General features: G+C 43.6%; 3 protein-coding genes across 7 annotated transcripts in view; 2 read left to right on the forward strand and 1 right to left on the reverse strand.

The window, feature by feature from the left end:
- Positions 1-6,105: 6,105 nt before the first annotated feature.
- On the reverse strand, positions 6,106-41,755 carry LOC141107154 (zinc-alpha-2-glycoprotein-like). Its single transcript, XM_073597900.1, has 7 exons — positions 41,640-41,755; positions 34,145-34,402; positions 32,514-32,789; positions 28,548-28,823; positions 15,520-15,658; positions 13,423-13,542; positions 6,106-6,951 (listed from the first exon to the last, which is right to left on the reverse strand). Exons 1-7 carry the CDS (start codon positions 41,701-41,703, stop codon positions 6,861-6,863), a joined length of 1,224 nt encoding a protein of 407 aa, XP_073454001.1. The 5' UTR covers positions 41,704-41,755; the 3' UTR covers positions 6,106-6,860.
- A 45,339-nt stretch (positions 41,756-87,094) lies between these two features.
- Positions 87,095-210,013, forward strand: LOC141107557 (uncharacterized). Of its 5 annotated transcripts, XM_073598383.1 has the most exons (15): positions 87,104-87,308; positions 119,752-119,866; positions 123,107-123,340; positions 135,209-135,364; positions 142,632-142,862; positions 144,005-144,160; positions 157,081-157,311; positions 158,866-159,021; positions 161,413-161,643; positions 164,406-164,561; positions 172,043-172,276; positions 201,248-201,403; positions 203,567-203,752; positions 206,465-206,549; positions 209,216-210,013. In XM_073598383.1, the coding sequence occupies exons 3-15, from the start codon at positions 123,205-123,207 to the stop codon at positions 209,235-209,237; spliced, it is 2,136 nt and encodes a 711-aa protein (XP_073454484.1). In that variant the 5' UTR covers positions 87,104-87,308; positions 119,752-119,866; positions 123,107-123,204; the 3' UTR covers positions 209,238-210,013. The 5 variants fall into 5 exon arrangements, with proteins under 5 accessions (XP_073454487.1, XP_073454483.1, XP_073454485.1 ...); XM_073598382.1 differs by lacking the exon at positions 119,752-119,866 and having other exon boundaries at positions 87,099-87,308; positions 172,046-172,276; XM_073598381.1 differs by lacking the exon at positions 119,752-119,866 and having other exon boundaries at positions 87,102-87,308.
- A 23,348-nt stretch (positions 210,014-233,361) lies between these two features.
- The window catches only part of LOC141107558 (HAUS augmin-like complex subunit 3), a 38,342-nt gene continuing 4,512 nt past the window's right edge, over positions 233,362-267,191 (forward strand). Inside the window, exons 1-4 of the mRNA XM_073598387.1 lie at positions 233,362-233,376; positions 237,434-238,324; positions 249,625-250,052; positions 260,425-260,641. Of these exons, the coding sequence (XP_073454488.1) occupies positions 233,362-233,376; positions 237,434-238,324; positions 249,625-250,052; positions 260,425-260,641 (1,551 nt within the window). The remainder of the gene's footprint in view (positions 233,377-237,433; positions 238,325-249,624; positions 250,053-260,424; positions 260,642-267,191) is intronic.

Raw genomic sequence — 267,191 nt, forward strand, 5'->3', positions numbered from 1 at the left:
CACGGTACGATTGTTGGACGATCGAGTGTCTGATTTTTGTCAAAAGGGCGTTTGCCAGGATCTTGTCTTGCATACTAACAATACGCAAATTGTCGTTTGACAAACACGAAGGTAGTGACGTACTCTGAGAGTATAAATAGGAAGTTCATTTCTCAAGCACCACCCTTTGGGCCCCTTCTGCTAATTTCATGTTAGTAGAAGTTTGGTGAGCGCGGATTCGCGATTTTCAGATCATACAAAACAATTTGGCATAACTACATGCGAAGCAGCTTCATTATTATCCCGTTAAATAAGATGAGAATTTTGACATTTCATCAATTGCCACGTCACGAATATTAATTCTAAATGTCAGAAAATGGAAAAAGGACGGCCGCACTCCAAAATAATGCCTTTATTATTATTATTATACAGGATTTATATAGCGCCGACAGTTTATGCAGCGCTTTACAACATTAGGGCAGACAGTACAAGTACAATACAATTCAATACAGGAGGAATCAGAGGGCCCTGCTCATTAGAGCTTACAATCTAGACAGGTCCAGATTAAGGCGCTTAATCATAGCTATGTCATAACGAAATCATAGCTAATCATAGTGAAATGCGTCAACTATCATTTGGACCTGTGTCTCTGATTGATGTTTGGATTAAGCTTTATTCAATAAAGGCATTATTTTGGAGTGCGGACATCCTTTTTCCATTTTCTGCCATTTGACTTTGCTGAGCTGGCACCCTTCATCTACTACTACTAGGACGGTGTGAACACAAGCGATACCACCTGGAGCGGTAATAACCTTGATTTGGTCTAAATTATGAATGGTAGTTTACAAGACTGAACTCTTCCCAGTTGTTCCTTGATTCCGCGCATGCGTGTTTGACCATCCAAAAATGTGGAGCCGTCGCTTACCAAAAATTTACTAGCTTGTCATCCAACATGTGCTGTCCGAAAATTGGAAAACAATTGTCTAAAAGAGCGTACTAAGGGTAAGAGTTTCGGACAACAGCCTGTCAAACGACAATCCCCTTCTGATTTTCGTATCGTGTGTACGAGGCTTAAGGCTAGGTTTACATCTATGTGATTGCAGTTGAGGCATTTTGCATTTTTGAACACATTTTAATGTGTTTTTGCATGCGATTTTCATTCCTTTTTGCATTTTTTTTCTCCTTAACAAACTGTAAATAGCTGGTTGTTAAGAAGTGGGTGGCCACCACGTCCTTAACAACCGATGAGTAAAAAAAACTAAAATTAATTTAAAAAATGAATTGCTGGCAAAGAAAAAATAAAAAAATGCTCCCCCTCCAAAAAACTCCATACTAGACCTTTATCTGAGCATGCAGCCCAGCAGTCCAGGAGAGGGGGGGGGGGGCAGCGAGCGCCCCCTCCTGAACCACACCAGGTCACATGCCCTCAACATGGGGAGGGTGCTTTTGGGCATGGGGTGCTCTCCCCCCCAAAGCACCTTGTCCCCATGTTGAGTGTTGAGGGCATGTGGCCATGGTTCAGGATGGGGGGTGGTGCTCGCCCCCCCCCCCCTTTTCTTGGCCTGCTGGGCTGCATGCTCGGATAGGGGCTGGTATGGATTTTTTGGTGTGGTCTTTTTTTTTTAATTTTGGTGTGGTTTTACCCTCAAAATCCATACAAGACCCAAAAGGGCCCGGTATGGATTGTAGGTGGGGACCCCTGTTTTTATTTTACATCAGCTGTCAGTGGGGAAGCAACCAGCTATACACAATTTATTAAAGAGATTTACAAAAAGCGAAACTCATCAAAAACATGTAAAAAACGCAGTACTTGATGCAGGTCCATTGAAGTCTATTACATGCAAAACGCAACCTGCTGGGTTCCCCTCAGAATCCATACCAGACCCGAAGGATCTGTATCAGTGGAACCCCACTGACAGCTGATGACTCATTGGTTGTTAAGGACACGGCTCCCACCCAACCCTTAACAACTGGCTATTCACAGTTTGTTATGGAGAATAAAAAATGCAAAATGCATGTAAAAATCCATCAAAAATGCAACACTTACGTTTTTGGTGCGGGTCCATTGAAGTCTATGACAAGCAAAATTTAATCTGCTGCGGGAAAAAAAGTCCCTGACCCTTTCCAAAAATGCAGCGGCTGAAAAACAGATAGATGAGAACGTGTCCCATGGGAAACCTTGTTAAAAGGACTCTAGTGCGTTTCAGCAAACCGCAAACACACTAAAAAGTGAGTAAGGAAGGGTTATAAACTCTTCCAAGTGTTTTTTTAGTCTGTGACCCACTAGGAAGATGGACAAGTAAGTGATAAGAAATCTCTCCAATGGGGGTGCATATTGCAAAAAAACACTTAGAGAATGGGGCAAAATCTGTCAAGTTACGACTCCATGTGCCAAGATCAGTACTGGTTCTAATATAGATCTGTGAAGTTGCTGTTTTCTTGATCCATCCAACTTTTATCCTGTGTTTAGCCCTGATGAAGGGAGAGTGGTATTGCCCCCGAAAAACTTTGGCTGTTTTATATGACTTCTTTATTCAACAATAAAATTTATCTTGAACTCTTTTAACCGGTTTTGGTCTGAAGCTTCTTTCTGTATTTCTATGTTTTGAGCTACTGTTGGGTGCCCATTGAGGGAAGCATGTCTGTGTGAGCCAAAGGCGTAACTACAACCTTCAGGGCCCCGGTGCCTGAAACCACTGGGGCCCTTTCCATTGGTCCTGGGGTCCTTTTCTCTGGTCTCCGGGTCCCTCCCTTCAGGTCCAGGGCCCTTCACACTGATTCCATTGCAGGCCCATGTATAAGCCTGGTTCAGACTGCTGCGATATATTGTGGGACTTGAGATGCATAAAGTCGCACGACAAGTCAAAACACATTCATTTCAACGGGCGCTGTCCTAATTAATAGTACTCAAGTCACAGAAACAACAAAAAAAAAAGTTTCTGCACTATTTTTCTGCAACTTTGGTGTGATTTGCCATACACTGCAATGTTAAATCACAAAAGTCGCAGACAAGTCTCAAGGGAGTTGCAAGGGAATCGCAAGCAAGCTGCACAACTTTGGGATTGCAGCAGTGTGAACCAAGCCCATGTTCTGCACCAGGCCCCCTTCCTGCCATCTTGCCCCCCCCCCCACAGTGGCGGAAAGCCAGGGCCTGGTCGCAGGTGTGACCTTTGTGACCCTGGTAGTTCCACCACTTTGCCGAAAAAAAACAAAAAACAGGCACTATGGACAAACTGGATAAAGAGTTTAATTTAATTTTACAAAGTTTACTTTGCATCAGTTAAAAGACATGTTCATAATTAAAATAAAAGTAGATTGGATTGTGTTGAAAGACCTCCTTAATTGTATTGGACCCTATTACAGGTTACCTATATCACATGTGCTATAGCTTTACATGATTGATATATATATATATATATATATATATATATATATATATATATATATATATATATATATATATATATATATATATATATATATATATATATATATATGTGTCCTCATACAGTTTTATGATGTGCTTCAACGCGTTTCATCTGCTTCTTCGGGAGGGCTTTGGGGGCATGAGGTATTTACAATGCCCTTATCTGGTCTTATCGTGTGCTCCTGTGCTCACCCCTGGAGGGTCTTAGAGGTGGAGGGTCTTCGCCCCTAATTTATAATGGTGGTGGATTGTAAGTTGGCCTCAATTTTATATTCCTTAAAGTCCTTTTTGAAGAAGGAATTAAGAATGAATGAAACCCACACGTTTTTGCAGTGCTTTTAGCACGATTTGGATTTGCGGGCAGAATCTCACCAATTCTGCCTGTGATTCCAAATCGCAAAGTGTGAATGGAGCCTCCTAAAGTGGTGCTCTCACTGCACCAAATTCAAAAATAATTATCTCCAACTCATGAATAACAAAACCAGAGGTAATTAAGACCAAATCGAAATTGGCGTATAGAGACAGGCAGACTTCCTGTCTCTGTACACTCTGTAGCAGGCAACATATGGTGCCTCTACCTCTTCCCCTCCCCTGCCGTCACTGGTTGTTAAGGATGCTGTAGGCATTTACAGCCAACAGCCTCCTTACTGATATTGGGTGAAGCCTGATGGGAATTCACAGACACTAGTTCCCCATCAGGTGATTGACAGCAGGCAGAGGGCAGACTCTATAATCAATAGAAGGGTCTCTCCTAGATATGGCTCCACCCACTGCCTGCTGTCCATCACAGGGGAGGAAGACTTGATGGGCGGGACTAGTCAGCACATCTCCATCAGGCTCCACACATGGTGCTTGCCCCAAACCTATGTAGCTGTTCACACCATGTCCTAGTAATGGGTTAAAGGGGCACATGATAACAGGAGAAGTAAGCAGAGGGAGGACCTCATCAGTGTGTTGTTGCTGCTTCATTGTCCAATCAGAAGGCAGGCATGTGCCCTGGCCAACCTGTGCTTTTGCAGTGGATGTCTTGGATCTTACTGTGTTTTCTGACTGGATCACAAAACGGGCTGCACAGAGGTACAAATTCTTTGTCAGGTGAAAAAAGTTCACTATTTTAAAGTGGTTGTAAAGCTCAGACATGAAATATGAACAAAGCATATCCCTCTATAGTGTGTACTTGTCTTAGTTCCAGAGCACTAAGTGTAATTTCTGTCTGCTACCTCTCATTTCTGACATGTTTTCCTGACACCAAGAGGTAAAAAGGTGACAGGGGAGGGAGCTCCAGCACACAGCCTGTAATTAACAGCCTCAACTCTGTTCCTGTGTGCTGTGTGAAGGGGGTGTGCACCTCCCTCCAATCAGCTCTCTGAGCTCTGCAGAGTACAACTTCAGCTCTCCGCCCTCTGTTTTATGACAGCTCAGATAAGCTTCAGAAATTCTGGGCTTTGAACGGATGTAGAGAAGAGGATACTGCGGCAGGGCATCCCTCACGCATGATTTCGTCCACGGGGTCTGGTGTGTGTTTTCTTCCACCGGTGGCCTGCTCCCGTTGTGATTGGACACAGCGGGAGCCAATCAGTGGGTTCGGCAGATGCGATGTCGCCGGAATCGTTCTGAAGAGAAGCAGAATGGCAATCTGCCTATGTAAACAGGGCAGATCGCCATTCTGCCAGAGGGGAAAATGGAGATCTTGTGTTTTTGCTAAGCAGAAACACGGATCTCTGTTTTCCTTTAGTCAAAGCACCTCCCTCACTGTTAGAAAACACCCCCTAGGGACACATTTAACCACTTAATTGCCCCTGATGTTAACCCCCTTCCCTGTCAGTGTCATTTTACAGTGACAAAAAAAGACACAAAGAAACCCTCTGACGGGACTTTTTAGGGCAATGACTCCAAAAATGGTGTATGCAGACAATAAAATATAGAAAAATATACCGTATTTATTGGCGTATAACACGCACCGGCATTTAACACGCACCCCACGTTTAGGAGGGAATTTTAAGGAAAAATCCATCATATATCCATCATAGGGCGGGACTGAGCGTGACTGTGAGTGAAGCTAGCCGAACCTAGCCGAGTACATTTGGCTATGTATGACGGCAGGGCTCGCTCCTCCACTCCTCAGTCAGCAGGGGATCGGCGGGAATTGGAGTATAACACGCGCCCGCGATTTCCCCCTGATTTTAAGGGGAAAAAGTGCGTGTTATACGCCGATAAATACGATAGTTTAATACAAATTCTAAAACACATCAATACATAAAAGCTTTTGTCAAAACTGCATGATAAATTGATGTCATAGATAGAAGAACATAATCAAAACCACTGTTACAACACTCGTGTGCAATTGTACAGAGTGAAGCTCTACGGGTTTCGAGGTTTTTTGGCATAATTCCTCTTCGTCAGGAGAAAGTGGTGTAGAAATCTATGCAATCTACAATTCATAAAGATATAAGTAAATACAAAATATATCCATACACAAATTAGGACACAGAAATTTGTCCATAGACAAGCACTATATAATTTTGAAAAACATTGTTTACTGACCATGTATATATATATATATATATATATACACACACACATACATATATATATATATATATATATATATATATATATATATATATATATATATATATATATATATATATATATATATATATATATATATACACACACACACACACACACACACACACACACACACATACATACATATAAATATATACACACACACACACATGCAGGTATCCTGATGCTTTACATTAGAGCTAGGAAAAGAGAGGGAGAGACGGGTAACAAGGAGAGAAATGGCTGCGCCGACCACATTTTAGAATTTGCATTAAATTATATTTTTCTATGTTTTATTGTCTGCACACACCATTTTTGGAGTCATTGCGTTAAAAAGTCCAGTCAGAGGGTTTCTTTGTGTCTTTTTGATGTACTATTACTCCTTTTCCCCACCAGAATTGAACTAATTTTTTTATATCTTTTACAGTGACAGTGCATTTTTTTTAGCACTGATCACAGTATTGCTGTCACTAGTCCCCAAAAAGTGTCACTTAGTGTCAGACTTGTCCGCCGCAATGCCTGATCGACGCCATAACTAGTAAAAAGAAAATAAATAAATAGAAATTCCATAAATATATCCCATAGCTTGTAGACACTATCAATTTTGCGCAAACCAATCAATATACGCTTGTTGTTTTTGTTTTTTACCAAAAAGATGTTGCAGAATACATATTGGCCTAAATCAATGAAGAAATTTTGATTTTTTACATATTTTTATATTGGATACGTTTTATAGCAGAAAGTAAAGAATATTGGGGTTTTTTTTCAAAATTGTCGCTCTTTTTTTGTTTATAGTGCAAGAAATAAAAATCTCAGAGGTGATCAAAAATGATATGGTGCACATCAACACTCTCCTTTGATAGAGAGATAAACACTGGGCTCTCTATGGTGAAGAGCCGTTTCTGTGCTGCTCATACTCAGAGGGATGAGATTCGGGCGCAGGTCCTGGTGTCCTGGAGGTGGCATCAGCATATCTGTTTTAGAAAACAACATAGTGGATTAATAGATTTCATACAGAAAACGATTACACAGTGATTGCTTTTTATGCCCCATACACACGATCGGACTTTCCGACAACAAAACCGTGGATTTTTGTTCGAAGGGTGTTGGCTCCAACTTGTCTTGCATACACACGGTCACACAAATGTTGGCCAACAATTACGAACGTAGTGGCGTACAAGACGTACGGCGAGCCGAGAAAAAGGAAGTTCAATAGCCAGTGCGGCTCCTTCTGCTTGATTCCGAGCATGCGTGAACTTTTGTGCGTCGGACTTGTGTACACACGATCGGAAATTCCGACAACAAAGTTTTGTTGGTGGCGGAAAATTTGAGAACCTGTTAGCCAACATTTGTTGGCAGAAAGTCCGACAACAAATGTTCGATGGAGCATACACACGGTCGGACTTTCCGACAACAAGCTCACATCCAACATTTGTTGTCGGAAAATCCGATCGTGTGTACGCGGAATTACTGTTCTTTGTTCATAGGGCTTGTATCTATCAGATTAAGCACAAATCAGTCTCTCTGTGGCTCAGTCCAGCTCATAGAAAACAGCGTTCACTGAAATTAATACAAGGGCACAGAGGTCAGTGGTCGATCTGAGTTATTGTTTTTAACCACCTCAATACAGGGCACTTACATCCCCTTCCTGCCCAGGCCAATTTTCAGCTTTTAGCGCTGTCGCTGTTTAAATAACAATTGCGCGGTCATGCTACACTGTACCCAAACAGAATTTTTATCATTTTGTTCCCACAAATAGAGCTTTCTTTTGGTGGTATTGAATCACCTCTGTGTTTTTTATTTTTTGCTAAACAAATAAAAAAAACCTAACATTTTGAAGAAAAAAATGTTTTCTTTTGTTTCTGTTATAAAATTTTGTAAATAAGTAAGTTTTCTCCTTCACTGACGGGCACTGATAAGGCGGCACTGACGGGCACTGATAAGGCAGCACCGATGAGGTGGCACCAATGAGGTGGCACTGATACGCGGCACTGATGGGCACTGATATGCAGCACTGATGGGCGTTGATAGATGGCACTGATGGGCACTCATTGGTGGCACTAGTGGGCATGGATGGGCACTGATAGGCGACACTGATGGGCACTGAAAGGCTGCACTGATGGGTACTTATGGGTGGCATAATAGGTGGCACTGCTGGGCACACTGATATGTGGCACTGATGGCATTGTTAGGCATCACTGATGGCACTGGCAGGCATTGGGGATGGGCACTGATTGGCAGCTGCCTGGGCACTGATTGGCATTTCTCTGGTGGTCTAGGGTGGCATACCTGGTGGTCCAGTGTGGTGGCCATCCCTGGTGGTCCTGACAGCATCCTGCTGGTCCTGGGCGGGCATCCACGAGGGGCTGCGCTGATAAACAATCAGCACAGACCCCCCCTGTCAGGAGAGCAGCCGATCAGCTCTCCTCTACTCACGTTTGTCAGACGCGAGTGAGGAAAAGCCGATCAACAGCTGTTCCTGTTTACATCGTGATCAGCCGTGATTGGACACGGCTCATCACGTGGTAAAGAGTATCCGTCAGAGGCTCTTTACCGAGACCGTTTGGATCTGGCTTCCATCGGTATTGAACCCCACTTAGTGTGCATCAGGATGGGTGTATTTTGAGGTTTTGCTGAATTCTCGACTGTAAAAGGACCAGGTGAGCCTACTCAATCTCCATTGATATTGTATATTTATGAAATGTAAGAATTCTCTTTACAAATTGTAGGTCACATGATGTATTAATGACATGTTTATGTCTCATGCAATACAGATGAAATCATAGATGTATACAGTGCCCCGATGAAGCAATTTGCGAAACAAGTTGGCTACTTTTGCACATCTATGTACCTGACCTGATTTCATATATCTACAATTTATGGTCCAAATTATGTATTTTTTATCTTATTTTTGATACTATTTAATAAATTTATACATTTTTAATAATTGTTGTCCTCGGAGCTCACCTCCGCAACAGACACACTATCTCCTTAAAATCCTATTTACTTGGAAAGAGCTCTGTCTCTTTCCTTTTCCTTTTTCTAATAAACCCCAAGGAGAACTCTGTCTGTTTCTGGAAATCGTCCAATAATTATATTCATATATTCAGTGTCAGTACTATGTTCATGGCACCCCTAGATTGGTTCACAGATCGCATTGTGAACTCGCACAGGAATCGGATCGCATGGGTTTTCCAGTGCAGGAAAAAAAAAAAGTCCCTGCACCTTTTTTGTGCAAATCCAAGGCGAGTTCAGCCATACAAACTGTGTGGCTGAACTCGCATTGCACTGACATCGCATGCGGTCGGCCCCGCAGTGTGGGTGCGAATCACATGCGATGTCTGTGTTCGCCCAAATGTGAACCTAGGCTAAAGTGGAAGTTTAGGCAAAAACTAACTAACTCTAATGCGACACTATGACACATTCCTAGACTAATCTATCTAGCTCTGTTAAGCAAAAATCGCTGTACTTGTTCTGCAGCCACTCTGGTACGGTCTCCAGCGGTGGATGCTGTGTGCAGGAAAGAACTGACAACAGCTGGGAAGTGACCTCAACTATAGAGTTATTATGGGGCTTCCGTTGTCGGTAGCTTCTCCTGCTCACACCTACACAGTGAAGCCGTCGCTGACAGCTCAGCCTGGAACCGGAGCAGAACGGCTGCAGAAGAGATAAGTACAGCAATTTTTGCTTTACAGGACCAGATAGATCAGTCTTATGCCCCGTACACACGGTCGGATTTTCCGACGGAAAATGTGTGATAGGACCTTGTTGTCTGAAATTCCGACCGTGTGTAGGCTCCATCACACATTTTCCATCGGAATTTCCGACACACAAAGTTTGAGAGCAGGCTATAAAATTTTCCTACAACAAAACCAGTTGTCGGAAATTCCGATCGTGTGTATACAAATCCGATGCACAAAGTGCCACGCATGCTCAGAATAAATTAAGAGACGAAAGCTATTGGCTACTGCCCCGTTTATAGTTCCAACGTACGTGTTTTACGTCACCGCGTTCAGAACGATCGGATTTTCCAACAACTTTGTGTGACCGTGTGTATGCAAGACAAGTTTGAGCCAACAGCCGTGGGAAAAAATCCATGGATTTTGTTGTCAGAATGTCCGATCAATGTCCGACCGTCTGTACGGGGCATTAGAATGTGGCTGAGAGTAGGATTAGAGTTAGTTAGTTTTTGCCTAAACTTCCACTTTAACTTAAAGGGCCAGGAGGCGCCGGCGCCAAGACCCACCTAAGGACCGAGCCTCTTTCTGAGATTTGGTGTTTACAAGTTAAAAACAGTTTTTTTGCTAGAAAATTACTTAGAACCCCCCAAACATTGTATATTTTTTTCTAACACCCTAGAGAATAAAATGACGGTCGTTGCAATACTTTCTGTCCCACCGTATTTGAGCAGCGGTCTTACAAGCGCACTTTTTTTGAAAAAAATACACTTTTTGTTATTAAAAAATAAGACAACAGTAAAGTTAGCCCAATTTTTTTTTTTATATTGTGAAAGATAATGTTACGCCAAGTAAATTGTTACCCAACATGTCACGCTTCAAAATTGCGCCCGCTCATGGAATGGCGACAAACTTTTACCCTTAAAAATTTCCATAGGCAACGTTTAAAAAATTCTACAGGTTGGTGGGTATGGTCATATTTCACAAACAGTAGAAGGGTCTTAAAGGGGCATTAAATACCAAGATTGCATTACATACAAAGTGCAGAGTTCAGGGGGGTTGCACACAGAGTGCAGAGCTGTCACTTGTAAACACACAAACCAGACTTCTGTGTTTACAAGTGATTGTGGTGAGCAGGCCCCCCCCAAGGGTCTGAGCCAGAGGTGGAGGAACTGAGTTCCACCAAGTTCCCCCTGAAAAAAAGCCCTTGGTCTAGGGCTAGAATTATTGCTCTAGACGATCTAACGATCGTGGTGATACCTCACATGTGTGGTTTGAACACCGTTTTCATATGCGGGCACTGCTCATGTATGCATTCGCTTCTGCACGCAAGCTCGGCAGGATGGGGCGTATTTAAGAAAAAAATCATAATAATTTTTCTTATTTATTTTACCTTTTATTTTATTTTTTATACTGTCTTTTACAAAAAAATTGTGTCACTTTTATTCCTATTACAAGGAATGTATTAGAAAAAAAGCATGACAGGGCCTCTTAAATATGAGATCTGGGCTCAAAAAGACCTAAGATCTTATATTTACACTAAAATGCAATAAAAATAAAAATAAAATGAAATGTCATTTAAAAAAAAAAAAGTCTCTTTAAGAGCACTAGGTGGAAGTGACGTTTTAACGCCACTTCCGCCCTACAATAATATGGAGGCGGGTGGGGGCCATCTTCCCCTCACTCGTCTCGATACCAAGCCAGCAAGAGGACACGATCGCCTCCGCCGCTACCGGTCAGCGGCGGAGGGCACCGGAGCGTGGCGGGAGGGGGGCCCTCTCCCGCCGCTGATAAAAGTGATCTTACGGCGAATCCTCCGCATAGACCCCTTTTATCAGAAAGCAGACCACCCACTGAAGAAGAGGATTCTGGGGTTATGGCAGCTAGCTGCTGCCATAACAACAGTATTTCTATTCAAAGTAGCAACGTAAAACGACGGCGGGCGGTCCGGAAGTGGTTAAAGAGGTTTATGACCCCGGGATGAAGTCACCTACTGAACTTGGTAGAAAGCCAACTACTCCAGGAAGAGTCAGTTCCCTAATACAGCCTCCCCCCTCCTTGTACCCCTCCTTTCATAGCCCTCCCCTCTTCTGGGAGTGTCTAAACCAGGGGCGGATGCGGGGGGGGGGGCAACGGGGTAATTGCCCCCACCGAGAATGCGGGTGAGAGAGCCGGCGGGTGGCTCTGCGGCTGAGAGCATGGGCGGCTCCGTTGGTAAGAGACAGCAGGCGGCTCCGCGGGCTGGCTGGGCGGCTCGGTTGATGAGCAGCTGTACGGCTCGTGACAGCGTGTGAGCGGGCTGCTGGCCAATCAGGGAGCCGGCAGGCGGGGGAGCAGAGAGATGACATCATCTCTCACTGCCCGGCGCCCGCCCTGCATCCCTGCAGTTCTGCCCTTACTGTGCAGTGTGCAGGCAGCAGAGAGATTACATCATCTCTCTGCTGCTTGACTGGTAATCAGCTGCCTGACTCTGGGACACAACAAGAGACAATTATAGCAGGCAAATGACAATCTGCAACGTGTGGCATGGGACGTGGCAAGTGACGTGGCAAATGACAATCTGCAACGTGTGGCATGGGACGTGGCAAGTGACGTGGCAAATGACAATCTGCAACGTGTGGCATGGGACGTGGCAAGTGACAATCTGCAACGTGTGGCAAGTGACAATCTGCAACGTGTGGCACGGGACGTGGCAAGTGACAATCTGCATCTGGTGACAGACGACGTGGCAAGTGACAATCCGCAACGTGTGGCAGGTGACAGTGGCAAGTGACACGCTCAGGGCTCCCACTGATTCTGCATTATGGTGAGTTGAACCATTTCACTTTTTATACAATGTAATAATAGTAATAATGCGCTTCAATCATTCTAACACCATAACAACCATGGTGCCGTGATGATTGAAGCGCTAACACCAGCCATTTCCCCGATAAATGTACCCCAACAAAAAGTATTTTCTGGCAGTGCCCCTCCTGAGACTAGGCTCTGGATCCACCCCTGGTCTAAACACTGTCTGTGGTGGCCCAACAACCCTTGTTACTGTTTCTTCTTGCCGGAGGCCGCCGTTTTGCTGAAGCCCGGAGCCCCTGAGCAGCAGTAAATATTTAGGCTGTCAGCAGATCAGCCTCTAGTGGCTTTGATTTTGGGCACAGTGCTGAAAAATAGAGAGCAACTGAGCATGTGCAGAGCAGGGTGAGGCAAACAGTATAGGCACTTATTTTTTATGTTTTATCTGCAAAAGGGGCCATCCTGAAGTGATCTAACAGGACTTCATTTTCTGATGAAAGTTCCACTTTAAGTAATAAAACAGGTAATTAACCTCTTTGAGCCTTTAAGATTTCAGATGCAGGGAGGTGGGGCAGGGTTTATGATCATGTGACCGCCATGATTGGCTGTCACGGAGATTACATGATCAGAAAGCTCCTGATTGCAAGAAGCGCACAGGGCCCGCTCTCTCGGCACAGCTGTGTTGGCTAATTGGTACATAAATATGCGCCCACTCTGCGCCAAGGCCCACCCGCCGAGAGGCTGCATATTTGCGTACTGTTGGTGCCTAGGGGTTAAACAAGGCATGACTACACCAATGCTTTGTAAGCTTTCATTGATCTCCTATAAACCAGATGTTTTGCAATAAGCCCTCACTGCCTGGTCTAGTAATTCATTGGGGCTGATAGGTCTATTATGACATCATCAGACACTAAACTATGAATACTGAATATGAAATACATAAGGACTTAACAAAACAAAGAAATCATAGATTACACTTACACATTGCTGATAGTTATAACATTTATTGGAGGGTTTGGTAAAGAGTCAAATGGATTGTATTTCTTCACAGTGATTAAAGACACCGGAGGATTGTGAGAGTCATCAAGGCTAGTGGAGCATCTATAAAAAAAAAAAAAAACAGAAAAAATAAATTTTTAACGTGTGTGAAATAAGTACATGGTTCCTTTGATATTCAGCTCCATCTAGTGGCCATATTACGGTATTTTCTTGTTTCACTCTATTCTGTATGAATAAATAACATTGGACCTGGAGAGAAAATAGCTCAATAATATTCATTTTTGCCTCCATTTACACAGAACAAATGTACATAGTGTTTCACAGAACAGGTCTGCAATTTTTTTTTATTTCTTTAGATCCAATCCTGAGATTTACACAGCTCTGACACACAGCACAGTCCTTGTGGACAGACTTCTCAGAAGAGTTGAAGCTGTTATAGCTGCAAAGGTTGGGCCAACTCAATATTGAACCCTACAGACTAAGACTGGGATGCCATTAAAGTTCATGTGCGTGTAAAGGCAGGTGTCCCAATACTTTTGGTAACATAGTGTATATACATGATCCAGCGCACAGCTGCCACCCTGTAGCAGTACAAGTGCTACAGGGCGGTTAGCAAGTGGCTAACATACAGTTGTGCTTATAAGTTTACATACCCTGGCATAATTTATGATTTTTTAGCCATTTTTCAGAGAATATGAATGATAACACAAAAACATTTTTCACGCATGGTTAGTGCTACCCAAATGAAGCTGATCAAAAGTTTACATACCCTGGTGATTTTGGCCTGATAACATGCACACAAGTTGACACAAAGGGGTTTGAATGGCTATTAACCACTTGCTGACCAGCGCACGCCGATGTACATCGGCAGAATGGCACTGGCAGGCAAAAGGGCGTACGGGTACATCCCCTTTAAGAAGCGGTGTCGATGTCCGCCGGGTGCCCGTGATCGTGTCACGGAGAGGAAGAACAGGGGGGATTTGCTTATGTAAACAAAGCATTCCCCATTCTGCCTAGTGGCAGGACACTGATCATAGGCGTGCGCACAGGGTGTGCCAGGTGTGCCTGGGCACACCCTAATCGCCTTGTGTGGTGCATATTCCCCACTGTTTAGACCACTGATATTTCATCCCCCAAAAAAATGTTACAAAATAAAATTATTTATTTAAAAATAAAATAAAACTACTGACACTGTCCACTGCCCTACTGACACCATCAGTACATATACACATGCATATGTATTTGAGCTTTGGGGTGCACACCCTAATGCAAGAGGCTGCGCACACCTATGACACTGATCTACTGCTCTCTGTCATGGAGAGCAGTGATCACTGTCATGTGTGTTGAAGCCCCACCCCCTCAGTTAGAATCACTCCCTAGGACACACTTAACCCCTTCACTGCCCCCTAGTGGTTAACTCCTTCACTGCTAGTGTCATTTACACAGTAATCAATGCATTTTTAATCGCACGGATCGCTGTATAAATGACAATGGTCCCAAAAATGTGTAAAAAATGTCTGATGTGTCCGCCATAATGTCGCAGTCCCGATAAAAATCGCAGATCGCGCCATTACTCGTTAAAAAAAATGTATACTAAAAATGCCATAAAACTATCCCCTATTTTGTAGACACTATAACTTTTGCGCAAACCAATCAATGTACGCTCGTTGCGATTTTTTTACCAAAAATATGTAGAAGAATACATATCGGCCTAAACTAAGGAAAAAAATATTTTTTTTAATATATTTTTGGGGGATATTTATTATAGCAAAAAGTAAAAAATATTGTGTGTTTTTCAAAATGGTCGCTCTTTTTGTGTTTATAGCGCAAAAAATAAAAACTGTAGAGGTGATCAAATACCACCAAATGAAAGCTCTATTTGTGGGAAAAAGACGTCAATTTTGTTTGGGTACAACATCGCACGACCGCGTAATTGTCAGTTAAAGTGACGCAGTGCCGAATAGCAAAAAATGCTCTGGTCAGGAAGGAGGTAAAATCTTCCGGGGCTGAAGCGGTTAATGTGCGTTATAGCATGATTGCAATAGCTTGAAGCCTCCCTGAGTCTGCGGTTCTCTGTACCTGTTTTTGTCAAGTGCTACAAGCCCGAGGACTGTGATAGACAGCAACAGCACAGCGGTGAGTGAAAGGACAATGACTATCCCAAACGAGAGGCCATCGGTATCTTGTGAGAGCGAATGCAGAGTCTGCTGAACCGGTTCTGCACAGAATAAAATAAGTTAACATAAAATAAGTAAGTGTTCATTCAAAAGTGTTAATCCTTTAGTTGGCTGCATGAAACTTCTCGGGGGGGTCCTGAAGGTGACAACAATGGACCATTTCTGTCTAATGTGCATTAAAAAGGCTGCTTGTAGTCTCCATTGGAAGCCCATGTGATGGAGAGACAACACAGGAACACAATTGGTAGACAAGGACAGAGCGTTGTCACTAGTGGCGTCACTAGGGGGCGGCTTTTGGGGCTATAGCCCCGACTCTGGGGCCCATAGCCCCAAGTCTCTGTAGGGGTCCCCAAGGGGAGGGGAGGCTCTCTGGGGACCCTGATGTAAGTGGGGGGCTCTCCGGGGACCCTGATGCAAGGGGGAGGCTCTCTGGGGACCCTGATATAAGGGGGGGCTCTCTGGGAACCTGATGTAAGGGGGGGCTCTCTGGGGACCCTGATGTAAGGGGGGGGGCTCTCTGGGGACCCTGATGTAAGGGGGGGCTCTCTGGGGACCCTGATATAAGGGGGGGCTCTCTGGGGACCCTGATGTAAGGGGGGGCTCTCTGGGGACCCTGATGTAAGGGGGGGTGTTTGGGGACCCTGATGTAAGGGGGGTGTTTGGGGACCCTGATGTAAGGGGGGCTCTCTGGGGACCCTGATGTAAGGGGGGGCTCTCTGGGGACCCTGATTTAAGGGGGGTGTTTGGGGACCCTGATTTAAGGGGGGGCTCTCTGGGGACCCTGATGTAAGGGGGGGCTCTCTGGGGACCCTGATGTAAGGGGGGGCTGTTTGGGGACCCTGATGTAAGGGGGGGCTCTCTGGGGACCCTGATGTAAGGGGGGGCTCTCTGGGGACCCTGATTTAAGGGGGGTGTTTGGGGACCCTGATTTAAGGGGGGGCTCTCTGGGGACCCTGATGTAAGGGGGGGCTCTCTGGGGACCCTGATGTAAGGGGGGGCTGTTTGGGGACCCTGATGTAAGGGGGGCTCTCTGGGGACCCTGATGTAAGGGGGGGCTCTCTGGGGACCCTGATGTAAGGGGGGGCTCTCTGGGGACCCTGATGTAAGGGGGGGCTCCCCGGGGATATATACACACACGTATATTACTGTATATACTTGTGTAATGCCCACCCAAGCGTATGACTTTCTTTACTACGCTGTTATGGGCTCTAGCCCCAGAGCTTTTGTAGACCTAGCAACGCCCCTGGTTGTCACCCCATAACAGGAAATCCCTTTGTGGCAAGTTCACCACTTATTATGCGCATATTTGAAAATATTGAAAATTACTTTTTAAACTTATATTAATATTGTAAGGAGATTCCATATTACATTACATTATTGATTAATTGATTAATTGTTGATTTCACTCTGTTCATGATTTCACATTGCTTATTTTGCTTTAACAATCAGAAACATATCTTAGTATATTTTTGATTAAGATCAGACTGTCTTATGATTTACTGAAATATCTCATATATGTCTTTTCCTCTTTTTCTGTGTTTATTTGAGGAAACATCTGCTTGTGGTTTTGTCTCTGTATTTTTTAAAGAAGCTGCGGTTGTCCAGCAGACAAGTGACAGAGGATGAGGAATGTTTTGACCTATTAACTTGAACTACAGGGGTCACCCTTTTTGATATCACAAGATGTAGACACTATTAATGTTTAGAAAATCACAAGATTGGGATATGTTTGGAAATTACCGAATATGCTAATATGTATTATCATTTTGATTGGCCCCCAAATTGTGGGCAGAGTCTTGTAAAGACAGCATAAAAAAGCGAATCTAAAAATAAAGACTTGTAATCATTTTCAGCATACCTATGTGTGTATGTGTCTTTGATTAACCGCCGGCGAGGACCTCCACTGAGCCACATCCCCAAGAGCCTAGGCCACAAGGAGAAGACGGGCGCCTAACAGTTTTGGTACCAGGAAGTGGTGGGGTGTTTTGAACAGGTAAGACATTCTGCTCCTTTTTTACCTATTTTAGGTAACTGGTGTTGATGCTTGCCTTGTTCAAATAACCTTGTATATCCACCCACTTACATAACTGTGCCTTCGCAACGGGCTAGGGCTGTAGCCCCTTGGAGGGTTAAAGGGCTCGCAGAGGTTTTTTGGTTTTTTATAGTCTGACTAGGTTGGTCTGACTGCTGTGTTGAGTAAATATATGTGTGTTTAAAACTCGGGAAGTATAGAATACGCCCGTAGTATAAGGAGTGGCTAAGTGGACGCCCAATTTTTGGGGAAAATATTGAAAAGTGCACTTATTATACTTATTATAACATGTTCATATAATGTAACTTTATCTTGCCACTGTATATATAAGATTTTGCTTGTTTTCTTGCTTGTTTTTTCTTTTAGGTAACACCGTAAGTATTTAGAGTGTATAGAGAATTAGAGAATTAGAGATAAGTGTATGATGATATATGTGTATGACAACTGAATGTAAAGTACTGTATTAATTTAGAGGATTTTTTTTGTTAGGATATTGTATTACACATATATGTACTAAATGAACGACCTAAGACAGGAGCCTGACTGTAGTGAGATAGCGCCCGCCTGCCCACATTGCACCTTTGGTTTACTGTTCCTTAGTGTTGACAGGACATGGATCCTGCTTACCACTAAGCCAAATATAAAACAGAGTATGTAACTAAAGCCCCCACACCAAAACCTGTAAACTCACCCGCCCTATCACCCGAAGCACCCCCCCCTTATGTGATGGTTAAAAAGGAGGATGGAACATTGGGTCCATGTCTTCAGCTGTATCCATCTCTGGATCCAGCAGTATTAGCTACCATGGTATATAGTGCAGCTGATCAGGCACAGGTTACACGATGGGAAAACGAAAGTAGAAACAAGGAAGAGGAAGTCCGGGTAGAAGGTATACGTAGGAGGGAAGAAGAGAGGATTAGGAGGTTGGATCCGAAGGAAAGGGAATTAGAAGAGAAGTTAAAAGAGTTTAAGAAGAGAAAGGAGGAATTAGAGGAGAAAATGTCTAGGAGGGAGGAAGAGCTAGAACATTACAAAAGAGAGCTAGATAAGAGGGAAGGTGAGATGAGAGAGTATTCTGCGATAACTAAGGAAGAAAGGGATGGAATGTCCCTGGAAAAGGGAGAAGAGGAAGGAGTCAGGAAGTTAAGCCCCAAGGAAAAGGAATGGGAGGAGAAACAGAAAGAATTTAATAAAAGACAGCAGGAAGAGGAAGAAAGGATACAAAGGAAAAGGGAAGATTTAGAGGCGTACGAGAGGAAACTAGAGAAAGAAGCAAGAAGGATTAAGGAGGCCAAGGAAAAGATAATTTCACAGCCATCCACCACACTCAGAAGCCAAACAAAACCAGCCATAAGCCAGAAACCCCCACAGGAGGAAAGGGAGCAGGGTGAATCCTCTACTGAGGAAAGAGAAATAGACATGGAACAGGAAAGTCTAGGTGCCGCCTTTAAAGCACCACTCATGCATATAGGGGAGACGGTAGTGCATATTCCCCTACCCCTAGGCACACTGTCAAAAATAAAGGAGTTGTGCCCCAGCCCAAAGAAAAGCCCTAGGGAGGCTGGAGCTTTCCTTGCAAAATACAGTGCAGGGACTAGCCTGGATAAAGAAGATATAGCGGGGATCCTTAGTATAGTTGACCCTGACAGCCCAGAAGGGCATCCCGTAGAGGCCTTATGGACAGCCCACATAGAAGAAGATAAAGATTGGGTATCTTTTTGGAAAGGTATGGGGAATCATTGGTCTACCATATACAAGGGTTCATCTGCACTTCAGGAACTTGTCCTAGCAAAACAGGGACCGAAGGAAAAGTTCTATGAATTTTGTACCCGGGTATATAGTCTGTGGAAAGCAGTAGATAACGCCAACCCCCAGTTGTTCACCACCACCATTATGGCTGGTGGCGATACGAAGGTGACACAGTTGCTTAAATTCACTAATCCAAAGTGGGCAGAACAACCCCCAGATGAATTTATGAAAGATGCTAGGTCACGAGAAACATCAGGGGTATTTGAACAGAAGGGTGGCATTTTTCCCTCCCTGACACCAACCCAGACTCTGCCAACTGGTGGGACTCCGCCCACCCACATAATGACAATGCAACCTTATCCACCAATGCAATCTTATCCCCCAAATCAGGGTTACCCACCAGACCAGGGGTGCTTTAACTGTGGGGAACTGGGGCACTGGAAGTCCCAATGTCCCTACAGAATTAGAACAAACGCCCAAAGAGGAAGGGGTAGGAATCTTAACACCACCCCCCGTCGCCTTCAGGATATCAGGTATCCTCACCCACCACAACCCCAACCACCCCAACCACAACCCCAATACCAGCCTCAGCCTAACAGACCACCCCCACGCATTCCGATGCAGTGGCCATCCGCTCGGCGGACACCACAATAGGGATGCCAAGAGTACGTCCCGTCCCTCAGCCTTGTGTGTTACAATCCATCGTGGAAAAGTCTTCCGCAGGTACTATTGCGGGTAGACAATCACCTGATATGTCTATTGTTGGATTCAGGGGCTACATTCAGTAGTTTGAATGATGCCATATATGACACACCGCACTGCACTGAGGGAAACTCTATTGGTATAAATGGGACATCAATTACCCACCCCATCACTCCACCATTGCCCGTGGCTACTCCAGAAGGGCAGGAACTGTGTACCCAGAGTTTTGCTGTCCTTGTGGATTGTCCAGTATCTTTAATGGGGAGGGACCTACTCTCAAAACTGAATATCACCATTAAATTTGACAGAGGGGGCTCCCTCACTGCCAGCTCACCGTTCTGTGATTTACATGCTCCAAAGAGACACACTTTCAGGGGACTCTTTGCATCATTGCCACCCACTCTAGAAACACATGCTATATGGGCAGACAACAAAGGGAGTGTGGGTTTTATTAACTGTACACCCTACACACCACAAATGCGTCCAGACGCTGAAGTACAATATCACAAGCAGTACCCCCTGCCACTTGAAAAAATTGAAGGCATCACACCATTAATCAATGATTACATAGCAAAAGGGATTCTGAAACACATTATAAGCCCCTGGAATACACCAATCTACCCTGTGAAAAAGGCAAATGGGGAATGGAGGCTTGTACAGGACCTAAGGGCCGTGAACAAGCAGGTTATACCTCTGCCACCTTTGGTAGCAGATATTTCTTTCATCTTTTTGAAAATACCTGCTGATTCCCTTTGCTACACAGTAGTAGACCTGGCGAATGCATTTTTTAGCATCCCGATCGATGAAGGGGTATTGCCCATGTTTTCATTCTCATGGGGGAGGGGAAAGCAGTTGACCTGGTCAAGATTACCTCAGGGGTATGTGGACAGTCCAGCAGCCTTCTCCATGGTCCTTAATGAGACAATTAAGTCATGGACTGCTGAGCGCGGGTCGGTACTAATACAGTATGTGGACGACTTGCTCCTGTGCAGTCGATCTGCTGAAGATTGTGCGGTCGATTCCACATCTCTGTTACATCACCTGGCCAGGTCTGGCCACCTAGCATCACGGAAGAAGATACAATGGTGTCAAAGTCAGGTAGAATACCTGGGATGCATTCTGAAGGAGGGAACCAGACTGGTATCCCCCAAACGTGCCGCAGCCCTGCAGGCTCTCAGTCCTCCAAGAGACAAAGCAACTTTGCTCTCATTCTTGGGCGCAATCGTATATTGCCGCCAATGGATCCCAGATTGTTCATATTATGATGGCATTCTGAGGGAGGCTACCTTGTCCACCGCCCCAAAGACAGTAGATTGGACAACAGAAAGGCTCTGTGCTTTTCAGGCCTTGTTACAAAGTCTGACTCAGGCCCCCGCCCTGGGATTGGTAGAATATGGCAAGCCCTTTCAATTATACTGTGTGGTATCGGGAAATTCCTTTGCTGCGGTTTTGACACAGCAACATGGAACCGGGTACCGACCAGTCTCCTATCTCTCAAAAAAGTTGCCTACCCAAGTACAAGGGATGCCATCTTGTCTACAAAACCTTGCTGCTTGTGCTATGGCAGTTCAAGAGGCTAACAAATCAGTATTAGGCCATGAATTGACTCTCTACACTACTCATTCAGTAACTCACCTCCTGCAAAACATGAACACGCAGCATATGACAGCACAGAGGCTTAGTGGGTATGAGATCACACTTCTGAATACTGATAACCTCACTCTCAAACACGCACCACCAAGTAATCCCACCGTCCGTCTTTTACATTCTTTGCTCAGGTTACCGCGAGACCCTGATCAGAAGCACAATTGTGTTGAACAGGTTGCAGCAATAACCAGCCCTCGCCCAGATCTCACTGACATTCCCCTACCAGGAGTACAGGACGTCTTCATAGACGGCAGTTGTACTCGCCCCTCTGATGCAACATTCCTGACAGGGTATGCTACCTGATGTGGTGTTGGAAGCAAAAGCCTTACCACCCTCCTCAGCACAGGTAGCAGAACTGGAGGCGCTCACAAGAGCTTGCATACTTTTCTCTGATGAGGAGGTAAACATCTACACAGATAGTAGGTACGCTTTTGGCGTAACGCACGACTATGGCGTAATCTGGGCGAATAGAGGATTTAAAACCGCTGACAACAAGCCAATCGCTAACTCTACACAAATTAAAGCACTCCTGCAAGCGATTCTTCTCCCAAAGAGGATAGCGGTCATCAAAGTAAAAGCACATTCATCGGATAACAGCAGAGTTTCCAAAGGAAACGCTCTGGCAGACAGAGAAGCGAAAAAAGCCGCTGCCCTATACATTGGTCAGCCAGCTCCCACAACAATGTTCTTCAAAGAACATTTTACATCACCCAACTTCAAAACCGTTGTGGCACAAATACAGGGATTAGCTACAGAAGAGGATGTTTCTTTTTGGGTCAAGGATGGCTTGACCAAGGACCAAGAAGGTCTTTGGTCAAAAGAGGGGAAGATATTGGGCATACCAGAATCAAGCAGTGTTCTCATACTTTCCTATCTCCATGGTCCAGGACATATAGGTACCACCGCCCTAACAAACATGTACACAAAGTCTTTCTGCACGAACAACTTAAGTAAACAGGCAAAACTCCTCACCAGCAGTTGTCTAACCTGTGCACAAAACAATGTCCAAGGGAAAAATCATGGATTACATGGCCACCTGCCCTCACCCCTGGGTCCCCTAACAGATTTGCAAATAGACTTCACACACATGCCCAAACAAAGAGGTAATTTGAAATGCCTTTGCGTAATCGTATGCAAATGGTCAGGCTGGATTGAAGGAATTCCATGTACAGGTGAGACTGCCAAAATTGCTGCCAAATGCATACTGAACCATTGGGTTTGTAGGTTCGGAATACCAACGGCCATATGGTCAGACAGAGGGCCTGCCTTCAGCTCCTCTGTTACACAGACTTTAGCTAAGCTACTAGGCTTACAGTGGAAACTGCACATCCCTTACCACCCACAAAGTGCAGGAGTAGTGGAGAGAATGAATAGGAACATTAAGGACAAGTTAAAAAAAGCCACGGGGGGCACCATGAAAGGATGGTTGGATTACCTTCCTTCTGTCCTATTTCAGATCAGAACAACACCACATGCTAGAACAAAACTCTCGCCCTTTGAGATCTTAATGGGAGTTCCTGCAAACATAGAGCTGCCCCTCTTAGATCAAAACACTGACATTAACATCTATTCTCAACAGGAAATGTACGTGAAAAATCTGGTAAGTATGCTACAGGATATGAACGAACAAGTTTCTGTCACCTTTTCTCCTCTTTCAACAGAACCTACTCATCCCTTCATCCCAGGAGACAAAGTACTGGTGAAACAACTGGCACACAAAAAGAAGGTTGGACCCATTTTCTCTGGACCTTGGAGAATAGAGAAGGTTTCCAGAACTGCTGTACTGACCGATCTAGGAAACACCTGGATCCACGCCAGCCGGTTAAAGAAGTGTCCACAGCAACCCCAGACCCCTGACCCTCCTCCAGCACCCCAAGACTCCTCTGACCAGGAACAGCGACCAGATTTGAAGGACATTCAAGAAGGCATAAAACAAATCTCTCGGACCAACGAGACGAATCCCCCACCAACAGGAAGAAACAAGAAACAGAACTTTGTACACAGTACCTGACAAAATGATTTCCACCTTTGTGTCAGGAAAAACATTATGCTTCTGGACATGTCTGATTCTGATAGTATTCATACCTACTTGGTTAATAACAAATTGTGTGTACCATCCAGAAGATTTAGGGTCACTAGAAGGGATATGTGGAAATGCACAGACAGCCAATACATCTAGTATAAAATATAAAAGAAGTATATCCCCCACTGAACCCCCTTCAGGTTTCACTGACAAGATGTTGTTGTTGAGGTTTAAGTACAGTTATGCACAGAAGTCTGGTTTTGAGAAATGCTGGATATGCAGCAAACTCCACCCCAGTACAGCCAGAATCCCATTGATGGCCATTCCCTTAAACATCACTCCTTTTTTGAATGGAACTCCCCCTAGTTCTTGCCAATGTCTTAGAAGTGGCAATGACAATTTTTACCATACTGCTTTTTATATTGTTCTTGTATGCATGCTTCATGTTACTTAAATGCCTCTACAAAAAGGGTAGCAAAGCACCTTCCGAAACCATGAAGCTGACTTCCATTACCAGAGATCCCACGGTATGGTACGAGAACCAGGGAAATGAGGCCGAGGAATACGACTCCTTAAGGCATGATGAAAAGGTAGCCGAGGAATATGACTCCTTGAGGCGTGACGAATAGGTAGAATGACCATTTCGATGATATCGAATGGTCAAAGGGAGGATTGTAAGGAGATTCCATATTACATTACATTATTGATTAATTGATTAATTGTTGATTTCACTCTGTTCATGATTTCACATTGCTTATTTTGCTTTAACAATCAGAAACATATCTTAGTATATTTTTGATTAAGATCAGACTGTCTTATGATTTACTGAAATATCTCATATATGTCTTTTCCTCTTTTTCTGTGTTTATTTGAGGAAACATCTGCTTGTGGTTTTGTCTCTGTATTTTTTAAAGAAGCTGCGGTTGTCCAGCAGACAAGTGACAGAGGATGAGGAATGTTTTGACCTATTAACTTGAACTACAGGGGTCACCCTTTTTGATATCACAAGATGTAGACACTATTAATGTTTAGAAAATCACAAGATTGGGATATGTTTGGAAATTACCGAATATGCTAATATGTATTATCATTTTGATTGGCCCCCAAATTGTGGGCAGAGTCTTGTAAAGACAGCATAAAAAAGCGAATCTAAAAATAAAGACTTGTAATCATTTTCAGCATACCTATGTGTGTATGTGTCTTTGATTAACCGCCGGCGAGGACCTCCACTGAGCCACATCCCCAAGAGCCTAGGCCACAAGGAGAAGACGGGCGCCTAACAAATATGAAAGCTCATATGAGGATTTAAACCCCGTTCACATCTAGTGATTTGGGGTCGCGGGCGGAATCAGCGCAATTCTGCCTGAAATTCCAAATCGTACTGCAATCCTGGCAAAATGCACCTTGCATTTGTGTCCCATTCATTTTTAATGGCTCCTTAAATGGGGTGTCGTTTTGCCGCAATTGCCACGCAATTGTGGGCGACAAGCTTCGCACGATGCTGTTTGTTTCGATTGCTGTGCGATAAATCGTGCTACAATCGTGGCAAAACTGCACCGGTGCTATTTAAAATTAATGGCACAGAAACACGTGTGGTGCGTTTTGCCAGGATTGCAATGCGACTTTGGAATCACAGGCAGAATCACATCGATTCCGCCTGCATTCCCTTATTCCTAGAATCAGTTGTGCTCATAAGTTTACATACCCTGGCAGAATTTATGATTTCTTGGCCATTTTTTAGAGAATATGAATGATAACACAAAAACATTTCTTTCACTCATGGTTAGTGTTTGGCTGAAGCCATTTATTATATTATTAATCAACTGTGTTTACTCTTTTTAAATCACAATGACAACAAAAACTACCCAAATGACCCTGATCAAAAGTTTACATACCCCAGTTCTTAATACCGTGTATTGCCCCCTTTGACATCAATGACAGCTTGAAGTCTTTTGTGGTGTTTGTGGATGAGGCTCTTTATCTTTCTCAGATGGTAAAGCTGCCCATTCCTCTTGGCAAAAAGCCTCCAGTTCCTGTAAATTCTTGGGCTGTCTTGCATGAACAGCACGTTTGAGATCTCCCCAGAGTGGCTCAATGATATTGAGGTCAGGAGACTGAGATGGCCACTCCAAAACCTTCACTTTATTCTGCTGTAGCCAATGACAGGTCAACTTGGCCTTGTGTTTTGGATCATTGTCATGTTGGACTGTCCAAGTACGTCCCATGCGCAGCTTCCTGGCTGATGAATGCAAATGTTCCTCCAGTATTTTTTGATAACATACTGCATTCATCTTGCCATCAATGTTGACCAAATTTCCTGTGCCTTTGTAGCTCACACATCCCCAAGACATCAGCAATCCACCTCCATGTTTCACAATAGGAATGGTGGACCTTTCATCATAGGCCTTGTTGACTCCTCTCCAATTGTAGTGTTTATGGTTGTGGCCAAAAAGCTCAATTTTGGTCTCATCACTCCAAATCTCTTTGTGCCAGAAGGTTTGAGGCTTGTCTCTTTGCTGTTCGGCGTATTGTAAGCGGGATTCTCTGTGGCATTTGCGTAGTAATGGCTTTCTTCTGGTGACTCGACCATGCAGCCCATCTTTCTTCAAGTGCCTCCCTTTTGTGAATCTTGAAACAGCCACACCACATGTTTTCAGAGAGTCCTGTATTTTACCTGAAGTTATTTGTGGGTTTTTCTTTGCATTCCGAACTATTTTCCTGGCAGTTGTGGTTGAAACCTAGTTGGTCTACCTGACCGTGGTTTGGTTTCAACAGAACCCCTAATTTTCCACTTCTTGATTAGAGTTTGAAGACTGCTGATTGGCATTCTCAATTTCTTGGATATCTTTTTATATCCCTTTCCTGTTTTATACAATTCAACTACCTTTTCCTGCAGATGCTTTGATTCTTTTGCTTTTCCCATGACTCAGAATCCAGAAACCTCAGTGCAGCACTGGATGAAAGATGCAAGGGTCTGCCATGAGTCCAGAAACTCATTGACCTTTTATACACACACACACACTAATTACAAGCAAACAGATCACAGGTGAAGATGGTTACATTTAATAGCCATTCAAACCCCTTTGTGTGCATGTTATCAGGCTAAAATCACCAGGGTATGTAAACTTTTGATCAGGGTCATTTGGGTAGTTTCTGTTGTGATTATGATTTAAAAAGAGTAAACACAGTTGATTGATATCATTGTTATCATTCATATTCTCTGAAAATGGCCAATAAATCATAAATTCTGCCAGGGTATGTAAACTTATGAGCACAACTGTATTAACAGGGCCTAAGTGATTGGGGTCTTATCTAATTTAATACCAACTGTCATGCAGGTTAAACTGTTTGCCCTGTTTTGTACAGATTAGATTGCAGCCATACGTGGAGGATAACACATGTTGAAATGCCCTTCCGCCATGTAGAATATCACACTAAAATGTATTTCCAGCTGCAACCAGGAGGGGGGTGTAGAACTCCACTATTGTGAAAATTTACAGAATGTGCAGAATTGCATTTTCTTTTTCTTTTGTTCTTTTTTATGCACAATGGATCTGTTTAAAACTCATGTATAATAATATCTGACCATATGCTGTGCATTTCCTGAACTATAGCTTGCATTTAAAATGGAAATCTAAACATGTTTTTTATTTGTGGGAAGGGATTAGAACAGGGGTACTCAATCTTCTAAACAAATGGCCAGTTCATTGTCCTTAACAACTTAGGAGGGTGGACTCAGTGGGAGCCAAAACATCCCAGGGATGGGGAGCAGTTGATGTAAAAAAATGGAATAGTGCCCCATCATTGGTGTTAGTTGAAGGAAGAGTTCCTTATCGTTAGTGTCAATAGAAGGGCTAGTGCCCCATTATTGGTTTTAGTGAGAGGAATAATGCCCCATTATTGGAGCCAGTTGAAGGAGTATTGTCCAATCATTGGTATCTTTGGGAGGAACTACGACCCATTATTGGAGTCAGTTGGAGAAATAGTGCCCATTAGTAGTGTCAATAGGAGGAATAATTCCCATCCCCATTATTGGTGTCAGTGAGAATAGTGCCCATAGTTGGTGCCAGTGGGAGGAACAGTGCCTCATCATTACAGTCAGTGGAAGGAATAACGCCCCATCGTTTGTGTCAATAGAAGGAACAATGCCTCATCATTGGTGTCAGTGAGAGGAAAAATGGCCATAGTTGGTGTCACTTGGAGGAATCATAGTTGGTGCCAGTGGAAGGAATAATGCCCCATCGATTGTGTCAATAGAAGGAATAGTGCCCCATTGGTGGTTGTAGGGGAAGAAAAAGTGTCACATCAATGGTATCAGTGGGTGATGGGAGGAATAGTGCCCCATCTTTGGTGTCAAGTTTTGCCCATTTTTTTGAGGCTTAGGCATTTTTTTAAACTATTATTAGCCAATGGAACGCTTGTAACTATGGAAAATAACACATGGTGTGTGTTTCTGTACATGTTTACGCATTTTTCAAGTCTCATTGATGTCTATTGGGATCAAAATTTCTTGAAGCTTGTAGCTCATGTACTTTTTTGAGCAGCAAACTTCAAGTAACACTACGCTCAGATGTAAACAGGCACAATCAAAAACCATGGGATTTTGGATGTTGAGCGTTTAGAAGCTTTGAGCTGTAAAATCTTTAGGTGTGAATGGGGCCTTAATTATTAAAAAAAACATCCCCAGAATGTTTATATAGCATTTTGGTGTAGCCAAACAAAAACGGATATACAGTATTTCCTATCACTCTTACCACAAACGACAAGATGTACTTACGCCAATGTTGTCTCACCACCACTTCCAGACTGCTGTGGTTGACCTCACAGGTATATAGATCCTCATTAATTGGCGTTATATTGAGAGTTGATAAGGACAAATAGGTTTGGTCCGGAAATGGCAGAGTCAGTCTCTGTATCTCCTCCTCTGGGAGCTGCTGACCGTTTCTCCACCACTTCAAGGAGATGTCCTTGGGGTAATGACCATAAGCCTTGCAGGATAGCATGACGATATCACTGGATATAGATCTTCCTGTGACTCTTACAGTTGGCTTCTCTGTAATATACATTGGGTGTACATGGGGTCAGATATAAGTTATAATGCTAGCTTTACAGGGATTGTGCAGTGGTTTTCTACATATTTTACCAGTAGGGGGAGCTTTATGTGTTTTCTGGAGCCTTCCTACCAACCTTTGTAAAAAAAAAAAAAAACCTTTTCTTTACAGGGCTCAGTAGCTAAAGATGAAATTTACACAAACAAGTAAATGAGTAAATGTCATGTCTTCTTATTAGTGATGTCATCTAGGTTTCATTCAAGGACAGAGTGTCTGAGAGGAGACAGATACAGTGCCTTGAAAAAATATTCATACCCCTTGAAATTTTCCACATTTTGTCATGTTACAACCAAAAACATAAATGTATTTTATTGGAATTTTATGTGATAGACCAACACAAAGTGGCACATAATTGTGAAGTAAAAGGAAAATGATAAATGGTTTTCAACATTTTTTACAAACTAATATCTGAAAAGTGTTGTGTGTTTGTATTCAGCCCCTTTTACTCTGATACCCCTAACCAAAATCTAGTGAAACTGTCCACCTGTGTGTAATTTAATCTCAGTATAAATACATATGTTCTGTGAAGCCCACAGAGGTTTGTTAGAGAACCTTAGTGAACAAACAGCATCATGAAGGCCAAGGAACACACCAGACAGGTCAGGAATAAAGTTGTAAAAGTTTAAAGCAGGGTTAGGTTTTAAAAAATATCCCAACTTTTTAACATCTCACGGAGCACTGTTCAATCCATCATCCGAAAATGGAAAGAGTATGGCACAACTACCTAGACATGGTCGTCCACCTAAACTGACAGGCCAGGCAAGGAGAGCATTAATCAGAGAAGCAGCCAAGAGGCCCATGGTAACTCTGGAGGAGCTGCAGAGATCCACAGCTCAGGTGGGAGAATCTGTCCACAGGACAATTATTAGTCATGCACTCCACAAATCTGGCCTTTATGGAAGAGTGGCAAGAAGAAAGCCATTGTTGAAAGAAAGCCATAAGAAGTCCTGTTTACAGGTTATGAGAAGCCATGTGGGAGACACAGCAAACACGTGGAAGAAGGTGCTCTGGTCAGAGGAGACCAAAATTGAACTTTTTGGTCTAAAAGCAAAATGCTCTGTGTGGCAGAAACCTAACACTGCACATCACCCTGAACACACCATCCCCACTGTGAAACATGGTGGTGGCAGCATCATGTTGTGGGGATGCTTTTGTTCAGCAGGGACAGGGAAGCTAGTCAAAGTTGATGGGAAGATGGATGGAGCCAAATACAGGGCAATCTTAGAAGAAAACCTGTTAGAATCAGCAAAAGACTCAAGACTGAGACCTTCCAGCAGAACAACGACCCTAAACATAGAGGCAGAGCTGCAATGGAATAGTTTAGATCAAAGCATATTCATGTGTTATGCCACGTACACACGATCAGTATTTTGGTCGGAAAAAGATATGATGGCTTTTCCAACGGGATTCCGCTCAAGCTTGCCTTGCATACACACGGTCACACAAAAGTTCGCTAAACTTTCGACCGTCAAGAACACGGTGACGTACAACACTACGACGAGCCGAGAAAATGAAGTTCAATGTCTGAGCATGTGTAGGAATCGCATTTTGAGATAGGAACTTTTTCCGAGCGAAAAATTGAGAACATGCTCTCAATATTTTGCTGGCTGGAATTCGGCCAGCAAAAGTCCGGTGGAGCATACACACGGTCGCATTTTCCGACCAAAAGCTCTCATCGGTCTTTTGCAGGTCCCTCCAGCCCTCTCTTAAATACTTACCGGAGTCATCTCTCGATCCAGTGTTGTGCCCATCTGCAGCAGCAGAGCTCTTCTTTCCCTTCTTCTCCCAGGAGGATCGGCAGCAGCGGAAGCCATTGGCTGCTAGACATGTGCAGAATAGAAAAATGAGTTTTGTTTTGTTTCCGATAGATTCATTATGTTACTAATTTTGTTTTGTTGATTCATTTTGGAATTCCTTTCATTTCATTCAGTTTATCAATTTTCTAACGAATTCCAAATTTTCTTAATGATTTGATTTCCGATCATTCAAAAAATTAATGACCGATTCGAATTCTGTGTGAAGAAAAGCTGGTTGTTAAGGAGTGGGCAGGAAGGCTGTTGGGCCTGGTATGGATTGGGGGGGGTGCTGTTTTTTTTCTGACTTTTCTATTGCTGGTATTCTTTGGTTTACATTTCATTTCTCAGCAGGGAAGCCCGCTGACAGCTGATGAGTCAATGGTCGTTAAGGATGAGGTGGCTGGTTTCCCGAATCGCTCCTTAACAACCAGCAATTCTTCACACAAATTTGAATCGGTCAATATTTTTTTGACCGATCTGGATTTGAATAGTTCTGAAAATTTGGAATTCATTAGAAAACAAATAAACAAAACAAATTTCAACAAAAAACAATTTCATTCGGAGATTTAGATATTTCCGAATCTCCGAATAACCAAAAATCTGTCAGAATTTACATTCAGACCGAAACGAATTGCATATGTCTATTGGCTGCTGTTGCTGTGATTTCAACCTGTGAGCACAGAGTGGGGGGTAGAGTTGATCTGAGCTCTGTGTGTGTATTAATGAACAGCTTGCTATGGGGGCACACTCAGAAGAGGAGGAGAACTGACAGGGGACCCCAGAAGGTTCAGGGCTGCTCAGTACAAAACTATTGCACAGAGCAGGTAAGTATACAATGTTTGTTATTTTAATAATAAAAAAAAAACTTTAGAATCACTTTCATTAAATAAAAGAATTAAGTGAGCACTATTATAGTTTTTTTTCTTCTATGTTGTAATATACATTTGACACAAGCTGAGTTGGCAATTTTCCTTTTGGATTACTAAGGGATGGCACCAGACCATATCAATAACCCCTACAGGGGAAACAAGCTATATCAACCTCATGTTACCTTAGAGGTCATGCCACTAAGATAAGCAGATTGGAGTGTCACTAGGTGAAGCCTTTTGTACCACTTGGAATTGGACTTGTATTTTATTAACTGTGTATGCATTGGTGTTATTTTAGCACTTTATGAATGTTGTTTCCTTTTTCCAAAAATCTTACTTTAGTTATTGACAGCTAGCATGGCCCTGCTCTGCTCTGCCTCCTCTCTTTTTAGCAGCCTCAATTGTCAATGGACACCATGTCTATAAACTGCTGGTATAGGCCAAAAGGAAACATAACATAAGTTGTTGTGATCTGTTATATTGTTTTTGGTGCTGCTCAAAGTAGAGGTGAAAGTTTATCCCTATGTCTCAGAGTATGGGGTGCAGGAATATCCTGATACCAATTCAGAGGGCTAGTAAACATAAAAAGTTAAGTATTGCTGCTACTCCCGACCAGCCCAGGTGAATAAATGATAAAGGAGCAACCTCAGCCTATATGGAGAAACCTCAGCCTATATGTCTCCACCACAGCACACACCCTGATGCATTTCACCCTGTCCACTAGGGATTAGTTACAGGCTCCTAGGCTGGTCAGATTCACACAATCCTTTCCTTTTAACAGAAGTTCATTGTTGGGGATTACATATATTTAAATTTGACCTGTACAGGGAAAATAGCTTTTTCTTGTCATGACCTTTTTAAAAACTAGAACAAAGACCACGCCAACAATACCACTACAATGAAAAAAACAAAAAACAAAAAAAAAAAACACAGTGCACACTGTACAGCCCCATTGTGAAATCCTCACCTTTCTTGCCTAATGTGCAATTTCTGAGAGACTTCAGCCACTCAATGTTTGACATGCATGTATCCATGAATTCCTTTTTAACATCTTCATTCACCGTCCTATTGGAATTCAGGGTTTCTACAAAGATCTGAGCCTCAGGGGTTTCAGTTTCCCAGACTACGGTTTCTATGTCGAAATGGGCGAAGAGTTTCCCATTATAGGCTTCACTTAAGAATCCCTCTACTGTTCCATTGTCGTAGAGCGTACAGCCTTCCTTCTTCTGGAGTATATCATATTCTGCAAGAGGAAACAAAAACAGATCGTTTGCTATCGCTCCTATGTGGATCTAATTGGGCACAATTTGGACATTTTCACTTAGGGGTGTACTCACTTTTGTTGCCAGCGGTTTAGACATTAATGGCTGTGTGTTGAGTTATTTTGAGGGGACAGCAAATTTACACTGTTATACAAGCTGTACACTCACTACTTTACATTGTAGCAAGGTGTCATTTCTTGAGTGTTGTCACATGAAAAGATATAATAAAATATTTTTAAAAATGTGAGGGGTGTACTCACTTTTGTGAGATACTCCATATCAACAACAGCAAGTATATAAACTGTGCACCACAAAAAATTGGGGTCTATTAAACATTTGCTGCACAAATATCACAAAAAATTATGCAAACTGAACTAAATTTCACTGCATGTTTTCAAATATATAAAAGTGGTTCTACAGGTTAATCATTTGGATTAAGGTGAAAATTTACCCCACCAACCCCCCCTAATCCTTACCTAAACTGAACCACGATCCAGCGCTGTGCAACAGAGCAGTTGTACTCTGTACAAAACGAACTGCACAGTGGAGGTATATGTATGTTATTTAAAAAAACAAAACAAAACAAGGGTTTACAACCCTTTAATCTGCCTGTGGATGGTACCAAGTCAGCAGGTGACCATACTGCCTGGACAGACTGGGTCTAAGGAGGTATGTCAGTGCATAAAGAGGCCTTTGAAACAGAACACTATCAATTTATTCAGATACCTCAAATCCAAACTTAAAGTGGAACTTCCACTCATCTGATTCCTCCCCCCTCCTGTGCCACAATTGGCACCTTTCGGGGGGGAGGGGAGAGAGGATACCTGTCTTTGACAGGTATCCTTTTCCACTTCCGGGAGCCTCAGTCATGGATATTGACGTCACGGCTGGGGCTCCCTCCTCCTCTCTCCTCCTTCCCCTGTCGCCGGGCCAGTAGGAGAGAGGAGCAGGCCTCACGCATGCGCAGTAGGGTTCCCGGCGTGAAGCCGAAAGGCTAGACTGCTGGGTACCCTTAAATGCAATGGTGGCGGCAACACCCGACAGCTGATGGAAACATCAGCTGCAGTGCCAACATGGTTGGACTCCAGGACAGGTACGCATCCTATTCTTAAAAGCCAGCAGCTGCAGTATGTGTAGCTGCTGGTTTTTAATTTTTTTTTTTTTGGACAGACCTCCGCTTTAATTATCCATCAAAATATCACTGCAACATTGAAGAAGAAGAAAGTGCAACAAATGATAAGTGATGGTGGACAAAATGATATCAAACCTTATCACAATGCATAATATTGGAGAATGGCAGTTTATTAGCATCAAATGTTTTCAGTGTCTAACTCACCTTGGCTGAAGTTCAGCCTGTTAGTTATAGACTGTAAATATCTTTGCATAGTCAGCTGAGAACTTATTTCATGGAGGTTAATTCGCCAAAGGTTGACACCGGAATTTTTGAACCATGGAGCTCGGATATCCAGGAACCATGTATGGCTGTCGTAACAGTAGAGAGTGACGTCATCCAGTACTCTGCATCTGGAGTACAGGGGGAGACCAGGCAAAGGCTTACTAAGGACTGTTGTGAAAAAGACATGCTTATGTCTGCCTGATGGGGAAAAAAAAAAACAGGATTAAGTTATTACTTTATCACCTTGTATTGTTGTCAGCATTACTTACTGTATCTTTGTTAATACCTGCATGGCACAAAAAAAGGTTGCTTTACCATTATTGGATGTTTGGCCTAGTCAAAATAACTATATATTCAAATATATACTGTATGTGATCACATACAATTATGATATATATATATATATATATATATATATATATATATATATATATATATATGTGTAGCGATACCCCTGAAGGAGCTGCTTAAGTTTGTTCAGTCCGTTACTCTGCCCTTCAACCCCAGGAATTGTCTCAGCCCCTATTGGCACACCTAGCAATGTGATTAATAGAATACCACAGTAATGACACACAGACACAGGTCAACTGTTTAAAGCAGACCTTCATTCATTTTTTCAATTTTCCATCTATTAAATCCTCTGCCCTTGTTGTTTTAACTTTGGATAGTAAAACATTTTTTTCTGCCGGTAAATACCGTAAAAAGCCCACTTCCTGTTTCTTGTCTGGTCATTAGCCTAGGCTTATGACATCATGCACAGCTCTCTCTCTCACTCTACTGAGAGTTAGCCAGGAAGGGGGGGGAGTCATAAGAGGGCCAATGAGAGCTGCAGAGCTGGAGGTGTGTCTGTGTAAATCCAGGAAGTGAACAGACAGCAGCTTCAGCTGCCCACAGTTAAAATGGCTGCAGCCAGACTCAGTGGAGGGAGATTTCTGCAGCAGATTTGGCAAGTACAGAATCACAGTATATATAAAATAATATGCAAAGTGGTTGGAGGGAAGCTTCAGAAAGGCATAGAGGTTTTTATTACAAATTATGTGAGCAGACTGCCGTTCCTCTTTAAGTCCTCTCAAATTGAATTAGTCAGCGAAAGGACTCAAAAGGATATTGGTCATGTATAAACAATCAAGACTTGGCTGATATAGAATTTAAGGAAATCGGATTAACAATTAACCAACAAGTAAATGATACTTACATATACCTAATAATTATCACTAAACAGTAATAGAGAATTTCTTCCAATAGGCTAGTGATTACTGTAAGTATTATTATTACTAAAGAGGTAATCCCAGGTTGGCCTATAGTGCCTTAAAACTCCATGTGGGATAGAACAATATAGAAACCAGTGATCTGACCCCTTTAAGAGCAGTAAACAACAAGTGTCCTAAAAGCAAGGCCTTGCACTGTCTTCACCGGCACATTGGAGCTCATAAACAAGAATTATTTAATGCAGGAAAGTGACGATCAACAAGGCAAGATAACGGATTCTGTCTTATAACAATTCGCTATGTGACCCAGGTTTACATTGTCTGTGCATAGGGTCCAGGGTGTGATCTGTATGAAAGACAATAGAATCTGTGGGCGGAAGCCCCCACACCAATCCTGACAGCGCTCAGCAGTTCCCCCACAGGGGAAGGTGATCCACAATTCTCCTTGGTGCAGATGAACAGAGATGATGGTCGACCTGCTGTCTCAGTGAACCGTCTGGTTCCACAATATTCAGTACCGCTGCACACTATCCTCCAGGAAAAGGGCAATGTCTCTTCCTTTTGGGCTGGAGCTGGATCTGTTGGCTGTATACTGAGCTATAGGCCGCAATCCCCTCACACAGCGGCGAGATGGTGCCCACGCGATGAGATCCAGGAAGCAAGAGGGCTTGGGCCTGTTCTGCAGATTAATTTATAGTTTCCCCCACAATTCTTCTCTCTTTCTGCTGTGCAGGCCTCTTTTAAGAGTCAGTGAGGCCGCTTTGTGATGGGACTTCATATCCCATAATCCTGCTGCTGATTGGCTCTCGCTCCCTGCCAATAGAGAGACAGGAGAGAGAGATCAGAGAGGGTGGTTGCCTGTTTGTGCCAGGAGAGGGAGGGGGGACAGGAAATCCAGCTCGTAGATACTGGCAAGCACATTCTCCCTCTCTGTGTGAATTCAATCCTGTGGCGGCCAGCTTTGAGCAGTATCCGCTACACATATACTGTATCTCACAAAAGTGAGTACACCCCCCACACTTTTGTAAATATTTTATTATATCTTTTCATGTGACAACACTGAAGAAATGACACTTTGCTACAATGTAAAAGTAGTGAGTGTACTGTGACAGACCTAGCCGGGACAGAGGCTTTTGGAGGGGACTGAATGCCAGCCTCTTGCCGACCGATTATGGGCCCTGGCATTTGGGGGAACAGTGCTCGTTGTGAGCTGTATGCCTGGGGACCCTGGAGGTGGCTATACTTTAGATTCAGGTCCATGTCCCCCAAGACACACAGACTCTGGGAACCGTGGATTTTAAGGGAACAAAACTCTTTGTGAGGTGAATGAGAAATCTGTACTAATCGGACTCAATGCTGTATATATGTATATATAATGTGTGCTGTCTCATTGTGTTGTGTACTATTTGCTGTGCTAGTTTGGGGTGGGGCTGTATTCCAATGTTCTATTGTGTCTGATATTCTGGGATGTTTATCTCTATAGAGGGAGGGGGGATTCCTCCAGCAACCCCCTGCTGATAAGACTGTTTACTTATGAGAAGTTTGAACACACCTGGCCTGTGTGTCTATTGTCATTGGACAGTTTAACCCACCCTCTTTTCCAAGGGTGGGGGAAAGAGTCTCTGAGTTATTTTATCTGTTGTATCCATGTGTGATAATAAATGAGTTGATTCCTGGTCGACCCTCAAGACAGAGCTTTGTCTCGTATTTGGGGGTAGAGTTATTCGTATGGGTTTCTTGTTCGGTTGATCGAAGTGTTTGGTAGCTGCCTTGGTGTTTGGGAAGGGAATGTCCTTTCATACTCGGGGTGTCGTTACATGTACAGCTTGTATAACAGTGTAAATTTGCTGTCCCCTCAAAATAACACAAAGCCATTAATGTCCAAAACGCTGGCAACAAAAGTGAGTACACCCCTAAGTGAAAATGTCCAAATTGGGCCCAATTAGCCATTTTCCCTCCCCGGTGTCATGTGACTCATTAGTGTTACAAGGTCCCAGGTGTGAATGGGGAGCAGGTGTGTTAAATTTGGTGTCATCGCTCTCACTCTCTCATACTGGTCACTGGACGTTCAACACCTCATGGCAAAGAACTCTCTGAGGATCTGAAAAAAAGAATTGTTGCTCTTCATAAAGATGGCCTAGGATGCAAGATTGCCAAGACCCTGAAAATGAGCTGCAGCACGGTGGCCAAGACCATACAGCATTTTAACAGGACAAGTTCCACTCAGAACTGGCCTCGCCATGGTTGACCAAAGAAGTTGAGTGCACGTGCTCAGTGTCATATCCAGAGGTTGTCTTTGGGAAATAGACATATGAGTGCTGCCAGCTTTGCTGCAGAGGTTGAAGGGGTGGGAGTCAGCCTGTCAGTGCTCAGACCATACGCTGCACACTGCATCAAATTGGTCTGCATACCTGTCATCCCAGAAGGAAGCCTCTTCTAAAGATGATGTACAAGAAAGCTCGCAAACAGTTTGCTAAAGACAACCAGACTAAGGACATGGGTAGCTACAGTTCATTGAGGAAACCATGAATGCCAACATGTACTGTGACATACTGAAGCAGAGCATGATCCCCTCCCTTCAGAGAGTGGGCCGCAGGGCAGTATTCCAACATGATAATGACACCAAACACACCTCCAAGACAACTACTGTCTTGCTAAAGAAGCTGAAGGTAAAGGTGATGGACTGGCCAAGCATGTCTCCAGACCTAAACCCTATTGAGCATCTGTGAGGCATCCTCAAATGGAAGGTGGAGGAGTGCAAGGTCTCTAACATCCACCAGCTCTGTGATGTCATCATGGAGGAGTGAAAGAGGACTCCAGTGGCAACCTGTTAAGCTCTGTTAAACCCCATGCCCAAGAGGGTTAAGGCAGCGTTGGAAAATAATGGTAGCCACACAAAATATTGACACTTTGGGACCATATTAGACATTTTCACTTAGGGGTGTACTCACTTTTGTTGCCAGCAGTTTAGACATTAATGGCTGTGTGTTGAGTTATTTTGAGGGGACAACAAATTTACACTGTTATACAAGCTGTAATTTCTTCAGTGTTGTCACATGAAAAGATATAATAAAATATTTACAAAAATGTGAGAGGTGTACTCACTTTTGTGAGATATATATATATATATATATACACACACACACACAATGTATACACACATACATACAATACCTGTTCAGCACTAATGCTTCTGTTGGATAGCAAACTCACAAAATTCACTGCAGCTATGCCATAAAACAATTGGAGTGTCATTAGGTTATTTTCTTTCCATGTCAAATGCTATTCTTTATTAGATCAGAGTGAAAAGGAAAATACCATATTATGAACACTAGAGGGAGCTGAAGATCATAGTAAATAAGCATTTATTTATTCTTGTCATCAGCTCCATCTAGTGGCCATAATACTGTATATACCTGAGTCACTTATTCTGTATGAGGTATAAAATTCGACAAAAGAAAATAGAGTAATGGCATTTATTTTGCCCCCTTTCACGCAGGACGAATGTACATGCAGTTTCAAAAGATAAGCTCTGCAAATCTTCTCATGGGGAAGATGTTCCAGTGACCTCTGTCCAAGAGGGGCATTTCCGCACATTTCAAAGATATCCTCTCACTTCCAGTCTTCATGACAGGGAGTGAAGAGAAATATCCCTAGATGGCATTAAAAAAAATGATAGGGGGTTTAACCTTCTCTTACTCCACCCAAAATTAAAAAAAAAAAAAGTTTTAGCTTTAGTGGTTGTAAAGGCAGAATTTTTTTTATCTTAATGCATTCTATGCATTAAGATAAAAAGCCTTCTGTGTGCAGCAACCCCCCTCAGCCCCACCTAATTCTTACCTGAGCCCATCTAGATCCAGCGATGTTGCACGAGTGTCTCCCGGCTGCCCGGGACTCCCCTCCTCATTGGCTGAGACAGCAGCGGGGCGCTACTGGCTCCGCTGCTGTCAAAGTCAGTCAGCCAATAAGGAGAGAAAGGGGGCAGGGGTGCAGGGGGCCGTGGCTCCATGTCTGAATGGACACAGGGAGCAGTGGTTCGGCTCTGGTGCTCCCATAGCAAGCTGCTTGCTGTGGGGGCACTCAACAGGAAGGAGGGGCCAGGAGCACCGAAGAAGGACCAGAGAAGAGGAGGATCTGGGCTGCTCTGTGAAAAAACAACTGTATAATAGTAATAACATGTTTATTATTTTTACCTAAAAAAAAAAAAAACAGAAAAGTGGATGTAAACCCTCACATATACCCAGTAAAGTGAACAGCCTCGGATGATACACAGAGATGAAACAAATCTCTCTACATACGTTTTACATTTATATCTGCTGTCTTCATCTGTATATATTAGAGCTGCACAATTAATCGTCAAATCGTTATTGTGATTAATCCTCAAGAATCGTTATCGCGATCTTGACTAAAGTGTTTCACAATTCTTTCTATGCAAGGAATTCTCTCTGCTCTTCTGAAGCCACAGCCCTCAAAAGAAAGGAAGAGAAAAACCTTCAGTCTGCCAAGAAACAAAATATTCTTTATCAGTTGAACTTAAGTATAAACATTGTAACAATTTGCCAATGGAATAGACTTCCTGTGTAAGTGAAAAAAGTTTAACCACTTAAACACTAAACCTTTTTCTGACATTTGTTGGTTTAAAGTTAAAATCATTTTTTTGCTAGAAAATTACTTAGAACCCCCAAACATACATATTTTTTTTAGTAGACACCCTAGAGAATAAAATGGTGGTTGTTGCAATATTTTATGTCACACTGTATTTGCGCAGCAGTCTTTGAAAAAAAAAACACTTTAATGAATTAAAAAAAAAAAAAAAAATCTAACCAGTAAAGTTAGCACATTTTTTTTTTTTTTTTTGTATAATGTGAAAGATTTTACGTCACGAGAATCGTGATCTTTTTATTCTAAGCAAAAAAAACGTGATTCTCATTTTGGCCAGAACCGTGCAGCTCTAGTATATATCCTTTAGAAAGTGTTCTTCGTGTTAAAGTTTTTCTCTCCCTGGTTAGCACTGGGAGTGGATTATTGGCATACAGCCAAGACAGCTGATTGGAGGAAAGGCACACACCCCCTTTCCACATAGGCAAAGGAAGAAAGTAATGTGCACAGCTCTGCTCTTAGACGCTTAGGGCCCTTTCACACTGGGGCGGTTTGCAGGCGCTATTGCGCTAATAATAGCGCCTGCAAACCGACCCGAAACAGCCACTGCTGTCTCTCCAGTGTGAAAGCCCCGAGGGCTTTCACTGGAGCGGTGCGCTAGCAGGACAGGAAAAAAGTCCTGCTAGAAGCATCTTCGGAGTGGTGTGTATACCGCTCCTTCACCGCTCCTGCCCATTGAAATCAATGGGACAGTGCGGCTATACTGCCGGCAAAGCGCCTCTGCAGAGGTGCTTTGCGGTGGTTTTTAACCCTTTCTTGGCTGCTAGCGGGGGGTAAAACCGCCCCGCTAGCGGCCGAATACCGACGGTAAAGCGCCGCTTACAATAGCGGTGTTTTAACACCGACGCCGCCCCCGCCCCAGTGTGAAAGGGCCCTAAGCCCTGTGCTAATCTATTTATAGCAACCTCCCTTGACACACACTTCTATCTCCCGTCTCAGAGAACGTGTGAGAAGTTATCAGATTGATAACAGAGCTATGGTGCAAGAGACAGCTACGGGACATAGTTCTTTGGAGAGAGATAAGTCAACACTGCAGATATATGTGCCCAGCTCAAATTTCATGAATCAGGTTTACATCCACTTTAATACAAAAATAACTGCAGTGCCACCCACTGGAACAATCTGGCATCGCAATGCTACCAGAAAAGACAATTATTCCCTATGGGTTCAAACGTACCTTTGTAGTCACACTTTAGTTCTCAGTCCTTCAAAGAACAATAGAATCAGGATTTGCTATGGGGATGTGGGAGGTGGATCTACATTCCCAGAAATATCCTTTAAATGTCCTCCTGACAAGTTCCCCCAGATACTGGGTAGGAAAGGGTATACTGAGCCAAACTAGGATTGTCGGGTATTGCCCTGCAACAGGACAATTTGAAGGTGGTGTGCAATATTTGGCCCCTGCTAAGCATTTACTTCAATGGTGAGAGCAGCATAGTCCAAATATTGGCCAGAACAATATGGGACTAGATGTGCTTTCCATCCATTAGAGGAGCTGATTTTTCATTGAAAATTTGTATTCTAGATCAGTACAAACAACACAGACACACTACTTATATCAGCCTTACCACCACCGACAGAACAGCTCCATGTAAGGACCATCAGGACAAGGAGGACAAGCCGTGTCCCCATCACAGCAGAAGATAGTCCAGGACTTGATGATGTCCGAGCAGAATCTATTCTCTCTAATAAGACAACCTCAGTTTTGATCTGTCTTTAGACAGTATGGGGACAGATCCAAACACCATTTACTACCTGAGCAAACAAACAAGGTGTGTCTCTGTGTACCAGTCAACAGTCAGGCTTAAATGGGAATTCAATTTTGTTAAAAAATAAAAAAATCCACATATAAAATTTTCACACAAGCATTTTTTAATGTTTAATTAAATTAGACAAATTTAATGTTATTAAAAAGTACCAAACCATTTCAATATGCAGCTGCTGGAATACTCTTAAAAATTCAGTGCAATATGGCAAACTGAAAGTGTTCTGTACACCATTGGTGCACATAACTTCTCCACCCCCAACAAAAAAAAATGTAATTCCCTGTTTGTGGAATTGGGATGATTTTCTCAGACCTCTGCACTAAGATTCATTTTAGGCATCTCCTGCAATAGGAATGTAATTTTCACTGAATTACTCCATAAGGGTTAACTACTTGTAAAGGTTTGCAGACACTGCTATTTCCTTTATTGGAACACTGAAAGTGCATCAGGTGATTTTATTGCACCAGACGCTCCCATTCAGGAATCAGTTTTGCAAGAACATTGTGGAACAAACAGCTTTTTCTTCAGAACAACATAAGATAGGACTCTGCTACAAATTTTTGGGTAAAATCTTTGCAAGGTTCATAGATCACCTAGATGGGATTGTTTTTTTTTTTCTCAAGTGGAGTTACACTTTAGGCTTCATGTGCTCTGGACGTTTTGCTAAGGCCGGCCATACCCGTGCCGAGTTCTAAAACCACACCTTTGAATAGTTGTTTGATTTTCAACCATTTGTGAAGCCGCAGCAAGGGCTGATTTTCATGCTGCCATTGGGCATGTTGGAAATTTTTTGAAATTTCTAATCAATGATGGGAGAATCGTACTAGAAATATAATAGAAAAAGAAATAGGCATTAGCTGTGACCTCAAAAGAACAGAAGACTCCAGGCCACTAATTTTTTATACCGTAAAAACATGTGATGATATTAAAGACTTGGTTGTTTGAATTTCGAAATAATGGTTGGTGCCTCAACTGCAAACTAAGCGCTTGGCTCATGCTTGCGATGCAGTCCCATCGATTTAACGGCCGAGATTTAACTGTCAACTCAAAGTGCTGCGTTAAATTTGCAGTGGCTGCTATGCAAGGCATCACAGCAATGGCATGTGAACGGCCTTTCCCGGCTGTAGAATTTAGGTGGGTGGTCAGGAGAAGGTAAAACCAGTCCCAGGGCCCTTGAAGCCCAATGGTGTCCTCCAGAGTTAAGGACAACTGACATCCCTCAGTGTAGAGTGGGTACACGGCATGGTGGGTGTAATGCAAGATGAACAGGTGGGCACCAGACACTTTTTGAATGCAAAGAGATTTATTTCTCTTAAACAGAACTGTGGGGGAGATGATTAGGGCCAGGACACCCTTATGTAGACGCAATGTTAATTGACAGACTCCAAGACTTCTATAGGTAGACAGCTATACAGGTGAAGGCCTCCAGCCGGACACCACTTCTGTATAGGTAGGACCACTGTCTCCTATCGCAACAATCTTGTAGCTGTTACTAACATTAAAAGGTATTCAACTTTCTGCAATATGAACAGTTCTCTTTACCCCACAGTCACTCACTGTGAGTCTTCACTCAACAAGCTCCCAGTCTCTCTCACTAGACTTTAGATCCACTAGCCACTGGATCCCCTAAGCTCTTTCACTGTAGCACTCAGTATCTTCCTCAAGCTTCACCCCCGCCTCACTGCTGGGTCCCTGTCTTGGCACTCACAGATACTCTTCAAGCTTCACCCCTGCTGACATGTTAGGTCCCTGGCTTGGCACTCCACAAGCGTCACCTCTGTTGTCCCGCTGGGTCCCTGACTTGGGACTTGCTGAAGCTTTCCCACATCTTCACTGTCCCCCGGTTGGCAAGATATCTGATCTGGTACTGGCCTCAGCTTACTCACAATGGTCTCCAGTAGCAGGGTGGCGACAGCTTCTCCTGCATCTTCGACCACGTCAGGTTCCCCGGCCGGCAGAACCGTTACTTCTGGTTGGACTAAAAGCCAGCAGTCCCAACCCTGCACTACTTCTGGATAGGCTCTCAGATAGCCCAGCAGCCAGATGTCCCCAGGATAGCCCTTAGATTTCTGGCCTAGCTGCCTGGGGCAATACGACACATGTCCACTCAGGCAGCTGTCCAGGTGGCACAGAACCCCGATCACCTGACTCCACCCAAATAAATAGGCTCTCCCAGCAGGCCAAGGGACCCAAGAAAATCTCTGCCCATTGGCCGAGACAACCCATTCATTCCTAATTTGTCCTTGCAATGCCTTTGTCTTATCTAAAGTCACCAGATCTAGTTACAGAAGAGAGAAGTGCAGCAATTCCAGATTTAGGGTGAAATCATTTGACCTCCTAACAATTGGCCAAGGCAACTATCACGTGGCAAATAAATGTAATAGTAACCCTGCCTAAACATCAGAGTGCTACACATGGCTCAACTGCCTGTTTTTACTGCTGCTCATGTGAAAGAGGCATTACCCAATAGCTCCTTAAAAAAATCCCCCCACCTTCTGAGCAGCCTTACCTTTCTCCTCATTACAGCAATCTTTATTGTATGGCCCTGCCTGGAGCTACACAGCCTTTTTTCCAATAATCTCAATTACCCCCATGAGTGAGCCTTATTCAAGCCATTGTAATGGCGATTCAAAGCTATATAAATATAAAGCTCAATATTTCCACATCAGTTCCCCCTGAAGTTCTTTCTTGAACTTATGCCCTCCCTCAATGATTTTGTACCCACCCACAACAGCTAAGAAGCCCCGACACTTCCCCACCACCACTGAGGCCTCCTCTTCCTTTCTTGAACACGCCGGAACCCATCAAGGTAGACTTGAGACAGCAAGAAAAATCCTGGTGCCTTTGAGACTCCACATCCGGACCATAAGTGCCTGTGCTGCAATGTTTTCACGCTCCTCTGCCTTGGAAGAGCGGAACTCCAACATCAACGGCGGGATCCTGGCATATCTAGTGCTGTAACTTGGGAAGATGGTGTAATGATTGTAACGATTGGATCGGACTGCGAGACAGCACTTTTCAGCATGGTGAAGGAAAGTTCAGGAGAGTCTTATTTGTTGCACATTTGTCTCAAGAAATGACTTGGTTGTCATTGCTTCTTCAGGTGGTGGTCGGGCAGGCCTCCAGACAGTCGTGCATGAATACAAAAAAAAAAAAAAAGGAGAACGTCAGTGTACAGTTATTGGAGGAATGCCACACAGGAGCAGCGGTGTGGCCATTAAGGCAAAATACTTATAAGGGGTGCAATGTGGACAAGTAAAATGGGATCCCCATAGGGTACAGAATCCAAGCCACAGCCAGTATCCACTAGAGCCCTTGAAGGTAGGGTTAGTCAACACTGCATGCTATTGCCAGGTCCCTTGGTACACAACACGTGCTCAAGGGGCTCAGGTTAAAGCAGTAGACAGACTGGGAGATGTAGAATTACAATGAGACATAAGACCTGGATGTCCAAGGATACTTTGTGCAATATGGTACTTTTATGTTTCAGGAAACCATCATATAGGACCCACTGGACTCTTAAAACGGAGTCAGGCAGAAACGGTAAAGCCTTACAATTCACAGCTCATCTCTGATATTCAAACAAAAGATATAGTCGGGTACAAAAAAAAATATTAAAAAAGAGAGAATAAAACAATGGTTACCATAAACTTTTAGAATTTAGTCAAACCCGACTGCACTTTATTGCTCACATTTTTTAGAGGCTTTTTCCCAAAACAACAAAAAGAAAAATATAGTTCTAGGGTCCTCTTTTAAATGCGCATAATACTCCACATCGGTCTCCTAATAGATACCCACATCAGGACACCAACAGGGTGGAGTTTACTGAAGCTGTGGCCCTAAGACTGTACCTGAATAAAATTTTCCCATTAAGAAACCTTCGTTTGAGATATTTGGATTAACCTCTTTCGATCTTGAGATATCACCCAAATCGTCCACTCCGCTCCTCCTAAAACATCCTGATTTCCAGCTCCCTTGTTACCTCCTCCCATGCTGAACATCAGGACCTCACCAGAACCTCTGGAACTCCCCACCCCAATATGTCCAGCCAGCTCCTACCCTCTCCACCACTAGGTGATCCCTGAAAACTCATTTATTCAGGGAAGCCTACCCCACTTCCACCTAAAATGTTACCTCAGCCAGCTCCATCAGATAATTCCCCGCAGCTATTACTTTTTGTACCACGCCCTCCCCTTAGATTATAAACCCCTAGAGCAGGGCCTTTCTATTCATGCCCTGCACAAACTGTTAGCACTATTTAAATCCTGTTGCCCAAAGTCTAAATACCCAACTTTTAACTCCTCCCTGAATCCCAACGAAAGTTTCAGTAGGTTTAAGGAGGTGTCAGGTTTGCTATAACACCTTACCTCAGGGGTAAACGGGTACAACCCAGTGTTCCTGCTATATCCATGCCAAGGGTAAGAGAAGATATACAATAGATTCCCTGAGGTAGTGTACCCTCTGAGTACAATTTAACCTGATGCTGAAAGCAGTGCATCATTGGACATGTGATACCAACACCAGTACCCTGGTCTCAGGTCTCAAGTATTTTTAACTTTGTTTAGGACCAGTTGGGACACTACCCCAGCATCCATTAGACATGACCCCTTCATGTGCCAGCATTACTGTCTCATGATTCTGTCCTTTTCCCATAACAACACCTTCCTTTCTCCACCACTCTTCAGTACCAGTCATCTGAGGCTGTCCGGACTCAAACATCAGAACAAGATGGACTCCAGGGTGTAACCCAGTAGAGTGATAGGATAGTACCCAAATTGACCGTGATATATGCACAATGTTCTGTCCCTGCCATTAGGGATGAGAATAGTCCAAGTTAGATTTTGACAATGCTGGAACTGAGTCATCCACCAATCTATACTACTCATAGTCAACTTGCATACTACCCCCACCTGCCTATTTTTGCAAAGTGGAAATTGTCCCATGAGAAAGAGTCAGTCACTTCTCTGAGGTCCTGGATGCTGGACAGAGCAAGCTGGATTTCCTAACCCCTTCCCTGATATGTAGCACAAGACCTCCCAAGGTGTTCCTGATTATCTCCAGCTCCATAGTGTTTAAGGTACCCAGTGCCCCACCTCTAGTTCCAAAGGCAGTCTCCTTTAAGCCTCTTTTTATCCTAGGTATGGGAAATAGTCTGAATACCCGGATTGAAAACAATCAGCTACAGGTACACTTGATTCTTTATAGAGGCTGCACACCTTTTCCCTCCTTTATCAATCCGACAATGTTATCCTTCACCCATAACATAAACTGCCAACACTGTTCAGACAGGACTCACATGAATGGCAGGGACATAGTGCAACACTGGGTCGCTGGTCTTCCTGGCATGCAGGACACAGACAACTAGTTAAGGTACACAAGGAGTCTAGGATAGGAAGAGAGAGAGAGAATACAGCATTCCCACACCTATAACAAAAGTGAGGGCCCATGGAACAGCCAAGGCACAGAGTCCAGAGCTGGTCACACAACATACACCTCCCGTACAACTCTCCTCCAGACTCACCAAAACTATACACTACGAGGCCAGACCCATACACTCTCTTGCAGGCAATCAGGCAGGCCCTCGTACTACATATCTGAAGGTAAATATTAAGGAGATTGAACAACAAAAATTGCATAATGTGTATCCAACTCAAGGAACTGCTGCTACCAGGCACAACTTTCCAATAGACAAAGAAAAATCCCTTGCAGCACTGAGGCCTTGGGATCACTGAACAGTAGGGGGTACAATTTAGGCTGTCAGGTGTGCATGGAGACACACATATATTAGTGACAGATACACCAAAGACACATTAGACAATTGGTAACAAAGAGCCACATAAAAACAGGAAATCCTAGGAGCAAATAGAGTTGCATGGTGACACTGGGCAGGAAGCAGGCTTGAAAAACACTTGGGGACACACAGATAGACTGCTAGTGACATTACCATACCTTAGCCTAAGGCAAAGAGCAGAGCTTGAAGGCATGGCTGGGTGTGTATCTAATTACAATAACAGCAGGGGGGTTAGGCAGTCTTAAACACAAGTCTACACAAAAGTAACATCAGACCTTTACCCTTTAAAGCCATGGAACTGCAAGTATAAGCATAGCCACTGGTCTTTGGGAATAGTTAACAGATATGTAACAGATCTATGACAGATCCAAATCAAACTCTGGATAATAACAAAACACTCATACCACTAAATGCAGTAACACTGACAGAGATTTAAAACACTTCTTAGCCTAATATATGTGTTATCCTCTGCAGTCTTACTCAACTTTTCATTAAAAAAAACGAAGTGAGAACTGGAGATGCGGACTTCAGTTAGTTGGTTCTGCTAATCAGTGGAGCAAAGAAACTCGTTCACACCAGAGCTTCATACATGACGGATAACATATAACACACACTAGGTAGTCCAAAACATAGCCGAATGGACTGACACATAGAAGCACCAACTAGATAATGGTGATGAAAACCTAAAACATTCACATGTGAAACCCGACAAACCAGGAAAAAGAAAAACAATTTTGTATAAAGTTGTCTATGGTGGCTGTTATTTCCTTTTATTCTGAAAGCCTCGAAACCCAATGATTGAATCTGAGGGATAAAATGCCAATAAAATTTAGTGATAAAAATTAAATTTTTCGCCTAGAAACAAAATAAACTAATGGTTATATACCTGTAACAAGACATTAGCATATGAAACACAAATATACATTACATTACATTCCATAAAGAAAGTCTTTCTTATTTGTTTTGGAACAGTGCACTTTTTTAAAATACCAAAAATTGTTGAGCTCAACTTTAATTACTACCACGTGGATTTTTGTTTTATGTGTAGCGGTACCCCCACGAGGGCTGCTGATTGATTCTATACCCCACTGGCTACCCCAACTCTGCAGATCCCCTCTTACCTCTGACACCTTGGGTTCCATGCTGTAGTAGGATGTTATCAATGAGAAACTCACACAATGTCACTGAACCACTTAAAGAGTTTACTAGAGTGAATAATAAACACAAATGAACAATATGAATGAACACAAACAATATATGACAGTTGATAACCATAGGCTTAGATATGAAACTGTGAACTTAATAATCACCGTAAGAAGCGTATGCAGACAGGTGTACAATGGAACAAGCGTTCAATTTGCTCCAAAACCTATATTAAACACCTTCCCACTGAAGCCTCAATACACACACCAAATTGCAATATAATATTACTTACATTCAATAATACAATGCAATATTTAACCTGTACTCAAGGGCAATTCAATGTTCAAACTACAGAGTAGAACTGTGATGCTTTGCAAAAGATGATAAAAGTTCCTTGACTCCAGATATCTTCAGCTAGCCTGTAATTTAAACTGCAGTATTTGTAATCCAAAAGGGCAACAGAAAGAAAGCAAACTGTAGAATAAATGATATGTTGATAACTGTGTGACTGAAGAATTATGGCACTTGTAACTTCCTCTTGATGTGTGAGTGCAATACATCACTGACTTTACAGCTCAGGGAACAACAAGCCCCAGAGTTCAGCTGTATGTGGCCTGTGAAGAAGTAGAATCACTTCTGTGGAACTACAAGTCTCACCAGCAGTCTGTAAATAACTCACTCAGCAAACAGTGCACTTTACTGAAATGGGCATGTGCCCTCTCACCACAATAGACAAACAAGATATTTGGGGGGCACACCCTAAAAGATGCATTAAAGCTGGTGCAGCCATAAGACCATACAGCAGAGCAAAATATTACAGCGCACACATGCAAAAAATACATTTACCTCCAGCAGGGCTAGTTTAAAACACCTAGACAATTTAAAAAATTTTATCAAAAAATATGTTGATTTGGTCACACCATATTGCTATATGGTGCTAAGCCCACTTACTGCGTCAAAGTACCCTATGATTAGTGGGTCCTACACTAAGATCCTGCTTCTCTGAACCATGAGAGCAATACACTCTTCTATATGGGAGAACTTTGAGGTCTCCACCCATGACACAAGTGGACACTAATGAGAGGTACTTGATGAAAGAGTGTCGGCCGTTTTTTCAGGAGCAGTGATGTTAATGATGCTTAAAGTGAAAAAATAAAAGTGAAATATTCCTTTAAATATCGTACCTGGGGGGTGTCTATAGTATGCCTGTAAAGTGGCGCTTGTTTCCCGTGTTTAGAACAGTCTCTGCACAAAATGACATTTCTAAAGGAATAAAAGTCATTTAAAACTGCTTGCGGCTGTAATGTAATGTCGGGTCCCGGCAACATGGATGAAAATTATTGAGAAAAACGGCATGGGTAACCCCCCAGCCCATTACCAGGCCCTTTGGGTCTTGTATGGATATTAAGGGGAACCCCGCATCCAAATTTAAAAAAGAAAAGGCATGGGGCCCCCAGGCCCTATATACTCTGAACAGCAGTATACAGGCGGTAACAAGAAAGACAGGGACTGTAGGTTTGTTCTTACGTTCGACTCGAACTCGAAGCTCATCCCTAATAATAACCTGTACTTCTTCTTAAACCCATAACATCTGTTTGGTAAGGTTGAAATTCTTTCAGAGATCCATCCCATTTCATTGGCCCCTTCTCAGCCTGTATGGACGCATTCTTAGGATTTTGGAATGGAACCCATGATGTAGGCGGTTCATACTTCGTACACCTAGGCCACTTTGCAAAGCGCACTGAGTACACTTCATAATCACATCTTGTGGTCTTATATGGATTATGTTTACCGACTTTCACTGGAACTGGATAGACAGAATCTCGCGATGTGACCAAATAACCCACATAAGTGACATTTTATCTTATCTAAAGTGGTACAGCATCTCTTCATGACAGGCTTTGTTTTAGACGACTGAGAAAGTGGGATGGCTTTTTCTGGATTAGTAGTTTTTACCAGCGGCTTACAAAATATAGGGGCAATTTTTAAAGAGCTCTTACCTTCCAGGGATTTATTATTGTTGGTACATACCTTAGGTGTGGAGGATGTCCCCCTGAATTCAGACCTATCCAAATCAGTTGCTCTGTTATCTCCTCTATCTGAAAAATGAGCAAACGGCTCCTGGTAGCTGACAGATAATGGTGAGAAATACTCCTGCGCTTGTGAGGCCCTTTGCTGAAGTGTACGGGTAGTATTTTAGAAAGTGGAAGCATTGGAGGAGGTGATAAAAGCGTGTCCCGCCGCCTTAACTGACCCGGGGTGGTCTGGAAAGGACTGTATGGTAGGAGGTGGACGGAAGGCACGTGATCAGACCCTTACATCAAAACATGTATGGTTTAATCGTGTATAGGGAATACACACATATAAAATAATGAATCATACAAATACTACATTGCATACAAACAGGTAACAAAAAAGGCACTATAAAATAAATTAAAATTGGGGTATGCCCATGTTGAGGCAAGTTGTTAACAATGGCTGACGCGTTTCGAGGGTAACCTCTTCATCAGAGCCAGGAGAACAAGAGCACAGTCTGTATGGGCCGGTAGGCCGACATGTGTACATGAAAAGGGGTGGCTAGTAGGAGGGGATATCCTGTGGTGGATGGTTGTTTAATCCAAGTTCCATACTAGTCCTTGTCCGGGTTTTTTAGGTAGGGTATAGATCAGGACCGTATATACCGTACACTACAGACTTACGAATGTCATTGGACTGTAAATAAAATGTATTTTCCTTTTGTGATGGAATTGGCTGTCAGATGTGCCTTTATCCAGTGGATATGTCAGAGTGGCTGAAGTCCCAAAAACCTCCCGTAATGTGGAGCCGTGTGATCCTGGAGACCGGAGGGGGCGCTCCAGCCAATCATGTGTGTTTTTCCCGTGCGCTTACTACAGCTTCTTCCAGTAAAATTGAATTTCACATCCTCTCTCGTCAATGGGACAGAAAGTGCCCCTTCTGCCTGGAGACTTTCCTCCCTTAACCATTTCAGCCTTGGACTATTTGGCTGGCAAAAGACCAGAGCACTTTTTGTGATTCGGCAATGCGTCATTTTAACTGACAATTGCGTGGTCGTGAGACGTGGCTCCCAAACAACATTGACGTCCTTTTTTCCCCACAAATAGAGCTTTCTTTTGGTGGTATTTGATCAGCTCTGCGGTTTTTATTTTTCGTGCTATAAACAAAAAAATAGCGACAATTTTGAAAAAAAACACATTTTTTACTTTTTGCTATAATAAATATCCCCAAAAAATATATAAAAAAACATTTTTTTCCGCAGGTTAGGCCGATACGTATTCTCCTACATATTTTTGGTAAAAAAAAAAAAAAAAAAAATTCGCAATAAGCGTTTATTGATTGGTTTGCGCAAAAGTTATAGCGTCTAAAAAATAGGGAATAGTTTTATGGCATTTTTATTAATAATTTTCTTTTTACTAGTAATGGCGGCGATCAGCGATTTTTATCGTGACTGCGACATTATAGTGGACAGATCGGACACTTTTGCCGCTATTTTGGGACCATTTACATTTATACAGCGATCAGTGTGATTAAAAATGCATTGATTACTGTGTAAATGTGACTGGCAATGAAGGGGTTTACCACTAGGGGGCGCTGAAGGGATTAAGTGTGTCCTAGGGAGTGATTTTAACTGTGGGGGGAATGGGCGTGTGACACGACACTGATCACCGCTCCCGATTACAGGGAGCTGTGATCAGTGTCAGTGTCATTAGGCAGAACGGGGAAATGCTTGTTTACATTAGCATTTCCCCATTCTTCCTCTCCTTGAGACAATTGCGGGTATCCCCGTGGACATCGAGTCCGCGGGACACGTGATCACACTCACGGGGCTCGCAGCGGGCCGCATCTTAAAGGGCAACGTACGGGTACGTTAATATGCCTGTACGTGCCCTTCATCCGACATATATCGGCGTGAGCCGGTCGGCAAGCGGTTAATACCAGTGTGGTCATTTCCTCTTCATGTCCCGCTGCTCTGCCTTCCTCTTCCTGTACCTCACAATCCCCCCCCGTACTTCACATTTTACTGGGGTATCAGACTTGTGTTGTGGCTCTCCCTTTTTGTCAGCCACTGAAAGGTAACAGTTCATGTCAGCCCCTGATCACTCTGCTGACAAGGACTGGGCAACTGCATAAGGCCCAAGTCCTGACAATTGCTCCTTGTGTCCCTGTAAATCACTGTCATAGGTTTCTCCTCCAGAAGTAGCTACTCTCTGTACTGTGATTGGGTTGACTGGTACTGCCCCTGTCACCGTTGCTTCTTTTCACTACTTGTCAGAACAATATTTTCCCTGTTCGTGACGATAGTCTTTCAAGAAACCTGGAGATTTTCCCGAACTCTTTAGTTCAATCTCCCCCCGTGGACTTTTCCAAAGTATTCCAAAAAATGGCATATATTTTCTTGATTATATAAGTGTGCTCTAATCATTCTTGAGATAACAAAAGTAATATATGCCTGCTTGGAGTACAGAAGGCAGTCAACTGAGGCACACATATTTACAATATGATTTGTATCAGTTACAGTATAGCCAGTGTTCCCAGGTCTAATTACAAAGCTTACATTCCCCAGTTAGTAATTGCAAAGAAAGATAGATTCATACCCAAGATCATTCAGTGTGATTTAGTCTCCGTTTCCCCTAGTGCAATTTGTCATGCGACTTTGGACACATAAAGTTGCATTACAAGTCACAGCCCATTGATTTCAATAGCACCTGTTCCAATCTATGCGATTGAAAGCTGCAGTGACTCTGAAAAGGTACCTGCACCACCCTGATGCAACTCCAGATGCGACTCCGACCCAGAGTGTGAATTTGGTTTAAAGTCGCATTCAAAGCTGCACTAAAGTCACCCCTCAGTCACAGTCTCAATCGTGCGACCTTGGAGTTGTACCAGTGGAAACGTAGCCCTATTCCCACAGGTGCGTTTCAATCACAAAGATTGGCCTAATCTCATTCAAAGGGTCAACTGAAATAGATTTTTGGCAGAGAGGCACATATCCTTTTCCACTGCCTTCAAGATTCCAAATGGAGCTGATAGGGTTGAAATAATGACTTAGAGTTCCACTTTAATTGTTTCTGCTCCTTTCTTAGCTGTGTACGTATCAATTGTTCTATTTAAATTGTTTGTGCTCCTTTCTTAGCTGTGTACGTATCAATTGTTCTATTTAAATTGTTTGTGCTCCTTTCTTACCTATGTACGTATCAATTGTTCTATCAATCTGTATCTAGATGGAATTTGGAACTGCTGAATAATCATTACATGTTCGCTGATAAGAAACTCTTTGTACCTTAACCTCATTTGGTAATGCCGATAAGATTACTGCTTTTGGAACTGCCTATAAAAGAAGTAAAGGGAGCAGTCCTTTATGCTCAGAACTGTGATACAGACATACCTGACTCCGTGTCATTATTCTTATAGAAGCAATAATTTGGCAAAGCAATATAAACTTAAGCAACTTGTTTAAAAGTTGAACCTAACATTTTGGCGCCCGAACGAGGGACTCACCGATGATACTACAAGAGGTGGACGAACGCGGCTGACGGAACAAAAAGGAATAGGCATTCCGGGAACCACAGATCAAAAAACCTGGCCAGGTAAGAAAAAGCTTTATTTTTCTTATATTCTGTGCTCCCCTGACTTGTGCCTATCCGTTCTGTCAGTTACGGTTCTCCTGGTTTTAAAACACCAGCCTCTGTAGTGGTGAGTCTAGAATTACTGCATATTTTAGTTTATATTGCTGGAATTATTTGTTTGTTTTTGTTATCTGTGTTTGTCTTGTCTGTCTTGTTGAGAAAGTGAATGAGCCTTGTCAAGGATGGTATGAGTTAGAAGGGGATTGCCGAACTAAGCAACGGAATGCGCCTTACCTCACATGATTGGGAACCTGAGGGCTTGTGAGCTTGGGGGTCTGACGCTTATGCTTAACCTCACATCTAACTCATAAACCATAGACGGGTTGAGAGTATAAGCCCTGTCTGCTCCATAAAGCAGGGATAAGAGTGTATGAGAGGGATTCCCAGATACGGGGAGGGAATAAGATCTCCAAAAGTCCGGAGATCTAGTCGGATACCTGGCCACTTAAAGGAATGCTTGTATATGTTGTAGCCGCATTTTTGTATATGTTGTAGCCGCATTCTGGTTTGTTATTGGGCTAGCATATAAAGTAATTATTTATTATTGGGCTAGCATATAAAGTAATTCGGTTTCAGAAATCTCATTCCGGAAGAGGTTTCTAGTATTCTAGCACCCTAGGAGGAAGGCAACGAGGAACTAGTGTAACTTAGCTGGTTTGTTATTGGGCTAGCATATAAAGTAATTATTCATTCTTGTGTATGTTGTAGCCGCATTATATTGTACACTAAGTGTCCCACACGCTACCTAGGCAGGACTGTTAGAATGGGCCAGAGGAACACAAAACCCCGTCAGGGAATTGTGGCGCACTATACGGTGCCACAGATAATTAAGAACATTTATGGGAAAACCGAAGCACAGGACTTAAAGGATGTCCTTCGTAAATTTAAGGTGAAAGGAGCAGCGGGCTTAGACCCGGATGTATGGAGTGAAATAAAAAGGGACAGACAAGGAGAGGTGTTAGAGAAGCAATGGATGCGTCAGGTTCAATGCTTAATTAAGGTCTCAAATAGAGCGAAAGAAGAGGGGTGGAAGTATAATCCAGATTGTGATGGTTGGGATATGAAAGATAGAAGAACAAAAAATGTCGAGGCTCCCAGCTCAGCCATCCCACCCCCATACACTGACGTAGAACGCAAACCACACAAGATATATCCGGTACTTGAGGGGAGAGGATGGGTTTGTCAGGATTGTGGAGCACAAAACCCAGAATGGGCAGTAGAATGTGTGCATTGTGGGGCACAAAAACCTCATCCAGAAACTGTAGCTCCCGTACGCACTGATACACGCATTGTTCAGGTAAACAATCCAGAATTTGGACAAGCAGCCCATCCAAATGCCCCGCCTACTGTCACTCGTAGAATGCAAATAAGGACTTGGGCACCATGGTCGGCAGACACCCTTATGGCATTAATACAGAGCGCCCCAGACCCGGTAGCAAAGCCAGCTGCTTTTTGTAGATTTGTGACACAGTTAATGAATACACATGAAGCGACCTGGCAGGATGGGGAGGATCTATGCAGACACAAAATGACTCTGACCCTGTTTAACCAGTTTATGACCGACCTGCAGACTGAGCTGAGGGGGATGGCAATTTAGAGACAGGACACGTCAGACACATAGACTCAAGGGCCCCTTTTATTGCTAGATTAGAAGCTTTCTGTCAGGCAAAACAACAAGAGAGGGGGTCAATATCACCCATGAAACAAATGCCAGGACAGACTGTATCAGAATTTTACTTATCTATGGAAAGTATGATGGCAGATGAGGGATTGGATTTGGCTCTGCCAGTCACGATCCGAGCCTTCAATAGACAGTTTATGGAAGGATTAATTCCACAGATAAGTGAAAGACTGAAAGCTTGCACACCACCCTTAATTTGTTGCGATTTTTGGCAGAAAAGGGTTGTAAGGTTAATAAGAAAAAGTTACAAGTGTGTCAGGAAAAAGTTATCTTTTTGGGACATTGTATATCACAGGGTACGAGACATCTCACTGAGGAGAGGGTTCAAGTGATAAAGGGAATGTTACCCCCACGGAATTTCAAACAATTGCGTATGTTTTTAGGTATTGTGTCATATTGTAGACAGTGGATACCACATGCTAGCGCTTTGATGCAGCCATTATACGATTGTTTGAAAATGGTACCGTATGTGCTTACAGAAGTAGCATATGAGTCGTTTATCACTTTGAAAAAGCTATTAATTTCTGCCCCGGCTATTGGTATACCAGATTACACCAAGATATTTAATCTGTACATTGCTGAGATCACTGGACATGCCACAGGTGTTCTGACACAGGCACATGTAAAACAAAGACCAGTCGCTTACTTTTCAGCAGCATTAGATCCAGTATCTAGAGGTTCACCGTCTTGTGTATGGGCGGTAGCTGCAGTGTCAATTATCATAGATAAGTCATCAGAGATTGTTCTAGACAATCCAGTCGTAGTGCATACCACACATGACATACATGCAATCTTGTCTCAGGTACAGCCCAAACACATTTCAATGGCTAGGCAATTAAGGTTACAGTGTACTTTACTCTTACCTCCAAATGTCACTTTTCAGCGCTGTACAACCTTAAATTTGGCCACCTTTTTGCCTCTTCAGTCACCAGATTTGGCGAGGGGGAATGATAGTACTAATAGTACTAGTGAGAAAAGAAATGAGGACACTGACACTCTTTTGTTTAAAGAAGTAGATCAGCACGATTGTTTTCAGCTCATGGAACAGGAGACAATGGGATTCCCACATGTTACAGATACACCGATTTTAAATGCTGAGCACACTTTGTACATAGATGGCAGTAGGTTTGCTGATGACAAGGGTAAATATCACACAGGGTATGCTGTAGTGACTGATACGCAGGTAATTGAAGCACAGGCCTTACCAGCCCACATGTCAGCACAGGAAGCAGAATTAAAAGCTTTAGAACAAGCCCTAGAATACTTAAAAGAACGAGAAGGGAATATTTACACTGACTCTGCCTACGTTTATGGTGTAGCGCACGATTATGGCCACATATGGAGGGCTAGAGGTTATCTGACAGCAGCAGGTACACCTGTAAAACATGGAGAAGGGATTAAGAGAGTCCTGAACAATCTTCAAAAGGTTAAACGAGTAGCCATTATGAAGATAGCGGCACACACGAGCGCAAAAACAATTGAGGCAAAAGGAAATGCATTTGCAGATTTGACTGCAAAACAGACAGCTCTAGGGGAAGGAAGCCCTGAGACCTTAGCAGCGGTAGAGGTGAGTATCCCAGAACCAACATGGCAGCAGCTGAGTAAATTACAGGAGCAAGCAGGGGAGAGCGAGAAAGATAAGTGGGTCAGAATGGGAGCAGCACCAGACCTTGACAATGTATGGAGGGAAGGGGGCAAAATATGCCTACCTGCCTCTCTGTACCCAGCAGTGGCAGCGGCAGTTCACCTACCCACACATGTCAGTTCCAATTCCATGTATAGGATTGTGAACCAAGGATGGCTTGCCCCCGGATTCAGTAGCACTGCAAGAAACTACTGTGCAGCCTGCCAAATCTGTCTCCTGAATAACCCAGGACAGAGAGTAAAAACCCCACGAAAACACCAGGTCCGGGCCCAATACCCCTTCCAGAGACTGCAAATTGACTACATACAAATGCCCAAGAGCGGCCCCTTTGAATTTGTCCTCGTGTGTATCGATTTATTCTCAGGTTGGCCCGAAAGTTATCCAGTAAAATCAGCTACAGCTAAAGCCACAGCTAAGAAACTGATCACTGAGTTAATACCTAGGTTTGGTCTTCCTGAAACCATAGAATCAGATAGAGGGACACACTTTACAGGAGAAATCATGCAGAATGTAATGACCATGTTAGGGGTTCAACAAAGTTTTCACACCCCTTACCACCCACAGAGTTCAGGATCAGTGGAGAGAGTAAATGGGACAATAAAGTTAAAAATACAAAAAGCCATGCAAGAGTTAAACAAGCCTTGGCCGAATGCCTGCCTCTGGCTTTATTCTCTATAAGGTACACTCCAACAGGAAAAACAGGATTATCCCCATACGAAATACTTTTTGGGAATGCACCTATATTAGGTTTATACTTTCCACAGAGTATGCAATTGCAATGTGATAGTTTGACTGCATATGTGATACAATTACAACAACGTCTAACTAAGATCCACAAAAGTGTGTATTCTTCTCTTCCAGACCCTAATTCAATAACAGGTACACATACGCTGCTACCAGGGGATTATGTATATGTAAAGAAACACACCAGAAAGACATTGGAACCCAGGTTTGAAGGTCCTTACCAAGTACTCTTGACCACAGCCACCTCAGTAAAGCTGGAAGGAAAACCTACCTGGATACACGCATCACATTGCAAGAAACAACCCGAGAAAACAACATGATGAAATATCTACTTACATATTTTTTTTTGTTGAAGATTGTTGTTTTACAAATATATGCATGGACTCCTGGTATTAATGTACTTGAAGTAGAGGAAACAGCAACTTTCGAATGGGCTATAGATGATCCTAAAGTAGCAAATGATTATTGACAAAGGTAGACTAGTACATCTTTCCTCACAGATACAACAGGATACTGCACCACATTGGTGGGATATATTTAGTGGAATGTCTTCTACAGCAACCAATATCTTTCACTGGTTGTTAAGTCCAATGGTAATTATTATTCTAATATTAATATCACTTACAATCACAAATATATGTGTATACAGGAAAATAAATAGGAAAATTAGGAGAATAGACAGGGTATACTGATAAATGTGTATTGACATCACCCTACTCCTATAAAACTCCTCTTCTTGAATTTTAAGATGTTGGTAATACCTAGGGGGATGGGTTCTACCCCTCTGACAACTCGCGGTCAGGGAAAGGACTCTGGGGAAAAACTGACTAGAACTTATTCATGAGGACCCAGGGGGAAGGAGAGGATGATGTCAAAGGGGGAAATTGATAGGGTTGAAATAATGACTTAGAGTTCCACTTTAATTGTTTCTGCTCCTTTCTTAGCTGTGTACGTATCAATTGTTCTATTTAAATTGTTTGTGCTCCTTTCTTAGCTGTGTACGTATCAATTGTTCTATTTAAATTGTTTGTGCTCCTTTCTTACCTATGTACGTATCAATTGTTCTATCAATCTGTATCTAGATGGAATTTGGAACTGCTGAATAATCATTACATGTTCGCTGATAAGAAACTCTTTGTACCTTAACCTCATTTGGTAATGCCGATAAGATTACTGCTTTTGGAACTGCCTATAAAAGAAGTAAAGGGAGCAGTCCTTTATGCTCAGAACTGTGATACAGACATACCTGACTCCGTGTCATTATTCTTATAGAAGCAATAATTTGGCAAAGCAATATAAACTTAAGCAACTTGTTTAAAAGTTGAACCTAACAGAGCCCTCATCATTCGCACTTACAATTTCATTTTATATATACATATTATTCAAAATCAGTCTCATCAAAGTATTAGTATAGACAAAAGGTAAAAAGAAAAGTTCTGAGAAGTTTTTTTAGTCTGGGTATTCAGATGGGAGACAGGTGAACACAAAAGACATAAGAAAAAAATGCTTAGCGTTTCTAGAGTTAGGACTGTATAGAGCAGCTCTGTCTTCCATACAAGAAATAACATTCACCCACACGTTAAACTTCCTCACACGGGGCACCATCTGTCATGGCTATTTAAAGCTAACTCACTTATCCGCTTACAATATATACCATAAGTGATTACAACCTTGTCTATATAAGAATCAACCAATGCAGTCGCAGCTATAATCCATTAAATCAATAAGGAATGATAATGGTGCTAAAATACAAAGATCTAATTTATTTATACAGAAAAGAAATGTTAGAATAATCAGATATTACCAAATATAATGTAGATGATACAAATACAGGGGGTGATTTACCAAAGGCAAATGCACTTTGCACTACAGGAGGACATGCAAGGAAAATAAAAAACAGCATTTTTGCTTGTACATTATTGGATGATAAAATCAGCAGATTTTCCCCTCATTTCAGAGCCTGCCCTCAGATCTACAGCGATCTATAGCGACTGCACTTCCAAGTGCACTTGTAGTGCAAACTGGATTTGCCTTTCGTAAATAACCCCCTATGTGTTGTCAGTGGACAAAGATAATTAATATAAAAAAGGATATGTGGTTACAATAGACATACAAATGCTATCAATGTATTAAGACAAATCCATAGGACAGGAAAAGTTACAGAAAAGAAAAGAGAAATAAAATAATACAGTAATGAAAATAGGATACACAGATCTTAGGTTACCATGCTTGCCAGGAGCCACACAGCTAAGAGAGAGGCTTCATCAATGGGCGCTTTGATTTTTATGTTCGCTCTCTACCCATCTCCACCAAATCCACCCTTGGACTACTTTCATTGGTTCAGAAGTGGCATTGAATCCTGATTGGCTGAAATTCAATCCTAGTTGGTCATTATGTTTCTCACATAAGAATTAGAATTTTTGGTGCCTTCCTGTCTACCATGTTTATGGTTGTTAAAGAGGGATTCCGGCCAGCTAAAAAAAAAATTTTAAAGCCAGCAGCTACAAACACTGTAGCTGCTGACTTTAAATAAGTAGACTTACCTGTCCTGGGTGCCTGCGATGTCGGCCGCCCAAGGCCGACCCGTCCCTCGGCTCTCGGGTCCCGGCACCACCATCCTAGGTAAGAGAAACAGGCAGTAGAGCCTTGCGGCTTCACTGCCAGTTTCCTACTGCACACGCGCGAGCAGCGCGGCGATCTGTGAATGGCCCCGTGGTTTTCTGGGAACACACACAGTTCCCAGGGGGCAACGGGGCTGCTCAGCTAGGAGCAGAAGACGCTGCGGAATAGGAACAGGCAGATTAGGAAGACTGCCTAGCAACAAGGGTTCAGGTAAGTTTAAAAAATTTTTTTTCAAATGTTTTTTTTTAGGATTTTTGGTGAATTTTTTTTTTTCAGGGTGGCCCTCCACTTTAAAGCGGAGTTCCACCCAAATTTTGAACAATATCTGTATGTATTCTCTTCCTTGCCTAGATGCTGACATGCCGTTTAAAAAAATTTAAATCGCTGTAATTACCTTTTATTTTTCTATTCTTCTTTGCACTTCCTGGTTCTCCTCCCGTGGGAGTAGGCGTGTTTCTAGCCTCTCCCAGACTCCTGGGAGCTAGTCTCAGGCTTCCCAGGATGCCACTGAGCATGTGCGGGAACGAGCGGTGAATGCTGGGAGTACAGCATTCACCGCATCCAGGAAATAAATGCTTGTGGGCTTCAAATGCCCACAATGAAGATGGAAACCGCCTGCAGTGAATAATATAAGTTATTCTTTCCAACTAAATCTGACACAGGCGGACATATTACACACAATATGTGAGTATGTAATGCTGAGAAGAAAAGTTTGTGAATGAACTCAAAAAAAAAAAAAAGGATAGATAGGTGGACCCCTGCTTTAAGTAAGCAACCCTCTTTTATCCTAGCATAACCAGTTCAGATCAAGGACCCCTGACCAGGTGGTGACACAAAGTCTGATATGGCTCTCTACAAACAAAAGGGTAACTCAGTTATCACCTGCCTATTGAAGACATCAAACAGCTTTTAAGAAACAGGAGAAAAGAAGTCTTGTAAGCTGGGCTCATATCTCATCATGATATCACAAAATATATTATGTAAATCATCCTCCTGTATAAACATATACACACACACATACATATATGTACACACATTATATATATATATATATATATATATATATATATATATATATATATATATATATATATATATATATATATATATATATATATATATCTAGATATATATATCTAGATATATATATAGATATATATATATATCTAGATATATATATCTAGATATATATATATATATATATATATATATATATATATATATATATATATATATATACACATACACACACACTGGCATGGTAATTTAATTAGAAAGTCCTCACAATGATTCCCTTGAAACTCCTTGATATAAATATGAAGCTCCATATTTCCACATCACCATCTCTATAGGCGATTGAACCAAATTGTAACATGTTTGACCAACTTTAGTAACCTATGTGCCCACATCAGCATTTGTTCCCTTGAGTTGATATATAATACAGATAGGGGGCATAGATCTATGCAGCTCCCATTCACTGCAGTTCAGAGAGTAGATTTATTCTCCTTGGTCATCAAGGGGTTATTAGTATAAGTCATTATTAGCAACTGAAATCAGAAGCAAAGCATAAAAAACAGGTTAGCCTGGAGAATATTCACCTTATTATCAGTCTGGCATGGAACAAAGTAACCCAAAGACAGAGATTTGTTTAATAAACTTCAGAGTTCTATTTTCTCCCTGACTTGGTGATGGGTGTTGGCTGGCACCCAACTACGAAGAAGGTGCTCATTAGGAAATATAAAGGGAATATTCAGTAGTGATAAGGAACCGGGTTTGGTACATGATCTGTGTAAATTTTCTTGCTGAAATGATCTATTTACTGATTAGTATGTTTAATCAATTCACTTCATATCTGTTAAAGATAAAAGGTCTGAATAAATAGAGAGAGTTACTGTTCTAAAACTTCATTTAACCACTTCAGCTCCGGAAGGTTTTACCCCCCTTCATGACCAGGCTATTTTTTGGGATACGGCACTGTGTTACTTTAACTGACAATTGCGCGGTCGTGCGACGCTGTACCCAAATAAAATTGATGTCCTTTTTTTCCCACAAATAGAGCTTTCTTTTGGTGGTATTTGATCACCTCTGCGGTTTTTATATTTTGCTCCATAAACAAAAAAAGACTGACAATTTTGAAAAAAAAAACAATATTTTTTACTTTGCTATAAAAAATAAAATTTCTTCAAAAATTCAGGTCAATATGTATTCTGCTACATAAAAAATTCCAATAGGTGTATATTGATTGGTTTGCACAAAAGTTATAGCGTCTACAAACTATGGGATAGATTTATAGAATTTTTATATGTTTTTTTTTTTACTAGTAATGGCGACGATCAGCGATTTTTAGTGGGACTGCGATATTGCGGCGGACAAATCTGAAACTTAAGGCCCGTACACACGATGCGAAAATCGGATTGATAAAATTCATACGACGAGCTGTCTGCTGATTTTTGGATCGTTAGTAGGGTGCTTTCGACAGGCGATTTGCCTTTTTCGTCAGACAAAAGCTGTATGTGCAGACTATAAAATTTTTGTCGCATGTGAACTCAACGTCTGATTTTCATTTCATTAGTATGGTTTTCATATGAAAAAAATCGTAAGAGCAAGACTGCACATGTTCAGAAACGAAAGAATACACACAAAACTCTTCAACACATTACGTCACTTCTGACGTTGTATTCTATCATACGAAAATTTTCGTATTGCGAGTAACCTCTTCACTTTCAACATGAGACTAGCATGCCACAAAAAACAGCCCTTCGGTCATCTAAAATCTAAGCGTGTTTACAAGGCTTAAAGTGGAGTTCCACCCACTTTTACAACTCTTCAGCATCCCTCACTAAACTGTGCACTGTAAACGAATTGGATATTTAAAAAAAAAATTTCTCAGCACCTACTGTATATCTGCTGTATTCATTTTTCACTTCCTCCTCCCTGGCCGTGGCCCATCGCATCATTTCCTGTTTGCAATGCCTTCTGGGAAGGGGCGGCAACTTCCTCTGACACTGCCGTTGCTATGGAAACCTGACCTGAAACCCATTACACTGCTTGTGCTGCACTGAGCATGTGTGAGATCTGCAAGGATGAGATCCAGGAAGAAATACAGTCTGGCTTCAGATGCCCACACTTAAGATGGCCACGGCCTGCTGTAAGTTTATAAAATAACAAACTACTGCTATAAACTAACAAAACAGACCTTAGTTTACAGACTAACTTTACTAGAATACATTAAGCTTGTGTATTATAGGGGTATTTTTATTTAAAAAGTATAATTTCAGCTGGAACACCACTTTAAGTGACACTTTTTGGGGACCAGTGACACCAATACAGTGATTACTGCTAAAAATATGCACTGTCACTGTACTAAAGGCACTGGCAGGGAAGGGGTTAACATCAGGGGTGAGCAAAGGGTTACCTGTGTTCCCTGGGAGTGTTTTCTAACTGTGTGGGGGATGCATTTATTGTGGAAAAACGGAGATCAGTGTTCCTGCTTAGCAGAAACACAAGATCTCTGTCTTCCCTTCTCAAAGAACGGCAATCTGCCTTGTTTACATAGGCAGACCGCTGTTGTGCTGATTTCCTGAACAATCGTCAGGTCCGGCGGACCCGATTGGCACCCGCTGTGTCCAATCACAGTGGAAGCGGGTCGCCGGCGGTGAGCGCCCCACACCTGGAAGTGTCAGATCACATACTAGGTACGTGATCTGGCACAGAGCAGCCGCCCTGCCGTAGTATATATGCGTGGGGCAGTCGCTAAGCAGTTCATTAAAATCACCAAACACGACCAGTTGGAAGGGAACTAGGAATGAGCAAAAGAGTTATTTCCCGAAAATGTAGGCAAAATTGGTCTAGGGAAACAAAAAAAAAAAGTTACCCGATCCTCTGCCTCTCATCACAGCTAAATTGGTCCCCACAGCCTCTTCTACCCCATGCTCCAGCGGTCTAGCATCCTGGAATCATGAAGACCAGAGCTGGGTCCATAGCCCAAGATTTTATTTTCTGCCACATGTTTTTGACACAAAAATGTTTTCTTTTAAACAAAGTTGTTATTATAATGGGATATTTCTCACACATGTCATGGGTAAATCTGGAATTACACCCCAAAACACATTCTGCTACTTCTCCCAAGTATGGGGATGCCACATTTGAGTGAGATTTTTTTAGGAGCCTAGCTGCATACAGGGGCACCTTTAGGTTTTTAAAGGGTGTAACATGCTAAGTATTTTGTAGATCTCATTTGTTGCCACAAGTTTTTGGAAAAGAAAAAAAAAGTATTTTTCTCTTCTTTTTTTTTTTTCGTTTTTCAAAACCTTGTGACAAAAAAAAAGAGGCCTGCATGCTGACATTTTAGGGCCTTCAAAACTACGATAGGTAGTCAGAAAGTCAAATGTGCAAGTCACACTCTTTGAAAGCCTGAATGTGCTCATTGGATTTTGGGCACAGCTAGGTTCCCAAAAAGTCTCACACGTAGTATCCCCATACTCAGGAGGAGTAGCAGAATGTATTTTGGGGTGTAATGCCACATATACATACCCATGACGTGGGTTAGAAATATCTCAGGAAAGTAACAACTTTGTGTAAAAAAAAAATAAGTATAAATAAAAAAAAATTAAAAAAACTTGTGGCAAAAAAATATGTCAGGGTCTGGGTATAAACCCTGGACCTCTGCTGTGTCTGGCAGTAACTCTTCTCACTGAGCTACCTGAGATGCTGGACAGCTCTGTGCCTGATCCATTGGACAATCCTGCCTTGTTTTGAACTCTTTGCTCCTCCCATGAACTTCCTTATTTAAGCACCGTCTCTCCACTTCCTGTTTGCCAGATTATTGAGCTTTCTCCAGCCAGTATCTCACTCCTGTCTTCCCTGCTGCCGTCTATATTTTGCTACCACTCGTTATTGACCCTTGCCATGTTCCTCAACTACACTTCTGCCTTATCCCAACCTGCAACTACATGTTACTGACCTTTTGGCTTGTTTACTGACTACGCTTCTGTTTGACCCCTACCTGCTTATCCACTTCTGGACCCTGGCTTGCTCACCTCCTAGTGAGGTGATCCTGAGGATCACCACCTGTTATTAACATGCAGCAAAATGCCTTGCGGCTTCACATCCTGTTTCCTACTGGCATGAGCGAGTCACGCTGCTCTTGCTGAATGGTCCTGCTGTCTTCTGGGACCTGTCTCCTGTGTGTCTCCTAGAAGGCAGCGGGGGGAAGGATGAGGGGCCATAAATGACGTAGGTCGCTGCAGCGCTCTTACACGGAAGTGGGAACGAGTACCTGTTTTTGGCCAAAGTGGCCCCGGAGGGGGGGAGGAAGCAGATAAGCGATGCTTCCACTTTTGGGTGGAACTCCGTGTAGCAAGGTCTTTTACCTCTTTTGGTCTAACGAGAACTGCCAAAGATAATTGACATCTTTCTGTATGTGGTGGGTTGTGAGGCATAGTGGGTGCAAGGTGATGAAAGTCATTGGGCGCCAGACACTTCTTGGATGTAAAAAAGGTTTTATTTCTTTTGACAGTACTTTTTATATATTTTCGGGGAAGAGGGTTAGGGGGCCAGGACAGCCTAGGATAGTCGCAATTTCAATTGGCAGACTCCGAGACTTCAATAGGAGGACAGACATACAGGGAAAGGCCCCAGCAAGGCACCACTTCTGCATGTGCAGGATTGCTGTCTCCTATGGTAACAGTCCTCTAACAGTTCCTAACTCAAATGTATCAGTTTTTTCTGCTCCACTACAACTGCTCCTTGTAGTTCTTCAACACTGAGCTCTTGGTCTTTCACTGGACCCTCTGATTCACTGACGCGGAATCCCGTGAGCTCCTCAAGGCTTTTGCGGTGGTATCTCCCTCAAGCGTCACCCATGCATGCCTGCCGGGTCCCTAGCTTGGCACTCAGAATACCTTCAAGCTTCACCCCTGCTGATTTGCTTGGTACCTAGCTTGACACACAAGGCTGCTTTGCAAGCGTCACCTCTGCTGGTTGGGTCCCTGACTTGATCACCGCCTGAAGTTTCCCGATTCTCCACTGTGCCCTTTCGGTGAGAATATGATTCCGGTACTTTCTTCAGTTACTCACTGTGGTCCCTGTAAAGGCAATTGGTCCCTTTTGTGGCGACAGCTTCCCTTCTACCTCCGACCACGGACAGGCTCTCCGGCCAGCAGTCCCAACCCTGTGCTGCTCTCTTCTGGATAGGCCCTCACACAGCCTGGCAGCTAGATGCACCTGGGATAGGCCCAATCTCTGGCCTAGCAGCCCGGGGCAGATGACACACTTCCACCCAGACAGCCATCCAGGTGGCACAGAACACCGATCACCTGACCTCACCCAAATATATAGGCTCTATAACCTGACCTTAGGTTGCCTTTCTCGTATCTAGTACCACCAAGTACCCGGCCACCTAGTGGTAGATGAGAAAAGTGCAACAAGGCCAAGCTTAGGGAGAAATCAATAGACCCCTATCAATCGACCAAGATAACTACTCTTGGCAAGTAAATTTGTGAGGAGCTCTCTGACAAAACTCCAGGACGCTACATCTGCTTTAAGACAAGAAGTGTGTTACTGGCCAGATCACCAGGTAAAAACAAATGGGGAAAAAGCCTAAAAAAGAAAACTAATGCAGCCACCACAAGTGGCAAGCTGCAAGAAATTGAATTTTAATTTGGGGTTTAGATACACTTTACACTAATCTTATACTATGTGGAATAAAATAGGAGGGGTGGGAACACCTAAGATGGTGGATACGGAGCCAGTGGTGCTGGTAGATGCTACATAGTTACATAGTAGGTGAGGTCTAAAAAAGACACAAGTCCATCAAGTCCAACCTATGTGTGTGATTATATGTCAGTATTACCTTTTATATCTCTGTATGTTGCGGTCGTCCAGGTGCTTATCTAATCGTTTCTTGAAACTATTGATGCCCCCCTGCTGAGACCACCGACTGTGGAAGGGAATTACGCATCCTTGCCGCTCTTACAGTAAAGAACCCTCTACGTAGTTTAAGGTTAAACCTCTTTTCCTCTAATTATGAGTGGCCACGAATCTTGTTAAACTTCCGCGAAAAAGTTTTATCCCTATTGTGGGGTCACCAGTATAGTATTTGTAAATTGATCCTTCCTTCCTTCCTTCCTGAGGACTGGTGCCCAGAACTGGACAGCATACTCCAGGTGCGGCCGGACCAGAGTCTTGTAGAGCGGGAGAATAATCATTTTATCTCTGGAATGAATCCCCTTTTTAATGCATGCCAATATTTTGTTTGCTTTGTTAGCAGCAGCTTGACATTGCATGCCATTGCTGAGCCTATCATCTACTAGGACCCCCAGGTCATTTTCCATCCTAGATTCCCCCAGAGGTTCTCCCCCCAGTGTATAGATCGCATTGATATTTTTGCCACCCAAATGCATTATTTTACATTTTTCTACATTGAACCTCATTTGCCATGTGTTGCCCACCCCATTAATTTGTTCAGATCTTTTTGCAAGGTTTCCACATCCTGCGGAGACGTTATTGCCCTGCTTAGCTTAGTATTGTCTGCAAATACAGAGATTGAACTGTTTACCCCATCCTCCAGATTGTTTATGAACAAATTAAACGGGATTAGTCCCAGCACATAACCCTGGGGGACCCCACTACCAACCCCTGACCATTCCGAGTACTCCCCATTTATCACCACCCTTTGAACTCGCCCTTGTAGCCAGTTTTCAAACCATGTACTCACCCTATGGTCCATGCCAACTGACCTTATTTTGTACAGTAAAGTTTATGGGGAACCGTGTCAAATGTTTTTGCAAAATCCAGATACACCACGTCTACGGGCCTTCCTTTATCTAGATGGTAACTCACCTCCTCATAGAAGGTTAATAGATTGGTTTGACAAGAATGATTCTTCATGAATCCATGCTGATTACTGCTAATGATACCGTTCTCATTACTAAAATCTTGTATATAGTCCCTTATCATCCCCTCCAAGAGTTTACATACTATTGATGTTAGGCTAACTGGTCTGTAATTCCCAGGGATGCAATTTGGGCCCTTTTTAAATATTGGTGCTACATTGGCTTTTCTCCAATCAGCTGCTACCGTTCCAGTCAGTAGACTGTCAGTAAAAATTAGGAACAATGGTCTGGCAATTACTTGACTGAGTTCCCTAAGTACCCTCTGTAACGATATCAAGTAAAGGACATGACAAGCTGTAGCTAGCTGCCATCTTGTGTGGAAGTAGCCATGACAGTTTTGCTAACCATGTAACCTCACAGAGAACTCTGAACTCCGTCTTCCCCACCTTAGGAATTCAAAGCTTTTTAAGTTCAACAGAAAAGGTTATCTCAACAGAGAAAACAGAGCCAGGCTAAGTCAGTAGAAAAACATTTGTTGTAAGGGCAGTGTTCAGGCCTGTCGTAAAACTGTCACCCTCCCCATTCAGAGACATAACAGGTCTAGGTCGTAAAGTCTTCTGAATACACCTCACTAGAATAAGTATGAAATTTCAGCATGTTTCATAACTTCTGACTTAGTAATAGCACAAACATAATCTGGACATATTTAGCTTCCTCAGATAATATGGAACGTTTCAAGTCCAGACACCCCTATGTCAGGTCATATGGGAAACCCCTGGGACCACTTATTCCTCCAAAGCAGGCTATACGTTATAGACATAGCATGTTTAGACTTGTTTTGAAGGAAATCTCAAGTTGAATAAGAATATGGATATTTGGAGTCTGTAAACACTACAGATGCAGATATATGAGTATGTATTACAAAGTCACCTGGGACATGGTCATGAGTGTAGACACCTCCCAGCAACCAACCCCTAAAACCAGCTGATCAGATGATTGGTTACTGGTCGCTGTCAACACCCCCTTTGATTTGACAGAAAAGAGGAGATGCCAAGACAATGGGCAGTTCTCCTTTTACCATCCAAGAAGAAACATCTGCCAAGTCGAGAACCGATTACCTAGCTCATCGATCGAACTCTGATCAACCCTTGGACATTAATTGCAAGTATTCTTTCTTCCCAATTCTACCTTATTGCTTTGTGGCTGTATATTGTCTTTATCTTTTGAAACATCTTTTTTCTGTAAATATTTTATTTGCATCAACCTTGACCTTTTCATAATAAACCCTTATGTTGAAAAGTGTTAACCTTGTCTCTAAAGCTCTTAATGCAAGCTATAAACGAACCTGCCTCTTGAAGGGCGCTACTGTTGTAGAGTAAGACTCTGAGCAGACCTGTCTGTGGTGACAGTGTGTGTGGCAGACGCTTATTCTCAAATTATAATTGGTATTGCAAAATTACGAGTCTCCCCCGGCTCGGTCTTTTAAACGGGGGTGGTGGCAGTTAAAGGGTTAATTGTGTAATTAGCCCAGTGACAATCGCTCTCAGGCTGCTCGCACCTAGATTGTGGTCCCGCAAGCTGGAAAATCTTTGTGCTGGGCGCAGCTGAGAGTGGCATTGTTACGTAAGTGACAGCGTGGTGTGAGGTTGGCTGGTCCTTTGTCGCGAGTTAGCGAGGAGGGCAGGGATCTGACACCCGCGTTCGTCACATATTGGCTGGCAGCGTAGCGGGATAGTTTCGCATTAAGAGCATTCAGTGCATTGTTAGGAATTAGCTCTGCACTGAAGGATTGTAACCTTTGTGGAAACAGTCCTTAGAGACAAGCTGGTTACTATTTTTTTTTATTTCTATTTTTTCAAGAGAGACATACAGCAACAGCTCCTTCCTACACCTTCTTCCTATCTCTTCTTTCTGTTCTATCTCTTCTGCTTGCAAAATGTCTGGGTTATCAGCATATAAAAAGATGAGCAAGAATGAACTGACTGTTGAGTGCGCAGAAAGAGGAATTGATGTCGGTGGCAAAAATCGTGAAGGCTTGATACATGCCTTACAGGAGTTTGATATCCGTGCAGACCAGAACCTGGGGGAAACTGGACCAGAAAGGGTTTCCGCTACTCCAGAGCCCAGTGGTTCAGAGGCGGCCTCACCAGATGGGCAAGCAGAGACTGACACTGGAATACCACGGATTGTTACCTCCAAGCCACCACAAGAGCAGGCCAGCATCAGATTGCCTGAAACCATCATAGACTCTCTTCAAATGCAAGAAACTCTACAAAACCTCAGGGAGACGGATCCTGTGGTGTACCTGCAGTTTCTGGAACGCCAGGCTGAGCGAGAAGAGCGCAGGGCTGAGCGAGAGGCGGCAGAACGCCAGGCTGAGAGGGAGGCTGACCGTCGGCACGAATTGGAGATGGCTAGGCTCCAGCAGCAGCGACAGGCTCAGAACCTCGGATCCCTAGAGCACAGGGATGCCTCTCTGCCAGTGATCCCAGCAGCCAAATTTCCAGTTATGGAAAAGGATAGTGACATTGACGTGTATCTACTGTCGTTTGAAAAAACTTGCCGTCAGTACCATCTGCCCCCAGCACAATGGGCCCGGTACCTGACACCAGGGCTACGAGGCAAGGCCCTGGATGCTTATGTCGAACTGTCAGAAGAACAGTGCGACGATTATGCGGCCCTAAAAGCTGCAATCATCCAAAAGTTTCAGCTAACCCCGGAAGTGTACCGGAAGCGTTTTAGGTCCTTGCAAAAGGGGCCTGGGGACTCATACATGGATGTGGTAGGTCGCTTACGCACCACATTCCGGCAGTGGACTAAAGGCTTGGAAGCCGATTCTTTTGAATCCCTGGAAGATCTTATGATTGCAGATCAACTTTTGCACATCTGTCCTACAGACGTCAGACAGTTTGTGCTGGAGCGAAAGCCAGCCTCTGCCAAAGCAGCAGCAGAACTGGCAGATACCTATATCCACTCTCGGGTATCTGACCATCGCAAGGCTCCTCTGAATGGCTGGAAAGGAGGGAAATCGCACACGGCAACCCCTCCTCTGCCTACCAAACAACTTCCTCAGCGGCCGGAACCTGCAACTCCTGGAGCCAAGGCCTTCCTAACTGACAAACGCAAATGCTACAACTGTGGGGGAGCCGGACATCTCAGGGCGCAGTGCCCTGAGCAGAAGAAGACGACATCACCTGGCCATCCGGCTAGCAACCCTTCCGCTGTGCTGCTCGTCAGTGGGAAACCTCCCGGAACCAATGCCAACTTGCAGCCAGTCATCGTAGGCCACCGGACTGTAACAGGCTTTCGTGACACCGGAGCCGAAGTCACCTTGGTCAGACCAGAGGTTATAGAAGAAACAGACATCATCCCAGAGAAGTTCCTTACCCTCACCGGAGTTGGGGGGACCCGTTCCTGTGTACCCCGTGCCTATGTTTTTATTGATTGGGGTGCCGGGAGTGGGATGAGAGAGGTGGGTGTCTCGGAGGAGATCCCCACTGCGGTGTTGTTGGGTTCTGATTTAGGTACCCTTGTTTCATACTATGCCCCTGCTAAGAGCACCCAGGATGCTCCCATGGATCTCTCTGGACCTACCAAGGTACTGTTTACAGATGTTGGGGTAATATCTGGGCAACCTGTAGATGGACAGAGGGAGGGGGAGGGTGGAGTGGAAGTGCAAGGTCCTCCTTCTTCAGAGACAGGAGAGGAGGCCCCCTTGCCAGTGAAGGTAACTGATGTATGTTCCAATGATGCTGAACTGATAAAGGTTAAATGTGATGATAATGATGATGAGGATAATGATGATGATGATAATGATGATGATGATAATGATGATGATAATGCATTGCCAGTACTGGTGGTCACTCGCAGTGCTGCAAAGGCAGCCGAGGTGCAGGCCCTGGTCGCAGAACAGCAGGAGGAGGTCTCTGGGCCCTCTCCCTGTTCTGACCCAGTGGACTCCACCTCTGTTGAGCCTCAGCAGCTGTCCATGTTTGCCACAGGACTGCTGGCTGGGACCTGTTGTTCCGCCTTTGAAACAGCACTGCAGACAGACCAAACACTAGCACAGCTCAGGAGTCTAGCTGATCGCCCCCCTGCAGAGAATGACAAACAAAAGGTCTATTGGGACAAAGGTAAACTGTACAGAGAAAATATGCCTGCAGAGGGGAATGAGGCTGACCTAGGTAGCAGGCAGCTGGTTGTACCCAGTCAATTTAGGGGACAGCTGCTAAAAGTGGCTCATGAAATTCCCCTCGCAGGGCACTTGGGGATCACTAAGACCCGAGGGCGGTTGATACATAACTTTTATTGGCCTACAATGCTCGCTGACATAGCTGACTACTGTCGGTCCTGTGTTACCTGCCAGCGAGTTGGCAAGGCAGGGGATGTACACAGGGCTCCGCTAAAACCTTTGCCTGTGATTGACGAACCTTTTAAGAGGGTGGCAGTGGATATCATTGGGCCTTTGGCCATCCCTAGCAGTTCAGGCAAACGTTTTATCCTTACAGTTGTCGACTATGCCACGCGTTATCCAGAGGCGGTGGCTCTCTCCTGCGTCCGGGCAAACAAGGTCGCTGATGCTCTGCTGGGAATCTTCACAAGAGTGGGATTCCCGGCTGAGCTCATTAGCGATCAAGGCCCTCAGTTTGTGTCCGACTTGATGCAAGCTCTCTGTCGAAAAATACAGATGACGCATATCATGGCCAGTCCTTATCACCCACAAACGAACGGTTTGTGCGAGCGTTTCAATGGAACCTTGAAACAAATGTTGTGCACCTTTGTGCACTCCCAGGGTAAGGACTGGGAACGATATCTGCCTCATCTGCTGTTTGCTTACAGAGAGGTGCCTCAGGAGTCCACAGGCTTTTCGCCATTTGAACTTTTGTACGGACGGAGGGTAAGAGGACCCCTGGACCTAATCCGTGAGAACTGGGAGGGCAAGATTGCCGACTCAAAGGTCTCGGTTGTGGATTATGTCCTAAAATTCAGAGATAAAATGGAGACGCTGGTGGAAATGGTGCGGGAGAACATGACCCAGGCCCAGACCAGGCAGAAAGAGTGGTATGACCGTAATGCTAGGGAGCGGACCTATGACATTGGTCAGAAGGTGTATGTTCTGCTTCCCCTGCGGCAGAACAAGCTCCAAGCAGCATGGGAAGGCCCGTACACCATCACCCAGCGTCTGAATGATGTCACCTACTTGGTCAGGTTGGGAGAAGGGCGTAGATGGCAGAAGGCCATTCATGTTAACATGATCAAAGCCCATCATGAGCGCACGGCCTATGTCATGCCGGTCTGCAGCAGGCCAGAGCCCGAGGAGGCTGATCCACTTCTGGACCTGCTAGCAGACACCAGGGAGGTAGACTCAGAACTCCTGATAAACTCCAATCTTACCCCCACCCAGGTACCTGGACTGAAGCGAGTGCTGGCAGTACATGGTAGCAGGTTTACGGGAAAGCCTGGGAGGACACACCTCGCTGTCCACCAGGTGGACACCGGGGCACATCCCCCATTAAACAGTCGGCCTATCGCGTCTCCCTGGAGGTGCTGGCCGACATGAAAAGGGAGGTGGAGGAAATGCTGCAGCTGGGGGTGATTCAGAAGTCCCACAGTGCCTGGGCGTCCCCAGTAGTCTTGGTTCCCAAAAAGGACCAGACGACCAGGTTCTGTGTGGACTACCGGAAACTGAATGCCATCACTACTGCAGATGCCTACCCTATGCCCCGGATTGATGAGTTGTTAGATAGGCTGGCGGCCGCCCGTTATATAACAATCATGGATCTGAGCAGGGGGTACTGGCAAATTCCTCTGGCCCCTGAGGCTCGGGAAAAGTTGGCCTTCATCACCCCATTCGGATTGTTCGAGTTTACCGTCATGCCGTTTGGGATGAAGAATGCCCCAGCTACCTTCCAGAGAGTCATGAATGACTTACTGGAGGGGCTGGAAACCTTTGCCGTAGCCTACCTGGATGACATCGCCGTGTTCAGCCCTACCTGGGAAGAACACCTGGTGCACCTGTCACAGGTCCTAGACCAACTGACAGCTGCCAATCTGACTGTAAAACCCAGTAAGTGTCAGATTGGCATGACTGATGTGCAGTACTTGGGACACCAGGTAGGAGGAGGTACCCTGAAACCCGAGACAGGGAAGGTTGAGGCCATCCTGGCCTGGCCTACCCCTCAAACCAAAAAGCAGGTTATGTCTTTCTTGGGGACCGCTGGCTACTATAGGATATTTGTATGTAACTATAGTAGCCTGGCCAAACCTCTGACTGACCTAACCAAAAAGAAACTGCCCAAGGTGGTGTCTTGGACACCAGAATGTGAGCAGGCCTTTCAGGCCTTGAAGGAGGCGCTGGCCAGTGCACCTGTGCTGCAGGCTCCAGACTTCACCCGCCGTTTCCTTGTGCAGACGGATGCCTCTGCCTTTGGATTGGGTGCAGTCCTGAGCCAGGTGGACGAGGCCGGAGAGGAGCATCCCATCCTCTACCTGAGCAGGAAGCTGCTTCCCAGGGAAGTAGCATATGCCACGATCGAAAAGGAGTGTCTTGCGATCGTGTGGGCTCTCCAGTTACAAACGTACCTTTATGGACGGCACTTCACTGTGATCACGGATCACAATCCCTTGAGCTGGCTAAATCGTGTTGCTGGGGAGAATGGCAAACTACTTCGGTGGAGCCTAATTCTTCAGCAATACGATTTCACCATCCAGCATAAGAAAGGCAGCGCCCATGGCAATGCTGATGGGCTGTCACGACAAGCCAAGCCCGCAGGAGTCGGTTGCGTCAGGAGGGAAATTGTAGTTCCCTCCCATGCAACCACCTAAGGGGGGAAGTGTAACGATATCAAGTACGGGACATGACAAGCTGTAGCTAGCTGCCATCTTGTGTGGAAGTAGCCATGACAGTTTTGCTAACCATGTAACCTCACAGAGAACTCTGAACTCCGTCTTCCCCACCTTAGGAATTCAAAGCTTTTTAAGTTCAACAGAAAAGGTTATCTCAACAGAGAAAACAGAGCCAGGCTAAGTCAGTAGAAAAACATTTGTTGTAAGGGCAGTGTTCAGGCCTGTCGTAAAACTGTCACCCTCCCCATTCAGAGACATAACAGGTCTAGGTCGTAAAGTCTTCTGAATACACCTCACTAGAATAAGTATGAAATTTCAGCATGTTTCATAACTTCTGACTTAGTAATAGCACAGACATAATCTGGACATATTTAGCTTCCTCAGATAATATGGAACGTTTCAAGTCCAGACACCCCTATGTCAGGTCATATGGGAAACCCCTGGGACCACTTATTCCTCCAAAGCAGGCTATACGTTATAGACATAGCATGTTTAGACTTGTTTTGAAGGAAATCTCAAGTTGAATAAGAATATGGATATTTGGAGTCTGTAAACACTACAGATGCAGATATATGAGTATGTATTACAAAGTCACCTGGGACGTGGTCATGAGTGTAGACACCTCCCAGCAATGGGCAGTTCTCCTTTTACCATCCAAGAAGAAACATCTGCCAAGTCGAGAACCGATTACCTAGCTCATCGATCGAACTCTGATCAACCCTTGGACATTAATTGCAAGTATTCTTTCTTCCCAATTCTACCTTATTGCTTTGTGGCTGTATATTGTCTTTATCTTTTGAAACACCTTTTTTCTGTAAATATTTTATTTGCATCAACCTTGACCTTTTCATAATAAACCCTTATGTTGAAAAGTGTTAACCTTGTCTCTAAAGCTCTTAATGCAAGCTATAAACGAACCTGCCTCTTGAAGGGCGCTACTGTTGTAGAGTAAGACTCTGAGCAGACCTGTCTGTGGTGACAGTGTGTGTGGCAGACGCTTATTCTCAAATTATAATTGGTATTGCAAAATTACGAGTCTCCCCCGGCTCGGTCTTTTAAACGGGAGTGGTGGCAGTTAAAGGGTTAATTGTGTAATTAGCCCAGTGACAATCGCTCTCAGGCTGCTCGCACCTAGATTGTGGTCCCGCAAGCTGGAAAATCTTTGTGCTGGGCGCAGCTGAGAGTGGCATTGTTACGTAAGTGACAGCGTGGTGTGAGGTTGGCTGGTCCTTTGTCGCGAGTTAGCGAGGAGGGCAGGGATCTGACACCCGCGTTCGTCACACCCTCGCGTGCAAGCCATCTGGTCCTGGTGATTTATTAATGTTAAGTTTAAGTATAATTTTACTTCTGTCCTCTGTTAACCATGGAGGTGCTTCCTGTGATGTGTCATTAGGATAAACACTGCAGTTTTGGTTACTGAAGCCCCCTGGATTCCCTTGTGAAGACTGAGGAGAAGAATAAATTCAATACATTTGCAATCTCCCCATCCTTTGTAACCAGATGCCCTTCCTCATTCTTTATGGGGCCAATATGGTCTGTCCTCCCTTTTTTACTGTTTACATACTTAAAGTGGATGTAAACCCGAAACATTTTTTTTTTAATCATACTGTAGAGTATAAGATTTCCTATCATTTGAGCCCAGTCTTGCCACACAGAGTTAATCCATCTCTGAGCAATCCCCTTTTATTTTTCAGTGAGACAATTCTTGACAAACTGAGAAAAACTTTCTCAAATACTCAACCTTGCTGTGAATGACAGGTGATTTACATCTCGTGCATTAGCCCAAGAGACATGCAGTATTTTTAAATTCCCTCTCCTACTCCTTTCTTCAGCAGCTCTGCAAGGATTGGCTGTTCCACACCTCACCATGATTTGGCATGCTGAAGTCATGTGGTTACTTTCCTGTCTTTTCACTGGATGTTAGAGATCATAGCAGAAGTTCAGCAGAAGTTCAGTGTTAGAAATACACAGAGAAAATGCATATTGACAAGGGGGGTGTAGAGGTGGGCGGGGAGTCTACTGACATCACGACTCCACCCACCGAGCTCCAGACAACAGACCCACCCACAGAATATGCAGTTTTTCGGGTTTAATAACAGAGAGAGGGGAGACATTTGACAGGTAAGGATACATGCAGGAGGCATGTATATTCTTATAGATAACCCCTATGGCAGTAGTTTAGAAAGGATGACATTGGGTTTACATACACTTTAAAGAATTTCTTGGGATTTTTTTTGCTCTCCTCCGCTATGTGTCTTGCATGTTCTATCTTAGCTGTCCTTATTGCACCCTTACATTTCTTGTTGCATTCTTTATAAAGTCTAAATGCTGATGGTGATCCCTCAACCTTGTATTTTTTGAAGGCCTTCTCCTTTGCTTTTATATACATTTTTACATTGGAGTTAAGCCATCCAGGACTTTTGTTCGCTCTTTTCAATTTATTACCCAATGGGATGCATTGGCTAATGCCCTTATTTAATATGCTCTTAAAGCAAACCCATCTCTCCTCCGTGTTCTTTGTTCCTAAGATTTTATCCCAATTTATGCCTTCTAGCAAGTTTTGTAGTTTAGGGAAGTTGGCTCTTTTGAAATTCAGTGTTTGTATTCCCCTTATGTTTCCCATTTGTGTGATTTACACTGAAGCCAATTGACCTGTGGTCGCTGTTACCTAAATTGCCCTGTCTTTCCACATGATCAGGTCTGTATTGTTCGTAATCAGTAGATCCAGTAATGCTTTATTTCTAGTTGGTGTGTCTACCATCTGACCCATAAAATTGTCCTGCAAGACATTTAGGAACTGGCGAGCCTTAGATGAATGCGTGGTTCCCTCCGCCCAGTCTATGCATGGATAATTAAAATCCCCCATTATGATAACACTTACCGTCCTTGCTGCTAATCCAAATTGTAGAAGATCTGTCTCCCCTTCCTCCCTCAGGTTAGGGGGCCTATAGCATACTCCCAGTATTATTTTCCCCTTAGCTTCATCCCTTTGGAGCTCTACCCATAAGGATTCCACCTCCTCTCTAGCTCCCTTAGTGATTTAGTCTCTCACATTCACTTGCACATTATTCTTGATATATAGGCATATATATGCATACCCCTCCCCCTTTTTTACCCTCTCTATCCTTGTGATAAAGGGTATACCCTTAAATGTTTGCCAGCCAATCATGAGAGCTGTTGAACCAGGTCTCTGAAATTCCCACAAAATCCAAATCCTCCTCGTACAACAGTATCTCTAGTTCACCCATCTTGTCCGCCAGGCTCCTGGCATTGGTGAACATGCCACGTAGTTTAGACCAGTCGCATATATCCTCTTATTGGGTGTTCCGAGATTGCAACTAGGACTTGTTACTATACTTACCTTGGGTTTATGTGCTTTGGTCAACCTACCACTAATGCCCCCAATACTACCCTCTAGAATATGCTCAGAGCTGACTATCTCTACCTCTGGACCCTCCCCCCATCGCTTAGTTTAAAAACCCCTCTAACTTTTTGGCCATCTTCATTCCCAGCTGATCTGCACCATCCTCATTTACGTGAAGTCCATCCCTTCTATAGTACTGGTTATCGACTGAGAAGTCAACCCAGTCCTCCAGGAACTCAAACCCCTCCTTACTACACCAGCTCTTCAGCCACTTGTTTACTTCCCTAATCTCCCTCTGCCTTTCTGATGTGGCTCAGTGTACCGGTAGTATTCCTGAGAATACTACCTTGGAGGTCCTTTTCCTCAATTTAGCTCCCAAGTCCCTAAAATTGTTCTTTAGGACACTCCATCTGCCTCTGACTGTGTCATTGGTGCCAAAGTGCACCATGACAGCTGGGTCTTCCCCAGCCCCTCCCAGTAATCTGTCCACCAGATCCGTGATGTGCCGAACCCGAGCGCCCAGTAGACAACATACAGTTTGGCGCTTCAGGTCTTTGTTACAGATTGGCCTCTCTGTCCTTCTAAGAATTGAGTCCCCTACCACTAGAATCTGTCTTTCCTTTCCCTTCGCCCCCCCCCCCACTCTCACTGGAGGAGTTAGAGTCCCTCAGCTCCAGCAGTGCTGGTCCCTGACTGGTTTCACCAATATTACTCAATGGAGCATACTTATTGGGATGCTCAAGCCCTGGATCGGCCTCCCTGGCACTTCCCCCTGATAGGGTTGAAATAATGACTTAGAGTTCCACTTAAATTGTGTACGTATCAATTGTTCTATTTAAATTGTTTGTGCTCCTTTCTTACCTGTGTACGTATCAATTGTTCTATTTAAATTGTTTGTGCTCCTTTCTTACCTGTGTACGTATCAATTGTCCTATTTAAATTGATTGTGCTTTTTCTCTTCTGTGTACGTATCAATCTGTATTTAGATGGAATTTGGAACTGCTGAATAATCATTACATGTTCGCTGATAAGAAACTCTTTGTACCTTAACCTCATTTGGTAATGCCGATAAGATTAGTGCTTGTAGAGCTGCCTATAAAAGGCCTTTGAAAGAAGTAAAGGCAGCAGTCCATTATGTTCAGAACTGATACACGGATTTCTGACTCTGTGTCTTAATTCCTATAGAAGCAATAATTTGACAAAGCAATATAAACTTAAAGCAACTTATTTAAGAGTTGCCCCTAACATTTTGGCGCCCGAACGAGGGACTCACCGATGATACTACAAGAGGTGGCTGAGCTACGCTGACGGAACGAAAGGACAGGCATTCCGGGAACCACAGATCGAAAACCTGCGCAGGTAAGAAAAAGCTTTATTTTTCTTATATTCTGTGCTCCCCTGATTTGTGCCTATCCGTTCTGTCAGTTATGGTTCTCCTGGTTTTAAAACACCAGCCTCTGTAGTGGTGAGTCTAGAATTACTGCATATTTTAGTTTATATTGCTGGAATTATTTGTTTGTTTGTTGTCTGTGTCTGTCTGTCTGTCTTGTTGAGAAAGTGAATGAGCCTTGTCAAGGATGGTATGAGTTAGAAGGGGATTGCCGAACTAAGCAACGGAATGCGCCCTTACCTCGCAAGAGGACTTTGGGGGTCTGACGCTTATGCTTAACCTCACATCTAACTCATAAACCATAGACGGGTTGAGAGTATAAGCCCTGTCTGCTCCATAAAGCAGGGATAAGAGTGCATGAGAGGGATCCCAGATACGGGGGGGGAATAAGGTCTCCATAAAGTCCGGAGATCTAGTCGGATACCTGGCCACTTAAAGGAATGCTTGTATATGTTGTAGCCGCATTTTTGTATATGTTGTAGCCGCATTCTGGTTTGTTATTGGGCTAGCATATAAAGTAATTATTTATTATTGGGCTAGCATATAAGGTAATTCGGTTTCAGAAATCTCATTCCGGAGAGGTTTTTAGTATTCTAGCACCCTAGGAGGAAGGCAACGAGGAACTAGTGTAACTTAGCTGGTTTGTTATTGGGCTAGCATATAAAGTAATTATTCATTCTTGTATATGTTGTAGCCGCATTATATTGTACACTAAGTGTCCCACACGCTACCTAGGCAGAACTGTTAGAATGGGCCAGAGGAACACAAAACCCCGTCAGGGAATTGTGGCGCACTATACGGTGCCACAGATAATTAAAAACATCTGTGGGAAAGATGAAGCATAGGACTTAAAGGATGTCTTTCGTAAATTTAAGGTGAAAGGAGCAGCGGATTTAGACCCGGATGTATGGAGTGAAATAGTGTAAAAAATAGTGAAAAAAAGTGAAATAAAAAGGGACAGACAAGGAGAGGTGTTAGAGAAGCAATGGATGAGTCAGGTTCAATGCTTAATTAAGGTTTCAAATAGAGCAAAATAAGAGGGGTGGAAATATAATCCAGACTGTGATGGTTGGGATATGAAAGATAGAAGAACAAAAATGTTGAAATTTTAAATAATCTTAGCTCAGCCATCCCACCCCCATATACTGACATAGAACGTAAACCACACAAGATATATCCTGTACTTGAGGGGAGAGGATGGGTTTGTCAGGATTGTGGAGCACAAAACCTAGAATGGGCAGTAGAATGTGTGCATTGTGGGGCACAAAAACCTCATCCAGAAACTGTAGTTCCCGTACGCACTGATACACGCATTGTTCAGGTAAACAATCCAGAATTTGGACAAGCAGCCCATCCAAATGCCCCGCCTACTGTCACTCGTAGAATGCAAATAAGGACTTGGGCACCATGGTCGGCAGACACCCTTATGGCATTAATACAGAGCGCCCCAGACCCGGTAGCAAAGCCAGCTGCTTTCTGTAGATTTGTGACACAGTTAATGAATACACATGAAGCAACCTGGCAGGATGGGGAGGATTTATGCAGACATAAAATGACTCTGACCCTGTTTAACCAGTTTATGACTGACCTGCAGACCGAGCTGAGGGGGATGGCAATCTGGAGACAGGACACGTCAGACACATAGACTCAAGGGCCCCTTTTATTGCTAGATTAGAAGCTTTCTGTCAGGCAAAACAACAGGAGAGGGAGTCAATATCACCCATGAAACAAATGCCAGGACAGACTGTATCAGAATTTTACTTATCTATGGAAAGTATGATGGCAGATGAGGGATTGGATTTGGCTCTGCCAGTCACGATCCGAGCCTTCAATAGACAGTTTATGGAAGGATTAATTCCACAGATAAGTGAAAGACTGAAAGCTTGCATACCACCCTTAATTTGTTGCGATTTTTGGCAGAAAAGGGTTGTAAGGTTAATAAGAAAAGTTGCAAGTGTGTCAGGAAAAAGTTATCTTTTTGGGACATTGTATATCACAGGGTACGAGACATCTCACTGAGGAGAGGGTTCAAGTGATAAAGAGAATGTTACCCCCACGGAATTTCAAACAATTGCGTATGTTTTTAGGTATTGTGTCATATTGTAGACAATGGATACCACATGCTAGCGCTTTGATGCAGCCATTATACGATTGTTTGAAAATTGTACCGTATATGCTTACAGAAGTAGCTTATGAATCGTTTATCACTTTGAAAAAGTTGTTGACTTCTGCCCCGGCTATTGGTATACCAGATTACACCAAGATATTTAATCTGTACATTGCTGAGATTGCTGGACACGCCACAGGTGTTCTGACACAGGCACATGTAAAACAAAGACCAGTCGCTTACTTTTCAGCAGCATTAGATCCAGTGTCCAGAGGTTCACCGTCTTGTGTACGGGCGGTAGCTGCAGTGTCAATTATCATAGATAAGTCATCAGAGATTGTTCTAGACAATCCAGTCGTAGTGCATACCACACATGACATACATGCAATCTTGTCTCAGGTACAGCCCAAACACATTTCAATGGCTAGGCAATTAAGGTTACAGTGTACTTTACTCTTACCTCCAAATGTCACTTTTCAGCGCTGTACAACCTTAAATTTGGCCACCTTTTTGCCTCTTCAGTCACCAGATTTGGCAAGGGGGAATGATAGTACTAATAGTACTAGTGAGAAAAGAAATGAGGACACTGACACTCTTTTGTTTAAAGAAGTAGATGAACACGATTGTTTTCAGCTCATGGAACAGGAGACAATGGGATTCCCACATGTTACAGATACACCGATTTTAAATGCTGAGTACACCTTGTATATAGATGGCAGCAGGTTTGCTGATGACAAAGGTAAATATCACACAGGGTATGCTGTAGTGACTGATACCCGGGTGATTGAAGCACAGGCCTTACCAGCCCACATGTCAGCACAGGAAGCAGAATTAAAAGCTTTAGAACAAGCCCTAGAATGCTTAAAAGGACGAGAAGGGAATATTTACACTGACTCTGCCTACGCTTATGGTGTAGCGCACGATTATGGCCACATATGGAGGGCTAGAGGTTATCTGACAGCAGCAGGTACACCTGTAAAACATGGAGAAGGGATTAAGAGAGTCCTGAACAATCTTCAAAAGGTTAAACGAGTGGCCATCATGAAGATAGCGGCACACACGAGCGCAAAAACAATTGAGGCAAAAGGAAATGCATTTGCAGACTTGACTGCAAAACAGGCAGCTCTAGGGGAAGGAAGCCCTGAGACCTTAGCAGCGGTAGAGGTGAGTATCCCAGAACCAACATGGCAGCAGCTGAGTAAATTACAGGAGCAAGCAGGGGAGAGCGAGAAAGATAAGTGGGTCAGGATGGGAGCAGCACCAGACCTTGACAATGTATGGAGGGAAGGAGGCAAAATATGCCTACCTGAGTCTCTGTACCCAGCAATGGCAGCGGCAGTTCACCTACCCACACACGTCAGTTCCAATTCCATGTATAGGATTGTGAACCAATGATGGCTCGCCCCTGGATTCAGTAGCACTGCAAGAAACTACTGTGCAGCCTGCCAAATCTGTCTCCTGAATAACCCAGGACAGAAAGTGAAAACCCCACGAAAACACCAGGTCCGGGCCCAATACCCCTTCCAGAGACTGCAAATTATTGATTACATACAAATGCCTAAGAGCGGCCCCTTTGAATTTGTCCTCGTGTGTATCGATTTATTCTCAGGTTGGCCCGAAAGTTATCCAGTAAAATCGGCTACAGCTAAAGCCACAGCTAAGAAACTGATCACTGAGTTAATACCTAGGTTTGGTCTTCCTGAAACCATAGAATCAGATAGGGGGACACACTTTACAGGAGAAATCATGCAGAATGTGATGACCATGTTAGGGGTTCAACAAAGTTTTCACACCCCTTACCACCCACAGAGTTCAGGATCAGTGGAGAGAGTAAATGGGACAATAAAGCTAAAAATACAAAAAGCCATGCAAGAGTTAAACAAGCCTTGGCCAGAATGCCTGCCTCTGGCTTTATTCTCTATAAGATACACTCCAACAGGAAAAACAGGATTATCCCCATACGAAATACTTTTTGGGAATGCACCTAGATTAGGTTTATACTTTCCACAGAGTATGCAATTGCAATGTGATAGTTTGACTGCATATGTGATACAATTACAACAACGTCTAACTAAGATCCACAAAAGTGTGTATTCTTCTCTTCCAGACCCTAATTCAATAACAGGTACACATACGCTGCTACCAGGGGATTATGTATATGTAAAGAAACACACCAGAAAGACATTGGAACCCAGGTTTGAAGGTCCTTACCAAGTACTCTTGACCACAGCCACCTCAGTAAAGCTGGAAGGAAAACCTACCTGGATACACGCATCACATTGCAAGAAACAACCCGAGAAAACAACATGATGAAATATCTACTTACATATTTTTTGTTAAAGATTGTTGTTTTACAAATATATGCATGGACTCCTAGTATTAATGTACTTGAAGTAGAGGAAACAACAACTTTCGAATGGGCTATAGATGATCCTAAAGTAGCAAATGATTCAGGATATGAGATGAATAAGGATTATAATGTAGGTAATTAACACTAGAACATACCCTACAGAATAACCTTGTATCCGCAATTATTGACAAAGGTAGACTAGTACATCTTTCCTCACAGATACAACAGGATACTGCACCACATTGGTGGGATATATTTAGTGGAATGTCTTCTACAGCAACCAATACCTTTCACTGGTTGTTAAGTCCAATGGTAATTATTATTCTAATATTAATATTACTTACAATCACAAATATATGTGTATACAGGAAAATAAATAGGAAAATTAGGAGAATAGACAGGGCATACCGATAAATGTGTATTGACATCACCCTACTCCTATAAAACTCCTCTTCTTGAATTTTAAGATGTTGGTAATACCTAGGGGATGGGTTCTACCCCTCTGACAACTCGCGGCCAGGGAAAGGACTCTGGGGAAAAACTGACTAGAACTTATTCATGAGGACCCAGGGGGAGGGAGAGGATGATGTCAAAGGGGGAAATTGATAGGGTTGAAATAATGACTTAGAGTTCCACTTAAATTGTGTACGTATCAATTGTTCTATTTAAATTGTTTGTGCTCCTTTCTTACCTGTGTACGTATCAATTGTTCTATTTAAATTGTTTGTGCTCCTTTCTTACCTGTGTACGTATCAATTGTCCTATTTAAATTGTTTGTGCTTTTTCTCTTCTGTGTACGTATCAATCTGTATTTAGATGGAATTTGGAACTGCTGAATAATCATTACATGTTCGCTGATAAGAAACTCTTTGTACCTTAACCTCATTTGGTAATGCCGATAAGATTACTGCTTGTAGAGCTGCCTATAAAAGGCCTTTGAAAGAAGTAAAGGCAGCAGTCCATTATGCTCAGAACTGATACACGGATTTCTGACTCTGTGTCTTAATTCCTATAGAAGCAATAATTTGACAAAGCAATATAAACTTAAAGCAACTTATTTAAGAGTTGCCCCTAACACCCCTCTACCCTTTCTGACTGTCCCCCATCTACTCTTTCCTAGTGCCTGCACCTCCTTGTCTCCACCCGCTTCTGTGCTGGCCCCTGCCCGTACCTGGCATGTACGTTACTGGCTCTCCTTTAGTATGGAGGGACTTCTCAGTCCTGACAGTTGCTTCCCCAGATTCAGAACCTGGGCTTCCACGGAAACAATGTGCCTACATTTTGCACAGCAGTACTCACCCTCGATCGGATGATCAAGGAACGCATACATGCCGCAAGATGTACAACGAGTCACCTCTCCACATCCGTCAGGCATCTTAGCAAATAAATTTAATGATTGGGGATTATACCCTGTCCAAATTACCTAACATCTAGCTTCCTGACACCAATACTCAACAAGACAATACACAGGCACTCGCAGACCTATGTGCACTCACAGCACTACGTGCACTTGCATGTCCCCAAGACACAGAAGAAGCCAGTGGCCCTGATAATACCAGAACAGGCTGACCCCTTTATACATTTTATATATATATATATATACACACATTTTTATTTTTTTTTTCATACTGACTTATCTTTTCTGTAGGCAACTACTAGGCTATAGGTGAATTACTAGAGAAGAAATGTATTTTCCTGGCCTGTGTCCAATACAGATTTCCTGTGAATTTCCCCTGACCCTGTCAAGGGCGTTTAAACTGAACACACGCCAAAGTAAAAAAAAAACTCCCTGCAATTTATTTAGGATTTGGATGTAATACACATTTGCTGGGACTTTTAGTTCCTCCAAAGATGGACAGCTGCAATCTGGTCATCCCTAACCTGCTGATGACATTATAGCATTCTGGCACAATGGGAAGAGCCACGAATCGTCAATTTGCAAAGAGTGTCTATATATTGCGTCCTGAAAGCCTGGTCCAATCTCCTATCATGTTTTGGATCTGTGGCTGTGTAATATTTCCCTTCTCCCCCCCCCCCCCCCAGCCTGGTCGGTTCTTAGGCTCTCCCTATTGTCTGCAGTCAGGAAGTGGATAGGGTGCAGTTTGTCCTATAATTCTATAGAATGGGGGGGAGGGGGCACTTCCCTGGTTGTTAACTCACTCATTCTCTGACTGTGTGATGGGGACGGAGCTGTGTGGGAAACGTATAGAGGTTCCTGCAAACTGGTGAGCACTCAGTATTTACTACCCCGCTGCGATGGGCACCCAATGGATGTTTTTATTCCTCTTCCTTCTGCTGCTGTGCCAAGGTAAGACTGATGGCTTTCTTTACACGCACATGAACTTTAATGGCAACCCAGTCAGTCTGTAAGGTTCAATGCTGAGTTGGCCCAACCTTTCCAGGCTGTCCACAAGGTTTAGAAGTGTGTCTATGGAAATGTTCAGAAGTGCATTTGTGAGGTCAGGCACTGATGTTGGACGAGAAGGCCTGGCCTCACAATCTCTACTCTAATTCATCCCAAAGGTGTTCTATCGGGTTGTGGTCAGGACTCTGTGCAAGCCAATCATGTTCCTCCATCTCAAACTCACTCATCCATGTCTTTATGGACCTTGCTTTGTGCACTGGTCCAAATCATTTGGTGGAGGGGGGGTTATGGTGTGGAGTTGTTTTTCAGGGGTTGGGCTTGGCCCCTTAGTTTTAGTGAAGGGAACTCTTAAGGCGTCAGCATACCAAGACATTTTGGACAATTTTATGCTCCCAACTTTGTGGGAACAGTTTGGGGATGGCCCTTCCTGTTCCAACATGACTGCACACCAGTGCACAAAGCAAGGTCCATAAAGACATGGATAAGCGAGTTTGGGGTGGAGGAGCGATCAAAAAACATATTCTTGTCTACATGCCATGTGTATGCGAAATTATGGTATTCAGCGATGTAACATCTGCCGTGGCCATTAGGCATCCACTATTCCACCTGACTTGTTTTAACAGGTTAATAATGTGGGTGGTGTCCCTCAAAGAGGAAAGGGTATTACAGTGCCTTGAAAAAGTATTCATACGCCTTGACATTTTCCACATTTTGTCATGTTACAACCAAAAACAAATGTATTTTATTGGGATTTTATGTGATAGACCAAAACAAAGTGGCACACAATTGTGAAATGGAAGGAAAATGATAAATGGTTTTCACATTTTTTTTACAAATATGTGAAAAGTGTGGCGTGCATTTGTATTCAGCCCCCCTGAGTCAATACTTTGTAGAACCACCTTCCGCTGCAATTAAAATTGCAAGTCTTACCGGGTGGAGCCAGCAACTGGCATGTGAGCAGCACTGAGCCGGAGCTCCGTGTAGGACAACGAATCCTTTAGTCATCTTGGTGTGAGAGACACAGATTCTCCACACCAAAGCTTCCAGTACCCTCTCTGGACCTGGCAGACTGCGGTGGTATGATTAAATACGGGCGAGCGCCCATGGAATCCTCGGTGGAGCGCCTCTCTCAGTATGCCTGGGGATCTCAAGATGGCGGCGGCCATGAGGCAGATGAAAGAAGCCCCAGCACTACACAGCAGAACGGAACGGCCCCCCCTCACTCTGGCAAGGTAAGCCCGCTGCCTCCTAGAACTAAGGGATTGAGAAGAGGACTCTCCCTGGAGGGGCTACCACAGGAAGAACTGGGGGACATAACGCCAGAGGTAGGAGAGGGGGAGCCATCTCTGAAGCAGATTATGGAGGCTATATGTACCTGCCAGGCCACACTGACTGAACACATTAATGGAATAAGGGCTGAGATGTAATTTTTAAAGAATGATGTACAGACCATTAGAGAAAGGGCTACTGAAGCTGAACAGAGAATTAGTGACCTGGAAGATGTAATTCGCCCCCTGGAGCATAAAGTGCAGACTATCCACTGTGATGTGAATGCTCACACAGAGAAGCTCAGTGATATGGAAGACTGCCAAAGGAGGAACAATATTCGCCTGGTTGGCGAGAAAGCAGAGGGCAAACAACCTGAAGACTTCCTTGAAATGTGGCTTAAAGCGGAGCGCCGCTGAAAAAATTTTTTTTAAAAGTCAGCAGCTACAAATACTGCAGCTGCTGACTTTTAAAACATGGACACTTACCTGTCCAGGGCGCCCGCGATGTCGGCACCCGAGGCCGAAGCGTCTCTCCGTCCTCGGGTGCTGCCGCCTCCATCTTCGGTAAGGGAATCAGGAAGTGAAGCCGTGCGGCTTCACCTCCCGGTTCCCTACTGCGCATGCGCGAGTCACGCAGCGCAATACGGATGGTCCCTGCTGCCTCTGGGACCCGTGTGTTTCCCAGCAGGCAGCGGGGAGGGAGCAGGAAGTGGCGTAAATAACCGCAGATTCTGCGGCTATCTATGCCGGAAGTGGGTACAGATACCTGTAATATACAGGTATCTGTACCCCCCTCCCCCCTGAAAGGTGCCAACTGTGTCACCGGAGGGGGGGAGGAATCTAATGAGTGGAAGTTCCACTTTTGGGTGGAACTCCACTTTAAGGACAGTATGGTGGATGATACATTTTCACGTTTGTTCGCCATAGAGAGGGCCCATAGGGTCCCATCAAAACCTCCCCCTCCTGGGTCTCACCCGCGTCCAATGATAGCCCGTATTCTACACTTTAGAGATCGTGAAAATATCCTCCGTGCAGCCCGCACTATAGGAGATTTGCAATATAATGGAAATTGAATTTCAATATACCCTGACTTTTCTGCAGCTACACAGAAGCAAAGAGCCAGCTTTGTGTATGTCAAGAAAAGGCTCAGGGATCTGCAGCTGGCTTATAGCATGTTGTACCGAGCAAAGCTGAGAGTGGTCAACAGGGGAAGAGTTTCCTTCTTTAATTCTCCCACTGCAGCCTCTCACTGGCTGGATGCTAGGGGGCGCCCTAGCCCTGAAACCAGACGCTGAGAGGAAGACACACATCCTTTTGACCTATGCTTCTGCAGCAAACCTCATCAATTTACTTTTGTTTATCAGCCATGAGGCTCAAGATTGTGTTCTTATGCTCTGATACTACAGTTACACCGTGATTTGTCCTACATGGTTCTACATGTTGTCTGAACGTTCATTTTGCTAACGTTCATTTCTGCGTCTCTTGGACGCAGGAGAATTTTTTCTTCCTATTAAATCTCTGGGAATTTTTTTTACTTCTCGGATTGCACTACTGAACTGTGTATCGCCAGGAACATATCCTTTCAAGATCTTCTTATCAAGAGGAAGGGAAAGTTTCCTTTTTTTTCTCCTCCTTTTATCCCTTTTTTTTTTTTTTTTCTCTCCTTTCTTGTTTTGCTGGTACTGAATACAGATACTGTTCTCCTAATACGTGGGAGGGTGCGGGGTGTTGGAAGGTCTGGACGTTTTTGATTTTTTTTACCTCCGCAAGGCTCACTGCTGGTTGATAAGCGGTGGGTCCCCCCCCCCTGCTAAGGACCTATAACCCCAGAGGTTGATCACGACCTATGACCCCCTGAGGTCGTTTATTATTGTTACAGTTATGGGATCTGGGCACACGGCATGTTGGGGCTGTGTGTAGGGTGGGAAGGGAAGTTATGCTTTGTTGGTTAGTGCTGTGTGCTGCTGTTTCTCTGTTTTAGTCCCCACAGACTGGAGTGGCTGGCCAGGGACTGGTTGGCTGATGCTCCCCCGGGAGGTGAGCTCTGGTATCGTTGCTCTTTCAATGGCGGGTAAGATAAATATACTGTCATGGAATGTCCGTGGTATGAAGTTGAAGATAAAGAGATCCCTTGTCTTTGACTTTATACGAAGGTATAAACCCCATATTATCCTGTTACAGGAGACACCTCTCCAAGGTTCCAGGGTTATAGCATTAAAGAAAGCTAACATTATGAGGGTCATACATGCTGAATATTCAACGTATTCTCGGGGAGTGGCCATTCTGGTTACTAAGAAAGCAGCGGCACAAATTATACAGGTCAAATCAGACCCCAATAGTAGATATGCCATATTAGTATGTCAAATGTTTAATATATATGTTTAACTCTGGTATGTGTGTATGTTCCACTGCCATTCTCCTTCCAAGTATTAGAAAGCATTCTAAATGAAGCTGTGAAGATAGCACAGGGCCCACTGCTGTTGATGGGCGATTTTAATGTGGTGTCAGATGGGGATCTTGACAGGCATGGGTGTGCGTCTGGCGTGAGCCACACCCTTTCATCCTGGTTGGACAGCTACTCTCTCACTGATGTGTGGCATCGCAATAATCCAGGAGTCAGGACATATTCATGCCACTCGGAAACTCATAAGACACTGACTAGAATAGATATGTTGCTGTCCTCCATAGATGGTTTTCAAATGATATCCGGGGTCAGGTACCTTCCTAGAGCTGTCGGACCATTCTCCAATGGAAGTCACATTAAATTTGAATGTGCCCAATGGGAGACGACAATGGTGCCTGAAAACACAGTGGCTACAGGAGGAATACGTGAGGCTGCAAGACGGCTATTAGTCATTACTGGAGAGAGAATGGTGCTGAGACCTCGATACACAATCAATGGGAGGCTTTTAAAGCCACCATGAGTGGGTATTTACTAAATAGACGAGAGACTTTGCAAATACCCTAAACTCAGATATCAAACGGCTGGAACGGGATGCTGCTGCGGCTGAACAAGAATATATACAAAACCCCTCACCCGATACTTATCAGTCTTGGCAGGACCTGACGAGACAGTTTAAATTACTTCTGACTGATCAGACTATGAAAAAGCAACTACAACAAACTAGATCCATTTTTGAATTTGGCGACAAAAGTGGCCGCTTATTAGCTTTTCTGGCGCGACCTTTGTATGCCCCTACATCTGTACTGCACCTTAGACAACCAGGGGGAGACTTGGTGAGGGACTCACGAGATATTCTAAACGTGTTCGTAGACTTTTATGACACCCTATACCAATCCCAGTCCGGATGTACTGATCAGGAGCTTTCCTCCTATTTGGAGGACCTGAGACTTCCATCTTTGGAACAATCCATCACCTCGGAAGAGATAGCTGATGCCATATCCTCCTTTAAGCCGGGTAAGTCACCTGGACTCGACGGTTTCCCGGCGGAATGGTAGCTACACAAAGAAAGCTTAGTCACGCGTCTCCAAAAAGTTTTTGTGTCTGCAGAAAAAGAAGGTATATTACCAGAATCCATGAGTGAAGCTCAAATTGTTGTGATCCCAAAGCCTAGTAAAGACCTGAGCAAATGCGAATCATATAGACCGATTTCCTTGATCAATACCGGCGTCAAAATATTGGCCAAAATTTTGGCTGGTAGATTGCAGTCGGTAATCATTAAATTGATCAACTCGGATCAAACTGGGTTTATTCCAGGCCGATGTACCCAAATGAACCTTAGAAGGCTCTATGTAAATTTACAAATCTCCCATACAAATACAGGTAAAAGAGTGGTGGCATCACTCGACACTAAACAGGCATTCGATTCTGTCGAATGGAAATATCTGTTCTCCCTACTTATTAAATTGGGTTTTGGTCCAAGATTTGTGAACTGGGTTAGGTTGCTCTACAATGACCCCCGAGCATGTGTTAGAGTGAATGGGCTCATCTCAAATACATTCAAGATAGGTAGGGGGGACAAGACAGGGATGTCCCCTGTCTCACTCCTCTTTGCCCTAGCTATAGAACCCCTTGTGGCTAAACTTAGGAGTCAGGATGACATCAAGGGGCTGTTGGTTGGGGATCTGGAGGAACGCGTATCATTATATGCGGATGATATACTCCTATATTTAGGAGATCCGGAACCATCATTATCTAATGCATTCAACTTGATCCAGGAATTTGGTAACTTCTCTGGCTTTCGAATTGATTGGTCTAAATCATCGCTGTTTCCTCTAGATCCACAGCCAAACTTAGTGCTTCCCACTCAATGCCCTTTAACGATAACAACCCACTTTAAATACTTAGGAATACATATCCAACTACCTGTGAACTCGTTCACGGAAGTGAATCTATGGCCTGTAATCAGAGCCTTCAGAAATGGAAAGACCTTCCGCTCACATTATTAGGCAGAGCTAATCTGTTTAAAATGATTTTTCTCCCGAAATTTTTATATATACTTTCTAATGCCCCATTATATATTCCTAAAAAGATGTTCCGATACATTGACTCTTTGTTGATCTCCTTTTTGTGGGGAGACAAGGCAGCTCGTGTGTCGCTGGCCATCTTGCAGTTGCTGGTAGGGAGGGGAGGTCTGGCAATACCCGATCTTCGCCTGTACTACTTGGCATCTCAGCTGGTTCAAGCCCACTGGCGCATGTTTCCACAGCTGAACAACGCTGCCACTGCAGTGGAGGCAGCTGTGGCAACCTCCTATGAAGCACTTTTGAATTTCTTTTTTAGAGGGATGGTGCCTACTGAGGATGGGATGACTGTGCTTAAATCAGCCAAAGGGGTGCTCGAGATCTCTATAAAACAAATACAAGACGGACCTATACACCTGTCACCAAATACCCCATTATGGTTCAACCCTTGTCTGAAGGACCTTTCTCATTTGGAGGATGGACATAGATGGGCCAAATTTGGCCTTAGATATGTGCACCAATTATTTGAGAACGGTGAACTTAAAACGTTTGCACAGCTGAAGAGGGAATTGGGTGTCCCCGATTCATGGGCCTTCCACTATAATAGGCTGAGGCATGCGGTGCATGCACAATTTGGAATGGGGTTGGTACTTTTAGAAAACACAAAAATGGAAACACTGCTCGCAGAACCGACCACACAAAACACATATCCACTTACTATGCGGCACTCATGGAATAAAAACAGCCGAGGGAGGAGAAAATGAGAGACAGATGGAAAGATGTTATCCCAGAGTTGACTGAGGCTCATTGGAAAGAGGTTTTGACCTCCTATATGTCCACGGTCATCTCTGCGAGGGACAAACTGATACAACTAAGATACCTACACCAAATGTATTACACCCCATACAGACTATATAGGATGGACAGAAGAACTGACCCTATTTGTCATAAATGCCTGGTGGCAGACGGTACTTTTATGCACATGGTATGGGACTGTAATAGAATACGACCCTTATGGTCACAAGTAACCCAGTTTGTTGCAGAAACATTCGATCTCCCGAACATATGTAGTCCACTGCTGGGTCTCCTGGGGGTAATAGAAGACGAAGTAATGAGCATCAATGCTAGACTGTTTTTGAGACTATTGTTTTATTATGTCAGGAAGCTGATTGTTCTAAATTGGATAAAGAGGGATCATCTTACCTTGGGAGCTTGGAAAGGTTTGGTTAATGCAAATATTACACTGTATAAAATGACCTATGAAGCAAGAGGTAGTAAGAAAAAATTCAATAAAGTATGGGGAAGGTGGATAAACCCAAAGGAAACTATGCCATGTGACATCTAAAATGGAACTTTCTATATACCGTAGTTGAGTAATATATCAGGTAGGATGACATTGGGAGAGCATGTTCTGGGGGACTGGGGAGATGACGGCACACAGTACAATTGGTTTGAGAGGTATCTACCTCTATGGTTCTGTTCTCTAAACTTTTTATATATACTTTTTGTTTTTGTTTTTTTACCATGTCTTAGACTGATGATAATTTACATTACAATTATGGAATGTAATTGGTAATTTATAGTTTAAAAAAGATGCTATCTGTACTGTTATATCTTTTATCATAGGATGCTTATTCTGAACTACTCTTGAAGGATAATTGTACTTTGACGGCTGCATTCAGAAATGTGCCTTACGTGCAATGTGTCATTCTATGTATGTGCATTTGGCAAATAAAAACCTTTAAAAAAAAAAAAAAGTTGCAAGTCTTTTTGGGGATGTCTCTACCAGCTTTGCACATCTAGAGAGAGACATTTTTGTCCATTCTTCTTTGCAAAATAGCTCAAGTTCTGTCAGATTGGATGGAGAGTGTCTGTGAACAGCAGTTTTCAAGTCTTGCCACAGATTCTCAATTGGATTCAGGTGTGGACTTTGACTGGGCCATTCTAACACATAAATATGCTTTGATCTAAACTATTCCATTGTAGCTCTGGCTGTATGTTTAGGGTCGTTGTCCTGTTGGAAGGTGAACCTCCACCCCAGTCTCAAATCTTTTGCAGACTCTAACAGGTTTTATACTAAGATTGCCCTGTGTTTGGCTCCATCCATCTTCCAATCAACTCTGACCAGCTTCCCTCTCCCTGCTGAAGAAAAGCATCCCCACAACATGATGCTGCCACCACCATGTTTCACGGTGGGAATGGTGTGTTCAGGGTGAAGTGCAGTGTTAGGTTTCCACCACACATCGCATTTTGCTTTTAGGTCAAAAAGTTCAATTTTGGTCTCTTCTGACCAGAGCACCTTCTTCCACATGTTTGTGTGTCCCAACCATGGCTTCTCGCAAACTTCAAATGGGACTTTGTAAAGAATTAGAGAATAGAAATGGGGAATTTACATGAAACATGTCATTGTGGGTATGGATAATATGTATGAATGAATTAAATTAATTTTAATTTGATTTGATGTCATTAACCCCCAAGGGTGGTCCATGATTTTTAAAGCATAAATAAAATATAGTACAGATATAATCATAAAAGATTAATATATTTATAATAATAAATTGAATGCAAACAAATCAATGGACATGATTAATACAATTCTTACAAAGAAATACATAAATTAATAAATTTACAAATCAAAAATACATAAAATCACATGACACAGATACAGACAAGGGAGAATAGTGTTATTGAAATTTATAATTAAAACAAGCTTAGCTAGGCACCCTCCCTTAGTTTAAAACCTGACACAATTCTTGGCTTCCTGCCAGTCATCAGGGGTAAGATGCACGTATTTACTGAAAAATCAAATAAAAGTAACTATTAATATATATAACCTTCTAATGCAGTGAAAATATCAGGGACAACCGCTTACTGAGAATTACTTACAGAGTAACCCGTTTTAAATTGTTCTATTGTTTTATGATGATGTCTGTACTATATTTTATTTTATTTATGCTTTAAAAATCACGGACCACCCTCAGGGGTTAATGACAACAAATCAAATTAAAATTTATTTAATTCATTCATACATATTATCCATACCCACAATGACATGTTTCATGTAAAGTCCCATTAGGGACTGGATGGAAGCATGCCATTGCTATATCAAGGTTGCGATAGGTCACTTTCTCTGAATTTTCAAACGGGACTTCTTATGGCTTTCTTTCAACAATGGCTTTCTTCTTGCCACTCTTCCATAAAGGCCAGATTTGTGGATAGCACGACTAATAGTTGTCCTGTGGACAGATTTTCCCACCTGATCTGTGGATCTCTGCAGCTCCTCCAGAGTTACCATGGGCCTCTTGGCTGCTTCTCTGATTAATGATCTCCTTGCCCGGCCTGTCAGTTTAGGTGGACGGCCATGTCTTGGTAGGTTTGCAGTTGTGCCATACTCTTTCCATTTTCTGATGATGGATTGAACAGTGCTCCGTGAGATGTTCAAAGCTTGGAATATTTTTCTTATAACCTAACCCTACTTTAAACTTCTCCAAAACTTTATCCCTGGCCTGTCTGGTGTGTTCCTTGGCCTTCATAATGCTGTTTGTTCGCTAAGATTCTCTAACAAACCTCTGAGGGCTTCACAGAACAGCTGTATTTATACTGAGATTAAATTGCACACAGGTGGACTCTCTTTACTAATTAGGTGACTTCTGAAGGCAATTGGTTCCACTAGATTTTAGTTAGGGGTATCAGAGTAAAGGGGGATAAAAACAAATGCACGCTACACTTTTCAGATATTTATTTGTAAAAAAAATTGAAAACCATTTATCATTTTCCTTCCACTTCACAAATATGTGCCACTTTGTGTTGGTCTATCACATAAAATCCCAAAATAATACATTTACGTTTGTGGTTTTAACATGACAAAAAGTGGAAAATGTCAGGGGTATGAATACTTTTTCAATGCACTGTACATACGAGAGGTTGCAGGATTTATTCAATATACTTCCCTATTCGGAAGGTAACCGATTCAATGCAACTTATTATTGGGCATCCTGGAGGGTTCTGAAGATCCTTATGGATCTTAGGCAGGTGAAATACAGTGGGGATGGAAAGTATTCAGACCCCCTTAAATGTTTCACTCTTTGTTATATTGCAGCCATTTGCTAAAATCATTTAAGTTATTTTTTTTCCTCATTAATATATACACAGCACCCCATATTGACAGAAGAACACAGAATTGTTGACATTTTAGCAGATTTATTAAAAAAGAAACTGAAAGCTACTACCCAAGGTTATTGTCTCGGACAGGGGTAGTCAGTTTGTGTCCCGGTTCTGGTGAGCCTTTTGTGCACACTTGGGAGTTCAGCTTGCGCTCTCCTCTGTGTATCACCCGCAGTCTAATGGGGCCACAGAACGAGCCAATCAGTCCTTGGCGCAATCCCTACATTGCTATATTTCTGACCATCATAACAACTGGTCAGACCTTTTACCATGGGCAGAGTTTGCTCACAACAGTGCCTTGAATTCTGCTTCCCGATTATACCCGTTTATGGCAAGTTATGGTTTCCAACCTTCCATGTTGCCTGACTTGTTTGTTCCGCAGAGTATTCCTGCATTAGAGGAGCATCTCCGTGGTCTTCGTTCTACTTGGGCACAAGTCCAGGAGGCTTTGCGATATGCTAATAATAGGTACAGACTCCATGCTGACCGCAGACGCCTGCCTGCGCCTTCCTACCAGGCTGGGGACATGGTCTAGCTGTCATCTCGCAACCTCCGACTCACTGAAGTTCGCACCTCGTTTTTTTGGGCCTTACCGTATTCTTTGCAGGATTAATCCAGTGGCTTACTCATTAGACCTTCCTTCTAATATGCGTATTTTGAATGTATTTCATGTCTCCTTATTAAAACCTTTGGTCTGCAACCAGCTTTACCACCTCAGTGCCACATCCTCACCCTGTACAGGTTGAGAACCATGAGGAATATGAAGTACAGTCCATTGTTGACTCCCGTACGTTCCGTGGGCGAGTACAGTACCTGGTGCATTGGAAAGGGTAGGGTCCGGAGGAACACTCTTGGATCTCATCCTTGGACGTACAAGCCCTTGTCCTTCTCTGAGATTTCCATAGACGTTTTCCCCTCAAGCCTGGTGGTCCTCCGAGGGGGAGGTTGTTGAGAAGGGGGTACTGTCAGGGCTGGGCTCAGCCCTTCCTTCTCTGAGCTGGCCGCTCAGCTGTCGGCTAATTGCCAACTCCTATCTCTCCACGGATACTCAGCTGTTGATGATATCCTGCTTGTCAGTCCTGCCTACTTAAGCCGTCTAGCCCAGAGGATCTCTGCCTTCAACTTAGTCAGTCAATATCACAGAGACGCTCTCCTGCATTCCTGTTAAAAGACTTGCTTGGCTGACATCCCTTCTGGCTCCAGATCCTGCTTGCTGTTTTACCACGCTCTTTTCCAGCTCCCTGACATTTGGCTTGTCTGACTATCCGTTCCAGTTCCTAAACTCTGGCTATGTTTTGGCTACATTTGTTCCACTTACTTTTATTGTTAAACAATTGTGATTTAACTGTACTTCTGTCTCGGTCTGATTTCATGGTTTCTGACAGGAGCAATGATGAAAATTCAGCCACAGTGACCCCCTGTGGTGGGATAACTATTACACGACATAACTGAACCAGAAATTTGCAGCAGACTTGCACAATGTTTGCAAAGAAAGTTAATCTGGGGTCATGCAATGCAGACTTGCTGCAAGCTTGTAACAAACTTGTGAAGCCTGGCAAGTCTAGCAATAGCTTAGCAAGTCATTTTCAAACTTGCAGCAAAATTACTTGCTATCTTACATCAGGGTCCCCTTCGGAGTCCCCCGTTACATTTGAGTCCCCTTTTGCATACATGTGGGGTTGAAACAGAGACCAAAGGCAGCCTCTGCTGACCTCAATCTGTGGCAGTGTTGCCAACCCCCTGAAGTGAAATTTACTGGCAGGATGACAAAATTTACAAACTGCACCACTTTTTTACTGGCAAAAATCATGAAAATTACTGGCAGATCTGCATTTTTTACTGGCGCTGCAAAAAAGTACCTAAAGTTACTATTTTCAGTGCTAAACAGTGCAAGGATACATATTTGAAATATAAACATATAGCTAGTGCTATTAGCAATCTGTTTAAGCTAAACAAAAGTAAAAAAACATATTTCTCCATTGACATGAAGGTCAGGTTACTATAACCCAGCTAGCACTAGGTTCCCTCCTTACATCAGAGTCTGCAGGGATCCCCCTTACAGTGAAAGGGAACTCTTATGTAAAGGGGAACGCTGCAGATCATGATCTAAGGGGGAACTCTGATGTAAGGGGAGGCTCTGGTGACCAGAGACCACCTTATATCAGAGTCCACTGTGTTCCCTTTACATCAGAGTTCCCAATTACATCAGGGTCTGCAGATTGAGTTCCCCTTTGCACTGTAAGGGGCAATCCTGCAGACTTTGATGTAAAGGGGAATGCCAGGAACTCTGATGTGGTGGGCACTCTGGTGACCAGAGACCACCTTCCGCAGAGTGAATACACTAAGGTAAGGGGAGTTACTAATTTAGGGGGAAACCTTTATATCAGTGCCCCTTACATTATTGTATTCACTCCCCCTTATATCAGCAACCCCCCCAGACTGGCCTGGTGGTGCTGTCACTGACCTCTCAGGTGCATCGTACAGGGCTCAGTCAGATGGCTCCAGCTTGGTGGTTCTGGTTTTTCTATGGTCTCCTCTCCACAGTCCACACACGTCTGACTTCTCCCGTGACCCCATGATCCCGGCGGCGCTCCCACTCTTGACTCCTTTCCCCCCCTCAGAGACTGCAGACATGATGTAGGAAATGGTCAGAGGCTGCGGGCAGGAGATGGTCAGAGGCTGCGGGCAGGAGATGGTCAGAGGCTGCGGGCAGGAGATGGTCAGAGGCTGCGGACAGGAGATGGTCAGAGGCTGTGGACAGGAGATGGTCAGAGGCTGCGGGCAGGAGATGGTCAGAGGCTGTGGGCAGGGCATGGTCAGAGGCTGTGGGCACTGGGCAGGAGATGGTCAGAGGCTGTGGGCACAGGAGATGGTCAGAGGCTGTGGGCACAGGAGATGGTCAGAGGCTGTGGGCACAGGAGATGGTCAGAGGCTGCGGGCACAGGAGATGGTCAGAGGCTGCAGGCACTGGGCAGGAGATGGTTAGAGGCTGCGGGCACAGGAGATGGTCAGAGGCTGCGGGCACAGGAGATGGTCAGAGCAAAGGCTGTGGGCACAGGAGATGGTCAGAGCAGAGGCTGTGGGCACAGGAGATGGTCAGAGCAGAGGCTGTGGGCACAGGAGATGGTCAGAGCAGAGGCTGCGGGCACAGGAGATGGTCAGAGTCTGTCACTTCTGTCACTCACTGACGTCCTGCCGTGGCCGGGCCCGGTAACATGGCTCCTCCTGCTCCCCCCGCTGAACCGCCGAGAACTGAAGAACGAGCGGCGGCCGGCGGCTTCTGTTTAACCACTTCAATACAGGGCTTTTATACACCCTTCCTTCCCAGACCAAATTTTAGCTTTCAGCGCTCTCACACTTTGAATGACAATTACTCAGTCATGCTACACTGTACCCAAACCAATTTTTATCATTTTTTTCTCACAAACATAGCTTTCTTTTGGTGGTATTTAATCACTGCTGTTTTTTTTATTTTTTTGCAATATAAGCGAAAAAAGAGAGAAATTTTTGAAAAAAAAACACTTTTTTTTTAGTTTTTATTGTAAAATTTTGCAAATAAGTAATTTTTCTTCATAAATTTGGGCCAAAATGTATACTGCTACATATCTTTAGTAAAAATAACCCAAATTAGTGTATATTATTTGGTCTCTGTGAAAGTTATAGAGTCTACAAGCTATGGTGCAAATCATTGAAAAATGATCACATCTGATCACACCTGATGTACTGAAGGCCTATCTCATTTCTTGAGGCCCTAACAAGCCAGGAAAGTACAAATACCCCCCAAATTACCCCTTTTTGGAAAGCAGACATTCCAAGGTATTTAGCAAGAGGCATGGGGAGCTTTTTGAAGTTGTAATTTTTTCCCACAATTCTTGGAAATTTTTTTTTTTTTTTTTTTTTTGCACAAAATTGTCATAATAACAAGTTATTTCTCTCACACAGCACATGCATACTTGCAATAACACCCCAAAATACATTCTGCTACTCCTCCTGAGTATAGTGATACCACATGTGTGAGACTTTTACACAGCCTGGCCACATACAGAGGTCTAAAATCCAACTTGCACCGTCAGGCATTTTACGAGCATAAATTACACATCTCATTTGATGACAACCTATCACACTTTTGAAGGCCCTGGAGCACCAGGACAATGGAAACGCCCACAAAATGACCCCATTTTGGAAAGCTAACACCCCAACTTATAATCTATGAGGCATAATTAGTCTTTTGAATGGTTCATTTTTTTCCCGAAGTTTTTGGAAACTGTGGAAAAAAAATGAAAACGCATTTTTTTTACACAAAGTTGTCCATTCATAAGATATTTCCAACACATAGCATGTACATAGCAAAAATGACACCCCAAAATACATTCTGCTACTCCTCCTGAGTGTGGCGATACCAAATGTGTGAGACTTTTACACAGCCTGGCCACATACAGAGGCCCAACATTGAAGTAGCAGCTCCAGGCATTCTAGGAGCATAAATTACACATATCATTTCTCAACCACCTATTACAATTTTGAAGGCCCTGGAGCACCAGGACAACGGAAACGCCCACAAAGTGACCCCATTTTAGAAAGCTAACACCCCAACGTATAATCTATGAGGCATAATTAGTCTTTTGAATGGTTCATTTTTTTCCCGAAGTTTTTGGAAACTGTGGAAAAAAAATGAAAACGCATTTTTTTTACACAAAGTTGTCCATTCATAAGATATTTCCAACACATAGCATGTACATAGCAAAAATGACACCCCAAAATACATTCTGCTACTCCTCCTGAGTATGGCGATACCACATGTGTGAGACTTTTACATAGTCTGGCCACATACAGAGGCCCAACATCCAAGTAGCACTGTCAGTTGTTCTAGGAGCATACATTACACACAAATTCCTGCCAACCTATCACATTGTTGAAGGCCCTTCATATTTCTAACACATAGCATGTACTGTACATACCAATTACAAACCAAAATACATTCTGCTGAGTAAAGGGTAAAGAAAAGATTACCTGCAGTTTTAGTAGTGCAGTGGTCCACAGAGAAGAGCATCGGTCCAGGCAGCAGGCAGGAACGTGGACAGCGACAGCAAAACAGGCAGCAGGCAGGAATAGTCAGTACAGGTAGAGATGTCAGCACAGCCAAAGCATTAGTCCAGATAGCAGGCAGGGATGTGGTCAGCAGCAGCAAAAGGATCAAAGGATCGTCCATGCAGCAGGCAAGAATACTGTCCATAGTTAGTACATGCAGCAGGCAGAGGTATGGTCAGCACAGCCAGAGTATTTGTCCAGGGAGCAGGCAGTACCATCAAGCTTAGGGCATTGGTCAGGAAAGAATGGGGACAGGGGTAGAGGCTTCTCCCACCCAAATCGCTTTGAAGCCTCCGGGCAACCAGACCCTGTTATGGGAACACAGAAAACCAAAAACTGGTTTTCTGAACTCCGAACACTATTCTGGAGCCCCTCACATATGTGAGACCCCTGTGTAGCAGGGTGAAAGATAAATCCAAGGGGCAGGCAAAAACATGGTCAACAGGCCGAGGTCAGTGCAGGTAAAAGGCAGAAATAGACGGTAGGCAGAGGCATAGTCGATACAGTCCAGGGTCAGTTCACGTGAAAGGCAAAAACATGGCGGAAAAACAATGCAGACGGTAGGCAGAGGCATAGTCGAGAAACAGGCCAGGGTCGGTTCACATGGAAGGCAATAATATGGTTGGTTGAGGAAGGTAAATATTCAGGACAGAGATTAAAAACGGGGAAATGGCAGTATTAGAAATATGGACTAATAATTTTCCAGAGTGTGATATCGCCTGAAGCATTCTCCGATGCAAAGGCCAGGTTGGGAGGGACAGTCGGTACAGTGGAAGCTCGTATCTTTCCTAATTCCTCTTTTGGTGCACACCCAACATTTTTTTTGGCGTCGTCTTCCGGATCCTGTTGGTGGAATATGGTCTGGAAAATGGCGCTCATGTAGTCTGCTGACAGAATCGGAGCGAATGCTTTCTGGGGGGGATACTTGCTGATAAATCAGGGCAGTGACAATGTCTTCAATAAACTTTATGAAGGTGGTGGGTGTTTCTGTGGATTTTTGGTATATTATGAAAGAATTTAAAAGGGCCAAATGAAAAAAGTAAATTGCGACTTTTTTGTACCAGAATAAGGATTTTCTTGTTGAAAGATAGGGCTGCAACAACTGATCGTTTAAATCCACCCCCCCCATGTATTTATTGTACTCAGTGATACAGGTAGGCTTGCGAACGGTACCGCGTCTTCTGCGATGTTCCACCGAGGTGTCATCGTGGATGGTGGACATGATGTACACGTCTTTTCTATCCCTCCACTTCACAGCCAACACTTCTTCGTTCCTCAAGCTTGTCGATTCCCCCCTTGGAATGTTTGTGGTGACAAGACACTGTGGGAAGCCCTTTCGGTTTTTTCTAGTTGTACCACAGGCCAAAGTTTGTTTGAGATGTAGGTGGCGGAGAAGGGGCAAACTCGTATAATAATTATCCATATAAATATGGTACCCCTTTTGGAGGAGTGGGAATGCCAACTCCCAAACAATTTTCCCACTTATTCCCATGTACGAGGGACACTCAGGGGGCTGGAGCTGGGAATCTTTCCCTTCGTATACGCGGAATGCGTACACATAACCGGTGGCACTTTCACAAAGCTTGTTAAGCTTCAAGCCATACCTCGCCCTCTTACTGGGTATATATTGTTTGATTCCCAGCCGGCCTGTGAAATGCACCAGGGATTCGTCCACAGATATATTTTTTTCAGGGACATAAACTTCGGCAAACTTCTGGGAAAAAAAATTAATTAGGGGGCGAACTTTATATAATTTGTCAAAGTTTGGGTGATTTCGGGGGGGGCACTGTGAGTTGTCATTGAAATGCAAGAAGCGCATTATGATTTCGTATCGGGACCTGGACATGGCTGCTGAAAAAATTGGCATATGGTGGATGGGTTTGGTCGACCAATACTTATGAATTTCATTTTTTTTTGTAAGCCCCATGTTCAGGGTTAGGCCTAAAAACAATTTTAGCTCCACTACTGTTAGCGGTCTCCACTCAAAAGGGCGGGCATAGCTGGAGCTGGGGTTGGTTGCAATAAATTGTTGGGCAAACAGATTAGTTTGGTCCACGATGCCTTGAATCCAATCGTTCGGGAAAAATAAATTTAAAAAATCCATTTGTGTAAATCCTGCAGTGTTGACCTGCACACCCGACTGTGCTGTAAAAGGGGGGATCGTGGCTGACCCTGTGGTAGAAGGCAGCCACAATGGGTTTGCCAAGGAATCTGGAAGATGGGTTTGGGCCCTACTTCTTTGGTGTCCACTTGTGCTGTGTCTTTCCTCCTGGGGTCTAGCAGGGCTTGTACTGAGCCCCTCCTCCTGGGGTCTACCGCCGCTGGCACTGCTGGTAGCTGCCTGGTTTTCAGACCGTCGTCTTTTTGGACGGACTATTTCCTCCTCTAAATCTGATCCTGATGTGCTGCCTTCGGGGGGGGCTCATATTCCGAATCAGAACCAGAATCTGAACTGAGCGGTAAGAGCTCCCCGTTGCTCTCATCGGTCAGACTCAGGATCTGGTATGCCTCTTCTGGGGTGTACATCTTTCTGGACATAGTGGCTGACTGGCTGTATGTACTCTGGTGGCAAGTGATGAGGTGGCGGGTACTCTGGTGGCAGATGATGAGGTGGCGGGTACTCTGGTGGCAGGTGATGAGGTGGCGGGTACTCTGGTGGCAGGTGATGAGGTGGCGGGTACTCTGGTGGCAGGTGATGAAGTGGCGGGTACTCTGGTGGCAGATGATGAGGTGGCAGGTACTCTGGTGGCAGGTGATGAGGTGGCAGGTACTCTGGTGGCAGGTGATGAGGTGGCGGGTACTCTGGTGGCAGGTACTCTGGTGGTGAGGTGGCGGGTACTCTGGTGGCAAGTACTCTGGTGGCAGGTGATGAGGTGGCGGGTACTCTGGTGGCAGGTGATGAGGTGGCGGGTACTCTGGTGGCAGGTGATGAGGTGGCGGGTACTCTGGTGGCAGGTGATGAGGTGGCGGGTACTCTGGTGGCAGGTGATGAGGTGGCGGGTACTCTGGTGGCAGGTGATGGACAGGTACTCTGAGATGACAGGTACTCTGAGGTGACAGGTACTCTGAGGTGACAGGTACTGAGGTGAAGGTACTGAGGTGACAGGTACTCTTTATTTAGGAGGGGCGATCTGGGCACAGTAGTACATGTAATTAGTAACTCACTGTTAGCTGATCTCTTCTCCTCACACTGGATCGGTGTGTGAGGAGAAGAGCCCAGCAACAGCAGTTACTATCTGTTTGTTTACATTAGTGACCGGCTGTGATTGGACACAGCTGGTCATGTGATGCAGAGCCATGTCATTGGCTACAGTGATCGGGGCTGAGCTGTATCCAGGGGAAAAGCCTCAGCCCCGATCACCGCCCTGATCACTGCTCTTCCGCCGGAAACCGCATAGTACACGCTTCCCAATGCCGCTCTGCATCCGCCGTTACCGACGCTCCGCCGCCCGCCACCGCCGCCACTTCAATACCCCCATCGGGGAACGGCTGTGTCCTGAGGGACACAACGGTACCCCGATCGCCGCTCTGCGGGCCCCCGGGGGCCCGCAGTAGCGGCGGAAAGCCGAGGCCGTCATATGACGCCCACCCAGGATGGGAGATCCCATCTGTGGATGTCATTTGACTATGGCCGGGTATTGAAGCGGTTAAAAATGGCGCCAGGCGGCGTCATTACATTACTGCGCATGCGCCGGCCTGCCGAGCTCGTACGATCTTTCCCGAGTCCTGCAGGCTTCGGAACGGCGCATGCGCAGTTGCATGGCCGACCCGCAGCCATATTTTTTTACGGGCACAGGCTGCCCGTAACGGGCATTCTCGGGCGCCCCGAAAATGGGGTGATTTTTACGGGCTGCCTGTAAATTAACGGGCGGTTGGCAACACTGATCTGTGGACACCCCACTGACCCCAGCTGCAGGCCAGATAAAATCTTGTTATGGGCTGGATGTGGCCCATGGTCCATAGCTTGGAGACCCCTGGTCTAAACTGTCTTTGTATTATTAAGCATTAACAGATCCCTTCACTTGAATCATCTATAGTCAGTAATTTGAAGGGGTGACATACACTTTTAGCCATATAGTGGTAGTACCAGAATGTTTGTTGTAGACATAGTACAGCATAGATTCGCTTTTACACATGACATTGTTGGCATGATCATCTTTATGATTAGGGTTGCACCAATACCGCTTTTTTAGGACAGGGTACAAGTACCAATACTTTTTTCAAGTACTCGCCGATACCGATACTTTTTTTTTATGTCATGTGACAGTGGCACTAATATGCAGCATTGATGGGCTATGATGAGGCGGGGACTGTGTCAGTAGTTTTTTATTTTTATTATTTTGTACAATTTTATTCTATACAATACATTTTTGCCGTTACATTTTATAATTTATATATTTTTTTGTTATTTTTCTTACAATGCTTCCTTTTTTTGGGTGGGGGGGGATGGGATAATTTTTTTTTTAATATATACAATGTAACATTTATTACTCTCTATTATTTTCTTTTTAGTTAATTTTTTTTATCAGCCCTGTTGGGGGGGGGGGGGGTTGGTGAGATATCAGGGGTCTAAGACCCCTGACATCCCCCCTTTAAGACAGGGAAAAAGACTGAGGACACAGATTCCCCAGTCCCTTTCTCTGCAGCCTCAGCTGCACTGAAAATGATTGGACAGAAGACCGACTCCTGTTCATTCATAAACCGAAGCATAATAAACTATTACTATGCTCAGTTATGAATGGACAGAGTGATCATTCAGAACAGGAGGAAGCTGGTAAATGACATATTTACAGGCTCCTTCCTCTGCTCTCTATACTGAGAGCTCTGGGGGGGGGGCCGGAGGAGGACCCAGAGAGAGGAAAGAGGACACCAGAAAGCCAGAGGAAGACCCAGGGAGCTGGAGGAGCACACAGGGGACAGTTGGGGGTGATCGGGGTGGTGGTGGGGGCAGTTACAAGCATTGATCCCCTGTATAGGCTTTCAATAAAGTAGCTGGCAGCTGCGGGAGAAGGAGGAGGAGAAGCGGCTGTCAGCTGCTTTATTGAAAGCCTATAAAGGGGGATCAATGCTTGTAACTGCCCCCACCACTGCACCGATCACCTGTGAAACTGCCCGGCCCCCCCCTGTTACGCTGAGGAGGCCTGGCCCGTTACAACAAGTATCGGATCAAGCATTGGAGCCCTTTCACGAGTACAGATACTCGTGCAAATGCTTGGCATCGGCACTGATACCGATAATAGTATCGGTATCGGTGCAACCCTATTCATGATACTTACGGTATTTAGGTGATAGTATAATTATTTTAGTGATAAATGTGGCTACTGAGATTATGACCAATGACAATGGAGACCAGGAAAAATAGAATGAATCTACCCAGAGGGGACAAAGGCAGAACCACAATCCTGACAGAGGTTCTAACCATTCCCTGCTCTATCGAAGAAGAAAAAATTGGATTAGAGGTCTACACTTTAAGAGTTAGGTTTTGGGGTTTTGTTCAGCATAAAAGTTGGATTAAGGAGGTGAAAGTTCTGAGGTCAGTAAACAAGGATGCTTAGGTCCACATGTTGAAGAATATAAAATGAGTCCGCGCAGTGGATATGGGTACAGATGGAATATAGAACTGCTGCCTCTACAGGTACAATTCCACCTGGGTGGAGTGTACTAGAATATATATATATAACAAATGTAGATGTGGCGCTGTTCTAGTGGAGTAAATATGTGATGGTAAAACCGCCGTTTTATACCTTGTGTAGTCTCCTAGACTAGGTATGAAAGCTGGATAGTTTAAATTGTATTTACTATAAATTAGTGGCAAGTGCCTCAAACCTTGTGTGTGTGCACATATATCACAGTGTGGTGCTACGGACTTATGGTGTCCATTAGCAATTGGACTAATTCAAACAAAAAATGGGTGAATGAATAAAAAAATAAAAAACAACGTGTGTTACAAGCGAGCTGCGCGGATTTCCAGCAGATTGATGGGCAAGGTTCTCTCTACGTGGGACCATTTTCCCTGTACGGAGGCCTCTTCCAATACCGCTCCCCAGCCGAGTCGACTGGCGTCTGAAGTTACCACCTTCCAGGTTACCGGCGGAAAGGACTTCCCGCCCCTTAAGTTGCTGGTCCTTGACCACCAAGAGAGGGCCTGTTTTACCCTTGGGGATAGAAACATTGGATGATCCAAGGCTAGAACAGACTTGTTCCAAGCCTCCAGGATAGTTTTCTGGAACAACCTGGAGTGAAACTGCGCATAAGGAACTGCGCTGAAAGATGACACCATCTTGCCCAGCAGTCTCATGCACAATCGAATTGAGGGTCTTTCTACCCTTTTGACTTTCCTGACCAGCTCCACTATCGAGCTGACCTTTAAGGGGGGTAAAAACACCCTTCCCTGGATCGTATCCAGGATCCTAGATTAGGATTTAAACTGGATGAAGGGCCGATTTGTCCATATTCAGGATCCAGCCTAGGCCTCTCAGAAAATGAACAGTAGTTGAAACATTTTCTATCAGGGCAGAATAGGACTGGTCCTTCTAAAGAAGGTCGTCTAGATATCCTATCACCGATATCTTTTGGGACCTTAGAGAAGCCAATACTGGAGCCAACACTTTTGTGAAGACTCAAGGGGCCGTAGCCAGACCGAATGGAATTGCTACAAACTGGAAATGACACCCCTCTACTGCGAAGCGTAGAAATCTTTGATGTTGGCCGAAAATCGGCACATGCAGGTATGCATCCTTGATGTCTACGGATGCTAAAAAATCCCCTTTTTTTAAGGATGCAATCACTGAACGAACCGTTTCCATACGGAAGGTTCGGACCCTTAGAAAGGACTTGAGGGACTTGAGGTCCAGAATGGGCCTTACCTCCCCATTTGGTTTCGGCACTGTAAACAGGTTCGAATAAAACCCCTTGAATCTTTCTTTGTGCGGAACCTTGATAATCACCCCTTGCCTTTTTAGCTGTTCTAAGGCTAGGAATAGGCTTTTCTTTTTCTCTGGGTCCGATGGGACTCTTGATATCAGAAACCGATTTGGGGGAAAATCCTGGAATTCTATTTTGTAACCTTGTGTTATAGTGGAAATGACCCACCACCTGTCCTGCACCAATCTTGCCCAAGCATCTGCGAACCGCCGCAGTCTGCCCCCCACCTGTAAGAGTGGGGGCGCCTCTTCACAAGGAGGACTTGGCATTGGCTTTGTTCGGCTTCTGAGTCCAAGGTCTTTTTTGACCTTGAGGTTTCTTAAAGGCAGGTGGTTGAGGCCGTCGATACTTCTTGGGAGAAGAGGCGCTTGGCCCAGGAACATTAGGAATTTTAAAGGAGGGCTGCTTATTCCTTCTCTTAACAGGAAGCAAGGAGCTCTTTCCACCTGAGATTTTTTGGATATACTTATCCAGATCCTCTCCAAACAAACGTTCCCCATGAAAGGGAAGAGCCGCGAGCAGCCTTTTACATGGCATCTCGGCTGACCAGTTCTTTAACCATAAGACTCTGCGCATATGCACTGAGAGTAGAGCAAAGCGAGACATCTGCTGGATTGAGTCCTTTAATGCGTCAACTGCAAAAAATAATGCACGAGGAAGTTCTGACATATCGTCAGAATATTCCTCCTGAACCGGCAGGTTCCTGACCAGTCTTTTAAAACAGTCCTTCAGGGTTTGGCAGATCCCAATAGCCGCAACAGCCAGTTGTACTGCTGACCCAGCCACCACAAAGGAGGCCTTTAGTAAGGATTCCAGCTTCTTATCCGCTGGATCTTTAAACCCTTGGGCATTATCCACTGGACAGGTTAAGCTTTTATTTACCGAAGAAATAGCAGCATCCACTAAAGGCGTATCCCACCTTTTTTTTGAATTTTTCCTCCATAGGGTACAAAAATGAAAACCTCTTTGGAGGCAAGTATATTCTGTCTGGGTGGTCCCAGTCAGCGTAAATCAGCTGCTCCAATAATGGATGCACAGGAAATGCCCGGGAACCTTGCTGAGGTCGCAAGCATCCCAATGTAAAACAGGAAAGTTCTGGCCCTTGAACAGGGGTAACTTAAATCCTGCTCTCACCATTTCAGATAAAGACTGGATAAACAATTTTTGGGATTGCGAAGCCGACAATGGTTCTTCAGAACCTGAGTCCCCCTCTGAGGACTCTTCAGCCTCCGCTTCTTTATCCCCTATGGACACCTCCTCAAAATCCTTTGCCCATTCTGGATCCAAATCACAAGGACCCAATTGGCTAAGAGAGTCCTGGTGCTCAAGTGACTCAGCACTGGGACCAGGCTCAGGAGAGGGAGATCTATGCCGTTTCCTCCCTCCCTGTGTTACTGAGGCAATCAAATTGGGTTGGCTGAGAGGAGAAGCCAGGGAAGCTGCAGCGGTGAAGGGGTGAGTTCGGACCTGGCGGAGGGTTTATAAAATATCCAAACAATATGTATCTAATCAGCCAGGCATTTGCACAAAATATTTGTTTGTGGATCTAAGGGGGATGCAGTCAGAGATGCCACATTTTGCCTTGATTTTTTGTTTCTATTATCAAATTTTATTTTTATTTGAAGTTCAACATATCAATTCATACAACTTTATATTCAATAGTTCAAAAAAGAAACTACACGAATACCAAACAATCCTATATATTCTATTCCAAAAAACTGACATGCTTACCCTACCCACCTTAAGAGAAAAACAAAGAAACAGAGAAAAAAAAAAAAAGAAGAAGAGGACTCCCCTCCCCATCTGCTCCCTCCCTCTTCAGCACCCACCCTACTTATAGTAAACTTCAGACTGTCCCACCACCTCCCTTCCTGATGGCCACCTCTTCTACTCCAAATCCTATTATCCTTAATTCTGCCATATCCCCATATATTCCCGTGAAAAAAAAAAATAAAATAAATAAAATAACATTTTGCCTTGATGATGCATAAAAATAGTGGATAGAAAAGAAGGAAAAAAAAAAAAAAAAAAAAAAAGGGAGGATGCCCTTGCCTTTGGCAACCCAATACCTACCACACATAAGGATCCGTCCGGGTGTAGTCGACAGCTGCTCCAGTTTTGCTAATCAGCCCAGATGATGTATAAAATAGCCATCTATTTGTCCATCATAGTTAAAAGCAAACTGCCAAACGTGCCAAGGCAAAAATTTCCCGATGTCCAGATTAAGAAGGCAAAGAGCAGTAACCCACGACAAACACTACTTTGGTTCATTTTTATATCTGATGAGAGGGTAGATTTGGAAAATATGGGATACTGAGCTATGATCATCAGTTTAGTACCATTCCATACATACAAAATCACAGACTGTTCCTTCTCTATGTGACAGAAGGTAATCTTACTCGCTGCAGGACTGTGAACTGTGATTGACTTTGGCTTGCAGCACTCCGGGAGATGTAGTCTGGAGGACAACTGGAATCACCGCCATCACTGGGAAAGCAACTACAATACCCAGTGATACCTGGGAGCAGGAGAGGTCTTATACGTATAAAAGCACGGGAAAGAGCAGGGCAGTTGGGGGGGGGCGCGCCAACCAGAGAGAGGCTGAGAGAAGGGGTGCTGTGCTGTGCTTTTCTGTGTTGAGTTTCTGTAACCCAGATTGTACCCGGGCTTATGGTAAGCAATTCAAACCAAACAAAAACCAACAATAACCACTTGCCGACCGCAATACCTGTATACGCATGTTGCGGTTTGCAAGTGGTTTACCGGGATTATGGCTCACGATATCAGCCATAACCCAGTAACGTTTTTTTCAGCAGACGGCTGGTTTTCTCATGAAACTGGTCCGAGTTGGTTTCCAAAGCTGGTGCTTCTTGGGCTTACTGTTACCGCCTGTTCACCTGAGAAACAATCCGACAGTGCGGCCATCGGCTCACATAGGCGATCAAAGCGCGTTAGCGCTTTGATCGACTCTCTGTATCACGTACCTGATCAGAGGCTGAAGTGCTGGGAGAGCTTCCCTTGCGACTAAGTGCAGAGCGCCCCCTGGAGGTGGTACAGGGGGAGCTATACTCAAAGCGGCAGGGGTTGCTGGCTGCGGCAGGCTGAGATGAAGCAGAGAAGTCCACTGGTGGGCAGCTGACGAGCAGGGTAGACTGCTAGGTAGGGGTACCTCGGAAGTACCAGATGAGATCGTACAGCAGGAAGTACCAGGAGCAGTGTCAGGAGCCAGGCCGGGGTTCATACACAGGACAGCAAACAGTAGCAAAGTCTATAGAACAAGCCAGGGGTCATACACGGTGCAGCGGATCAAACAGTAGCAAAGTCCATAAAACAAGCCAGGGGTCATACACAGTGCAGCAGATCAAACAGTAGCAAAGTCCATAAAACAAGCCAGGGGTCATACACGGTGCAGCAGATCAGAGCGGAGTAACAGGAACGAGCCAAGGGTCAAGCCGGGGTAAGTACAGATCAGATAGGTCAAGACAAGCCGGGTCGTTTAGCAGATAATCCAAGACAACAGGAACAGGAACTGAGGAATACACAGGAAGCTGAAGATCATGCAGCAGTTGGTGACTGCTGCAACATGCTTTAAATAGTATGCTTGGTGCCTGGAGTCTCTCACGTGGTGTGTGTGATTTGGCGTGCAGGTGTTCGCATTAGTGCTGGAGAATTTGTGTTAATTGATACAGGATTCTGCTGGCCATAGATGTTAGTTCTCCTGCGGGTTAGTCCCTGACAGTGCCCCCCCAAGGGGCAGCCTCCGGATGCCCAGGCGGGCTTGCTTCTCCGGATATCTTCTGAAGAATTCACGTAGCAGTCTAGGGGCATGAACATTACTTGCGGGTTCCCAAGAGCTCTCCTCTGATGGGTAACCCTTCTACTTCACTAATTATTGAATTTGTCTACCTCTCTTTCGACAATCCAGGATGATTTCCACCTCGAACTCCTTTTCTTCACCCACTGTGATTGGAGGTGGAGGAGGATCTTCTCTTCCAGAGAAGGGGCCAGTACTGATTGGCTTGAGCAGCGAGACGTGGAAGACTGGGTGAATCTTGTAAGAGCTTGGCAGAGACAATTCAAAAGCCACAGGATTAATCTCTCTCTTAATCGCAAAGGGACCGATGAATCTTGGGCCCAGCTTCCGGGAGGGGCAAGACAATTTAAGATTCAATGTGGAGAGCCAAACTTTGTCCCCTACTTTCAGAACTGGATTACCTTTCCTCTTCCTGTCATAATGCTTTTTATAGTCCTCCTGTGCTTTTTTCATGTTTTCTTGAAGAACCTGTAAATTTTCTTGAATGAAAGTTAATCTGTCCTGTACAGCAGGTACCGCTGCTTCTGGAGTGACATAAGGCAAGAAGGATGGGTGGAATCCATAGTTTGCCCAGAATGGAGACTGATTGGTGGAGGCGTGTACCGAATTATTATAGGCGAATTCGGCACATGGCAGCAAGGTTACCCAGTTATCTTGAGAGAAGGTAGAAAAACAGCGGAGGTACTGCTCTAGTGTCTGATTCGTCTTCTCCGTCTGGCCATTACTCTGTGGGTGATAGGCAGAAGACAAACAGATTTCAATGTTCAAAGCTTTACAGAGAGCCCTCCAGAACCTTGAAGTAAATTGTACTCCTCTGTCGGATACAATACTGTCTGGCAAGCCGTGCAATCTTACGATCTCTTTAATAAAGACATGTGCTGTATCAATGGCAGAAGGTGTGCCTAGTAGAGGCAGGAAGTGGGCCATCTTTGATAAACGGTCGACCACCACCAGGATAGTGGTAAAGCTTTCAGATGGGGGCAGCTCCACAATAAAATCCATGGACAACATTTTCCAGGGGCGGTCCGGGATAGGTAGTGGTCTTAGCAAACCCCAGGCTTGGGTGCAGCTTCCTTTACTTCTGGCACAGGTTGTGCAGGAGCCTATGAAATCCTTACAATCTTGCCTCAGGTTAGGCCACCAGTAGGATCGCTGAATCAGCTCAGTAGTCTTATGAATCCCGAAATGGCCGGCAAGTTGGTGTTCGTGAAAGGTCTTGAGGACCTGAAGCCTGGCTCCCATGGGAACGAAGATCTTGTCCCCGTGCCACAGGAGTCCTTCCTGCCTTCTGAATGCAGATCCTTCGGATTCGAGGCATTGAGCAGAGGTTTGTTCAAGGGTTGATCTTAGATCAGGTTGAACTAAAAGGAAATTCTGAGGGGACAAGATGGTACTAGGGGCCACAGTCTCTGGAGTTTCTGGAAACATGCGTGAGAGGGCATCCGCTTTCCCATTCTTGGACCCCGGACGGTAAGTAAGGTGAAAGTTAAACCTCGAAAAGAACAAGGCCCATCTGGCCTGCCGTGGTCTTAGTCGTTTGGCAGATCTGAGATATTCAAGGTTTTTATGGTCGGTGAATATCATGATGGGATGAGCTGCGCCTTCCAGTAGGTATCGCCATTCTTCCAGAGCAGTTTTTATTGCCAGTAATTCCCGATCCCCCACATCATAATTCCTTTCCGGTTGGCTTAGTTTTCTGGAGAAAAAGGCTACAGGGTATAGTAAAGCTTTAGGGCCTTGGCGTTGTGACAGGATAGCCCCTATGGCGACTTCTGATGCATCGACCTCCAAAACATAGGGCAGGGCTGGATCTGGATGTTGTAGAATGGGGGCCGAGGTGAATAGAGCCTTTAGTTTATCAAAAGCTTCTTGGGCTTCCTGGGACCACTGGAAACGGGTATGCTGGCGAGTGAGCTGGGTAATGGGGGCAATAATACCAGAAAAGTTTTTAACAAATCTCCGATAAAAATTAGCGAACCCCACAAATCTTTGGATACCTTTCTTGCTGGTAGGGGCTGACCACTCCAGAATAGCAGATACTTTCTGAGGGTCCATAGCTATACCTGATGTAGAAATAATTAAGCACAGGAACTGTATGGATGCCTGTTCAAATTGACACTTTTCTGCTTTTGCATAGAGCTTGTGTTCTCTCAATGTAGATAGTACCTTCCGGACGTGGGTTCTATGTAACTCCAGACTGTCAGAGAAGATGAGGATGTCATCCAAATATACGATCAGGAAATGATCCAGGAATTCTCTAAAGATGTTGTTTACAAAATGTTGAAAGGTTGCTGGGGCATTACATAGTCCAAAAGGCATAACACGGTATTCAAAATGCCCAAAACGAGTTCTGAAGGCGGTCTTCCACTCATCCCCCTTTCTGATGCGCACAAGGTTGTAGGCGCCTCGTAAGTCCAACTTAGTAAAGACTTGGGCAGAACGGAATCTCTGAAAAAGCTCGGGAACCAGGGGGAGAGGATAACGATTTTTGACCGTGATTTTGTTAAGTTCCCTGTAGTCCACACAAGGCCTGAGGGAATGGTCTTTCTTCTCCATGAAGAATATTCCAGCACCAGCTGGGGATGATGATGGGCGGATGAATCCTTTTTCTAAGTTCTCGTCAATATATTGACGTAAAGTCTCAAGCTCAGTCTCTGAAAGTGGAAATATTCGACCAAAGGGGATCTCTGCACCAGGCAGCAACTCGATTGGACAATCGTAAGAACGATGAGGTGGCAAAGTGTCCGCTTTTTTCTTATCGAAGACATCTAAAAAGTCATGGTAAACTGGAGGGACGTCTTGGCTAGAATTGGAAACTGGCTGGACGGTAAGGCAACTGGAAGGTGCTACAGGTTCAGGTATGATACAATGCTGGTGGCAATAAGTTGACTTGAAAGCGATATTCCCTGTGTTCCAGTCTATCTGAGGGTTGTGTGCCCGTAGCCAAGGGAGTCCCAAAATTACAGGGAACATAGGAGAACAAAGAACATCAAAACAAAGAAATTCTTGATGGCCTGGGTCAATCATGGTGAGAATAGGCAAAGTCTCTTGAGTAACAGGCCCAAACTGCGGTGTTGAACCATCAGCCAAGTGAATTTTAAGTTTATATTCCTTCCTCCGAAGTGGAATCTGAAAGTCTTTAGCCAGGGAAATGTCCAAAAAGCAACTGCAAGCCCCGGAGTCGATTATTGCTGGAAGTCTGACCTCTCCTCTTGCCAACTGTAATGCGATATGGAGAACAAGATGAGTTGGAGAAGGTTTCGGGACTTGGAGGCTAGTAGAGTTGCGGAAAGGAGATCTACTGGGCCTTATTGGGCAGTTGAGACGGATATGTCCGGGATCTCCGCAATAGAAACATAGGTTAGCTTGCCGGCGATGAAGTTTCTCGTTAGGGGTCAGAGCAGAGCGAACTGCGCCAATTTGCATAGGCCCTTTGTTGGCCGTGAACGGAGTGACGGGTGCAGGAACAGCTGGAACTGTGGGCGTCATCCAAGAAGGCCGGAAGGATCGTGCACATCGTTCAGACCGTCGCTCCCGCAGGCGCCTATCAATTTGGACGACTAGCTGGGTGAGTCCTTCTAAAGTGGTTGGGGACTCTACTTGTGCAAGTTCATCTTTGACAAGTTCAGATAAGCCGAGCCGGAATTTGAATCTGAGAGCGGCCTCATTCCACCCCGTGTCGGCAGCCCAGGTGCGAAAGTCCACGATATAATCCTCTACAGGGCGCTGCCCTTGCCGCAAGGCATGAAGGGCGGCCTCAGCAGTAGCCATACGTTGTGGATCATCATATAATCTGGACATAGCTTCAAAGAACAAGTTCACTGAATTAATAGCGGGATCCTTTTGCTCTAGTAACTGATGAGCCCAGGACTGGGGTTCATTGGACAGCAGGGAAATAACAAATCCCACTTTAACAGTTTCTATGGAAAAGGTTCTTGGTTGGAGGGCCAGGTAAAGTAAACAGGTGTCCTTGAATGCTCGGAACTTCCCTCGGTCACCAGAGAAGCGCTCCGGAGTAGGTACCCTTGGTTCAGGGGGTGGAATCATCATAGGAGACATTGCTTGGTTCTGAAGGTGAATCTCCAACTGGGAATAATGTCCTTGTAGATTTGTCACTGCTTGGGTCAGCGTAGCGACTTGCTGGCACAGAGTCTTGAGCAGGGAAGCACCTCCGTCAGCCTCTGACGTTACTGGCTGCATGATACTATCACGTACCTGATCGGAGGCTGAAGTGCTGGGAGAGCTTCCCTTGCGACTAAGTGCAGAGCGCCCCCTGGAGGTGGTACAGGGGGAGCTATACTCAAAGCGGCAGGGGTTGCTGGCTGCGGCAAGCTGAGATGAAGCAGAGAAGTCCACTGGTGGGCAGCTGACGAGCAGGGTAGACTGCTAGGTAGGGGTACCTCGGAAATACCAGATGAGATCGTACAGCAGGAAGTACCAGGAGCAGTGTCAGGAGCCAGGCCGGGGTTCATACACAGGACAGCAAACAGTAGCAAAGTCTATAGAACAAGCCAGGGGTCATACACGGTGCAGCGGATCAAACAGTAGCAAAGTCCATAAAACAAGCCAGGGGTCATACACAGTGCAGCAGATCAAACAGTAGCATAGTCCATAAAACAAGCCAGGGGTCATACACGGTGCAGCAGATCAGAGCGGAGTAACAGGAACGAGCCAAGGGTCAAGCCGGGGTAAGTACAGATCAGATAGGTCAAGACAAGCCGGGTCGTTTAGCAGATAATCCAAGACAACAGGAACAGGAACTGAGGAATACACAGGAAGCTGAAGATCATGCAGCAGTTGGTGACTGCTGCAACATGCTTTAAATAGTATGCTTGGTGCCTGGAGTCTCTCACGTGGTGTGTGTGATTTGGCGTGCAGGTGTTCGCATTAGTGCTGGAGAATTTGTGTTAATTGATACAGGATTCTGCTGGCCATAGATGTTAGTTCTCCTGCGGGTTAGTCCCTGACACTCTGGCTTTGGAGAACCGGAGCAATGTCATGACGTCACTTCCGGTCCAGGCTGGAAGAAAAAAAAAACAAATAGAAATTGAAAAACAACTGATCTTTTGTTTTTAAAAAAGAAGAGATTTTGGGACTTTTTGACAACAAATCTCTCCATAAAAAGGGACCTGTCATCCTTATTTCTATTACAAGGGATGTTTACATTCCTTGTAATAGGAATAAAAGTGATCAAAATAATTAAAAAGGACAGTGTAATAAAAAAAAAGCAAAATAAATAATAACGATTAAAAAAAAAAAATGAAAAGCCCCCCTATCCCTCCGTGCTCGTGCACAGAAGCGAACGCATATGTAAGTCGCGCACGCATATGTAAACAGTATTCGAACCACACACATGAGATATCGCCATGAACGTTAGAGCGAGAGCAATAATCCTAGTGCTAGACCTCCTCTGTAACTCTAAACAGGTAATTTGTAAATACGCTTAAAGTATCGCCTATGGAGATTTTTAAGTACCACAGTTTGTCACCATTACACGAGCGTGCGCAATTTTAAAGTGTGACAGTTTGAGTATCTACAGGTGCAGCTCATAAAATTAGAATATCATTGAAAAGTTAATTTATTTCAGAAATTCAATTCAAAAAGTGAAACTCATAGCTTTTATATAAATGCGTTACACACAGAGTGATATATTTTTAGCTTTTTTTTCCCTTTAGATTTCGATGCTTATGGCTTACAGCTAGTGAAAACTCAATATTCAGTATCTCAGAAAATTATAATATTACATAAGACCAATAAAAAAAAAAAAAATAAATAAAAAAAAATGTTATTACAGAAAAGTTGGCTTACTGAAAAGTATGTCCATGTACAGTATATTATGCACTCAATACTTGGTCGAGGCTCCTTTTGCATGAATTACTGCATCAATGTGGCGTGTCCATGAATGTCTATCCCTAATAAAAAAATAAAAAAAAAAAACCCAAAACAAAAATTGCAGATGAAGTGCGCTAATGCAAAAAGCTAAACCGCAAAATAGACAAATATGCATAAATGACTATTCCTAATTTAAAAAAACAAAAAAATACAATAATACGCGATAATATGTGAAACTGATAAAAGTGCTCGAATCAAAAGCAGATATTCATCTGATTTTACATAAAAAAAATAGTAAAATATCTGCTTTTGATTCAAGCACTTTTATCAATGTTTCACATATCGCATATATATTTTTAATTTTTTTTAATTGGGGATAGTCATTCATGCCTTTGTCTATTTGTCTATTTTTGCTGTTTAGCTTCTTCAATTAGTGCACTTTGTCACTGTTTCACATATTATCACATATTACTGCAATTTTTGTTTAGTGTTTTTTTTTTTTTTAATTAGGGATAGTCATTCATGCATATTTGTCTATTTTTTCTGCTTGAATTAGCGCACTTCATCACTGTTTCACTTATTATCGCACTTTATCGCATATTACAGCATGTTTTGTTTTTGTTTTTTAAATGGAGGTATAGTCATTCATGCATATTTGTTTATTTTTGCTGCATAGCTTCTTGAATTAGTGCACTTTATCATTGTTTGACAACATTATTGCATATTACTGCATTATTTTATTTTTATCTTTTAGGGATAGTCATTCCTGCATATTTGCCTGCATAGCTTGTTGAATTAGTGCACCATTTATTATTATTACATATACACAAATACACAGGGCATCCCATGATGGGAATCGTTGTGTTTTCAGATCAAGGGGCAACGGATGCATAAATACAGAGATTGCAGAGAATAGCCAGCCAGGAATGAACCTACAGAAGACATCAACAGAATGAAGAGGGAAAATGGTAGAGATTGCACACAATGTAGGAGGCAAAACTAGCCATTTATAGACCAAGCCAAACACAGAACAATGGAGGAACCCGTACTGGGGGAATCCTCCACTCATCTCTCTGCTTTACTGTCAGGGACAGAAGGCATGCCTAGACCAGAAAGGTCATATGACCTGAGACCTCTGTAGAGTGAGGTGAGCCTGGTATAGATGGTGGCAAAAGTATCCACCTTTTCCTATTTCCCATGAAAGGGATCTCTCTGTATACAGCGCAATGCATGGGCCTCTCTGTATACAGCACAGTGAATGGATCTCCCTGTGTACAGTACATGGATCACTTTACAACACAGTACTCCCTATAGTTAGTGGTATTCTGCATTGTTACTGTATTGCTGGGATTTGTAGTCCTCTATACAGTGATGGAACTACCAGGTTTCCTGCACCGGATCTTTGAGGTTTCCACCTCTCGTTAAATACATACATTTTCTGCTAAATCTCAGCATATAAACTAGGAAAAATAAAACATTCCAAATAGTGCTACACCAATGAGATATTAGGGTTAATCACTCCTTGATTTCTACCTCCCTGAACTCCATATCAGATCCTATGGTTACCACTCACCTCTCTGCACACCACTCCCAAAGTGATTCTATGGCTGCCCCACACAGCAGGGAGCAATGATGAAAATTCAGCCACAGTGACCCCCTCTGGTGGGATAACTATTATACAACAAATATAACTGAACCAGAACTTGCAGCAGACTTGCAGAATATTTGCAAAGAAAGTTGATCTGGAGTCATGCAATGCAAACTTGCTACAATCGTGCAAGCAATTGTGAAGCCTTGCAACTCTAGCAATAGCTTAGCAAATCATTTTCAAACTTGCAGAACAATGGACTTGCTATCTGGGCCCCTTATATCAGAGTCTCCATCAAAGTCCACTCTTACATCAGGGTCCCCTTCGGAGTTCCCCATTACATTAAAGTCCCCTTTGCATACATGTGGGGTTGAAACAGAGACCAAAGGCAGCCTCTGCTGACCTTAATCCTCAATCTGTGGACACCCCACTGACCCCAGCTGCAGGCCAGATAAAATCTTGTTATGGGCTGGATGTGGCCCATGGTCCATCGCTTGGAGACCCCTGGTCTAAACTGTCTTTGTATTATTAAGCATTAACAGATCCCTTCACTTGAATCATCTATAGTCAATAATGTGAAGGGGCGCCATACACTTTGGGCCATGTAGTGGTAGTGCCAGAATGTTTGTTGTAGATATAGTACAGCATAGATTTTATTTGACACACATGAAATTGTTGGCATGATCATCTTTATGATTAGGGTTGCACCAATACCACTTTTTTAAGACAGAGTACAAGTACCAATACTTTTTTCAAGTACCCGCCAATACCGATTACCGATACTTTTTTTAAATGTCATGTGACAGTGGCACTAATATGCAGCACTGACGGGCACTGATAGGTGGCACTGATGAGGCGGGGACTGTGTCAGTAGTTTTAAATTTTTATTATTTTTACAATTTTATTCTTCACAATTAATTTTGTCATTATTTTTTACAATTTATATGTTTTTTGTTATTTTTTTACAATGCTTTCTTTTTTTGTGTGTGTGTGTGTGTGTGTGGGGGGGGGGGGGTAGATGGTGTCAGAGTTTTTTATTTTATTTTTTATTATTTTTACAATTTAACCTTTATTTATTATTCTCTTATTTATTTTTATTTTTGATTTTCTTATTTATCAGCCCTGTTGGGGGGAGAGGGGGTTTGGTGAGAGATCAGGGGTCTAAACAGACCCCTGACATCTCCCCTTTGAGACAGGGAAAGTGACTGAGGACACAGATTCCCCAGTCCCTTTCTCTGCAGCCTCAGCTGCACTAAAAATGATTGGACAGAAGACGGGCTCCTGTTCATTCATAAACTGAAGCATTATAAACACAGTTTACTATGCTCAGTTATGAATGAACAGAGTCAGTGATGACTGACTCTGTTCATTCAGAAAAGAAAGAAGTTGGTAAATGACATATTTACCGCCTCCTTCCTCTCTATCCTGAGAGATCTGTGGGGGGGGTCCAGAGGAGGACCCAGAGAGAGGGAAGAGGACACTGGAAGCCAGAGGAAGACCCAGGGAGCTGGAGGAGCACACAGGGGACAGTCGGGGGTGATCGGTGTGGCGGTGGGGGCAGCTACAAGCATTGATCCCCCCTGTATAGCCTTTCAATAAAGCAGCTGTCAGCCGCAAGAGGGAGAGGAGGAGAAGCAGCTGTCAGCTGCTTTATTGAAAGGCTATACAGGGGGGATCAATGCTTGTAGCTGCCCCCACCGCCGCACCGATTACCTGTGAGGCTGTCCGGCTCCCCCTGTTACGCTGAGGACGCCTGCAACGTTACAACAAGTATCGGATCAAGCATTTGAGCATTTGCACGAGTACAGATACTCGTGCAAATGTTTGGTATTGGCATTGATACCGATACTAGTATCGGTGCAACCCTATTCATGAAACTTAGTTAAGTGATAAATGTGGCTACGGAGATTATAACCGATGACAATGCAGACTAGGAAAAATAGAATGAATCTACCCCGATGAGACAAAGACAGAAACACAATCCTCACAGAGGTTCTAACCATTCCACGCTCTATCCAAAAAAACAAACAAAAAAAAATGGGTTAAAGGTCTACACTTTAATGCCCTGTACACACGATAGGATTTTCCGATGGAAAATGTGTGATAGGACCTTGTTGGTGGAAATTCCGACCGTGTGTAGGCTCCATCACACATTTTCCATAGGAATTTCCGACACACAAAGTTTGAGAGCTTGCTATAAAATTATCCGACAACAAAATCCACTGTCGGAAATTCCGACTGTGTGTACACAAATCCGGTGCACAAAGTGCCACGCATGCTCAGAATAAATCAAGAAACGAAAGCTATTGGCTACTGCCCCGTTTATAGTCCCGATGTACGTGTTTTACATCACCACGTTCAGAACGATTGGATTTTCCTACAACTTTGTGTGACCATGTGTATGCAAAAGTTCGAGCCAACATCAGTTGGAAAAAATCCATGGATTTTGTTGTCGGAATGTCCGATCAATGTCCGACCGTGTGTACGGGGCATAAGAGTTAGGTTTAGGGGTTTTGCTCAGGATAAAAGTTGGATTAAGGAGGTGAAAGTTCTGAGGTCAGTAAACAAGGATGTTTAGGTCCACATGTTATCATATATCTTATTTCAATGACTCTCCTTGTCCCTTCTTCTCCACTAGGAGGACTTTGTTCCAAAGACATTGATGAATGTCAGACTCCAGGCATATGTAGAAATGGAGGAACTTGTCTGAGCACATACGGAGGAGGATACAGATGTATGTGCACTAACGGATGGGATGGTGACAACTGTGATCACAACATTGATGACTGTGCCACAGCTGTCTGTTTTCATGGGTCTACCTGCATTGACAAGGTGGCGTCATTTATGTGCCTATGCCCCCCAGGAAAGACTGGTAAATAAAATTAAAAAAACTATCTGCATTTCTATGTTTAAACACATATATAGAGCTAGCCTTGTAGGAGCCGTTATATAGGGATGGGTATCCTGTTCTTTGTCTCTGCATTTTCAAGAACCTCAGGCCCTCTGATACACCAGGTTGAGTCTACAAACATACAATATCATAAGAAATCACTGAAAGCAATACTTGGTATACCTAATAGTTGTACTATATCAAAGAAAACAGGCACCAAACCAGGTAGTAAAGGCAAACTTAATATATCAAAAGAGGAGGGGGATGGTTAATGCGCTACCCTAAAAAAGGATGAATAAGCTGCTACAAACCATGTGACAAAAATGTGTACCAAAATAAAATAAATTGTAGCGCTAAAAAACAAATGTGTAAATTATCTCTGTGCACATAAACATAATGTCCCAATGGTGACGTGTTGTTGAAGCAAGAAACAGTCCACAATCAATGTATGTGATCCGTGTGGCAGATCATTCAGCTTCTCAATGGTCAGCTCGGGTATCTTCAAGATAAATAGATGAATGGAATACGCTTACCGGACAAGTTGGATTCCACTGCCGTGAGCATAGAATCAATAAGGCTTTGTGCCACCAAGGGCCGAGGTGTAGAATTATGGAGGCAAGGGTAGAGCCTCTGTCAGGCGTGGATGTCCCTCTCGGTCCGCTGGAGCTGGATCAAAATGGTTCCCAAAGGCAAGTGGTTTCTCAATTCACCGGAACATAAGAAAAGAAGAGGGATGCTTCCACATAGTGTAACTCGGTATATTTTTATTGCTAAAAAAACGCAATACATGGGAGCATAAAACATAAAACGTGATCACGGGTAAAAGCAGTGTATGGGGTGAGTAAAAACGCCCTACGCATTTTGATCCAAAGATCTTCTACAGGGGCATATGGGACCCTCATAACACTGCCAATATTTATAAAATAGTGTATGCAATCAAACATACTCAAAGACCAATGGGCTGTCAACAATTAAACAATAATAAATCCTATTGGCCAGAGGAGAGGGTCATCTAATGAGATGTGACCCACCCTCTCCTCTGAACCAATCAGTAAGCCTATAACAGAATATACTTAAAATTTTCTACCAGAGACGGGCCTTCACATCCTAATCTATTGGGATTGGTAGATTTAACTTAAGGCGTCTACATGCTGGGAGCCCGGGAACAGAGCGGGACTCCCACATGTGACGCCGCAACCCGGAAGTGTACAGAGCACATGTGGAGGTTGCCTGGCAACCCTGCACGCTGAATGCGGAAAAGCCTGCAAACACAAACCACGTGTTCACGCGGCCGTCACATGACGCCCGAACCACCCCACTTGGTACGCACATCGTTCACGTGCGGGTGGTACGTGCAGGTCGCTAGGCAACCCTGACGCGGTGTCGGAGAAGCCCACAGTAACGTGGGCGTATTCGTACTGCAGTCACCTGACTCTCCATAGGTTGCCACGCGACCATGGATGCAAATCGAGCACATCTATATAATGGGAGAAATTACATGTATTCATAACCAAACAACAACACAGGAGTAGAGAATAATGGTTGACATAAATGAAGATAGAAATAGGCATGTAATAATAACAGTCAAATCATATACCTTCATATGTCAATGAAATAAGATAAATCTATGAAAAATGTGTATATATACACATAGGAGAGGGGCTGTAGCCTAGTATGCTATAATCCATACTAAAGTATAATTCCAAGGGGAAAGGTGAATAATATAAAAAATATGAAAAAATATATGTAATGTGCTTGAATAATGCGAAATATGTGATAATGTGGGAGGGTGAGTGGGATCAAGGCTCAATTGCAATTGTAAAAAATGGGCAAAATTGGAATACAATCATAGGAAATGTATAATTCCAAATATAGAAGGTGAATAAAATAAAAATAAAATATATAATGTACTTGAATGATATGGTTGGAGAACACGAAAAGGTATCACGTGTAATAATGTGGAAATGTGAATAGAGTCAAGGTTAAATTACCATTGTAAAAAATGAACAAAATTGGAATACAATGTAATATAATATTAGGAAAGATTAATAAATGAGTTCAAATCCCACTCTATGTTGAGCCCAAAAGGAAAATATGATCTGAGCTCATGTATCCAATAAGTTTCCAACCTAGATACCCCTCGTAAGCGTGACTCCCCCCGCCAATGAGGGACAAACTTATCAATCACCTGAAATGTACTTCCCGTAGGTTCCCTATTATGGTGGAGTAAGTAGTGTCGGGGTACTGTATGTTTGTCTTTGCCACCTTTAATACCTGCAATATGTTCATTGGCATAGGGGTATGCCTATATATCAAGAATAATGTACAAGCGAATGTGAAAGATGACATCACCGAGGGAGCTAGAGAGGAGGTGGAATCCTTATGGGTAGAGCTCCAAAGGGATGAAGCTAAGGGGAAAATAATACTGGGAGTATGCTATAGGCCCCCTAACCTGAAGGAGGAAGTGGAGACGGATCTCCTAACACAAATTGGATTAGCAGGAAGGATGGGAAGTGTTATCATAATGGGGGATTTTAATTATCCAGACATAGACTGGGCGGAGGGAACCGCGCATTCATTTAAGGCTCGCCAGTTCCTTAATGTCTTGCAGGACAATTTTATGGGTCAGATGGTAGACGCACCAACTAGAAATAAAACATTACTGGATCTACTGATTACCAACAATACAGACCTGATCACAGATGTGGAAATACGGGGCAATTTAGGTAACAGCGATCACAGGTCAATTAGTTTCAGTATAAATCACACAAATAGGAAACATAAAGGGAATACAAAGACACTGAATTTCAAAAGAGCCAACTTCCCTAAACTACAAACCTTGCTAAAAGGCATAAATTGGGATAAAGTATTAGGAACAAAGAATACGGAGGAGAGATGGGTTTGCTTTAAGAGCATATTAAATAAGGGCATTAGCCAATGTATCCCATTGGGTAATAAATTTAAAAGAGCGAACAAAAATCCTGGGTGGCTTAACTCCAATGTAAAAATGCATATAAAAGCAAAGGAGAAGGCCTTCAAAAAATACAAGGTTGAGGGATCATCCTCAGCATTCAGACTTTATAAAGAATGCAATAAGAAATGTAAGGGTGCAATTAGGACGGCTAAGATAGAACATGAAAGACACATAGCGGAGGAGAGCAAAAAAAATCCCAAGAAATTCTTTAAGTATGTAAACAGTAAAAAAGGGAGGACAGACCATATTGGCCCCATAAAGAATGAGGAAGGACATCTGGTTACAAAGGATGGTGAGATGGCAAAGGTATTGAATTTATTCTTCTCCTCAGTCTTCACGAGTGAATCGGGGGGCTTCAGTAACCAAAACTGCAGTGTTTATCCTCATGACACAACACAGGAAGCACCTCCATGGTTAACAGAGGACGGAATTAAAATTAGACTTGAGAAACTCAACATTAATAAATCACCGGGACCAGATGGCTTGCATCCGAGGGTACTTAGGGAACTCAGTCAGGTGATTGCCAGACCGTTGTTCCTAATTTTTACAGACAGTCTATTGACTGGAATGGTACCAGCTGATTGGAGAAAAGCCAATGTAGCACCAATATTTAAAAAGGGCCCAAAAAACATCCCTGGGAATTACAGACCAGTTAGCCTAACATCAATAGTATGTAAAATCTTGGAGGGGATGATAAGGGACTATATACAAGATTTTAATAATAAGAACGATATCATTAAACAATTAAAGGAGACCCAACTACTGCAACAGTCGGTGACAAATCATACCTCTACTTATAGCTCGGACCCCACACCATCTCATTTTGACTCACTTATGGCAGCTCAGAGAGAACTGAATCTTCACTTGACAGAGGTTACACGACTTGAAACTCATAGGGGCAGACAAAGAACTTTTGAACAGGGTGACAAAAATGGTCGCCTGCTGGCCCTATTGGCGCAGAATGACCAACCACTCACGCTTGTCTCCACTCTGCAGACTGCGGAAGGAGATATGGTGACTTCACCCTCTGAGGTATTACAAACGTTTACTACTACTACTTTACTAGTTATATACCTCCACCCTGCCCTCTGACTTTCAGCCTGTGCGGCTACGGGACCTGTTAGATCCCTTGGCGCTGGGCTGGCTGTCGGATCAGGAGCGTGAGACACTAGTTAGGCCGTTTACGGCCCTAGAAGTTCTAAATGCCATCCAATCCTTCCCAACTGGTAAGGCGCCGGGGCCGGATGGCCTTCCAATTGACTTTTATAAGTCGCATGGAGACCTTCTGGCACCCCTGTTGGCCCAGTTGTATAATATATGCCTGAAGGATGGCAAACAACCCGACTCCATGTATCTTGCATATCTGACTTTAATACACAAACCCTCTAAAGACCCAACCTCCTGCGCCTCGTACCGGCCAATTGCATTGCTAAATAACGACTTTAAAATTGTGACCAAACTACTTGCTCTACGACTATATCCCCTATTGCCTTCAGTCATCGATTCGGACCAAACTGGCTTTATGCCCCGTAGATCCACGGATGTCAACCTCAGAAGGTTATATACCAACATACATGCCCAACATCACAACACGGGTTCGAGAACTATAGCCTCACTTGACATAGAAAAGGCTTTTGATACCGTAGAGTGGCCATTTCTTTGGGAAACATTGCGTAGAATGGGGTTCCCCTTGTTGTTTATTCAATGGCTCCAGGTATTGTACAAATGCCCCACTTCATCGGTGAGACTGGGAGGTGGACTGTCAGCCCCTTTTAGGCTCACCAGAGGAACCCGGCAGGGCTGTCCCCTCTCTCCGGCTTTATTTGCCTTAGCTATTGAACCAGTGGCGGAGGCGCTCCGTACGTCCCCGCATATTGAAGGTCTTCGTATCGGCTTGCTGGAGGAGAGGCTGGCCCTGTACGCAGATGACATGCTACTGTTCCTCAATGATGCTGGCCCGTCCTTACAGGGTGTTCTGAATGTGTTAGACACCTTTGCAGGAGTCACCGGGCTAAAGGTCAACTGGTCCAAGTCCATACTCTTTCCGATAGACCAGGCGGCCAAAACTACTTCCTCCCCAGACTGTTCACTAAAATGGGTGGAAACTTTCAAGTACCTGGGGGTCCATATATCCACACAAGCATCAGATTTCATTTCGCTTAACCTTACCCCTATACCCTTGGACACTAAGACAAAACTTAAAACGTGGAGTAATTTACCTCTGTCAGTCTGGGGAAGAGTAAATCTCCTTAAAATGAAAATTATCCCCAAATTCACGTATTTGTTCCGCCACTCCCCTCAGTGGATACCTAAATCATTTTTTAATACAATGAATCAATTGTTCTCATCCTTTATCTGGGGCTCCTTGCCACCCAGGTATCGGCTGTCGACTTTGATGCGGCCGACAACGCAGGGTGGTATGGCATTTCCTGATTGCTACAAATATTTTCTGGCTACCCAACTGGTGACAGTGGCCTGGTGGCTGCACCCTGACAAAACTAACTCTTCCACAGCCCTAGAGGCCACAATAGTGGGCTCTTTTGAAGCTTTGCAATTCCTGATATTCAGAGGCCCTCGAGCCCCATATCATTTGATACCCTCTATGCATACCACCCTGCGGGCTTGGCGGGCAGGTCTAGATATAGAAAAATACAAATCAACCGAGATCTCTCCTAACACCCCGATCTGGCTGAACCCTACTTTGCCACACATTTACAAACTTCCAGACCCCTCTGCATGGACTAAATATGGTATAAAAATTATCTCTCAAATAGTGTCACAAATGTCATTATCTCCCCTTTCACACCTTTCGTCCATGTATAACATACCTCATCATTACCAATTTCGCTATCTCCAATTGTCACATGCTTTTGCTGCACAGTTTCCACGCGCTTCCTGTATCGTTATCCGGTCAGGACTGGAGAAGACACTTAGAACTAAATGTACAGAGAAACCTACCTCACAGCTTTATGAGCATTTGGTCTATGTGTCTCTCCCACCTTTAGATAAGCTCTGGTCTCGCTGGCAGCTTGATATACCCTCGCTGGACAATGATGATTGGGATGATGTTTGGGATTTCCCTTTCCGCTCCTTAGTTTCTATGCGGGATAGGCTGATCCAATTTAAAATAGTGCATAGAGCGTACTTTACTCTACATAGACTCCATAAAATGAACCCTACATGTCCATCGGAGTGTTGGAGATGTGGAATCTCACCAGGAGATTTCTCTCATATTTTCTGGCATTGCCCTAAAATTCAGCAATATTGGAGTGAGGTACTCGACATGGTAAATAGAGTTGCATCAACTACACTACCACATGCCATGGAAGTCTGTCTATTGGGGTTAATTGAAACACTTGTATCAACAATGGCAAAACGCACATTGGTAGGGCTATTGCTATTCTATGCCCGGAAAAAACATTGCCATGCAATGGAAGAAGCCCACCCCCCCGTCATTGACGCAATGGAAAAGTCTGGTCAATAATAACCTTCCTTTATATAAAGACACATACTTCAATAGAGGGTGCCCGCTGAAGTACGATAGAGTCTGGCGTACATGGTTAAGGGATGTGGAAACAGCTAGTTGAGTCTTCAATAATATGATGGGGGTTGCGGGGGGGGGGGGGGGAGGAATGGTGAGAACTTATTGGCTACGATTGGAGAGAGGACTTGACGTCTCAAGTGACCTCTAAATAGATACAAAAAGAAGCGAGCCATAGGTTAACTCATCATGTGATAAATAACACAAATTATAATATCTTGTCATGTGATGTGTGGGATACTTTATAAAGGCACCACAGTTTTTTTTTTTTTTTCTTTTCTTTTTAATTTCTAAGTTGTATATGTATTGTTTGTCTTGAAAATGCAATAAAAAAAAAAAAAAAAGAACGATATCATTAGCAGTAATCAGCATGGATTCATGAAGAATCGTTCTTGCCAAACCAATCTATTAACCTTCTATGAGGAGGTGAGTTGCCATCTAGATAAAGGAAGGCCTGTAGACGTGGTGTATCTGGATTTTGCAAAAGCATTTGACACAGTTCCCCATAAACGTTTACTGTACAAAATAGGGTCCGTTGGCATGGACCATAGGGTGAGTACCTGGATTGAAAACTGGCTACAAGGGCGAGTTCAGAGGGTGGTGATAAATGGGGAGTACTCAGAATGGTCAGGGGTGGGTAGTGGGGTTCCCCAGGGTTCTGTGCTGGGACCAATCCTATTTAATTTGTTTATAAACGATCTGGAGGATGGGATAAACAGTTCAATCTCTGTATTTGCAGACGATACTAAGCTAAGCAGGGCAATAACTTCTCCGCAGGATGTGGAAACCTTGCAAAAAGACCTGAACAAATTAATGGGGTGGGTGACTACATGGCAAATGAGGTTCAATGTAGAAAAATGTAAAATAATGCATTTGGGTGGCAAAAATATGAATGCAATCTATACACTGGGGGGAGAACCTCTGGGGGAATCTAGGATGGAAAAGGACCTGGGGGTCCTAGTAGATGATAGGCTCAGCAATGGCATGCAATGCCAAGCTGCTGCTAATAAGGCAAACAGAATATTGGCATGTATTAAAAGGGGGATCAACTCCAGAGATAAAACGATAATTCTCCCGCTCTACAAGACTCTGGTCCGGCCGCACCTGGAGTATGCTGTCCAGTTCTGGGCACCAGTCCTCAGGAAGGATGTACTGGAAATGGAGCGAGTACAAAGAAGGGCAACAAAGCTAATAAAGGGTCTGGAGGATCTTAGTTATGAGGAAAGGTTGCGAGCGTTGAACTTATTCTCTCTGGAGAAGAGACGCTTGAGAGGTGATATGATTTCAATTTACAAATACTGTACTGGTGACCCCACAATAGGGATAAAACTTTTTCGCAGAAGAGAGTTTAATAAGACTCGGGGCCACTCATTACAATTAGAAGAAAAGAGGTTTAACCTTAAACTACGTAGAGGGTTCTTTACTGTAAGAGCGGTAAGGATGTGGAATTCCCTTCCACAGGCGGTAGTCTCAGTGGGGAGCATTGATAGCTTCAAGAAACTATTAGATAATCACCTGAATGACCGCAACATACAGGGATATATAATGTAATACTGACACATAATCACACACATAGGTTGGACTTGATGGACGTGTGTCTTTTTTCAACCTCACCTACTATGTAACTATGTAACTATGTAACTATGTAACTATGACACGTGTGGTGAATGTTCTAATAGTCCTACCCACATATTGTTTCTTGCAGGGACAAGTAATCAAGTATACCACGTATTGAGGGGCACAGGTGGCAAACTCCTTCATGTGATAAATGCGCGAGGTACTGGTGGAACTGAAAGTGTCAGTTTTACGTCCTATTAGGGTATTGTGTGCGCATACATTACATCTGCGACATTGATAAAAACCTTGGCTTTGTTGAAAAAAGGAAACTTTCTTTGGGGGGTCTATAATGTTAGGGGCAATTTGTCCCCTGTATGGAACGGGCACCTCTGAAAATAACTCCCGCATTGCTTTTTCAACAAAGCCAAGGTTTTTATCAACGTCGCAGATGTAATGTATGCGTACACAATACCCTAAAAGGACGTAAAACTGACACTTTCAGTTCCACCAGTACCTCGCGCATTTATCACATGAAGGAGTTTGCCACCTGTGCCACTCAATACGTGGTATACTTGATTACTTGTCCCTGCAAGAAACAATATGTGGGTAGGACTATTAGAACATTCACCACACGTGTCAATGAACATATTGCAGGTATTAAAAGGTGGCAAAGACAAACATACAGTACCCCGACACTACTTACTCTACCATAATAGGGCCCCTACGGAAAGTACATTTCAGGTGATTGATAAGTTTGTCCCTCATTGACGGGGGAGTCACGCTTACGAGGGGTATCTAGGTTGGAAACTTATTGGATACATGAGCTCAGATCATATTTTCCTTTTGGGCTCAACGTAGAGTGGGATTTGAACTCATTTATTAATCTTTCCTAATGTTATATTACATTGTATTCCAATTTTGTTCATTTTTTACAATGGTAATTTAACCTTGACTCTAATCACATTTCCACCTTATTACACGTGATACCTTTTCGTGTTCTCCAACCATATCATTCAAGTACATTATACATTTTATTTTTATTTTATTCGCCTTTATATTTGGAATTATACATTTCCTATGATTGTATGCCAATTTTGCCCATTTTTTACAATGGCAATTGAGCCTTGATCCCACCCACCTTCCCACATCGTCACATATTTCGCATTATTCAAGCACATTACATATATTTTTTCATATTTTTTATATTATTCACCTTTCCCCTTGGAAATATACTTTAGTATGGATTATAGCATACTAGGCTACAGCCCCTCTCCTATGTATATATACACATTTTTCATAGATTTATCTTATTTCATTGACATATGAAGATATATGATTTGACTGTTATTATTACATGCCTATTTCTATCTTCATTTATGTCATCCATTATTCTCTACTCCTGTGTTGTTGTTTGGTTATGAATACATGTAATTTCTCCCATTATATAGATGTGCTCGATTTGCATCTATGGTCGCGTGGCAACCTATGGAGAGTCAGATGACTGCAGTACGGATACGCCCACGTTACTGTGGGCTTCTCCGACACCGTGTCAGGGTTGCTTAGCGACCTGCACATACCGCCCGCACGTGAACGATGTGCGTACCACGTGGGGTGGTTTGGGCGTCATGTGACGGCTGCGCGAACACGTGGTTTGTGTTTGCGGGCTTTTCCGCATTCAGCGTGCAGGGTTGCCAATTTAAAAATTTTAAGTATATTCTGTTATAGGCATACTGATTGGTTCAGAGGAGAGGGTGGGTCACATCTCATTAGATGACCCTCTCCTCTGGCCAATAGGATTTATTATTGTTTAATTGTTGACAGCCCATTGGTCTTTGAGTATGTTTGATTGCATACACTATTTTATAAATATTGGCAGTGTTATGAGGGTCCCATATGCCCCTGTAGAAGATCTTTGGATCGAAACGCGTAGGGCGTTTTTACTTACCCCATACACTGCTTTTACCTGTGATCACGTTTTATGTTTTATGCTCCATGTATTGCGGTTTTTTAGCAATAAAAATATACAGAGTTACACTATGTGGAAGCATCCCTCTTTTTTTCTTATGTTCCGGTGAGAAACCACTTGCCTTTGGGAACCATTTTGATCCAGCTCCAGCGGACCGAGAGGGACATCCACGCCTGACAGAGGCTCTACCCTTGCCTCCATAATTCTACACCTCGGCCCTTGGTGGCACAAAGCCTTATTGATTCTATGCTCACGGCAGTGGAATCCAACTTGTCCGGTAAGCGTATTCCATTCATCTATTTATCTTGAAGATACCCGAGCTGACCGTTGAGAAGCTGAATGATCTGCCACACGGATCACATACATTGATTGTGGACTGTTTCTTGCTTCAACAACACGTCACCATTGGGACATTATGTTTATGTGCACAGAGATAATTTACACATTTGTTTTTTAGCGCTACAATTTATTTTATTTTGAAACTTAATATATCGTTGTTCAATATGGTTGGTAACTAGGCAAGCATAAAATGGATTAACAATGGCAATAAGGCCCCTTTCACACTGGGGCGGTGGGGGCGTTGGCGGTAAAACAGCGCTATATTTAGTGCTGCTTTACCGTTGTTTTTGTGGCAGTATTCGGCCGCTAGCGGTGTGGTTTTAACCCCCCGCTGGCGGCCGAAAAAGGGTTAAAACCGCTCACATAGCGCGGCTATAGCCGCAGTATTGCCGCGGTATAGCCATGCTGCCCCATTGATTTCAATGGGCAGGAGCGGTTTAGGAGCAGTGAATACACCGCTCCTTCACCGCTCCAAAGATGCGGCTTGCAGGAGTTAATTTCTTCTCCTGCCAGCGCACCGCTTCAGTGTGAAAGCCCTCGGGCTTTCACACTGAACAAACAGTAGAGGCTGTTTTGGGTCGGTTTGCAGGCGGTATTTTTAGCGCAATAACGCCTGCAAACTGCCCCAGTGTGAAAGGGCTCTAACACAACTTTGCATACAATGTGATTAACAGTAAGGACTAGGCGTAAGATGATATTTGGCATGCAGATCAGCATAAACAGTAGCAAGGCCACCTCAAGTGCAGCAGTGAACAGTAGTAAAGTGCTGGAACTACACTATATTACCAAAAGTATTGGGACACCTGCTTTTACACGCACATAAAATTTAATGGCATCCTAGTCTTAGACCGTAGGGTTCAATATTGAGTTGGCTCACCCTTTGCAGCTATAACAGCTTCAACTCTTCTGGGAAGGCTGCCAACAGGGTTTAGGAGTAGTAATGAGTAAAAATAATTACACCTAAGGAGAAGCAAGCACGCACGCACTTGCTTTGTATCACTCACAGCTGAACAAAGTCATATAATAAATATAGGTGCAGCGATTCATTAGCAACAACTTTTCCCAAATAAAAATGATAAAAAATGTGAACATAAATATATTTCATAAAAACAAATGAATCGAAAATAGCTTCTGCTAGAAAATGTCCAAGGTTCAACATGCTCTAATAATAAAGGACTCAGAGCCGGGTGCCCACAGCTAAGATACTGGTGCCGGAGACCAAAGACTGGTAAAGAAATTGGCTCAGTTGAGGACAGTGCTGGATCCCTGGGCAGGTGAGTGTCTATTTTGATTGAAGCTCCTCTTTAAATAAAACTTAGTTGACATTTTTGCATCATGGTTGGTATTTCGAAAGTAAACAAGCATTCAATAATCATGAACAAAAATATCCAAAAATGAAACCATGAATAAAGTACAGTAACCCACAGTGCACACTTTTTTAATGGTTCCTATTCCCTCTATGTCATTGTCTAGGTCTTCTGTGTCACCAGGATGATGCATGTCTGAAAAATCCATGTCACCCTGAGGCCACATGCGAGACGAATCCCGTGTCTGGCAGGGCCATGTGCCTTTGCCCGCCAGGCTACACCGGAGCCACTTGTTATGAAGACCTGGATGAATGCAGTTTAGGTGAGCAGCTGTATGAAGTCACATCAAAGATATTGCAGAACTGCAGAGAGTCTAGAGAAGAGCAACTACAAGAATAAGGGCCATGGAGGACCTCAGCTATGAGGAAAGATTTCTAAACTGAACTTACTCTTCTTTCAGAGGCGTTTTATGGGGGGATATGATCACCATGTATCAATACATATATGGTCCATAAAGTAAATTTAGCACTAAGGTATTCACTTACAGGTCATTGAAAAAGACAGGGAGGCCTATCAGAGTGCCCCCTTATATCAGACTATGCATCAGAGTCTCCCATTACATCAGAGTCTCCATCAAAGTCCACATTGGAATCCCCATTTGTTCTGACACATGACATTTTTGGCATTATTATCCTCAACATATTTATTTATTTATTTAGGTAATGGTATAACTATCTCAGCAATAAATGAGGCTACTGGGATTATGACCAGTGACAATGGAGACCAGGAAAAATAGAATGAATCTACCCAGAGGGGACAAAGGCAGAAACACAACCCTGACAGAGGTTCTAATCATTCCACGCTCCATCATGGGATGCCCTGTGTATTTCTGTGTATGTAATAATAATTTAAAAAATGGTGCGCTAATTCAAGCAGCTATGCAGCAAAAATAGACAAATATGCAGGAATGACTATCCCCAATTTAAAAAAAAATGCAGTAATGTGCAATAATGTTGTGAAACAATGATAAAGTACACTAATTCAATAAGCAAGGCAGCAAAAATAAACAAATATGCATGAATGACTCCCTAATTAAAAAAAAAACAAAACAAAAATTACAGTAATGTGCTATAATATGTGAAACAGTGATAAAGTGCGCTAATGCAAAAAGCTGAGCAGCAAAAATAGACAAATGTGCATAAATGACTATCCCTTATTTAAAAAAACAAAAAAATACAATATAATGCGATATTATGTGAAACAGTGATAAAAGTGCTTGAATCAAAAGCAGCTATTCATCTGATTTTTCATAAAAAATAATAAAATATCTGCTTTTGATTTGAGCACTTTTATCACTGTTTCACACAGTATAGAATATTACTACTGCAATTTATGTTTTGTGTTTTTTTTTTTTTTTAATTATGGATAAGCATCCATGCATATTTGTCTATTTTTGCTGCTTAGCTTCTCAAATTAGCGCACTTCATCACTGTTTCACTTATAATTGCACATTATCGTATATTACTGCATGTTTTGTTTTTTTGTTTTAAATGAGGTTTGTTTTTGTTTTTTTGCTGCATAGCTTCTTGAATTAGTGCACTTTATCATTGTTTCACAACATTATTGCATATTACTGCATTCATTTATTTTTATTTTTTTAATTAGGGATAGTCATTCCTGCATATTTGTCTGCATAGCTTCTTGTCTATTTTTTTTTGCTAAGCTTCTTGAATTAGTGCACCATTTATTATTATATTTAAATATACACAAATACACAGGGCATCCCATGATGGGAAACGTTGTGTTTTCAAATCGGGGGGGGGGGGGAGGGCAACAGATACATAAATACAGAGATTGCAGAGAATAGCCAGTCACAAATAAAGCTACGAAGACGTCAACAGAATGAAGAGGGAAATGGTAGAGATTGCACACAATGTAGGAGGCAAATCTAGCCATTTATAGACTTAGGCCAATACAGAACAATGGAGGAACCAGTAGTGGGGGAACACTCCGCTCATCTCTCTGCTGTACTGTCAGGGATAGAAGGCATGCCTAGACCAGAAAGGTCATATGACCTGAGACCTCTGTAGAGTGAGGTGAGCCTGGTATAGATGGTGACAAAAGTATCCACCTTTTCCTATTTCCAATGAAAGGGATCTCTCTGTATACAGCGCAATGCATGGGTCTCTCTGTATACAGCACAGTGAATGGATCTCCCTCTGTACAGTACATGGATTTCTTTACAACACAGTACAGTGCAGTTATCTCTTTATATAAAATGCATGGCTCTCTATATACACCCCCTATAGCTAGTGGTATTCTGCATTGTTACTATATTGCTGGGATTTGTAGTCCTCTATACAGTGGTGGAACTACCAGGTTTCTTGCACCGGATCTTTGAGGTTTCTATTCCACCTCTCGTTAAATACACACATTTTCTGCTAAATCTGAGCATATAAACAAGGAAATATAAAACATTCCAAATTGTGCTACACCAATGTGATATTAGGGTTAATCACTTGATTTCTACCTCCCTAAACTCCATATCAGATCTTATGGTTACCACTCACCTCTCTGTACACCACTCCCAAAGTGATTCTATGGCTGCCCCAACACCAATTAAAGAAAAACCTTACACACAGCAGGGAGCAATGATGAAAATTCAGCCACAGTGACCCCCTGTGGTGGGATGACTATTACACAACATAACTGAACCAGAACTTGCAGAAGACGTGCAGAATGTTTGCAAAGAAAGTTCATCTGGAGTCATGCAATGCAGAGTTGCTGCAATTGTGCAACAAACTTGTGAAGGCTGGCAACTCTAGCAATAGCTTAGCAAGTCATTTTCAAACTTGCAGCAAAATTACTTGCTACCTGGGCCCCTTATATCAGAGTCTCCATCAAAGTCCATCCTTACATCAGGGTCCCCTTTGGAGTCCCCTGTTACATTAGAGTCCCCCTTTGCACACAGGTGGAGTTGAAACAGAGACCAAAGGCAGCCTCTGCTGACCTTAATCCTCAATCTGTGGACACCCCACTGACAGGGGTGGACTGACAACTCATGGGGCCCCCGGGCAATAGGAGATTATGGGGCCCCCAGGCAATAGGAGAAGATTATGGGGTCCCCGGGCAATAGGAGATTATGGGGCCCCAGGCAATAGATTATGGGGCCACACAGTATACACACATACAGTATACACACACAGACACACAATATACCCACAGTATACACACACAGAATACACATACACACACTGAAAAGGTACTGGAGAGGCGGGGGAGCTATAATCTTGGGATTTTTAAAAAAACACAGATTTTTACATACTGTCCCTGGTTTTATTGAGGCTGGCAACCCTGATGATGCCCCTTAGTGGCATGGGGCCCTCGGGCAGTGCCCGAATGGTCAGTCCGCCCCTGCCCACTGACCCCAGCTGCAGGCCAGATAAAATCTTGTTATGGGCTGGATGTGGTCCACGGTCCATAGCTGGGAGACCCCTGGTCTAAACTGTCTTTGTATTATTAAGCATTAACAGATCCCTTCACTTGAATCATCTATAGTCAATAATTTGAAGGGGTGCCATACACTTTGGGCCATGTAGTGGTAGTGCCAGAATGTTTGTTGTAGATATAATACAGCATAGATTCTCTTTGACACATGAAATTGTTGGCATGATCATCTTTATGATTAGGGTTGCACCAATACCACTTTTTTAAGACAGAGTACAAGTACCAATACTTCTTTCAAGTACTCGCCGATACCGATTACCAATACTTTTTTTTAATGTCATGTGACAGTGGCACTAATATGCAGCACTGACGGGCACTGATAGGTGGCACTGATGAGGCGGGGACTGTGTCAGTAGTTTTTATTTTTATTATTTTTTACAATTTTATTCTTTACAATTAATTTTGTCATTATTTTTTACAATTTATATATTTTTTGTTATTTTTTTACAATGGTTTCTTTTTGTGTGTGTGGGGGGGGGGGGGGTAGATGGTGTCAGTGCTTTCTATTTTATTTTTTATTATTTTTACAATTTAACCTTTAATTATTTATTATTCTCTTATTTTTTTTATTTTCTTATTTATTAGCCCTGTTGGGGGGGAGGGGGACTTCGGTGAGAGATCAGGGGTCCAAACAGACCCCTGACATCTCCCCTTTGAGACAGGGAAAGTGACTGAGGACACAGATTCCCCAGTCCCTTTCTCTGCAGCCTCAGCTGCACTAAAAATGATTGGACAGAAGACGGGCTCCTGTTCATTCATAAACTGAAGCATTATAAACACAGTTTACTATGCTCGGTTATGAATGAACAGAGTCAGTGATGACTGACTCTGTTCATTCAGAAAAGAAAGAAGTTGGTAAATGACATATTTACCGGCTCCTTCCTCTCTATCCTGAGAGATCTGTGGGGGGGGGGGAGTCCAGAGGAGGACCCAGAGAGAGGGAAGAGGACACTGGAAGCCAGAGGAAGACCCAGGGAGCTGGAGGAGCACACAGGGGACAGTCGGGGGTGATCGGTGCAGCGGTGGGGGCAGTTACAAGCATTGATCCCCCTGTATAGCTTTAATAAAGCAGCTGTCAGCCGCAAGAGGGAGAGGAGGAGAAGCAGTTGTCAGTTGCTTTATTGAAAGGCTATACAGGGGGATTGATGCAGTGGCGTCACTAGGGTTGGTGTCACCCGGTGCCAAAAAAATTGGTGTCACCCCCCTCCACCAACTACCTCAGTACAGACCCCCCTCCACTAACTACAGACCCCACTCCATCAATATAGCCCCCCTCCCTCAGTACAGACCCCCTTCCATCAATGTAGACCCCCCCACTAAGTACAGACTCCCCTCCCTTAGTACAGACCCCCTCCATCAGTACAGACCCCCGCTCAGTGCAGACCCCCTTTCCTCAGTATAGACCCCCCACTAAGTACTCACCCCCTCCCTCAGTACAGACCTCCCATCAGTACAGAAACCCTCCCTCAGTACAGAGTCTGCAGACCCCCCTCCATCAGTATCAACCTCCCACCTCAGTGCAGACCGCCCCATCAGTACATACACCCCCCCCCCAGTGCTGACCCCCATCAGTATAGAATCCCCCGTCAGTGCAGACTCCCCCATCAGTATAAAATCCCCCCCTCAGTGCAGAGCCCCCCATTAGTATAGAATCCCCCCTCAGTGCAGACCCCCCATTAGTATAGATTCCCCCCTCAGTGCAGAGCCCCCCATTTGTATAGAATCCCCCTCAGTGCAGAGCCCCCATTAGTATAGACATCCCCCTCAGTGCAGAGCCCCCCATTAGTATAGAATCCCCCTCAGTGCAGAGCCCCCCATTAGTATAGAATCCCCCTCAGTGCAGAGCCCCCCATTAGTATAGAATCCCCATCAGTGCAGCGCCCCCCATTAGTATAGAATCCCCCTCAGTGCAGCGCCCCCCATTAGTATAGAATCCCCCTCAGTGCAGAGCCCCCCATTAGTATAGAATCCCCCTCAGTGCAGAGCCCCCCATTAGTATAGAATCCCCCTCAGTGCAGCTCCCCCCATTAGTATAGAATCCCCCTCAGTGCAGCGCCCCTCATTAGTATAGAATCCCCCTCAGTGCAGCGCCCCCCATTAGTATAGAATCCCCCTCAGTGCAGAGCCCCCCATTAGTATAGAATCCCCCTCAGTGCAGCGCCCCCCATTAGTATAGAATCCCCTTCAGTGCAGAGCCCCCCATTAGTATAGAATCCCCCTCAGTGCAGAGCCCCCATTAGTATAGAATCCCCCTCAGTGCAGAGCCCCCCATTAGTATAGAATCCCCCTCAGTGCAGAGCCCCCATTAGTATACAATCCCCCTCAGTGCAGAGCCCCCCATTTGTATAGAATCCCCCTCAGTGCAGAGCCCCCCATTAGTATAGAATCCCCCCAGTGCAGAGCCCCCATTAGTATAGAATCCCCCCAGTGCAGCGCCCCCCATTAGTATAGAATCCCCCCAGTGCAGCGCCCCCCATTAGTATAGAATCCCCCAGTGCAGCGCCCCCCATTAGTATAGAATCCCCCCAGTGCAGAGCCCCCCCATTAGTATAGAAGCCCCCCAGTGCAGAGCCCCCATTAGTATAGAATCCCCTCAGTGCAGCGCCCCCCATTAGTATAGAATCCCCCCAGTGCAGAGCCCCCCATTAGTATAGAATCCACCCAGTGCAGAGCCCCCATTAGTATAGAATCCCCCAGTGCAGCGCCCCCCATTAGTATAGAATCCCCCCAGTGCAGAGCCCCCCATTAGTATAGAATCCCCCAGTGCAGCGCCCCCCATTAGTATAGAATCCCCCTCAGTGCAGCGCCCCCCATTAGTATAGAATCCCCCTCAGTGCAGCGCCCCCCATTAGTATAGAATCCCCCTCAGTGTAGCGCCCCCCATTAGTATAGAATCCCCCTCAGTGCAGAGCCCCCCCATTAGTATAGAATCCCCCTCAGTGCAGAGCCCCCCATTAGTATAGAATCCCCCTCAGTGCAGAGCCCCCCATTAGTATAGAATCCCCCTCAGTGCAGAGCCCCCCATTAGTATAGAATCCCCCCAGTGCAGCGCCCCCCATTAGTATAGAATCCCCCCAGTGCAGCGCCCCCCATTAGTATAGAATCCCCCAGTGCAGCGCCCCCCATTAGTATAGAATCCCCCCAGTGCAGATCCCCCCCATTAGTATAGAAGCCCCCCAGTGCAGAGCCCCCCATTAGTATAGCATCCCCCCAGTGCAGAGCCCCCCCATTAGTATAGAAGCCCCCCAGTGCAGAGCCCCCATTAGTATAGAATCCCCCTGCACATGATGTCCACTCACATACTGTATGTAATAATGCACAAAGTGTACAGACCTCAGAACAGCGCGGACAGATGCACACAGCCGTGTGTGTCCCTCGGGCTCCTCCTCCTCCTGTGTGAAGTAAACAGAGAGGAGGGGGGAGGCGGCTTCAGTCCGCTGTGCTGAGGGACACAGCACAAGCCGCAGCGGGCAGTGTAGCGGTGTGTGCCGCTACCTACGGGTGTCACCCCTCTGACGGGTGTCACCCGGTGCGGCCCGCACCCACCTAACAACGCCACTGGATTGATGCTTGTAGCTGCCCCACCGCCACACCGATTACCTGTGAGGCTGCCCGGCCCCCCCTGTTACGCTGGGGACGCCTGCAACGTTACAACAAGTATCGGATCAAGCATTGGAGCATTTGCACGAGTACAGATACTCGTGCAAATGTTTGGTATCGGCATTGATACCGATACTAGTATCGGTGCAACCCTACTCATGAAACTTACTTAAGTGATAAATGTGGCTACGGAGATTATGACCGATGACAATGCAGACTAGGAAAAATAGAATGAATCTACCCAGATGAGACAAAGACAGAAACACAATCCTGACAGAGGTTCTAACCATTCCCTGCTCTATCAAAAAAAAAAAAAATGGGTTAAAGGTCTACACTTTAAGAGTTAGGTTTAGGGGTTTTGCTCAGGATAAAAGTTGGATTAAGGAGGTGAAAGTTCTGAGGTCAGTAAACAAGGATGTTTAGGTCCACATGTTATCATATATTTTATTTCAATGACTCTCCTTGTCCCTTCTTCTCCACAGGAGGACTTTGTTCCAAAGACATTGATGAATGTCAGACTCAAGGCATATGTAGAAATGGAGGAACTTGTCAGAACACATACGGAGGATACAGATGTGTGTGCGCTAACGGATGGGATGGTGACAACTGTGATCACAACATTGACGACTGTGCCACAGCTGTCTGTTTTCATGGGTCTACCTGCATTGACAAGGTGGCGTCATTTATGTGCCTATGCCCCCCAGGAAAGACTGGTAAATAAAATAAAAAAACTATCTGCATGGCTATGTCTAAACACAAATATATAGAGCTAGCCTTGTAGGAGCCGCTATATAGGGATGGGTATCCTGTTCTTTGTCTCTGCATGTTCAAGAACCTCAGGTCCTCTGATACACCAGGTTGAGTCTACAAACATACAATATCACAAGAAATCACTGAAAGCAATACTTGGTATACCTAATAGTTGTACTATATCAAAGAAAACAGGCACCAAACCAGGTAGTAAAGGCAAACTTAATATATCGTCGTTCAATATGGTTGGTAACTAGACAAGCATAAAATGGATTAACAATGGCAATAACACAACTTAGCATACAATGTGATTAACAGTAAGGACTAGGCATAAGATGATATTTGGCATCCAGATCAGCATAAACAGTAGCAAGGCCACCTCAAGTGCAGCAGTGAACAGTAGTAAAGTGCTGGAACTACACTATATTACCAAAAGTATTGGGACACCTGCTTTTACACGCACATAAAATTTAATGGTATCCTAGTCTTAGACAGTAGGGTTCAATATTGAGTTGGCTCACCCTTTGCAGCTGTAACAGCTTCAACTCTTCTGGGAAGGCTGTCCACAAGGTTTAGGAGTAGTAATGAGTAAAAATAATTACACCTAAGTAGAAGCAAGCACGCACTTGCTTTGTATCACTCACAGCTGAACAAAGTCATATAATAAATATAGGTGCAGCGATTCATTAGCAACAACTTTTCCCAAATAAAAATGATAAAAAATGTGAACATAAATATATTTCATAAAAACAAATGAATCAAAAATAGCTTCTGCTAGAAAATGTCCAAGGTTCAACATGCTCTAATAATAAAGGACTCAGAGCCGGGTGCCCACAGCTAAGATACTGGTGCCGGAGACCAAAGACTGGTAAAGAAATTGGCTCAGTTGAGGACAGAGCTGGATCCCTGGGCAGGTGAGTGTCTATTTTGATTGAAGCTCCTCTTTAAATAAAACTTAGTTGACATTTTTGCATCATGGTTGGTATTTCGAAAGTAAACAAGCATTCAATAATCATGAACAATAAAATGAAACCATGAATAAAGTACAGTAACCCACAGTGCACACTTTTTTAATGGTTCCTATTCCCTCTATGTCATTGTCTAGGTCTTCTGTGTCACCTGGATGATGCATGTCTGAAAAATCCATGTCACCCTGAGGCCACATGCGAGACGAATCCCGTGTCTGGCAGGGCCGTGTGCCTTTGCCCGCCAGGCTACACCGGAGCCACTTGTTATGAAGCCAAGGATGAATGCAGTTTAGGTGAGCAGCTGTATGAAGTCACATCAAAGATATTGCAGAACTGCAGAGAGTCTAGAGAAGAGCAACTACAAGAATAAGGGCCATGGAGGACCTCAGCTATGAGGAAAGATTTCTAAACTGAACTTACTCTTCTTTCAGAGGCGTTTTATGGGGGGGGGGGGGATATGATCACCATGTATCAATACCTAAATGGTCCATAAAGAAATTTTAGCATTAAGGTATTCACTTACAGGTCATTGAAAAAGACAGGGAGCCCTATCAGAGTGCCCCCTTATATCAGACTATGCATCAGAGTCTCCCCTTACATCAGAGTCTCCATTAAAGTCCTCCCTTACATCAGGGTCCACATCGGAATCCCCATTTGTTCTGACACATGACATTTTTGGCATTATTATCCTCAATATATTTATTTAGGTAATGGTATAACTATCTCAGTGATAAATGAGGCTACTGGGATTATGACCAGGGACAATGGAAACCAGGAAAAATAGAATAAATCTACCCAGAGGGGACAAAGGCAGAAACACAACCCTGACAGAGGTTCTAACCATTCCACGCTCCATCATGGGATGCCCTGTGTATTTCTGTGTATGTAATAATAATTTTAAAAAATGGTGCGCTAATTCAAGCAGCTATGCAGCAAAAATAGACAAATATGCAGGAATGACTATCCCCAAAAAAAAAAAATGCAGTAATGTGCAATAATGTTGTGAAACAATGATAAAGTACACTAATTCAATAAGCTAGGCAGCAAAAATAAACAAATATGCATGAATGACTCCCTAATTAAAAAAAAAAAAGAAATTGCAGTAATGAGCGATAATATGTGAAACAGTGATAAAGTGCGCTAATGCAAAAAGCTGAGCAGCAAAAATAGACAAATGTGCATAAATGACTATCCCTTATTTAAAAAAACAACAAAATACAATATAATGCGATATTATGTGAAACAGTGATAAAAGTGCTTGAATCAAATGCAGCTATTCATCTGATTTTTCATAAAAATAATAAAATATCTGCTTTTGATTTGAGCACTTTTATCACTGTTTCACACAGTATAGCATATTACTACTGCAATTTATGTTTTGGGTTTTTTTTTTTTAAATTATGGATAGGCATCCATGCATATTTGTCTATTTTTGCTGCTTAGCTTCTTGAATTAGCGCACTTCATCACTGTTTCACTTATCATTGCACATTATCGTATATTACTGCATGTTTTGTTTTTTTGTTTTCTTTTCAAATATTTTATTGGAAATTTCACATACAACTGTTACATTAAGTTCCATACATAGTTTCTATCGAATATGCGACAGTGAACATAAAGAGAAAATGTCAAAGAACATTGGTTTAAGGAAAATTAAGTATTAAGATAGCATGTATATTTCTAAGTCATGAGGCATGCTGGAACTAAATACGTAGATATATGAAAGATTAAAGGGAACTACGATCCCTTTTTAACACTATAAATTTGGACCGTTCCCCAATTACAGTGGTGGGGGGGCCCACAAAAATATTGTATGTAACAGGGTATATTACCAGGTTTTAATTTTGGAGGGTAAGATGGGGTAGAGAGGTGAAATAAGAAAAAGGAGTAGTAGAGAGGGGTTATAAGCAAAGGAGTTGTGAGTAGGAGAAGAAGTAAGGAAGGGGGGTGCCGGTCGGCCCGCGCGGGCACAAGAGTCATGGTAGAGTCTTAGGAGATGTCTGGGCCTTCTTAGAGTGATACTAGGTCTTCATCGACGTCTGTTGGTAGAAAGTGCTCAACCCAGGGTCGCCAAATTCTGTTGTGTTGGGTGGCTTTATCAAGAATTTTTGCCTCTATTTTGCTATGTATCATTGCTTGGGTAATCCTATTCTTCGTTTCGACTATGTTAAGAGTGGGTGTTTTCCAAGCTTTAGCTATCGTCTGTTTGGCTGCGGTGAATAAATGTAGGAGGAGTCGGAGTTGTGGTCTGGTGTAGTCTTGTGGAAACAGGTTGAGGAGGGCTATTGTAGGGCTGGGAGATAAGGTAACTTGATGGAGGGTGGTTGCCATCTGAAATATTATTGCCCAGAAGCGTTGGACCTGAGGGCATGTCCACCATATATGCAGGTGCGTGCCCCTGTCTCCACACCCCCTGAAACAGTTCGGGGAGGATTCAGGTAGGAATTTAACTATTCTAGCTGGGACTAGATACCAGCGCATTAGTACTTTATAATTCGCTTCTGAGGCAACAACATTCTGGGTTGAGTTTTTTGTGTTGGACCATATGGTTGACCAGTCTTCTGGCTCGAGGGTAATATCGAGGTCTCTTAGCCATCTCTGTGCATAGGTGGGTAAATCTGGGGGTGGTGATGTAAGGTGGGAGTATAGACGGGAAATTATGCCTGGGGCATGCGGCTCCAACTCGCACATACTCTCAAACTCGGTTAGAGTATCCAGCTCAGAGTTAGATTTTATGATTGTTTGCACGAAGTGTTTAATTTGGAGGTAGCGGAAACATTCTCTGTGAGGGAGTTGCGTTTTCTCTTGAATAATTGGAAAGGGTTTCACAGAGTCTCCATCAACGAGATCACAGATGCGAGTCAGACCCGCCTGGGCCCAGGCATGGAATGAAGCTGGTTCTGTGTAAGCTGGGAGGAATTGGGGGTGACCTAAGTATGATTGTAGTGGGGAATGTGGAGAGATTAGTTTAAAGGGAGTTTTTAATCTGTCCCAAAGTTTAAGTGTGTGGAGAGTTAATGGGTTAGCTATGGGTCCTCTTGCCGATGCAGGGAGCCATAGTAAGTTGCCTATATTAATCGGGTGTAGATCAATGGCTTCAAGAGCGACCCAAAGTGGGGTCTCTATTTTGGCGTGGTATAAGATGGACTGGGCTAGGTGGGCTGCGTGATAGTAGTGTGAGAAGTTGGGAATGCCCAGGCCGCCGTGGAGCTTGTTACGGAGGAGGATCGGTCTCGCCACTCTGGGTCTAATTGGACCCCATATATATTTAAAAACTTTATTCTGTACAATCCTATGGTAGTAAGGAGGGACTTTGATGGGGAGCACTCTGTATAGGTATAACAGTTTTGGTAATAGGGACATTTTCACAGCCGCTATACGTCCTAACCAGGAGACGCACATTGGTAGCCAGGTGTTAAGTAGGGAAGATATTTGTGAGAGCATTGGGAGGTAATTAGATTGGAACAGGTTGGAAGGATCCTTAGTTAACTTGATCCCTAAATATGGAATCGAGGAGGAAGACCAGTGGAAGGGAAAGTTGCTTCGCAAGGTTTCTAGATCGGCTTGTGGCAGGGACACATCGAGGGCCTTCGATTTGGATTGATTGAATTCGAGTCCTGATATGCTGGAGAATTTATTTAAGGTGTTCATAAGGTTTGGTAATGTGGTATGGGGTGAAGTAATAAACATAAGCGCGTCGTCGGCAAAAAGGCATACTTTATGGGAGGTAGATGCTACTTCTAAGCCTCGGATGTCAGGATTAGATCTAATCAGGGCTGCCAGGGGTTCGATAGTGAGTGCGAAGAGCAGGGGGGATAAGGGGCAGCCTTGTCTAGTCCCCCGTGCAATTGGGAATGGGTCCGATCGGAATCCAGAGTAGTGCACATACGCCTGTGGGTGATTATAAAGAGCTTTGATCCAATTTAAGAAATTTGGGCCGAAGCCCCAGCTTTGGAGGATAAAAAATAGATAGGGCCAAGAGACTGTATCGAAGGCTTTGCGAATATCTAAGGAGAGGAGGTGCATAGGAATCTTACGGGTACGGGCTAGGTGTTGAAGGAGAATTACTCGTCTGATATTGTCGCTCGCTTGTCGCTTGGGTATAAAACCAACCTGGTCTTTGTGTATCAATCCACCAATGATGGGATTGAAGCGTAGGGCAAGAATTTTGGCTAAAATCTTAATATCCACGTTGAGGAGCGAAATTGGTCTATAATTGGACCATAGCGTGCTGTCAGTGTTTGGTTTGGGGATCATTGAGATAAGAGCGGTCAATGTGTCCCTGCCAAAAGAGTGTTGTTTTAGTATGGCATTGAAAGTGTTGGCAAGAAGGGGGGATAGTTCTGTGGCAAACTTTTTATAATAGAGACTAGGGAGGCCATCAGGGCCTGGACATTTATTGGGCTTTAGGGTTTTTATGGCTGCTAGTACTTCGTCTACTGAGATCGTACTCTCCATTAGCTCACGACTGGATTCAGACAAGGTTGGTATAGGTAGTTTATGAAACAGTTTCTCTGCTTGGCGCAGTGGAAATGCTGTTTTAGAATCATAGAGATTTGCTAACTGTTTACGGAACTCCGAGAGAACCTTGACAGGGTTACTAGTGACTACATCTTTAGCCAGTCTGAGTCTAATAGGAATACGAGCACGGTCTGGTCTACGTAGACGTAAAGCCAGGTAGGTGTCCGATTTGTTTGCTTTAGTATAGATCGTGTGGCTATTTTTCCGAATAGTTTTATCGGCCGTCTCGGCTAGGAGTAGATCCAGTTCTAGTTTAATTTTTTCTAATGTCAATTTGTGTATTTCGGTAGGATCAGATTGGAATAAGAGAAAACTATTCTGGTAATCTGATTCGAGTTGGTGTAATTTGAGCTTCTTGTCTCTGTTAAGGTGAGACGCCACTGAAATACATGTGCCACGAATCACAGGTTTGTGCGCTTCCCAAAGCAGGATGGGAGAGATGTCGGGGGTTGCATTGTGTTTTAGGTAATCTTTAAGGGCTACTTGAATATCTAGGCAGTATGATGGGTTGGTCAAGAGGGAGTCATTCATACGCCATGATCTGTTAGTAGCTTGAGGAATTAGGGATGACACTGTGGTGATAACGGCACAATGGTCTGTCCATGTAATTGGTTGGATGTGTGAGTGAAGGAGAAGTGGTGCGGATGCTATAGAAGTAAATATGTGGTCAATTCTGGAGAATGATTTGTGAGGGTGTGAATAAAAAGTGTAGTTTCTCTTTGTAGGATTGAGTTCTCTCCATGTGTCTAGGAGGGAGGCTGACTGTATAAGTTTACGAAATTGTGAAGAGGGGGTGTAATGTTCTGGAGCATAGGGCGATTTGTCTGTGTGTGGTTGCAGCACTGAATTGGAGTCACCGCAGAGGAACAAAGTTCCCTTGCAGTGTGCCTGTACTACTTGTAATAGGTGCGAAAAAAAGGGATTCGGATTTGTGTTGGGGGCGTAATAGGAGACGAAGGTTGTGGTTATGTCTTGTAGTAGACCCACTAGGATGAGGTAGCGACCTTCAGGGTCTTTTATCTCAGAGAGGAGGGTAAATGGCATGGTGTGGTGAAAAGCTAATAAAACTCCTCTATGTTTTGTATTTGCTGAAGCAGTAAATACTTGTGGGTATCTAGAGCTGAAAAAGCTAGGGGTTTGGCGAATGGAAAAGTGGGTTTCCTGGAGGGCTACAACTTTGGCTTTCAGTGACGCAAATGTTTGAAATGCCTTTACTCGTTTGTGTGGGGAGTTTAGCCCCTTAACGTTCAGCGTAAGGATTTCAAGTGGGGCCATTATGGGGTGTTTGGGTGGTCAATATCAAGGGACCAAGGGTCCACGCGAGCCAGCCGGCACAGAAAAAAGTAAGGAGTAAAGAAGTTGAGTCAAAGAGGGAGGAGAGAGAGGGGGTGGTGAGGGAGAGCATTGTGGGTCGGGTGGAGCACTGAGCGATCCCCCTAATAAGGAGACAGCACGCCAGTAGTGCCCGACTAATGTGTGCACTGACTCTGTAACCGAGGTTCCGGTCAAAGAGTGAATGCACCGTAGGGGGGGTAAGCATTGACTGCTCCCCGCCGCAACCGGGAGTAACAAAAGAAAAAGGAGGAATTTGATTTGATTTAAAGGTAAGTATGGTGGATAACAACAAAACAGAGTAAAGTAGAAAATACAGGATATTCCCCAATGCCCCCATATAATGCAAATAACAGTAGAATATCAAATAAAAGGTGGGGGGTGGGGAATATAACAGGGTATGGTACAGCTCAATTCAGTAATTGATAAGTGCATATATGAGTTCTCAGTTGGTGTTGTTCACCGTGAGAGATTAGTATCCTTGAGTTGGGGGGAAGGGGGGTTGGGAGGAGGGAGGGGGGGATGGGAGGAGAAGGGAGGGGGGGAGAGAGGGGGGAGAGGGGAGAGGGTGGGGCGGGGAGGAGGAGGAGAGGAGAAGAGGGGGGGGAGGGGGGGAGGGGGGGGAAGGGGAGGGGGGGGGATATGGGATACCAACTAGCAGAGTGTGCATGAAGCATATAGTGGGTTAGTCAAAGTACAAAAGCTGTCTAATTATGTCATTACCGGTACTCAAACTTGAAATCAGCAGAGTAGCAAGGTTCACCCGGTCTATGGATTGCAAACCAGGTCAAGTGCACCCTGGGCATGTGTAAAACAGAATTGTATGTTTAAGAACAACTTAGCTACGATAACAAGATAAAATAAAAAGATTTAAGATGTAAAAGAAAGATGAACAAAATAACTGAACCTGAGGAGGCCTGAAAAGACCTACGAGCCCTGAAGAGGGAACAACTTCAGGGTACCAAGTGTCCTTTCTTGTCGGAAGTCCTCTAGCAGGTCTCGGTCGCGAGTGGGATCTCATAAAGTGGTATGGAGACGTTCTTTGCTAGTGCAACCGAGTACCTGCGTATTCAAAAAAGAGGGAAGACAAGAGAAAAGAAAAAAAAAAAGAAGAAACAGTTCACTTGTGTTCAGCGTGGAGCTCGGGATTTCGGGCTGCGATAAGAGTATTCGGATAATCTGGCTGGGGTTCCCTTCCGGATAGATGGTGGTCCAGGGTTATTCCGTTTGGGGGTTGTGGTGTATGGCTGAGAGGCAGATCTGGCTGGAGTGCGAGGAAGGGCTGTGTCTGAATGCGCGGTCTGGGGAGACAGATGGAGTGATTCCAGCAGTCTTTGGAGAGATTCTGGTGTGGTGGAGGTATGTTGCTGACTTTGATAGGTGAATTGTAATGCGAATGGGAACCGCCATGTGTACTTAAGTTGGTGTTGTATAAGTACCTGTAGTTGAGGCTTCATGGCACGGCGTTTAGCAATCGTGAGGGGTGCTAAGTCAGCAAACAATTGGTATGTATGGCTCTGAAATTGTAGGGTGTTGTTGTTGCGGGCGGCCGCCAGAAGCTGTTCTTTCGTGCAAAAAAAGTGCAGCTTGATGATAATGTCTCTTGGTGGTCCGTCTGATTGGCGTCTGGTGAGTGCTCTGTGAATTCTATCGAATTCAAGACGTTCGATGGGTATGGATGGTGCTAGTTCTTGAAATAGTGCCGTTGTAAAAGACTGCAGGTCATCAATTGTTTCTGGAATGCCTCTGAGGCGTAGATTGGATCTTCTGGAGCGGTTTTCCACGTCCTCGAGGCGGGATAAAAGCATCGAATTCTCCTCTCTGAGAGCAATTTGCTCTTGTGCTTGTTCCTGGAGGGTGAGTTCTATATCATCCACCCTTGTTTCAAGGTCTGCTGTGCGTTGGCCTATTTCACGTATCTCACGTGTCAGACTAGTGGTGATCTGGTCTGATGTTGCTTTAAGGGCCTTATGAAGCATAGATTCCATGATTCTCATAAAGGCTGCTTGTGACATACCTGTATTAGGGGCGGGTGGGGAGCCGCCTGAGCCCTCTTGTATGTCAGTCTCCTCTTCGCTGTCAGGTAGATCAGAGTGAGCTGGGGATATCGTTGAGAGATTAGCCAGGTTCCGGGCCTTCGACGCCATCTTGGTGGAAGCGCGGTCCAGCGCTTCTTTGATGGGCTTGTGGTTAGGTTTACGGCGATGGCCCGTTAATACCATACCGGAAGGGGCACTGATGTTTGGGGAAGCGATCCCCGTGGAAATGGCTCCGATTTGCCGGTTCAGCAAGGCACAAGAGTCCCGGGTATGCGGCGGGGAGTGCGGAGCTTCACAGAGACACGTCCGCCATGCAAAGCTTTGCGCATGTGCCCCCTTGTTTTTTTGTTTTAAATGAGGTTCATGCATATTTGTTTTTTTTTTTTTTTTTTGCATTAGTACACTTTATCATTGTTTCACAACATTATCGCGTATTACTGCATTATTTTATTTTAATTTTTTTAATTAGGGATAGTCATTCCTGTATATTTGTCTATTTTTTCTGCTAAGCTTCTTGAATTAGTGCACCATTTATTATTATATTTAAATATACACAAATACACAGGGCATGCCATAATGGGAAACATTGTGCTTTCAAATGGGGGGGGGCAACAGATACATAAATACAGATACTGCAGAGAATAGCTAGTCACAAATAAAGCTACGAAGATGTCAACAGAATGAAGAGGGAAATGGTAGAGATTGCACACAATGTAAGAGGCAAATCTAGCCATTTATAGACCAAGCCCAATACAGAACAATGAAGGAACCAGTAGTGAGGGAACCCTCCGCTCATCTCCCTGCTGTACTGTCAGGGACAGAAGGCATGCCTAGACCAGAAAGGTCATATGACCTGAGACCTCTGTAGAGTGAGGTGAGCCTGGTATAGATGGTGACAAAAGTATCCACCTTTTCCTATTTCCCATGAAAGGGATCTCTCTGTATACAGCGCAATGCATGGGTCTCTCTGTATACAGCACAATGCATGAATCTCCCTCTGTACAGTACATGGATCTCTTTACAACACAGTACAGTGCAGTTATCTGTCTATATACAATGCATGGCTCTCTATATACACCCCCTATAGCTGGTGGAATTCTGCAATGTTACTGTATTGCTGGGATTTGTAGTCCTCTATATAGTGGTGGAACTACCAGGTTTCTTGAACTGGATCTTTGAGGTTTCTATTTCTACCTCTCGTTAAATACATACATTTTCTGCTAAATCTCAGCATATAAACAAGAAAGAAAAAAACATTCCAAATTGTGCTACACCAATGGGATATTAGGGTTAATCACTCCTTGATTTCTACCTCCCTGAACTCAATATCAGATCATCAGATCTCATGGTTACCACTCCCAAAGTGATTCTATGGCTGCTCCAGCACCAATTAAAGAAAAACCTTACACACAGCAGGAGCAATGATGAAAATTCAGCCACAGTGACCCCCTGTGGTGGGATAACTATTAAACAACATAACTGAACCAGAAATAAGGTATGTAAAAATTGGTGCTGCGCTGTTCTTTAAAAAAAAAAACCTATGCTGCTAGAGGTAGTAGTACAAAGGTAAATGAACATGTAAAATGATATAAACATATAAAAAAACAGAAACATAATAATAATAATAAGAATAAGTACCATCAATATAGAGCACTTCTATACACAATAGGTGCAGTGTGATATTCCACAATAATCGGTGGTAATAGCAAAGTGCAAGACAATCATTCAATAAAGACTTAAGGCCAGATGTGATAAGTATCTTACTGGAAACACTAAAATCAATATCCAATCACTAAAAACCTCAATGGATCGTGCAAGTAGGCAAAAAACATTGTGCAAAAAACAGCAATTAATAAAATAAATGTGCAACGTGCAATCAATTTGTGCAAAGTTCACAAAAATCGCAAATGCAGTGTATAATAAACATATACCCAAAATAAGTCCACTGTCAAACAAAGGCAAACGTGTGCAAAATATATAATGGGACTGGGAATGTAGTCCAATGCGATTAAATCCTCTTAATGTGGCTAATCAGAAAATGTGCAAAAAAGTGCAATAAGGTGCTGAGAGCATGGGGGTGATCTCCTCTTCGTGCACAGGACACACAGTGGTGTGAAGTGGCCTCTTACCTTACGGTAAAGAGGTAACCGCATAAAGTTGCTGGTAATGGCTGTACTCCTAACTGCCTCTCACTTAGATTCCTGGGCTGGATGGAGCTGTTAGTGGGTCTTTGTCTCTCAGTGGAGCAGGAGGGGGATTAAAGGAAAGAAGGGGCCAAATAGTGTAGTATTTCAATCAGAGGTTGGTTTTTATTAAAACAACGGTGAGGGTACTCACTTCACTTACAAGAAAAAAACACACAGAAAACGAGCTCGTTTGCATATATCAGTCTTGGATGCCTATCCCGTCCCTACGCGTGACTTCATCAGGGGAGGCATCATAGGTTTCCTTAAGTAGTATCTCCTATTAAGTTCTATGGGCAGCCATTTTCCCGTAGCTCTATATAGTAATAGTATTGGCGGACATTTTCCGAGAGTTCATGGGCGCCGCCATTTTCTAGGTGGTCTTTTACTACATAATCCAGCCGCCAATCACAGCCTGTTTGATACCAGAAGGGGCATGGCCAATACCCAGATCCTATATTAATCTAAGAGAAGGGAGAACTGTCAGCAGAGTATCAAAAGCTGAGATGCATACTAAGGGTGCTGACATGACGGACTGACATCACAAAAACCCAACAAAACAATTTTGTAAAATATGACATATATTCAGAAATGACCAAAAAATAGCAGTTTTGAAAAATCAAAAAATAAAAAATAGAAATATGTTAAAAAATTTTTATTAATTAAAAAATATATAAAAAAAAAACCTCTGGGCGAGAAAGTATCTAATGTGAATATCCATTTTGATTCCAACTGGCTGAGGGTCCTAACTTCGTGTCCCCCCTGCCAATGTTTGATATATGGTTCTATTCCCCAAAATTTCAGATGGGAGGGATCTTTATTGTGGCATAAAAGGAAATGTTTGGATACACTATGTTTATCGTATCCACTCAGAATATTTTGAACATGCTCCTTATTGCGTACCTTCAAGGGTCTTTTTCTGCGGCCGACATATTGCAGGCCGCAACTGCACTCCAGGGCGTATACTGCTCCCCACCCCATGCTGGTTTTAGCGATTTTTAGATTTTTTATTACTTCTCAGTGTGCTCTTTGTTTTTTCCCTTCCCCCCTCCCCCTCTCATCCAGCCCAGGAATCTAAGAGGATTTAATCGCATTGGACTACATTCCCAGTCCCATTATATATTTTGCACACGTTTGCCTTTGTGGACTTATTTTGGGTATATGTTTGTTATACACTGCATTTGCGATTTTTGCGAATTTTGCACAAATTGATTGCACGTTGCACATTTATTTTATTAATTGCTGTTTTTTGCACAATGTTTTTTGCCTACTTGCACGATCCATTGAGGTTTTTAGTGATTGGATATTGATTTTAGTGTTTCCAGTAAGACACTAATCACATCTGGCCTTAAGTCTTTATTGAATGATTTTCTTGCACTTTGCACTTTGCTATTACCACCGATTATTGTGGAATATCACACTGCACCTATTGGGTATAGAAGTGCTCTATATTGATTGTACTTATTCTTATATTGTTTCTGTTTTTTTTTTTGTTTATATCATTTTACGTGTTCATTTACCTTTGTACTACGACCTCTAGCAGCATAGGTTTTTTTTTTTTTTTCTTTTTTTAAAGAACAGCGCAGCACCACTTTTTACATACCTTATTTCTATTGCTGTATGGGCTGAGCTTGACCTATATTCGGTGCTTGCAGCAGTTCAACGTCCGTTGCCCTTCGTTTACATGGTAGTGCAGGAATAACTATACATTTCAGTATGACTGAACCAGAACTTGCAGCAGACTTGCAGAATGTTTGCATTGCATGACTCTAGATCAACTTTCTTTGCACACTTGCTGCAATTGTGCAACAAACTTGTGAAGCCTGGCAAGTCTAGCAACAGCTTAGCAAATCATTTTCAAACTTGCAGCAAAATTACTTGCTATCTGGGCCCCTTATATCAGAGTCTCCATCAAAGTCCACCCTTACATCAGGGTCCTCTTTGGAGTACCCCGTTACATTAGAGTCCCCCTTTGCATACATGTGGGGTTGAAACAGAGACCAAAGGCAGCCTCTGCTGACCTTAATCCTCAATCTGTGGACACCTCACTGACCCCAGCTGCAGGCCAGATAAAATCTTGTTATGGGCTGGATGTGGCCCATGGTCCATCGCTTGGAGACCCCTGGTCTAAACTGTCTTTGTATTATTTAGCATTAACAGATCCCTTCACTTGAATCATCTATAGTCAGTAATTTGAAGGGGTGCCATGCACTTTTGGCCATATAGTGGTAGTGCCAGAATGTTTGTAGTAGATATAGTACAGCATAGATTCGCTTTTACACATGATATTGTTGGCATGATTATCTTCATGTGTAGGGTTGCACCAATACCAATTTTTTAAGACCGAGTACAAGTACCGATACTTTTTTTCAAGCAGTACTTTCAAGCCTCAGCTGCACTGAAAATGATTGGACAGAAGACGGGCTCCTGTTCATTCATAAACTGAAGCATTATAAACACAATTTACTATGCTCAGTTATGAAAGGACTGAGTCAGTGATCAGTCAGAAATGGAAGAAGCTGGTAAATAGACATGTGCAATTTGTTTAGTTCCGAATTTGTTTTTTAACGAATTTTGACAAATTCGTTAATTCCGAAATTTCCGAATTTCTGAATTTTTCAATTTCCGAATTTCCGAAATTACGAATATCCGAATTTCCGAAATTACGAATTTCCAAATTTTCAAATTCCGAAATTCAGAAATTTGAAAATTCGGAAATTCAAAATTAGGAAACTCGAATATTCGAAATTTCATAAATTTAAAAATTCTAAAATTTGGAAATTTGAAAATCCAAGAATAAGAATGAAAATCTGAAAATTCAAAAGAATGAAAAATCTGAGAATTAGAAAACCCGAAAATCTGAAATAATAACTAACTAATAAATATTAAATTATAGGTATTGGAATTTCCTTTCAAGTTTGTGAACGCAACAAATATGAATTTATCCGAAGTTACGAATTATCTGAAATAAAAAATGGGTGAAAGTTCTACACTTTAAGAGTTAGGTTTAGGGGTTTTGCTCAGGATAAAAGTTGGATTAAAGAAGTGAAAGTTCTGAGGTCAGTAAACAAGGATGCTTAGGTCCACATGTTATCATATATCTATTTCAATGACTCTCCTTGTCTCTTCTTCTCCACAGGAGGACTTTGTTCCAAAGACATTGATGAATGTCAGACTCCAGGCATATGTAGAAATGGAGGAACTTGTCAGAACACATACGGAGGATACAGATGTGTGTGCGCTAACGGATGGGATGGTGACAACTGTGATCACAACATTGATGACTGTGCCACAGCTGTCTGTTTTCATGGGTCTACCTGCATCGACAAGGTGGCGTCATTTATGTGCCTATGCCCCCCAGGAAAGACTGGTAAATAAAATATGAAAACTATCTGCATGGCTATGTCTAAACATATATAGAGCCTTGTAGGAGCCACTATATAGGATGGGTCTCCTGTTCTTTGTCTCTGCATTTTCAAGAACTTCAGGCCCTCTGATATACCAGGTTGAGTCTACAAACATAGAATATCACAAGAAATCACTGGAAGCAATACTTGGTATACCTAATAGTTTTGATATATCAAAGAAAACAGGCACCAAACCAGGTAGTAAAGGCAAACTTATATAGTCGCTCAATATGGTTGGTAACTAGGCAAGCATAAAATAAATTAACAATGGCAATAATGCTGTGTACACATGACCGGACTTTTCAACAGCAAAGGTCCGACGGAACGAATCCGCCGGACAATTCGATCATGTGTGGGGCTTCATTGGACCTTTGCTGTTAAAAAATCAGACGGACTTTAGAAATAGAACATGTTTCAAATCTTTCCAACGGACTCGAGTCCGGTCGAAAAATCTGTTCGTCTGTATGCTAGTCCGACGGACGAACGACGCAAGGGCAGCTATTGGCTACTGGCCATGAACTACCTTATTCTTGTCCGGTCGTACGTCATCACGTTCGAATCAGTCGGACTTTGGTGTGATCGTGTGTAGGCAAGTGCGTTGCGTCGGAACTCCGTCGAAAGTCCGTCAAAATGTCTTTAGGAGTTCAGTCCGTCGAAAGTCCGCTCGTGTGTACACGGCATTACACAACTTAGCATACAATGGATTAACCGTAAGGACTAGGCATAACATGATTTTTGGAATCCAGATCAGCATAAACAGTAACAAGGCCACCTCAAGTGCAGCAGTGAACAGTAGTAAAGGTTACTCTACCAAGTGCTGGAACTACACTATATTACCAAAAGTATTGGGACGCCTGCTTTTACACACACATAAAATGTAATGGCATCCCAGTATTAGCCCATAGGGTTCAATAATGAGTTGGCCCACCCTTTGCAGCTATAACAGCTTCAACTCTTCTGGGAAGGCTGTCCACAAGGTTTAGGAGTAGTATTGATTAAAAAAAAATACACCTAAGGAGAAGCAAGCACGCACTTGCTTTGTATCACTCACAGCTGAACAAAGACATATAATAAATATATGTGCAGCGATTTATTAGCAACAACTTTTTCCAAATAAAAATTATAAAAAAATGTGAACATAAATACATTTCATAAAAACAAATGAATCGAAAAATAGCTTCTGCTAGAAAATGTCCAAGGTGCAATGTGCTCTATTAATAAAGGGCACAGAGCCGGCTGCCCACAGTTAAGTTGCTGGTGCTGGAGACCGAAGACTGGTAAAGAAACTGGCTCAGTTGAGGACAGAGCTGGATCCCTGGGCAGGTGAGTGTCTGTTTATTAAAAATCAACAGATACAGTTTTTGCAGATGTTGACTTTTAATTTCCACACATATGATTGAAGCGCCTCTTTAAATAAAGCTTAGTTGAAATTTTTGCATCATGGTTGAATCATGAATAAAGTACAGTAGCCCACAGTGCACACTTTTTTAATGGTTTCCTATTCCTTCTATGTCTAGGTCTTCTGTGTCACCTGGATGATGCATGTCTGAAAAATCCATGTCACCCTGAGGCCACATGCATGACGAATCCCGTGTCTGGCAGGGCCGTGTGCCTTTGCCCGCCAGGCGACACCGGAGTCACTTGTTATGAAGCCAAGGATGAATGCAGTTTAGGTGAGCAGCTGTATGAAGTCACATCAAAGATATCGCAGAACTGCAGAGAGTCTAGAGAAGAGCAACTACAAGAATAAGGGCCATGGAGGACCTCAGCTATGAGGAAAGATTTTATGAACTAAACTTACTCTTCTTTGAGAGGCGTTTTATGGGGGGGATATGATCACCATGTATCAATACATAAATGGTCCATATAGTAAATTTAGCACTAAAGTATTCACTTACAGGTCATTGAAAAAAACAGGGAGGCCTATCAGAGTGCCCCCTTATATCAGACTATGCATCAGAGTCTCCCCTTACATCAGAGTCTCCATCAAAGTCCTCCCTTACCTCAGGGTTCACATCGGAATCCCCATTTGTTTTGACGCATGACATTTTTGGCATTATCATCCTCATGATATTTATTTAGGTAATGGTATAATTTTCACAGTGATAAATGAGGCTACTGGGATTATGACCAGTGACAATGGAGACCAGGAAAAATAGAATAAATCTACCCAAGGGGGACAAAGGCAGAAACACAACCCTGACAGAGGTTCTAACCATTCCACGCTCCATCATGGGATGCCCTGTGTATTTGTATGTAATAATACAAAAAAAATGGTGCAATGGTGCGCTAATTCAAGCAGCTTTGCAGCAAAAATAGACAAATATGCAGGAATGACTATCCCCAATTTAAAAAAAAAATGCAGTAAAATACAATAATGTTGTTAAACAATGAAAAATAAACAAATACGCATTAATGACTCCCTCATAAAAAAAAAAAAAAATGCAGTAATATGCGATAATATGTGAAACAGTGATGAAGTACACTAATTCAAGAAGGTGGGCAGCAAAAATAGACAAATATTCATGAATGCCTAACCCTAATTAAAAAAACAAAAAAATTTAAAAATGTCAGTAATATGTGATAATATGTGAAACAGTGATAAAGTGCACAAATGCAAAAAGCTGAGCAGCAAAAATAGACAAATATGCATAAATGAATACAATATTATGCGATATTATGTGAAACAGTGATAAAAGTGCTTGAATCAAAAGCAGATATTCATCTGATTTTCCATAAAAAATAATAAAATATCTGCTTTTGATTTGAGCACTTTTATCACGGTATCGCATATTATTGTATTTTTTTTATTTTTTATTTTTTTATTAGGGATAGTCATTTATGCATATTTGTCTATTTTTCCTGTTTAGATTCTTGAATTAGTGCACTTCATCACTGTTTCACATATTATCACATATTACTACTGCAATTTATGTTTTGTGTTTTTTAAATTAGGGATAGGCATCCATGCGTATTTGTTTATTTTTGCTTACTTAGCTTCTTGAATTAGCACACTTCATCACTGTTTCACTTATCATCGCACATAATGTTTTGTTTTTTGTTTTAAATGAGCTTCATGCATATTTCCCAGATTCCCCAGTCCATTTCTCTGCAGCCTCAGCTGCACTGAAAATGATTACACAGAAGACGGGCTCCTGTTCATTCATACACTGAAGCATCATAAACATAGTTTATTATACTCAGTTATGAATGGACTGAGTCAGTGATCACTGACTCTGTTCATTCAGAAGAGGAAGAAGCTGGTAAATGACATATTTACCAGCTCCTTCCTCCGCTCTCTATCCTGAGAGATATGGGGGGGGGACCGGAGGAGGACCCGGAGAGAGGAAAGAGGACACTGGAAGCCAGAGGAAGACCCAGGGAGCTGGAGGAGCACACAGGGGACAGTCGGGGGTGATTGGTGTGGCGGTGGGGGCAGCTACAAGCATTGATCTCCCTGTATAGCCTTTCAATAAAGCAGCTGACAGCTGCGAGAGGGGGAGGAGGAGAAGCAGCTGTCAGCTGCTTTATTGAAAGACTATACAGGGGGATTGATGCTTGCAACTGCCCCCACCACCGCACTGATCACCTGTGGGGCTGCCCCCCTGTTACACTGAGGAAGCCTGGGCGGTTACAACAGGTATCGGATCAAGCATTGGAGCATTTGCACGAGTACAGATACTCGTGCAAATGCTTGGTATCGGCACTGATATCAATACTACTATCGGTGCAACCCTATTCTTGAAACTTACTTAAGTGATAAATGTGGCTACGGAGATTATGACCGATGACAATGGAGACTAGGAAAAATAGAATGAATCCAGAGGAGACAAAGGCAGAAACACAATCCTGACAGAGGTTCTAACCATTCCACGCTCTTTAAAAAAAAAAAAAAAAAATGGGTTAAAGGTCTACACTTTAAGAGTTGGGTTTAGAGGTTTTGCTCAGGATAAAAGTTGGATTAAAGAAGTGAAAGTTCTGAGGTCAGTAAACAAGGATGCTTAGGTCCACATGTTATCATATATCTATTTCAATGACTCTCCTTGTCCCTTCTTCTCCACTAGGAGGACTTTGTACCAAAGACATTGATGAATGTCAGACTCCAGGCATATGTAGAAATGGAGGAACTTGTCAGAACACATACGGAGGATACAGATGTGTGTGCGCTAACGGATGGGATGGTGACAACTGTGATCACAACATTGATGACTGTGCCACAGCTGTCTGTTTTCAGGGGTCTACCTGCATTGACAAGGTGGCAGGGTTTATGTGCCAATGCCTCCCAGGAACGACTGGTAAATAAAATAAAAAACATATCTGCATGGCTATGTCTAAACACATATATAGAGCTAGCCTTGTAGGCCCTCTGATACACCAGGTTGAGTCTACAAACATACAATATCACAAGAAATCGCTGAAAGCAAAACTTGGTATACCTAATAGTTGTGCTATATCAAAGAAAACAGGCACCAAACCAGGTAGTAAAGCCAAACTTAATATACAGTGCCTTGCAAAAGTATTCAGCCCCTTGGTTTTTCACCTATTTTGTTACATTACAGCCTCTAGTTCAATGTTTTTTTTTAATCTGAATTATATGTGATGGATCAGAACACGATACTCTAAGTTGGTGAAGGAGAATTAGAAAAATATATACATAAAACTATTTTTCAGAAATAAAAAAATAATTGGCATGTGCGTATGTATTCACCCCCTTTGTTATGAAGCCCATAAAAAGCTCTGGTGCAACCAATTACCTTCAGAAGTCACATAATTAGTGAAATGATGTCCACCTGTGTGCAATCTAAGTGTCACATCATCTGTCATTACATATACACACCTTTTTGAAAGGCCCCAGAGGCAACACCTAAGCAAGAGACACCACTAACCAAACACTGCCATGAAGACCAAGGAGCTCTCCAAACAAGTAAGGGAAAATGTTGTTGAGAAGTACAAGTCAGGGTTAGGTTCTAAAAAATATCCAAATCTTTGATGATCCCTAGGAGCACCATCAAATCTATCGTAACCAAACGGAAAGAACATGGCACAACAGCAAACATACTAAGAGACGGTCGCACACCAAAACTCACGGACCGGGCAAGGAGGGCATTAATCAGAGAGACAGCACAGAGACCTAAGGTAACCCCGGAGGAGCTGCAGAGTTCCACAGCAGAGACTGGAGTATCTGTACATAGGACGGCAATAAGCCGTACGCTCCATAGAGTTGGGCTTTATGGCAGAGTGGCCAGAAGAAAGACATTACTTTCAGCAAAAAACAAAATGGCACATTTTGAGTTTGCAAAAAGGCATGTGGGGGACTCCCAAAATGTATGGAGGAAGGTGCTCTGGTCTGATGAGACTACAATTGAACTTTTTGGCCATCAAAGAAAACGCTGTCTCGCGCAAACCCAACACATCACATCATCCACAGAAAACCATCCCCACAGTGAAACATGGTGGTGGCAGCATCATGCTGTGGGGATGTTTTTCAGCAGTCGGAACTGGGAAACTGGTCAGAGTTGAGGGAAATATGGATGGTGCTAAATACAGAGATATTCTTGAGCTAAACCTATACCACTCTGTGTGTGATTTGAGGCTAGGACGGAGGTTCACCTTCCAGCAGGACAATGACCCCAAACACACTGCTAAAGCAACATTTGAGTGGTTTAAGGGGAAACATGTAAATGTGTTGGAATGACCTAGTCAAAGCCCAGACCTCAATCCAATAGAAAATCTGTGGTCAGACTTAAAGATTGCTGTTCACAAGCGCAAACCATCCAAAATGAAGGAGCTGGAGCAGTTTTGAAAGGAGGAATGGGCAAAAATCCCAGTGGTAAGATGTGGCAAGGACATAGAGACTTATCCAAAGCGACTTGGAGCTGTGATAGCTGCAAAAGATGGCTCTACAAAGTATTGACTTTAGGGGGGTGAATAGTTATGCACATTGACGTTTTCTGTTATTTTGTACTATTTGTTGTTTGCTTCACAATAAAAAAAAAAACATCTTCAAAGTTGTGGGAATGTTCTATAAATTAAATGATGCAAATCCTCAAACAATCCATGTTAATTCCAGGTTGTGAGGCAACAAAACACGTAAAATGCCAAGGGGGTGAATACTTTTGCAAGGCACTGTATCGTCGCTCAATATGGTTGGTAACTAGGCAAGTATAAAATGTATTAACAATGGCAATAACACAACTTAGCATACAATGTGATTAACAGTAAGTACTAGGCATAAGATGATATTTGGCATCCAGGTCAGCATAAACAGTAACAAGGCCACCTCAAGTGCAGAAGTGAACAGTAGTAAAGGTTAATCTACCAAGTGCTGGAACTACACTATATTACCAAAAGTATTGTGACGCCTGCTTTTACACGCGAAAAATGTAATGGCATCCCACTATTAGCCCATAGGGTTGACCCACCCTTTGCAGCTATAACAGCTTCAACTCTTCTGGGAAGGCTGTCCACAAGGTTTAGGAGTAGTAATGATTAAAAATAAATACACCTAAGAAGAAGCAAGCACGCACTTGCTTTGTATCACTCAAAGCTGAACAAAGACATATAATAAATATATGTGCAGCGATTCATTAGCAACAACTTTCCCAAATAAAAATTATAAAAAATGTGAACATAAATACATTTTATAAAAACAAATGAATCGAAAATAGTTTCTGCTAGAAAATGTCCAAGGTGCAATGTGCTCTATTAATAAAGGACACAGAGCCGCTGTCCACAGTTAAGTTGCTGGTGCCGGAGACCGAAGACTGGTAAAGAAACTGGCTCAGTTGAGGACAGAGCTGGATCCCTGGGCAGGTGAGTTTATTAAAAATTAACAGATATAGTTTTTGCAGATGTTGACTTCTCATTTTCACACATATGATTGAAGCTCCTCTTTAAATAAAACTTAGTTGAAATTTTTGCATCATGGTTGGCATCTCGAAAGTAAACAAGCTTTCAATAAACATGAACAAATATATCCAAAAATAAAACCATGAATAAAGTACAGTAACCCACAGTGCATACTTTTCTAACAGTTTCCTATTCCCTCTATGTCTAGGTCTTCTGTGTCACCTGGCTGATGCATGTCTGAAAAATCCATGTCACCCTGAGGCCACATGCGAGACGAATCCCGTGACTGGCAGGGCCATGTGCCTTTGCCCGCCAGGCTACACCGGACCCACTTGTTATGAAGACCTGGATGAATGCAGTTTAGGTGAGCAGCTGTATGAAGTCGCATTAAAGATATTGCAGAACTGCAGAGAGTCTAGAGAAGAACAACTACAATAAAAAGGGCCACGGAGGAAAGATTTTATGAACTGAACTTACTCTTCTTTGACAGGCGTTATATGGGGAATATGATCACCATGTATCAATACATAAATGGGCCATATAGTAAATTTAGCACTAAGGTATTCATTGAAAAAGACAGGGAAGTCTATCAGAGTGCCCCCTTATATCAGACTATGCAGCAGAGTCTCCCCTTACATCAGAGTCCCCATCAAAGTCCTCCCTTATATCAGGGTCTATATCAGAATCCCATTTGTTTTGACGCATGACATTTTTGGCATTATTATCCTCATGATATTTATTTAGGTAATAATATAATTATCTCAGTGATAAATGAGGCTACTGGGATTATGACCAGTGACAACGGAGACCAAGAAAAATAGAATAAATCTACCCAGAGGGGACAAAGGCAGAAACACAACCCTGACAGAGGTTCTATCTATTCCACGCTCCATCATGGGATGCCCTGTGTATTTGTGTGTATGTAATAATTTTAAAAAAATGGTGCGCTAATTCAAGCAGCTATGTGGCAAAAATAGACAAATATGCAGGAATGACAATCCCCAATTAAAAAAACAAAAACAAAATGCAGTAATATGCAATAATGTTGTGAAACAATGATAAAGTGCACTAATTCAAGAAACTAGGCAGCAAAAATAAACAAATATGCATGAATGACTCCCTCATTAAAATAAAAAATAAAAAAATGCAGTAATATGCGATAATATGTGAAACAGTGATAAAGTGCGCTAATCCAAAAATCTAAACAGCAGAAATAGACAAATATGTATAAATGACTATCCCATATTTAAAAAAACAAAAAAATACAATAATATGCGATAATACGTGAAACAGTGATAAAAGTGCTCAAATCAAAAGCAGATATTCATCTGATTTATATAAAAAATAATAAAATATCCTCTTTTGATTCAAGCACTTTTATCACTGTTTCACATATTATCGCAAATTATTGTATTTTTTGTTTTTTTTAAATTAGGGATAGTCATTTATGAATATTTGTCTATTTTTGCTGCTTAGCTTCTTGAATTAGCACACTTCATCACTTTTTCACATATTATCGCATACAACTGCATGTTTTGGTTTTTGTTTTAAATGAGGTATAGTCATTCATGCATATTTGTTTATTTTTTGCTGCATAGCTTCTTGAATTAGTGCACTCTATCATTGTTTCACAACATTATCGCATATTATTGCATTATTTTATTTTTTTAATTAGGGATAGTCATTTCTGCATATTTGTCTATTGTCTCTGCATAGCTTCTTGAATTAACGCACCATTTATTATTATTATTATTATTATTATTATTACATATACACAAATATACAGGGCATCCCATGATGGGAATCGTTGTGTTTTCAGATCGATCATTGTTACTGTATTGCTGGGATTTGTAGTCCTCTATACAGTGGTGGAACTACCAGGTTTCTTGCACCGGAACTTTGAGGTTTCTCCAGAATTCCCGGAGAGAGGGAGGAGGACACCGGAAGCCAGAGGAAGACCCAGGAAGCTGCAGGAGCACTCAGGGGACAGTCGGAGGTGATCAGTGCAGCAGCGGGGGAAGTTACAATCATTGATTCCCCTGTATAGCCTTTCAATAAAGCAGCTGACAGCCGCGGGAGGGAGAGGAGGAGAAACGGCTGTCAGCTGCTTTATTGAAAGCATATAAAGGGGGATCAATGCTTGTAAGTGCCCCCACCACTGCACCTGTGAGACTGTCCGGCCCCCCCTGTTACGCTGAGGACACCTGGTCCGTTACAACAAGTATCGGATCAAGCATTGGAGCCCTTTCACGAGTACAGATACTCGTGCAAATACTTGGTATGGGCACTGATACCGATAATAGTGTCGGTATCGGTGCAACCCTATTCATGATACTTATTTAAGTGATAGTATAATTATTTTAGTAATAAATGTGGCTACTGAGATTATGACCAATGACAATGGAGACCAGGAAAAATAGAATGAATCTATCCCCCTCGAAGAAAAAAATTGGGTTAGAGGTCTACACTTTAATGCCCTGTACACACGATCGGACATTGATCGGACATTCCGACAACAAAATCCATTGGATTTTTTCCAACGGATGTTGGCTCAAACTTGTTTTGCATACACACGGTCGCACAAAGTTGTCAGAATTTCCGAACGTCAAGAATGCGGTGACGTACACCACGTATGACGAGACTATAAAAGGGCAGTTCAATACTAAGCGTGGCATCCTTTGGGCTTGTTTTGCTAATCTCATGTTAGTAAAAGTTTGCTGAGAGACGATTCCTGCTTTTTCAGACTCGTGGATTTCAGATCGTTTTTCTGCTGTTCAGTTTGTGCTTGTGGGATTGTATCTGGTCTTCAGTGCGTGCAGGGAGTTCCCATTGGTTTGTTCTTGTCCGTTCGTTATGGATTTTTAGGTCGCTCTTCACAGGCCTTGCTGTTCTTCAGTGCGTTCTGTTACTTCGTTCTGACCAGTCGACTGCTTTGAAGCCATGTTGCGTGTACGTACTCATCGTAGAGTTCGTGCTGTGCGGGGGCTTGGTGTTGGGGTTCTTACTTTGAGACAAGCCCAGTCCATGAACAGGGTGGGGAGGAGTTCATGGACCAAGAATTGGTTGCTCCAGCGTGACCAATTCTGCCACATGCCTTTGAGCCGTGAGATCGGTGAAAATAATCCTGGCGATTCAGGAACTTTCTCCGGATGACGGACCCTGTTTTTCACTGTTTGTTGGCTTGTTGACCCCTTATATCAGCAGGCGGGATACCTGCATGCGGCAAGCCATCACTCCGGAGCAGAGGCTAGTCGCCATGTTGCAGCGATGGGGAGAAGCCTGCAGGACCTCAAATTCTCGACAGGCATCTCCCCCCAGGCTCTGGGGATCATTATCCCGGAGACCGGTTCTGCCATCATCCAGGTCCTGCAGAAGGACTATATTAAGGTAAGATTTTTTCTTTTAACATCACATTTTATTGCATTTAATGTTTGCTAATGTATTGTATTTCTTTCATCATTCCCTAATTGCCATGATTGTAATATGCTGTGAATGTCCCCTTTGTCCTCATGCATGCTGGAATGTTTAATCGTTTCTTTTTTGTCCTTCATGCATATTTGCCTTCACTTACCTCCCCAGCATGCTCTACTGGGCCCATATCCACCTTACCTAGTTACTTAACAATGTATTTTGTCAGCTCCATAGTAGTGCTTTACCCTAAACACCCCCTAAAATGTGTAAAAATCTTATTTGTGTCCTTAAATTCTGGCAGAGTGCCAGAGGCTTTTTTTGGGGGGGTCCCAAACTCATTTGGAACCCTCCCTCCCCCCCCAACCGCTAGGTCAACTGATACCAATCCTCTATCTTCTGACTTTGCCAAACCCATACACACTATACCTACCTCTTTTGTGGTCAGATTTCTGTATGAATTCCCCAAAGCATGTAGTGCAAGGGCCTGCCTGAATACTTTAAAATGGTACTGTTTAAAGTTTTTGTATCCTATTATTATCTTGATAGGCAATTGCAGAATGTTAAAATCGTGCTCCAATTTGTACAGTGTGTATTTATATATTTGTATTATGACACTTACCTGTCCAGTGGGCTGGCAATAGTGTAAGTAAGGAGGGGCTGGCCAAAGTAAAACACATTATTTAGGCATTCATCTCTCAATGAAGTGGAGAGGGTTACCTGTCCAAAACATTTCTCCCCACCCCTAAAATTTTTACAATGGGCCATTACAGGGGGTCAGGAATCTGATAGGTGGACCTTATACTTTTGTCTTTAAATACTCCATAAAATAAATGTTATACTGATGTTGGCCAAGAATGTTTGTTTTTCTAATCTGCTTTCAATGTTTATGTGCAAAATGACAATTTTTTTTATCTTATTTGACTCCACAGTTTCCTTCCATGCCACAGGAATGGCAGACTGTGGCTTCCCACTTTGCCCAGCGGTGGGACTTTCCCAACTGCGTAGGGGCAATTGATGGGAAACACGTCCACATAGTCCCACCCCCCAACTCGGGGTCATACCATTATAATTACAAGGGGTTCAATAGTATTGTGATGTTGGCGGCGGTGTCGGCTACTTACGAGTTCCTGTATGTGGACGTGGGGAAGAATGTCCGGATGTCGGATGGTGGAGTCATCGCCCAGACCGAGTTCTACAGGCATCTCCAGAATGGTAGCTTGGGCTTGCCACCTCCAGAAGACAATGCGGAAGGACTCCCATTCGTCTTCGTTGCGGTGGGGGACCATCTTATGTGGCCATTCCCTATTAGGACCCTCACTCTGAACCAGAGGGTTTTTAATTACCAGAGCCAGAAGAGTGGTGGAGAACACGTTTGGAATAATGGCCAGACGGTTCCACCTATTTCTTATACCGATACACATGGCGGAATATAAACTCAATCACATCATCCTGTGTTGCTGTGTTCTCCACAACTTTTTAAGGAGAAATTCTTTCAACTATGCTGCCTCAGTTGGGCCTGAGGCCGGAATTCATATTAATGAACCAACCCTGACGGCGCTTGAAACTGGCCATCCTGGCTTGCCCCCCCAGAGTGCCCGCGAGGCCAGTATAAGATACATGGAATACTTTGCGGGTAGGGGGGACATCGATATGCCAGACAATGTCTGAGACATTTTTTAAATCAAAATATATTTGAAATATAAAAAATATTTGCTTTGATTTACTGCTTGGCTTTCTTTTAGCTGTCTCCTTGGTTATCTTTTATTAATGTTATTTTTTTGGGCCTTTCTCTTCAACAGTGCAAACGACATTTTGTTGACACATGAGGTGACAATCTCTTCTTCGGCTAACTATTCCTTTTTATGTTGTGGGTCTGCTACACACACCTTGTTTTTGTTGTTAATGTATGTAATGCATTACTGACAAAAATATTATTAATTTTCTGCACCATGACCGAAATTTGGGGAGTCATAAAAATGGCGTGATTGTGTAAAATTATAAAGCACTGTTGGGTGTTATTTACCAAAGGAAAATACACTTTGACTGCACAGAAACTGCACTTGTAGTGCAAAGTGTATTTGCCTTTAGTATATAACCCCCATTGTCACTGAAAACACCAACTTTACTCCAAAAAATGCTTTTGAGCAATGAAAGAAGAAGCCACAAATTGTTGATTATCAATCTCTTTAATCAAAGCACAATCACATGTGCGTTTTATAAAAGGGTTTTTGAACAAACCAACATGTTTGTTGTCTAACATTTTTTTAGGTCACATTAAGTAGAAATCACCTTTTATGGTAAAACAGGCATGTTTAAAACCATAAAAAAATACACAACTCAGGATCTTACAAAGTTCAACTTTTATAAAGTGAAGGCAATATCAGACATGAGTATGTACAAACTGTGTTTGATACTGCGTTCAGCAGATGGGGTGATGTCACCCCTGTAAAAGCCAAATTTAGAAGATGCACACAAATTGCCTAATGTCAACATTGGCTAGCTGCCATCATGGAGGATCAATGGACGTGTTTTGTAGGTGCAACCCCTTCCTCTCAGCTACTTTATTATTGAGGAAGGGGTTGCACCCACAAAACGCGTACATTGATCTCCCGTGATGGCAGATAGCACATGTTGACACACTGTGTGCATCTTCTAAATTTGGCTTTTAACATACGTAAAAAAAATTTTGGCACAAAAAACAGAAGAAATTTAGGGATTTCTGGGTGTTTTATATTCTCCCTAAAACATCAATGATGTTCTTCATTTTGTTTTGAACATCATTTATGTTTTGCTTTATGTTTCCTAAATCTCGATTACACCCCGCTATCTCCCCGATGAGGATCTGGGCACTTTCACTTGTGAAATGACATTTCTCTTCCACAACATCACGATCACCTACAAAAAAAAACAAAACACACCATGTATTATAAATAATAATAAAAATATAAATACTCACCTGTTGTGGAGACAATTTCTACAACGCCTCCCTCCTCTGGTTGGGTTTGGGGGATTTCCCCTTCTTCCTGAGGTGAGGAGTCCCTGGTCTCCTCTGATGAGTGGTGTCCTCCGAGTATTTTCTCCCCTATGTGAACAAAAATAGGTATATTTAGCACACAGATATTTGAGTTCCAAGCTGAAGAATTTTTTTTGTCCTTTGTAAAGTTGGAATACTTACCTGTTTTGTGAAAGCTTCACAGATGGAGACACCCCTATATTATTCACTGGAGCACCTGTGTGGGGCCCCCTCATAAAAAGGGTCTTCTTTTGTCCCACACTAGTGCTCCAGCGTCCAGATGTGTAAACAGCTGCTGAGTGTCCTCTCCTTACACAGAATCTAGTTTGCATTTCATTCTAGTTACAAACCCACCTAGACAACAAACTTTTTTTAATAGAAGTAGGCCAGAAAAACTGTATTGAACTGCATCTGGACAAAACATCGCATTTTAGTGGCCGAACGAACAATGTTTCCTACTAACGATTAATGTGCCCATGAACATGAAAGTTGTCATTTTAAACTGTACAACAGTAAAGAAAAGCACATGGAGCAGCACGAACGTGATAAAAAGAAATAATAGGAACACAGGACAACTACTTACTTTTTTGCAGCACTCTTCTGATCATTCTATACTGATCGTGCTCCCTTAATTTGAGGTCCGACCACCGTTTCCTCAGTTGATCCTTGGATCGCCGTACCCCAAAATTCCTGTGCAGACTCTTCACAACTTTAGCCATGGCCTTTCTGAAAAATAAATAAAAACAAAAACAGGAGATCTTGATTAAAAAAACAAACAACAAATCATCAAAAATATAAAAACATAAAACCCCAAAAAATTTTGTTAGATCTGACGAATACAAATATTATAGTCATTAAATCACGAGAAATAATAAAGAAAGAAGTTTGTGAGAAGTCTGTGTGAATATAAGCAGCAAAACAACTTTATTCTTCTAGCATTATAAAGAAGAAGAGAGTGCGCTGCATTAAATAATTTAAAACATTGTAGCATGACGAAAGTGCTATATCCATTACGAACGCTAATTTTACCGGACCGAGCTGTTCCGTCTCGGAATTTATTCTGAGCATGCGTGGCACTTTGTGCGTCGGAATTGTCCACACACGGTCGGAATTTACGCGAACGGATTTTGTTGTCGGAAAACTTTTGTTGCTCTCAAACTTTGTGTGTTGGAAATTCCGATGGAAAAAGTCCGATGGAGCCCACACACGGTCGGAATTCCCGACAACAAGCTCCGATCGCACATATTCCATCGGAAAGTCCGACCGTGTGTACAGGGCATAAGAGTTAGGTTTAGGGGTTTTGCTTAGGATTAAAGTTGGATTAAGGAGGTGAAAGTTCTGAGGTCAGTAAACAAGGATGCTTGGGTCCACATGTTTTCACATATCTATTTCAATGACTCTCCTTGTCCCTTCTTCTCCAGTAGGAGGACTTTGTTCCAAAGACATTGAGGAATGTCAGACTCAAGGCATATGTAGAAATGGAGGAACTTGTCAGAACACATACGGAGGATACAGATGTGTGTGCGCTAACGGATGGGATGGTGACAACTGTGATCACAACATTGACGACTGTGCCATAGGTGCCTGTTTTCAGGGGTCTACTTGCATCGACAAGGTGGCGTCATTTATGTGCCTATGCCCCCCAGGAAAGACTGGTAAATAAAATATAAAAACTATCTGCATGGCTATGTCTAAACATATATAGAGCTAGCCTTGTAGGAGCCACTATATAGGATGGGTCTCTTGTTCTTTGTCTCTGCATTTTTAAGAATCTCAGGCCCTCTGATAAACCAGGTTGAGTCTACAAACATACAATATCACAAGAAATCACTGAAAGCAATACTTGGCATACCTAATAGTTTTAATATATCAAAGAAAACAGGCACCAAACCAGGTGGTAAAGGCAGACTTAATATATCGTCGCTCAATATGGTTGGTAACTAGGCAAGCATAAAATGGATTAACAATGGCAATAACACAAATTAGCATACAATGTGATTAAAGCGGAGTTCCACCCTAAAGTGGAACTTCCGCTCATCGGATTCCTCCCCCCCTCCGGTGCCACAATTGGCACCTTTCGGGGGGAGGGGGGTGCAGATACCTGTCTAATACAGGTATCTGCAGCCACTTCCGGGCTTAGACAGCGGCAGATATCCGCAGATGCCCGCCCCCCCTCATTGTGTTCTGGGAAACACACAGTTCCCAGCACACAACGGGGACCAGTGCAGAGGCGCAGCGCGACTCGCGCATGCGCAGTAGGGAACCGGGCAGTGAAGCCGCAGCGCTTCACTTCCCGATTCCCTGACCGAGGATGGTGGTGGGGGCAGCCGAGAGCCGAGCGATTGATCGGCTTTCGGCTGCCGACATTGCTGGACCCTGGGACAGGTAAGTGTCCATTTATTAAAAGTCAGCAGCTGCAGTATTTGTAGCTGCTGGCTTTCAATATTTTTTTTTTAAGGTGCAGCTCCTCTTTAACAGTAAAGCCTAGGCATAAGATGATATTTGGCATCCAGATCAGCATAAACAGTAACAAGGCCACCTCAAGTGCAGCAGTGAACAGTAGTAAACGTTAATCTATCAAGTGCTGGAACTACACTATATTACCAAAAGTATTGGGACACCTGCTTTTACATGCACGTAAAATTTAATAGCATCCCAGTATTAGTCCGTAGGGTTCAATATTGAGTTGGCCCACCCTTTGCAGCTATAACAGCTTCAACTCTTCTGGGAAGGCTGTCCACAAGGTTTAGAAGTGTAGTAATGATTAAAAATAAATACACCTAAGGAGAAGCAAGCACGCACTTGCTTTGTATCCCTCACAGCTGAACAAAGTCATATAATAAATATGTGTGCAGCTATTTATTAGCAACAACTTTTCCCAAAACAAATGAATCGAAAATAGCTTCTGCTAGAAAACATCCAAGGTGCAACGTGCTCTATTAGTTAGACATGTGCATTGACAAAAAAAATTTGTTCATTTTCGTTTTTGTTTCATTCGTTTTTTTGCTTTTTTTGGAAATTCGGAAATTTGAAAATTTGGATTTTCACATTTCCAAATTTCAAATTTTCAAATTTCCGAATTTTCAAGTTTCCAAATTTAAAAATTTCCGAAATTTCTGAATTTTAAAATTACCGAATTGCAAATTTTTGAATTTTGAGTTTCCGAATTTTTTAAATAATATTCGAAATAATAACTAACTAATAATAACTAATTATTAAATTATAGGTATTGGAATTTCCTTTCAAATTTGGCTGTTTGTGAACGTAACGAATACAAATTTATCTGAAGTTACGAATTATCTGAAATAACGAATGCAGCATCTAAACAAATGGAATGGAACAAATTAATAAATCATAATAATAAGGTTTTATTATTATTATTTATTATGAGATTGTTACGTTCCATTCGTTTAGATACGGCATTCGTTATTTCAGATAATTTGTAACTTTGCATAAATTCGTACTCGTTGCGTTCATTAACAGCCAAATTTGAAAGGAAATTCCAATACCTATAATTTAATATTTATTAGTTATTATTTCAGATTTTCGGGTTTTTGAATTTTCAGATTTTCATTCTTTTGAATTTTCAGATTTTCATTCTTATACAGGGCAAAGGGCATGAGGTAGAGGAAGGTCGCAGGTGGCTGCCACTGTCGACCAGTATCTCAATACCGCATGCACTGAAGGCAATAACCCCTAAAGAGGGGAGGGAAAAAAACGAGGGGACTATTCCGGTACCGGGTATAATCAAAATTAATAATAGAAGGTAATAGTGACAAAAACAATAGTAAAATATAAAAATTCCATTTTAATAGAAAACATGATTAAAAGATTGTAACATTAACACATACAGTTGCAATTAAAAGCGGGAGCAATACACACAACCAATTACATTACAACTTGTAGTGAGATAGACACAAATAGAGCTTGGATTCTCGACCGGTTTCGCGGTTTCACCGCTTCCTCAGGAGAGCAATATCTGTGGTGCAACATACAGTAATTGTAGTAAATACAATCATATAAAAAATTATACAAAAACAAAAGAAAGCAGCAAAGACATTGAAGAATGCATTAAATAATATACAATATAGGTAGAAAAAAGGATGGGCTCACCCGTTCTAAGGTTGTCTGTGGGTACGCATGGCCCCAAGTAATTCCCCCCGCGGCGAACACAGGGGATGACTAAACAGACCCTGGATTAATAAAATGTATAATGAGGTAGAGTAGATGAATGAGAAATCAATGAGGGGGAGGAGTAAGGTGGGGGTGCCAGTGATGTATTTTGAATTTCAAACAGTGTGCAAGTGAGGGGAAAACCACGGGAGGTGTGTGTGAATAGGGAAGTGGGGGAGGGAAAAGAGGGAGGAGGAGGGGAGGGGAAGGGGGGGAAAAAAAGGGGGGGGAGGGGAGGGGGGGGGGGGAAGGGGGAGGGAGGGGAAGGGGAAAGGGAGGGAGAGGGGAGGGGGAGGGGAAAAAAAAGGGGGGGGGGAGGGGGAAGGGGAGGAAGGGGAAAAAAAGGGGGGGGGGAGGGGAGGGGGGGAAAAAAGGGGGGGGGGGAAAGGGGAGGGGGATCTTTTTGGATCTTCCAATTTCCAAATTTTTTAATTTTCAAATTTATGAAATTTCGAATTTCCGAACTTCCGAATTTCCGAAATATTCCAATTTCCGAACTTTTGAATTTCCGAAATGTTCCAATTTCCGAATTTCCAAAATAACGAATTTCCCAAATTTCGATTTTTCTGAGATTTGGATATTTGCAATTTCGGAAATTTCAAATTTCGGAAATTTCAAATTTCGGAAATTTCAAATTTCGGAAATTTCAAATTTCCGAAATTTCAAATTTCCGAAATTTCAAATTTTCAGGATTTCAAATTTTCAGGATTTCAAATTTTCAGGATTTCGGAAATTGGAAATTCGGAAATTCAAAATGTCGCATTTCTGAAATTTCAAATTTTTACAATTTCCAAAATTTCGAATTGGCATACAACATGATTTAAAAGTAAGGACTAGGTATAAGAGGATATTTGGCATCCAGATCAGCATAAACAGTTGCAGGGCCACCTTAAGTGCAGCAGTAAGCAGTAGTAAAGTTGAATCCACAGAGTGCTGGAACTATACTGCCAGAAAACTGCATTTATGGAGGCAATGCTACTCCTAAACAGACTGGGTATGCACTATCCAAAAGCAAAGGAAGATGGTAGCACTGGGCGCAGGGAAACAAATGGGGCTTGCAAAATAGTTATTACAGGAGGGGTATTTCTTTAAGATGTTCATCTGCTGGCTATCATTGGGGCCCTTTAAGAGCATCTTTGCACTTAATGACAGTCCCAGTTAACCTGCATTCTTTATATGTACAGTATAGTCTCAGCACAGGTGCAAGGTAAATCTAGTTCAGATGCAGTAAAGGTTTGGTATAATATGGTATGGGGTTGGTATAGGTGCATTCTAAGTTTGGAATAAGCACGGTATAGCGTGCAGTATAGGTTTGGTATAGATTGGGTACACTTTGTGTCCTGCTCTCAGTGGCTCGGTCCCTGCAGTATCAGCAATGTTCTAATAGCTCTCACTTCAGTCCCTGGGATGCTGCGGTGACCTCTTGCTGTAGAAGGGGTTACCCCCACAGCCCCCCCCCCGAAAGCCTCCGGTGATCAGCGGTGGAAAGCGGAGGGTGAGTGGTCAGACAAGAAGGACAAGAAAGCTATGAGTAAGCACCAGTAGTTACGGTGTGAAACGCATCGACGATCTGTTTTATTCCTTTTCTGTATGGACTGTCGTTAATAAAAATATTTTTGTTGGAGTGCAGCCATCCGGATTACTTCTTTCTTCACAGAGGGTGACTGGTGTTGGAAAAAGCAACATCATGTAAAGTACCGTGAACATTATATATGCATTAGACCTAGCTATACCAGCAGGTGGTGCTGTAGTATTATAGTGTATAGTTCTTGTCTTTTACGATATAATAGGATGTATGGTCTATCTCTGTTATATGCACTTGTTTGTTATTCAGTTCCTGTTTTTCCTGTTCTATGATAAAGATATCCTCCATGAAAGTCTTCTCTGCAACCAAGAAGCTTCATAAATCAATACCCTGCTAATAGGTTATGGGCACCAGGCACCCAGGGCACTGGAAAGAGAATTCTGTATGTAAAGATGGCAAGTGGTTCAGATGTGAAGTTTGCAATAGCAAAGCTGAACAATGGCAATTACCAGCTGTGGAAATTTAAACTGGAAATGCTTTTTAGCAAGAATGACTTGTGCCAGGTGCTGAATACAGACAGACCCCCAAACAGAGAGACGGACAGACTGGGACAGAAAAGATAGGCAAAAGCAATTATAAGTTTACTTGTGGAAGATGACCAGCTTATCCACATAAGAACACAGAAAACAGCCAAAGGAATGTGGACTTCACTACAAAAGCTGCACGAGTGTTCAAGTCTCAACAGTAAGTTGTTTCTACTAAGAAAATTATATAAAATGAGACTAGAAGATGGCCAGCAAATGTGTGATCACATCAAAGCTATGCTAGAGATCATAGCGCAGCTACGAGCCATAGGAGAGGACATCAAAGATAACCATATTGTTTCTCTGCTCCTCTGCAGCCTTCCATAGACATATACTGCTCTTATTAATGCTTTAGAAACCAGACCCGAGCAGGAACTAACGTTAGGATATGTAAAAAGGAAATTAATCGATGAATATGACAGAAGGAAGGAGAATGCGCACCATGATGATAAAAATCTTAAGATGCACAAAGGCACAAGGTGTATGATCACATATACAGGCTCATCACCACAGACCAGCAAGCCATATAGTATTTAATGACCCACACAGCAAATGTATTCACTTATGGCACAGGCAGTTGGGGCACAGAGGTCCAGAAGCTATACTGGACATTATAAAGATTGGTTTATCGTGCTGTATTGAAACAAAAGCCACACATGCTCCCTTTCCACAGGCATCTCAAAGAACTACCTCCCCCCTGCAGCTTATAGAAAGTGACATATGTGGTCCAATGAAAACTCCCAAGTCAGGCGGGACCAGATATCTACTGACTTTCATTAATGATTATTCCAGGTACCCAACTACTTATCTGATGAAACATCAGAGAAACTTCAAGAGTTTGTTGCTATGTTTAGCAAGGAATTCCAATGCAAACCAGGAATAACACACACCAACAATGGGGAGAATACATAAGCAAAGAGGTGGCCTCATAGTACACCAGACAACCACACCATACACTCCTGAACAAAATGGTGTAGCAGAAAGGAAAAATCGCACTCTTATAGAAATGGCCAGATGCATGTTGTCGGATGCCAACCTACCTCACAAGTACTGGGGAGAAGTAGTCATGAATGCAACCTACCTATGGAAAAGACTACCCTCAAGAGCCATTGAAAGTACTCCATTCGAAATGTGGTATGGATCAAAGCCTAGGCTAGGGCACAGCAGTGTTTGAATGTAAAGCATATGCCTATATTCCAAGTGAGAATCGATCCAAGCTGGAGAACAGAGCTATAGAGGACATTATAGTAGGCTACAGTGAGCAAACTAATGCCGCGTACACACGGTCGGACTTTTCGTCTACAAAAGTCCAACGGACGCTGACGGACTAAAGCTGGCTGGTAATCCGATCGTGTGTGGGCTTCTCCGGACTTTCAACGGACTTTTTTAGCCTCAAATCCGACGGACTTTAGATTTGAAGCATGCTTCAAATCTTTACGTCGTAAGTACGACGGACCCCGAAGTCCGCTCGTCTGTATGCTAGTCCGACGGACAAAAAAACGACGCATGCTCATAAGCAAAAACTAAACGGAAGCACTCGGTCTAGTAAAACTAGTGTTCGTATTGTAGGTAGCACATTCATCACGCTGCAAAATCTGTGATCGTTGAATGCAGCGCATTTTATTTCTTCTTTACGAAGGCTCTATAAAGAACGAAGGTGTTTTGCTGTTCATAATCAGAGTTCTCCCAAACTGATTTCTGGATTCTTTTTCTCTTTGATCTCATGAATGATATAGTATGCATTTTAAAAACAATGTTTCCATACTAATAATACTTTTTCCCCTTTTTTTTTTTTAGGTTTGTAAAGTTACCACAAAGAACCCATTATTCTGTTTTTTTTTTTTTATAGTGATTATTTTTTAGTTTTTAGATAAAGTTAACCCAAAGCACCGTTTTTGGTTACGTAAATTTTTGGATTTTCAAGACTTACCACTTGAACATTATTAACATTAGTAATGTATTTTTGGTGTGTTTTTTTTCTAACTCAATGAGATTGTTGTCCCTTGTTAATTTAACATTGTGTGTAAAATCAATGATTTCAAAGAAAAAACATAAAAAGTCTTTTGCTAAACTCAAAAAATGATCCATTTATTCATGGTCAAAATAAAATAAAGAGGAAGTCAACGCTGGAAAAAGTCGGTGTACCAGAAAATTGGGATCTTGCGGAGTCCATATAAGAGGGAGCACAATCTGGTCCAAGAATCCCAGAGATCAACAGCACCAGCAGATGATCTAGATGTCCCCAGACTGTGGTCCTACAACAGCCTGCGTCTTCTGTCAGACCAGACTGAACCCAGGTCATCATTTTCTTCTCTTCCCTGCAGCCTTTCCTCCACGCTGCCCTGCAGCCTTCCCTGTAGCCTTCTTTTGAGGCTGTGGCTCTGGTGTTTCAGTTGTGGCAGGAGGAGGAGGAGGAGGAGGAGGAGGAGGAGGGGGGGCTGCCTCATGTAGTTGGGTGTTTTGTGTTAGCGTGCCCTGCAGCCCCTTATGGATTGTTTCCCCAAATAGGCGCTCACAAATGAGGCGCTGCTCCCTATTCATCTGAAGAAGCCTGCTGGCTAAGTAGCAGCCATAGGATTCTTCCGCTTCGGGGGGCTCCTTAAAAAACGGGTGGCCTCTTGCATGAGGCGCAGGGATGCGTCCTGTGTGACCATCCCCTTCCTGGCCCTTTTTTTGGGAAGGTGGAGGGGAGGCACTTGGGATTCGGTCAGGCTCCTACTGGGCCCAGCCACCTCACTTGGCCCAGCCACCTCACTTGGCCCAGCCACCTCACTGGGAGCAGCCACCTCACTGGGAGCAGCCACCTCCTGCCTGACACTGGGCCCAGCCTCCTCCAGGATGATGGTGAATCCGGCCTCCTCCAGGCTGTCCATGGGCCTGGTCTCCTCCTGCCTGCCACTTTCCCCACATTCCTCCTGGATGGACTCATCCTGTGTATAAAAAAAAGGACAATAGTTTGAGTATATTTTTTGGGGTTCATCAATGACACACAGTTTGCTTCTCATGAATAGCAAATTCAATGTGAATACTTCTCTTTAATAAAAGAGTCTAATCAGACACCCTAATTATTTCAAGCAGGTGCCAAACATATTTAGCCACTACTGTCAATTGATATGTATACCCAATTTTGAGTGCCAAATTATTTTAGACAATTATAACATCCAGTTAACATCATTAATATTAGTACAGTAAATATTTGTTAAAATAATTTACCTGACTCCAGATGGTCATATCTGGTTCATCCAGGATGGAAGACCCAGCTTGCTCCTCATCAGCCTCTGCTGGGGTGGAGGGAAGGGTGGAGGGAAGGGTTGAAAGTGATGGCCTGGCTTCATTCTGGTCATCCAGAAAACGTAGTTGATTATAGTACCACAGCCTGGGTACATAAACATCATCTGCTGATGCTCCTGATCTCCTTGATTCCTGGATCTTCTTATGCTCCCTCTTATACATGTTCCTCAAGCCCCCAATTTTCTTGAGCAATGTCTCCATTGTTGCTTCCGGGATGGTCGCCTGGACAAAGGCCAGAAGTCTCTCCAGCGTTGACTTCCTCACATGCTTAGCATAATACTGAGGGTGTTTCACCTCCCACAAATTCCTCATCTCTCGATATTTGGAAATAAAAGATGTAAGGAACTCTGGATCCTTAAATAGGGGATTCATTATATCTGGAAAAGATGAAGTCACAAGACAAAAAACACTTTTATTATAGGTTTCGGCTAACCCCTCATCATCTTCTCCCTATGTAGGCCTCATCAATCTATCAAGCCATATAGGCCGCTTGCTACAAAGTCATGACCATAAAACCCAAAAAAAATATTTAAAATTACCTTCGTTTTGTAACGTCCTGGTCCACTATCACCTACGCACAGAACGTTCGTACGACACGTGCGCAAGGGCCCTCGTCATACACTACGCATGTGTGAAACTCCGCCTGCGTCGCCCGCCCCTGACGTTCGAAATTAACTCATGTTCTCCGCCCCCTAATTCGACGCACAGAACGTACGTACGACACGTGCGCAAGGCCCCTCTTTATACACTACGCATGTGTGAAACTCCGCCTGCGTCGCCCGCCCCTGACGTTCGATTTTAACTCATGTTCTCCGCCCATTTTTTGTTATGGCGCGTAGTGGAGTTAAAGAATGGCGGAGACACCTGAAATGTTGACGACCTCAGGTAGTGGAGACAGCCCGGAGGCTGGAACGTCTGCGAAATCTATGAGGCCTAGATTTAAGGCCTCTAATATGAGTTTTAAAGAGATGGTGGAGATGGTGGCCATTCTTCACAAAGACGACTATGATGGCAATTATGGGCCGTACGCACGGCCAAATTTGCGCAAGGCCAAAATAATGGCGAAGGTCGTGGAGACTTTGCAGGCATCTTTTGGGGTCCAGCGCTCCAAAGATCAACTGCGAAAAAGATGGTCTGACCTGAAACTCAGGGAGCCGGATCAATACCGACGTATCCGGAAAGTTCTTAAAAAAAGTAAGTACTTGTCGTGTTTTTCTCTTGTGTTTATTACCTTGTATACTGCTCCATGTGCTTTTCCTTCCTATCCGATTTTTTGTTCATCGTTTTAAACGATCTTTTAAGAAACCTCGTTACATATCTATAGATATATATCTATATATACATATACACATATATATACATACATATATATATATACATATATATATACATATACATATATATATACATATATATATATACATATATATATATATATATACATATATATATATATATATATACATATATATACACATATATATATATATACATATATATATATACACACATATATATATATATACATATATATATAACTATATATATATATATACATATATATATAACTATATATATATATAACTATATATATATATATATATATATATATATATATATATATATATATATATATATATATATATATAACTATAGAGAGAGAGAGATATATATATATATATATATATATATATATATATATATATATATATATATATTGAGAGATAGATATAGATATAGAGATATAGAGAGAGAGAGAGAGAGAGAGAGAGAAATATATAGAGAGAGAGAGAAATATAGAGATAGGTAGATAGATAGATATAGAAATGTAAAACATTCTTTTTGAAGATTTGAAGTTATCTTAATTTTTTGGCTTTACATTTAGTTAGATATTTAGAGATTTTGTTCCAGATATAGAGAGAGATCAAAAGATTATTAACTATATTTTGAGATATTGATATCTATCTATCCGATATGTCTTTCTAATTTTAAATATTGAGGTAAAATAGGAACTCTACACAAACCACTTCATTACAAATGTTGGAAAATTACTATGTACTAAAATATCTGTGTGCTAATTAGATTATTAATTTTTTGTTTCACATAGGGGAAAAATCACTCAGCCAACAACCAGAAGACAGTCCACCCCAAGCAAAACATGATTGGGAAATAAGCCCAAGTCCCATTGAGGATGTGGAGGAAGGAGAGGTGAGCGACATGGGCACCCCACCAGGTGAGTGTCTGACACACCAGCTTACGGTAATCTATGCATGGCTGCCTTTTATTTTATGTAATTTTTCTACTCTATTTTAGGTGATCTGGTTGTGCTTGAGTCAAGCAACAGCGCCACCCCCGAGGATGTTCATGAAGTATGCGACATGGGCACCCCACCAGGTCAGTGTTTGAGACACCAGCTTTATGGTAAGGTAAACTTATGTGTGCATATTTCTAAACATATTTTTTTTTTCATTCCACTTTAGGTCCAAGTGACTATTTCACCACAGACAGTGCCCAACGGCTAATTGCTCAAATCATGGCCTGGAATGGGGAGATCGATCAAATGCGGAATCGGCTGGATCGTATGCAGCAGGAAATGAAGGACATGATTGATGTTTTGGGTCGAATATAAATGCCCTTTTTTAAACCCCAAAACATCAATCATGTCCTTCATTTCCTGTTTTGCTGACCCCATTCTGGGCCTTCTCTTTTTTTTTTTTGGCAGAACATAAATGGCTGTTTAACCTAATGTAAAAAAGGAGGGCTGTTTCTCGTAAATACCTCAAAAATCCACAAAAAAATAAAAATTGATTTTCAAAAAAACACAAAAAAAAAAAAAAAAAAAACTTGATTTTAAAAAACCAAAAAAAAATAAAAAACTTGATTTTAAAAAACCAAAAAAAATAAAAAACTTGATTTTAAAAAACCAAAAAAAATAAAAAACTTGATTTTAAAAAACCAAAAAAAATAAAAAACTTGATTTTAAAAAACCAAAAAAAATAAAAAACTTGATTTTAAAAAACCAAAAAAAATAAAAAACTTGATTTTAAAAAACCAAAAAAAATAAAAAACTTTATTTTAAAAAACCACAAAAATTAAAAAACTTGATTTTAAAAAACCAAAAAAAATAAAAAACTTGATTTTAAAAAACCAAAAAAAATAAAAAACTTGATTTGAAAAAACCAAAAAAAATAAAAAACTTGATTTTAAAAAACCAAAAAAATTAAAAAACCTGATTTTAAAAAACCAAAAAAATTAAAAAACGTGATTTTAAAAAACCAAAAAAAATTAATATACAAACTTTATTAAAAAAAAATAATAAAAACAAAAATAACTTGATAAAAAAAAAACATAAACAAAAAAATTGCTTTAAAAAAAAAAAAAAAAAAAAAACAAAACTTGATTTTCCCAAAACAAAAAAAAAAGCCTGTTTGTGAAAATCAAAAAGCCAAAAATATTTTTTTGTGGATTAGGTATAAATATTTAGATATAATTATATTTTGCTACATTATTAAGATATCATTCTATTTTTGTCTATGAACATTTTATACTAAATGCAGAACGGAATGCATAACAACCATTAATAAAAACATCTCCTTATAGGAATTAAATAAATGTGTGGTTTGTTATTTCAAGGCTCAGTATCATTTTAGTTATAATTGTAAAAAAGTTGGTTACAGTGGCAATGGAGCTTATTTAGACATTTAAAATTACAATACAGTTGGCACTACAACTGCTCGACCATAACCTAGGAGACAGCCCAAAAGAAAGGCAAGCAATAAATATAATGCAAGATTTCATCAATAATTTTTTTATTGTCAAAAATTATATATCCTGGCCCATTGCAATGGCCCCCCTACCCATAAAATAATTAACATATTGCTGTCTAACTTGACGGGCACTTTGGGGGGCCAAGCCAGTACGGACAGTATCCAGGCCTGTAAGGTTGGCTTCTATTTGTCCGGCCTCAGGCCCAACTGTGCCTATATAATTTGGAGAATGCTTATTTAAAAAGTTGTGCAGAATGCAGCACGATAAAACGATAAAATTAAGTTTGTATTCCGCCAAATTAATGGCTGTTTGAAACAGGCGGAACCGGCTGGCCAGAATTCCAAACGCATTCTCAACCACTCTTCTAGCTCTGGCCAGCCGGTAATTAAAAACCCTCCTCTCCGGGGTGAGGGTTCTTTGGGGGAATGGCCTCATGAGGTGCTTGCTGAGAGCGAAGGCTTCATCGGCAATGAAGACAAAGGGGAGTCCTTCCACGTTATCCTCATCAGGTGGCAATCCCAGGCCACCACTCTGGAGACGCTGGCAGAACTCCGTCTGGGCAAATACTCCTCCATCCGACATCCGGCCATTCTTCCCCACGTCCACATATAAAAAATCATAGTGTGCCGACACCACCGCCATTAAAACAATACTGTGGAACCCCTTATAATTAAAATAATATGACCCCGAATGGGGTGGTGGCACAATGTGGACATGTTTCCCATCTATAGCCCCTCCACAATTGGGAAAGTCCCAACGGCTGGCAAAATGGGATGCCACAGTCTGCCATTCCTGTGGCGTTGAAGGAAACTGGGAAATCAAACAAGAAAACCAAAATCAATTAATTTGGAAGCTAACATTGCAAGAAAATTAGACAATTAAAAACATTATTCCCCAGCATCAGTATAACATTCAATAATTTAATTGTTCTGGAATAACTAATATGGAAAGGCACACTTATCAGATTGCTCACCCCCTCTGATGGAACACTGATTACATTTTAGGGGGTTGTGAAATCCCTAAAAAAAATTACTTTTAGGACACGCAGGAATTTAGGGACTAAAAAGGCTACAAGACTGCAGTTGTCGCACTCTGCAGGTGCAGTTGCTAACCAGCTTACAGTAAATGAGGTAATGTAAAAAGGCATTCATGTTGCAAGGAGTACACAATCACATGCAAGGGCAATTAATGAAAACACTTTGAGGCTTGCATATGATTTGATGATGGAAATCAGCAGAGCTTCTGCTCATTTACTAAAGCACTGGAACAAATGCACTTGTAGAGTGCACATGCATTTTGCAAAGTGCAACATATATTTGCTTTAGACAAATCAACACCACAGAACATTCCAGCAAATTTTAACGAGGGTGGGGGTGGGGGGGTTGTGAAATCTAGATAATTGCTCATTAGCAGCACACTATTTGGAGTGAGTTTAGGTGGGGGGGGGGGGGTGGGGGGGTTGTGAAATCTAGATAATTGCTCATTAGCAGCACACTATTTGGAGTGAGTTTAGGTGGTGGGGGGGTGGGGGGTGGGGGGGTTGTGAAATCTAGATAATTGCTCATTAGCAGCACACTATTTGGAGTGAGTTTAGGTGGTGGGGGGGGGGGGGGGGTGGGGGGGTTGTGAAATCTAGATAATTGCTCATTAGCAGCACACTATTTGGAGTGAGTTTAGGTGGTGGGGGGGGTTGTGAAATCTAGATAATTGCTCATTAGCAGCACACTATTTGGAGTGAGTTTAGGTGGTGGGGGGGGGGGGGGTGGGGGGGTTGTGAAATCTAGATAATTGCTCATTAGCAGCACACTATTTGGAGTGAGTTTAGGTGGTGGTGGGGGGGGGGGGGGGTTGTGAAATCTAGATAATTGCTCATTAGCAGCACACTAAATACACTCAAACAAAATACATTCCAAATGAGTAGACTAGGTGGATATGTTCCCATCACTTCATGCTGGGAAGGTTATTGAAGGAAAATATACATGCATGACAAAAAATAACAGTAAAAAATTCCAGCATGTGTGAGGATAAAAAGGGGACATTCACACTATATTGCAATGATGGTAAGTAGTGTTTGAAGCAAGAAATACATCACATTATCAAAGATTACATAAAAGAACATGTGATGCTAATAAAAGAAAAATATCTTACCTTAATATAGTCCTTCTGCAGGACCTGTATGATGGCAGAACAGGTCTCTGGGATAATGATCCCCAGAGCCTGGGGGGAGATGCCTGTCGAGAACTTAAGGTCCTGCAGGCTTCTCCCTGTGGCCAAATACCGCAAGGTAGCGACCAGCCTCTGCTCCGGAGTGATGGCTTGCCTCATGCAGGTATCCTGCCTGCTGATATAGGGGGTCAGCAAAGCCAACAAACGGTCAAAAACGGGGTCCGTCATCCGGAGAAAGTTCCTGAAATCCTCAGGATTATTCTCACGGATCTCACGGAGCAAAGGCATGTGACAGAACTGGTCACGCTGAAGCAACCAATTCTTGGTCCATGAACTCCTCCTCGCCCTGTTCATGGACTGGTCTTGGGCTGAAGAATAAACTACAGCACCAAGCACATACAATGCACGAGCTCTACGACGAGTACGTACAGGTAACATGGCTTCAAAACGGTCGGCTGGTCAGAACGCACTAAACAGAACGCACTGAAGAACAGCAAGGCCTGTGAAGAACGACCTGAAAATCAGGAACGAGCGGCCAATAAAACAAAGATTTCTCAATGCCAACTGACCAAACGCACTGAAAAGCAGATACAAACCTCACAAGCACAGACTGAACAACAGTTAAAACGAACTGAAAAATACGAGTCTCACAAGCGCGAATCGTCTCTCACCAAACTTCTACTAACACGAGATAAACACGAGATTAGCAGAAGGAGCCCAAAGGGTGTCGTACGGGCTATTGAACTTCCGTTTTATAGTCTCGTCGGACTTGGTGTACGTCACCGCGTACTAGGCTGTCGTACTTTTGTGTGGTCGTGTGTGTGCAAGTCCGTTCGTAAGAAAGTCTGCCGCAAGTCCGCCGAAAGTACGTCGGAAGTCTGTCGGACAGGCTTGTAGACGAAAAGTCCGACCGTGTGTACGCGGCATAAGGGTTACAGAAACCTACACCCACAGACTGACAATTTGACAAAGTAATAATAAGCCGTAGTGTTTATTTTGATGAGGATCCATCACCAGAAACACTGATCCCTGAAAGCTGTGAAGTGAATATGCCAAGTAAACTAGAAGAAAAGGTTGACCAAAGCGAACCTGTGCAGGAGTCAGAACAAGAGGTGGAACTCACAATGCCTAAACCAAGTTCTTCACCAGATCCTGCTGAACTTCATGAAATCAGAAGATCCAATCGGACTACAAAGGGGATACCACGCCGCAAGCTGTCATACACTGTCAAAACACACAGCATACTTAAACAAATATCCTGGGAAGACAAAGAAAAACTGCCAAAACGTGAAGCCGATAAATGAAAAAAGGCAGCAGAAGATGAATTAAAGTCACTTCAAGAAAATAAAACTGGACACTCACAGAGCTCCCTCCTAACCGCAAAACTATAGGAAGTAAGTGGACTTTCAAAGTAAAGTCAGATGCAGAAGAGAATATCCACAAATACAAAGCCAGACTAGTAGCCAAGGGTTACTCCCAGAAATTTGGTGAATATTGTGATGAAACATTCGCTCCCTTCATAAAACACCCCACCATCAGAGCACTTCTTAGCTTTGCAACCGGGAAGGGCATGCAAGTTAAACACCTAGACGTTAAAACAGCTTTCCTATATGGAGACATTAAGGAAGATCTCTACATGGAGCAACCACCAGGGTTTGAGCAAAGAGACAACCTTGTGTGTAAAATTTAGAAGAGCATCTACGGTCTTAAGCAATCTGTAAGGATGTGGAATGAGAAAGTGAACAAAGTGCTTACAAGAGAGGAATTCTCAAGAAGTAAAGCAGACCCCCACCTCTTCTCCAGAAATCAAGGAGACAGATGGATATACATCCTTATCTATGTTGATGACATTATAACTTGTTTTGAACAAGAAGGGGATTATAATCAGTTCACAAGCTGGAAGAAAACTTTGAAATCAAAGAACTAGGGAACATTAACTACTATCTGGAAATCCAAACAGAGAGAGAAGAAGATGGAAGTTATCTTCTCAACCAAATTCAAAAAACTCAGAAATCTTGGAACAACTCCATATGCAAGATGCAAAGGAAGTGAAAACTCCTATGGAACCAAGCTAAAGCAATCTAAAGAGGAATGAAGAAGAAAAGTTGCTACCCAACAATGAAACGTAGAGCAATCTGTTAGCTTCTATATGTTGCCACCATGACAAGACCAGACATAGCCGCAGCAGTGGGCATACTATGCAGCAAAGTTTCAGCTCCCTGTCAGCATGACTGGAAGGCAGTGAGGAGTGATGCAGTACCTCAAAGGAACAATTTAGATAAAGATATGGTCACCAGCAACATCAGATCCAAAACTGGTTGGATATGTGGATGCTGATTGGGCCAGGGACTGTACAGACATACCCCAAAGTGCGACCTTGCATCCATCACACTTTGGGGTATGTTGGATGCCTGATTCCCTACCGCGATCAGTGGTTCCGCCTGCTGACCCCTATGTTACTACTCCTATAATAATACTATGAGTTCAGACTCACCGCCTGCCAATGAGGTTTTCATCTGCTGACACCTACGATCCTATGAATTACTCGGTTCTCCGTTGTGAGTTTCCAATCCGCCTTACAATCAAGCTGGTTTTCTGGGTTCAGCCAAGGTTTTGTTTTCTTAAAGAGACATCTGCTTTGTTTGGTCTGTTATCTGGTAAGGAGGCCCTCTATGTGGTGATGGCACACTTAACTTGATCTATTCACTGGGTGGTTACTTGTTTGTGCAGCGTTGCTCTGGAATGTTTTTCTATAGGACGACCGGGAGGGAGGAGCAGGGTGATTCAGCGCTAGTGCACCTGTGTGGTCTCCCTCCCGTTTGATTCTCCGGTGTTCGACAAACTATGCAGCTGGCGCTGCCTTCCCCTTACACTTGAACCGGGGGCAGTGATACCCTAGAGCAGAGACACCCGATGCGAGCAACACCCCCAGCGGAGTGCTGTGAGGTCTCCCTCCTAGTCCTGTCCAGTGCCCTAACAGCTTATGTCTTTTCTGACTGAGGCATCCCAGAGAAGCGGAGGCTTCAAAGAAGGCCCCGGACTGGGGGGGGTGCAGAGGAGGCCCTGGACTGGGGGAGGTTGCAGAAGAGGCCTTGGGCTGAGGGGGAAGGGGTGCAGAGAAGGCCCTGGACTGAGGGGGAAGGGGTGCAGAGGAGGCCCTGTATGGGGGAGGGAGGGATGCAGAGGAGACCTTGGACTGGGGGGGTGCAGAGGAGGTGCTGGAGTCGGGGGGGGGGGGGTGCAGAGGAGGCCCTGGACTTGGAGGGGAGTAAACAGGAGGCCCTGGACTGGGGGGGTGCAGAGGAGGGCCTGGACTGGGGGATGCAGAGGAGGGCCTGGACTGGGGGATGCAGAGGAGGGCCTGGACTGGGGAATGCAGAGGAGGCCCTGGACTAGAAGAGTACACCGGAGGCCCTGGCGTACTCTTCTCCTAGTCCAGGGCCTCTACTGGGCATGAGGAAGCCCAGGTATTAGAAAGTGGGATTGATGTGGTAAAGGACCTGGATTTAGAGATCAGGGTGCAGAGGAGGCTATGAACTTGGTGTGGGCTGTAGAGTTGGCCTTGGACTAGGAGGGGAGTGTAGAGGAGGCACTGGACTAGGGGGTGAGTGCAGAGGAGGCCATTGACTAGGAAATGGTGGTTGGTGTGGCAAAGGCCCCTGATTGGGGGGTACAAGGGAGATACTGGACTAGGTGCGGGGGTGCCTGGAGGTCCCAGATTAAGAGAGGGGTGTCTGGAGGCACTTGACAAGGGCAGCAGCTGTCTGGAGGTCCTGGACTATAAGAGGGGGATCGTGGAGGCCCTATGGACTAGGAAAGAGGGTGCCTGAAGGACCTTCCAACTTCAGAGAGAAAGAGCCTGGATTTAAAGTCAGGGCTGAGGAAGAGCCTGCCTGGGCCCCAGAGGGTGAGTTCACAACTTAAATGGGGACATTTATCAATTGTCGCAAGTAATGCCAATTAGGAGCAGAGAGACAGGTCGTGTGATAGATTTATTGAAGGAGAAGTACAGCCAAAGCCTGTTTGGTTGTATTTCTCCTGTTGATCACAGTAGTTCAGATTGTTTTGCACTCCTGTGACCTGTTTTCAGCTGACAGCGGGCTTAAGCCTGCTCTCGGCTGATGTCACAGAGTCGGTCCAGGCTGGGGAAAGATCGTGACCATATATGGTTGGGATCCACTCACTTGCCTGGATCAGCACCCAGCTCAGCCACGCAGCAAGCTGCTGTGAGCCTGAGCCAGCCACTCCAGCCCCCTCCACAGTCTAGTGTTTCAGTGAGCACTGGGGGGGCAGAGCAGAGCCAGAGACTGACAGTCCCCAGTTCTCTGCTAAGGGAGCTCTGAGAACTGAGTGACTGGCTGTTTGATTGTTCGGTTCTCAGCCTTTGAGCGGGCAGGGGGCAGATGCAGCATCTACCTAGGCAAGTATGATTCATAAATAAACTTCCCATACTTCTCTTTTAATTACCCGACATCTCCTCTTTCCTGCTGCTATCTGGCCCACGTGACAATTAGGCCTCATTCACATGGAGCATATGCGTCCATGCCCAGTGTGATGGCCGTGTACCGCGTGGGGATACATGGTGTTCTGTGCATCCCTCTGTATGCAGTCCAGTCAAAGTCAATTGGGATGCAGCAGCTGCATGGACAATTGAATGCCAAAATTTGATACGCAGACAGGAAAGGATTGCATGTATCCAAATGCACAGTGTCTGCATTCGGATATGTGCACCCACTTCTATAGGTGAAGCTCTCTGGTGGATGCAGATGCAGCAAAAAGTGGCATAGCATACAGGACCTGTCTCAGTGCCTGTCTGAATGAGCCCTTAGGGGTATTTATCAAAACTAGAGCAGACAGAATTTGGAGCAGCCATGCATGTAACCAATCAGCTCATAGCTTTCATTTTTAAAGCTGAACAAGCTGAAGATAGAAGCTGTATGGTTGCCATGCGCAGCTGTTCCAAATTCTGACTGCACCAGGTCCCACCCCAATCCATACCAGGCCCTTATCTGAGCAGATCATGAAAGGGGTGATGAGTGAGCCCCCCCCCACCTCCTGAACCCTACCAGGCCACATACCCCCCACCCCAAAGCAACCCTGGGCTGTGGTTGTGGCGATCTGTGGGCAGGGGGCTTATCAGCATCTGGGGCGCCCAGATTCCCCCCCCCCCATGTGAATGAGTATATGCTACATATATGCTCATTAACCAAAAAGTGTCAAAAATAAATTAAAACAGTACACAGGTTTTTGACTAGTCCTTTATTAAAAAATTTTTAAAACAATGTCCCCCAATGTAGATCCATCATCAATCACGACGCACGCTGCACCATCGGACCCAAAAAAAGAAAAAAAAATTCCACTTACGAGGACAGTTGACCACCTAATGTCTGCTCTGAGGTTTGGCCGTTCTTAAGTAAATAGGTAAGGGGCGGGGCCACCTGGTGGCGTCACCTGGTGGCCCTGCCCCTTGTGATTTCACTGACCGGTGTATGCTGGGTTGGTAACATCACAAGGGAGTGGACGACCAGGTAATGTCACCAGGTGGCCCTGCCCCTTTTCTGTTTAAGAACTGTCACCCAGCGACCCAGCGGAGAAGGCATTCCACGGTCAGCCTTCGACAATTGCAGAGCTTCTTTTTTTGTGTCCGGAGGTGTGGCAGGCGTTTGTGATTGACGATTAATCTACATTGGGGACATTCTTTTTTTACATTTTTTTTAATAAAGGACTTGTCAAAAACCTGTGTACTGATTTTATTTGTTTTTGACACTTTATCACCTTACCTATTTAAGGGTGCTCGCTTGTCCCCCCCCCCTTTTCTGGCCTGCCAGGCTGCGTGCTCGAATAAGGGTCTGGTATGTATTTTGGGGGGGGGGGGGGCCAAGCCATTTTTTTTTTTTTTTTTTTTTTTTTTTTTAGCATGGGGTTCTCTATAAAATCAATACCAGACCCGAAATGCCTGGTATGGATTGGGGGGGACCCCCTTGTCATTTTTTTTTTTTCACTTTTTCAATTGTTGGCAATATTTTTTTCTTTTCATTCAGCTGTCAGCGGGGAAGCCTGTTGACAGTTGCTGACTCATCCATTGTTAAGGACGCGGCGGCCAGCTTCCGGCCCCACTCCTTAACAACCAGCTATTCACTGTACCCTGATTGGGCAAAGCTTTGCCTAATCAGGGCTTAGAATGCACTGTGCAGCGCGCAGCACATTGTGGGTGAACATCCCACCGAGCACCCTGCAAATTCGGGTGTTCATTAAAGGGGCAAACAGGCGATGTTCGGGCCGAACTTTTGCTTGGCCCTAACTGTTTGCCCAAGTCTAATTTCCAGGCAAATAACCAATCAGAGGTGCTCTCTCTCAAACTCCCTCAGTGCTAACAGGAAGAACTTTCTCAGGCAGTTGAAAAATATCCTCTCTCCACTTCTCCTACTGCACAGTGCATATTGGGATCTGTAGTTTGTTTCAATCATTTTTATTGAGTCATTGAAAGATAGTGTCACAAAGGAATATACATTTACTTTGTCTGTTATGACAATAAAACAAATTAACTTGCAAAACATTCTCCATTCACATATTAATCACCATCGTCACACAATGCATGTGAATAGGTAATAAGTAGATAATTCTTGCCTTTTATAGTGGTATTCAATTCTGTGCTTTAAAATGACATGAATCTGATCTAAGGGGATCACTGAGTGAGGGTGCCCACCCCCAGGCACCCCTTTAGGAGCACTCTGTGCCTGAAAAGGGGGTGAGTCCCCCCAACCCCGCCCCTCTCTTCACTGCTATATCATAAAATGTATCATTAGGGGGCAAGTACACTTAATGTAAGATAACAAATAAAAAGATGTAGCCTGTATGAACCTAAATGGTTAACAAGTAAGAGAATAGGATTTCCAAGTGGACCAATTGGTTTCAAATTTAGATATGTTACCATCTCTATTAGCCATAATTCTTTTGTATTCAGCTATCATATTTAATTTGGCTGTTATATCCCTTACTCTGGGAATGTCTGTGGATTTCCATCTGAACATAATTGCAGAGTGTGCTGCCAATAGTATATTGGTTGTTATAGATCTAACAGCAATAGGAAGGTTTGACACAATTATGCTGAGGATGGCCTGTTCAATATTCAGTTGAACATAAACACTCGTCACCTTTGAGATTAGTTTGAAGATATCTGTCCAGATATTGCGCAGATTGGGACATGACCATACCATGTGTGTCAAGGTTCCCACCTGTCGACAGCCTCTCCAACATAGGTTCGACTTGTCTTTTAAGAATTTAGCAACTATGTATGGAGCAAAATACCATCTCTGCGCAAGTTTCTGGGCTATCTCTTCATAATTTGAACACCTCGAGAATTGGAGGTTACATTTGATTGCATTTTTCCATTGGAGTTCTGAGAACTCTTTCCCCAACTCTTTTTCCCATTTTAGTAACGGTGTATACTTAGTAAATATATCATTAGAATTCAGTGTGTTGTATATTAGCATTATACCTTTCAATGTGGGGTTATAAGACTGGATAAAGTTCCATGCCTTTTCCATTATCGGTACATGGGTGGTTTTGGTACTCTGACAAAAGGAGGATATCTGCATGTATGTGAGGAATTCCGTGTCCGGAATTTGGTATTGTTCCTGTATAGCTGTAAAGGGTAGTCATTTATTATCCTTAATTATATCTGTTAAATTTATTATACCGTTCCCTATCCATGTATGCAGCCTTAGGTTGGGAATCGTCCACAAAAGAGATTCGAGAAGAATGGGAATCTTAGTGGTTGTATATTCTTCAGTTCCTGTTGGGCTTTAAGCAGTCCAAGCCTGGACTGCAGCTTGTATGGTAGGATGATCTGCTAATTCACCTTTTTTTGGTGACTTGGTGGCTAATAGTAGGGAGAGCGGGGATTTGTTGTTGAACCACATGTGTTCTAATTAACACCAGGGTTTTATGATTGGTTTCTGGAACCAAGTTTTGAGTTGATCTATAACCAATGCTATATAATAGTCTTTCAGCACAGGCAATCCCATACCCCCAACAGCCCTGTGCCTATTCTGTATGAGGGGAGAGCATATAGCTCTGCTCCCCGCCCATACAAATCTTGATAGTTGCTTCTGCATTGTTGTAAAAAAAGACACAGGTATAGGAATAGGTAATGCTCTATAGTAGTAGATCAGTTTTGGCAGTAGCAACATTTTATACGCCGCTAGACGTCCTGACCAGGTTAAGTAAAATTTTTGGATTCTAGAGAGTTCCTGTTGAAAGGTGTTGATGAGAGGTAAGTAATTAACGTGATATAATCTTGATAGGGGAGATGAAATCATTTGTCCAGGGGTATGGGAGGTTCTTTTTCAGGAGTAGGGATGAGCCGAACACCCCCCTGTTCGGTTCGCACCAGAACATGCGAACAGGAAAAAAATTCGTTCGAACACGCGAACGCCGTTAAAGTCTATGGGACACGAACATGAATAATCAAAAGTGCTAATTTTAAAGGCTAATATGCAAGTTATTGTCAATAAAAGTGTTTGGGGACCCGGATCCTCCCCCAGGGGACATGTATCAATGCAAAAAAAAGTTTTAAAAACGGCCGTTTTTTCAGGAGCAGTGATTTTAATAATGCTTAAAGTCAAACAATAAAAGTGTAATATCCCTTTAAATTTCGTACCTGGGGGGTGTCTATAGTATGCCTGTAAAGGGGCGCATGTTTCCCGTGTTTAGAACAGTCTGACAGCAAAATGACATTTTGAAGGAAAAAACACATTTAAAACTACCGCGGCTATTGCATTGCCGACAATACACATAGAAGTTCATTGATAAAAACGGCATGGGAATTCCCCACAGGGCAACCCCGAACCAAAATTAAAAAAAAAAAAATGATGTGGGAGTCCCCCTAAATTCCATACAAGGCCCTTCAGGTCTGGTATGGATATTAAGGGGAACCCCAGCCAAAATTTTAAAAAAAAATTGACGTGGGGTTCCCCCTAAATTCCATACCAGACCCTTCAGGTCTGGTATGGATTTTAAGGGGAACCCCGCGCCAAAAAAAAAAAACAAAACGGCGTGGGGTCCCCCCAAAAATCCATACCAGACCCTTATCCGAGCACGCAACCTGGCAGGCCGCAGGAAAAGAGGGGGGGACGAGAGTGCGGCCCCCCCCCCCTCCTGAACCGTACCAGGCCACATGCCCTCAACATTGGGAGGGTGCTTTGGGGTAGCCCCCCAAAACACCTTGTCCCCATGTTGATGAAGACAAGGGCCTCATCCCCACAACCCTGGCCGGTGGTTGTGGGGGTCTGCGGGCGGGGGGCTTATCGGAATCTGGAAGCCCCCTTTAACAAGGGGACCCCCAGATCCCGGCCCCCCCCCCTGTGTGAAATGGTAAGGGGGTACTTACCCCTACCATTTCACTAAAAAACTGTCAAAAATGTTAAAAATGACAAGAGACAGTTTTTGACAATTCCTTTATTTAAATGCTTCTTCTTTCTTCCTTCATCTTCTTCTTCTTCTGGTTCTTCTGGCTCTTCTGGTTCTTCCTCCGGCGTTCTCGTCCAGCATCTTCTCCGCGGCGTCTTCTATCTTCTTCTCCTCGGGCCGCTCCGCACCCATGGCATGGGGGGGGGGGAGGCTCCCGCTCTTCTCCATCTTCTTCTCTTCTTCATCTTCTTCTTCATCTTCTTCTTCTTCTTCTTCCTTCTTCTCTTCTTCATGTCTTCTCCGGGCCGCTCCGCAGCCATGCTGTGGCATGGAGGGAGGCTCCCGCTGTGTGACGGCGTCTCTTCGTCTGACGGTTCTTAAATAACGGGGGGCGGGGCCATCCGGTGACCCCGCCCCCCTCTGACGCACGGTGACTTGACGGGACTTCCCTGTGACGTCACGGGGAATGCCACAGGGAAGTCCCGTCATGTCACCGTGCGTCAGAGGGGGGCGGGGTCACCGGGTGGCCCCGCCCCCCGTTATTTAAGAACCGTCAGACGAAGAGACGCCGTCACACAGCGGGAGCCTCCCTCCATGCCACAGCATGGCTGCGGAGCGGCCCGGAGAAGACATGAAGAAGAGAAGAAGGAAGAAGAAGATGATGAAGAAGAAGATGAAGATGATGATGAAGAAGATGATGATGAAGAAGAAGAAGAAGATGAAGATGATGATGATGAAGAAGAAGATGAAGAAGATGATGATGATGATGATGATGAAGATGATGATGAAGAGAAGGAGATGAAGAGAAGAGCGGGAGCCTCCCCCCCAATGCCATGGGTGCGGAGCGGCCCGAGGAGAAGAAGATAGAAGACGCCGCGGAGAAGATGCTGGACGAGAACGCCGGAGGAAGAACCAGAAGAGCCAGAAGAACCAGAAGAAGAAGAAGATGAAGGAAGAAAGAAGAAGCATTTAAATAAAGGAATTGTCAAAAACTGTCTCTTGTCATTTTTAACATTTTTGACAGTTTTTTAGTGAAATGGTAGGGGTAAGTACCCCCTTACCATTTCACACAGGGGGGGGGCCGGGATCTGGGGGTCCCCTTGTTAAAGGGGGCTTCCAGATTCCGATAAGCCCCCCGCCCGCAGACCCCCACAACCACCGGCCAGGGTTGTGGGGATGAGGCCCTTGTCTTCATCAACATGGGGACAAGGTGTTTTGGGGGGCTACCCCAAAGCACCCTCCCAATGTTGAGGGCATGTGGCCTGGTACGGTTCAGGAGGGGGGGGGGCCGCACTCTCGTCCCCCCCTCTTTTCCTGCGGCGTGCTCAGATAAGGGTCTGGTATGGATTTTTGGGGGGACCCCACGCCGTTTTGTTTTTTTTTTTTTTGGCGCGGGGTTCCCCTTAAAATCCATACCAGATCTGAAGGGTCTGGTATGGAATTTAGGGGGAACCCCACGTCAATTTTTTTTTTTTTTAATTTTGGCTGGGGTTCCCCTTAATATCCATACCAGACCTGAAGGGCCTTGTATGGAATTTAGGGGGACCCCCACTTTTTTTTTTTTTTTATTTTGGTTCGGGGTTGCCCTGTGGGGAATTCCCATGCCGTTTTTATCAATGAACTTCTATGTGTATTGTCGGCAATGCAATAGCCGCGGGTAGTTTTAAATGAGTTTTTTCCTTCCAAATGTCATTTTGCTGTCAGACTGTTCTAAACACGGGAAACATGCGCCCCTTTACAGGCATACTATAGACACCCCCCAGGTACGAAATTTAAAGGGATATTACACTTTTATTGTTTGACTTTAAGCATTAATAAAATCACTGCTCCTGAAAAAACGTCCGTTTTTAAAACTTTTTTTTGCATTGATCCATGTCCCCTGGGGCAGGACCCGGGTCCCCAAACACTTTTTATGACAATAACTTGCATATAAGCCTTTAAAATTAGCACTTTTGATTTCTCCCATAGACTTTTAAAGGGTGTTCCGCGGCATTCGAATTTGCCGCGAACACCCCAAATTGTTCGCTGTTCGGCGAACTTGCGAACAGCCAATGTTCGAGTAGAACATGAGTTCGACTCGAACTCGAAGCTCATCCCTATTCAGGAGTACTTCCTTATTTGCGTGCATAGCTATTCCTAATATGTTTGACTTGGTGGAATTAACTTTGTAGAAAGATACTTTACCGAACATCTGCAATATGTCGTGGGCAGTGGCTAATGACTTGGTCGGTTTGGATAGAGATAGATTAACGTCATCAGCGAATAAGGATATTTTATGCTGACATTTGTGGGTAATTATGCCTTAAATGTTCGGATCTGATCTTATTTTTTCTGCAAGGGGTTCAATAATATGTGCAAAAATTAGAGGGGACAAGGGACACCCTTGTCTGGTCCCATTTGTTATTTGGCATGTTTTAGAGAACATTCCTTCTGTGAAGACAAATGCTGAGGGAGATGACTATAATGCCATTATCGCTTTTTGTATTGGGCCGGACAATCCAAATTTTTCCAAAACTTTGCTGAGATACCCCCAGTGCACTCTATTGAAAGCCTTCTCTGCATCCAAGGCAAGAAGCAGAGAAGGTTCTCCTTTCCTCTCCATCAAGTGGAGAAGATTGGCAATTCTACTGGTGACATCTGTGGTTTGGCGGCCCATCACAAATCCCACTTGGTCATAATTGATTAATTTAGGTAATAATTTCATTAGTCTATGTGCTATCAATTTGGCATACAATTTTTACATTTAATAGTGGGATTGGTCTAAAATTTTGCAGTAGGTTGGGTTCTAGGGAGAGTAATAATAGTGGCTGTTAGCATTTCTTGGGGGAAACTTGCAGTATCTCTTGCTGCTTCAAGGATTCGATGTAAGTGTGGTGATAGGATATGGCTAAACAGTTGATAATATTCAGAAGAATATCCGTCTGGCCCTGGAGATTTATTGTGGGGAAGGTTCTTAATTGCTGTTTCGATTTCCTGTACCGTGAGGGGTTGGTTCAAAATATGTAGGTCGGTTTGAGATAATGTAGGTAATTTCACTGAGGCTAGGAAATTTGTAGTGAAATCCTCATTAGGTTGAAAGGTATTAGATTAGGGTCATTTTTAAGGTTGTAAAGCTCCTCATAATAATCACTGAATGCATCTGTGATTTATTTGGGGTTTGTAACTTTTAATTTGGTTTTGGGATTCATAATGTATGGGATTTTTTGCTTAGCAATTCTTTCTTTTAGTTGGCTTGCTAATAGCTTCCCTGCTTTGTTTCTGCATCTATATGATTGTGCTTTCAAAAGAACGCATCTGATAGTCATGTTGGGCTACCATATGGGTTTGTAGTTCCTGTCTAGTAATGACTAGTGATTCCCTAGTCTTTTGTGTTGTATTCTGTTTTTTAAGTTGTTCTAAGTGGTGAATTTTAGTAAGTAATCCATTAAGTCGCTCTGAGCGTTGTCTTTTAACCTTTGCGCTTAACTGTATGAGTAGTCCCCTTATATACAATTTACGCATATTCCATAGCGTGAAGGGATCATCAACCTACGGGGCATTAATGTTGAAAAATTCTGTAAGTGCTTTGCCTATTTGGGCCGAGTGGATTGGTTGCGATAGAGTGTAAATGTCATTGCGCTATCTGTTTGCTTTGGTTGTGGTACAATGATCCCCCACACTAAGGGAGATTGGTGCGTGGTCTGACCACGTAATACAATGAATTTCGGATTTGACCACTTGCTGCAAAAGAAATTTGTCTGTTAGGAACAAGTCTATTGGAGAATATGTATGGTGAACGTTAGAGAAGAATGTAAAACCCTTCTCTGATGAGTTCTGACATCTCCATACATCATATAAACCTGAAGAAGAGATAAAGCTGTCCAGAGTTGCTCTACGCTGTTTGAGCCAAGTTTGGCTGGATAGATCCAAAGTGATCTTTGGTATGGTAGAAGTGTATCCTGAAAATAGTGTCCGTGGGCAGATGGGAAGCAATGTGCTTAGGTTTGGGCAGCCTATGGATCCTGTCTATTAGAAGGTCTTCCAGGGGTGCATCAGGGAGGACTGCTTTCATGACATCCGTAAAGTACTTTTTCAGGTCAGGGGGCTTCACTGTCTCAGGGATTCCTCTGATTTTAATGTAATTCCTCCTGGACCTGTCTTCTAAATCTGCTAATTTAATTTTCATTTGCATCATTTCATCATCCCTGTCGTTGTGAGCATCCACAAGTTCATTGAAGGTAGAGGCAAATTCCCCCATTTTCTCCTCCACATGTGAGACTCTTTCGTTAACAGTGGATATTTCACTTTTAAATTGTCTGGTCAAGGCGAGAATGTCAGCATGCAGTGTGGATCTTAGTTATACCAGCATGTCCTTAAGCATAGTGTCCATTACTGGCATGTTAGCTGTGGGAAAGTCAGTAATCGAGTCCTGTAATTCCCTGGAATCATCCAGAGATGACTCCAGGCTTGCCTCCAGTCCTTCTGCCATCGGGCTGTTCATCTTCTGCCTGCTTTTTGCCGGGCTAGATGATACAGATGGAGGTGTAGAGGTTTGTCCTCTCCCCAGGCTGCCGTTGTGGTGTCCTGTATGGGAGTGTGAGTCCGCGCTGCTCTGTGTGTGAGAGCTGCGTGAGCGATCCCTCTGCTTGCCGCCTCCATCTTGGTCCGCCTAACGGCGCTGTAATAGAAAGTAATTGGGTAGTTTACCCGGTTGTGAGCCCTCTTTTCGCTTGCGGAAAGGCATCCTGGTGTGTCCCCGCTCCAAGATGTGCATGTGGCGCTAAGAAACGAGGCTTCTAGTCGCTGTATTTTCCCCTATTGGCCCGTGGCGGAGAGGAGCTGTGCTAGTGAGCATCCATACTCTCCGCTGGCTAGCGACGCCCTCTGGGATCTGTAGTTTAACCATTATGGTGTAGCCATTAAATTCCTGCTGTCTCACACAACAACTCCTAGCATTCTCAGTACTCTGCATAGAAGTCTATGGGCTTGCTTGGCTTTTGCTCTCCCCCTGCTGGCCAGAGGCAGGTAATGCAGCATAACATTAATATTACAGTACAGGGAGAGAGGTAAAAAAAGTACAATTTCTGCTTCTCCATGTTGTTGCCTCACTCCCAGTTTCAGGCTCTGATCAGAGGTATAAACAGAGGTAAAAAAAAATTGAAAAATGTGTCTGTGCAACAAAAATAATAATAATGTTTTAAAATAAATACACCTAAGGAGAAGCAGGTAGGCATATAATAAGGGTATATGCAGCACTTCACTAGCAAAAACTTTTCCCAAAAAACTAAAATTATGAAAAATATGAACATAAATACATTTCATAAAAACAAATCAATAATCGAAAATAAAATTCTGCAAGAAAATGTCCAAAGTGCAACGTGCTCTAATAATGAAGGACACACATCTGGCTGCCCACAGTTAAGATGCCGGAACCAGATACCGATAAAGAAGTAGGCTCGGGTGAGGACAGAGCTGGATCCCTAGGCAGGTGAGTATCTGTTTATTAAAATCACTTAAAGTTTTTGCTGATTATGACTTTTCATTTTCACACATATGATTGAAGCTTCTCTTCAAATAAAAGTTAAAATTTTTGCATCATGGTTGACATCTGAAAAGTAAGCAAGCATTCAATAAACATGAACAAAAATATCCAAAAATGAGACAATGAATAAAGTACAGTAACCCACAGTGCACGCTGTTTTAATGGTTCCTAATCCCTCTATGTCTAGGTCTTCTGTGTCACCTGGATGATGCATGCCTGAAGAATCCATGTCACCCCAAGGCCACATGCATGACGAATCCCTTCTCTGGCAAGGCCATTTGCCATTGCCTGCCAGGCTACATCGGACCAACTTGTTCTAAAGACCTGGATGAATGCAGTTTAGGTGAGCAGCTGTATGAAGTCACATCAAAGATATTGCAGAACTGGGGAGAGTCTAGAGAAGAGCAACTACAAGAATAATAGCCATGGACTCAGCTATGAGGAAAGATTTTGTGAACTGAACGTTTTCTTCTTAAGGAGAGGCGATCACCATGTATAAATACATAAATAGTCCATATAGTAAAATTTGCACCAAGGTATTTACTTATAGGTCATTGAAAAAGATGAGGAGGCCTATCAGAGTGCCCCCTTATATCACACTATGAAGCAGAGTCTCCCCTTACATTAGAGTCTCCATCAAAGTCCTCCCTTATGTCAGAGTCATCTTCAGAGACTCTCCTTACATCAGGGTCCACATCAGAATACACACTTACATTAGAGTCCTCATAAGAATTCCCTATTACATCAGAATCCCCAGCACAGCCCCTCCTTACATCAGATTCTCATCAGAGTTCCCTCCTTACATCAGTTCCCCATCAGAATCCCCCCTTACATTAGAGTCCCCATTAGTGGTCTTCCTTACATCAGAATCCTTTTTTCTTTAGGGTTTCCATCAAAGCCCACCCTTACCCCACACATTTACAGCATGGCTGGCAGCTTGGAGAGAGAGGAACCTGATTGTATCAACAGGTGGAAGCGGAGTATGTCTGGACATCCATCCTCCTCCTCCTGTGAATGCTAGTACAATGAAGACTGGAGGTGGGGGGGGGTGTGGATGCTGTGGAGAAAAGAAGATAGTAGACTGACCTATAGACCTGTGTGGGACAAATAGAATCTTGCAGTGGGATGGATTTGGCCCATGGGCTGTAGTTTGGAGACCCCTGCCTTACGGGATGAGGCTAGAGTAAATTAGAGCATGCTTAATAAGGGCTCATTCATATTGGATCACAGTTCACTATAATAAAGACCAGATTATAACAAGATAAGTACACAGATCGTATATAAGGAAGCGAGCTTTAATGCCCACACAACACACATATGCGTCAATGGGTGAGCTCACTCACTGCGCTCTCCCAGTCAAAGATGGTTCCCATTCTATAGCAATAGGGACTAAGCAGGACTGGGCGGGACCGGCCCTGATCATGTGACTACTGTGATAGCCAATCACAGTGGTCACGTGATCGGGCAAACTTTCCCACCACCCAGGAGTAATGGGCTGGTTAAAAGTTCATTGGGCTGCTCGGAAAGGGTTAACTAAACACTCTACTGTATTACCCGTAAAAGCTCATTTAACCACTGGATGTGATTTTTACATTTATAGTTCTTCATGCTATTTTTCAGACAATTCCCTTTTTTGCTAATGTAGCGCCCCCCTAGATCTAATGAAGGCAAGAAGGGACCTCCAGAAGCAATGGGCGAACTAGCATTCACCCCAGGGCTGAGTCCATGGCTATAATGGGGAGTTTAGAACAGAAATTGGGCACCAGTCACTTTAGATATTTTTAAAGCTTTAATGTAGAACTTGAAAGGAGGTAGTAAGAGAGAGGATTAGGGAGGGTTTCAGATACCAGTAGAAGATCACTTACAGACTCCTTGGATCCAGAAAAAGAACAGCCTGTCAGTACCAGAACCTTTAAGCCGACCCGGCGATACTGTAAGCACGTTTTATATGTAGGTGCGTTCTCCAAAACGAGTCACTAGGCCCTCCTGAGAGACCAGCCTTCATCCTGGTTCTCCAGCAAGGGTCCCCCCGCTGGATCTTCTCTGCTTGAATTGGCTTCTTCCACACAGGCAAGACAGCCTAAGGACCACCTCAGGATTAGTAGGCCCCAGACAGGCTTCTGGGCCTACTTGCAGAGCTCACTTCAGCAGCATGTCCTCAGGCCAGGAGGGCCTGAGGTAAAAGAGCGAGCACATGGCCCTGCCCAAATAAATATCCTTTCCCCGAATGCACCAGCGGCTAAGAACCTCCTACTGGGCTGGCTGGAAGAAGAATAAATATTCATAGCTCAACCTAGTTGTAGTTCTCATACTGGCCTGTGGTATCAGTGACACCTACTGGCAACAGTGAGAAATGCACAACCTAATTGAGATTAGGGCAAGACCAGATAAACTGTATAATCAGTCTGAGCTGTCTACAGCTCAGCCAAAAACTAAATTTACATTAAGCCCCAGTTTAAGATCAGTGGGCTACACTAATTTTGTAAATTTGTGGGGGTTTTTTCAGGTCCCTCTCCCTGTGAACACCATGGACAGTGTGTAAACACCATGGGCTCCTTCCTGTGTCGCTGCCCCCTCGGATATACCGGCACTCACTGTGAGACAGACCAGAATGAGTGCCACTCCAATCCCTGCCTCAATGGAGCCTCGTGCCTGGACATGTTGGGTCGCTTCGAGTGTGAGTGCACACCAGGTAAGGAGGATCATATGGAGGTGCACCAGAAACAATATGCAACTCCTACTTGTTTTTTCATTCTCACAGGTGGTGTGTTCTACTGATTGTATATGTTGCATTGTACTGATCTGCACTGTAGAGTAGAAAGACACAAATTGACTGAGCAGTTGCAGCCTTAGAATGCAGGGTTGTTTTTTTCCGGAACTCACAAAAATGGTGCCGGCTTGTTTGGAAGAAAAGAAGATGGAAGCATGAAAACAAATATCTGACGCTAGGAGCTCTTTAGAAGAGGATGTTGTCTGGCTTGTCTGAGAGACCAAAGAACAGTTCATAAGCAGTCTTCCAGTCTAATGTCTCTGGGAACAGTAATATTGTATCTCTGCCAGCAACAAGGATGTCAGGAAATCATTTTTGTTATTGGCAGGTAAAGAAGATTACATAAACAATGATCTTACAGGATAAGTATACCTTTGTGATAAAAAACAGACTGACTGACAGCAGAAAAAGACCAAGTGGGCCTGGAGATTGCCCTTTTTTTTATATCTTTGTCTGAGAATAGACTTGGCATTTACCCATGTTTGCAGTCACTTAGGGATCTATTTATATAACATTTTCTGCATGAATGTCAAAAGCATTTGTGCAATTTGAGCAAAATGTCCCGTATTGTTTCTAAGAGATTAATGCCTGTATCGTCAGCTCCATCTAGTGGTGATATCGTTTTCTGATTATAGTATTTCAGAAAACGATACTGCATTTTGGCCAATAGATGGTGTTGACGATACAGGCATTAAAGTGGATGTAAACACGAAATGTTTTATTTTTTTTTATGTCATAATGTAGAGTATAAGATTTCCTATCATTTGAGCCCAGTCTTGCCACAAAGAGTTAATCCAGCTCTGAGCAATCCTCTTTTATTATTCAGTGAGATAAATCTTGACAAACAGAGAAAAATTTTGTCAAATCCTCCCCCTTGCTGTGAGTGACAGGTGATTTACATATCTTGTGCACTAGCCTAAGACATTCATTATTTTTTAATTCCCACCCCCCACTCCTTTCTTCAGCAGCTCTGCAAGGATTGGCTGTTCCACACCTCAGCATGATTTGGCATGCTGAAGTCATGTGGTTACTTTCCTGTCCTTTCACTGGATGTTCGAGATCATAGCAGAAGTTCAGTGTAAGAAACACACAGGAGAAAATGCATATTGACAAGGGGAGTGTAGAGGTGGGCGGGGAGCACTGCGCCCTGAGACCACCCAGTTGTGTGACATTAGCAAATTATTATTTACTAATGTCTTCCTGCTTCTCTTCTCGGCCAATCAGGAAGCTGCTAGTGAGGGGGGCAGGTTTGTTTGCCGCCTGCCCCCCAAAATATTGAGCACCAGCCGCCACTGCTCAGAAGGGATTTTGGTCCACTCTTCTGTACAGATCTTCTCTAAATCCTTAAGGTTTCTTGGCTGTCGCTTGACAACTCAAAGTTTCAGCTCCCTCTATAAATTTTCTATAGTATTAAGGTCTGGAGATTGGCTAGGCCACTCCATGACCTTGATGTGCTTCTTCTCGAGCCACTCCTTCGTTGCCTTGGCGGTATGTTTTGTGTCATTGTCATGCTGAAAGACCCATCCACGACCCATCTTCAGTGTTCTGGCTGAAGGAAGAAGGTTCTCATCCAAGATTTTATAAATACATGGCCCCGTCCATTGGACCCCCCATGTGGCAAAGTCTGCCTGTACCCTTAGCAGAGAAACAGCCCCAAAGCATAATGTTTCCACCTCCCTGCTTGACTGTAGGGATGGTGTTCTTAAGGTCATAGTCAGCATTTATCTTGCTCCAAACACGGCGAGTTGAGTCAATGCCAAAGAGATCAATTTTGGTCTCATCTGACCACAGCACTTTCTCCTAATCCTTCTCTAAATAATTTAGATGTTTATTGGCAAACTTCAGATGGGCCTGTACATGTGCCTTCCTGAGGAGGGGGACCTTGCCAGCGCTGCAGGACTTCAATCCATGGCGGCGTAATGTGTTACCAATGGTTTGTTTGGCGACTGTGGTCCCAACTGCCTTGAGATCATTCCATGCTCCTCCTGTGTAGTTCTGGGCTGATCCCTCACTTTTTTCATGATCATCCTTACCCCATGAGGCAAAATCTTGCATGGAGCTCCAGACCAAGGGCCACTGATGGTTATTTTGTATTTCTTCCATTTGCGAATAATCGTTCCAACAGTTGTCTCCTTCTGAACAAGCTTTTTCCTGATGTCTTGTAGCCAATTACAGCCTTGTACAGGTTTACAATCTTGTCCCTGACCTCCTTTGACAGCTCTTTGGTCTTACTCATGATGGTTAGGTTTAAATGGAAGAAAGAGACTCTGTGGACAGATGTCTTTTATACACATAACGAATTGGCATTAGGAGCACCTTCTTAAATTGACAGGACTAATCTGTGTACCACATGAGCTCATATTGTAGCCAGTCTGTGGGAGCCAGAATTATTGTTGGTTGGTAGGGGATCAAATACTTATTTTACTCACTGAACTGCAACTCAATTTATAACATTTGTATCATGTGTTTTTTTCTGGTTGATATTCTGGCTCTATCATTTAAAATACACCTATGATAAAAATGATAGACCCTTCATTTCTAAGTGGGCAAACTTACAAAATCTGCAGGAAATCAAATAATTTTTTTCCCCACTGTATATAACGGAGAAACGTTTTCTTTGTTTTTCTTCTCCAGGATTTGAGGGAGTTCTCTGTGAACGGAAAATAAGAAGGAAAGTGCACTCATCTGTTAAATTATTTTCACTAATCGTGTCCCCCAGGTGAGTATTCCATCAGTTCTTTCTTAACCCTCTTTTTTTTAAATTACAAATATGTTATACTTACCTGCTCCGTGTAGTGGTTTTGCACAAAGAAGCCCCGATCCTCCTCTTCTCAGGTCCTCACTGGCGCTCCTCCCCCCTGCCAAGTGGCAAGGGTACGCTTCCGAGCCTCACTTTGTGTGTCCATAAAACACACCAAGCCTGGCTCAGCCCTGCCCCCCATTCCTCCTCAATGGCTGTGATTGACAGCAGCGGGAGGCATGCTGTTTCTGAGCCAATGAAGAGGGAGGGAGCCCAGAGAGCCTCTGCTCTCATGCACATTGATGGACCGAGAATAGGCTCAGGTAAGTATAGGGGGTGGAGAACTGGATATTAATGCAGAGAATGCAATTAAGGTAAAAAACCTTCAACCTTAAGGGCTCTTCCACACGGGTGGTCTGCCCGACGCACTCTGCTCTGCTCAGCGGGTGATCAATCCGCTGATCCCCGCTGAGCAGGTTGATGACAGGTCTTTCTCCGCTCACTGTGCTGAGATGGACCTGTCAGAGCCCCGCTCTACCCCCTCTATGGGGAGATCAGATGAAAACAGGCTTTTCATCCGATCCAATCCGATCCGCTAGATGGATGGAAAATAGGGTCTCCATCCATCTGGATTTCACAAGCAGGATCGGATATCGGCGGGTTCAGCGGACATGTTACCACTGACATCCGCCGCTCCATAGAGGAGAATGGAGCGTCCGATCAGGTCCACCTGAAAAACTGACAGGCGGACCTGATCGCAAAGCCCGTGTGAAAGGGGCCTTAGATCCACTTTTAATCCACTGAATACATGGTGATTTGAAAAAGGTATGTAAAGTCTTGTTAATTAGCCACAGCCTGAGTAGAAAAGTCTGTCCCTTGCCAGCATTCTGCAGAGAAGGACCCTTGCTCGCTGTGTGGAAGCAGTTGTCTCTCTAAAGAGGTCTGACACTGCCTATTCTGAGTCAAACTTATAATTCTGCAATCAGCAAAGCTCATGCACTCTGCTGATTGTAGAGCTGTAGCTCTGATTCAGAAGGGGACGTGTTGGACTTCTTTTGAGTGTGAGCATTTTCAGGTGGTTTTGGAGCTTTTTTGTGCTTTTGAATGTGGAGTTCATTTACTAAAACTGGGGAATGCAAAATCTGGTGCAGCTCTTCATAGAAACCCATCAGCTCCCAGGATTTATTGTTAAAGCTTCATTTAAAAAGCTGAAGTTATAAGCTGAGTGGCTACCATGCACAGCTGCACCAGATTTTGCACGCTCTAGTTTTAGTAAATCAACGCCATGGGCTTTTCAGGTGTTTTCAGGCTTAAGCATTTTTTTTTTTTTTTTTATAGCCAATGGAAAGCTAGTTACTAGGGCAAGAAATCGAGTGAAAAATAAATTTTCAGGCACTCTTATTCTGTAAGGGCCAAGAATACATGACTCTGCCCCAAAGAAACTCATGTACTTTTTTGAACTTCGATCGACAAGCTTCATGCCACACGACACTCAGGTGTGAATGGGCACCATTGAGTATAATAGGAATCTTGATATTGAGCATTTAAAATCCTTTGGAAAGCTCACTTCAGAGATAGGCCTGGAGCTGGAGGTGCAGCTTAAGTGGAAGGCTGACATGACTAGGTTTGCAGTTAGGCTGGGGTTTAGAGAGGGTTAAAAACCGAGAGGCTTCAAGTTACAGGGTCTTACCTAATTGGATAGAGCAGGGGTGGGACCATAGTGGTCTTAGAAGGGGTTGTCCGTTTGCCTCATGGCCAGTTGGAGCAGGAACAGGGACAGACGAGCTTCTCCCTCCCTCCTTACGTTTTGAGCACTTTGGCCTTCTTTCTTCACTTTTTCTTTGGGACTTCTTGTTTGTTCTTATGTTTTGAGGAGCTCTGTTGTTGATGGTGGAGGCTCATCGACACTACGTGATGAGTTCAGAAAAAATGTTATTTCCTCAACTATATTGTCATAGCAGCTGACAGGGGTCTCAGGGGTCTTTGAAGGCAGGAGATGGTTGTTAAAATGTGGACAATAATGGTTTGGGCTCATCGCAGGTATGGTTGAACCTTCCCTATTTAAGGTGGGGCAGTAAGGTACTAATGGTTATATGGCTGTATCAAGGATAAATGGATAGTTAAATTGTCTTTGAGTCAGTGCAGTTGCGGCTGAGGGCCTTGAAGTAGAATTGTGGTGGATACAGCCGGTTGGTTAAATAAAGGTGCTTTCAAAAACCGTAGACCAGAAAAGTAGGTCAATCATTGTTAGGATTGTTGTAAGAAATTTTCATAATGAAAATGGATTTAGTAAAGGTTCTATTTTTGTAATGTTTTGTATTTGTGATTTAATAAATGGCTGCTATGGCCTTTTCAACCCCAGAAAGTAACGTTTCCATTTGACCGTTTTTTTGGGTAAGGGTAATTTAGTTGGGTGGGGTACGTATTAGGGTCATGACAGCCATAATACAAAGCAATACCTTAGTCAAGATTGCTGATGTGTGAATGTAGTCGCTAAAGAGGCCACTGCTTCAACACAGAGACCAAGGTTATTAGTTAGTAGCTATAGATATCAGCTTCATATTTGCTCCATAGATCATAATCAGTGCATGACTTACATCTGTCATCTTCTCGCTAATACCATCTTTTATTGCTCTCCTCCTCAGGGTTTCAGGGCTGAAGATGTAAAACTGATGAGGACAAATGTTCCAGCTCACCTGGTTTCTTTACCTGTGAATGCTTAAGTGGATTCATGGGCCAACTGTGTGAGGAAGACTTGTATTGCCAACTTCCCACAAATGTTTTTAATTAGCAAAACATGACCATTTTACTGACGGAGCAAATTTTTTACTAACATCCTAAAATATGACAAAAACTCCTTTTATAACCTAAGAAAATCGATATTTAAATTCTATAAACAATATGTAAACATTAACAATACTCATAACAAGTAATCTTCCCGGCTTTCCAATTAAAAACTCAAAACAGAGCCTCAAAGTGTGAGTATGACGAGGATTATGAAAGGCCCGGGGCACCCTGGGATAAAACAGAAAAATAGGCTCTGCGGTGTGAAAATGGTATGTATGGCCAGATTCTGCCTAGTCCCTTTATACGCTGCACACATAAACAGTCTTTGTACACACAAAATACTCTTAACCACTTGGCCTCTGAAAGGTTTTACCCCCTTCATGACCAGGCCGTTTTTTGCTATTCAGGACTGTGCTACTTTAACTGACAATTACGTGGCCGTGCATTGCTGTACCCAAAATAAATTTATAAAATTTTTTTCACACAAATAGAGCTTTCTTTTGATGGTATTTGATCACCACTGGGTTCTTTATTTTATGCAATATAAATGAAAAAAGACCAAAAATTTTGAAAAAAAAACAATATTTTCTCATTTCTGTTATAAACCTTATCCAATAAAAAAATCTAATTTCTTAATAAATTTAGATCAAAATGTGTTCTCCTGCATGTCTTTGGTAAAAAAAAAAAAAAAATCCCAATAAGTGTATATTAATTGATTTGTGGGAAAGGTGTAGCGTCTACAAACTATGGTGTATACGTATGTAGCACTAACTCTCGGTAGAGCTGCTGATTTAAGCGAGTCTGTTACCTTTACTCTCCTTCCCTTGTGTCACCGTCACCAGGTCTAGGGTTCCGTTGAGTTTACCTCTGGATGACACACACACCAACACTGGAGTACGTTTTCAATGCTTTATTAAACAATTTCTTAGGAAGTAGCAGGAAAGAGGCGGAAAGCCAACTGCAGAAGAAACTCAAATATTTTCCGGTAGGGTTCTTTAACGAATGTCCTGGTAGGATTCAGATATTATATGGAATGCGCTCCCCTCGTGGGACACACTCCTTGCTCGCCTGGATAGGCCAGTACACAGCACGAATAAAAGTCTCTGCCACAGACTTGTTTTGGGAACAAACCTGTACGATCCTCTGCCACAGGATGTATCGGTTTTCTGCAATGAACGTCAGTCACAGTGTCTGAACCTTTAAGCCAACCCGGCAACACTTTGCTGTATGGTTCCTTTTAGGATACGTCCTCCAACCGAGTCACCAGGCCCCTCTCCAGACCAGCATTCTGCGTGATCCTTCCATGACGGGTCTTCCCCTGGGATCTCCTCGGTTGTCCAGCTTTTTCACTCTGGATAGACAGCTCAGGACCATTCCTCGGCCGCTGTGGTAGGCCCCAGACAAGCCTCTGGACCCACCCCTGCGCCGCTGTATCGTGGGGCTCCGGAACGGAGGACCACGAGGTAGCTCCTTAACGCATACCTGTCGGCCAGGAGGGCCAGCAGGTGGCTGTAAAACGAACCCCAAAATATGGCGTCTGTCCCATAAATACCCTCGCCCAGAATGCAACTTGGAGGACCACCCCCACCGAGTTGTCTCCGGGACAGAAGAGCATCCATACGCTTCAACACGTTGCATTTCCAACACTAACCAGTGGTAATAGCGACACCCACCGGTCAGCACGGAAACACACACAACGTCAGCCAAGCTGCAACAGAGGCAAACTTAACCTTCCTAACGAACAAGTTACTGAATTTACCTAACATGCGGTAGATTGCAAATCTACCAGCGCTACACGTATACTGGAATTTACACAGCTATAGATGCTATACTGTAATGGCAGTGATCAGCGACTTAGTGTAATTGTGGGGTGGCGGGCACAATAGACCCTTGCTGGGAGGTACACTAGCTGACACTGATATCAATAGTGACACTAATACAGTGATCAGTTTAATACTATACACTGACACTGTGCTAATAACACTGGATGGGAAAGGGGTAACCTCTAGGGGCAATCAAAGGGATAACTGTGTGCCTAACAAGTATAACATGTGTAATACGTGCTGCTTTTACTTTGCTATCTGTATGATTTTTCTCCCTGCTTTGCAGGGAGAAGAAACAGCCAGATCGCTGTTCACAGTACAGTAAACACAGAACTGTGCGTGTGATTGGCCACAGCCGATCAGCTTACTGCAGCCAAAATCATTGGCGGAAATCAGCCTGTAAACCCGTGCTGGGTTGTCAGCAGGAGGCGCACATGCGCGCCCTGAACCCAGCAACAAGGCTGCAATGTACAAGTACGTCGCCCGGCCTGGAGCTCACAGTACGACTACTGTTGGCGGGCGAGAAGTAGTTATATTGGAAGTCCATGCTAAAACTAACATCTCTGCATCTATAGCCACCAACATTGTAACACCTATCTAGCCCTGTAAAGAAAAAATCAGTATACATACCTTTTCTGCCTGTTCTTCAGTGGGGGAAGCTCTGCTGAGTACACGTCTGACAACGGCTGTGAAATTAATGTGGGATGATGTCACTCATAGAGTTTCTATGGGGCTTCCATTGTCGGACGTGTCCTTTGCACCCGCCTACACAGTAAAGCCACGGCTGACAGCTCAACGTGGGATCAGAGCTTCCGTCGCTGGAGATCGGGTCGGTATGTATGTGTAAGGTATGTATACTGATTTTTTCTTTACAGAGCTAGATAGGTTAGTGTTAGAATGTTGGTGGCTATAGATGCAGGGATTTTAGTTTTAGCATGAACTTCCACTTTAATTACTGTAACACAACTGACAGTCTCACAAGCACACATTAACCTCAGGACAAAGAATTTATTTATATATATATATATATATATATATATATATATATATATATATACACACAGTATCTCACAAAAGTGGGTACACCCTTCACATTTTTGTAAATATTTTATTATATCTTTTAATGTGACAACACTGAAGAAATGACACTTTGCTACAATGTAAAGTATTGAGTGTACAGCTTGTATAACAGTGTAAATTTGCTGTCGCCTCAAAATAACTCAACACACAGCCATTAATGTCTAAACCGCTGGCAACAAACATGAGTACACCCCTAAGTGAAAATGTCCAAATTCGGCCCAATTAGCCATTTTCCCCCCCCGGTGTCATGTGATTCATTAGTGTTACAAGCTCTCAGGTGCGAATGGGGAACAGGTATGTTAAATTTGGTGTTATCGCTCTCACTCTCTCATACTGGTCACTGGAAGTTCAACATGGCACCTCATGGCAAAGAACTCTCTGAGGATCTGAAAAAAGAAATGTTGCTCTACATAAAGATGGCCTAGGCTATATGAAGATTGCCAAGACCCTGAAACTAAGCTGCATCAAGGTGGGCAAAACCATACAGCGGTTTAACAGGACAGATTACACTCAGAACAGACCTCGCCATGGTCGACCAAAGAAGTTGAGTGCACATGCTCAGCATCATATCCAGAGTGTCATGGTTATGCAATAGAGTTTGTCTGTCAGCTTACCTGTCACCATGTGTTCATCTCTAGAGACCAGCCGACTCACCTGACTGCTTTTATAATCTCTCCTCTAGCATGGCTCCACCCCAGCTCCTATCAGAGAACTCTATATTAACCTCTGCACTGCAGGCCAGCCCTGCTGATCAACCTTTGTGTGTTTGGCTTCCTGTTTCCTGCTTGCCGTGTGCTCTACGTTTGTTTCTGTTACCGACCTTGGCGTGTTCTCAACTATTCCTGTCTGCTCGTGACCCTGACCTTTTGGCGTGTCCCCGACTTTCCCTGTTTGCCTGTGACCCTGAACCTTTGGCGTGAACTCTGTTGTCCTTGTCTGCTTGTGGCCCCGACCTTGGCTTATCCCTTTACTATCCCTATCCTGCTGTTGTCTACTGTGTGCGGGAGCTGGGGGACCCTGGGGGTCGCGACCTGGAGCCAGTTGCAGCCCAGTCCATCCTTACCACAAGAGGCTCTGGTGAGCACCTGCTGGCCCTTAGACTCCACACCCTAGGGGATCTTACGCTCTAACCCTCGGTGGGATCCGTGTTGGTGTTCCAGTGACCCTGCCTTCCTTACCACCTTGACTCCCATCCGAAGCAGTCAGCTGTAGGGTCCACTACCTTGTGGTGCACTCCTGATCCAACGGTGTGCATGTGTCACCTAGCCTCAAGGTGACCTGACACAGAGGAAAATATTTACAAAAATGTGAGGGGTGTACTCACTTTTGTGAGATACTGTATATATATATCCATAACTGACAGCTGCAGGTACCCAAGGGAAGAGAGGGGGCCCTTCCTATCCTGAATGAACACAGTTGTAGGAAGGTGCCTAGACGAATTGTGTACAGAATAAAGTTTCTTTTACGTTTGGTCACCTGTTATATCTGTTGTTACTGTGTGTATTTTTTATATATGCAAGTTGTAGTGAGTAAGCAGGTTGCCCAAAAATTAGAAAGGAGTTAAGATTGCTAACTCCTGGGTGTTCATGGTCCTGCCCCTTGTGCTGACCCATAAATACAAGGGGAGGTAACCTTTGGGTTAGTCTTCCACATGGGAACTAGCTGAAAGCTCTGCTGCAAGATGTAGCTCTTTTAAGAAACATATGACCACCGTCTTCGTGTACCCAGTTGGGGTACTGGAACCAGAACATGGACCTTAGACGAGGACTCTCTCTTGCATAGAGGTATGACATGGGCAACCTGAATTAGCTGAGTTAGCTAGAATGAACTGGAACTGTATCTATGTGATCTGTTGATACTGTACTTGCAAGAAGCTTCAGTAAATGTTCAAGTATGCAAATGCCTGCTCTGAAGTTATTACCAAAAGGAGTGCATGTGTGACAGGTGTATCAAAAGAACAGGGCTTATAACAGGAGATATGTGCTACTAAAGGTCTACAAGTGGAGGATGCCACAGTTACTGATCGCCATTGCCACAAGTAACCAATAGTGTGTTTGGTGCTCAAGCCGCCAGCCTGCATGTGTATAGTGTGAGTTGTGAGGATGACAGTGTGCTCTGGTAGTGAGGGGATTTCTGAGTGCAACTTTCTCTGTAGCGGCTAGCGCCCCTGTGTGTCTGGGACCAGACCTGCATCATGGAGCCCCTATGTATCTAGCTGTATGTAACGGAGGAAGGACGCATGAAGAGGATTCTCGAGACTTGGCTTGATTCTAGTAGCATGTCTTCGGGAGTGAGGTGACATCAAAGCTGGGCTACAGAGCAGGATACAGGCTCTGTGGTAACCCCCCAAAAGTGCTACACCATGAAAGAAAGACTGTGTACAGTTAGTCAAACGTAACGTCACTGTGAAGTGAAAGAGAGAGGTAATTGTGCCATGAAGTGTGCTCGCTTCTAAGTTTGAGTGCTGCCTTAATGCAGATTTCCGATGACCATGACCTCTGCCTACACTGTTGAGCATTGGTAAAAGAAGTTTCCAGTGTTCCCCTATAGGGCAACTTAAGCCCTGCGCATTAGTGATAGATACCGATCACATGTGTGTTTATTCATAAATAAATCATAGTAAACTGTGTTTAAAGCCCCTGTACAGAGCACCTCCTGTTCATTCATCTGAAGTGCACCTGAGGATGTAGAGAAAGGACTGGGGATCTTTGTCCTCAATTTCTTTCTGTTATGAATTAGTGTGTTATACTGTTTTCCATCCAGTAGGGGGAAGCATTGTAAATATGTTCACTTCTTTATTGTTCTGGTATAGCTATGTATTATTAGCATCTATGGTTCCTGTATGTCTGTGTTGGATTAAGTAAAGAAGGCCTTTTGAATGCCGGTCCATGTCTATGGCTCAAATTCATTTTAAATACACAAAACTGGCAACGAGGATGGGAATTCAGTGAATGGACACTGCAGAAACATAGGTAATCAGCTTGAGTGAAGAATCGAAACTTGTGTTTTAGAAAGACATCTATAAATATCCCCAGCATGGCTTCTCTGGGACACATGGAGGAATTTGATGTGGCTAATCCAGGGGTAGGCAACCCCCGGCACGGGTGCCGCAAGCAGCACTTGAAGCCTCTTTTGCCGACACTCGACTCCCTCCTCATCAGCAGAGCAGTGCAGGGAAGTGTCAGTGAGACACTAATGCATAACAATTTAAGAATTCCCCACGCCGCACCAGCACTGAGGGGGATGCACTGTGCCCCCACACATTGTAAAAGATGGCAAACATTGATTGGTTCCATAACTTTGCTGTAGCTGCGATTGATAGCTTTTCTGATGGGGAAGAGATTGGGTGCAGTTCTGCTGGGGGGGGGGGGGGGGCGGTGGGTGGTCCCTGTTTCCAGAAGGATGGATGAGGACTGTCATTGGTCACTGCTAAAGCCAGTCATAGTCCTGCTAGCCCCGTCCACCATCTGCAGGAAGATGGCTCGCTTGGTTGCCACTACCAATCTCAGAAAGAAGGGATTTCACTGTGATTGAGAAAACCCCAATCAGGTGACAGTTTGTAGAATTACTGTTGATCTTCTGGGAACTTTGTTGAAATTGTTCCTGAACCTTTGCATCACTTACTACTGAACCCCTCTGCATTCTGTGTCCCTTTAAGCCACAGCCAGTATTCAGCGCAATGAAAATCACACCCAACCACTTTTTCTCAGCTGCGGGGGCCCAACTTATGATCCTGCACACAGGTCCACTGTTTTCAGAAAATACTCCTGACCTGAGCTCATCATTGCTCATCCATTCCAGATGCTTGTATGTTACATCAAATACATCACATACATCACATAAAAGCAAGTGGGCTGGATGCGAGCGGTGGATCAGCAGGATGAGTGTGCCAGGACAGGTAGATGTGTCTCATCTCTGCTTCCTTTCACCACTCTGCATATCACACATAATATAGATGAGAAGAGGGTACAGAGGTGGGGCAGATGTGCAGAGGAGAAAGGAGGTACATCGTTGGAGCAGATGAGCAGGGGGTTTAGTGTTGGGCCAGATGGGAATGGGGTTTAGTGGTGGGACAGAAATCAGGGGGGTACAGAGGTGAGACAGATGTGCAGAAGGTACAATGGTGGGGCAGATGAGCAGATGGGTTCAGTGTTAGGACAGAGAAGGTGATTCAGTAGTGAGACAGAAGAGCATGGGGGATACTATGGCGGTGGAGCAGATGTGCAGGGGGGTACAGTGGTGGGGCAGATGAGAAAAGGAGGTACATTGATGGGGCAGATGAGCAGGGGGGGTTACAGTGGTGGGACAGAAGAGCAAGGGGGTACAGTGGTGGGGCAGATGTGCAGGAGGTACAATGGTGGGAGGGATGAGAAGGGGGTTCAGCGGTGGGACAGAAAAGCAGGGGGTTACAGTAGTGGGACAGATGAGAAGGGGGGTTATAGTGGTGGGAAGGATGAGCAGGGGGGGTTCAGTGTTGGGGCAGATGAGAAAGGAGGTACATTGGTGGGACAGATGAGCAGGGGGTTACAGTGGTGGGGCAAATGAGCAGGGGTTACAGAGGTGGGGCAGATATGCAGAGGAAAAAGGAGGTATATCAGTGGAGCACATGAGCAGGGGGTTACAGTGGTGTGGCAGAAGAGCAGGAGTTACAGTGGTGGGACGATGAGAAAGTGGGTTACAGTAGTGGGGCAGATGAGCAGATAAGTTCAGTGTTAGGACAGATGAGAAGATGGTTCAGCGGTAAGACGGAAGAGCATGGGGGTACGGCGGTGGAGCAGATGTGCAGGGAGGTACAGTGGTGGGGCAGATGAGAAAGGGGGAACATTGGTGGGGCAAATGAGCAGGGTTAGAGTGGTGGGACAGAAGAGCAAGGGGGTACAGTGGTGGGGCAGATGTGCAGGAGGTACAGTGGTGGAATGAAAAGCGGGTTCAGCAGTGGGACAGAAAAGCAGGGGGTTACAGTGGTGGGACGGATGAGCGGGGGGTTCAGTGTTGGACCAGATGAGAAGGGGGTTACAGTGGTGGGAAAGATGAGCAGGGGGGGTTCAGTGTTGGGGCAGAGGAGAAAGAAGGTACATTGGTGGGACAGATGAGCAGGGGGTTACAGCGGTGGAGCAGATGAGCAGGGGGGGTACAGAGGTGGGGCAGAAGAGCAGGAGGTACAGTGGTGGGGCAGATGAGAAAGGGGGAACATTGGTGGGGCAGAGGAGCAGGGGGTACAGAGGTGGGACAAATGAGCAGGGGGTTACAGTGGTGGGGCAGATGTACAGGGGGTTACAGTGGTGGGGCAGATGAGAAAGGGAGTACATTGGTGGGGCAGATGAGAATGGGAATACATTGGTGGGGCAGATGAGCAGGGTGGTACAGTGGTGGGGCAGATGTACAGGGGGTTACAGTGGTGGGGCAGATGAGCAGGGGGTTACAGTGGTGGGGCAGATGAGCAGGGGGTTACAGTGGTGGGGCAGATGAGCAGGGGGTTACAGTGGTGGAGCAGATGAGCAGGGGGATTACAGTGGTGGAGCAGATGAGCAGGGGGGTACAGTGATAGGGCAGATGTGCAGGGTAGTAGAGTGGTGGGGCAGATGAGCAGGGGGGTACAGTGGTGAAACAGATTTGCAGGGGGGACAGTGATCTGAGGTGTGAGGGTGCATGAATTGGGGCTGATCTAAAGGTGTGGAGTTTCAGGAATTGGGGCTAATCTGAGGCGTGAGAGTGCAGAATGTTAATTTCTCACTACTAAAGTCGTTTACAGCATTTACTTTATAAAAAATCATTTTCATGATTGAGAAAAAATTCATCCAACTGAGTCTGACAAAGCCACTGTTGCTGTACCCCTGCATCGTTTACTAAATAAAGATGTTCCATGGAAGTGGACTGACGTTCATTCTACAGCCTTCAATGCAGCAAAAAAAGCTCTTATCTTCTGACAGTGTACTTGTACACTATGATTTACAAAAAACACTCATGTTTACCTGCGATGCTTCTCCATATGGCATTGGAGCTGTACTGAGTCATGTTTTGGAAACTGGTGTTGAGGCTCCAATTGCATTTAATTCAAGGACCTTGTCTACGACAGAGAGGAATTATGCTCAAATTGACAAGGAGGCTCTAACTATTGTGTCCGGGGTAAAAAAAGTTTCATGACTATTTGTATGTGCGGAGGTTTAACATTGTAACAGACCATAAGCCTTTGCTGGCTCTGTTTACCAGAAGTACTCCCACTCCTCAAATTCTTTCCACACAAATGCTCAGATGGTCACTCATGCTGAATGCCTATGACTGTGATTTTGAATATCATCCTGGCAAAAATATCACTCATGGTGATGGGTTGAGTCGGTTGCCTTTGTTTTCTCCTGATTTCCTTGTCCCTCCTGTGCCTGAGGCTCTCATGTTGGAATCCATTCCAAACCCTTGTTACATGATAGAGACATTGCTGGTATGACTGCCAAAGATCCTGTGCTGGCCCGTGTGTTCAACTGGGTGTGCAAGGGATGGCCCAAATCAAAAGTTGAAGAGAAGTTCAAACCATTTTTAGTGCGCCAACATGAAATGTCTGCCCATCTTATAAAGGTTGCCTATTATGGGTAAACAGAGAGTTAATTCCAAAGGCAAGACAAGCTGCATGCTCTCCACGAAGGACATCCTGGAATACTCCGCATGAAAGCGTTAGCCAGATGTTATGTTTGGTGGCCTAAAATGGATGAAGTTATTGAGAAGTGGGTACAGAACTGTGTACCATGTCAATCCACCCGTCATGCTCCACCTAAAGCCTCAGTACGTTCCTGGGAAGTGACTAGGTCACCTTGGTCACGGTTGCATATAGATTTTGTGGGGCCTTTTCAAGGACAGATGTTTTTTTTAGTTGTCAATTCCTTCTCAAAATGGCTGGAAGTTGTATTAGTTACATCCCCCACCTCAGCCACTGTCATAAGAGTTTTAAGGAAGCTGTTTGCTGCAAAAGGGTTGCCAGATACAATTGTGTCTGATAATGGAACCCAATTTACCTCCCCAGAATTCAAAACCTTTATGGCAAGCGATCTTATTCGACATGTTACGATTGCACCATTTCACCCGTCATCAAATGGTCAAGCTGAACCTATGGTTCAGACCACCAAAGACTCATTGAAGAGAATTGTTCAAAGAGATTGGAATCGGAGACTTGCAAATTTTCTTCTGCAACAACAGGGGTCTCAAACCGGCGGCCCTCCAGCTGTTGCGGAACTACAAGTCCCATCATGCCTCTGCCTATGAGAGTCATGCTTGTAACTGTCAGCCTTGCAATGCCTCATGGGAATTGTAGTTCTGCAACAGCTGGAGGGCCACCAGTTTGAGACTGCAACAACATGTAACACCATGCTCAAGCACTGGTTGTAGCCCAACAGAGCTCCTAATGAACTGTCCTCTAAAAACATATTTGGATCGTTTGCACCCTGATCTGACATCAGAGTTACAAGAAAAGCAAGAATTGCATTTTAAAAAGGATGCTAATGTTTCTGTGAGAGTGTTTGAGCCTGACAGTGCTGTCTATGTCAGAAACTATGCTGCTGGGCCTCGGTGGATACCAGCAAAGGTGCTTGTGTCATACAAAGTACAAATTGCTGATGGTAGAATATTACAAAGGCACGTTGATCAGATCCGAGAAAGAAGTGGTGAAATTGTACCTGCTGCTGGTTCTACTGGCACTGGGATTCCAGTAATGCCAGATCATGGTGAACCATTGGCTGAAACAGATGCTATTCCTCCAGGAAATGTTTTTGCAGAGGCAGTTTCTCTCAGTCCCTCTGACACAGCACAAGAAGAAGAAATGCACCCAACTGAGGCTCCCAGGGAACTGCCTCAAACAGTGGTCCTTAGGCGTCCAAAGAGAAATGTTCAGCCTCCCAGTTATCTCAAAGTCTTTAAAGGTCTGGGGGAAGGAGTGTTATGTATTAGTGTATTATACTGCTCTCCATCCAGGGCCGCCATCAGGGGGGTACAACCCACACTCATGTAAGGGGCCCATGCATCCCAAGGGGCCCGGACGTCCCAGGCGGTTCAGGCTCCAGAGGTATTTCTATCTGCTGCCTGAAGGCTGGATGATTGACAGCCACGGTAGCTACTTTTTTCGGCCATGTCCCCCATCCACCAATCACAGCAGAAGTGCATCTCCTTCACATCACAAGTGGTAGAGCTGCAGACATTGAGGAGATCAGGCGCCGGGGGAGTGGCAAGAAGAAAAGATGGGATGAGACAGGATGCTTACATGCCACGGAGCTCATCCAAGCAGCAGATGGAGGAGACGGGGAGCGGAGTGGTGATTGGCAGGAAGAGAACTTCTCTGTCCCTGACACGCCCCTCCAGTCATCAACATGCAATGACAGGGCTCCCTTCTACCCCTTTTGTGCATCGATGCCCTGGCCCCTCCCCCCTGCAGATGCTGGTGAGTGGCTGTGTCTATATACACAGAGCTAAAGCTGTGTAATGGGCCCCAAAATTTCTGATGGCTGCTCTGGGTTCCTGTATGTCTGTGTTGGATTAAGTAAAGAAGTCCTTTGAATGCTTGTCCATGTCTTTGGCTCAAATTAATTTTAAATACACAAAACTTTGTCTCAAAAGTGAGATATCGGGGGGCTGTTTAGACCCCCTGATATTTCACCATAGCTCTCCCAACAACGTTGTGAAAAAAGAAATTGTAAAAAATAATTTAAAAATCTAAAAAATCTAAAAAAGAAAGGGTTCATTTACACAGATTCTCTGGCCCATACAGAACGATGTTTTTTGTGCAGCTAGAGCCGCCTGTTACTCTATGAGGGCAGTGGCTGTACAAACACAGCTGCAGGTCCTAATTTGACAGGTGTGCAGGTGTGGGTAAGTGACCCCAAATGCACAGCTGCTGCGTCCCCATAGGGTTACATAGGTTACCTACACACACCTCCAGTCACGCTGATTCACACCGCACAGGCCACAGCGCCCATGTGAATGAGCCCCAAGACCTCCTTTACACGCAGAGCTTTATTGACTCCCTACAGTTTTGTCTTTTAGATTTAGCAGGAATTTAGCGAGTTATGTTGTGTTTGGGTCTGCTAATAATGATTTTTTTGTATTTTTAGCAAAAATATCATTTTGATATTTTCATGGGAGACCCTGTTAGGCTGTACTGGGCCCCTTGATTTCTAACAGCAGCCCTGGTCAGGTACATGGTAGTGTTCCAATGATACCAGGGGCGGACTGACCATTGAGCCACTCGGGCACCGCCCGAGGGCCCTGGGCCACTAGGGGGCCCCCTCAGGGTTGCCAGCCTCAGTAAAACCAGGGACAGTATGTAAAAATCTGTGGTTTTTTTTTTACATCTGTCTCTGAAATGTCCCTTACCGACATCCTTTTGGTCTAAAAATCCCGAGATTATAGCTGCCCCACCTCTCCAGTACCTTCTCAGCCAATAGAAACATGTCTGTGTATACTGTGTGTACATGTATGTGTATACTGTGTGATTGTATATGATGTGTGTGTGTGTATACTGTGTGGCCCCATATTCTCTGATGCCTGGGGGCCCCATAATGTCCTATTGCCCAGGAGCCCCATGAGTTGTCAGTACGCCCCTGAATGATACTTAATTGATATCAAGGGTCTCGATATAAAAACACCCCCACTCCAATTTTACCGCCACCACCAGCCTAAACTATTGACACAGGATCCAAGCATTTCTAATTCTGTGCTTCCATCTGCATGCAGGAGCAGATAATAATTAGGTCAGGTGATGTTCTCTAAAATTCATTCAAGTGATCCTGTGCCCACCATAACCTTAATTTCTGGTCTTAGTGGGCAGGAGGAAAACCCAGCAATGGTCTTCTGGTGCTGTAAGATGTTATTTGGCAGCTGAGACAGGTAGCCATTCCTCTCCGACCGCAAATATCAGTAAAGTGTTTATATATATATATATATATATATATATATATATATATATATATATATATATATATATATACACACACACAGTATCTCACAAAAGTGAGTACACCCCTCCCATTTTTGTAAATATTTTATTCTATCTTTTCATGTGACAACACTGAAGAAATCACACTCTGCTACAATGTAAAGTAGTGAGTGTACAGCTTGTATTACAGTGTAAATTTGCTGTCCCCTCAAAATAGCTAAACAAACAAGCATTAATGTCTAAACTGCTGTTAACAAAAGTGAGTACACCCCTAAGTGAAAATGTCCAAATTGGGCCCAAAGTGTTATTTTTGTGTGTGGCCACCATTATTGTCCAGCACTGCCTTAACCCTCTTGGGCATGGAGTTCCCCAGAGCTTCACAGGCTGCCACTGGAGTTCTCTTCCACTCCTCCATGACGACATGCCACCTGCCAGGGTGGGGCGGAGGACAATGCAAGTAAAATGGTTTTTCTTCACCCCTAGAAAAATTGAGCTAGTGCAGGCACAGCTCCAATTTCTAAATCCCTGCATTTGTGAATTTCAAAAGCCAATATAAAGGAGTAGTAGAGGTAAAAAAAAAAGCACTCGTGGGATTTAGCCAATCTTTTTTTTTGTTTAATTTACCTTTAAGGGGCTTGACAGGGGGTGTGTCCTATGCCTACGTTCTTTTGTTACTAGGTGTCCCTCATTCCCATCTCAAAAAGTTGGGAGGTATGCACTCTGCTGTCTTCAAGAGAGACCTGCTACAGCTGGCAGTCTCTCCCCTTGTCTGTCCCTGCACCATGCTGATCTACTCACTCTGCATCTCTTTGCCCCTGCTGGCCTTCTGGAAAGATTTCCTCCAACTGCCTCCTGTGTCCTATGGTAGAATCCTTCCAGGCCAGCCTCCTGAGCTCCAGACGGAGATAACGCCCCTCCAGCCCCCCCCCCCCGTAAGGGGGTCACTTAACACTGCTTCTCCCTCTTTCACTCCCCGACTGGAATGGCTCATTGCTATTTAAGAGCTCCTTAGTCCCCTGCAGGCCCACTTCTCGGGGATTGGCTAAGGGCCCCTATATATTCAAGGCAACCCCTCCTAGCTTCCGCTCACTAACTTTTATGCCCTGTACACACGATCGGATTTTGATCGAACATTCCGACAACAAAATCCATGGATTTTTTCCGACAGATGTTGGCTCAAACTTGTCTTGCATACACACGGTCACACATAGTTGTCGGAAAATTCAATCATTCTGAACGCAGTGACGTAAAACACGTACGTCGGGACTATAAATTGGGGAAGTAGCCAAAAGCTTTCGTCTCTTAATTTATTCTGAGCATGCGTGGCACTTTGTGCGTCGGATTTGTGTACACACGATCGAAATTTACCCGATCGGATTTTGTTGTCAGAAAATTTTATAGCAAGCTCTCAAACTTTGTGTGTCGGAAATTCCGACGGAAAAAGTCCGATGGAGCCCACACACGATCGGAATTTCCGACAACACAATCCGATTGCACTTTTTCAGTCGGAAAATCCGACCGTGTGTACAGGGCATTAGAATGTTCTCCAACATTCTAGAACCAGAGGCAGGCACCAGAGAGCTGCCAGGATGAGTCACCCAGGCCTAACCTCTAATAACCCTGACCCAGATCCCATGACTCAGGTTTATTCCTGGGCCAACTAAATTTGCCTGCACTACCGCTAGCAGCACAATGGAGGGTGCTACAAAAACACAAAATAAAACAAATAAAATAAAAAAATTGAAAGAGACAGTCTACCAGGGGTGGGCAATCTTTCAGAGGTGGAGATCTACCTGAACAACAAAAAAGAGATAAAAAATCACCGGGGTTTGACACTCTTTAAGAAATGAACTGGCAAGACCTAAGTAAATGTTATGGAAAACTTAAAAGTAGACAGTGTCAGTCATTAGAGCAGTGGATGGTGTCAGTAGGGCAGTGGACAGTGTCAGTACGGACGGTGTCAGTAGGGCAGGGATTGGTGTCAGTAGGGCAGAGGACAGTGTCAGTAGGGCAGGGATTGGTGTCAGTAGGGCAGTGGATGGTGTCAGTAGAGCAATGGATGGTGTCAGTAAGGCAGTGGATGGTGTCAGTAGGGCAGTGGACAGTGTCAGTAGGGCAGAGGATGGTGTCAGTAAGGCAGTGGACGGTGTCAGTAGAGCAGTGGACGGTGTCAGTAGAGCAGTGGATGGTGTCAGTAGAGCAGAGGATGGTGTCATTAGGGCAGTGGACGGTGTCAGCAGAGCAGTGGATGGTGTCAGTAGGGCGGTGGACGGTGTCAGTAGGGCAGAGGATGGTGTCAGTAGGGCAGTGGATGGTGTCAGTAGGGCGGTGGACGGTGTCAGTAGGGCAGTGGATGGTGTCAGTAGAGCAGTGGACGGTGTCAGTAGAGCAGTGGACGGTGTCAGTAGATCAGTGGACGGTGTCAGTAGAGCAGTGGATGGTGTCAGTAGGGCAGTGGATGGTGTCAGTAGCAGTGGACTTTGTCAGGGTAAACAAGAAAAAAGGGAGAGCAGCACTGATCTGAGTTTAGGAAGCTGTAAGCAGGTAGTATCTTCGTGGGAGGTTGGATCCGTGCATGCGTTTCAGAGCATGTGTGCTCCTTCATCAGGCATTACCGTAGGCCATCCTTGATGTGGTTAGGTACAGCTGGCAAAAGAGGATGCCCAGATCAAGGTACCATCTTACACACATTCTGGAACTGCAAAATTTTGAAACCCATATGGCTACAAGCAGCTACTAAGATTGAACATATTATAGGTAAAAAAAATTCCCCTCACCCCAATGATGTGTTTATTGTTTGCACCTATACCAAATGTACCCATACAGCATATTAGACTAATACATACACTGTTCAACTCAATCCACTGGATGATAGCTTTTAATTGGCATTCATCAACACTTCCTTGGTCCCAGGTATTGAGTAGAATAGATCAAATAAAACTCTCAGAGCGTATCCACCATATACTCTTTGACACCATGCACATTTAAAAAAAAAAATGGTCCTCCTGGGACACACCACTTTCTTAAATACTGTATCACCTTGTATAGCCTAATAATGCATATCATTATAAAACAAAACTGTATATTTTAAATGATATATGGCACCATTATTGTTCTTATATTGTATTGCTATGTTCTTCTTATATACCATTCACCTCATATTTAGTACATACTTGATATATCGGATGTACCTATGTTTTGGTTACACATTTGTACTAACCTATGACCTTTTACAATAATAAAAATCCTTTGTAATCAAGAAAAAAGTACAGCTGGCAGGGCGGGCTCGCCAATGAAATCAATGGACCGCCCCCAGTAATAGCAAAATAAGCTGCTAAAAAAGTAATGAAACAGGTGCCATATATAATATAAATAAGTCATTATATTAAAAAAATTAACAATGGGGAAATAAAAAAGCAAATCATTCGAATAAATATTCTTCTTTATTGCCCCATTGTCAATTTTTTATAATATGAATGACCTAAGAATTTGTGCAGGATGTAGGGGCCCAGGGGAGCACATTGGGAAGGAGGGGGAACCTTGACGACAGGCAGCAGGGGCATCAAGGGAATTCATCAATTTAAATTCCCTGTATTGTCCTCCTGTGGCAGCTGAATGCCAGCAGGAGGAAGAGGAGGAGAAGCCAGCTTTCAACTGCTGCAGGAGGAAAATACAGGGGATCAGTTCCAGTAGATGCCTTTCCCACTCCTGTCTCCAGGTTCCGGGGGTCCGCAAAGAAGAAGGAAGGGGCGGCACAGTGGTGTAGTGGGTAGCACTCTCGCCTAGCAGTAAAAAGGGTCGCTGGTTCGAATCCCAACCACGAAGCTACCTGCCTGGAGTTTGCATGTTCTCCCTGTGCCTGTGTGGGTTTCCTCCGGGTACTCTGGTTTTCTCCCAAACTCCAAAGACATTCTTTCTGGTAGTTTAATTAGCTTCTGTCTAAATTGAGGGTAGGGACTGATGTGAATGTACAATATATGTGTAAAGCGCTACGTAAATTGCCAGCGCTATATAAGTACCTTTAGGCTCGATTCACATCTATGCATGTTGCTTTTGAGCGTTTCTGCAGTGCTTTTTGCGGTGCTTGCCGCGTTTTTGGACACGCGTTTTTACTGCGATTTTAGCGCGATTTGCGGGGGTTTTTTTTACACTGTATATAGCTGGTTGCTAAGGAGGGGGCCGGGAAGGCGGCCGCCGCGTCCTTAACAACTGATGAGTCATCAGTTGTCAGCAGGCTTCCAGCTGAATGTAAAAAAAAAAAAGAATTGCCGGCTAAAAAAAAAAAAAAAAAAAAAATCGAGAGAAAAAACAGCGTGGGCCCCCCCCAGGTCCATACCAGGCCCTTGGGTCTAGTATGGATTCGGAGGGGATCCCCACACACCAAAATTTAAAAAAAAATGGTGTGGGGGGGGTCCCCCAAAATCCATACCAGACCCTTAACCGAGCATGCAGCCTGGCAGGTCAGGAATAGGGATGAGCCAAACACCCCCCCGGTTTGGTTCACAGTAGAACATGCAAAAAATTTGTTCGAACTCGCGAACACCGTTAAAGTCTATGGGACACGAACATGAATAATCAAAAGTGCTCATTTTTAAGGCTTATATGCAAGTTATTGTCATAAAAAGTGTTTGGGGACCCGGGTCCTGCCCCAGGGGACATGTATCAATGCAAAAAAAGGTTTTATAAATGTCAGTTTTTTCGGGAGCAGTGATTTTAATAATGCTTAAAGTGAAACAATAAAAGTGAAATATTCCTTTAAATTCCATACCTGAGGGGTGTCTATAGTATGCCTGTAAAGTGGTGCGTGTTTCCTGTGTTTAGAACAGTCCCTGCACAAAATGAAATTTCTAAAGAAAAAAAAGTTGTTTAAAACTACTCGCCGCTATAATGAATTGTCCCAGCAATACAGATAAAATAAGTCATTGAAAAAAACAGCATGGGATCCCCCCAGTCCATTACCAGTCCCTTTGGGTCTGGTATGAATACCCGAAGCAAAATTAAAAAAAATAAATTGCGTGGGGGTCCCCCCAAATTCCATACCAGGCCCTTCAGGTCCTGGTATACTAAAGCCAAGGGCCTGGTATGGACCTGGGGGGGGGGGGACACCATGCTGTTTTTTTTCACAATTTTTTTTTTTTAGTCAGCAATTTTTTTCTTGCATTGAGTGGGAAGCCAGCTGACAGCTGATGACTCATCGGTTGTTTCCCGGCCCCCTACTTAGCAACCAGCTATATACAGTGTAAAAATAAATAAATAAATAAAATAAAAAAAACGCACATTGCGGCAAAATCGTGGTAAAATCACAGTAAAAACGCGGGTACCTGCGTTTTGGATGCGGGTCCATTGAATTCTATTACATGCAAACCCTTTCCAAAAACGCAGAGGCACAAAAATGCATTGATGTGAACAAATTCCCTGCATTTCTGCAAAATGCAAAATGCATAAAAAAACGGATTCGTGTGAATCAAGCCTAAATAATAATAATAATAAGGAATGCAATCGACTTGTCATCTACACACGATTACACCAATTACAACCAGATACACAAAAAAAAAGAAATCTGCAGTGGGTTGCTTTTCAGAGACATTTGACAATCGATGAGAAGGTGTTTTAACCCTGAAATGTCTACTCACCTGATGCAACTGCAAAGTGGTTGCAGTACGGCCCCAATTACTTAAATAAGATGCATTCGCCCAGCAAATGGCACTTAATTTTTTGCCGTGGGTTGTGAACAGCCCTGAATGGCTGAATGCCCTTGTTTAGGTGGGCAGCCAGGGGGCAATAAAACCAAAGCTCATCTGCCTGTATTTACTGCCCCCTGGCCACATGTCTGAACAAGCCCTTACACAAGCTGAAGCCCATGTGATGTGAATGAGGCTGATTCCTAATCATAGCTTCCTTCTCTGGGACAGAGGGCAGGTGGAAGCTATTTTTTTTTTAAAAACATCCTATAGGTGTGTGTTCACCTTACTACATCCTGCACAGATTCTTAGGACAGGTAACGTATACAGTATGCACAGAACATTCAGAACTTTTTTTTTTTTTACTGTTCTGCTAGATGTAGAGGAAAATGTTATAGGCATCCCTACTCTGAGACATAGTATGGAAAGTGTTATGTTTTCTTTTGCATCGCATATGGTAATCTATACCTGGGGAGGAAATCAGGAGGAGCAGGGGCAGTGCAAATTTGGCAATTGCCCAGGACCCCATCCCCCCCATTTTAGAGGGCCCCAGGAGATTTCCCCAGCCCCCCACACTTGTGCATATAGTGTAGGGCTAAATGTTTTTGTCTATAGTATGTTTGTGTGTAATGCAGATTGTGATTATAATGTAAAGCTATGTGTGGGAGTATAGTGCAGATTGGATGTATGTTTATTTACATAGCTCCCAACTATCCCTGATTTTGAGGGACTGTCCCTGATTTAGAACAATGTCCCTCTGTCCCTCATTACTCCTCATTTGTCCCTCATTTTGGGCTGATCTATATAGTTGTATATAAAATGCACTTTTTATCTTTCAAAAAGTGTTTCCCAGTGCTAAACCTTTCATCCAATTGCTAAAAAGCCAATATAAAGGAATAGTAGTGGTAAAAAGCACTTGTGGGTTTAAAAAAAAAAAATATATATATATATATATATATATATATAATTTTTTTTAAATTATTAATACAATTCTCCTTTAAGGGGTGTGTGTCCTATGTCTACATACTTTTGCTAATAGGTGTCCCTCATTCCCATTTGAGAAAGTTGGAAGGTATGTATTCATAAAATGCAACACAGCATATAATGCAAAATCAGCAATCCCCCCCCCCCCCTCCTTTTTTTTTTTTTTTTTTTTTTTTTTTTTTTTTTTTGTGCCCTGAGTCCGTATAAGGACCTAAACACTTTTTTTAGTGGTGTTGTGATAACACAAAATGCATTTTTACTAGGTTGTGGTGCCATTTAATTTGAAGGCACCCCATGCACTATGGCAATGTGGCTCTGATGCACACAATGCACAGTGATGCACTAACATGCTTTGTTTTGTGCTAAATTGGGGAACAAAATGCAGCATATTCAATTTTTGGTCTAGTCTTGTGTATTGGCAACCCATTCAAAATGAATGGATTAGATTAGACCCCCTTAATGCACATGTGTTGTAATGCACTGCAGTTCACTGCATTGCAAAAAAATTTGGATGTTCCCCCCCCCCCCCCCCCCTTTTTTTTTTTTTTTTTTTTTTTTTTTTTTTTTTTTGGCAGCCCATTCAAAACGGATGTACTGCCTTAATGTAATGAGCATTAATGCCATGCACAAAAAAAGCAAAGTGTAACAGTGGTGTTTTTATATAAAAATGTATTTAAAAAAATACAATAAAATTGTAAGTAAATATGTTCTTCTCAGCCCTCCTCTTAAAAGGGCCGGTGCTCACCACAAATGTGTTCTTGCTTACAGCTCACGCCACAAAAACTCACTGTGTTTCTGCATGTGCGTTTTTCAATGATTTTGTTTTTTTTTTTTTTTTTTGTAATTCTCTCTGATGCATTTTTTGATGAATTTAGATGTGTATTCGTACACACTGGTCCAGTGTGTTTTGCTTCAGTTTACTATGCGTAAGTTATAAGTGGACACGGTGAGTTAGCATATTCACTGCGTTCATCTAGAAAAGGAAGCGCCCAGTAAATTACATATACTAGCCCCCCCCCACCACACTCTCCATCCTGAAACATACCCCGCAGCAGCCAGGGAAGAGGGAAGCCAGGAGCACTGTGCATAGCTTCCAACTGTCCCTGATTTGGAGCAATGTCTCTGTTCCTCTTTCCTCCTTATTTATCCCTCATTTTGGTCTGATCTATATAGTTAGATAAAAAATGCATTTTATATACATCAAAAAAGTGTTTTCCAGCACTAAACTTTTCATCTGATTTCTAAATTGCTGCATTTGTAAATCCCAAAAGCCAATATAAAGGAATAGTAGAGTTAAAAAAAGCAAATGTGGCTTTAACCAATCTTGTTTTTTGGTAAAATTCTCCTTTTAAAGAGGAAGTAAACCCTCATTCAAAAAAAAAAAAAAAAAAAAAAAAAACTAAAAACACACCCTCCAAGATAAAGGCATAATGAGCTAGTATGCATAGCATACTAGCTCATTATACCTTTTCTTACCCAAGACCGAAGCCCCCTCAGGTTGCCCGGGGCTTGCTTCCTGGTATCACAGCTCCAGCGATGTGATTGGCCAGAGCCATGATGACGTCACTCCTGCAGGAGCAGCCGCAAACGGCACAGTACAACTGAAACAACGGCAGGTACATGCCATTGCTTCAGTTGGCTTAAGTGCGCATGTGCTGCATGACGTTGGCACATGCAAATACAGGGATATCTCCTAAATCATGCAGGTTTAGGAGATATCCAGTGCAGCTACAGGCAAACCTAATTATAGGCTTGCCTGTAGTTTGAAGTGGTTGTAAAGGGTTTACAACCACTTTAAGGGGGCGTGTCCTATACCTGCATACTTTTGCTGATGGGTGTCCCTCATTCCCATCTCAAAAAGTTGGGAGGTATGACTGCGGGGTGGGGCAAAGCCAACAAGGAAGGGGGAAGCCTGGGCAGTAGGGGCATTACACGTGGTGATTAGGGTGTGCCCAGGCACACCCCCTGCGCACGCCTATGCTTCCTTCACCACCTTCTCGTTCTATAGTGCTGCTCATCTCCATAGTGCCACTCATCTCCTTACCGTTCTGCCTCTATAGTGCCATTCCTGTCCTTTTACCTCAACTCCCCCTCGCACAGCTTATCTTTTTAAAATCCCCTTTCCATAATTGTGTTAATCTTCTCCACCTCCTTTCTCCATAGTGGTGTTCCTTGTAACCACCTCTTGTATCTACAGCACTGCTTCCCTCCTACTCCTTCCATAATCATAGCTCCCAACTGTCCCTGATTTGGAGCAATGTCCATCTTTGTCCCTCATTTGTCCCTCATTTTGGTCTGATCCATATACTTGTATCTAAAATGCACTTTTTATCTTTCAAAATAATTTCCCGATACTAAACCTTTCATCCAATTTCTAAATTGCTGCATTTGTAAATGTAAAAGCCAATGTAAAGGAATAGGAGTGGTAAAATAAAAGTAATTTTTTGGTTAATTCTCCTTTTAAAGGGGTGTGTCTGGGGGGCATGTCCTATGCCTACATATGTTTGCAAGTAGGTGTCCCTCATTCCCCTCTCAAAATGTTGGGAGGTATGCATAATACTGCTAATCTCTTCCATCTTGATAGTCCCACTCATCTCTCCCTGCTTCCCCATCTATAGTATTACTTCGCTCCTCTGCTTCCCCTCTTCAAAGTGCCGTTCCTCTTTTCCACCTCCCCTCTCATTAGTATTGTTGCTTTCCTTTACCTCTTCTCTCCATAGTGTCGCTCCCCTTTTACCTTCCCTGTACATAGTGATGTTCATCTAGGCAAATCATTTTGCAAAATATCTTTACATCAGTAGTAATAGCACTTTGTAACTATGGTGATCATGCCTCTGTTAACTTGCTGAATCTGTCTTAATATGGCACCCGTCTATACCTGGTACCATGATACTGATCATTGTTCTGGTCATGAGCCATGTCACATGGCTATAATTCTTGCTTTGAAAATTTTCAAATAGACTTAATAGTAAAATTAGTAAAATTGTAACTGCAAAAAGTTTTTTTTACATACCTTAGACCCCTTTCACACGGAAGGCACTTTTCAGGCATTTTGGCGCTAAAAATCGCGCCTGAAAAGCGCCTCTCAAGCCTCCCCAGTGTGAAAGCCTGAGTGCTTTCACACTGGGGCGGTGAGCTCCCAGGACTGAAAACGATAGTCCTGCAAGCAGCGTCTTTGGGGCGGTGCGGGAGCGGTGTGTTTACCGTCACTTCCTTTCTCATAGCCAAACAGGAAGTGGTAGGAAATCCCTGCAAATTAAGAGTTATTTCTTGGGGACCCCCAGGTCACCAGAACGAGTGTCTCCATTGGAGCATTTTTCCTCTATTACTTTTCTGGGGACAACCCAAAATTTGGAATTTGCTTTCACTTTTCACCTTCAATGATGGTAAACAGAACAAAGAGAGGGTGAATCTCTCTTATGGGAGCGCAGACAGCAATAAAAACACAATAGGTGTTCCAAATCATTTCCACTCTGTCCAAAACTAAAGTGTTGCCTTTAGTTATACTTTAAAGTGATTTGTAAGGGTAATTTTATTTATTTATTTTTTTAAATAACAAACATATACTTACCTCCACTGTGCAGCTCGCTTTGCACAGAGTGGCCCCGAACCTGCTCTTCTGGGGTCCCCCGGCGGGTCTCGTGGCTCCTTCCCGCATCAGATAACCCCATAGGAGAAGCATGCTCCCGCGTCCAGCATTCGGCATCCATAGAGGCCGAATGCAGGACTCGGCCCCGCCCCCGCGTCATTGGTTTTGATTGACAGCAGCGGGAACCAATGGCTGCGCTGCTATCAATCTATCCAATCAAGCGCCGGGAGCCCGTAGAGAGAGACAGTGCGTCCCCGCCGACTGAATGAAGGGGTTCAGGTAAGTAAAACGGGGGGGGCTAGGGGGCTGGTGACTGTCAGGTGTTTTTTCACCTTAATGCATAGGATGCATTAGACCCCTTTCACACTGAGGCTTTTTCAGGCGCTACAGCGCTAAAAATAGCGCCTGTAAAGCGCCTGAAAAAATCCTCAGCTGCAAACCCAGTGTGAAAGCCTGAGTGTGCTTTCACATTGGGGCGCTGCGCTGGCAGGGCGCCACAAAGTCCTGCCAGCAGCTTCTTTGCAGCGGTGAATACACCACTCCTCCCCATTTGAAAACAAAGGGGCAGCGCTGCTATACCACTGGCAAAGCGTCGCTACAGCAGCATTTTGCGGGCGGATTTAACCTCTTTTCGGCCGCTACCGGGAGTTAAATATGCCCTGCTAGCGGCCGAATAGCGCCGCTAAAACTACAGTAAAGCCACCCTAAAATAGCCCCACTTTACTGCTGATGCCCAGGGCGGCTCAGTGTGGAAGGGGTCTTAAGGTGAAAAAACACGAACCTTTACAACCCCTTTAATGTTAACAAAGGAGTCTGTGCCATGGCAAATACACTAATCCAATTTGTTGGTAATAAAATAGTATAATATATACTATTATAATAGTATATTTGTTTTTACTCTCTCCAGGAACTCTGAAACATCTGACGGTATACAATGGCCAGACATTTAGTGAGTACTCTTTTAATCATTAATATATAGCCACATACTATGTTTTTAAATGGCTAATCTAAAATTTAACAAGCTGTTAAAAAAAAAAAAACACTGAGTTAACTTGTAATGTAAAAAAAAAAAAAAAAAATCAGTAACCCACAACTCATAACCTAATGAATTGTAATTGTATGTTGCTGTATGTTCCACGTTACCCCCAGTTCCACCTTATTTAATATACATGAGAAACATGGGAGCAGCCATTACTGAACTCTGCTAAAAAATGTCTAACTGCCTGGCTGTCCCACTCACTTCAATAACTTGTAGCAGCAACAATATGCCACACACTGAGATGCAAAATTATATTCTTCCTTCAAGTCCTGTTGTGACATGTTTCGGGCTAGGCACAGCAAAGTCCTGCTGCACCTGCGGCCTATTTTAATAATGGAAGAATCATTTTTGCATCTTCTGTGGCATTCCTGTTGCTAGTGCAAGTGATTGCTTCAGTGGAGATGAACCGCTAGATCATGTGATTGTGGAGCCTAATCTCACCAGAAGCGGCATGTAAAATATTTGCCACTGACTTTAATACTTTGCATCCTTGACCCAATGACTCAGAGTACTGAAGCCAATATATGCTATTGCCAAAAGTATTGGGACGTCTGCCTTTACACGCACATGAACTTTAATGGCGTCTTTGTCTGTAGGGTTCAATATTGAGTTGTCCCACCCTTTGCAGATATAACAGCTTCAACTCTTCTGCGAAAGCTGTCCACAAGGTTTAGGAGTGTGTCTATGGGAATGTTTGACCGTTCTTCCAGAAGCGCATTTTGTGAGGTCAGGCACTGATGTGGTTGAGAAGATCTGGCTTGCAGTCTCCGTTCTAATTTATCCCAAAGGTGTTCTATCGTGTTGAGGTCAGAAATCTGTGCAGGCCAGTCAAGTTCCTCCACCCCAAACTTGCTCATTCATGTCTTTATGGACCTTGCTTTGTGCGCAGTCAAGTTGGAACAAGAAGGGGCCATCCCCAAACTGTTTTCACAATGTTGGGAGCATGAAATTGTCCAAAATGTCTTGGTATGCTGACAGAATTCCCTTCACTGAAACTGAGGGGCCAGGCCCAACCCCTGGAAAAACGACTCCATGTGTACAGCCTTCCCAGAAGAGTTGAAGCTGTTATAGCTGCAAAGGGTGGGTCAACTCAATATTGAACCCTACGGACAAAGACGCAATTAAAGTTCATGTGCGTGTAAAGACAGGCATCCCAATACTTTTGGCAATATAGTTGTAGCCATGGCCTCGACTCCTAGAGGCCTAATGGTGGCCTCCAGAGTCAGAGAGAGCTGACATTCATCTTCACAGTGTGGGTTACTAGGCATAGTGGGTGTGGTATAGAGTAAATTGGGCGCCAGACATTTTGAGAATGCAAAAAGATTTATTGTCTCAACAGAACTGGGGAGAGAGGGTTAGGGCCTGAACACCCTTAGGCAGATAAAGTGAGGGGACAAAAGCGGGACTTTGTATGAGGCACGTGGGTGAATATATTGGGTTACATGCTAAATATTGAGATGTAAATGATGAAGTCAATATAGGTTCCACAAATGGTATTGAAGCGTAATCATGATATAAAAAGTTTTAATGGCATGTGTATTTTGGCCAAATACAATCGAAGGAGAACACATATAAGATCCTAATAAAAGCGTATTGACAACAATGTATAACGGGCAGAGTTCATGAATTGATAATACAGTAGTAATAACACATATACATGATACATTACATAGGTGCATCAATAGATCTAAACTCAACGCGTTTCATGGCTTGTAACCAATCGTCAGGAGTCCGATGCCATTTAACTAGATCAGAAACAATAAAATACCTATTAATGTGTGAGCAGATGTATGTAAGGGAGATATACTGGAAATGTAATCTTCCGTGTACTCACAAGTTGCACATAGATCGATAGTGTGTTCAAATACGATAACAGTCTGGGTCCATAGAGTCTCACCCGGGGTTGAGGCAGAGAGCATACCCCAAAAGGGCCGCCAGCACGGCAGCCAATATGACAGAGGCACCCATGAAGACCGGCAGTCAGGGACATCTGGCGGGGCCATGGGATGTGGATAAGCTGGGGAAAAAAACGATGATGAATAAGGAAGGGTGTGTAGGTGGGTGGGTGAGTGATGATAGGATCAGTGAAAGCAGTGTGGGATAGCCATATGTGTGTAAAGAAAAGCTTGAGTGGATAAGATGTGAGGGTAATAGGAGGGAATGCATGTGTGTGCAGCAGGAGGTCGTTACTGTGATGGGTAAACGTGAGTGACAGGAGGTATGAAAGTTACCTGTGTGGTGAGTGAGCCAGCCGAGCCAGAAGTCCAGATGAGTGACGGGGTCATGGGATGCCCGGCCAAAGGCAGCCATTTATCACTATCGATCTATGTGCAACTTGTGAGTACACGGAAGATTACATTTCCAGTATATCTCCCTTACATACATCTGCTCACACATTAATAGGTATTTTATTGTTTCTGATCTAGTTAAATGGCATCGGACTCCTGACGATTGGTTACAAGCCATGAAACGCGTTGAGTTTAGATCTATTGATGCACCTATGTAATGTATCATGTATATGTGTTATTACTACTGTATTATCAATTCATGAACTCTGCCTGTTATACATTGTTGTCAATACGCTTTTATTAGGATCTTATATGTGTTCTCCTTCGATTGTATTTGGCCAAAATACACATGCCATTAAAACTTTTTATATCATGATTACACTTCAATACCATTTGTGGAACCTATATTGACTTCATCATTTACATCTCAATATTTAGCATGTAACCCAATATATTCACCCACGTGCCTCATACAAAGTCCCGCTTTTGTCCCCTCACTTTTTCGCATATTTATTGGGATGGAGGCATGTCGGTGCTCTCTTGGTAATAATACGTGGATTGGTCACAACCCCCTTTGACCCTTAGGCAGATGCAAAATACTTGGCAGACTCCTAGACAAAAATAGGAATAGAAGAACCGCTATACAGTTCAAGGGCCTTTAAGCTGAATTGCAGCAAACTATCTGTAGACTGCTGTCTCCTATAGCAACTGATCTGGTAACTTCATCTTCAATACACATCACAACTCAGTATCCCATTGTAGATCCTCTCACTGAGCTCCCAGTCTCTCACTAGACTCTTCAGATCCCAGACAACACTGGATCCCTTGAGCTCCTTCTATCCCGCTGTGGCTTCCAAGTATCGCCCACACTGTCCCGCTGGGTCCCTGACTTGACTCTGCTGAAGCTTTCCCAACTACTTTACCGTTCCCGGCTGGTGAAAAAGGCTGCTCTGGTGGTACTTCAGTCTCCACAGAACCTGACCTCTGATAACAGGAGAGATTGTCCCTTGCTGGCGACTGTGTCCCCTTTACCTTTGACTCTGGTTCTCGCTTGCCTCTGGCGACAGTGGTCGTCTCCGATGGCAACTACTTTCCTTCACCTGTGGCAACTACTTGGGTCTCCAGCTGGCAGAACCCCCTGCAACTTGGTTGGGCTCGAAGCCTGAAACCCCAACCCCGTGCTGCTTGCTTCCAACCTGAATAGGCCTCAGACAACCTAGCAGCTAGGTACTCCCAGATAGACCTCAGGCCTAGCACCCAGGAGCTTTTCAACGCACATTCACCCAGACAGCCATCCACGTGGCACTGAACCCGGATCACCTGACCCCTTCCCAAATAAATTGGCTCTCCCAGCAGGCCAAGGGCAAAGAAACCCCTGCCAATTGGCTGAGACAACCCATCCACTCCTAGTCCAGATTTACTAAGCCCTTGTCAATCCAATGCCATTTAGTGACAGAAGAGCTTTAGGAAAAGGTCAGTGGATCTCCCTAACAATCAGCCAGGCTGGTTACCGCAGAGCAAACTACATTTTTATTCTTAGCAACCTTGTCCAACACCAGGGTGCTACATAGTTTATCTGCATGACAGCCAAGCAACTAGAATTTTTATAAGGAGGTCAGCAATGGCCGCCTCTGTATTTCCTTCATATAAGGCTACCATTTTTATTTTATTTTTCCTAGAGTGTACCCCCGACTAGGCTCTCTCGTCAACGATCTACTTGTTTTCTTCTGGACTCTCCCAGCGTCGTAGGCTCAGATTTTGTTGAAATGCTGCGTACTATTAGTTACCCTGGAGCACAGGATCTTAAGGGGGAGGATTTTGATTGGCTCTGTGAAGGCAGTGAAGAGGTAGAGGTCTTCCTAAGTTGGCTTTGCAGCACTGTGGATCAGAAAAATGTTTTAACCAGTGAGCAATTGGATGCCTATGATGCCCTTCTAGACTCTGGAAAACCACTTCTAGAAGCAGATGAGCTTCAGAACCTCTGCAAAGGGGCAAGTGAAGCTGAAGGACACTGGGAGATGGAAGATACAAAGAGTTTGGAAGAACTCGAAGCAGAGCTACAGAGCTTGCGAAGCATCAAAGCTCATCGACTGCAATGCCGCAACAAGTTGGAGTCTTTGGGGTTAACGTGTCTCCATAATCGCTTGTCCTTGGAGAAAGTGGAGAGGCAAGAAGAGAAGAGTCTAAGTAACATCAAGGAAGAACTTTCAACCCTGAATTCAAGGTGCAATGCGGCCTTTGTGAGGCTTCGAGAGATGGTAACCGAGCTTGGAAACTATCACACTGCCCCATCTTCCCAGAGTATTTTGCTTTCTTCTCTTGACTTGGAGGGCTACCTAAGACTTGAAGAAACGTGCTGGGAACAGGTGGAGCAAAATGCCAGGGCAGTGTTACCTGTGAAAGAGGAAGATCTGGAGAAAGAAAGAAAAGTTCAGATAGAGATGGAAAAAGAATGCAAGAGAGTTCAAACAGCATGGTGCTCCCAGAAAATACATCTAAGCATCGCACTTGCCACTCTGAATAGTAATAGGGAGGCATTAAACTGGCTAGATAGAAATGCAGGAGAACAGGTGAGTGATGAGAATATTTTAAAGGAAAATCTTGCTTTTTAATCAAATTTTTGCTCCTTCAATATTGCCTGATTTCTTATATGGTATGCTCTAGCACCAACACCCCCACCCCCCCCCCACCCCCGTTTCAGTGTCCTCACTCTGTGCCTGTGTGACAATGGTCACCAGGACAAATACAGAAGGTTAACGTTACCAATTGGGACACAACCAGAAATCCTGCCTGGAGTGCTACTTCTGCTGCACTGACTGTTAAAAAAAGGGGGGGGGGGTTTGGCTACAGAAACTTTAAAAGGTGGCATGTCACTGCCGATCTCCTTCTGAAAATTCTGGCTGTTATTCTGCCCCTCATTTTCAATAACTTGATTCACTGACACGTTGCATGTACAGTTCAGAAAAGTCCAAAAGTCAATAACTCAAGCATTGAAGCAAAAGGATTAGCATCCCAGCCAATCAACTAGCATTTTCACAAGGAGAGCTCAGTAGGCCCTGGTTTTTGTCATGAATAGTTTCCTTAAACTGTCACCCATGTGCACCTTCAGAGACTGCTAGAAGTAAGGTACAGTAATACCTTGGATTACGAGTATAATTTTGTTCCAGGAGCATGCTTGTAATCCAAAGCACTCGTATATCAAAGCGAGTTTCCCCATAAGAAATAATATAAACTCAGATGATTAGTTCCGCAACCACTGATAGTGTATGCAGTACTGTATGTGGCCAGAGGTGTGGGGGCACTGGTGTATGTGGCCAGAGGTGCGGGGGGCGCTGGAGAACTCAGACACTCAGGAACTGTTGACGCTTCCACGTTACGCCCGCCCCACCCAGCTGGGAGTTCTCCAGGAAGTGCTGGGAGCCACCAGCGCCCCCGGACATCTGGCCACATACGGTAATACATACACCAGCAGCTTGAGTCCTGCTCGTCTTGCAAGACGGCGCTTGCATATCAAGTCAGAATTTTTTTTTTTTTTTTTTTTTTAAATATAGATTGTCTTGCAAAAGGCTTGTATACCACCTTACTCGCAAACCGAGGTCTCGCTGTATGCATTTCTAAAAAGGGAGCAGAGCATCAAAAGTATCCAACAGCTGGTGGAAAATTCTACCTGAAGTTCCATAATAAAAAAAATAAATAAATAAACAAAATGGAAGACCAATTTAACCACAGACAATTGAATTTTGATGGTGGAAATAGGCAAGAAGCATGTAAAACTGTTTGAGGTGGGGGGGGGGGGGGTGAGAGAACATTGTTATATGTTGGGGAAAGTTTTATTGTGTTGAGCAGTTGTTGTTAAGCAAATCCAATTGTTGGTTTCCTATAGCCCTTGGAGACAGCAGTGGTAGGATATCCCCAGTAAATTTTCCCAATTCTACTGAGTTGGCGTAACCTTTACAATGTCCATTATGTTATTGTCATAATGGGTTCTTCGTAATACTGAATAATCGTCAAGTCTCACTTTGAAAGATCAGCATCTTTTGGCCTTGAGGTAGGGGGTGAACACTTGAAACTAGCATGGTATGATATTAGAGTCCAGGACTCAATGTCTTCCCAAAATGGAAATATCAGCTTTGGCTGGTGGTTATCTTTAATAAGATATCACAAAATTTAAACTTTTTGTTTTTTGCCCTATGGAACATAAGATTCTTTAGTATTGATGCAAGGAATAATTATTTCTCAAGTCGTCTTCCAGGACGGCACACCTGAGAGTTGACTGGTCTCCCCTGACAGGAAACTCGATCAAGAAAGAGGTTAAAACCCCCACCCCTCCCTGTGCTCCTCAGTTTTTGAGTTGTTTCCCCAATGTGCAATGAAACAGTTTATTTTAAATCAGACTTGAGGCAGAGGGCTGAAGAAGCTAATAGGTTCGGGTAGGGCTTTCCCTTCCCAGGGGCTTCTCTCCAGGAAGATGCGTGGTGACATACTCTTTTCCCCCCCCGCCAGAAATGCCGCTGCCCATGTCTCACAAGAGCCAGAAGTTTCTAGGGACAGTAGTCTCCAAGAAAATGGCAGCATCACACTCTTGGCAGCAGGTCAGACTGGAAGCGGAGCAGGCGTCCACATCCCACTCTTCTTCTGCCTAATGTCCTGTGGCGGAGGAGCCTGGACATGGAGAAAGAGAAGGGGCCAGAAACGGCCACAGCACTAGAGACCACAGGGGGGCGAGGGGGTAAAAGGGAAGGGGGGGCCCTTACCCTTGCAGGATACAGCAGAAAGCTTGGGGGGAACTTACTAATGGCTATGCATTTTCTTTCAGTGACAGAGGTTGCTGCCCAGGGGAATGCCAGTAGATTTAAGTCTAAGACCCCCTCCCGTTCCAAAAGATGTGGTTACTGCAATGACGAGCTGTTGCAAGAACACACTAAGCCATTCTGCTACAAAGGTAGAAATAAATTATCCAGAAAAGAGACCGCACAGGTCACAAGGGATTTCCTCTCCGTGCAGTCTGAAATGCTGGCAACCCTCAAGTCCTTCCAAGCAACCTTCGGGTCTAGGCAGGAGGCTGAGCCCCTCTCCAGCAGGAAGGGCTCCTCCTCACAGCAAGGTGCTAGCCGGTGGGACAGTAGGGGTAGGCGTTATGAACCCTTAGAGCCCCAGACACTCAGGACTTTGAGGATGAGGAGGCAGAGGTCTCTGATAAGAGCTCTCCTTATGAAGAAGAGGATCTGGACCAGGACAGGGAGGATTCCAGGCCAGGCAGGCACTTTTTTTCTTTTTTTTTCAGCTGATATGGACTACTCAGAGCAGATTATGCATCAGAGGAGATCCAGGAACCTGCGACACAGGTCTCAGCCCATGTATAGGTGCCTGGTCAGACCTCAGTTGAAGTTCTCCCGATCCACCAGGCTCTCAAAGACCTCTTGAGAGAATGGAAGGAGTCGGAGAGGAAACTCCTGAAGTTCAAAACATGGAAGCGCAGGTGCCTCTTCAGGGAAGAGGAAGATTTTTTTTTTAGACGCCTAAGTTAGACACTTCGCTAGCACATAGTAAAAAGGGGGATGATTAGGGCGCTCAGAGCTTCAATATAATATAAGCTAATGTCTCTATACAAAAGTCCAATAGTAATAGTAATGGTGGTGGCAGTGATGTGGAGGAATCTCAAGCACTAATGGCTGCAGCTTTGCAGAATGAAGCAATATCTATTAAACACAAAAAAAGAAAGAAAAGGCGCCTCTAAGTGCAGAAGTAAACCTGTTTTAATATCCCATCGGGGTTAAAAACACTTGCAGGATGAGGAGATAAAAAAGGCACATCATGGGAGTGTGTAGATTGATGCGTTCTGCAGCAATGGCCGGATAGTTTGCCCTACATAAAACAAGCCACAAGGGCATGTAAGGCAGTAGACGACATGGTCAGAGGAGAAGGTGTGAAAGCCCTTTATCTGATATGTTCATCTGAGTATTGGCACGAGGAGAAGGGTTTACTACAGAAGATGAATTCTTGTATTGTAGATGAGCTGTTTCGACAAGGTTAACTGGAAAACCTTTATCAAGAAATTTCTCTTTTAAGGATTTCGCTTTGGGTGTCATAGTCCTCACTCAAGGTGCAGTTCTTTATCAGTCGACAAAACTGGCTTTTGGGTACATTATTAGGCCATAGAGGGTTGAGACAGCTGTTGTAATGGAGGAACGAATTTCCAGCTGTGGGCTTAGTATAATTTTTAGCATGTAATTCCTTACCAACCCAAAAAAGTTCAAGATCAAGAAAGGCCAACCTACTTCTGTAACAGAAGTGAAATTGAGACCCATATTGTTAGTATTGCAATATGTGACAAAGTCCGACACTATGGATGCACTGCCATCCCAAATAATGATCACATCGTCTATATATCGACCATAAAAGACGATGTGAGAAGAAAAGAGGTTATGCCATATAAATAGGTGTTCCCAGTGCCCCATAGTAAGGTTGGCATATGAAGGTGCAAAATGTGCCCCCATAGCTGTCCCATTTACTTGAAGAAAAAAATCATTCTCAAACATGAAATAATTATGGGTTAGGCAGAAAGAGGTAGCCTCAACAATGAAAGGAGGCTTGTCTAGGGTTCAACATGGGATCTTGGCATAAGAAGAATTGTAAGGCAATTGAGACCCACATCATGTGGTATAGAAGTGTACAATGATTGTACATCTAAGGAGACCCAGTGGTAGCTTGGCTCCCAAGAGTACATGGACAAGAGCTCTAACAAATGAATTCCGTCTCTAATGTAAGACTGAAGGGATTGGGCAAGTGGTTGTAGAAACTGATCTACGTATTGTGAAAAACCGCTACTAATACTGCCCATGGCTGTGACAATGGGTCGTCCGGGGGGATTTTTTAGATCTTTATGCACCTTGGGCAGGTGGTAGAAATATGGAGTAAAGTGTACCTCCTTGACCAAAAATGTTGGTAATGTTGCTTCTTGTTGTGTGATGATATGGTCACTCAATGCTTCCCTAACAAGAGAGGTGGCTTCAAGGGTGAAGCAGGGCAATGGGTTTTTATTTAATCTAATGTACGTATTGGCATCGGATAAAAGTCAAGTGGCTTCCGTGACATAGTCAGCCCTGTTTTGTATGACTATGCCTCCTCCTTTATCCGCACTTTCGAAGTCAAAATTGTTGGTTAGGGTGTCAAGAGCTCTTTTTTCACAATTGGTAAGATTGGAGGTGGCATTATTATTATTATTATTATTATTATTATTATTAATATTTTATTTTTGACTGAATTGCACATCTCTTGTATTTCAGCGTGAACAATGCGGTAAAACGCATCAATGCACGAACCTTTAGAGTGGGTAGGGTAAAACACAGACGTGGGTCTGAAGGTGGTGTTCTGAATAGGTGGGGAAGTGATAAGATGCTGTGTGTATAATTGATAATGAATTTCACAGCCATCTGGGCAGAGAGTGAGTAGAGGAATGATTGTATAGTTCCTCTAAAGTGATCAAGGAGCCAGAATCAACATTAATATCAGTGTTATTACATGAAATGTCAACTACATGAGAGTCGGTGTGAGGCTGATGTTTGGCGGACTGGATATTGAAAAATCTCTTAAGAGTGATACGGCAAACAAATTTATTCAGATCCTTAAAAAGAAGAAAGGGATTCGGCTGGGCAGATGGGGCAAAATTTAAGCCTCAACTAAGTAAAGAAATTTCTTCTTTTGTTAAAGCATGGGTGGGGAGGTTAAAGATTTTGACAGTGCTCTCTTTTTGCTGAAGTCTGGGTTTAGATCTGCCCCCTCTACCTCGACAGTGTCTCCTTCGTATTTTCTTTTTTGGGGTTTGGCCCGGGGGGAGATTGAATGCTAAAAAAGGGACCACAGTAAAATCGGAGGAGTGGGTGGTGGTGGTGGATGTCACAAGGAGAGAATTGGGACCAAAAGAAACTGATGGAATAGGAGATTCTCTATCTACAAGACTAGTAAGGGTGGATGCTGTACTGGCAGAAACATCTTTATGAATATCAGTGGACGTGGATGAACAAGTGGTCAAAGGAGGGGCATCCAAGATGGTAGGGGACAACTTGTGTACAATAAAAGTGGAGGCTTTGGGAGCCTCTTGTTGTAACTGGCCAGGATCTAAAATACCAGTGGGTAATTATTATTATTATTATTATTATTATTATTATGTAAAATGGTGGGCTTGGTTGGTATAGAGATGGATATGTTTTTAACAGGGATTATTTTCCGAGGGACAACAGTGGCAAATGGATTGATATCCATAAGAGATGGAAGATCATGAACAGATCTGTGTTTCCAGGAATAAATTCTGTTACTACTATAATCTTTCAGATCCCTACTAAATTTCCCCAACTTTTGTTTAATGACAATGTCTTCCCTCCTGTGGGTTTTTTTTGGCAATGATAGACCGCCAAAGGGATGGTAGATGGGAAGTCAGTTCTGCAATCCTGAGAGAACACAATCTGTATCTGGTATATGGATTGTTCATATCTGATGTGTCTCTGTGTAGCAATGATCTTGATCCATTTATTTGTGCAAAATTCTGATATTGAGGACCATTCCTTTTGTGATTCGGGGTCCAGAAAGGAACAAGACTTTAAAATCCTCAGGCCCCTCAGGGTGATATGGGCCGATAAATATTTATTACCTCTTGTAGAAACCGCTTCTCTACAATATAAGAATGCATCTTCTGTAGTAAACCCTTCTCCTCGTGCCAATACTCAGATGAACGACTTACGTTTTATTACTCAGTTCCACTCCCGACATAGACAGATGGAAAATATTGTGAAGAAACACTGGTCGTTATTGCTTCAAGATGAACATCTTCTTTCTGCCTTGTCCAAAAAACCCCAATTTGCTTATAGAAAAGCACCTAATATAAAAAGTAAGGTAGCACCCAGTAAACTTAGGGCTTTCACACCTGCTCCTCTGACCATGTCGTCTACTGCCTTACATGCCCTTGTGGCTTGTTTTATGTAGGACGAACTATTCGGCCATTGCGTAAAGGCTTTGGTGAACATCGCCGTTTTATTACTGGTGGATTGGACAATCATAGTGTTCCCAAACATTACCTCCAATTCCATGATAAATCCACAGACGGCCTTAAGGTGTGGGTCATTGAGGCAATGCCTAGGGACCTTCCTCCAGCTGAGCGCTACAGAAGACTTTGTCATAGGGAAATGTACTGGATTTTTTTATTAAATGTTTTGGTCCCTGGAGGGTTAAATGAGGACTTTGAAGTCAGTGCAATACTTTGAGATTTTATATACCCCACACCTTTTTTTTTTCTTTTTCCCTCTCAAGTTCTTTTATGATCTTGTTATGTGACATCACCCGTTTTATCACATTTGGCATATACACCCAATTTATGTCATCTTGTGTATATGTGTGTGCACGCACAGGCTTACATGCTTACTTTTAGAACACAATCTATAATCCTGCACAACACATTGGTTCAAATACATTTATATTTTATTCTATTATTGATTTGCCGTAGGTTTTTTCCACACATATATGTATTATATCTTTTAATTTTGCAACAATCTTAAACAATTTTATCTTTTTTAAAAAAATCCTTTTTTTGTATAGTGCTATATACATTTTTATACATACATCTTCTATACATACATTTTTCCATATACAAACTTTCTTTCAGAACGCTATCTTATATGTCTATTTCCTGTTTCCTTATTATTGTACACGCCCATGGCCATCCTACTGAATATAAATTGTGTCCAGCTTTTTCTATGGTCATAGGTTGACAAAGGAACCGTCCAGAGTTCCGAAACGCGTCCCTTTCTTATGACCTGCTCTGCGCTGTGATCCAGGCTGGTTGCAGTCCCTCAGCATTGACATCACTTCCGGGTCTTCCCTTTTCTCCTTGGATTTCCTCAGTTCCATCGGCGCTCCAGCGTCTCTCTCTGCTGCTGATTGTGACTGATCCATAGTGTGTCATACACGAACATGCCTGAGGACTTCCTCCCGCCGTGACCCTTTCCAATGCTGCAGAATGCATCCATCTACACACTCCCATGATGTGCCTTTTTTATCTCCTCATCCTGTAAGTGTTTTTAACCCCGTTGGGATATTAAAACATGTTTACATCTGCACTTCGCTAACACAGGTGTCGAAACAATCTGATCTCTTGTTAAAGGATGCTGGCAATATTAGGGATCAAATGGACCGCAGGTCCGAGACCTTGCTGTGCAGAGCCTGGGAGGCTAACTCAACAGCCATGAGTCCAGCCTTGGCGTCCGCCTGCATGGCCAGGAACGCTGACATGTGGGTGAGCAAGCTAGTTGATCACGTGTCATGAGGTGCCAATTCCAAGCAGATCATAGACTCCTTGGAGGTGATTGGCAGAGGCATGCTTGGCGGATGCGGCCGTAGACAGTTTGTATGACCGCAAAGTCAGCAGCCCTTTTGAACTCTGCCAATGTGGGTGAAAACCTGGGATGGTGATCACACATCGAAGACTCGACTCTGTGGCCTACCATTCAAGGGTCTATACTGTTTGGGCCAGGGCTAGATCAGGCCCGATCTAGGTCCACGGAAACGGGAAGAAATTCCCAGGGGAACTAAAAAAAGGCAAAGGGAAGGGTTCCCTTTGGGTTAGGCAGAAAGAGGTAGCCCCCCCCCCCCCCCCGAGACCCCCAGGCTAATAACCGTTCTGGCCTAAAACCAGCCAACAAGGATCCTAAGTGATGCCAGGGTAGGGGGGAGACTCTCACGTTTCCTCACCCAGTGGGAGAAAATCACTCGGAGCCACTACAGCTCATAGGAGCGTTTCAGGTTAAAGCTACTTTCCACACTCCCTCCAAACTTTCTCCTAACCCACCTACCCAGTGGCAACAGAAAGCGACAGGCCTTCTAGAAAGCATCAGATTGCTGGCAGAGCAGGAGGTCATTATCCTGGTCTCAATGGAGCAACGCGGGAGGGTGGTTTATTCTCACATTTTTGTGGTCTCAAAGCCCTCGGGAAAACATTGCCTAATAAACATGCAAAGACTACACAAGTACCTGCGGTAAAAAGTTCTGCATGGAAAGCGTATACAGCGTCTGGAAACTTCTCTTAAAAGAGGTCTTCATGGTCACAATAGACCTAAAAGATGCATACATCCATGTCCCCATCTTTCTGCATCATAGCCTGCTAAGCTTTGCGATTCTCATGGAATAGGGCGCCCAACATTGGCAGTTCAGCGCCCTGCCCATCGGCCTGGCAGCCAGCCCGAGAATTTTCACAAGTTTTAATAGAGGTGGTTTCTCACCTCTATCTCCATGAGATTGAACTGATCCCCTACTTGGATGACCTTTTGGTCTACAACCAGTCTCCGGAACTTCTGCTATCCATCCTGGACAAGGTAGTATCTACCCTAGGATCCTTGGGATGGTTAATCAGCCAGGAAAAGTCCTTGTTGCACATATACTCTGTCTCTTTTTCTCCAATATGGCATTCAGCTTATATCCTTAATTTCATATACTATATAACTCTTCCGTTACATGATTTTTTTATAATTTTTTGTTTTTTCCACATTCTCCAATCATACATTCATTTATATCTATCCATTATATAAGATCCATTTATATCCATTTATTATATTTATACATGTATATTTATTTCTATAGTTTTTTATTTTCTAGCATACTTTTTTTTTTTTTCTTTTTTTTTTTTTTTTCCCTGACCATATATCTATTTTTATTATTTACATATTTATTTATATTATTTACAATATTCATATATTTATATCTACTTTTAGCTTGTCATTCTTTCATCATCATTTTTTATTTATTTATTTTTCAATAATATTTTCTCCATTATTCTTTACCATTTTTAAATTAAATTATACACACAGTTTTCTGTCCCATTTTCTGCCCCATTTCCTGTTTTCTGCCCCATTTCCTGTTTACAGTTTTCTGTCCCATTTTCTGCCCCATTTCCTGTTTTCTGCCCCATTTCCTGTTTACAGTTTTCTGTCCCATTTTCTGCCCCATTTCCTGTTTTCTGCCCCATTTCCTGTCTTCCTTAGTTCCTCCCCTTCCCCTCTTCATTAGCCTGTGTCTCCATTCATGTTTTTGGTTCCGCCCCTCGGTCCGCCTATATTAAACCCCTCCATGTATTGTGTATCCATGCTTGAAAAAGGAATGCGGCTATTCTATCAATCTATAGCTAGCAATTTCAGAAACGCGTCGCATGTTGATGACGGCGCCGGCCTGTGTCTGCTTTCCAAGCCTCATTTCCATCTCACATACACGGCCGTGTCTCTTCCCTCACCACACAGGGACAGTACGATCGCTGGAGATACAGCGCAGCCCTGCCATCCAGCCAGACGTCTCTCTCCTCCTTTCCACAGATATTCATGCTATTATTGGACTGATTCCTTCCTTTTCCACTGGACTACTGATACCATCCTCCAGGGACATTGCATTTCACCTATGTGTGTATGTGCTCAGTCATCTGCACCCCTGCTTGCCTGGATTGGATTGTGCTCCAGCTACACTGATACAGCTTCTACCTGCAGCCCTGTGTTTTTCAGCCTTCCAGCCTTCACCACGCTCCTGTACATGCCTTCTCCTACTTTCATGTGAGTGGATATTTTATTTAAAATAAAGTGTTTATGATAATGTCTCAGAGGCGCCCCTATTCCTTGTCTTTTTTTAGCTATTGGAACTCGCTTTTGGTTTCTTGGTGACTGCCCTGACTGAGACTGCGGTTTTATATTACCAGTGTACACATCTGTACACCCACATTCCTGGACTATTAGGTACTATATTGTAAGGTATCTGCATATTGCGCCTTGTTACTTGTTTAGTTAATTCACAATTTGCAGCACTGCTCACGCATGCGCAGTGTGTGCCCTGCTGTGAAGCCACAGCTGGGTGCCCAGTTACAAAGCCAGTGCTGCGGAGAGGAGCGAGGCTTCGGGTGCCTGCATTGCTGGACCATGGGACAGATGAGTGTCTGTTTATTACATCAGCGGCTACATATTTTGTAGCTCCTGACTTTTTAAAGCGGAGTTCCACCCATTTAAATGTTTTTGGCGGCTAGGGAAAGAATGCCTATTCTCTCAGGTGTTATTTCCTGGAAGACGACTTGAGGTGGAGCCCTTTGTCACCTAGAGGTGACAATGGCTCCACCTTGTAGTGCCTCAGAAAAGTGTTCTGGCTTGCCCACGTCGCTGCTCTGCAGACTTGGTCGACTGACGCTCCAGCCCTTTCTGCCCAAGAGGCCACCAGAGAACTTGTAGAGTATGTCTTTAGGTTAGTGGGAACTGTTTTAGCTGCCTGCTCAGGCTGCAGTAACGGTCTGCCTAATCCATCTGGTTATGGTTGTTTTTGAGGCTTGATCACCTCTTTTCTGGCCGCTAAAACTAATTAACAGATGATTAGACTTTCTAAACTCCTTCATGCTGTCTAAATAAAACTAACAAACACCGTCTAACAAATGAAAAGATTATTTCCTTCTTAGTTACACTTGATGGTAAGGGTGTTTCTGGGAAGTCTTCCAGGATGGCAGGCCTACTTCCCACCCGCCTTTGTTTGTTGGTGTTGTATAAAACTCTCAAGGGTTTTTTCTCTCGTGCACTGGTGTGGGTCAATACTTTTTCACAACTGAGGAGCACAGAGAGCAATGGGGGTTTTCTCTCGGGTGTGCCATTCTGGAAGACTTCCCAGAAACACCATTACTGGTAGGATTAACTGATCATTTTTTGGACTCACTGCTGGCTTCTTGTCTAGTCATCCCATAACCATATATAAAGGTTAACAATCCCATATTCTGTGTAGGTGTTGGGACATCTACACATATTTTTGAATGTTGTGCATACGTCCTTCACTTATAGTAACATGCTTCCATTAATTGCCCCTTTGTCAGGTTTGGGATCCTCTGCGTTTGCCTTTGCTGGAGAGAGACGTTCAGACACTAGAGGCAGAGATTGAAGGTTTACAGACACAAAGACTAGCTCAACTGGTCTGTGAGGCTTCAATGGGGCTATGCCTACCTGCCCACCACGGATTGGTTCAAACAGAGAAACAGAGACTGGCACGGATAGGCCAATTCCAAGCTCCAGTGGCGGAGGCCATACTATCTCAGTTGTCTCGTCTACAGCTGGTAGAATTGGGCCTACAGGTTGAGATGAGGGCACATCGTCAAACTGAGAGAGATCTTCGAATGTTCAAGACTAAGATGGGCAAACTATCTGGTGAGCTTGGGAGGAGAATACTTGGACCAAGAGAATTGCGGGCCTTCCCTCAGTGGCTGCCACCGATACGAGTTGATAGTAAAGACCATACAGCAGTCAGGTGAGGCTGTAGGGAAAGCATTCTATACATGATATGCATTGAACAATGGAAGCTTTTATCAGCTTTTTCCTGTTGAAAACCAGGCAAACCACTAAATTCATAGTTCAAATGCATACAGTGCATGCGCAGTGTGTTTTCATATTGTTTTTTTCAGTTTAGCCCTGATAAAATATGCAAAATATTTTACTTTCAAACGCTTTTCTTATTTTAACTAGGTATTAGTGTGGTTATATTCCCCTCTGTCAGTTTGCCTTACCTTGGGCTCACATCTTGTGGTATAATGGCTGAATCATTCTCCTGTGTTCATGTATTCATTCACCTAGCTTGTCTATATTCTCTAATGGGAAAGGTAAGTTCCTGTTCTGGGTCATTCAGTGTCCAAGCCATGCCTCACCATTTCTGTGTTGCACCATAAATGTGGGATGTGATGAAAATCCATCTCTTCCAGCATTATGATCTTCTAACAGATAGAATAGATGAAACGGAGCATTCGTAGATACTGTGTAGTTCTCACTTGTACCAGTGCTAGACTGAGAAATCCAAGGATTTGTGTGTTTTCTCCACAGGAAATGTCACGTTTTTAGACTAGACAGAGGTCATGCATTAACTTGTGCATGCCCCTTTTATTTCACAGTGATCCTTACAATGCAAGCCTCCCCTGCACAGTTCTACCTTGGCATGGAAGAGGCATTGATCAACTTGGGGTGTCCTCTCTTGGATCTCCCGCCGGCCACCGCTGCCATCCCCACAGTGGGCAGGGCCAGGAGGTGCTGCAGATTCAGAAGGAGGGCAGGAGCTGGCTAACTTACCATGTTAAGTGGGTGATTTACCAGCTTGTTAATTTTAAGTCTCCCACTCTCTGTGCAGATAGACCTGCAGTACCTCCCACCCCCACCCACTGTGAGGATGACGGCAGCAGCCAGCGGGAGACCCAAGAGGTCACAGCTGCTAACTGGCAGTCCCACTCCTGACAGGACTGTCTAGACCATGGCTCCATTTAGTGATCCCTGCAAGGTACCAGGAGCCTCTCATGCGTCCCCCCCCCCCCCCCCCCCCCACTGACCATGGCCCCTCAGGCAGTGCTCAAATGCTGAATGGTCAGACTGCCCCTGGCTACACGTCTCATGTTTGAATGCAAACAAACTTCTGTTGCAGGAATGTGAAGATCTACTCTCCTATAAGCTGTGCGTACAGGGCAACAAATTACCCAATTAAACTACATGATCAATACACACCTTGTGCAGATAAAAAAACACAAGGTGCAGGTATGAAGGTTTATAATGCATTTTAAAAGAAAAATTGAATGAGGACCTATGGAGACACCCCTTGCTAACATCTCCTTTATATTGGTTTCCTGGTGGTTATGTTGATCCAATGGCTTCAGTATAGGAGTCGGTGACCCTAAACAAGAGGTGGTCTGACTTTGCTCCTGATTTTCCCAATCTGCATGATTGTTCCAGATTGGTGTCCCAAAAGGGAGCAAGACAACTGGCAATGTGAAATTGCACGTTTCTCTAGAAAGTAATCTCTAGGCAGACCGCTAAATACACAGATGCAATACCTATAGTATATGGGAGCAGTGATGAGCTAAGGTTCGGACCAAACTCACAGGAAGCTGTCACGTGATAGCAGGTGGCTGGCCTAATCAACTGTACAATGTCACTGACCAAATATGACCATATTGGGTCAATGTCACCAGCATCCCTGCCCCTTTGTTGAATGCAACTGCAGAGCATCAAATTCCCTTTCCACAGTTGATTGGGCCTGGTTCGTAGCTGATTGCACCAGTGGCTTACTACCACATGACTGCTTCCGGCAGGTTTGGCTCCAACCATGGCTCATCACTATATGGGAACTGTATTACCTGCCAAAAGTTTATACATGTCTATCCAGTCCTGGCATTTATACAGTTATGCCATGGAGCAGTCTTGTCTAATAGGGCACAATAACTAATTAAATTTTTTTCTGCTGTAGTTAGTTGGAATTTTTCCTGAAAAAGGGAAGTTCCACTTTTTTGCATTCCCCTGCCCCCCTCTTCACTGCCACATTTGGCACATTTTTTTTGGGGGGGGGGGTGAGGTACCTGGTTTTTGACAAGTACCCGCTCCCACTTCTGGTCCAATCTCTGCAACAATTTGTGTGACGGTTTGCCCGCTCCCCCCCCCCCCCCCCCCCTCAGCCTTCTGGGATACATCACAGGTCCCAGAAGACTGCAGGACCATTAGCAAAGTGCAGCGTGGCTCGCGCAGTAGGAAACCGGCCCAGAAGATGCCAGGACCTGCACCTGAAGCCAATTGAAGAATCAACTTGAGTGAGGACATCGCTGGATCCCTGGATAGGTAAGTGTCTCTGTATAAAGTCAGCAGCTACAGTATTTTTTAATATTTTATTTTTTCTAGAATTGGGGGAGACTGAAGTTCCTCTTGCAGGCTTGGTTCACATTGGTGCAATGCGGGAATCCTGCCAATCCACTGCGTGTTCCCGCATCGCACCTGACTTGCAGGCAGTTCACACTGCCCTATGCGAACCACTGGGAGTGTCGATACAAAGTTAATGACGCCCCCAGATTGGTTCACATATCGCAGTGCGAACTGTCAAATTGGACTGGAATCAGATCGCATGGGTGTGAACACCTATGTGATCTGATTCTGCTGCGGACCACAAAAGTCCTGCACGACTTTGGTCCGAATGTGATGCAAATTCAGCCATACAATCTGTATGTCTGAATTTGCATAGCACAGACAGCACTGCGGTGCGAATCACATGCAATGTCGCACAGCAGTGTGAACCCAGCCTTAGTAACCGGTCTTGTCCCTCCCCCAGTCTGTAACTAGACAGTGAAAGGAGACTCTGAATACCAATTTCATCCTTCTGTTGTCCTATTAGCATGTTCTCTGTTAGCTCATGAGCACTGCTGCTTGTGCTGCTTCTCCTAGCCTGGGTTCTGCTGCACAGGCACCACAAGAGGTCGGTACCAGGTCAGATTCGGATGCCTATACTGCTTGATTTCAAAACAAGTGCATTCATAATTTATTTTTTTATTTTTTATTTTTTTTTATCTTGTTTTTTAAATTGGACCTTCATCTCCATTTTCTTCAAGGAATATTACTCCCCCAGCCCTTCCCCTTTCAGAAAGTAAAATTATAATAATATTTTAAATTTTTCTTGGGAAGAACAACCCTGCACTTCTGCCTTTCTTGCCTAGACAACAATGACTTCTCCAGCTGCTCAAAGCCTTCTGGGAAACTCGTGTCACACGTCCCATGAGGTTTCAGGGGAGGGGAGGGTCTCGAGCACACTTCATGCACTGCAGGGGTCATCAGGGGGCTGCCTGGAAGAACCCGGGAGAGGCAGCTGCAGCAAAAAAGCTGGCAGAGTTGGACCTGGCATGCAGTGGCCTTTGGTGGATTTCAGCAAGGCAACCCTGGATTCGCTGGACGTGGAACCCTAGAAACTAGGTAAGAGGGGACAGGAAAAAAATCAGTGGGGGTGAAGTTCCTTTCATGGTCCTGCAATATTCCACTCTGCCAACTCTGAATGTGACCTAGTCTACTCTGCATGCTGGTCTCTTGACCAGTCTTGTTGCTGGTGTTCTCGTAAACGTCTTGACCAGTACCCATGTCATCCAGATGCGATACAGCTCCATGAAGAAAGAAGGACTGGGATGCCAGCTGTTGAGGAACAAGCTTGTGTTGGAGACTGTGCTGGACTGACTGGATTGGTCACTGGTCCTGGGTGGGCATGTGTCTGGCGATTATGCCCAGTGATGGATGGGGACGATGGGCTCTCTTGGGAATTGGGCTGCTGCCTTTTTGTGCAACCTTGCGGTTGTTTCAGCTTATATACTTAGATAAAAAAGGAGCGCCCAGTGTCCAGAGAAATGCAACTTCTAAAGTATGGTCCATGGACCTTTATTAAAAAGTAGCAACATGTACATCAAGCCCTTAAACATCTATGAACCATACTTTAGAAGTTGCATTTCTGTTGACACATGGCCCTCCTTTTCTTTTTACCCAAGAATACAAGCTGTTGAGGAATGGCAGATTAAGGTGAGTAGTACTGGGTGTTGGTACATCTGTTTTTAAAAAGGAGCTACAGATTATGCACTGGGGGAGTCAGTATTGCTTTTGATTTTGTGTTTTTTTTTTTTTTTTTTTTTTTTTTTTTTTTGCCAAGGTTCTACTTTAAAGTCTTGTTTTGCTTTTTCTCATGTGTAAGTTTACCACTTTAGCACAGGTTATTGAAGTTTTTGGAGCTGTGTTTATACTTTTAATTGTTTTGTGTCTCAACAGTTTACATTCTTGTTCACCTTACATTGTTTTGATTTTTTTTTTCTGAATTTCCTATTATGCTGAGAAGCATTTTCCTCTGGCTCCACGCTGCCCGGCCTTTACCCCCTGAGAATGGCCCCGCAGACTGCACATTAAGATGTGTGATGTTGGCTTCCAATTGTTCTGCTAATGGCTATTTCAGTGCACTTTTGGTTCCTCTTTGTTCCTTTGTGGTCAGGTTTGACTCTAGAAAGCTCGGAAGTGTTTCCGTATTACTGCTTTGTTTTGCCGTCGTTTTTATGGAAGGTAAATTGTTCTGGCGAAAAAAAGCTGGACCTGAGAATTGGTTCCTCTTGCCTCTTGCCTGGGTGAGGAATAGGAATATGCTTCTGTAGTAAAGGAAGTGCAAAGAACGATTATGGATTTTCATCAAGAACTATATGTTGCTTTAACACTGAAGTTTAAAGTGATTGTGAACGATCACCTTGTAAAACACTATATATATATATATATATATATATATATATATATATATATATATATATATATATATATATATATATATATATATATATATATATATATATATATATATATATATATATATATATAATCTCTATCTATCTCTCGCATACCCTTCATTCTTTGCAGCATAAGAGCTTGGGGGAGGAGAAGCAGCATCACACTGAGCTTTCCAGTGAATGGCTGTGCAGTGGGGGCATGTCGGGACAAGTCTGATCATTTGAGAAGGGCATACAGCGTTCCCAGCATGGCTAGAGAACTGACCACGATGTGCTCTTGTGCCAAGTGTGGTCAGTGGGTTTTTTTTTGTTTGTTTGTTTTTTTTTGCAGTGGTAAACCACTGCCCTTAAAAAAAACAAAAAAAAAAAACAAAACACCTGCAAGGCAAAGTTATACACCCTGTTCCAAATTATGCAAATTCTATTTCAGTGTCACAAAGATTAAATATTTTTTTTTTCAGTTTAACTCATGGATGGCATTGTGGGCTCTTTTGATCACTGAAAACAATCTCGGACACCTGTGATAATTAGATTGCCAGGTGAGCCCAATTTTAAGGAAAAACTACTAAGGCCCCTTTCACATTTATACGACTTGTCCCACAATTTTGTATTGCAAAATTGTATGACAAGTCATTCTCCATGATTTTCAATGACTACCATTCATACTGGCACGACTTTAAGTCGTGCCGACTTGAAAGTAGTCCCTGCACTACTTTTGGTCCAACTTCCATGCGAGTTGTACTCCATAGACCTCAATGTTAAACCCTCAAGTAGCATACAAATCGTACCTGAATAATATAGACATGATTTCAGTATGACTTTGTAAGCACAAGCCTCACACCATGTACAGTACCTGACCGCGAGATTGTGTTTCTCGGCGACAGGGTACTGTGCATGTCGCGCTGATCGGGAAAGGAAAACTTTCTTTTTTCCTTTCGCGATGAGCGACAGGCAGTGCTGACAGCTGTCTGGTATGAATCATGAGGGGGACTGCCGCGCCAAGTTTTAAATGAAAAAAACGGCGTGGGTCCCCCCCAGGGGCATACCAGGCCCTTAGGTCTGGTATGGATTGTAAGGGGAACCCCCCTACGCTGAAAAATCAGCGTGGGGGTCCCCCCAAAACCCATACCAGACCCTTATCCGAGCACACAGCCCGGCCGGTTAGGAATGGGGGTGGGGACGAGCGAGCGCCCCCCCTCCTGGACCGTACCAGGCCGCATGCCCTCAACATGGGTGGGTGGGTGCTTTGGGGCAGGGGGGCGCCCTGCAGCCCCCCCACCCCAAAGCACCTTGTCCCCATGTTGATGAGGACAAGGGCCTCTTCCCGACAACCCTGGCCGTTGGTTGTCGGTGTCTGCGGGCGGGGGGCTTATCGGAATCTGGGAGCCCCCTTTAATAAGGGGGCCCCCAGATCCCGGCCCCCTACCCTTTGTGAATGAGTATGGAGTACATTGTACCCCTACCCATTCACCTAGGGAAAAAAGTGTCAATGAAAAAACAGTACACAGGTTTTTAAAGTAATTTATTAGGCTGCTCCGGGGTCTTCTTCTGACTTTGGGGGTCTCTCCGGCGTCTCCTCCCGGTGTCCTGATCTTCTGCCGGCTCCTCCGCTATCTTCTGCCGCTCTTTTGCTAGCGGTGGCCCGGACTTCTGCCTTCTTGTCTTCTTCCCTCTTCTCTTCTTCCGATGTTGACACGACGCTCTCTCCCGCTAGAATGCTGTGTGCGAGCCACGCGATCACTTATATAGGCGTTGACCCCGCTTCCTTATGAGGTCACAGTCCCGGGGCATGCTGGGACTGTGCCGTCATAAGGGGGCATGGTCAACATCACCCGATGACCACGCCCTCTTATGACGACACAGTCCCAGCATGCCCCGGGACTGTGACCTCATAAGGGGATGGGGTCACCACCTATATAAGTGATCGCGCGGCTCGCACACAGCATTCCAGCGGGAGAGAGTGTCGTGTCAACATCGGGAGAAGAGGGGACAAGACCGCGCAGAAGACCGGGCCCTGCTAGCAAAAGAGCGGGAGAAGATAGCAGAGGGGCCCGGCAGAAGAACTGGACACCGGGAGAAGCGGAGAAGTCGGAAGAAGACCCCCGAAGTCGGAAAAAGACCCCCGGAGCTGCCTAATAAATTACTTTTAAAACCTGTGTATTGTATTTTTTTATTGACACTTTTTTTCCCTAGGTGAATGGGTAGGGGTACCATGTACCCCATACTCTTTCACATAGGGTAGGGGGCCGGGATCTGGGGGCCCCCTTATTAAAGGGGGCTCCCGGATTCCGATAAGACCTCCGCCCCCAGACCCCGACAACCAACGGCCAGGGTTGTCGGGAAGAGGCCCTTGTCCTCATCAACACGGGGACAAGGTGCTTTAGGGTGGCCCCAAAGCACCCCCCCATGTTGAGAGCATGCGGCCTGGTACGGTTCAGGAGGGGGGGGGGCTCGCTCGTCCCCACCCCCTTTCCTGACCGGCCGGGCTGTGTGCTCGGATAAGGGTCTGGTATGGATTTTGGGGGGACCCAACGCCGACTTTTCGGCGTAGGGGGGGTTCCCCTTAAAATGCATACCAGACCTAAGGGCCTGGTATGCCCCTGGGGGGGGGGGAACCCACGCCTGTTTTTTTATTTAAAATTTGGCGCAGAGTTCCCCCCCATGATTCATACCAACTACTGTATGTTTTCATTTGTTAATGCCAAAGTTGTGGCAAAGTCATACAAAGTAGTACTGCTCCCAAATCACGGTAAAATCGCGGCAAAATAGGTTGTATAAGTGTGAAAGGGGCCTAAAGGAGTGTGTTCCACATTATTAAGCAGAGCACCATTTTCAAGCAATATGGGGAAGAAAAAGGATCTCTCTGCTGCCGAAAAGAGTGAAATAGTTCAGTGCCTTGGACGAGGTACGAAAACTTAAGCGTGATTATCGCACTACTAAGAGATTTGTGGCTGATTCAGAGTTTGGCGGGTTTCATGCAGATAAAGGTACATTGAGGAAGATTTTTGCCAGATCCATACATCAGATCAAGAGAGCAGCTGCTAAAACACAATTACATAGCAGCAAACAGATATTTGAAGCTGCTGGTGCCTCTGGAGTCCCACAGACCTCAAGGTGTAGAGTCCTCCAGAGTCTTGCAACTGTGCATAAACCTTCCATTCAGCCACCACTAACCACTGCTCACAAGCAGAAACGGCTGCATTGGGCAGAAAAATACATGAAGACTAATATTCAAACAGTCCCGTTCACTGAGTACCGTGCAACCCTGTATGGTCCAGATAGATGGAGTAGTGGATGGTTGGTGGACAGCTACCCTGTTCCAACAAGGCTGCGACATCAGCAAGGCGGTGGTGGAGTCATGTTTTTTGCCGGAATCATGGGAAGAGAGCTGGTTGGCCCCTTTAGGGACCCCGAAGGTGTCAAGATGACCTCTGCAAAGTATGTGGAGTTCCTGACTGACCACTTCCTTCACTGGTAAAGAAGGAAGAACTATGCTTTCTGTAATAAAATCCTCTTTATGCATGACAATGCACCATCTCATGCTGCAAAGAATACCTCTGCATTGATGGCTGCTATGGGGATAAAAGGAGAGAAAGTCATGGTGTGGCCTCCATCTTCCCCTGACCTCAATCCTATTGAGAACCTTTGGAGCATCCTCAAGAAAAAGATCTATGAGGGTGGGAGGCAGTTTACATTCAAACAGCAGCTCTGGGAGGCTATTCTGACATCTTGCAAACAAATTCAAGCAAAAACTCACAAGTTCAATGGATGCAAGACTTGTGAAGCTGCTATCAAATAAGGGGTTTTATGTTGAAATGTAACGTGACCTATTAAAATGTTGTTCTAAGTTAGATTGAAATACCGTATTTATCGGCGTATAACACGCACCCTAAGTTTAGGGGGGAAGTTTGATGGAAAAAAAAAACTTACATTTAAATGCCCATCAATGCAGCCTTGTCAGTGTCCATCTGCAGCCTTGTCAGTGTCCATCATTGCATCCTTGTCAGTGTCAATTGCAGCCTTGCCCCTGTGTCATTTGCAGACAGTCTGTACACTGTCGGTACCTTGCCATTTAAAAATGGCGCTGCCGAGATACAGAGCCGGATGTCCTGTATATCTCGGCGGCCGCTCTCGGCTGTTCTCGGCGGCTCACGCGGGACTGCGAGAGCCGCCGAAAGCAGCCGAGAGGCTCACAATCGGCGGGGGGTCGGCGTATAACAAGCACCCATGATTTTCCCCTGATTTTATGGGGGAAAAAATGCGTGTTATACGGCGATAAATACGGTAGCTTTTGATTTCAGTAAATATGCTGCAAACACAACAAATGACAATTTTCAGTTCTTTACAACCTATAAAGTGTTTTGAAACTTACTGTGCGTAATAATTTGGAACAGTGCATGGTACGTTTTTTATTTAGAAAAAAAAAACTGTTATTAGGAGGTTTGTTCAATAAAATTTGAATTGCACTCTTAATAGTTGATAACATGAGAATTGTGCTGACTGTTTACATCAATTATTTAGGTAAATGAGAAAAATATCATTGGCATAATAATTTGGAACAGGGTGTAATGTGCTAGTGTGCATTGCACTAGATCCATTCATTCGGGATGTACGGGCACAGAGATACTGACAGATCTGCTGGAGACCTGCATGGCACCAGCAATCTGCTGATTGCTGGTGCTATGCTTTACAGGCTTTTTTTTTTTTTTTTTTTCCCATGCAAGAAATGTGCATTTATTTTCTAAAAGGTGGACTTTATTTTTTATAAACTGTACCTGTTCGGACTTTCATACAAATTTTATTTATTTATTTTTTAATCAAATCCTTTTTACTTTATATAGAAACAACATTAAAACAATTCAGTCAAAAAGAACAAAATCACACCAAACCCAAGAAAACAACAAAACCAAAAAAATCTCCACAGACCCCCCCCCCCCCCCCCTTCAACCAATCCCACCACCCCCCATTCGGAGTATATATGACACAGAAAAAGTAAAAAAAAACATACAAATTCAACTGAAGAACTTGTTTGTAACCTGGGGACTGCCTGTAGTTCCTAGATCAACAATGTTTTAACTTGCCCCAGTAGTCTAGGTAAAGCCAAAATGGTTTCATGGTGTTTTCTTTGATGGAGTGGGGAAGAGTTGGTGGGACTTCTGTATTTTTGTCTCTGCTAGTTGGATGCACTCTCCCCATTTTGTCCTTGCGACCATTGTCATTTGGGTCAAAAAATCCAATATTTTGAGTTTTCACCAGATCAGATGACCACGGGAAATCTTCCAATGGGAAAAACTTTTTCTGTTGACATCTGAGAGGTTTCCCCTCACGCTGGGCATTTCATATCACTTTCTGTTGAGTCAAAAGGACAAGAGAAGTTCCCAATAGGACAAAGATGGCAAAATATTAAACAGGGGCTACCATTCCCCAACACAAACCCGTTAAAATGGCGTTTTTATATAATTTTTTTTTTCAGTATCTCCTGATGTGTCCTCATCTTTCTCTGACCCTTTTTTTTTTTTTTTTTTTTTTATTTCTCTTCTCTCCTTCACTCATTGATATTGTCTCACTGACTCTCTTCAGGCTCTCAATGATGCTAGAGAACCCATCAAGGCAGAAAGAGCTTTTTCCAAAGTATGAAGCACTCCAGCGCCAAGCTGGTGCTATTCTCCAGGAGCTGACGACCCTGAGTAGCATCCATCATGGTCCTCTTCCGCAGACATCCAGCTTGGAACAGGACTGCGAGGAGCTTCATCAGTGCTTGTGCTGCGGTACACGGAACTTGCAACTGCGAGATCCAGTAAGTATACCTAACAAAAACACCACTTCATCTGTGTTGAGAGGCAATATAGCATGTGAAACTCCGCTACATTTCTTTTAAAGTAGATCAAAACCCTAAATGGACAACCTTGAACCTTATATTTTTAGCTGGACCCTGCAGTGTGTATTCCATAAGGCTAATGCATTTTCCTCTAAGTCTTCTTATATCCATGTGGTCTATAAGTGTGCAGGGGGGCTTGCTTTCCTTTATATTTTTGCCCTCTGGGTCCATTCGTTTGCTAAATCAGTGTATCATATACAACTTCCAGTTTTTTTATTTAATTCTATTTTTGACATGGCCAGTTGCAATCTTCCCCAGTGGTGCATATGGCGGGTGATTGTGCAGAAGCACAACTGGGAGACAGTTGTCATTCCATAACGGAAGTGCCAGAAGGACATTCATTGCAAGATCATTACATATTATTTTAACAACTTGAGGACCAGAATGTTACACCCACTTCTCCAAGCTATATTTCAGTTGTCAGCACTGTTATAATTTGACTGACAATTACTGTCATGCAACACTGCACCTGAATTTTTTTTTTTTCTTTTATAGATTGAGCTTTGCTTTGAGTCTTGATAACCACACTGGGTTTTATTTCTTAATATATGAAGGAGAAAAGACCAAAAATATCCATATTTTATGATATACTACATACCGTAGCAAATAAAAATGCCAGGACAGTAGGAAAACACCCGAAATGGCCCCTTTTTGGAGCGTAGACACCCGAAGGGGCTCTTTTTGCCCCAGGTGTTTTTTTTTTTTTTTTTTTTTTTTTTTTTTTTAGTAATGAAAAAACATGCCGGTCTTGAGAGGGTTAAAACATGAAGCTTGGTAATGGTGCACTAGATACAATAAATGTATGTCCTACATAGAGGGATCAGTATGTGAGAGGAAAGTGAAAGCAGGCTGCTGACCGAAGCCATTGTTTTACGTGCAATACTGTGATTGGTCACAGCAATCATGTGGTACAGAGCCGCTCTAATTGGCTCCTTACCCTCTGCACTGCCCAGTCTGATTGCAGTACTGGGCTTGTGCATTCTACAGGGCACATATGAGCAGCACAGAAAAAAATGTTTTATATCTTGTTCTGGTCATTCCAGGTGAGTGAGGGTAAAGTCAGAAAAACAATTGACAGTGGTTCTGATAAGCCATTTTACTGAAAACAAAATATTATTTGTTGTACTATACAGGTTGATGACCAGAATGCATATGCTGCAAAAAAAAAATTACAAAAACTGCCACCGCATTCCTTCGCCATTGCCCCAACAAGGCCTTTACATTTTGGCACATCTTCACTTAAGAATAGTGTATGTTGTTGGGCAAGGCTTATATGAATGTGATGAGTTACCAAGGTCATTGCTATGGTAAAATAGAACAGGCAGCCATCAAAGATGAGGGTTGATATACACACCATGAGAAGACTGTTATAACATGTTTGCAGCACCTACAGCAATAAATTATTATAAATGTGGATTTACACTCACCAGCCACTTTATTAGGTACAACATGCTAGTACAGGGTTGGTCCCCCTTTTGCCTTCAGAACAGTCCTAATTTTTTGTGGCATAGATTCAACACGGTGTTCAACAAGATTCCTCAGATTTTGGTCCATAGTGACATGATGGCATCACACAGTAGCTTCACATCCATGATGCGAATTTCAGATTCCACCATATCCCAAAGGTGCTCTATTGGATTGAGATGTGGTGACTGTGGAGGCCATTGGAGTACAGTGACCTCAGTGTCCAGTGGTGAGATGATTTGATCTTTATGACATGGTGCATTATCCTGCTGGAAGGAGCCATCAGAAGATGGGTACACTGTAGTCATAAAGGGATGGACATGGTCAGCAACAATACTCAGGTAGGTCGTGGCGTTTAAATGATGCTCAGTTGGTACTAAGGGGCCCAAAGTGTGCCAAGAAAATATCCCCCACACCATTACATCACCACCAGCCTGAACCATTGATAGAAGGCAGGATGGATCCATACTTTCATGTTTATGCCAAATTCTGACCCTAACATCCGAATGTCATGGCTGAAATTGAGACGTCAGACCAGGCAACATTTTTCCAATCTTTTATTGTCCAATTTTGGTGAGCCTGTGCGAAGCCTCAGCTTCCTGTTCTTAGCTGACAGGAGTGCCACCTAGTGTGGTCGTCTGCATTGTTAATTTTGACGACTAAAACCGACTAAAACATTTTAGTCAACTAACTTAATACCATTTTAGTTGACTAAAATACGACTAAAACTAAAATGGCATTTTAGTCAAAAGACTAAGACTAAAACTAAACTGAAATTTGACGTCAAAATTAACACTGGTCTGTAGTGCATGTTCATACCTCAATAACATAAATAATAACATATTTAATTTCCAACAGTATAAGTTTGGAAATTGTAGAGAAATGCTTAAGAGCCCTTGCACACTGGGGCGGTTTGCAGGCGCTATTGCGCTAATAATAGCGCCTGCAAACCGCCCCGAAAGTGCCGCTGCTGTCATCCCAGTGTGAAAGCCCCGAGGGCTTGCACACTGGAGCGATGCGCTGGCAGGATGGTAAAAAAAGTCCTGCCAGCAGCATCTTCGGAGCGGTGAAGGAGCAGTGTGTATACCGCTCCTTTACCGCTCCTGCCCATTGAAATCAATGGGACGGCGCGGCTATACCGCCGGCAATGCGCCTCTGCAGAGGCGCTTTGCGGTGGTATTTAACCCTTTCTCGGCCGCTAGCGGGGGGTAAAACTGCCCCGCTAGCGGCCGCATACCGACGGTAAAACGCCGCTAATAATAGCGGCGTTTTACCGCCGACGCCGCCCCCCGCCCCAGTGTGCAAGGGCTCTAAATAATGCATTACAATTTAACTACACCCATTAGATTTTAGATAAATAAAATGAGTTTTAGTCGACTAAAATGTACTGGAGATTTTAGTCGACTAAATAAGACTAAAACAATTGCAGAAAACTAAAATGCCATTTTAGTCCTAAGACTAAAACTAAATCGAGATTTGCTGCCAAAATTAACACTGGTCGTCTGCTGCTGTAGCCAATCTGCTTCAAGGTTCGATGTGTTGTGGGTTCAGAGATGGTATTCTGCATACCTTGGTTGTAACAACTGGTTATGAGTTAATGTTGCTTTTCTATCATCTGGAACCAGTCTGCCCATTTTCCTCTGACCTCTAACATCAACAAGGCATTTTCCCCCACCCAACTTCCACTCACTGGATATTTTCTCTTTTTTTTTTGACCATTCTCTGTAAACCTGAGAGATGGTTATGTGTGAAAATCCCAGTAGATCAGCAGATTTTGAAATACTCAGAACAGCCCGTCTGGCACCAACAACCATGTCACGTTCAAAGTCATTTAAATTCTTTCTTCCCCATTCTGATGCTCGGTTTGTACTTCAGCAAGTTATCTTCTCCATGTCTGGATGCCTAAATGCATTGAGTTACTACCATGTGATTGGCTGATAGGGATAAGCCGAACACCCCCCGCTTGGTTCGCACCAGAACTTGCGAACACCGTTAAAGTCTATGGGACACGAACATGAAAAATTAAAAGTGCTCATTTTTAAAGGCTTAAATGCAAGTTCTTGCCATAAAAAGTGTTTGGAGACCTGGGTCCTGCCCCAGGGGACATGGATCAATGCAAACAAAAGTTTTAAAAACTGCCGTTTTTTCACAAGCGGTGATTTTAAAATTGCTTAAAGTGAAATTATAAAAATGAAATATTCCTTTAAATATCGTGCCCGGGGGTTCCCTTAGTCTGCCTGTAAAGTAGCGCATCTTTCTCGTGTTTAGAACAGTGCCACAACAAAATGACATTTCTAAAGGAAACATTTATTTTAAAACTGCTCGCAGCTATATTGTATTGTCGGATCCCGACAATATAGATAAAGAAAATTGAAAAAAATGTCCCAGTCCATTACCAGGCCCCTTGGGTCTGGTATGAATATTAAGGGGAACCCTGAGCCAAAAAAAAAATTGTGGGGGTTCCCCCCAAAATCCATACCAGACCCTTATCTGAGCATGCAACCTGGTAGGCCGCAGGAAAAGGGGGGGAGGACGAGAGGGCGCCCCCCCTCCTGAACTACCAGGCCACATGCCCTCAACATGGGGAGGGTGCTTTGGGGTCCCCCCCGAAACGCCTTGCCCCCATGTTGATGGGGACAGGGGCCTCTCCCCCCCACCCCCACAACTCTTGCCTGGGAGAGTTGTGTGGCCATACATTTGTAGGCAGGTGCAGACTTTCTCCACTGCAAGTGACGCTCTTGTAGGGGTCTGCGGGCGAGGGGCTTATCGGAATCCGCAAGCCCCCTTTAACAAGGGGACCCCCAGATCCCGCCCCCCCCATGTGAATGGGTATTGGGTACATTGTTCGACTCGAACATCGAGCTCATCCCTATTGAACAGGTGTACCTAATAAAGTGTCCAGTGAGTATATATAAACCATGTGCATATAAAGAAATGTATACATCCAGTGAAAATATATACGATCATATTGTGTATAAAGTGATGCAAAAAAGTCTCTAACAAGTTCATCCAAGTTTGCCGTAGCTGCATGACGTGAGCTTAGACTCCGCCAGGCCCAGAATTCAAAGCAGTGGCTCCTAATGTGGGTTCTCTAGGTCAGTGGTTCTCAACCCTGTCCTCAAGTACCCCCAACAGGCCATGTTTGCAGGTTTTCCTTCATCTTGCACAGGTGCTTTAAATCAGTCAATGGCTTGGTATTTTGCACCGCTATTTTATCTAAGAGAAATTCCCAAAACATGGCCTGTTGGGGGTACTTGATGACAGGGTTGAGGACCACTGCTCTAGGTGATTTTGGAATAGCTTTAGATGATACTTAATTGTACTTGTTGCTTGTTTTAAATACAATTACTACACTATGGCCCTGTTTTTCCCACTCTGTGCTTTGACGCAGCAAACTCTTATGAGAGGAAAGATGGTTCCCTCTGTCAGAGGCTGTGGCTTGGATTGTAAGGATTGAGGGAGCTACTCTGAGCAATTGGGCTGCTGTTGCTGCACGTTTTGCAGCTCATATTTCTGGTGAGTCTGAAATTCACTAGGGAGAGTTGTGTGGCCATACATTTGTAGGCAGGTGCAGTCTTTCTCCACTGCAAGTGGCGCTCTCCCGTAGAGTAGAGGCACTGCAGTTGGAGAGGTAGTCAGGAAGAACAGGGTTCCTCTATGATTTTTTTGGGGTCACTGGGAAAGCTGTCCCATTGGATGCTGCTGCCCCATGTGAATCTGGTGGCCATCTTGGGTCAGGCAGAGCCTTTTTAAAGCCCTGGCTCCCAGGTTTGGCGCACATGTGCAAGTAGGTAGAGTAGGTACAGGTACCCTGCCTAGTATGGACAGAACTAGCATCAGGGAAAGTTTCCTGACAAGGAGAGAAAGCTTAGGTCTCGCAACCTGTCTAGACCTGTTTAGGCACAAGACAGCCAGGCTGGATTTTTCTCCTCTCTACAGGCGATGTCAGTTTGGCTGCATCCTGCTCTCTACATGTGATTGGACCTGTGAGCGTATCCGGTTGGGCTACCTTCCCACCGGATTATTTGCGTACGGTCTCTGCATTATTTCAATACAGGGTCTTTCATTGCACTAGGACTGTTATTCCCACTGCGCCCCACCCACACATTAGAAGATCGGCTCTTGATTGGATATGGTGGTGGATGTAACAGCATGTTTTGCTTTCCTGCACTTGGATAAACTTTTTATAGAGACTTTTTTTTGCATCACATTATTAGTTTGATCACAAATATTTTATTTTTTATGCTATTATTTGCACATTATCACTTTATGCTTTCACTGGAGATATATATATATATATATATATATATATATATATATATATATATATATATATATATATATATATATATATATATATATATATATATATATATATATATATATATATAATATATATATAATATATTTTATATATTCTCTTTACATGCACATGGTTTATATTGATCCACGTTTATAATTTAATGCTGTAGGTGTTGCAAACATATGTTCTAATTCATACACCTCTGGTCCTTCTAGAGACATTTTACTTTACAAAAGCAAGCTAGAACAATAAAATACTGTGTATATATTAAAAAAGAAAAAAAAAAGGGGGGGGGGGGGGGGGGGGAAACTATAACATTTTAAAATTGGCATTTGTTTTTTCTGTTGGCCAAAAGGAAAAAATACAGAAACTCAGACCACGCACACCCCAAAACAGGCAAAAAAATAAACGCTTGCTGCAATTTTTAATATTGCTTTTTTTAAATTTTTGAAACCTGTTTTTTATTTTTGAAAACATAAACCAGTTATGATCACCCTGACCTTATGATCCTGAATGGATGCACACAACCTCCAACCAGGTCAGTTGAGGACAGGGAAACGGAATGGCTTATTATGTGTGTTAACAAAGCCATGCAGCTGTAATGTTTATAAACATTGATAATGTATTTTCTCTTTTGTTCATTGACGGACACAGCACTCTTAGTCTTGACCTTAGGGTTATATCGCCACCTTTAGGAGTAGG

Source organism: Aquarana catesbeiana, linkage group LG09, assembly GCF_042186555.1.
Source record: "Aquarana catesbeiana isolate 2022-GZ linkage group LG09, ASM4218655v1, whole genome shotgun sequence".
NCBI classification, from domain to species: Eukaryota; Metazoa; Chordata; class Amphibia; order Anura; family Ranidae; genus Aquarana; species Aquarana catesbeiana.

What these genes read in the sequence shown, in the direction of transcription:
- LOC141107154 (XM_073597900.1), bottom strand. Translation starts at nt 41,703, where the DNA reads ATGGGGACACGGCTTGTCCTCCTTGTCCTGATGGTCCTTACATGGAGC. An exon ending in GAGCTGTTCTGTCGGTGGTG is followed by an intron (nt 34,403 to 41,639) that starts GTAAGGCTGATA and finishes TTTCCCCATCAG; the next exon opens with GCAGACATAAGCATGTCTTT. An exon ending in GTTATAACTATCAGCAATGT is followed by an intron (nt 6,952 to 13,422) that starts GTAAGTGTAATC and finishes TTTCTAAAACAG; the next exon opens with ATATGCTGATGCCACCTCCA.
- LOC141107557 (XM_073598381.1), top strand. Translation starts at nt 87,257, where the DNA reads ATGGGCACCCAATGGATGTTTTTATTCCTCTTCCTTCTGCTGCTGTGC. An exon ending in ATGCCTCCCAGGAACGACTG is followed by an intron (nt 161,644 to 164,405) that starts GTAAATAAAATA and finishes CTCTATGTCTAG; the next exon opens with GTCTTCTGTGTCACCTGGCT. An exon ending in TCACTAATCGTGTCCCCCAG is followed by an intron (nt 206,550 to 209,215) that starts GTGAGTATTCCA and finishes TCTCCTCCTCAG; the next exon opens with GGTTTCAGGGCTGAAGATGT.